Source organism: Gavia stellata, unplaced genomic scaffold (assembly GCF_030936135.1).
Source record: "Gavia stellata isolate bGavSte3 unplaced genomic scaffold, bGavSte3.hap2 HAP2_SCAFFOLD_44, whole genome shotgun sequence".
NCBI lineage: Eukaryota > Metazoa > Chordata > Aves > Gaviiformes > Gaviidae > Gavia > Gavia stellata.
This window is the reverse complement of record NW_026777121.1, coordinates 1,386,725-1,609,206: the sequence shown is the minus strand read 5'-3', so window position 1 is coordinate 1,609,206 and position 222,482 is coordinate 1,386,725. Positions and strand designations below refer to the sequence as shown.

Here is a 222,482-nt window from a genome sequence, read left to right as displayed (position 1 = left end):
TAGGAGCAATCGCTGACGTTCGCAATTTCGGTGCTAAGCTCTGACGTGAATTAGCGAAAGGAAGCGATGATACGTCTGCACCTTGAGTGTCTAAACAAGTGCAGAGCCCAAGTGTTTGTGGTTCGTTTTAGAGGTTACCAGTGGGAGATGAGGACCAGCAACAGCATTCAGGGCTGGCACCTTTAGTGTAGGAACAATCACTGGACGTTCGCAATTTCGGTGTTGAGCTCTGACGTGAAATAGCAAAAGGAAGCGATGATACGTCTGGACCTTTGTCGTGTCTAAAGAACTTCAGAGCCCAAGTGTTTGTGGTTCGTTTTAGAGGTTACCAGTGGGAGATGAGGACCAGCAACATCTTTCAGGGCTGCACCTTTAGTGTAGAAGCAATCGCTGGACGTTCGCTATTTCGGTGTTGAGCTCTGGCCAGATTGAGCAGCAGAGGTGCTGTGTGTACGTTGGAAGTGTTAGTAGCCTAAACAAGTTCAGAGCCCAAGAGTTTGTGGTTTGTTTTAGAGGTTACCAGTGGGAGATGAGGACCAGCAACAGCTTTCAGGGCTGGCACCTTTAGTGTAGGAGCAATCGCTGGACGTTCACAATTTCGGTGCTAAGCTCTGACGTGAATTAGCGAAAGGAAGTGATGATACGTCTGGACCTTTGAGTGTCTAAACAAGTTCAGAGCCCAAGAGGTTTGTGGTTTGTTTTAGAGTTTACCAGTGGGAGATGAGGACCAGCAACAGCATTCAGGGCTGGCACCTTTAGTGTAGGAGCAATCGCTGGACGTTCGCAATTTCGGTGTTGAGCTCTGACGTAAATTAGCGAAATGAAGCGATGATACGTCTGGACCTTTGCGTGTCTAAACAAGTTCAGAGGCCAAGTGTTTGTGGTTCGTTTTTAGCGGTTACCAGTGGGAGATGAGGACCAGCAAGAGCTTTCAGGGCTGGCACCTTTAGTGTAGGAGCAATCGCTGGACGTTCGCAATTTCCGTGTTGAGCTCTGACGTGAATTAGCGAAGGAAGCGATGATACGTCTGGACCTTAGCGTGTCTAAACAAGTGCAGAGCCCAAGTGTTTGTGGTTCGTTTTAGAGGTTACCAGTGGGAGATGAGGACCAGCAAGAGCTTTCAGGGCTGGCACCTTTAGTGTAGGAGCAATCGCTGGATGTTCGCAATTTCGGTGTTGAGCTCTGGCCAGATTGAGCAGGAGAGGCTGTGTACGTGGAAGTGTTAGTAGCCTAAACAAGTTCAGAGCCCAAGAGTTTGTGGTTTGTTTTAGAGTTTACCAGTGGGAGATGAGGACCAGCAACAGCATTCAGGGCTGGCACCTTTAGTGTAGGAGCAATCGCTGGACGTTCGCAATTTCGGTGTTGAGCTCTGACGTAATTAGCGAAAGGAAGCGATGATACGTCTGGACCTTTGCGTGTCTAAACAAGTTCAGAGGCAAGTGTTTGTGGTTCGTTTTAGAGGTTACCAGTGGGAGATGAGGACCAGCAAGAGCTTTCAGGGCTGGCACCTTTAGTGTAGGAGCAATCGCTGACGTTCGCAATTTCGGTGTTGAGCTCTGACGTAAAGTAGCGAAAGGAAGCGATGATACGTCTGGACCTTTGAGTGTCTAAACAAGTTCAGAGGCCAAGTGTTTGTGGTTCGTTTTAGAGGTTACCAGTGGGAGATGAGGACCAGCAACAGCATTCAGGGCTGGCACCTTAGTGTAGGAACAATCACTGGACGTTGGCAATTTCGGTGTTGAGCTCTGACGTGAATTAGCGAAATGAAGCGATGATACGTCTGGACCTTTGAGTGTCTAAACAAGTTCAGAGCCCAAGTGTTTGTGGTTCGTTTTAGAGGTTACCAGTAGGAGATGAGGACCAGCAACATCTTTCAGGGCTGGCACCTTTAGTGTAGAAGCAATCGCTGGACGTTCGCAATTTCGGTGTTGAGCTCTGGCGTGAATTAGCGAAAGGAAGCGATGATACGTCTGGACCTTTGCGTGTCTATAACAAGTGCAGAGCCCAAGTGTTTGTGGTTCGTTTTAGAGGTTACCAGTGGGAGATGAGGACCAGCAACAGCTTTCAGCGCTGGCACCTTTAGTGTAGGAGCAATCGCTGGACGTTCGCTATTTCGGTGTTGAGCTCTGCGCAGATTGAGCAGCAGAGGCTGTGTACGTTGGAAGTGTTAGTAGCCTAAACAAGTTCAGAGCCCAAGAGTTTGTGGTTTGTTTTAGAGGTTACCAGTGGGAGATGAGGACCAGCAACAGCTTTCAGGGCTGGCACCTTTAGTGTAGGAGCAATCGCTGGACGTTCGCAATTTCCATGTTGAGCTCTGACGTGAGATTAGCAAAACGAAGCGATGATACGTGTGGAACCTTTGAGTGTCTAAACAAGTTCAGAGGCCAAGTGTTTGTGGTTCGTTTTAGAGGTTACCAGTGGGAGATGAGAGACCAGCAAGAGCTTTCAGGGCTGGCACCTTTAGTGTAGGAGCAATCGCTGGACGTTCGCATTTCGGTGTTGAGCTCTGACGTGAATTAGCGAAAGGAAGCGATGATACGTCTGGACCTTAGGTGTCTAAACAAGTGCAGAGCCCAAGTGTTTGTGGTTCGTTTTAGAGGTTACCAGTGGGAGATGAGGACCAGCAAGAGCTTTCAGGGCTGGCACCTTTAGTGTAGGAGCAATCGCTGGACGTTCGCAATTTTGGTGTTGAGCTCTGGCCAGATTGAGCAGGAGAGGCTGTGTACGTTGGAAGTGTTAGTAGCCTAAACAAGTTCAGAGCCAAGAGTTTGTGGTTCATTTTAGAGCTTACCAGTGGGAGATGAGGACCAACAACAGCTTTCAGGGCTGGCACCTTTAGTGTAGGAGCAAATCGCTGGACGTTCGCAATTTCGGTGTTGAGCTCTGGCCAGATTGAGCAGGAGAGGCTGTGTACGTTGGAAGTTTTAGTAGCCTAAACAAGTTCAGAGCCCAAGAGTTTGTGGTTTGTTTTAGAGGTTACCAGTGGGAGATGAGGACCAGCAAGAGCTTTCAGGGCTGCACCTTTAGTGTAGGAGCAAATCGCTGGACGTTCGCAATTTCGGTGCTAAGCTCTGACGTGGAATTAGCGAAAGGAAGCGATGATACGTCTGCACCTTTGAGTGTCTAAACAAGTTCAGAGCCAAGTGTTTGTGGTTCATTCTAGAGGTTACCAGTGGGAGATGAGGACTCAGCAACAGCTTTCAGGGCTGGCACCAATAGTGTAGGAACAATCACTGGACGTTCGCAATTTCCATGTTGAGCTCTGACGTGAATTACCAAAAGGAAGCGATGATACGTGTGGACCTTTGAGTGTCTAAACAAGGTTCAGAGCCCAAGTGTTTGTGGTTCGTTTTAGAGGTTACCAGTGGGAGATGAGGACCAGCAAGAGCTTTCAGGGCTGGCACCTTTAGTGTAGGAGCAATCGCTGGACGTTCCTATTTCGTTGCTAAGCTCTGACGTGAATTAGCGAAAGGAAGTGATGATACGTCTGGACCTTGTGAGTGTCTAAACAAGTTCAGAGCCCAAGTGTTTGTGGTTCGTTTTAGAGGTTACCAGTGGTGAGATGAGGACCAGCAAGAGCTTTCAGGGCTGGCACCTATAGTGTAGGAACAATCACTGGACGTTCGCAATTTCGGTGTTGAGCTCTGACGTGAATTAGCAAAACGAAGCGATGATACGTGTGGACCTTTGAGTGTCTAAACAAGTTCAGAGGCCAAGTGTTTGTGGTTCGTTTTAGAGGTTACCAGTGGAGATGAGGACCAGCAAGAGCTTTCAGGGCTGGCACCTTTAGTGTAGGAGCAATCGCTGGACGTTCGCATTTCGGTGTTGAGCTCTGACGTGAATTAGCGAAAGGAAGCGATGATACGTCTGGACCTTTGCGTGTCTAAACAAGTGCAGAGCCCAAGTGTTTGTGGTTCGTTTTAGAGGTTACCAGTGGGAGATGAGGACAGCAAGAGCTTTCAGGGCTGGCACCTTTAGTGTAGGAGCAATCGTTGGACGTTCGCAATTTTGGTGTGAGCTCTGGCCAGATTGAGCAGGAGAGGCTGTGTACGTTGGAAGTGTTAGTAGCCTAAACAAGTTCAGAGCCCAAGTGTTTGTGGTTCATTTTAGAGCTTACCAGTGGGAGATGAGGACCAACAACAGCTTTCAGGGCTGGCACCTTTAGTGTAGGAGCAATCGCTGGACGTTCGCAATTTCGGTGTTGAGCTTCTGGCCAGATTGAGCAGGAGAGGCTGTGTACGTTGGAAGTTTTAGTAGCCTAAACAAGTTCAGAGCCCAAGAGTTTGTGGTTTGTTTTAGAGGTTACCAGTGGGAGATGAGGACCAGCAAGAGCTTTCAGGGCTGGCACCTTAGTGTAGGAGCAATCGCTGGAACGTTCGCAATTTCGGTGCTAAGCTCTGACGTGAATTAGCGAAAGGAAGCGATGATACGTCTGGACCTTTGAGTGTCTAAACAAGTTCAGAGCCCAAGTGTTTGTGGTTCATTCTAGAGTTTTACCAGTGGGAGATGAGGACCAGCAACAGCTTTCAGGGCTGGCACCAATAGTGTAGGAACAATCACTGGACGTTCGCAATTTCCATGTTGAGCTCTGACGAGAATTACCAAAAGGAAGCGATGATACGTGTGGACCTTTGAGTGTCTAAACAAGTTCAGAGCCCAAGTGTTTGTGGTTCGTTTTAGAGGTTACCAGTGGAGATGAGAGGACCAGCAAGAGCTTTCAGGGCTGGCACCTTTAGTGTAGGAGCAATCGCTGGACGTTCGCAATTTCGGTGCTAAGCTCTGACGTGAATTAGCGAAAGGAAGCGATGATACGTCTGGACCTTTGAGTGTCTAAACAAGTTCAGAGCCCAAGTGTTTGTGTTCATTCTAGAGGTTACCAGTGGGAGATGAGGACCAGCAACAGCTTTCAGGGCTCGCACCTTTCGTTTAGGAGCAATCGCTGGACGTTCGCAATTTCGGTGCTAAGCTCTGACATGAATTAGCGAAAGGAAGTGATGATACGTCTGGACCTTTGAGTGTCTAAACAAGTTCAGAGCCCAAGTGTTTGTGGTTCGTTTTAGAGGTTACCAGTGGGAGATGAGGACCAGCAACATCTTTCAGGGCTGGCACCTATAGTGTAGGAACAATCACTGGACGTTCGCAATTTCCGTGTTGAGCTCTGACGTGAATTAGCAAAAGGAAGCGATGATACGCCTGGACCTTTGCGTGTCTAAACAAGTTCAGAGGCCAAGTGTTTGTGGTTCGTTTTAGAGGTTACCAGTGGGAGATGAGGACCAGCAACAGCATTCAGGGCTGGCACCTTTAGTGTAGGAGCAATCGCTGGACGTTCGCAATTTTCGGTGTGTTGAGCTCTGACGTAAATTAGCGAAAGAAGCGATGATACGTCTGGACCTTTGAGTGTCTAAACAAGTTCAGAGCCCAAGTGTTTGTGGTTCGTTTTAGAGTTTACCAGTGGGGGATGAGGACCAGCAACAGCTTTCAGGGGTGGCACCTTTAGTGTACAAACAATCACTGGACGTTCGTAACTTCGATGTTGAAATTTGTCCAGATTAAGCAGGAGAGGCAGTGTACGTGGGAAGTATTAGTAAGCCTAAACAAGTTCAGAGCCCAAGTGTTTGTGGTTCGTTTTAGAGGTTACCAGTGGGAGATGAGGACCAGCAACAGCTTTCAGGGCTGGCACCTTTAGTGTAGGAGCAATCGCTGGACGTTCGCAATTTCGGTGCTAAGCTCTGACGTGAATTAGCGAAAGGAAGCGATGATACGTCTGCACCTTTGAGTGTCTAAACAAGTGCAGAGCCCAAGTGTTTGTGGTTCGTTTTAGAGGTTACCAGTGGAGATGAGGACCAGCAACAGCATTCAGGGCTGGCACCAATAGTGTAGGAAGAATCACTGGACGTTCGCAATTTCCGTGTTGAGCTCTGACGTGAATTAGCGAAAGGAAGCGATGATACGTCTGGACCTTTGCGTGTCTAAAGAAGTTCAGAGCCCAAGTGTTTTGTGGTTCGTTTTAGAGGTTACCAGTAGGAGATGAGGACCAGCAACATCTTTCAGGGCTGGCACCTTTAGTGTAGAAGCAATCACTGGACGTTCGCAATTTCGGTGTTGAGCTCTGGCGTGAATTAGCGAAAGGAAGCGATGATACGTCTCGACCTTTGCGTGTCTAAACAAGTGCAGAGCCCAAGTGTTTGTGGTTCGTTTTAGAGGTTACCAGTGGGAGATGAGGACCAGCAACATCTTTCAGCGCTGGCACCTTTAGTGTAGGAGCAATCGCTGGACGTTCGCTATTTCGGTGTTGAGCTCTGGCAGATTGAGCAGCAGAGGCTGTGTACGTTGGAAGTGTTAGTAGCCTAAACAAGTTCAGAGCCCAAGAGTTTGTGGTTCGTTTTAGAGGTTACCAGTGGGAGATGAGGACCAGCAAGAGCTTTCAGGGCTGGCACCTTTAGTGTAGGAGCAATCGCTGGACGTTCACAATTTCGTTTCTAAGCTCTGACGTGAATTAGCGAAAGGAAGTGATGATACGTCTGGACCTTTGAGTGTCTAAACAAGTTCAGAGCCCAAGTGTTGGTGGTTCGTTTTAGAGGTTACCAATGGGAGATGAGGACCAGCAAGAGCTTTCAGGGCTGGCACCTATAGTGTAGGAACAATCACTGGACGTTCGCAATTTCCGTGTTGAGCTCTGACATGAATTAGCAAAACGAAGCGATGATACGTGTGACCTTTGAGTGTCTAAACAAGTTCAGAGGCCAAGTGTTTGTGGTTCGTTTTAGAGGTTACCAGTGGGAGATGAGGACCAGCAAGAGGCTTTCAGGGCTGGCACCTTTAGTGTAGGAGCAATCGCTGACGTTCGCAATTTCGGTGTTGAGCTCTGACGTGAATTAGCGAAAGGAAGCGATGATACGTCTGGACCTTAGCGTGTCTAAACAAGTGCAGAGCCCAAGTGTTTGTGGTTCGTTTTAGAGGTTACCAGTGGGAGATGAGGACCAGCAAGAGCTTTCAGGGCTGGCACCTTTAGTGTAGGAGCAATCGCTGGAACGTTCGCAATTTCGGTGTTGAGCTCTGACGTAAATTAGCGAAAGGAAGCGATGATACGTCTGGACCTTTGCGTGTCCTAAACAAGTTCAGAGGCCAAGTGTTTGTGGTTCGTTTAAGAGGTTACAAGTGGGAGATGAGGACCAGCAAGAGCTTTCAGGGCTGGCACCTTTAGTGTAGGAGCAATCGCTGGACGTTCGCAATTTCGTTGTTGAGCTCTGACGTAAAGTAGCGAAAGGAAGCGATGATACGTCTGACCTTTGAGTGTCTAAACAAGTTCAGAGGCCAAGTGTTTGTGGTTCGTTTTAGAGCTTACCAGTGGGAGATGAGGACCAACAACAGCTTTCAGGGCTGGCACCTTTAGTGTAGGAGCAATCGCTGGACGTTCGCAATTTCGGTGTTGAGCTCTGGCCAGATTGAGCAGCAGAGGCTGTGTACGTTGGAAGTTTTAGTAGCCTAAACAAGTTCAGAGCCCAAGAGTTTGTGGTTTGTTTTAGAGGTTACCAGTGGGAGATGAGGACCAGCAAGAGCTTTCAGGGCTGGCACCTTTAGTGTAGGAGCAATCGCTGGAACGTTCGCAATTTCGGTGTTGAGCTCTGACGTGAATTAGCGAAAGGAAGCGATGATACGTCTGGACCTTAGCGTGTCTAAACAAGTGCAGAGCCCAAGTGTTTGTGGTTCGTTTTAGAGGTTACCAGTGGGAGATGAGGACCAGCAAGAGCTTTCAGGGCTGGCACCTTTAGTGTAGGAGCAATCGCTGGACGTTCGCAATTTTGGTGTTGAGCTCTGGCCAGATTGAGCAGGAGAGGCTGTGTACGTTGGAAGTGTTAGTAGCCTAAACAAGTTCAGAGCCCAAGTGTTTGTGGTTCATTTTAGAGCTTACCAGTGGGAGATGAGGACCAACAACAGCTTTCAGGGCTGGCACCTTTAGTGTAGGAGCAATCGCTGGACGTTCGCAATTTCGGTGTTGAGCTCTGGCAGATTGAGCAGGAGAGGCTGTGTACGTTGGAAGTTTTAGTAGCCTAAACAAGTTCAGAGCCCAAGAGTTTGTGGTTTGTTTTAGAGGTTACCAGTGGGAGATGAGGACCAGCAAGAGCTTTCAGGGCTGGCACCTTTAGTGTAGGAGCAATCGCTGGACGTTCGCAATTTCGGTGCTAAGCTCTGACGTGAATTAGCGAAAGGAAGCGATGATAAACGTCTGGACCTTTGAGTGTCTAAACAAGTTCAGAGCCCAAGTGTTTGTGGTTCATTCTAGAGGTTACCAGTGGGAGATGAGGACCAGCAACAGCTTTCAGGGCTGGCACCAATAGTGTAGGAACAATCACTGGACGTTCGCAATTTCCATGTTGAGCTCTGACGTGAATTACCAAAAGGAAGCGATGATACGTGTGGACCTTTGAGTGTCTAAACAAGTTCAGAGCCCAAGTGTTTGTGGTTCGTTTTAGAGGTTACCAGTGGGAGATGAGGACCAGCAACATCTTTCAGGGCTGGCACCTTTAGTGTAGGAGCAATCGCTGGAAGTTCGCAATTTCGGTGCTAAGCTCTGACGTGAATTAGCGAAAGGAAGCGATGATACGTCTGGACCTTTGAGTGTCTAAACAAGTTCAGAGCCCAAGTGTTTGTGGTTCATTCTAGAGGTTACCAGTGGGAGATGAGGACCAGCAACAGCTTTCAGGGCTCGCACCTTTCGTTTAGGAGCAATCGCTGGACGTTCGCATTTCGGTGCTAAGCTCTGACATGAATTAGCGAAAGGAAGTGATGATACGTCTGGACCTTTGAGTGTCTAAACAAGTTCAGAGCCCAAGTGTTTGTGGTTCGTTTTAGAGGTTACCAGTGGGAGATGAGGACCAGCAACATCTTTCAGGGCTGGCACCTATAGTGTAGGAACAATCACTGGACGTTCGCAATTTCCGTGTTGAGCTCTGACGTGAATTAGCAAAAGGAAGCGATGATACGCCTGGACCTTTGCGTGTCTAAACAAGTTCAGAGGCCAAGTGTTTGTGGTTCGTTTTAGAGGTTACCAGTGGGAGATGAGGACCAGCAACAGCTTTCAGGGCTGGCACCCTTTAGTGTAGGAGCAATCGCTGGACGTTCGCAATTTCGGTGCTAAGCTCTGACGTGAATTAGCGAAAGGAAGCGATGATACGTCTGCACCTTTGAGTGTCTAAACAAGTGCAGAGCCCAAGTGTTTGTGGTTCGTTTTAGAGGTTACCAGTGGGAGATGAGGACCAGCAACAGCATTCAGGGCTGGCACCTTTAGTGTAGGAACAATCACTGGACGTTCGCAATTTCGGTGTTGAGCTCTGACGTGAATTAGCGAAAGGAAGCGATGATACGTCTGGACCTTTGCGTGTCTAAAGAAGTTCAGAGCCCAAGTGTTTGTGGTTCGTTTTAGAGGTTACCAGTAGGAGATGAGGACCAGCAACATCTTTCAGGGCTGGCACCTTTAGTGTAGAAGCAATCGCTGGACGTTCGCTATTTCGGTGTTGAGCTCTGGCCAGATTGAGCAGCAGAGGCTGTGTACGTTGGAAGTGTTAGTAGCCTAAACAAGTTCAGAGCCCAAGAGTTTGTGGTTTGTTTTAGAGGTTACCAGTGGGAGATGAGGACCAGCAACAGCTTTCAGGGCTGGCACCTTTAGTGTAGGAGCAATCGCTGGACGTTCACAATTTCGGTGCTAAGCTCTGACGTGAATTAGCGAAAGGAAGTGATGATACGTCTGGACCCTTTGAGTGTCTAAACAAGTTCAGAGCCCAAGTGTTTGTGGTTCGTTTTAGAGGTTACCAATGGGAGATGAGGACCAGCAAGAGCTTTCAGGGCTGGCACCTATAGTGTAGGAACAATCACTGGACGTTCGCAATTTCCGTGTTGAGCTCTGACATGAATTAGCAAAACGAAGCGATGATACGTGTGGACCTTTGAGTGTCTAAACAAGTTCAGAGGCCAAGTGTTTGTGGTTCGTTTTAGAGGTTACCAGTGGGAGATGAGGACCAGCAAGAGCTTTCAGGGCTGGCACCTTTAGTGTATGAGCAATCGCTGGACGTTCGCAATTTCGGTGTTGAGCTCTGGCCAGATTGAGCAGGAGACGCTGTGTACGTTGGAAGTGTTAGTAGCCTAAACAAGTTCAGAGCCCAAGTGTTTGTGGTTTGTTTTAGAGTTTACCAGTGGGAGATGAGGACCAGCAACAGCATTCAGGGCTGGCACCTTTAGTGTAGGAGCAATCGCTGGACGTTCGCAATTTCGGTGTTGAGCTCTGACGTAAATTAGCGAAAGGAAGCGATGATACGTCTGGACCTTTGCGTGTCTAAACAAGTTCAGAGGCCAAGTGTTTGTGGTTCGTTTTAGCGGTTACCAGTGGGAGATGAGGACCAGCAAGAGCTTTCAGGGCTGGCACCTTTAGTGTAGGAGCAATCGCTGGACGTTCGCAATTTCCGTGTTGAGCTCTGACGTGAATTAGCGAAAGGAAGCGATGATACGTCTGGACCTTAGCGTGTCTAAACAAGTGCAGAGCCCAAGTGTTTGTGGTTCGTTTTTAGAGGTTACCAGTGGTTGATGAGGACCAGCAAGAGCTTTCAGGGCTGGCACCTTTAGTGTAGGAGCAATCGCTGGACGTTCGCAATTTCGGTGTTGAGCTCTGGCCAGATTGAGCAGGAGAGGCTGTGTACGTTGGAAGTGTTAGTAGCCTAAACAAGTTCAGAGCCCAAGAGTTTGTGGTTTGTTTTAGAGTTTACCAGTGGGAGATGAGGACCAGCAACAGCATTCAGGGCTGGCACCTTTAGTGTAGGAGCAATCGCTGGACGTTCGCAATTTCGGTGTTGAGCTCTGACGTAAATTAGCGAAAGGAAGCGATGATACGTCTGGACCTTTGCGTGTCTAAACAAGTTCAGAGGCCAAGTGTTTGTGGTTCGTTTTAGAGGTTACCAGTGGGAGATGAGGACCAGCAAGAGCTTTCAGGGCTGGCACCTTTAGTGTAGGAGCAATCGCTGGACGTTCGCAATTTCGGTGTTGAGCTCTGACGTAAAGTAGCGAAAGGAAGCGATGATACGTCTGGACCTTTGAGTGTCTAAACAAGTTCAGAGGCCAAGTGTTTGTGGTTCGTTTTAGAGGTTACCAGTGGAGATGACGACCAGCAACAGCATTCAGGGCTGGCACCTTTAGTGTAGGAACAATCACTGGACATTCGCAATTTCGGTGTTGAGCTCTGACGTGAATTAGCGAAATGAAGCGATGATACGTCTGGACCTTTGAGTGTCTAAACAAGTTCAGAGCCCAAGTGTTTGTGGTTCGTTTTAGAGGTTACCAGTAGGAGATTAGGACCAGCAACATCTTTCAGGGCTGGCACCTTTAGTGTAGAAGCAATCGCTGGACGTTCGCAATTTCGGTGTTGAGCTCTGGCGTGAATTAGCGAAAGGAAGCGATGATACGTCTGGACCTTTGCGTGTCTAAACAAGTGCAGAGCCCAAGTGTTTGTGGTTCGTTTTAGAGGTTACCAGTGGGGAGATGAGGACCAGCAACAGCTTTCAGCGCTGGCACCTTTAGTGTAGGAGCAATCGCTGGACGTTCGCTATTTCGGTGTTGAGCTCTGGCCAGATTGAGCAGCAGAGGCTGTGTACGTTGGAAGTGTTAGTAGCCTAAACAAGTTCAGAGCCCAAGAGTTTGTGGTTTGTTTTAGAGGTTACCAGTGGGAGATGAGGACCAGCAACAGCTTTCAGGGCTGGCACCTTTAGTGTAGGAGCAATCGCTGGACGTTCGCAATTTCCATGTTGAGCTCTGACGTGAATTAGCAAAACGAAGCGATGATACGTGTGGACCTTTGAGTGTCTAAACAAGTTCAGAGGCCAAGTGTTTGTGGTTCGTTTTAGAGGTTACCAGTGGAGATGAGGACCAGCAAGAGCTTTCAGGGCTGGCACCTTTAGTGTAGGAGCAATCGCTGGAACGTTCGCAATTTCGGTGTTGAGCTCTGACGTGAATTAGCGAAAGAAGCGATGATACGTCTGGACCTTAGCGTGTCTAAACAAGTGCAGAGCCCAAGTGTTTGTGGTTCGTTTTAGAGGTTACCAGTGGAGATGAGGACCAGCAAGAGCTTTCAGGGCTGGCACCTTTAGTGTAGGAGCAATCGCTGGACGTTCGCAATTTTGGTGTTGAGCTCTGGCCAGATTGAGCAGGAGAGGCTGTGTACGTTGGAAGTGTTAGTAGCCTAAACAAGTTCAGAGCCCAAGAGTTTGTGGTTCATTTTAGAGCTTACCAGTGGGAGATGAGGACCAACAACAGCTTTCAGGGCTGGCACCTTTAGTGTAGGAGCAATCGCTGGACGTTCGCAATTTCGGTGCTAAGCTCTGGCCAGATTGAGCAGGAGAGGCTGTGTACGTTGGAAGTTTTAGTAGCCTAAACAAGTTCAGAGCCCAAGAGTTTGTGGTTTGTTTTAGAGGTTACCAGTGGGAGATGAGGACCAGCAAGAGCTTTCAGGGCTGGCACCTTTAGTGTAGGAGCAATCGCTGGACGTTCGCAATTTCGGTGCTAAGCTCTGACGTGAATTAGCGAAAGGAAGCGATGATACGTCTGCACCTTTGAGTGTCTAAACAAGTTCAGAGCCCAAGTGTTTGTGGTTCATTCTAGAGGTTACCAGTGGGAGATGAGGACCAGCAACAGCTTTCAGGGCTGGCACCAATAGTGTAGGAACAATCACTGGACGTTCGCAATTTCCATGTTGAGCTCTGACGTGAATTACCAAAAGGAAGCGATGATACGTGTGGACCTTTGAGTGTCTAAACAAGTTCAGAGCCCAAGTGTTTGTGGTTCGTTTTAGAGGTTACCAGTGGGAGATGAGGACCAGCAAGAGCTTTCAGGGCTGGCACCTTTAGTGTAGGAGCAATCGCTGGACGTTCGCAATTTCGGTGCTAAGCTCTGACGTGAATTAGCGAAAGGAAGTGATGATACGTCTGGACCTTTGACTGTCTAAACAAGTTCAGAGCCCAAGTGTTTGTGGTTCGTTTTAGAGGTTACCAGTGGGAGATGAGGACCAGCAAGAGCTTTCAGGGCTGGCACCTATAGTGTAGGAACAATCACTGGACGTTCGCAATTTCGGTGTTGAGCTCTGACGTGAATTAGCAAAACGAAGCGATGATACGTGTGGACCTTTGAGTGTCTAAACAAGTTCAGAGGCCAAGTGTTTGTGGTTCGTTTTAGAGGTTACCAGTGGGAGATGAGGACCAGCAAGAGCTTTCAGGGCTGGCACCTTTAGTGTAGGAGCAATCGCTGGACGTTCGCAATTTCGGTGTTGAGCTCTGACGTGAATTAGCGAAAGGAAGCGATGATACGTCTGGACCTTTGCGTGTCTAAACAAGTGCAGAGCCCAAGTGTTTGTGGTTCGTTTTAGAGGTTACCAGTGGGAGATAAGGACCAGCAAGAGCTTTCAGGGCTGGCACCTTTAGTGTAGGAGCAATCGCTGGACGTTCGCAATTTTGGTGTTGAGCTCTGGCCAGATTGAGCAGGAGAGGCTGTGTACGTTGGAAGTGTTAGTAGCCTAAACAAGTTCAGAGCCCAAGTGTTTGTGGTTCATTTTAGAGCTTACCAGTGGGAGATGAGGACCAACAACAGCTTTCAGGGCTGGCACCTTTAGTGTAGGAGCAATCGCTGGACGTTCGCAATTTCGGTGTTGAGCTCTGGCCAGATTGAGCAGGAGAGGCTGTGTACGTTGGAAGTTTTAGTAGCCTAAACAAGTTCAGAGCCCAAGAGTTTGTGGTTTGTTTTAGAGGTTACCAGTGGGAGATGAGGACCAGCAAGAGCTTTCAGGGCTGGCACCTTTAGTGTAGGAGCAATCGCTGGACGTTCGCAATTTCGGTGCTAAGCTCTGACGTGAATTAGCGAAAGGAAGCGATGATACGTCTGGACCTTTGAGTGTCTAAACAAGTTCAGAGCCCAAGTGTTTGTGGTTCATTCTAGAGTTTACCAGTGGGAGATGAGGACCAGCAACAGCTTTCAGGGCTGGCACCAATAGTGTAGGAACAATCACTGGACGTTCGCAATTTCCATGTTGAGCTCTGACGTGAATTACCAAAAGGAAGCGATGATACGTGTGGACCTTTGAGTGTCTAAACAAGTTCAGAGCCCAAGTGTTTGTGGTTCGTTTTAGAGGTTACCAGTGGGAGATGAGGACCAGCAAGAGCTTTCAGGGCTGGCACCTTTAGTGTAGGAGCAATCGCTGGACGTTCGCAATTTCGGTGCTAAGCTCTGACGTGAATTAGCGAAAGGAAGCGATGATACGTCTGGACCTTTGAGTGTCTAAACAAGTTCAGAGCCCAAGTGTTTGTGGTTCATTCCAGAGGTTACCAGTGGGAGATGAGGACCAGCAACAGCTTTCAGGGCTCGCACCTTTAGTTTAGGAGCAATCGCTGGACGTTCGCAATTTCGGTGCTAAGCTCTGACATGAATTAGCGAAAGGAAGTGATGATACGTCTGGACCTTTGAGTGTCTAAACAAGTTCAGAGCCCAAGTGTTTGTGGTTCGTTTTAGAGGTTACCAGTGGGAGATGAGGACCAGCAACATCTTTCAGGGCTGGCACCTATAGTGTAGGAACAATCACTGGACGTTCGCAATTTCCGTGTTGAGCTCTGACGTGAATTAGCAAAAGGAAGCGATGATACGCCTGGACCTTTGCGTGTCTAAACAAGTTCAGAGGCCAAGTGTTTGTGGTTCGTTTTAGAGGTTACCAGTGGGAGATGAGGACCAGCAACAGCATTCAGGGCTGGCACCTTTAGTGTAGGAGCAATCGCTGGACGTTCGCAATTTCGGTGTTGAGCTCTGACGTAAATTAGCGAAAGGAAGCGATGATACGTCTGGACCTTTGAGTGTCTAAACAAGTTCAGAGCCCAAGTGTTTGTGGTTCGTTTTAGAGTTTACCAGTGGGGGATGAGGACCAGCAACAGCTTTCAGGGCTGGCACCTTTAGTGTACAAACAATCACTGGACGTTCGTAACTTCGATGTTGAAATTTGTCCAGATTAAGCAGGAGAGGCAGTGTACGTGGGAAGTATTAGTAGCCTAAACAAGTTCAGAGCCCAAGTGTTTGTGGTTCGTTTTAGAGGTTACCAGTGGGAGATGAGGACCAGCAACAGCTTTCAGGGCTGGCACCTTTAGTGTAGGAGCAATCGCTGGACGTTCGCAATTTCGGTGCTAAGCTCTGACGTGAATTAGCGAAAGGAAGCGATGATACGTCTGCACCTTTGAGTGTCTAAACAAGTGCAGAGCCCAAGTGTTTGTGGTTCGTTTTAGAGGTTACCAGTGGGAGATGAGGACCAGCAACAGCATTCAGGGCTGGCACCTTTAGTGTAGGAACAATCACTGGACATTCGCAATTTCCGTGTTGAGCTCTGACGTGAATTAGCGAAAGGAAGCGATGATACGTCTGGACCTTTGAGTGTCTAAACAAGTTCAGAGCCCAAGTGTTTGTGGTTCGTTTTAGAGGTTACCAGTGGGAGATGAGGACCAGCAACAGCATTCAGGGCTGGCACCTTTAGTGTCGGAACAATCCCTGGACATTCGCAATTTCCGTGTTGAGCTCTGACGTGAATTAACGAAAGGAAGCGATGATACGTCTGGATCTTTGAGTGTCTAAACAAGTTCAGAGCCCAAGTGTTTGTGGTTCGTTTTAGAGGTTACCAGTGGGAGATGAGGACCAGCAAGAGCTTTCAGGGCTGGCACCTTTAGTGTAGGAGCAATCGCTGGACGTTCGCAATTTTGGTGTTGAACTTTGGCCAGATCGAGCAGGAGAGGCTGTGCACGTTGGAAGTTTTAGTAGCCTAAACAAGTTCAGAGCCCAAGTGTTTGTGGTTCGTTTTAGAGGTTACCAGTGGGAGATGAGGACCAGCAACAGCTTTCAGGGCTGGCACCTTTAGTGTAGGAGCAATCGCTGGACGTTCGCAATTTCCGTGTTGAGCTCTGACGTAAATTAGCGAAAGGAAGCGATGATACGTCTGGACCTTTGCGTGTCTAAACAAGTGCAGAGCCCAAGTGTTTGTGGTTCATTTTAGAGGTTACCAGTGGGAGATGAGGACCAGCAAGAGCTTTCAGGGCTGGCACCTTTAGTGTAGGAGCAATCGCTGGACGTTCGCTATTTCGGTGTTGAGCTCTGGCCAGATTGAGCAGGAGAGGCTGTGTACGTTGGAAGTTTTAGTAGCCTAAACAAGTTCAGAGCCCAAGTGTTTGTGGTTCGTTTTAGAGGTTACCAGTGGTTGATGAGGATCAGCAACAGCATTCAGGGCTGGCACCTTTAGTGTAGGAGCAATCGCTGGACGTTCGCAATTTCGGTGTTGAGCTCTGACGTGAATTAGCGAAAGGAAGCGATGATACGTCTGGACCTTTGCGTGTCTAAAGAAGTTCAGAGCCCAAGTGTTTGTGGTTCGTTTTAGAGGTTACCAGTGGGAGATGAGGACCAGGAACAGCATTCAGGGCTGGCACCTTTAGTGTAGGAACAATCACTGGACTTTCGCAATTTCGGTGTTGAACTTTGGTCAGATTGAGCAGGAGAGGCAGTGTACATTGGAAATTTTAGTAGCCTAAACAAGTTCAGAGCCCAAGAGTTTGTGGTTTGTTTTAGAGGTTACCAGTGGGAGATGAGGACCAGCAAGAGCTTTCAGGGCTGGAACATTTAGTGTAGGAGCACTCGCTGGACGTTCGCAATTTCGGTGCTAAGCCCTGACGAGAATTAGCGAAAGGAAGCGATGATACGTCTGAACCTTTGCGTGTCTAAACAAGTTCAGAGCCCAAGTGTTTGTGGTTCGTTTTAGAGGTTACCAGTGGGAGATGAGGACCAGCAACAGCATTCAGGGCTGGCACCTTTAGTGTAGGAGCAATCGCTGGACGTTCGCAATTTCGGTGTTGAGCTCTGACGTAAATTAGCGAAAGGAAGCGACGATACGTCTGGACCTTTGAGTGTCTAAACAAGTATAGAGCCCAAGTGTTTGTGGTTCGTTTTAGAGTTTACCAGTGGGGGATGAGGACGAGCAACAGCTTTCAGGGGTGGCACCTTTAGTGTACAAACAATCACTGGACGTTCGCAACTTCGGTGTTGAAATTTGTCCAGATTCAGCAGGAGAGGCAGTGTACGTGGGAAGTATTAGTAGCCTAAACAAGTTCAGAGCCCAAGTGTTTGTGGTTCATTTTAGAGGTTACCAGTGGGAGATGAGGACCAGCAAGAGCTTTCAGGGCTGGCACCTTTAGTGTAGAAGCAATCACTGGACGTTCGCAATTTCCGTGTTGAGCTCTGGCTTGAATTAGCGAAAGGAAGTGATGATACGTCTGGACCTTTGAGTGTCTAAACAAGTGCAGAGCTCAAGTGTTTGTGGTTCGTTTTAGAGGTTACCAGTGGGAGATGAGGACCAGCAACATCTTTCAGGGCTGGCACCTATAGTGTAGGAACAATCACTGGACGTTCGCAATTTCCGTGTTGAGCTCTGACGTGAATTAGCAAAACGAAGCGATGATACGTGTGGACCTTTGAGTGTCTAAACAAGTTCAGAGGCCAAGTGTTTGTGGTTCGTTTTAGAGGTTACCAGTGGGAGATGAGGACCAGCAAGAGCTTTCAGGGCTGGCACCTTTAGTGTAGGAGCAATCGCTGGACGTTCGCTATTTCGGTGTTGAGCTTTGGCCAGATTGAGCAGCAGAGGCTGTGTACATAGGAAGTTTTAGTAGCCTAAACAAGTTCAGAGCCCAAGAGTTTGTGCTTTGTTTTAGAGGTTACCAGTGGGAGATGAGGACCAGCAACAGCTTTCAGGGCTGGCATCTTTAGTGTAGGAGCAATCGCTGGACGTTCACAATTTCGGTGCTAAGCTCTGACGTGAATTAGCGAAAGGAAGTGATGATACGTCTGGACCTTTGCGTGTCTAAACAAGTTCAGAGCCCAAGTGTTTGTGGTTCGTTTTAGAGGTTACCAGTGGGAGATGAGGACCAGCAACATCTTTCAGGGCTGGCACCTATAGTGTAGGAACAATCACTGGACGTTCGCAATTTCCATGTTGAGCTCTGACGTGAATTAGCAAAACGAAGCGATGATACGTGTGGACCTTTGAGTGTCTAAACAAGTTCAGAGGCCAAGTGTTTGTGGTTCGTTTTAGAGGTTACCAGTGGGAGATGAGGACCAGCAAGAGCTTTCAGGGCTGGCACCTTTAGTGTAGGAGCAATCGCTGGACGTTCGCAATTTCCGTGTTGAGCTCTGACGTGAATTAGCGAAAGGAAGCGATGATACGTCTGGACCTTAGCGTGTCTAAACAAGTTCAGAGCCCAAGTGTTTGTGGTTCGTTTTAGAGGTTACCAGTGGGAGATGAGGACCAGCAAGAGCTTTCAGGGCTGGCACCTTTAGTGTAGAAGCAATCGCTGGACGTTCGCAATTTCGGTGTTGAGCTCTGGCCAGATTGAGCAGCAGAGGCTGTGTACGTTGGAAGTGTTAGTAGCCTAAACAAGTTCAGAGCCCAAGAGTTTGTGGTTTGTTTTAGAGGTTACCAGTGGGAGATGAGGACCAGCAAGAGCTTTCAGGGCTGGCACCTTTAGTGTAGGAGCAATCGCTGGACGTTCACAATTTCGGTGCTAAGCTCTGACGTGAATTAGCGAAAGGAAGTGATGATACGTCTGGACCTTAGCGTGTCTAAACAAGTTCAGAGCCCAAGTGTTTGTGGTTCGTTTTAGAGGTTACCAGTGGGAGATGAGGACCAGCAACATCTTTCAGGGCTGGCACCTTTAGTGTAGGAACAATCACTGGACATTTGAAATTTCCGTGTTGAGCTCTGACGTAAAGTAGCGAAAGGAAGCGATGATACGTGTGGACCTTTGAGTGTCTAAACAAGTTCAGAGGTCAAGTGTTTGTGGTTCGTTTTAGAGGTTAGCAGTGGGAGATGAGGACCAGCAAGAGCTTTCAGGGCTGGCACCTTTAGTGTAGGAGCAATCGCTGGACGTTCGCTATTTCGGTGTTGAGCTCTGGCCAGATTGAGCAGCAGAGGCTGTGTACGTTGGAAGTGTTAGTAGCCTAAACAAATTCAGAGCCCAAGAGTTTGTGGTTTGTTTTAGAGGTTACCAGTGGGAGATGAGGACCAGCAACAGCTTTCAGGGCTGGCACCTTTAGTGTAGGAGCAGTCGCTGGACGTTCGCAATTTCGGTGCTAAGCTCTGACGTGAATTAGCGAAAGGAAGTGATGATACGTCTGGACCTTTGAGTGTCTAAACAAGTTCAGAGCCCAAGTGTTTGTGGTTCGTTTTAGAGGTTACCAGTGGGAGATGAGGACCAGCAAGAGCTTTCAGGGCTGGCACCTTTAGTGTAGGAGCAATCGCTGGACGTTCGCAATTTCGGTGTTGAGCTCTGACGTAAATTAGCGAAAGGAAGCGATGATACGTCTGGACCTTTGCGTGTCTAAACAAGTGCAGAGGCCAAGTGTTTGTGGTTCGTTTTAGAGTTTACCAGTGGGGGATGAGGACCAGCAACAGCTTTCAGGGCTGGCACCTTTAGTGTAGGAGCAATCGCTGGACGTTCGCAATTTCGGTGTTGAGCTCTGGCCAGATTGAGCAGGAGAGGTTGTGTACGTTGGAAGTTTTAGCAGCCTAAACAAGTTCAGAGCCCAAGAGTTTGTGGTTTGTTTTAGAGGTTACCAGTGGGAGATGACGACCAGCAACAGCTTTCAGGGCTGTCACCTTTAGTGTAGGAGCAATCGCTGGGCGTTCGCATTTTCGGTGCTAAGCTCTGACGTGAATTAGCGAAAGGAAGTGATGATACGTCTGGACCTTTGAGTGTCTAAACAAGTTCAGAGCCCAAGTGTTTGTGGTTCGTTTTAGAGGTTACCAGTGGGAGATGAGGACCAGCAACAGCTTTCAGGGCTGGCACCTATAGTGTAGGAACAATCACTGGACGTTCGCAATTTCCGTGTTGAGCTCTGACGTGAATTAGCAAAAGGAAGGGATGATACGCCTGGACCTTTGAGTGTCTAAACAAGTTCAGAGCCCAAGTGTTTGTGGTTCGTTTTAGAGGTTACCAGTGGGAGATGAGGACCAGCAAGAGCTTTCAGGGCTGGCACCTTTAGTGTAGGAGCAATCGCTGGACGTTCGCAAGTTCGGTGTTGAGCTCTGACGTGAATTAGCGAAAGGAAGTGATGATACATCTGGACCTTTAAGTGTCTAAACAAGTTCAGAGCCTAAGTGTTTGTGGTTCGTTTTAGAGGTTACCAGTGGGAGATGAGGACCAGGAACAGCATTCAGGGCTGGCACCTTTCGTGTAGGAGCAATCGCTGGACGTTCGCTATTTCGGTGTTGAGCTCTGGCCAGATTGAGCAGCAGAGGCTGTGTACGTTGGAAGTGTTAGTAGCCTAAACAAGTTCATAGCCCAAGTGTTAGTGGTTCGTTTTAGAGGTTACCAGTGGGAGATGAGGACCAGCAACAGCTTTCAGGGCTGGCACCTATAGTGTAGGAACAATCACTGGACGTTCGCAATTTCCGTGTTGAGCTCTGACGTGAATTAGCAAAAGGAAGGGATGATACGCCTGGACCTTTGAGTGTCTAAACAAGTTCAGAGGCCAAGTGTTTGTGGTTCGTTTTAGAGGTTACCAGTGGAAGATGAGGACCAGCAAGAGCTTTCAGGGCTGGCACCTTTAGTGTAGGAGCAATCGCTGGACGTTCGCAAGTTCGGTGTTGAGCTCTGACGTGAATTAGCGAAAGGAAGTGATGATACATCTGGACCTTTAAGTGTCTAAACAAGTTCAGAGCCGAAGTGTTTGTGGTTCGTTTTAGAGGTTACCAGTGGGAGATGAGGACCAGCAAGAGCTTTCAGGGCTGGCACCTTTAGTGTAGGAGCAATCGCTGGACGTTCGCAATTTCGGTGTTGAGCTCTGGCCAGATTGAGCAGGAGAGGCAGTGTACGTGGGAAGTTTTAGTAGCCTAAACAAGTTCAGAGCCCAAGTGTTAGTGGTTCGTTTTAGAGGTTACCAGTGGGAGATGAGGACCAGCAACAGCTTTCAGGGCTGGCACCTATAGTGTAGGAACAATCACTGGACGTTCGCAATTTCCGTGTTGAGCTCTGACGTGAATTAGCAAAAGGAAGGGATGATACGCCTGGACCTTTGAGTGTCTAAACAAGTTCAGAGCCCAAGTGTTTGTGGTTCGTTTTAGAGGTTACCAGTGGGAGATGAGGACCAGCAAGAGCTTTCAGGGCTGGCACCTTTAGTGTAGGAGCAATCGCTGGACGTTCGCAAGTTCGGTGTTGAGCTCTGACGTGAATTAGCGAAAGGAAGTGATGATACATCTGGACCTTTAAGTGTCTAAACAAGTTCAGAGCCTAAGTGTTTGTGGTTCGTTTTAGAGGTTACCAGTGGGAGATGAGGACCAGCAAGAGCTTTCAGGGCTGGCACCTTTAGTGTAGGAGCAATCGCTGGACGTTCGCAAGTTCGGTGTTGAGCTCTGACGTGAATTAGCGAAAGGAAGTGATGATACATCTGGACCTTTAAGTGTCTAAACAAGTTCAGAGCCGAAGTGTTTGTGGTTCGTTTTAGAGGTTACCAGTGGGAGATGAGGACCAGCAAGAGCTTTCAGGGCTGGCACCTTTAGTGTAGGAGCAATCGCTGGACGTTCGCTATTTCGGTGTTGAGCTCTGGCCAGATTGAGCAGCAGAGGCTGTGTACGTTGGAAGTGTTAGTAGCCTAAACAAATTCAGAGCCCAAGAGTTTGTGGTTTGTTTTAGAGGTTACCAGTGGGAGATGAGGACCAGCAACAGCTTTCAGGGCTGGCACCTTTAGTGTAGGAGCAGTCGCTGGACGTTCGCAATTTCGGTGCTAAGCTCTGACGTGAATTAGCGAAAGGAAGTGATGATACGTCTGGACCTTTGAGTGTCTAAACAAGTTCAGAGCCCAAGTGTTTGTGGTTCGTTTTAGAGGTTACCAGTGGGAGATGAGGACCAGCAAGAGCTTTCAGGGCTGGCACCTTTAGTGTAGGAGCAATCGCTGGACGTTCGCAATTTCGGTGTTGAGCTCTGACGTAAATTAGCGAAAGGAAGCGATGATACGTCTGGACCTTTGCGTGTCTAAACAAGTGCAGAGGCCAAGTGTTTGTGGTTCGTTTTAGAGTTTACCAGTGGGGGATGAGGACCAGCAACAGCTTTCAGGGCTGGCACCTTTAGTGTAGGAGCAATCGCTGGACGTTCGCAATTTCGGTGTTGAGCTCTGGCCAGATTGAGCAGGAGAGGCTGTGTACGTTGGAAGTTTTAGCAGCCTAAACAAGTTCAGAGCCCAAGAGTTTGTGGTTTGTTTTAGAGGTTACCAGTGGGAGATGACGACCAGCAACAGCTTTCAGGGCTGTCACCTTTAGTGTAGGAGCAATCGCTGGGCGTTCGCATTTTCGGTGCTAAGCTCTGACGTGAATTAGCGAAAGGAAGTGATGATACGTCTGGACCTTTGAGTGTCTAAACAAGTTCAGAGCCCAAGTGTTTGTGGTTCGTTTTAGAGGTTACCAGTGGGAGATGAGGACCAGCAACAGCTTTCAGGGCTGGCACCTATAGTGTAGGAACAATCACTGGACGTTCGCAATTTCCGTGTTGAGCTCTGACGTGAATTAGCAAAAGGAAGGGATGATACGCCTGGACCTTTGAGTGTCTAAACAAGTTCAGAGCCCAAGTGTTTGTGGTTCGTTTTAGAGGTTACCAGTGGGAGATGAGGACCAGCAAGAGCTTTCAGGGCTGGCACCTTTAGTGTAGGAGCAATCGCTGGACGTTCGCAAGTTCGGTGTTGAGCTCTGACGTGAATTAGCGAAAGGAAGTGATGATACATCTGGACCTTTAAGTGTCTAAACAAGTTCAGAGCCTAAGTGTTTGTGGTTCGTTTTAGAGGTTACCAGTGGGAGATGAGGACCAGGAACAGCATTCAGGGCTGGCACCTTTCGTGTAGGAGCAATCGCTGGACGTTCGCTATTTCGGTGTTGAGCTCTGGCCAGATTGAGCAGCAGAGGCTGTGTACGTTGGAAGTGTTAGTAGCCTAAACAAGTTCATAGCCCAAGAGTTTGTGGTTTGTTTTAGAGGTTACCAGTGGGAGATGAGGACCAGCAACAGCTTTCAGGGCTGGCACCTTTAGTGTAGGAGCAATCGCTGGGCGTTCGCATTTTCGGTGTTGAGGACTGACGTGAATTAGCGAAAGGAAGCGATGATACGTCTGGACCTTTGAGTGTCTAAACAAGTTCAGAGGCCAAGTGTTTGTGGTTCGTTTTAGAGGTTACCAGTGGGAGATGAGGACCAGCAACATCTTTCAGGGCTGGCACCTTTAGTGTAGGAGCAATCGCTGGACGTTCGCAATTTCGGAGTTGAGCTCTGACGTGAATTACCGAAAGGAAGCGATGATACGTCTGGACCTTTGAGTGTCTAAACAAGTGCAGAGCCCAAGTGTTTGTGGTTCGTTTTAGAGGTTACCAGTGGAGATGAGGACCAGCAAGAGCTTTCAGGGCTGGCACCTTTAGTGTAGGAGCAATCGCTGGACGTTCGCAATTTCGGTGTTGAGCTCTGGCCAGATTGAGCAGGAGAGGCTGTGTACGTTGGAAGTGTTGGTAGCCTAAACAAGTTCAGAGCCCAAGAGTTTGTGGTTTGTTTTAGAGGTTACCAGTGGGAGATGAGGACCAGCAACATCTTTCAGGGCTGGCACCTTTAGTGAGGGAGCAATCGCTGGACGTTCGCAATTTCGGTGTTGAGCTCTGACGTAAATTAGCGAAAGGAAGCAATGATACGTCTGGACCTTTGCGTGTCTAAACAAGTGCAGAGCCCAAGTGTTTGTGGTTCGTTTTAGAGGTTACCAGTGGTTGATGAGGACCAGCAACAGCATTCAGGGCTGGCACCTTTAGTGTAGGAGCAATCGCTGGACGTTCGCAATTTCGGTGTTGAGCTCTGACGTGAATTAGCGAAAGGAAGCGATGATACGTCTGGACCTTTGAGTGTCTAAACAAGTTCAGAGGCCAAGTGTTTGTGGTTCGTTTTAGAGGTTACCAGTGGGAGATGAGGACCAGGAACAGCATTCAGGGCTGGCACCTTTAGAGTAGGAACAATCACTGGACGTTCGCAATTTCGGTGTTGAACTTTGGTCAGATTGAGCAGGAGAGGCAGTGTACATTGGAAATTTTAGTAGCCTAAACAAGTTCAGAGCCCAAGAGTTTGTGGTTTGTTTTAGAGGTTACCAGTGGGAGATGAGGACCAGCAAGAGCTTTCAGGGCTGGAACATTTAGTGTAGGAGCACTCGCTGGACGTTCGCAATTTCGGTGCTAAGCCCTGACGAGAATTAGCGAAAGGAAGCGATGATACGTCTGGAACTTTGAGTGTCTAAACAAGTTCAGAGCCCAAGTGTTTGTGGTTCGTTTTAGAGGTTACCAGTGGGAGATGAGGACCAGCAGCAGCATTCAGGGCTGGCACCTTTAGTGTAGGAACAATCACTGGACATTCGCAATTTCGTGTTGAGCTCTGACGTGATTTAGCGAAAGGAAGCGAAGATACGTCTGGACCTTTGAGTGTCTAAACAAGTTCAGAGCCCAAGTGTTTGTGGTTCGTTTTAGAGGTTACCAGTGGGAGATGAGGACCAGCAACAGCATTCAGGGCTGGCACCTTTAGTGTAGGAACAATCCCTGGACATTCGCAATTTCGGTGTTGAGCTCTGACGTGAATTAGCGAAAGGAAGCGATGATACGTCTGGATCTTTGAGTGTCTAAACAAGTTCAGAGCCCAAGTGTTTGTGGTTCATTTTAGAGGTTACCAGTGGGAGATGAGGACCAGCAAGAGCTTTCAGGGCTGGCACCTTTAGTGTAGGAGCAATCGCTGGACGTTCGCAATTTCGGTGCTAAGCTCTGGCGTGAATTAGCGAAAGGAAGTGATGATACGTCTGGACCTTTGAGTGTCTAAAAAAGTTCAGAGCCCAAGTGTTTGTGGTTCGTTTTAGAGGTTACCAGTGGGAGATGAGGACCAGCAACATCTTTCAGGGCTGGCACCTATAGTGTAGGAACAATCACTGGACGTTCGCAATTTCCGTGTTGAGCTCTGACGTGAATTAGCAAAAGGAAGGGATGATACGCCTGGACCTTTGAGTGTCTAAACAAGTTCAGAGGCCAAGTGTTTGTGGTTCGTTTTAGAGGTTACCAGTGGGAGATGAGGACCAGCAAGAGCTTTCAGGGCTGGCACCTTTAGTGTAGGAGCAATCGCTGGACGTTCGCAATTTCGGTGTTGAGCTCTGGCCAGATTGAGCAGGAGAGGCAGTGTACGTGGGAAGTTTTAGTAGCCTAAACAAGTTCAGAGCCCAAGTGTTAGTGGTTCGTTTTAGAGGTTACCAGTGGGAGATGAGGACCAGCAACAGCTTTCAGGGCTGGCACCTTTAGTGTAGGAGTAATCGCTGGACGTTCGCAATTTCGGTGTTGAGCTCTGACGTAAATTAGCGAAAGGAAGCGATGATACGTCTGGACCTTTGAGTATCTAAACAAGTTCAGACGCCAAGTGTTTGTGGTTCATTTTAGAGGTTAGCAGTGGGAGATGAGGACCAGCAACAGCTTTCAGGGCTGGCACCTTTAGTGTAGGAACAATCATTGGACGTTTGCAATTTCGGTGTTGAGCTCTGGCCAGATTGAGCAGGAGAGGCAGTGTACGTGGGAAGTTTTAGTAGCCTAAACAAGTTCAGAGCCAAAGAGTTTGTTGTTTGTTTTAGAGGTTACCAGTGGGAGATGAGGACCAGCAACAGCTTTCAGGGCTGGCACCTTTAGTGTAGGAACAATCAGTGGACGTTCGCAATTTCGGTGCTAAGCTCTGATGTGAATTAGCGAAAGGAAGCGATGATACCTCTGGACCTTTGAGTGTCTAAACAATTTCAGAGGCCAAGTGTTTGTGGTTCGTTTTAGAGGTTACCAGTGGGAGATGAGGACCAGCAAGAGCTTTCAGGGCTGGCACCTTTAGTGTAGGAGCAATCGCTGGACGTTCGCAATTTCGGTGCTAAGCTCTGACGTGAATTAGCGAAAGGAAGCGATGATACGTCTGGACCTTTGAGTGTCTAAACAAGTTCAGAGCCCAAGTGTTTGTGGTTCATTCTAGAGGTTACCAGTGGGAGATGAGGACCAGCAACAGCTTTCAGGGCTCGCACCTTTAGTTTAGGAGCAATCGCTGGACGTTCGCAATTTCGGTGCTAAGCTCTGACATGAATTAGCGAAAGGAAGTGATGATACGTCTGGACCTTTGAGTGTCTAAACAAGTTCAGAGCCCAAGTGTTTGTGGTTCGTTTTAGAGGTTACCAGTGGGAGATGAGGACCAGCAACATCTTTCAGGGCTGGCACCTATAGTGTAGGAACAATCACTGGACGTTCGCAATTTCCGTGTTGAGCTCTGACGTGAATTAGCAAAAGGAAGCGATGATACGCCTGGACCTTTGCGTGTCTAAACAAGTTCAGAGGCCAAGTGTTTGTGGTTCGTTTTAGAGGTTACCAGTGGGAGATGAGGACCAGCAACAGCATTCAGGGCTGGCACCTTTAGTGTAGGAGCAATCGCTGGACGTTCGCAATTTCGGTGTTGAGCTCTGACGTAAATTAGCGAAAGGAAGCGATGATACGTCTGGACCTTTGAGTGTCTAAACAAGTTCAGAGCCCAAGTGTTTGTGGTTCGTTTTAGGGTTTACCAGTGGGGGATGAGGACCAGCAACAGCTTTCAGGGGTGGCACCTTTAGTGTACAAACAATCACTGGACGTTCGTAACTTCGATGTTGAAATTTGTCCAGATTAAGCAGGAGAGGCAGTGTACGTGGGAAGTATTAGTAGCCTAAACAAGTTCAGAGCCCAAGTGTTTGTGGTTCGTTTTAGAGGTTACCAGTGGGAGATGAGGACCAGCAACAGCTTTCAGGGCTGGCACCTTTAGTGTAGGAGCAATCGCTGGACGTTCGCAATTTCGGTGCTAAGCTCTGACGTGAATTAGCGAAAGGAAGCGATGATACGTCTGCACGTTTGAGTGTCTAAACAAGTGCAGAGCCCAAGTGTTTGTGGTTCGTTTTAGAGGTTACCAGTGGGAGATGAGGACCAGCAACACCATTCAGGGCTGGCACCTTTAGTGTAGGAACAATCACTGGACGTTCGCAATTTCCGTGTTGAGCTCTGACGTGAATTAGCGAAAGGAAGCGATGATACGTCTGGACCTTTGCGTGTCTAAAGAAGTTCAGAGCCCAAGTGTTTGTGGTTCGTTTTAGAGGTTACCAGTAGGAGATGAGGACCAGCAACATCTTTCAGGGCTGGCACCTTTAGTGTAGAAGCAATCACTGGACGTTCGCAATTTCGGTGTTGAGCTCTGGCGTGAATTAGCGAAAGGAAGCGATGATACGTCTGGACCTTTGCGTGTCTAAACAAGTGCAGAGCCCAAGTGTTTGTGGTTCGTTTTAGAGGTTACCAGTGGGAGATGAGGACCAGCAACATCTTTCAGCGCTGGCACCTTTAGTGTAGGAGCAATCGCTGGACGTTCGCTATTTCGGTGTTGAGCTCTGGCCAGATTGAGCAGCAGAGGCTGTGTACGTTGGAAGTGTTAGTAGCCTAAACAAGTTCAGAGCCCAAGAGTTTGTGGTTCGTTTTAGAGGTTACCAGTGGGAGATGAGGACCAGCAACAGCTTTCAGGGCTGGCACCTTTAGTGTAGGAGCAATCGCTGGACGTTCACAATTTCGGTGCTAAGCTCTGACGTGAATTAGCGAAAGGAAGTGATGATACGTCTGGACCTTTGAGTGTCTAAACAAGTTCAGAGCCCAAGTGTTTGTGGTTCGTTTTAGAGGTTACCAATGGGAGATGAGGACCAGCAAGAGCTTTCAGGGCTGGCACCTTTAGTGTAGGAACAATCACTGGACGTTCGCAATTTCCGTGTTGAGCTCTGACATGAATTAGCAAAACGAAGCGATGATACGTGTGGACCTTTGAGTGTCTAAACAAGTTCAGAGGCCAAGTGTTTGTGGTTCGTTTTAGAGGTTACCAGTGGGAGATGAGGACCAGCAAGAGCTTTCAGGGCTGGCACCTTTAGTGTAGGAGCAATCGCTGGACGTTCGCAATTTCGGTGTTGAGCTCTGACGTGAATTAGCGAAAGGAAGCGATGATACGTCTGGACCTTAGCGTGTCTAAACAAGTGCAGAGCCCAAGTGTTTGTGGTTCGTTTTAGAGGTTACCAGTGGGAGATGAGGACCAGCAAGAGCTTTCAGGGCTGGCACCTTTAGTGTAGGAGCAATCGCTGGACGTTCGCAATTTCGGTGTTGAGCTCTGACGTAAAGTAGCGAAAGGAAGCGATGATACGTCTGGACCTTTGCGTGTCTAAACAAGTTCAGAGGCCAAGTGTTTGTGGTTCGTTTAAGAGGTTACCAGTGGGAGATGAGGACCAGCAAGAGCTTTCAGGGCTGGCACCTTTAGTGTAGGAGCAATCGCTGGACGTTCGCAATTTCGGTGTTGAGCTCTGACGTAAAGTAGCGAAAGGAAGCGATGATACGTCTGGACCTTTGAGTGTCTAAACAAGTTCAGAGGTCAAGTGTTTGTGGTTCGTTTTAGAGGTTACCAGTGGGAGATGAGGACCAGCAACAGCATTCAGGGCTGGCACCTTTAGTGTAGGAACAATCACTGGACGTTCGCAATTTCGGTGTTGAACTTTGGCTAGATTGAGCAGGAGAGGCAGTGTACATTGGAAATTTTAGTAGCCTAAACAAGTTCAGAGCCCAAGAGTTTGTGGTTTGTTTTAGAGGTTACCAGTGGGAGATGAGGACCAGCAACAGCATTCAGGGCTGGCACCTTTAGTGTAGGAACAATCGCTGGACATTCGCAATTTCCGTGTTGAGCTCTGATGTGAATTAGCGAAAGGAAGCTATGATACATCTGGACCTTTGAGTGTCTAAACAAGTTCAGAGCCCAAGGGTTTGTGGTTCATTTTAGAGCTTACCAGTGGGAGATGAGGACCAACAACAGCTTTCAGGGCTGGCACCTTTAGTGTAGGAGCAATCGCTGGACGTTTGCAATTTCAGTGTTGAACTTTGCCCAGCTCGAGCAGGAGAGGCTGTGTATGTTGGAAGTTTTAGTAGCCTAAACAAGTTCAGAGCCCAAGTGTTTGTGGTTCGTTTTAGAGGTTACCAGTGGGAGATGAGGACCAGCAAGAGCTTTCAGGGCTGGCACCTTTAGTGTAGGAGCAATCGCTGGACGTTCGCAATTTCGGTGTTGAGCTCTGACGTAAATTAGCGAAAGGAAGCGATGATACGTCTGGACCTTTGCGTGTCTAAACAAGTGCAGAGCCCAAGTGTTTGTGGTTCGTTTTAGAGTTTACCAGTGGGGGATGAGGAGCAGCAACAGCTTTCAGGGCTGGCACCTTTAGTGTAGGAGCAATCGCTGGACGTTCGCTATTTCGGTGTTGAGCTCTGGCCAGATTGAGCAGGAGAGGCTGTGTACGTTGGAAGTTTTAGTAGCCTAAACAAGTTCAGAGCCCAAGAGTTTGTGGTTTGTTTTAGAGGTTACCAGTGGGAGATGAGGACCAGCAAGAGCTTTCCGGGCTGGCACCTTTAGTGTAGGAGCAATCGCTGGACGTTCGCAATTTCGGTGCTAAGCTCTGACGTGAATTAGCGAAAGGAAGCGATGATACGTCTGCACCTTTGAGTGTCTAAACAAGTTCAGAGCCCAAGTGTTTGTGGTTCATTCTAGAGGTTACCAGTGGGAGATGAGGACCAGCAACATCTTTCAGGGCTGGCACCAATAGTGTAGGAACAATCACTGGACGTTCGCAATTTCCATGTTGAGCTCTGACGTGAATTAGCGAAAGGAAGCGATGATACGTGTGGACCTTTGAGTGTCTAAACAAGTTCAGAGCCCAAGTGTTTGTGGTTCGTTTTAGAGGTTACCAGTAGGAGATGAGGACCAGCAAGAGCTTTCAGGGCTGGCACCTTTAGTGTAGGAGCAATCGCTGGACGTTCGCAATTTCGGTTTTGAGCTCTGGCCAGATTGAGCAGGAGAGGCTGTGTACGTTGGAAGTGTTAGTAGCCTAAACAAGTTCATAGCCGAAGAGTTTGTGGTTTGTTTTAGAGGTTACCAGTGGGAGATGAGGACCAGCAAGAGCTTTCAGGGCTGGCACCTTTAGTATAGGAGTAATCACTGAACGTTCGCAATTTCGGTGCTAAGCTCTGACGTGAATTAACAAAAGAAAGGGATGATACGTCTGGACCTTTGAGTGTCTAAACAAGTTCAGAGCCCAAGTGTTTGTGGTTCGTTTTAGAGGTTACCAGTGGGAGATGAGGACCAGCAACATCTTTCAGGGCTGGCACCTTTAGTGTAGGAATAATCACTGGACGTTCGCAATTTCGGTGTTGAGCTCTGACGTAAATTAGCGAAAGGTAGCAATGATACGTCTGGACCTTTGAGTGTCTAAACAAGTGCAGAACCCAAGTGTTTGTGGTTCGTTTTAGAGGTTACCAGTGGTTGATGAGGACCAGCAACAGCATTCAGGGCTGGCACCTTTAGTGTAGGAGCAATCGCTGGACGTTCGCAATTTCGGTGTTGAGCTCTGACGTGAATTAGGGAAAGGAAGCGATGATACGTGTGGACCTTTGAGTGTCTAAACAAGTTCAGAGGCCAAGTGTTTGTGGTTCGTTTTAGAGGTTACCAGTGGGAGATGAGGACCAGCAACAGCATTCAGGGCTGGCACCTTTAGTGTAGGAACAATCACTGGACATTCGCAATTTCCGTGTTGAGCTCTGACGTGAATTAGCGAAAGGAAGCGATGATACGTCTGGACCTTTGAGTGTCTAAACAAGTTCAGAGCCCAAGTGTTTGTGGTTCGTTTTAGAGGTTACCAGTGGTTGATGAGGACCAGCAACAGCATTCAGGGCTGGCACCTTTAGTGTCGGAACAATCCCTGGACATTCGCAATTTCCGTGTTGAGCTCTGACGTGAATTAACGAAAGGAAGCGATGATACGTCTGGATCTTTGAGTGTCTAAACAAGTTCAGAGGCCAAGTGTTTGTGGTTCGTTTGAGAGGTTACCAGTGGGAGATGAGGACCAGCAAGAGCTTTCAGGGCTGGCACCTTTAGTGTAGGAGCAATCGCTGGACGTTCGCAATTTTGGTGTTGAACTTTGGCCAGCAAGAGCAGGAGAGGCTGTGCACGTTGGAAGTTTTAGTAGCCTAAACAAGTTCAGAGCCCAAGTGTTTGTGGTTCGTTTTAGAGGTTACCAGTGGGAGATGAGGACCAGCAACAGCTTTCAGGGCTGGCACCTTTAGTGTAGGAGCAATCGCTGGACGTTCGCAATTTCCGTGTTGAGCTCTGACGTAAATTAGCGAAAGGAAGCGATGATACGTCTGGACCTTTGCGTGTCTAAACAATTGCAGAGCCCAAGTGTTTGTGGTTCATTTTAGAGGTTACCAGTGGGAGATGAGGACCAGCAAGAGCTTTCAGGGCTGGCACCTTTAGTGTAGGAGCAATCGCTGGACGTTCGCTATTTCGGTGTTGAGCTCTGGCCAGATTGAGCAGGAGAGGCTGTGTACGTTGGAAGTTTTAGTAGCCTAAACAAGTTCAGAGCCCAAGTGTTTGTGGTTCGTTTTAGAGGTTACCAGTGGGAGATGAGGACCAGCAACAGCATTCAGGGCTGGCACCTTTAGTGTAGGAGCAATCGCTGGGCGTTCGCATTTTCGGTGTTGAGGACTGACGTGAATTAGCGAAAGGAAGCGATGATACGTCTGGACCTTTGAGTGTCTAAACAAGTTCAGAGCCCAAGTGTTTGTGGTTCATTCTAGAGGTTACCAGTGGGAGATGAGGACCAGCAACATCTTTCAGGGCTGGCACCAATAGTGTAGGAACAATCACTGGACGTTCGCAATTTCCGTGTTGAGCTCTGACGTGAATTAGCGAAAGGAAGCGATGATACGTCTGGACCTTTGAGTGTCTAAACAAGTGCAGAGCCCAAGTGTTTGTGGTTCGTTTTAGAGGTTACCAGTGGGAGATGAGGACCAGCAAGAGCTTTCAGGGCTGGCACCTTTAGTGTAGGAGCAATCGCTGAACGTTCGCTATTTCGGTGCTAAGCTCTGACGTGAATTGGCGAAAGGAAGTGATGATATGTCTGGACCTTTGAGTGTCTAAACAAGTTCAGAGCCCAAGTGTTTGTGGTTCGTTTTAGAGGTTACCAGTGGTTGATGAGGATCAGCAACAGCATTCAGGGCTGGCACCTTTAGTGTAGGAGCAATCCCTGGACATTCGCAATTTCGGTGTTGAGCTCTGACGTGAATTAGCGAAAGGAAGCGATGATACGTCTGGACCTTTGAGTGTCTAAACAAGTTCAGAGGCCAAGTGTTTGTGGTTCGTTTTAGAGGTTACCAGTGGGAGATGAGGACCAGGAACAGCATTCAGGGCTGGCACCTTTAGTGTAGGAACAATCACTGGACTTTCGCAATTTCGGTGTTGAACTTTGGTCAGATTGAGCAGGAGAGGCAGTGTACATTGGAAATTTTAGTAGCCTAAACAAGTTCAGAGCCCAAGAGTTTGTGGTTTGTTTTAGAGGTTACCAGTGGGAGATGAGGACCAGCAAGAGCTTTCAGGGCTGGAACATTTAGTGTAGGAGCACTCGCTGGACGTTCGCAATTTCGGTGCTAAGCCCTGACGAGAATTAGCGAAAGGAAGCGATGATACGTCTGAACCTTTGCGTGTCTAAACAAGTTCAGAGCCCAAGTGTTTGTGGTTCGTTTTAGAGGTTACCAGTGGGAGATGAGGACCAGCAACAGCATTCAGGGCTGGCACCTTTAGTGTAGGAGCAATCGCTGGACGTTCGCAATTTCGGTGTTGAGCTCTGACGTAAATTAGCGAAAGGAAGCGACGATACGTCTGGACCTTTGAGTGTCTAAACAAGTATAGAGCCCAAGTGTTTGTGGTTCGTTTTAGAGTTTACCAGTGGGGGATGAGGACGAGCAACAGCTTTCAGGGGTGGCACCTTTAGTGTACAAACAATCACTGGACGTTCGCAACTTCGGTGTTGAAATTTGTCCAGATTCAGCAGGAGAGGCAGTGTACGTGGGAAGTATTAGTAGCCTAAACAAGTTCAGAGCCCAAGTGTTTGTGGTTCATTTTAGAGGTTACCAGTGGGAGATGAGGACCAGCAAGAGCTTTCAGGGCTGGCACCTTTAGTGTAGAAGCAATCACTGGACGTTCGCAATTTCCGTGTTGAGCTCTGGCTTGAATTAGCGAAAGGAAGTGATGATACGTCTGGACCTTTGAGTGTCTAAACAAGTGCAGAGCTCAAGTGTTTGTGGTTCGTTTTAGAGGTTACCAGTGGGAGATGAGGACCAGCAACATCTTTCAGGGCTGGCACCTATAGTGTAGGAACAATCACTGGACGTTCGCAATTTCCGTGTTGAGCTCTGACGTGAATTAGCAAAACGAAGCGATGATACGTGTGGACCTTTGAGTGTCTAAACAAGTTCAGAGGCCAAGTGTTTGTGGTTCGTTTTAGAGGTTACCAGTGGGAGATGAGGACCAGCAACATCTTTCAGGGCTGGCACCTTTAGTGTAGGAGCAATCGCTGGACGTTCGCTATTTCGGTGTTGAGCTTTGGCCAGATTGAGCAGCAGAGGCTGTGTACGTTGGAAGTGTTAGTAGCCTAAACAAGTTCAGAGCCCAAGAGTTTGTGCTTTGTTTTAGAGGTTACCAGTGGGAGATGAGGACCAGCAACAGCTTTCAGGGCTGGCATCTTTAGTGTAGGAGCAATCGCTGGACGTTCACAATTTCGGTGCTAAGCTCTGACGTGAATTAGCGAAAGGAAGTGATGATACGTCTGGACCTTTGCGTGTCTAAACAAGTTCAGAGCCCAAGTGTTTGTGGTTCGTTTTAGAGGTTACCAGTGGGAGATGAGGACCAGCAACATCTTTCAGGGCTGGCACCTATAGTGTAGGAACAATCACTGGACGTTCGCAATTTCCATGTTGAGCTCTGACGTGAATTAGCAAAACGAAGCGATGATACGTGTGGACCTTTGAGTGTCTAAACAAGTTCAGAGGCCAAGTGTTTGTGGTTCGTTTTAGAGGTTACCAGTGGGAGATGAGGACCAGCAAGAGCTTTCAGGGCTGGCACCTTTAGTGTAGGAGCAATCGCTGGACGTTCACAATTTCGGTGCTAAGCTCTGACGTGAATTAGCGAAAGGAAGTGATGATACGTCTGGACCTTAGCGTGTCTAAACAAGTTCAGAGCCCAAGTGTTTGTGGTTCGTTTTAGAGGTTACCAGTGGGAGATGAGGACCAGCAACATCTTTCAGGGCTGGCACCTTTAGTGTAGGAACAATCACTGGACATTTGAAATTTCCGTGTTGAGCTCTGACGTAAAGTAGCGAAAGGAAGCGATGATACGTGTGGACCTTTGAGTGTCTAAACAAGTTCAGAGGTCAAGTGTTTGTGGTTCGTTTTAGAGGTTAGCAGTGGGAGATGAGGACCAGCAAGAGCTTTCAGGGCTGGCACCTTTAGTGTAGGAGCAATCGCTGGACGTTCGCTATTTCGGTGTTGAGCTCTGGCCAGATTGAGCAGCAGAGGCTGTGTACGTTGGAAGTGTTAGTAGCCTAAACAAGTTCAGAGCCCAAGAGTTTGTGGTTTGTTTTAGAGGTTACCAGTGGGAGATGAGGACCAGCAACAGCTTTCAGGGCTGGCACCTTTAGTGTAGGAGCAGTCGCTGGACGTTCGCAATTTCGGTGCTAAGCTCTGACGTGAATTAGCGAAAGGAAGTGATGATACGTCTGGACCTTTGAGTGTCTAAACAAGTTCAGAGCCCAAGTGTTTGTGGTTCGTTTTAGAGGTTACCAGTGGGAGATGAGGACCAGCAAGAGCTTTCAGGGCTGGCACCTTTACTGTAGGAGCAATCGCTGGACGTTCGCAATTTCGGTGTTGAGCTCTGACGTAAATTAGCGAAAGGAAGCGATGATACGTCTGGACCTTTGAGTGTCTAAACAAGTTCAGAGCCCAAGTGTTTGTGGTTCGTTTTAGAGTTTACCAGTGGGGGATGAGGACCAGCAACAGCTTTCAGGGCTGGCACCTTTAGTGTAGGAGCAATCGCTGGACGTTCGCAATTTCTGTGTTGAGCTCTGGCCAGATTGAGCAGGAGAGGCTGTGTACGTTGGAAGTTTTAGCAGCCTAAACAAGTTCAGAGCCCAAGAGTTTGTGGTTTGTTTTAGAGGTTACCAGTGGGAGATGACGACCAGCAACAGCTTTCAGGGCTGGCACCTTTAGTGTAGGAGCAATCGCTGGGCGTTCGCATTTTCGGTGCTAAGCTCTGACGTGAATTAGCGAAAGGAAGTGATGATACGTCTGGACCTTTGAGTGTCTAAACAAGTTCAGAGCCCAAGTGTTTGTGGTTCGTTTTAGAGGTTACCAGTGGGAGATGAGGACCAGCAACAGCTTTCAGGGCTGGCACCTATAGTGTAGGAACAATCACTGGACGTTCGCAATTTCCGTGTTGAGCTCTGACGTGAATTAGCAAAAGGAAGGGATGATACGCCTGGACCTTTGAGTGTCTAAACAAGTTCAGAGCCCAAGTGTTTGTGGTTCGTTTTAGAGGTTACCAGTGGGAGATGAGGACCAGCAAGAGCTTTCAGGGCTGGCACCTTTAGTGTAGGAGCAATCGCTGGACGTTCGCAAGTTCGGTGTTGAGCTCTGACGTGAATTAGCGAAAGGAAGTGATGATACATCTGGACCTTTAAGTGTCTAAACAAGTTCAGAGCCTAAGTGTTTGTGGTTCGTTTTAGAGGTTACCAGTGGGAGATGAGGACCAGGAACAGCATTCAGGGCTGGCACCTTTCGTGTAGGAGCAATCGCTGGACGTTCGCTATTTCGGTGTTGAGCTCTGGCCAGATTGAGCAGCAGAGGCTGTGTACGTTGGAAGTGTTAGTAGCCTAAACAAGTTCATAGCCCAAGAGTTTGTGGTTTGTTTTAGAGGTTACCAGTGGGAGATGAGGACCAGCAACAGCTTTCAGGGCTGGCACCTTTAGTGTAGGAGCAATCGCTGGGCGTTCGCATTTTCGGTGTTGAGGACTGACGTGAATTAGCGAAAGGAAGCGATGATACGTCTGGACCTTTGAGTGTCTAAACAAGTTCAGAGCCCAAGTGTTTGTGGTTCATTCTAGAGGTTACCAGTGGGAGATGAGGACCAGCAACATCTTTCAGGGCTGGCACCAATAGTGTAGGAACAATCACTGGACGTTCGCAATTTCCATGTTGAGCTCTGACGTGAATTACCAAAAGGAAGCGATGATACGTGTGGACCTTTGAGTGTCTAAACAAGTTCAGAGCCCAAGTGTTTGTGGTTTGTTGTAGAGGTTACCAGTGGGAGATGAGGACCAGCAAGAGCTTTCAGGGCTGGCACCTTTAGTGTAGGAACAATCGCTGGACGTTCGCAATTTCGGTGTTGAGCTCTGACGTGAATTAGCGAAAGGAAGCGATGATACGTCTGGACCTTTGAGTGTCTAAACAAGTGCAGAGCCCAAGTGTTTGTGGTTCGTTTTAGAGGTTACCAGTGGGAGATGAGGACCAGCAAGAGCTTTCAGGGCTGGCACCTTTAGTGTAGGAGCAATCCCTGGACATTCGCAATTTCCGTGTTGAGCTCTGACGTGAATTAGCGAAAGGAAGCGATGATACGTCTGGACCTTTGCGTGTCTAAACAAGTTCAGAGCCCAAGTGTTTGTGGTTCGTTTTAGAGGTTACCAGTGGGAGATGAGGACCAGCAACATCTTTCAGGGCTGGCACCAATAGTGTAGGAACAATCACTGGACGTTCGCAATTTCCATGTTGAGCTCTGACGTGAATTACCAAAAGGAAGCGATGATACGTCTGGACCTTTGAGTGTCTAAACAAGTTCAGAGCCCAAGTGTTTGTGGTTCGTTTTAGAGGTTACCAGTGGGAGATGAGGACCAGCAACATCTTTCAGGGCTGGCACCTTTAGTGTAGGAGCAATCGCTGGACGTTCGCAATTTCGGAGTTGAGCTCTGACGTGAATTACCGAAAGGAAGCGATGATACGTCTGGACCTTTGAGTGTCTAAACAAGTGCAGAGCCCAAGTGTTTGTGGTTCGTTTTAGAGGTTACCAGTGGAGATGAGGACCAGCAAGAGCTTTCAGGGCTGGCACCTTTAGTGTAGGAGCAATCGCTGGACGTTCGCAATTTCGGTGTTGAGCTCTGGCCAGATTGAGCAGGAGAGGCTGTGTACGTTGGAAGTGTTAGTAGCCTAAACAAGTTCAGAGCCCAAGAGTTTGTGGTTTGTTTTAGAGGTTACCAGTGGGAGATGAGGACCAGCAACATCTTTCAGGGCTGGCACCTTTAGTGAGGGAGCAATCGCTGGACGTTCGCAATTTCGGTGTTGAGCTCTGACGTAAATTAGCGAAAGGAAGCAATGATACGTCTGGACCTTTGCGTGTCTAAACAAGTGCAGAGCCCAAGTGTTTGTGGTTCGTTTTAGAGGTTACCAGTGGTTGATGACGACCAGCAAGAGCTTTCAGGGCTGGCACCTTTAGTGTAGGAGCAATCGCTGGACGTTCGCAATTTCGGTGTTGAGCTCTGACGTGAATTAGCGAAAGGAAGCGATGATACGTCTGGACCTTTGATTGTCTAAACAAGTTCAGAGGCCAAGTGTTTGTGGTTCGTTTTAGAGGTTACCAGTGGGAGATGAGGACCAGGAACAGCATTCAGGGCTGGCACCTTTAGTGTAGGAACAATCACTGGACGTTCGCAATTTCGGTGTTGAACTTTGGTCAGATTGAGCAGGAGAGGCAGTGTACATTGGAAATTTTAGTAGCCTAAACAAGTTCAGAGCCCAAGAGTTTGTGGTTTGTTTTAGAGGTTACCAGTGGGAGATGAGGACCAGCAAGAGCTTTCAGGGCTGGAACATTTAGTGTAGGAACAATCACTGGACGTTCGCAATTTCGGTGTTGAGCTCTGACGTGAATTAGCGAAAGGAAGCGATGATACGTCTGGACCTTTGAGTGTCTAAACAAGTTCAGAGCCCAAGTGTTTGTGGTTCATTCTAGAGGTTACCAGTGGGAGATGAGGACCAGCAACATCTTTCAGGGCTGGCACCAATAGTGTAGGAACAATCACTGGACGTTCGCAATTTCCATGTTGAGCTCTGACGTGAATTACCAAAAGGAAGCGATGATACGTGTGGACCTTTGAGTGTCTAAACAAGTTCAGAGCCCAAGTGTTTGTGGTTTGTTGTAGAGGTTACCAGTGGGAGATGAGGACCAGCAAGAGCTTTCAGGGCTGGCACCTTTAGTGTAGGAACAATCGCTGGACGTTCGCAATTTCGGTGTTGAGCTCTGACGTGAATTAGCGAAAGGAAGCGATGATACGTCTGGACCTTTGAGTGTCTAAACAAGTTCAGAGGCCAAGTGTTTGTGGTTCGTTTTAGAGGTTACCAGTGGGAGATGAGGACCAGCAAGAGCTTTCAGGGCTGGCACCTTTAGTGTAGGAGCAATCCCTGGACATTCGCAATTTCCGTGTTGAGCTCTGACGTGAATTAGCGAAAGGAAGCGATGATACGTCTGGACCTTTGCGTGTCTAAACAAGTTCAGAGCCCAAGTGTTTGTGGTTCGTTTTAGAGGTTACCAGTGGGAGATGAGGACCAGCAACATCTTTCAGGGCTGGCACCAATAGTGTAGGAACAATCACTGGACGTTCGCAATTTCCATGTTGAGCTCTGACGTGAATTACCAAAAGGAAGCGATGATACGTCTGGACCTTTGAGTGTCTAAACAAGTTCAGAGCCCAAGTGTTTGTGGTTCGTTTTAGAGGTTACCAGTGGGAGATGAGGACCAGCAACATCTTTCAGGGCTGGCACCTTTAGTGTAGGAGCAATCGCTGGACGTTCGCAATTTCGGAGTTGAGCTCTGACGTGAATTACCGAAAGGAAGCGATGATACGTCTGGACCTTTGAGTGTCTAAACAACTGCAGAGCCCAAGTGTTTGTGGTTCGTTTTAGAGGTTACCAGTGGAGATGAGGACCAGCAAGAGCTTTCAGGGCTGGCACCTTTAGTGTAGGAGCAATCGCTGGACGTTCGCAATTTCGGTGTTGAGCTCTGGCCAGATTGAGCAGGAGAGGCTGTGTACGTTGGAAGTGTTAGTAGCCTAAACAAGTTCAGAGCCCAAGAGTTTGTGGTTTGTTTTAGAGGTTACCAGTGGGAGATGAGGACCAGCAACATCTTTCAGGGCTGGCACCTTTAGTGAGGGAGCAATCGCTGGACGTTCGCAATTTCGGTGTTGAGCTCTGACGTAAATTAGCGAAAGGAAGCAATGATACGTCTGGACCTTTGCGTGTCTAAACAAGTGCAGAGCCCAAGTGTTTGTGGTTCGTTTTAGAGGTTACCAGTGGTTGATGAGGACCAGCAAGAGCTTTCAGGGCTGGCACCTTTAGTGTAGGAGCAATCGCTGGACGTTCGCAATTTCGGTGTTGAGCTCTGACGTGAATTAGCGAAAGGAAGCGATGATACGTCTGGACCTTTGATTGTCTAAACAAGTTCAGAGGCCAAGTGTTTGTGGTTCGTTTTAGAGGTTACCAGTGGGAGATGAGGACCAGGAACAGCATTCAGGGCTGGCACCTTTAGTGTAGGAACAATCACTGGACGTTCGCAATTTCGGTGTTGAACTTTGGTCAGATTGAGCAGGAGAGGCAGTGTACATTGGAAATTTTAGTAGCCTAAACAAGTTCAGAGCCCAAGAGTTTGTGGTTTGTTTTAGAGGTTACCAGTGGGAGATGAGGACCAGCAAGAGCTTTCAGGGCTGGAACATTTAGTGTAGGAGCACTCGCTGGACGTTCGCAATTTCGGTGCTAAGCCCTGACGAGAATTAGCGAAAGGAAGCGATGATACGTCTGGAACTTTGAGTGTCTAAACAAGTTCAGAGCCCAAGTGTTTGTGGTTCGTTTTAGAGGTTACCAGTGGGAGATGAGGACCAGCAGCAGCATTCAGGGCTGGCACCTTTAGTGTAGGAACAATCACTGGACATTCGCAATTTCGTGTTGAGCTCTGACGTGATTTAGCGAAAGGAAGCGAAGATACGTCTGGACCTTTGAGTGTCTAAACAAGTTCAGAGCCCAAGTGTTTGTGGTTCGTTTTAGAGGTTACCAGTGGGAGATGAGGACCAGCAAGAGCTTTCAGGGCTGGCACCTTTAGTGTAGGAACAATCCCTGGACATTCGCAATTTCGGTGTTGAGCTCTGACGTGAATTAGCGAAAGGAAGCGATGATACGTCTGGATCTTTGAGTGTCTAAACAAGTTCAGAGCCCAAGTGTTTGTGGTTCATTTTAGAGGTTACCAGTGGGAGATGAGGACCAGCAAGAGCTTTCAGGGCTGGCACCTTTAGTGTAGGAGCAATCGCTGGACGTTCGCAATTTCGGTGCTAAGCTCTGGCGTGAATTAGCGAAAGGAAGTGATGATACGTCTGGACCTTTGAGTGTCTAAACAAGTTCAGAGCCCAAGTGTTTGTGGTTCGTTTTAGAGGTTACCAGTGGGAGATGAGGACCAGCAACATCTTTCAGGGCTGGCACCTATAGTGTAGGAACAATCACTGGACGTTCGCAATTTCCGTGTTGAGCTCTGACGTGAATTAGCAAAAGGAAGGGATGATACGCCTGGACCTTTGAGTGTCTAAACAAGTTCAGAGGCCAAGTGTTTGTGGTTCGTTTTAGAGGTTACCAGTGGGAGATGAGGACCAGCAAGAGCTTTCAGGGCTGGCACCTTTAGTGTAGGAGCAATCGCTGGACGTTCGCAAGTTCGGTGTTGAGCTCTGACGTGAATTAGCGAAAGGAAGTGATGATACATCTGGACCTTTAAGTGTCTAAACAAGTTCAGAGCCGAAGTGTTTGTGGTTCGTTTTAGAGGTTACCAGTGGGAGATGAGGACCAGCAAGAGCTTTCAGGGCTGGCACCTTTCGTGTAGGAGCAATCACTGGACGTTCGCTATTTCGGTGTTGAGCTCTGGCCAGATTGAGCAGCAGAGGCTGTGTACGTTGGAAGTGTTAGTAGCCTAAACAAGTTCATAGCCCAAGAGTTTGTGGTTTGTTTTAGAGGTTACCAGTGGGAGATGACGACCAGCAACAGCTTTCAGGGCTGGCACCTTTAGTGTAGGAGCAATCGCTGGGCGTTCGCATTTTCGGTGTTGAGGACTGACGTGAATTAGCGAAAGGAAGCGATGATAGGTCTGGACCTTTGAGTGTCTAAACAAGTTCAGAGCCCAAGTGTTTGTGGTTCATTCTAGAGGTTACCAGTGGGAGATGAGGACCAGCAACATCTTTCAGGGCTGTCACCAATAGTGTAGGAACAATCACTGGACGTTCGCAATTTCCATGTTGAGCTCTGACGTGAATTACCAAAAGGAAGCGATGATACGTGTGGACCTTTGAGTGTCTAAACAAGTTCAGAGCCCAAGTGTTTGTGGTTCGTTTTAGAGGTTACCAGTGGGAGATGAGGACCAGCAAGAGCTTTCAGGGCTGGCACCTTTAGTGTAGGAGCAATCGCTGGACGTTCGCAATTTCGGTGTTGAGCTCTGGCCAGATTGAGCAGGAGAGGCTGTGTACGTTGGAAGTGTTAGTAGCCTAAACAAGTTCAGAGCCCAAGAGTTTGTGGTTTGTTTTAGAGGTTACCAGTGGGAGATGAGGACCAGCAAGAGCTTTCAGGGCTGGCATCTTTAGTGTAGGAGCAATCGCTGAACGTTCGCAATTTCGGTGCTAAGCTCTGACGTGAATTAGCGAAAGGAAGTGATGATACGTCTGGACCTTTGAGTGTCTAAACAAGTTCAGAGCCCAAGTGTTTGTGGTTCGTTTTAGAGGTTACCAGTGGGAGATGAGGACAAGCAACATCTTTCAGGGCTGGCACCTTTAGTGTAGGAGCAATCGCTGGACGTTCACAATTTCGGTGTTGAGCTCTGACGTAAATTAGCGAAAGGAAGCGATGATACGTCTGGACCTTTGCGTGTCTAAACAAGTGCAGAGCCCAAGTGTTTGTGGTTCGTTTTAGAGGTTACCAGTGGTTGATGAGGACCAGCAACAGCATTCAGGGCTGGCACCTTTAGTGTAGGAGCAATCGCTGGACGTTCGCAATTTCGGTGTTGAGCTCTGACGTGAATTAGCGAAAGGAAGCGATGATACGTCTGGACCTTTGATTGTCTAAACAAGTTCAGAGGCCAAGTGTTTGTGGTTCGTTTTAGAGGTTACCAGTGGGAGATGAGGACCAGGAACAGCATTCAGGGCTGGCACCTTTAGTGTAGGAACAATCACTGGACGTTCGCAATTTCGGTGTTGAACTTTGGTCAGATTGAGCAGGAGAGGCAGTGTACATTGGAAATTTTAGTAGCCTAAACAAGTTCAGAGCCCAAGAGTTTGTGGTTTGTTTTAGAGGTTACCAGTGGGAGATGAGGACCAGCAAGAGCTTTCAGGGCTGGAACATTTAGTGTAGGAGCACTCGCTGGACGTTCGCAATTTCGGTGCTAAGCCCTGACGAGAATTAGCGAAAGGAAGCGATGATACGTCTGGACCTTTGAGTGTCTAAACAAGTTCAGAGCCCAAGTGTTTGTGGTTCGTTTTAGAGGTTACCAGTGGGAGATGAGGACCAGCAACAGCATTCAGGGCTGGCACCTTTAGTGTAGGAACAATCCCTGGACATTCGCAATTTCCGTGTTGAGCTCTGACGTGAATTAGCGAAAGGAAGCGATGATACGTCTGGATCTTTGAGTGTCTAAACAAGTTCAGAGCCCAAGTGTTTGTGGTTCATTTTAGAGGTTACCAGTGGGAGATGAGGACCAGCAACAGCTTTCAGGGCTGGCACCTTTAGTGTAGGAGCAATCGCTGGACGTTCGCAATTTCGGTGTTGAGCTCTGGCCGGATTGAGCAGGAGAGGCAGTGTACGTGGGAAGTTTTAGTAGCCTAAACAAGTTCAGAGCCCAAGTGTTAGTGGTTCGTTTTAGAGGTTACCAGTGGGAGATGAGGACCAGCAACAGCTTTCAGGGCTGGCACCTTTAGTGTAGGAGTAATCGCTGGACGTTCGCAATTTCGGTGTTGAGCTCTGACGTAAATTAGCGAAAGGAAGCAATGGTACGTCTGGACCTTTGCGTGTCTAAACAAGTGCAGAGCCCAAGTGTTTGTGGTTCGTTTTAGAGGTTACCAGTGGGAGATGAGGACCAGCAAGAGCTTTCAGGGCTGGCACCTTTAGTGTAGGAATAATCGCTGGACGTTCGCAATTTCGGTGTTGAGCTCTGACGTAAATTAGCGAAAGGAAGCGATGATACGTCTGGACCTTTGAGTATCTAAACAAGTTCAGACGCCAAGTGTTTGTGGTTCATTTTAGAGGTTAGCAGTGGGAGATGAGGACCAGCAACAGCTTTCAGGGCTGGCACCTTTAGTGTAGGAACAATCATTGGACGTTTGCAATTTCGGTGTTGAGCTCTGGCCAGATTGAGCAGGAGAGGCAGTGTACGTGGGAAGTTTTAGTAGCCTAAACAAGTTCAGAGCCAAAGAGTTTGTTGTTTGTTTTAGAGGTTACCAGTGGGAGATGAGGACCAGCAACAGCTTTCAGGGCTGGCACCTTTAGTGTAGGAACAATCAGTGGACGTTCGCAATTTCGGTGCTAAGCTCTGATGTGAATTAGCGAAAGGAAGCGATGATACCTCTGGACCTTTGAGTGTCTAAACAATTTCAGAGGCCAAGTGTTTGTGGTTCGTTTTAGAGGTTACCAGTGGGAGATGAGGACCAGCAAGAGCTTTCAGGGCTGGCACCTTTAGTGTAGGAGCAATTGCTGGACGTTCGCAATTTCAGTGTTGAGCTGATGTGAATTAGCGAAAGGAAGCGATGATAAGTCTCGACCTTTGACTGTCTAAACAAGTTCAGAGGCCAAGTGTTTGTGGTTCGTTTTAGAGGTTACCAGTGGGAGATGAGGACCAGCAAGAGCTTTCAGGGCTGGCGCCTTTAGTGTAGGAGCAATCGCTGGACGTTCGCAATTTCGGTGTTGAGCTCTGACGTGAATTAGCGAAAGGAAGCCATGATACGTCTCGACCTTTGAGTGTCTAAACAAGTTCAGAGCCCAAGTGTTTGTGGTTCGTTTTAGAGGTTACCAGTGGGAGATGAGGACCAGCAACATCTTTCAGGGCTGGCACCTTTAGTGTAGGAACAATCGCTGGACGTTCGCAATTTCGGTGTTGAACTTTGGCCAGATTGAGCAGGAGAGGCTGTGCACGTTGGAAGTTTTAGTAGCCTAAACAAGTTCAGAGCCCAAGTGTTTGTGGTTCGTTTTAGAGGTTACCAGTGGGAGATGAGGACCAGCAACAGCTTTCAGGGCTGGCACCTTTAGTGTAGGAGCAATCGCTGGACATTCGCAATTTCGGTGTTGAGCTCTGTCCAGTTGAGCAGGAGATGCAGTGTACGTTGGAAGTTTTAGTAGCCTAAACAAGTTCAGAGCCCAAGTGTTTGTGGTTCGTTTTAGAGGTTACCAGTGGGAGATGAGGAGCAGCAACAGCTTTCAGGGCTGGCACCTTTAGTGTAGGAACAATCACTGGATGTTCGCAATTTCGGTGTTGAACTTTGGCCAGATTGAGCAGGAGAGGCAGTGTACGTTGGAAGTTTTAGTAGCCTAAACAAGTTCAGAGCCCAAGTGTTTGTGGTTCGTTTTAGAGGTTACCAGTGGGAGATGAGGAGCAGCAACAGCATTCAGGGCTGGCACCTTTAGTGTAGGAGCAATCGCTGGACGTTCGCAAGTTCGGTGTTGAGCTCTGACGTGAATTAGCGAAAGGAAGCGATGATACGGTGGACCTTTGAGTGTCTAAACAAGTGAGAAAAGTAGTAGAAGACAGTAGAGCGATAAAAGAGGCAGCTGAAAATAATTGGTTTAACAAAATTCTCCAAGAATTAGGCAGGTGGTCTCTAAGAGGATGGTTAGCTACATTGTTAGAGAAAGTAATTTATGTGATGATTGTGATTCTTATAGGAATCTGCATAAGCTGTACTAAGATAACCATTGAAAGAAATCTATGGAAGTAGTAAAAATCTAACTACTTCAAAAGGGAGGCTTGATACCAAAGAATTAAGAAAAGAAACCCAAGTTGCCAAACCTAAACCGTGATCATATACGAGCAATACTGACCCTAACTGCATCGCTGAACTGATATAATGATAAGACCAGGACTTCAGACTGAACTAATATCTAAACCACTGAGAAGATTCGGTATCGACTATGCATAAGGTGACTGATTTTTCCATAGAATTGCTTCAATAAGGCTCTTAGAAATTATTATTATTAATACTATTGATAGTATTACAGGATTAATAGTATTATTGCGTGCATAATCAGGTTAGAATTGAAATATTTTATATTCTATTTCTTTTTCCAGGTTGTAAGAGGACGGGATAGATTTGAGAATGTGTGACAAGCTTAATCACCTTCTGTTTAGTTGGTGAAATCCACGCAAGAAAGATTGAGACTTATGGAAATTATAAAATATAAAATATATATATAAAATATATACATTATAAAATTATAAAATTTAATTATAAAATATAAAATATATATATTGTATATATCCATAAGTCTCAAAGGGGGGAATGTTAAAGAACATCTTGAAAAACAAGTGTTAAAAACAAGTAAGAATAATGTAAAGAAGATAGTTCATAACAAATGCACCTGGCACTTAGACATATTAAAGATAAAGACTGTCTTCACTAACTCTCTACTAACTATCAGTAAGGATTAACACAAGGACAAATCTTAGAAAAATAGAATGGACTGCCAAAATAGTGCCCTAGAGTTAACCTGTCTCATTATAATATCATTATAATGCTAAGGAACACACCTCCTAGCTAGAGAAGCCCCAACCCAATTAAGCCCCCTACTCTCTGAGCATGCGTGGTGAATTAAAAGAGAACTATAACTTTAAGATGAAGTACCAAAAGTATTAACCAATAGTTAATTAAGGGGTCGAACCAGTAGGCGTAACTAACTTTGTTAATTGTTTTAAATACCTGTCATGATTTTAACCCGGTGTGCATGTTAGGAGGAGAAATCCCCCATGCACCCGGCACCGCAATAAACCAATGGCAGCTTTCTAAACTATTGTTTGGTTTGGAGAGTTTTCTTCGTTACAATTTTCCGTAACAGTTGTACTAAAATTTCCTTCCTGGTGCCTTGTCCTTTGGTAGTGGGTCAGCTGGCTCTGGGTGTATGAGGTTGTACGTGATCTTGCTCTTCCTCAGCAACTGGCTGCACAGGTAGCCTGCAGTTCCTAGTGCTTGTTCGAGACAGAGGAGGAGAGCTTACCAAATCCCATGTAGGACTTGGGCAATTGTTGCAGTTATGTTATTTAGACCTTGACATAACTGCCTAACAGCACCATTTAGGAGCCCTGCTTAGACAAGTGTTTATTAAGTATGGTAATGAAGTCAGTGTTTTACCATAAACTTACCAGTTAACTCAAAATTATTTTTGAACTGATTCCAAGTTGTCCTGGCTTTGCTTCCCTGTTGCATTGTCTCGATTCTAAAGAAAATACGATTGGTAGAATCGTATAGTATGAATGATAATGCTTTGCTCCTTCAGAATTTTATTTATTTATACACACACAGAATCGTAATTGCAAAAATGTGATAATGGAGAAGCTGAAGTTTTAAAAATCCTTTTTCCATTTCTTTCTTGCTGTATCAGTTACTGACTATCCAAACCAGTCAGTGGACAACTTCATGGGGCAGAGACGTGATTTCATTGCGCCTTAGGAACCTGAGTTGCTAAACTGGGGAAAGAGATTTTCTGCAGGGACTAAAGCACAGCTTTTGAGAGCACTTGTTTGGCAGGTGGTGTTGGAAGGGAGGGAATAAAGCCTTTTTCCTACCTTGTGTGTTAGCAATCAGGACCTTTGCACTTGGGAATGTCAGAAGCCCTTGCTGCTCCCAGAAGGGGCTTGAACCATCCAGATTAATTCTGCTGATAAGGAAATCTCTTAGTATTGTCTAGTCCTGCTGGAGTTTGCGCATTTGAAACCTGTCCAAAGAACTTGCCTCATCTCCCTGTCTGTAAGGAAGATCCATGATTGCTTGTTTGGGTCTTTCTGAAGAGGGAAATGAACTGGCCCACTGCTCCTATCAGAATGGAGCATGCAGTCCTGATCTGTCCTTTCCCGATAAAACAGAACTATGATTTTGAAAATGACGATGTTGGGTCTAGGGACCAAAGCAAAACTATTTTTTGTCATTGGATATAGAACCAATGGACAACTTGAAGTGGCATGTCAAATGCAAACTAGAGATCTATTCAAAGACCAGATGCTCTAGCGAAGAGCCTTAACACAAAGCAGGCTGAGGGAGAAGTTTGTAACAACCTACACCCTCTGGGAAAGGAAGTCTTTCAAATGCAAGCGGGAGTAAGAGATGCCTGTCTCTTTGTCCAGCAATAACAGTGTGGATCCCTTTTCATTAAAGCAGTTCTTCTGACCTTTTTGCTTCTGTCTCACTAAAGCATGCTTGAATTATATGTTTATAAGCCAAAGGACTGGACCACTGCAGCATGAGGAGTTATTGGTGGTGGTGCACTGAGATGTGGAACTGGTACATACTTGCCTCTTACTGAGGCAGTTTGTCACTCATTACCACAGCTCAGGTGATGAACCGTAATTCATTATTTTGGTGTGATTCAGTAGTGTTTGGTAATGTGACCGTACCCTCAGCTGTGTTTTACCTCCATCCCCAGAACTGGCTTAACATGGTTTGAGTTTCAACTACCAACTCTTGTTTAGCAAGAAACTTTCCCTTTATCTCTACCTGGTTGTCGTGGTTTAAGCCCAACTGGCAACTAAGCACCACACAGCCGCTCACTCACTCCCCCCAGGTGGGGTGGGGGAGAGAACCAGAAGAGTAAAAGTGAGAAAACTCGTGGGCTGAGATAAAAACAGTTTAATAGGTAGAGCAAAAGAACACTGCACGGAGAAGCAAAGCAAAAGAAGGAATTAATTCACCACTTCCCGTCGGCAGGCAGGTGTTCAGCTATCTGCAGGGAAGCAGGGCTCTATCACGCGTAGCGGTTGCTCGGGAAGACAAACGCCATTACTCCGAATGTCCCCACCTTCCTTCTTCCTCCCCCGGCTTTATATACTGAGCATGATGTCATATGGTATGGAATATCCCTTTGGTCAGTTGGGGTCAGCTGTCCCGGCTGTGTCCCCTCCCAGCTTCCCGTGCACCCCCAGCCCACTCGCTGGTGGGGTGGGGAGCAGAAAAGGCCTTGGTGCTGTGAGAGCCCTGCTCAGCAGTAACTAAAACATCCCTGCTTTATCAACATTGTTTCCAGCCCAAATCCAAAACACAGCCCCATACAATCCAAAACACAGCCCCATACTAGCTGCTATGAAGAAAGTTAACCCCATCCCAGCCAAAACCAGCACATTCTCCACCCCTTATTCCATACCATTTACATCATGCTCAGGTCTCACACCATCCAAAACGTTCTCATTCCCTATCATCGCCCTTCCCATCCTTTGATATAGTACACAGATATCCTTCCCTTAGTCTATGGACCACCCCAGTGAAATATTTGTAAAATGTCCATAAATGTCCATTGAGTTCATGTAGTTCATAACTTTGGGCTCCATCTGTTATGGTGGTCACTCAGGAGAGAAGAGGTGTTGTATTGCATGGAGTTATTGGGCACCACAGCTAGCTCAGGTCGGGTCACTGCTGCACTTGCACTGCTTCTTGTAAGGCTTGTCCTCAATTGGTTCAGGTGGTTCCTGCTATAGTAGTTCCTGTAACATATAACTCAAATCATGGATTAGTTTCACCCAGAATTAAATTACCTTGAGGTACACACTGGACTTCCCCATTCTTCTGCATTACCCACCAAGTGCACCCAGGTCCTTGAGCAAAAACAACCCCGCGAATAGGTTTACCTTTTCCTGAGGAAGGAATAACCCAGACTGTTTTTCCCAGCAAGTTCCTTATATGTACTACGGGAATCTTATCTCCTTCCACAGTGCGCAGGGGTTTTGATTGGGCAGGGCCAGGTCGACTGGCAGAGCCTCTAGTGTTAACTAGCCAAGTGGCTTCTGCTAAATGTGTATCCCAATGCTTAAATGTCCCAGCACCCATTGCTTTCAGTGTAGTTTTTAATATTGCGTTGTATCGTTCAATTTTCCCGGAGGCTGGTGCATGGTAGGGGATGTGATACACCCAGTCAATGCCATGCTCCTTGGCCCAGGTGTTAATGAGGTTGTTTCGGAAATGAGTCCCGTTGTCTGATTCAATTCTTTCAGGGGCGCCGTGTCGCCATAAAATTTGCTTTTCAAGGCCCAAGATAGTGTTCCGGGCAGTGGCATGGGTCACGGGGTATGTTTCCATCCATCCGGTAGTTGCTTCCACCACTGTAAGCACATGCTGCTTCCCGTGGCGGGTTCGTGGTAGTGTGATATAATCAACCTGCCAGGCTTCCCCGTATTGATATTTCAGCCATCGTCCTCTATACCAAAAAGGCTTCAGCCGCTTAGCTTGTTTGATTATGGCACATGTTTCACATTCATGGATAACCTGTGCAGTGGCATCAATAGTCAAGTCCACCCCTCGATCACGAGCCCATTTGTATGTTGCATCCCTTCCTAAATGTCCTGATGTGTCATGGGCCCATCGAGCTATAAATAGCTCACCCTTATGTTCCCAATCCAGATCCACCTGAGCCACTTCAATTCTAGCAGCTTGGTCCACCCGCTCATTGTTTCGATGTTCTTCAGTGGCACGACTCTTGGGTATGTGAGCATCTATATGACGTACTTTTACAACCAGGTTCTCTACCCGAGCAGCAATATCTTGCCATAATTCAGCAGCCCAGATGGGCTTACCTCTGCGCTGCCAGTTGCTCTGCTTCCATTGCTGTAGCCACCCCCACAGGGCATTTGCCACCATCCATGAGTCCGTATAGAGATAAAGTACTGGCCATTTCCCTCGTTCAGCAATATCTAAAGCCAGCTGAATGGCTTTCACCTCTGCAAACTGACTTGATTCACCTTGTCCTTCAGCAGTTTCTGCAACTTGTCACGTAGGACTCCACACAGCAGCTTTCCACCTTCGATGTTTTCCCACAATACGACAGGATCCATCTGTAAACAGGGCATATTGCTTCTCAGTCTCTGATAATTCATTATACAGAGGGGCCTCTTCAGCACGAGTCACCTCCTCTGGTGACAGTCTGAAGTTTCGGCCCTCTGGCCAGTCCATGATCACTTCCAGGATTCCCGGGCGGTCGGGGTTTCCCATCCGAGCTCGTTGCGTTATCAGTGCAACCCACTTACTCCATGTAGCATCAGTTGCGTGATGCGCAGAGGGGATCTTCCCTTTGAACATCCAGCCCAGCACAGGCAATCGAGGGGCCAAAAGGAGCTGTGCTTCAGTACCAACTACTTCCGAAGCAGCTCGAATTCCTTCATATGCTGCTAATATTTCTTTTTCAGTTGGAGTGTAACGGGCTTCAGATCCCCTATATCCCCGGCTCCAAAACCCTAGAGGTCGACCTCGAGTCTCCCCAGGTGCTTTCTGCCAGAGGCTCCAGGTGGGGCCGTTATCCCCAGCTGAGGTGTAAAGTACATTTTTCACATCTTGTCCTGTCCGGACCGGCCCAAGCGCTACTGCACGAACTATCTCCTGTTTAATTTGTTCAAAGGCTTGCTGCTGTTCAGGGCTCCATTCAAAGTCGTTCTTCTTCCGGGTCACTCGATAGAGAGGGCTTACGATCAGACTATAACTTGGAATATGCATTCTCCAGAAACCCACAACACCTAAGAAAGCTTGTGTTTCCTTTTTGTTAGTTGGTGGAGACATGGCTGTTATTTTATTGATCACATCCATTGGGATATGGCGACGCCCATCCTGCCATTTTATTCCTAAAAACTGAATTTCCTGTGCAGGCCCTTTGACCTTACTTTGTTTTATAGCAAAACCAGCTTTCAGGAGAATCTGGATTATTCTTCTCCCCTTCTCAAACACTTCCTCCGCTGTGTTGCCCCGCACAATGATGTCATCAATATACTGCAGGTGTTCGGGAGCTTTGCCTTGTTCCAGTGCACTCTGTATCAGCCCATGACAAATGGTAGGACTATGTTTCCACCCCTGGGGCAGTCGATTCCAGGTGTACTGGATACCCCTCCATGTGAAAGCAAACTGTGGCCTGCACTCTGCTGCCAGAGGGATCGAGAAAAACGCATTGGCGATATCTATTGTTACATACCATTTGGCAGCCTTTGACTCCAGTTCATACTGAAGTTCTAGCATGTCTGGTACGGCAGCACTCAGCGGCGGTGTGACTTCGTTCAGGCCTCGATAGTCCACTGTTAACCGCCACTCTCCGTTAGATTTTTGCACGGGCCATATGGGACTATTAAAGTGTGAATGAGTCTTACTGATCACTCCTTGACTTTCCAGTTGACAGATCAAGTTGTGGATGGGAACCAGGGAGTCTCGATTGGTGCGATATTGTCGCCGATGCACTGTCATGGTAGCAATTGGCACCTGCTGTTCTTTAACTTGCAGCAACCCCACCACAGAAGGATCCTCTGAGAGACCAGGCAAGCTAGACAGCTGTTTAATTTCCTCCATGCTCAAAGCAGCTATACCAAAAGCCCATCGATACCCTTTTGGGTCTCTGAAGTACCCTCTCCTGAGATAGTCTATGCCAAGGATGCATGGAGCCTCTGGACCAGTCACAATAGGGTGCTTTTGCCACTCATTCCCAGTTAGGCTTACTTCAGCCTCCAACACAGACAGTTCTTGGGATCCCCCTGTCACTCCAGAAATACAGATGGATTCCGCCCCCTTGTAATCTGATGGAATTAGAGTACACTGTGCACCGGTGTCCACTAGAGCTTTATACTCCTGTGGGGCTGATGTGCCAGGCCATCGAATCCACACAGTCCAGTAAACTCGGTTGTCCCTTTCCTCCGCCTGGCCGAAGGCAGGGCCCCTCTACTCCTGGTCTGAGTCTTCATTACTTGGTTTTTGTACGTGCATAACAGAAGTCCCTTCATCAGGATCAAAAGTACCGTCAGCCCTTCTACTTTGTCCAACAGACACTGGAGCAGTCATTTTTCTGGACGGATGCTTTTTAGCTGTTGTTTTTCCTTGCAATTCCTGCACCCGAGCTTCTAGTATCCAGGTAGGTTGACCATCCCACTTCCTCATGTCCTCCCCCTGGTCACGCAGGAAGAACCACAGGGTTGCACGTGGTGTGCGCCACCGGTACCCTTTCGCCTGAACAGGGAAAAGCTGACTCTTAATAGCCGAGGCTTTGGTTGGAGTGGATGAGGAAAACCTACCCTTCTCAGCTTGCTCAAACATGTTTTGAGTCAGTCTGTGTCTGTCCACAGCCGAGACACAAGCACACATGGAGGGAGCAAGGTTATCTTCGTATTCTCGGAGTTGCCCGGCCAGTTCATCTATAGTTGGTGCCTCAATGTCTGTCCAGTTCATTATCGCCAGGGTGTGGGTGTAAGACATTGCTGCATTCCGTACAAACTTGCGCCACATGGACCGTGTGCATTGGATTTCATCCGGGTCTTTGCATGCGTGGTCATTATAGATTACCTCCAACACGGCTAATTCCCTTAGATACTGGTTGCCCCCCTCGATGTTGGTCCATTTCCTTCGAGAGTTTGCAAGTTCTTCCTTGAAGGGATACCTGTCCTTCACACTAGATAGGAGTCGCTGCCAAAGACTGAGGACTCCTGCCTTTTTTCCAATACCTTTGTCAATGGCCTTGTCCTTAGCAAGCGATCCCAGCTGCCGGGCTTCCTTACCCTCCAATTCCTGACTACTGGCCCCAATATCCCAGCATCGAAGTAACCAGCTGAGAATTAGCTCACCTGGTTGACGGCTGAAATCTTTTCGCATGTCTCGTAGCTCACTTAGGGATAGAGAGCAGGTGGTTTCCGTTTCATTGATTATCTCAGTATCTTCGTCCTGTTCCTGTGGCTGCCCTGCTGCAGAAGAGGCTGCCTCTTCTGATTCTTTTTCCCTCTTAGGAGAAGCTTCTTCATCCCTTACTAAACAAGCTGATTTCCACTTCCACTGTTTCCTTTTAGTTATAGGGGTGACGGATACAGTGCCTGATTTATTTCCCCTCTCTTCTCCCTGAGGGTGCTGCATAGTATCAAGCAGTGTTTGGTAGATGCTGGCGAGGGCCCAGCACAGCGCGGTAAGTTGTGCCTCTCTGGAGTAGCCATGGCATTTTTTTTTCAAACATTCTACCACTTCATCAGGATCCTGTAATTATTCAGGGGTTAAAGTCCAGATCATTGGAGGTGAGAAGTTCTCTAGATACCTGCCCATATTCTCCCACATGCCGTGCCACCCATGACCATACTCTCGTGGAACCTGGGTCATATTCCTAAATTGCTTGTTGACCTTAGAGAAAACTGAAGCAATATGTCTAAGGAATATCAATAGAAGTATTTTAACTGCCCAAGGATGTTCAAGGTACTGAGAGGTCATTGTCATGAGGGAGACAACATCACAGAAGAAGGAAGCAAGGGTGCTGTTCTGTATTTCCTCCAAAAAAAAACTCTCAGAAGAAGGAGTATAATTGTTAAGTATCTCCACGAGATGGTACCCAAAATACAGTAATGGCTTCAGCCCAGAGACCAAACACCAGATTACCCAGCTCAAGGTCAGCGTTTTAAAAACAAATCTTCCAGGCAAAATGTCACTAATTACTGCAGAGCACAGCATACTGAAAAAGCGCAGGCCAATCTTTAACAGATATAGCAAAAAGAAGATCATGGTGCAAATTAAACAGACTAATGTTGACCTATAACTTTTAAAGGATAGAAGTTCTGTTGAATCTGTTATTATCTCAAACCCTTCGAGCCCCACGTTGGGCGCCAAAAAGGACTGTCGTGGTTTAAGCCCAACTGGCAACTAAGCACCACACAGCCGCTCACTCACTCCCCCCAGGTGGGGTTGGGGAGAGAACCAGAAGAGTAAAAGTGAGAAAACTCGTGGGCTGAGATAAAAACAGTTTAATAGGTAGAGCAAAAGAACACTGCGCGGAGAAGCAAAGCAAAAGAAGGAATTAATTCACCACTTCCCGTCGGCAGGCAGGTGTTCAGCTATCTGCAGGGAAGCAGGGCTCTATCACGCGTAGCGGTTGCTCGGGAAGACAAACGCCATTACTCCGAATGTCCCCACCTTCCTTCTTCCTCCCCCGGCTTTATATACTGAGCATGATGTCATATGGTATGGAATATCCCTTTGGTCAGTTGGGGTCAGCTGTCCCGGCTGTGTCCCCTCCCAGCTTCCCGTGCACCCCCAGCCCACTCGCTGGTGGGGTGGGGTGAGGAGCAGAAAAGGCCTTGGTGCTGTGAGAGCCCTGCTCAGCAGTAACTAAAACATTCGTGCTTTATCAACATTGTTTCCAGCCCAAATCCAAAACACAGCCCCATACAATCCAAAACACAGCCCCATACTAGCTGCTATGAAGAAAGTTAACCCCATCCCAGCCAAAACCAGCACACTGGTTTTCAGTCACAATGTAAATAACTTGAGTTTCCTGATGTCTATCTAATGAACAGCCCGATAGTAGCAATTTTTTGGACGATTCAGAAGAAATATACTACACTGCAAGATCTTATGTCAGTGTTAGTTTTGTCTTTTCCTTTTTCAAAGCTCATGCTTTGTCCTGTTGGTGTACTGGTGATTTCATCTGTGTAAAAGCTATTCAACATAAGGATTAGTTTATAGGTGTATTTCTGTAATGTAGGAAGGAATTCTTAGTATGTGCAATATTGAAAGTATTTAACCCATATTAGTGTTTCGTTGAATCATTTTTACAGAAGGGTCTCAGTATTATGCACTCGTTCTGATTGCTTTGTTTAACTGCCTTACAATGCGTAACTTGTTAATTTTTAGGAGGGTGATAAAAAATGGAAGATAGAGTCTCTTTGTATTTTTGTCTGCTGGTTCCTTTAAATACTTTAAATACATTTTCTAAATTTTCTCTTACGGCACTGCTAAAAAATTTGGTTCTCAGCATTGCAGTGTAGAAATTACTCTAGAAAGTGAGTTTTCTAATTACTCTGCTCTTTAGGCACTGTGTAGTTATAAAACTATTGCTTTTAAATCCTGGACATCTTCATATACTGTTAAAAAAATTAAAGAAACGTTCTGTACTAGATGAAGAACATTATTTTGCTAACTTTCTTTGATTCGTGAGATGTTTACTATAAGTGCACTGAGGAGAAAATGGAAAACTGGGGTGTTTGGGATGTCTTTTGCTTTTCATCTGGTGGTTTAGTTTTTTGATTTTTTTGTTTGTTTCTTTTTGATATCACTTGGCTTGGTGTGATTTGACTCTGCCAATACCATAGCAACGGAGAGCTTAGACTGTCTTCCCCATTCTTGGAAGGAACTTCCTGTATTGCCCGATTAGAAGAATGTTTCATACATTGTTCTGAGATGAGTCTTAGATTTCTCTGTATGCAGGGGGAACACCTCCATCCTGTGCCATTGCTGTGGTTTGGGGAGTGTGGCTTTGGTTTTTCGGTTTGGTTTTCTGTTGGGTTCATCTTTTCAGTTCAACACTTTTTAAAATCTGTATTTTTCAGATTTTACTTTAACTGTTTGTCATATACCCTGCTAGCCTAGCATCTGTGGGTCTAAGAGAGGAATAAGAACGTGTCGCCTAACCGGACTATACTTTGCCATCCTTCTTTTCATAGACTCATAGAATGGTTTAGGTCGGAAAAGACCTTCAAGATCATCAAGTCCAACCGTAAACCTAACCCTGCTAAGTCCATCACTAAACCATGTCCCTAAGTGCCTCATCCACGCGTCTTTCTTTCAAGTACCTCCAGGGATGGTGATCCAAGCACCTCCCTGGGCAGCCTGTTCCAATGTCCGAGAACCCTTTCAGAGAAGGAGTTTTTCCAATATCCGATCTAAAACTCCCCTGGTGCAACTTGCAGCCATTTCCTCTTGTCCTATCACTTGTCAGTTGGGAGAAGAGACCGGCAGCCACCTCTCTACACCCTCCTTTCAGTTAGTTGTAGAGAGCGATAAGGTCTCCCCTGAGCCTCCTCTTCTCCAGGTTGAACAACCCCAGCTCTCTCAACCGCTCCTCACAAGACTTGTGCTCCAGACCCCTCACCAGCTTCCTTGCCCTTCTCTGGGTACGCTCCTGCACCTCCATGTCTTTCTTGTAGTGAGGGGCCCAAAACTGAACACAGCATTCGTGGTGCGGCCTCACCAGTGCCGAGTACAACGGTACAATCACTTCCCTAGTCCTGCTGGCCACACTGTTTCTGCTACAAGCCAGGGTGCCATTGGCCTTCTTGGCCACCTGGGCACACTGCTGGCTCCTATTCAGCTGGCCGTCCATCAACACCTCCAGGTCATTCTCCGACGGGCTGCTTTCCAGCCACTCATTCCCAAGCCTGTAGCATTGCATGGGGTTGTTGTGACCCAAGTGTAGGACTCGGCACTTGGCCTTGTTGAACCTCATACAACTGACCTCAGCCCATCCACCCTGTCCAGCCTGTCCAGATCCCTCTGAAGAGCCTTCCTACCCTCCAGCAGATCAACACAGCCGCCCAACTTGGTGTCGTCTGCAAACTTGCTGAGGGTGTACTCGATCCTCTCGTCTAGGTCCTTGATAAAGATATTAAACAAGACCGGCCCAAGTACCGAGACCTGGGGAACGCCACTTGTGACCGGCCGCCAATTCACCACAACCCTTTGGGCCTGGCCATCCAGCCAGTCTTTCACCCAGCAAAGAGGAAGCCCGTCCGAGCCGTGAGCAGTCAGTTTCTCCAGAAGAATGCTGTGGGAAACAGTGTCAAAGGCTTTACTAAAGTCTAGGTAGACTATATCCACAGGCTTTCCCTCATCCACCAAGCAGGTCACTTTGTCACAGAAGGAGACAGGCAGGACCTGCCTTTCATAAAGCCACGCTGACTGGGCCTGATGGGCTGGTTGTCCTGTACATGCTGTGCGATGGCACTCAAGATGATCTGCTCCATAATCTTCCCCGACACCGAGGTCAGGCTGAGAGGCATGCAGTTCCCCGGATTATCTGGCCGGCCCTTCTTGAAGACGGGCATCACATTTGCTAACCTGCAGTCCACTGGGACCTCCCCTCACCGGTTAGCCAGGACTGCTGGTAGATGACGGAAAGTGGCTTGGTGAGCGCTTCCGCCAGCTCCCTCACTGCCCGTGGGTGGATCCCATCGCGTCGCATAAACTTGTGGGTGTCTATAGCGGTGTAGCAGGTTGCCAACCATTTCTCCCTGGATTGTGGGGGCTTCATTCTGCTCCCCGCCCCTATCTTCCGGCTCAGGGGGCTGGGTAGCCGGAGAACAACTGCTCTTACTGTTAAAGACTGAGGCAAAGGTGGCATGAAGTACCTCAGCCTTTTCCTCATCCTTTGTCACTATGTTTCCCCCCGCGTCCGGTTAAGCATGAAGAGTCTCCTTAGCCCTCCTTTTGTTGCTAATGTATTTAGAGAAACATTGTTGGTTGTATTTTACGGCAGTCGCCAGGTTAAGGTCTAGTTGGGCTTTGGCCCTTCTAATTTTCTCCCTGCAAAACCTCACGACATCCTTGTAGTCCTCCTGAGTTGCCTGCCCCTTTTTCCAAAGATCATAAACTCTCTTTTTTTCCCCCAAGTTCCATCCAAAGCTCTCTGTTGAGTTCAGACTGGTCTTCTTGCCTGCCGGCTCGTCTTCCAGCACATGGGGCCGGCCTGCTCCTGCACCTTTAAGACTTCCTGCTTGAAGAGTGTCCAGCCTTCCTGGACTCCTTTGCCTCTCAGGACTGCCTCCCAAGGGACTCTGTCCACCAGGTTCCTAAAGAGGCGAAAGCCAGCCCGCTGGCAGTCCAAGGTAGCAGTTCTGCTCACCCCCCTCCTTCCTTCTCGTGAATCTAAAACTCTCTCATTTCATCATTGCTATGCCCAAGGCGGCACGCGCATGCACGCACGCGCACACACACACACCCCATCCACCCCCCTCCCTAGATTCGCAAGCACAGCATGTTCATGGGTGCCTCAAAGATTAGCAAGGGAAGCAAGTTCAACTAAAATCCGTGGCTGGATGTCAAACTACTTACCCAGTGGTTGGCACAGACCTTGGGTCTTTCCAGCTCTGTATCTCCTCTTGCTCATGAACTAGCCCAGCTTCAAGCTCAAGAGCAACTTGCCCGCGCAGCCAGTGCTCCCACCAGTAGCTGGCCCTAGACACTTGATGTCTCCAACCGCTGGGTCCCTGTGACCAGAGTTCCCTTCTGCCATTGCTAGCAGCCAGGCCCCTGGACCCACCCCCACCCCCCCACTGGGTACAGAGTGAGGCCACACAGAAAAGGATTTGGGAGCGCTCTCAGAAAGAAGGTAGGGCGGACTGTGGGGATTAGGTGCTGGGCTGAGTCAAAGAAGCAAACAAGTTGGCTTATGTGTGCCTAGCTCCTTGATTCCCCACCCCCACCCCCTTCCCTCCATTTTCCGTGCTTATACATCCCCCTCATCTTCCTCAACGCCTCTTTCTCTGCCCTTGTCTCCTCCCAAACAAGGGACCTAGCCCCTTGCTTCTTTTTCCCCCCTTGCTCCCAGGTTTGCTACATCTGTGAACGGATTTGGTGTTGCAGGTGCTCTTAGCTAGGTCACCTTGGATGGGGTTTCCTGGGTACTGCTGGCCCTGCCAGATTCCTCTCCCCAAAATGAGCCCAACTCTCCCTTCAGTTATCTGTGACATGGGGCCACCTCTCCCATCAATCCCCCTCAACTACCCGTGAAATCTGGCTCTTCCTCATGGCACTGTAACTCCTGTCAGCTGCTCCGTCTGTTCGCTACGGTCAGCAATTTCTCTTGTCACGCTCAGGAGTTTCGCACAGGCCGTTCAGTGAGCTAAGGCTTACGCCAGGCCCTAGTCGGCAGCTTGTGTGCCTTAATGCACACCCCCAAAGTCGTCTGCATGTCCCATCATTTTTTCCCTATCCTCGTTCTAGCCACAGTGTGCCAGTCTTCTCCATCTCACGCTGGCTCTGAGAACCCTCCTCTCTGACCAGGCACGGTTTCAGCCCTTTTGAGTGGCTCTTTCCCTTTGTGCCCTACTTGACTGCCTGCAGCCTCGTTTTGCAGGCGCCGGGCGTGGAAGTCCTTGCCTTGAATCGGACTGAAGCATGGTTAGCTGTGAAAATTGGCAATTTTATTGGAAGAACTGTCAGTTTTAGCACTTGCATGCACTTGGAGGCTGCTAGGAAGCAGAGGCACAGGCCCAGCCTTCTCCTGAGCAGTGTGTCAGCTGGGCCCTGGAGTGCCCAGGCACGGGCCGAGCTGCAAGGGAACGGGACGGGACGGGAGTAGCACATGGTGCCTTGCACGGGGCACCTGCTAGTGCTGTGGAGATAATCCCATTCCCTGGTCCTCATCTGGCCTCAATGAAGCAGTGGGCTGCCGCGAGGACCCACTGTGGGCTGATGAGGGACCCTCTGCATATATGCCCTGTGACTGTTTTCCAGGGATCCTGGATGCTGATGATCCAGGTGCGGGGGCTTCCCCTGGAACAGCCTTTCCCTCAGCTGGTGACTCCAACGAGCCAGAAGTAGTCTGCCTTGTTATCTTCGCAGACAAGAGGACCACTGTCCCCCTGCAGCAAAGGAGAGAGGACAAAGGTGTTGTTGGGTGGCCTCCGTCAGCACTACGGCTGGCTCCTTCTCTCTCACAGCACCTGCCAGAGCTGTGCTCTGCGGCACAGAAAAGCCCCGCTCAGGTGCCGGGGCCTACAGGAGCTTGTGTGGGAGGGGGTCGTGGGCCTGTAAGGTAGCTCTCTCTCCTCTCTGCACAGTGACCCTGCACGTGTGGAACGCACATGCTCCAGGCTTGGGATGTGGAGCTGCGTGCTGCCAAGAGCACTGGATGGGCTTTGTGGGCAGAGTCGCAGGCCTCTGGGGCAAGGGGGGCACTGGGCAAGGAGCTGCAGGTGGGGAAGGGGAGGTGAGCCCCAGCAGGGGTGGGGACCCAGCGGTGGGAGGGTGACTTGCCAGGCAAAGCACGCGATGCCTTTGGATGAGCAGCCATTGCCGGAGAAGGATCCAGTGCTGCTATGCTGCAGCCTGCACTGGATCCTTCTCAGCCTGCTGCTCAAGCCTTTCTTCCTCTCAGGACCTGCAGGAGCTCCTGCACCCACCAGCCTCTGGAGTGGAAATGGGCAGGAGCTAAACCTGCCCGACTGGGTTGGTATTGGGCTTGGCCTATGAAAGGGAGTTGAGGCGGTGAGAAAATGAATCCATGCCCGTGATGTTGGACTGCCCCTTCCTGCTGGGGGCGGTCCCATCTGTAGCAGGATCCAGTCGTAAAAGTGCTGAGCGGAGGTGTAGACTCCGGGCCGTCTTGCTCTCGCACAGCCTTTCCTCCAGCTGGTCACTCCAACAAGCCAGAAGTAGTCAGCGCTGTTATCTTTGCAGGTGAGAGGACCACCGCTGTCACCCTGCAGTGGAGGAGAGAGGATTAAGTTCTTCTTGGGTGGCCTCTGTCAGCACTAGATTTCTCTGAGTTACCAAAATATAGACAATAGAAATAGCTACTAGTTTTAGTAGATACATTTTCAGAATGGCCCAATGCTTTCCCTTGCCACACCAACCGGGCTAGAGAGCTTGTTAAAGCATTCTATTAAAGGAAATAATCCCTAGATTTGGGATTCCTGAAGCGCTGTCTTCTGACAATGGGCCTCATTTTGTTTCAGAGGTGGTCCAGGGAGCGTCAAAATTTCTCCAATTTTAATGGGATTTACATACCCCATGGAGGCCACAGCCTAGTGGGAAAGGAAAGAATAAAATGAACCAGACTCTTAAAAGGCACATCTCAAAATTACGCCGAGAAACTCGACTTCCATGGGTGGATGCTTTACCAATTGCTTTAATGAGGAACAGTAGGGAAAGTGAGATGGTTAAATAAAATACTTCACGGGATGGGGTTCTCCTTAATAGGTTGGTTACAGAGCTTAGTTCAAACTCTGATTGTGTTTCTAATACTGATTGTAGTAGTTTGGATCGTTTTGGGATGTATCGAGAGTATAATCGTTCGGGCTGTAATGTCACGATCCTCACCCCTAATGATAACCACAACTCAGGAAAGAAAAAAGCCCCTTCCTCACAGGATATGCGCAGGAAAAAGAGAGGATCCTGTGACTTCAAGTGAAGACGAGGCACCTAAGAGGCAATGGGAACGAGGGCAACTAAGCTCAACTGTAAGAAGTACTGGTAACTGTTGCTGGGAACGTAGAAATGCTTAACCGTGTGTTTACCGAGGGGTGCTAGCCTTGTGGAGTTACCACCTAGCACCCATCTCTGCGCAAACATGAAATAAACTCGACTCTGTGTGTGTATCGGCCTCTTGCACACCGGGTAAAGAACCCAACTGCTGGGACAACACTGGGAGCCAGCAGCTCCCCCCCACAGGCGAGCATCTCTGCTGCAGGGCCGGTGGCCCCACAGCCACCCCTGGGCCTGAAGCGCTGGGGGCTGCCTAGTCTGAAGAAAATAAAGGCAAAGTCCGGTGAGAGTCTGCACGCGAGGAAGAGGGTGGCAGGAACGTGATCTCTGCCTCTCTAGTACCACACACCTCTCTCCAGCTTCCGCCTGACGTTGCTCAGACACGGTCTCTCTCACTTGTTTGGGTTTCTGCCTGTCGCTTGCAATATTTGTCTCTTCTTCTGATTTGCTCTTGAGAAGCGATGGGTTTTCTTGAGAGACATTGTCTTTTTGCCCCTCACGCCCATGAAGCTTTCTCCAAACAGAGATAACATCCAGCCAACACTTTGGCTCCTCAAGGACAAGGCTTTTCATCTCATGCAGCATCTTCCCTGCAAGAAAAAGCGGGTTCAGGTTAAGTAGTTCAGTCTCAGCATTTGATTTCCCTACAGATTGAGAACAGCTGTTAACAGAGACAGTGTTCAGATTTCATCCATGTGTGAATCCAGGAACCACAGCAGCAGCAGCAATCACAGGCACAGCTGAGCTCTCAACACCCACATACCCCACCAGCAGAGCCCCAGGCATTACTCTGATTACAAGGAATACAGGGGCCAATTCACTTCAAAACCTTGCAGCTGGTCAAGGGGGGGGAAATAAAAAAGGTATTTCTATTTCTCATTTGGAGTCATGGTTAAATTGGACCCTAAAGCTGAAGGCCATTTGCGATCTCCCAAAGAAGAATCCACCAGCACACAGATATCAATCCATCTTACTTAAAATTCTTATTCCAGCACTGACAGAGAAAGTGACCTGAGTAGCTGAGATTTACAAGAAATCTGTGCACTGAACAGTTAGGTGACACAAGATACACATCTGGATCCACTTCACCTACAAGAAAATGACTCATCCTATAACTCTGCACAGAACGGGTCCAGAACTGGACTTCAGTTTCAGGTGGGCTGTTGTAAAATCACTGCATTTAGTTGTAAGTAGAAATAGAATGTTAGAATATTGGTGTGTCTTGATACTCGTAACCATAGGAACCTCACCAGGGAGTCACTGCTTTGTATTAAGAAACTAATCACAACGAGATGGAACAATGAAGAATCGAATAGAGAAGTTTCGTTTGAGTCCCGTAACTATGGGGACCTGGTACGCACCCAGTGCTGCTGCTTGGAAATCCCTTTACCCTTCCCATCTTGATTGGAATATCAAGAACGCCAATCAATGGATATTAAGAGAAATAACCATTGATTATTTTGGGTATGGATATTGATCGAATTGTATAATCAAGAGACTAATCCACGAAAGTTAAAAAACCATGCTATATTTTGTGAGAAATAATTTGTGTAATGGTAACTAGGTATGCTTTATCTATGATTTGATTATGAACTAATGATTAAACAATGTAGCTTTGTCGATAAGGAGGATATTCCTGTCAAGAGAAGGGTAAGTTGTAGGCCTGGTTAGTAAACCGAGAAATTCTTCTGGAGGTTCCAAGATTAAAGGGGAATGGAATTTTGCAACTAAGCTGAGCATGCGCAAAGATTGGGTTCAACTAGCGGACACAATGAGGGAGTCTATGGATGACCACCAGAGGGCTTTGGGCGACCACCAGTGTACCTGAAGGCACATGCGTTATGGACATTTACATATGTTAATGAGTTCTCGGAAATCCTATGGATATGCTAATTGTTTCTTGGAAATACGATGAATCAAATATACTTTGATTGTATATAACTTTTGTAGCGGAGTAACTCGGCACGCACACTAAGCGGAGTGATTCCCTGTGCGTCCAGCGCTGCAATAAAGAAGTGCCTGCTTTCTAAACTTCAAATTCAGTCTTAGAAAGTTCTTGGTTTTGCCGACTTAGGGGAAGAGTTTTGGCGACCCAGATGGGACCTTGCGAGTGAGACTGGAAGGGATCGAGTGCCGATCAGACTCCAGCCGGCACCGAGGGATTCTCGGCAAGGACCATCGCTCTTGACCCATACGAGCTCCTCACAACACCCTGGAAAAGGGTAAGGCACTTCTTCTTTGGAATTTCTTTGGATAGCCTGCCCGTAAGGCGCAGCGAAAGCTTCGCAGGGTTGGGGCTTTGAGGGTACCCGTTTGCATTGGAAGCCTAGGCATCTGCCCGCAAGTCATAAGCGAAAGCTATTGCTGGGTTGGACATTTGTGTATTTGAGACAATTGGCATTTGCATTTGGTAATTTGGTCTTTGATAATATAATTATATAAGAATAATAAACATAATGGCATTAACAAAATTGTTTAAGAGTAAGAGCGCGGGGAATTTAGCCATTGATGGGAAGATACCAAAGACGTCACCCTTGGGAGGTTTATTGACACATTGGAATGAGTTGCATGATGATTTGCGTAAAAGTCAAAGGATTGAGTATTGTAATAATTGGTGGCCTTTGTATGTTTTAGATGATCAAGAGAAATGGCCAACTAATGGGACTTCAAATTATAATACTATTTTGCAATTGATGTTGCCCTGTAGGAGGGAAGGCCAACGGAATGAGGTACCTTATGTGGATTTGTTCTTTTCCTTGAGACAGTGAACTGACTGGCAGGAGGAGTGTAAATTGGTAAGTCGAGGTCATTTAGTGATGGCTTTAACCTCTGAAAACAGGAAATCTAAAAGGCGTTGCTGGGCTTGTGTTATTGGAAAGAGATGTATAAAATGATAAATAATACTACTACTAATAAAATGATACTTCATAACAAATGCACCTGGTACTTAGTCATATTAAAGATCGTGAAGCCCTCCAGCAAGCCCCAGGGTGCTCATTTCCAAAAAAGTACCAGGCTGCAGAGCTCCAAACAAGGCCCAGGATGCCGGACTCCCGAAAATACCAAACACACACTGAAGAATCTCCCCCCCAAAAAAACCCAAATGGTGCAGGACGCCTTCCAAAGCACCACCAAACGGTGCAGGACTCCCCCCAAAAAACACCCAACAGTGCAGGACTCCCGCAAAAAACCACCTAACGGTGCAGGACTCCCCCAAAAAAATTAATGGTGAACGCCTCCCAAAAATCCAAATGGTGCTGCACTCCCCCGGAGCAGTGACATGAAGGCCTCAAAAAATCCCGGGTTTTGTAATATTCCAGAAAATAGCAAAGCCATAAAGGGCACCAAACAACAGAATGGTGAAGCCCTCCAACAAGCCCCAGGGTGCTGAGTTCCAAGTAAGTACCAGGCTGCAGAGCTTCTAAAAAGCCCCAGGGTGCAGTAGTCCTAAACACTGCATGATTCCCCAAAGAAACACCCAACGGTGCAGGACTCCCCCCTAAAAAAACACCCAAAGGTGCAGGACTACCCCCCCAAAAAATTAGTGGTGAACAGCTCCCAAAAATCCAAATGGTGATGCACTCCCCCGGAGCAGTGGCATGAAGGCCTCAAAAAAATCCCGTGTTTTGTAATATTCCAAAGAATAGCAAAACCATGAAGGCCTCCAAAACACAAAATGGTGAAGCCCTCCAAACAAGCCCCAGGGTGCAGAGCTCAAAAAAAGTGCCGGGTTGGAGACTCCCAAAAAACCCAAATGATGCAGGACTCCCCAGAAAAACACGCAAATGGTGCAGGAGTCCCCCGCCAAAAAAGCCCTACATGGTGCAAGACTTACCAGGAAAACAAAAAATAAACGGTTTGCCCTCCTCTGGGGTGGAACAGTGAAGCACTCCAAGAATCCCCCGTTTTGTAATATTCCCCAAAATAGCAAAGCCATAAAGGGCTCCAAAAAACAAAATGGTGAACCACTGAAAACATGCCTGTCACGTTAAAAGGACTGAGCAATTTGGCAGAAAATAAACCCCCGTGCATTCCAGCTTGTCCTCAGGTATCAGAGGGGCTGGGGGCAGCTAGGCTTAGATTCTGAGTGATGCCCATTTCCTGTATTACAAGTCCGATCGTGTTCTATATAAACATATATATATATATACACACACACACACACTCATATATAGATAGATAGATAGAAGCTTAACGATTACGGATGCACTTGTAACTCCATACACTTTCAGTCTAGCCACGTTGCATGAACTAGCACGGCCACCCTTAAGGAATTTAACTGCGTTCAATGAGAACTCTTACGGCTAGGTTAACAAATAGTGTAGTTTCTTAAAGTGACAGATACACAAGTTCTTTTGGATTGCCGGTGATAGAACTACTGCCCACAAAGGTGGTACAAATAGTATGAATATGAGTAATACAGCCTGGCTACAAGCGCGCTAGATCACAAAACAACTCTATCAATCTCCCGGGGAAACACGTGGGATAGCCAAGTGTTAATATGAGAATTATAGCCGGCTACAAGCGCATTAAATCACAAAACAACTCTACAGAGGTTGCCAAATCTCCTGGGGGACACACACTTGGTATAGCCAAGTGTCCAAATCTTACTCAAAGGCATCCCTCTGGGGGGGGGAAGAGAGGTTCAGCCCGTCGACTAATCCCAGATGTTAGAGCAGGTCTGCGATGGTATCTTCCCTAACATCCCTCCTCTCTTAAGCTTTTATACTATTCTTACTTTACAGGTGGAGCTTGAGTGACTCTAGTCATATTTGTCTTTGTTGTAATTGGTGTAAAAGTTTCTCGCTTTGCTTTTAAAGGTAGAGACCAAGAAAAATTCAGAGCGCAGGCTCAGTGAGGGGTGGTCGCACCTTGGAGGTGGGTAGCTTTGGGATGGAGGTGTGTTTTTTAGTATTACAATGAGATTATAATGAGTATTTTGTCAAAAGGTGAGAGACTGTCGGCCCATTCCCAGGCACTCCGCTACACACCATTACACACACTAAATAGGTTATTGTATCTTTGTACAATAGCATTGTCTTTGACCAGGTACCTATCCTAGTTATCAGGGTGAGTCTCCATCTCGTTGTTCCATAGCACCTTCCAGTTCCTGTCTTATCACAGAGCCGGGCCGCGCTGTCTCTACTCTGCTCCACCCTCTGTACAGTTTCTCTTAGAGCCAGCACACCAAGCTCCCCTGGCATTGCCAACACCTAAGGTTTCCTCGGGAACTTCTGCGGGATGGAACTCTTGCATGACCTCTTGCATGACCACTCCACCCCAAAAGTTTCTTCAGTGCTGTACCTTTCCTAAAAATGCAAATATAGATTTAATTTCTAAGTCTCCTCCAGCAATAATTCCACAATGCCCAAGGGTGAAGAGCTCCGAAAACCCACCAGGGTGGAGTGCTCCCAAAACAATACCAAACACTGCAGGAGTCCCACCAAAAAAAAGATGCAGGAATCCCCCAAAAAGGTAACGGTGACCAGCTCCCAAAACCCAAAATGGTGAGGCACTCCTGCGGGGCAGCAGGCTGAGGCACTCCAGAAATCCCGGCTTTTGTAATGTTCCAAAAACCAGCAAAGCCCTAAAGAGCTCCAGAAAACAAAAGAGTGAACCCTTCAAACAAGCCCCATGGTGCAGAGTCCCAAAAAAGTACCGGGTTGGAGAGCTTCAAAACAGACCCAGGGTGCAGGACTCCACAAAATACACCAAACAGTTCAGAAACTGCCCCCAAAGGGTGCAGGAGTCCCCCAGAAAAACACCAAACGCTGCAGGACTCCCCCAGAAAGATAAGTGAATGATTCCCAAAAAACAAATCGTCAGGCACTCCTGCCGGGTGGTGCGGTGAGGCACTCCAAACATCCCGGGTTTTGTAATATTCCAAAACATAGCAAAACCATAGAAGGCTCCAAAACCCAAAATGGTAAAGTCCTCCAAACAAGCCTCAGGGGGCAGAGCTCCAAAAAGGACCGGCTTGGAGAGCTCCAAAAAAGCCCCAGGTTGCAGGACTCCCAAAAAACCCACCAAACTGTGCAGAATTTCCCCCAAAATAACCTTAAAATGGTACACTACTCCCTCCAAAAGAACACCAAACGCTGCAAGACTCCTCCAGAAAATACTAACTGGGAATGGCTCTGAAAAACCAAATGGTGAGGCACTCCTCCAGGGCCGCGTTGTGAAGGCCTTCAGAAATCTTGGGTTTTGCAATATTCCGAAAAATACCAAAACCGCAAAAGGCCGCCAAAAAACAAAACTGTGAAGCACTCCAAAGAAGCCCCAGGGTGCAGAGCCCCCAGACACACAGAGGGTGCAGGACTCCCCAAAAGAATACCAAATGGTGAACAGCTCCCAGAACACCAAATGGGGATGCACTCCTCCGGGGCAGCGCAGGGAGGTGAAGCACTCCAAAAATCCCGGGTTTGGTAAAATTTCAAAAAATAGCAAAACTGTAAAGGGCTCCCCCCCAAAAAAAATAAAATGGTGAAGCCCTTGAAAAAAGCCCCAGTGTGCAGGGCTCCCCCCAAAAAAACCCCAAATTGTGAAGGACTCCAAAAAGCCCCAAACTGTGAAGGACGCCCAAAAAAACAAATGGTGATGCAGTCCTCCAGGACGGCGCAGTGAAGCACTCCAAAAAAGGCCAGGTCTCGTCCTATTCCATATAATGGCAAAACTGTAAAGGGTTCCCAAAATACAAAATGGTGAAGCCCTCTAAACAAGCCACAGGGTGCAGAGCTCCAAAAAACCACCGGGTTGGACTGCTCCCAAAAAGCCCCAGGGTGGAGAGCTCCAAACACCACTACGAGGGAGGACCCTGAAAAAGCCCGCGATGGAGCACTCTTAAAAAGCACCGGGGTTAAGTGCTCCAAAATATCCAACTGGTGAAGCAAACCAAAAAAGCCCCACAAAGAGGGCTCCCAAAAAGCCAAACAGTGACAGACTCCCAGAAAAAACAAATGGTGAAGCACTCCTCTGGGGTGGCGCGGTGATGCACTCCAGAAATGCCGGGTCCTGTAGCATTCCAGAAAATAGTGAAACCATAAAGGGCTTCCAAAAAAACAAAATGGTGAAGCATTCCAAAAAAGCCACGGGGTGCAGAGCTCCAAAACACCCAAGTGATGGAGCGCTCCCAAAAAGCCCCATGGTGAAGCGCTCCCAAAAAGCCCCCGACAGAAAGCTCCAAAAAAGCCACAAGGTGCAGGACTGCGAGAAAAGCCCCACAGTGCAGTAAAGCACTCCTCCAGAGCCATATGGTGATGTGCTCCTCCCATGCTTCAAAACTAGTGTGGGCAATCCTAGATTGGGGGCAATCCTAGAAAACAGCAGTGGAATAGGTATTTTTATTCCCTTTCGGAAATTCCTAGCCAACAACTCTACAATGTTCCTGCCAATCTCCTAAAGACAGTCATTCCTAGCAAGTCCTCTCAAAGTCCTTGAATGCATCCCAGTTCTTCATCTCCTAGGGGTTCCTGGGAAATTCCTCATTTCTCCCTCCTTTTGCTGTGCCAGAGAGCCACGCTACACATTTCCACAACGGAAAGGCTGCCTGCGCAGAGCCAGACTGCACCTGATGGGGACACAAATGCCACACCTCTTCCCAGACCCCTGCTATTTACTGCACAGGGATTAGTCCATTCTGTGGCCAACTGCTCTTCATGCTTCCTAGAGAGCTTTCACCCTTCACAGGTGGCACCTCCACAGGGGCACAACCCACTTCTCTGCCTTTGAGGAAACCCGCAACCCACAGGCGGCCCTTTCTCGCTGAGATACAAGGTGGCCCCCAAAACATTCCCCTCAGCCCCTTCAAATGACCACCTGCAGAGCTCCCAGTTCACCTGGGAGACACCTCTCTGCTCCTCTGGTCACTCTCACCTCACCCCTCGCTGTTCACCTGCTACCCAAGCAGCACAAAGTCCACGTCTGTGGCAATGCAGAAGGCTCAGCCGAGCTCCCCAGGCTGAAGCTAGAAGACACGCAGACAGCAGAGCCTCCGCGGATGGACAAAAGGGTTTGGAGTATGTCCCTGCTTTCCATCTATAGCTTGACTAGAACTTGACAGTATGTTACCTGCCTCCACTCAGAAGAGTCTGGCTGAGGGTTTTGCATCTGTGAACGGGGCATAAACAAGACAGGATGTGTTTTACACGGAAACAAATGAGCCTCACCTTGCTTAGCTGAAGCTTGCTTCATTTCGTTTACATTGTCTGTACATTGCATATATTCTACATAGGGAACAAGTCCTGCATTGCCCAAGCGAGGCAACTTCTGCCTGCATGTAAAATACACACAGCTAGGACACCATCTAGGTACCTTCATACGCATAGAATATACACAGAACACATGCAGCAAGTATAAACAGAATATATACGGAGAGACACAGAGAGATACGTCCAAATACATGTCTTTCGTCAACATAGATACCCCCTCCCCCCCACCCACCCCACCCCCACGGTCTATACAGAACATCCACAGACATGATACAGTATCTGCAGGAAGAGAAGCCTCAGCTGACCTCATCTCACTGAGGCTTTTTTCCTCTCTCTATTCAGAAGACAGAGTATCTACACATAAAAAAAGTATACAGACACAGGAAGCACAACCATGTTTTTCTCTCCGTAGATGCACTCTCTGCACAGAACACACACATAGAACGTGCGGAATAGACGTACAGTGTGTCAGTTGCATACGGACTGCACAAAGCAGACAGACAGGTGAGGGGAAGCTACGCTTTATGTCCAGTATGAATGTTGATATCTTTATGTGGAGCCAATACTGTCTCTACATGGAACACAGCCATTTTCAAGGCCAACGGAGGAAGGGCATTTCTCTCTGTGTGTGGAGCGTATGCTGTCCTGACTTGGAACACATGCACATGGATACACATACTTTACGCATACATGGAATATACGCACACAAGGTGATGAGAGGCTTTTCTGTCCGCACAGAGAGTATATGGGCTAAATGTAATACACGTACATAGAAAAGCAGTGCCTCACCTACCTCGACGTCGAATACCAACCATCTGCGTACACGCAACATACCTGCAACAAGGGGAAGCTTTTCTGTTGCTATACAGACTACATACTGTCTTCCTCACCACTACGCATGGACAGGCAAAGCCAGGCTTGCTTGCTCAGTATGCAGTGTCTATCAGGCTATACTCTGCCTATCAGAAAAGAAACAGGGAGGCTTTTCTCTCCACATACAGACTGCATTTTGTCTGTAGATAGACTGTATGCAGGCAAAGCATGTCTAGTCATAGACTAGATACTGCCAAGGCAGGGCTTTTTGGTCTGCTTATACAGTGTGCGCTGGCTGTATAGAGGACAGAAACCAACAGAAGGGTGAGGTGGGGCAATAGCTTTCTCTCACCAGACAGACTGTAAAAATGGCTGTACGGAGAATACACATGGAGAGCACCGCATTCCACTGCCCTGTCAGGACACAGACCGTTATGCCGGTTACGGAGCAGAGACGGGCCAGGTGAGGCAGGGCTTGCCCACCCACCCGCACAGGAAATCTGGGGAGGCTGGGGGGTGGAGGGGGAGCGTCTCTGTACATCAGGCACGCTCTGCCTACAGAAGCACACAAACAGGGGAGGTGAGGCTTTTCTCTTTGCAGAGCAAACACTTGGTGCACACCGGTAGTAAGTACGGGGCGCTCTGCCTGTATGGGGAATAGAGGCTGTTTATGGAGTAGAGACATCTCTGTACTTAGAACATGCACTGCTCATCTGCACAACAGACCCAGAGAGGCAGGGGAAGGGGGGGGGGCTCCTGCCCCTACACAGGTGATGCCCTCTTTGTAGAGCACAGGCAGAAGGGTGAGGCAAGGCAAGGCTGCAAGGGGGCTGTCAGTTATCAGAGCCCTCCTCCTGCAGCTAGGGAGAGGCATCCTTCTGCCACCCTGACCTGAAGTCTCAAGTGGCTGCAGCTCACTGGGTGCTCAGGGCCATGCTGCTCCAGGGAGGCTGATGAAGCTCATCAGGCCCTCATCCCCACAACATCCAGGGGGGAAGAGCCCGTCACCCTGGCAGGGCTGTCCTCAGGAAGGCTCAAGTACGAGCAAACACATCCTGCTGCTTAGTACCATGGGGCTGGTGGCACAGTCAGGACTTTGGCTCCTATGACCACAGGACCCTTCTTTGAGGAGCACAAGGAATAAGGACTGCTGGCCCAGGGACAGGGCTTCCTTGACTGAGCAGGCAAGAGAGTCTCTGCTAGCATATGCTTTGCCCAGCAATACCTCAGCACAAAAGGCAGAGCTGATAGCCTTGACGAAGGCGTTAGAACTGAGTGAAGGAAAGAGAGTAAATATTTGGACTGACTCAAAGGATGCTTTTCGTGTAGTACGTGTCCATGGGATATTATGGAAAGAAAGAGGACTATTATCCTCTCAAAGGGGCAAACATCAAATACAAAGAGGAAATACTGGAATTGTTACAAGCAGTCCAGAGACCGATCAAAGTGGCAATCATGCACTGTAAAGCACATCAATCAGGAAATATGAAAGAAGCTATAGGGAACAATTAGCTGATAGAACAGCTAAAGGAATAGCAAAAAGGAATGCCTTACAAATGGCATTAATTCCTGCAAAGAACATTACATTACCAAAAGAGAAACCTCAATATTCGGAAGATGAGAAACTAGGGAAGTTATTAGATGCAAAAAGGAATTTCACAGGATGGTGGGTCACAGTTCAGGGACAGCTAGTAATTCCCCCACTTCCGATGCGAGGAATATTACAAAGAAAACGTAAAGAGTGCCATTGGGGTCCAGAAGCATTAGTCACCTTTTTAAAGAGATATGTGGCGTCTACAAGAATGTTAGAAATGGCTAAAATGATTTCTGCCAAGTGTGAGATTTGTTTGCCAAACAATCCGGTGGTAAAGACAAGAGTTCCAATGGGAACCTTGAAATCGGGAGTACAACCTGGAGACTATTGGCAAATTGATTTTTCAGAATTACCCAGACAAAAAGGGTATCGATACATTCTGGTGGGGATTGATACTTTTACAGGATGGCCTAAAACTTTTCCTTGTCAGACCAATCAAGCAAAGAAAATCACTAAATGGTTGTTACAGAAAATAATTCCAAGATTTGGAGCACCTATTGGGATATCTTCTGATAGAGGCCCACATTTTATTACAGAAATAATACAAAATATTAGTAAAATTCTGGGAATTACCTGAAATTTACATACCCTCTGGAGGCCTCAATCAAGTGGAAAAACAAAAGAAATGAATCAGACATTAAAAAGGCAAATTAGCAAAATACATCGGGAGACAAATCGGCTACTACAACTAGTGAACTGGCTAAATTGCAACAGCCTTTGCAATCTTCCCTATTGGCTTTAGAAACTAATCAGCGGCTGTTGTCAAACATATTACCAAAATGGGAAAAGGTGAATGTAGACGACCAGGAAATGATTGTAGATGGACTCGGTGTGGTCCAAGATAACCTATCTTTGGCTCCCAGTTCTATCCAGGCTCAACTGTGGGCGCAATCAGTAGCTGCTTCAATCATAAGAGAGGGTGAAGAAGGCACTCTCCCCACCAAGGTTCGAAAAATAATTTGGGATAGTGCCATGGATTTAGAGAAAAAACTCCAGTCCTGGTGGAATTTGGTAAACTTTACCTACGATCCCGTCACAAGTACAGCCACAACTTTTGTATGAACTATACACAATGCTTCAATATATTCGACTTACCCTGTTATGGCATTAGGATTGAATCACAATGGAACCATACTCTATCCATTTGAGCATCAAGTATGGGCCCAGAAAATAGGACAGAAATGACAAACTGTAGATTTTGAACAACAAGGGTTGTTGTACGAGAACAACAAGGCTTCATCTGTGAAGGTAATGCAATCAGAGGTCAGGATATCTGTTTAGATACTGAACAAAATGTTTGTCATTTTGAGACTCGCCCTGATGAAAACCCTGAAACAGTGCTTTTATATATATATAGGTAAGGGCTGTGTATGTTTGAGAACAGCTTGTGATTTTATACCCATAGATGATGTAGTTATAGATCCTAGGAATCACTCAGATTTTTGTGTTTGTAATTTCACTGAAATCATGGGACGTGATTTTTTTTCTTATTTGACTCCAGTCACACCTCACCAGCTCTTGCAATCTAATTATACATTAATTCAGGAACTGTTGCCTACACCCATTGGATTGAATCTCACTTTAGTGAAACAATTGCTACAACACCAGGATTTAATCAAAATTTTGAAAAAGGTCAAGGAAAACGGACAAAGAACTTTAATAACTGTTCATCACAGTGTAGAAGCAATACACCGTGTTTTAGGGAGGGTGGAAAAGGATGCGGAACATAAATGGTGGGACACTCTTTTCGGGTGGTCACCTACTGCTACAGGCATCCTAAATAAGTTATGCCACCCTATCGTTGTTCTCCTGATACTGATTTTTAATAAGTCTTGTTTTATCAAGAATATATTATAAACTGGAGGATGATGAATCGATTAACTCGTTTGGCATCTATACTTGATGCACATAATCTACTTAACCGATTAAAATGAAAGTGTTGAAATAATTTTCAAAACTTTCCAAGGGGGGAATTGTTGTAAATACTCTGATTTTTTAAAAAATAATCACAATATGATCATATAGAAAGGCTACATTTGATTAATAAATAAAATAATAAAATACAAATGCATAAGTTAGGATTGTTAAGTTAGAAACAAGATACCACAGGAACCTCACCAGGGAGTTGCTGTGCCATACTAAGGAACCAACAGTAACGAGATGGAACGATGAAGAATCGAATAGAAAAGTCTTCTTTGAGTCCTGTGACAATGTGACCTGATATGCACCAGTGATGCTGCTTGGAAAATTCCTTAGCTTTCCCATCTTGATTCAAATATCAAGAATGCCAATCAATAGATATTAATAGAAATAACCATGGATTAATTTAAGTATGGATATTGATAGAATAGTATAATCCAGAGAGCGATTACTAAAAAATTAAGTTACATATTCTGTATGAAGGTAACCAGGTATGATTTATCTGTGATTTGATCATAAACTAACCGTTGAACAATGTAGCATTGTGAATAGGTAGAATTTGCCTGTCAAGAGAATGATAAGTTGTAGGCTTGGTCAGTAAACCAGGGAAAACTTAAGAAGATTCCAAGAATGGAATTTTGCAACTAAGCTGAGCATGCGCAAAGATGGGGTTCAACTAGAGGACACCATGAGGAAGAATATGGACGACCACCAGAGGACCTTAGATGACCACCTGTGTACCTGAAGGCGCATGCGTCACAAGCATTTGCATATACTAATGAGTTCTCGGAAACTGTATGAATATGTTAACTGTTTCTTGGAAATATGATGACTATGTATACTTTGATTGTATACAACTTTTGTAGCAGAGAAATAAGCATGCACACTAGGTGGAGTGATCCCCTGTGCATCCAGTGCTGCAATAAAGAAGTGCCTGCTCACCTACATACATTGTGTAGATGAGTTTTTATATTACAGATTTGTAACAGGCTGGCTAACCCAGGGAGGAACTGCAACCACATACACCAGCATAGGCTTCTCAGACTCTGCAGGCAGGGTGCCGGGGGCAGTGAGGAGGTGTCCAGGGGACAGCACCATGGAGCAACATCATCTCACACCCCATGTGTGAAAGCAGAACGACGGGGCACCCGTCTCCACCCTCCACAGACATGGAAAAAACTCATCAAGGATGCAAAGTTCAAGGGCACGCTGGGCTGCAGCCACCATTCGGTTGTAGAATTTAAAAACCAGAGAGAAGCGAGCAAACCAGCAGAATCACAATGCTGGACTTCAGCAGAGCAGACTGCTGCTTCCTGAAGAGCTTCTAGGCAGGAGCCAACAGGAGACTGGCCTGGAGGGCAAAGGGGAGCAGGGCAACGGGTTGAACTTCAAGGACAACAGCCCCCACCTCCCCAGACACCAGAAGGGTCCATGCCAAGACACAGAGTTGGTCACAAGTAGCAGAAGGCCAGCACTGACAGACAGGAAACTCCTGACCCAGCTCAAACACCAAAAAGGAAGAACACCCAAGGCGCAGGCAGAGATGGGATACCCAGGACGAACAGAGAGACACTGCGCAAGCATGCAGGGATGGACTGTGGAAAGCCACAGCTTAGCTGGAGACAAACCAGGAAGAGAGGAAGGACAACAGGAAGGGCTTCTGGAAGCAGAAGGAAGCCTAAGGGAAACGCAAGCCACTGCTCAACAGGAAGACAACTTAACTGGCAAAGGACAGGGGAAAAGCTAGAAAAGATGCTACCCGGGGCAGGGATGTGTGGGCAGGGGGGGTGTGGGGGTGTTTCTGGGTGGGATTCTGACTCAAGACAAGGAAAGGTGCTCACCACGAGGGTGCCCAAGCACTGGAACAAGTTGCCAGAGACGATGCTCAATCTCCCTCCTTGGAGATACCCCAAACAGGACTGCACGCAGCACGGAGCAACATGATCCGACTGGACCTGCTCTGAGCAGGAAATCAGACCACATGGCAGCGGGAGGACCCCCCTGACCTACCCCAGTCTATGAATCCCCAGCCATCTCTCATGTCACTCCAGTATTCCCCAAATTCATCACCAGCAACTGCTCATGTTAAGAGCTCTACAAAAGCGTTTGCAGAGCACTATACTTGCTCCTAGGACACCCGGGGAGCTGCTGAAGACAGCAACCCTTGCCTTCCATCGCTTCTAGAGAACCAAAGCACAGCAAGCCTAGGGCACACTAAAGCCATTGCAGCCAGGCAACAGAAACGAAGGCAGAGTTTAAAGGCTAGGTCTTCCCATCTGAAGCCATCTGAGGCCACACAGGGGCAAGTAAAACAGTTCTAGAAAGCACAGGGCTGGCAGGCACATGAGAAGACACAGCAGAGTTCCTCCTGGGGAAAGCTGGCCATGTTCAGCTCAAGTTCCTCCCCCCACCTTTCTCTCCCTGGGGAAGAAGAAGAAACCACATTCAGCTAAACTTGAGTTCACCCTGTTGCGGAGGGCACCCAGTAACTCAATGAACTGGTCAGACTCTTGGGCGGTATCTGATACAGAGACATCCCCCTTCAGGCTCAATAGAAAAGTCTTTATAGCTAGACAATAGAAATCTACATACAGGTATCAGTATTTACAGACTTATAAACTATCAGGACTTTTACAGAAATAGCATCCATAAAAACATTCCCATTTAAATATAACTGCGGGCAGGACTACGCTTCAAGCACAGAGAACCACATAGAGCAAAGGGAAAGCATGTTGACCCACGACAGCTATCTCAGGATGGCTCAGGAGCGATATTACTCTGCAAGGGTCCACAACAACTAGAAACCTTGCTACTGGCCTCCCCACAGGTAACAAGTGTTCCTCGCTTGCTCTTCCCAAATGCAAGATGCTACCACAAGTGCCAGCTATGACACCGTCTCTACCAAGCAGAAACGGGAATCCCTCCACCCTACTAAGTGAATTCCCCTTGGGAAGGCAGAGAGGAAGGAACCAAGGAGATTGCCCTTCAGGAATGCAATAAGCCTTGGACAGAACAGGCTGATCTAAGAACAGAGATGAATTTTTATGAAATACGTCAAGTGGAAGGTGGTTTGGCTTTGGTCTTTTCCCACTTTCTAGCAAGAAGTAATGCATTTCAAAGCAAAGGCTATTCTAGAATAATCTGAGGTGCTGCTGCTAAACGTCCCCATTTCGTGTGGCTGGGTGCAAGCGGACCTGTCAGACACACCGAGAGGAGCTGTCAGGTACCGGTACTTGGAGGATACGCATACAGGAAAAGCTAGGAGAAGGCAGAACAGGCTACACGTGGCTTTCAGTCGGGTCAAAGCATCCCGCACCATCACTAAGCACGAGTGGGAACACAAGCTACCGCTACACTAGCTTGTGAAATCTGGACTAGGTGTCAGCTAAACAAGGCATTCCTTTCTACCAGGTTTTGCTTCCATTCAACTTCTCACCTCCAGAATACTCTTTCTTTGCAACTTGTGTTTCTTACCATCAAGCTTCAAAGACATCTAAGAGCGCATCCCTGCCATGTATCGCAGAGAAGACGACTTGGTGACCAGTCTGCTCTAGTCGCCTCACCTTAGTTTCAAGCTTGTCAGAAGATCCTGCAAGAGACGAGCGGCATTACTACACTGTGATACAGAAGAACAGTAACACAGAGTGACTCACTTCTGGGTTGCCAAACACCAGAACGCAGCAAATTCTGCACTTAGCAGGGAAAACAATGTGCAAGCCAGCGCACTTGAAACTAGACCCTACAAGACTTTCTCAAGCGTGAGGGCAGCGGGGCCTCTCTGAAAGCGAGTCCCCTCCTCCCCCTGTTGTGAGCAGCAGGGATGGAAGGGCAACTGGCACCCACACCACCAGCAAAGACACGCTCATGACACTGCTCTGAAGAGATGACTCCACACCACCTTTTCAGTCAAGCTTCACAAAGCTGGGCACTGCTAGAATTAAGCCTGCTCCGGCAGCTCCTGCTTGGCTTGGCGGTGATGTACATGGCCATGGGTATTTCTCAAGCCAGACCCCTCCTCCCTATGTCCAGCACAGGATGATGGGAGCTCCCTGAGCACAATGCCCTTGGCTGGTTTCTGCCCCCCCAACCCCCCAGCTGTAGCTCAGCGCAATGGGCCAAGGCTTCATTTATTCCACACAAATAATTCTGGGTGAAGGAAAGGTTCTGAAGGTGCTTGCGTCTTAACCTGCCCCTTGGGTCAGTACTAAAGCCATAACCAACTCGGTTCGTTTCCAAATACCAAGGGGGGACGGGGCTCTGGAATCATCTCTGGTGAGGTGGAAACAGGCAGCACCCGCTCCCTCCCCAGCCTCCGACTCCAGCACTCAGCCTCTGAACTGCTGGGACCTCAGGCTGCCCACACCCATGTTCCAGAGCCTGGAGCACACTTGGTGCCTGTTGGAGCGCCGGCCCTCACGGCAGGACCGGGCACAGGCTCCGCCCCTCTCGGCGGGCTGCCCACCGCCTGCTCCCTGGAGGAAAGCGCCTTTCTCCCCTCGCCAACACCCCGGGACAAGGTCTCCGCTCCCCAGGCCGTCCTCCCCGAAAACGCCTCCTTCCTCCTCCTCAGGGCAGTGCCGCTCCCGCCGCCCCGGCCCACCGGCAGCTCCACACAAGCGCCCCGCGGCGGCGGCCATTGCCTTTAACGCCCCCCCTCGCCTGCGCCGGCCCTGACGGCCCGAAGCTGCCCGAAGCCGCGCGTGCTCCCGCTGCTGGGGAGAGGAGAGGGGAGGGGAGGGGAGGGGAGGGGAGGGGAGGGGAGGGAGCTCCGCGGGAAGAAGGGGGGCGCCGACAGCCCCGGCCACAGGAGAGAGCAGCCCGCCAGCGCCCTCAGCCAGGCAGCGCCCGCCGGCAGCAATGGCGGCAGCAGGGAGAGGGGGCAGAAAGCGGCACCCAAGGCAGAGCCTGCCCCAGGGACTGGCCCCGGGGGCAAAGCCTGACAGGGTAGGGCAGGCAAGCCCTGCCCAGCCCTAACGGCCCCTCGCCTCAGCCCCAGCCCCAGCCCCGGCCCTGGCCAAACCCCACGTGAAGCCAAGCCTGGGGCAAGCCCCAGCCCCGTGCTACAGACCTGCTCCGGCCCCTCCTGCGGAGAGCTCGCTGAGGCACCTCCGCCCTAAAGCAGCCCGGCTCCAGCCAGGCCCTGCGCACAGCCGCCAGGCTGCTCCCCTGCGCCGGGCCGGGCCCTGCCTCGCTGCTGCAAGGGCAGCTCCTGCCGAGGGCGCTCAGCGACAGCAACACAAGCAGCTGCCCGCAGGAAGGCCCTGGCCTCCACCCTCAGGCGGGGCAGGCAGAGGCTGCACCCCTACTGGCCACCCAGCCTCTCTCTCCTACAGCACAGCGCCACCCCATTGGCCAGCAGCCTCAACACCTCTGGGCGTGGCCAATGGCACCCACCCTGGCCCCCGTTGCTAGGCAACAGGGCCGGCAGCCCCAGCTGGGCCCGGGGCCTCCTGCCAGTCCCTGCCCGGCCTGGCCCTTCGGCAGCCCTGGGCCAGGCCCGGCCAGGCCAGGCCGAGCCACCCAGTGCTGCCCACCCTGACACAGCCCCGACGCGGGGGTAGCCAGAGGGCTCAGGGGGCTCAGGGCCACAGGGAGGGCTGAGGCTGCGCGCAGCTCGGTGCAGGAGTGGCAAGGCCCAGCCGACACTGGCTTTGGTTCCCCCTCAGCTTTTCCCCCCCAGAGAGGAGCCTCTTCCCAACAACAAGACGGGCACACAGCCAGTCAAAGCACAGGGCCTGGGCCTTGCAGAGGGCACCACAGCCACAAAGTCCTCCTCGCCGCTGACCGGGGATTTCGCCAAGCCCCCTAACGCTCTTCCACCTCAGTATCAACAACCTGCATCTTGGAACAAAACATCAAGGAATAAACTGGGAATACACTTGGTAAAACTCCGTAGTTGAGTGTGCGGAAAGCTCTTCTTTCCTTCTTGTCCAGACACAACTTTTGTTCAGCACAGGCAAAATATGTGTCGTGGCATCCACAACGACAGTGTCTCGTGGAGGCCTTCTTTAAGAGACATATTACTAACCAGTTACAGTGTGAGAGGAAACACTACATCTCCAGAAGCCATCTGCTCATCTCTAAAACACCCCACGGATATAAATGATGGTCTTTGTCGAGCACTTTGAGGTCCGCCCATTACAAGCACAACAGCAAAGTTCAGCATTTCACTGTTTCAGCAACTACTCTGAGTCCTTGAGCACTGACACAGGGAAAATACTCCTCGAAATTCCCACTGATGGGTTTGCTTCAGCTTCGTGCATAACGCGCATAATTCAGTTCTTCCAGAAACAGCTCTGGAAAGCTCTCACATTCTGGTATTTCCCAGGTTTTGATCTTTCCCAGTGCAGACGTGCCCTTTGGCAGTGCCGAGCATAGAGCAGCCCTGAGGAAAACCCGGGAGCAAACCCCGGCTGTCCGAGGGGTTGCCGCAAAGAGCAAGGCCTTTCCTCAGGGCCCAATTTAACAGGGTGACTTCATGGCAGTTTGTCCAGTAGTTACTCCAGGCACGGGTTGGCAGGGAAGGGTGACCAGAAGGGCTTCTGCCAAACTGGGAAAGCCTGAACAACAAAGTGGAAATCATGGGTATTCTCTTCTTTTGAGGGCGCAACCATAACTTGGGCTGCATCTTGCTAAAATGGAACCTATTGGACCTGGAAGAGCTGGGTGGGGCTGGTTCAAACTTGCAGCCTCCTGAGAGAGAGAGACGCACGTCTGGCTCCGTGGCGGAGGGGTTTAGGGCATCAGCATCGCAGCAGGAAGACACGAACTGCACCACCCGCCTCTCTCCCCTCCTCCTGACTGCTGGAGGTGCCTTATGAAGACAGCAGGGAGGCTGGGCACTCAACTCTGAGCTCATCTGACGTATGACTGACTGTCTCTGACGTCAGGCATTTGTTTCTTGCCTGACCACCACAAAGGGAGAGGGACCCCACTTTGATAACTGGCCCTCACTAAACACAGACGAGAACAGGCACAAGAAAAGCTGCAGGAATCATGAAAACAAATGCTCGTGCTGAATGCACTCAGGCCGGTTTCTGAAAAGGAAAGTGCGTCTATGGTCCAAGAATGCACCAGCCCCACTGGCCCCGCGGGGTTCAACCGTGTCCCCAGAGCAACACAGTTTGTCACGGCAGGATGGTGAAGAATTGATAAGAAGCGGGAGGAGGAGCAAAGAAAAATGAAAACAAATTGAAAAGTCATTAATTTCATTGGAAAATGAAATCATGTTATTTCAACTCGTGAGTGAAATTTCCATTCCCACCCAAAAAAATACTTGAAAAAAGAAATGATCCAATAGTTTGGGTGTATTCAGGCAACCACAACAAAAAATGACAACAAAGAGGGGGCTGTGCAAAAAGAGCAACAAATCAGTTTCCTTCTCTGACAGCGGATCAGCTTGTCAAGGGCAGGTACCTGGATGTGGACTCCAGAAAGCCTCCACACCCTCGCACCTGGTCTTCCCATAAGCAGGCTAACGGAGGTTAGTCTCGATCAAATCACTGAGGGCTGATGGAATACTGCTCCCAGAGTCATGCCTGGGCTGGGGTCTCTGCTGACACAGTGTCCGTTTCTGAGGATCACCGTTCCAAAGAGATACATGCCTATCAGAGGCACCTGGAGAATACGACTAAGAAGGATGAGGCTTTTGGAAAACATGGTCTCTGAAGAAGGATTAATCACAGGGTGAATGGACTTGTTGTTTAAGGTCAGGAAGAGAAGGCAGAAGAGAGCTGTGTAAGGGCCTCTAAATGTCTCAAAGGATGCTGCAAAGAAACAAAGAATTGACTTCTCCCCATGCACCGTGTTGAGGACAAGGAGGAATGGGCTTAAAATGAAGCAAAGGAAATGCAGTTGAGGTGTTATGGAAGGACAATTCAGAGGCAGGTGGAAAAAGATCTATGGTCTCATGAGGGAAGAGAAGGAGAGAAGAAGGAATTACGGTTTGCGCCTCATCATGCAAGAAACAGAGAACTTGAAATGAAATTCACACTTGGCAGATTGAAAGGAAACAAAGGGATGTGGTTCTTCACACCTCAGGCAGTGGAGCTGTAGAACGGACTGCAGATGTTGTAGGTGCCAAGAGTAGGTAAATTTGCTTTTGCGATTACATATCTGACTGGGAGCCCGCAGTGATAAAAAGGTCTTGCTACTTTCAAAGAAAAGGCTAGTAGCTCCTGAGACCTGCTTCAAGAGCCATTCACAGGATACCCCCACAGCATACCGAGTGTTTGTGCTTGGGGAAGGTTACGGTCACAGAAATCATCAGACCCTGTAAAAAACACCAACTGGATTCTTTCTGTATGAAACAGCTTTGGCAAACAGTAAGCCACCGGCCAGCAGAAGCTGATATTCTCTGAATGCAGAACAGCTGCCCATCGTGAAGGTTTCGATTTTCAGTATGTACAATTTTTGAGAGAAACTTCTGACACACAATTGGCAAAAGATTATCCTGCAGCCAAAAGCAGCCCAATGCCAGCTTGCAGCAATGTCCACTTTATTTGAAGCGGAGAACATTTGGCACCCAACTGAAAAGCTTGACTGCCCAAAGAAGTGCCAAATTCACATGGCTCCAGTCATCTGCCCATCTTATACTAAAACGTTCTAACTCAACACAGGCCAGATTTCTTTCTAGAAAGCTCAGGAAAGTGGTGAACACGCTGAAGCCAAGATCTTCCAACAAAGTCTTTAGAAACCACAGAGCCACAGTTACAGGTTTTTCCCACAGTCTGTTTGTTACACGTGTGCAAAAATACAGTCATCAGCTGTATTTGAGCTCTTTTTCAGCTTTGTGGTGAACTGAACACATTTCCAGGGATGTACATGCATGGAAAGAGGTACTACTGCAATTACAGGCAATATACCGTAACTGTTGTTGCAACGTTACCAGTGGTTCGCTACGGTGAGACTGTTCTCAAGTGATTGAGACAACCTGTATTTAACTACTGTACATCAAGAGAATCAAAGAAATGACACCTAAAAGGAAAGCTGGTAGCAGACTAATGAAGTCTGAGACTGCTCTAACTCAGAAGGACATTCAAAAATTTTTAACATTATTACACCCGTCTACAGTTAACTGTCTAATGTTACTCTGCCCACAGAGAGAATAAGAACAGCTGTTCAGAAAAGTAAGCAGGAAAAATATACTGGAGTGAGGCACTCAGTGCTTAACAACTTTGTGGAACTTCATGATGGCGGAACCATTTCCAGATGCTGAAAGAGTTCTCTTTCCAAGCACGGGAAGGGGTAACGCGCTAGCATGACCATAGGGACACCAACGCAGGGATACCGTTCTACTAAACTTTTGAAGATACGAAAGAAACGGCTCTTCACTGATCAGAGCTTTTCAGAGATTGAGGCAACCCATAATAGGCTCACGCAGGTCAGCCAGGCTCCAGTTTTCTAGGAAATGGACACCTTTAAGGAAGAGTGAAACAAATATCCCTTCTGTGGTTTTAAACAACTCCTCTGCTGATTGTGCACATTTGAGGTAGCAAGAGTTTCCCGATGGAAACGAGACACAGCTCACAGCAACTGTTCACAGGTTCCCTGAGGGTAGTTCCTTGCCAGGGCCAAATAATACAAGTCTATGTCAGTAACGTGGCTGGGGGAGGAAGAAAGAGCTGCCACCTCCGAATTCAGTCCAAGAGCAGAGCACCCGAGGCAGGCTTCCATAGCATCCAACTGTATGCGACTTCAGGCAGACACCTAGGGCTCTGGGTATCCAGTGCAATGACGCAGATTCCTTTAGAGTAGAAGTCTACTTCAGATGTTCTGCATTGCTCTCTGAAGACATTCATCTCTACACACAGCCTGCAGAGACTAACCCCTTAACTTAGACACTGAATACCAAGAATTGAGTATCCCCAAAAGGGCTCAATTTACAGCATTCCTACTGCGGGAGCAGGATACGACTACCCGGTGATGTAGATTAAAGGAAACCACTAGCAAAGTTGCCTTGTGGGAATTCATCACTTTGAGTGATGGGGACAGGGCAAGGCATGAGTCAGGGGAAGAAACACGTCTCTCCTCAAACCATTCAATTTAAAATATCTTTAGGATGTCAAACTCTGGCATGTGAAGACTGCAAAATAAATACAGTTGAACACAGAAGTAAGACGAGTACAGTATCTAATACACTATGACACATAATGGTTCTTTGAATTAGAGGTGGATTTTTCTGTTTTAAAAGTACAGATACTCCTGCGACAGCTCTTTAGAATACAATAAATCATCAACTAGCTGTCCCTACCTGTATTTCCTTGTTGTTAGTTTAGACAAGATCTTTCAAAACTCAGAGAAAAAAAGGAAGATGAAAAAAACCAAACCCCAAACCCTAAAAAACTCTCAAAATCCCAAACTACAAGGCAAAAGAATCTGTTTCTTCAAGTCATAATAAAGTATTGAAACAAAATGTTATCTTACCTCCCAAAGTCCTACGACGAGTCCTGGATTCAGACTGAAGAGCTGGCCAAGCTCATCAGCACCAACGGCTACACTACTTTCAGTCAGGTTAGCAAGATGGTATTCACCAATTAAGGAACGTCGACGAGGTCTTTGAAAAGAAGAGACAGAATGTAGCAACAAGACTATGTCTCCTTATTTATGTAAAAGTTCAGCCCAATTTCATTTTTCACTCTGAAGTCTGACCAACAGCACATGATGGAAACAGTTTGGAAAGCATTCAGCATGCACAGCCATAAAATCACTTTTAAACAACTACAGCATACGAGCAGGATCTCAACACCTAACAACTGAAATTCACAAAGGTGAACAACATTTCACAAAGGTGAACAACATTTCACAAAGGTGAACAACAATTCTCTCTTTTCAGAGCTCTACTGCTAGGGGGTTTGTGTAAGCAGCATGTAGCCGATACTGTATATATTAAAATGACACGTAAGACAGAGACATGTGGAAAACTCCTTGACAGCAACCAAATACGTACATACCTCAAATACACACTTTTAATTTAAACATCTTTGCTCAGAATATAATGCCAGAAGAATATAGTACACACTTAAGTTACAAAACAGCAGCTATCCCACATTGTGCTGTGGGCTATTTTTTTTATATGCATATACTTACATTGTACACGCAGCCAAACACCAAGTTCCCTCCATTCACATACACACCTATCCAACAGAAAAAAATAAACCTTAGTAACAGAGATCACCCCATTGTAGCCATCAACAGTTCCACTCTCAATGTCTCACATTAAATTCTCCTAGATTTACATGTTTGTTTCATGCTCATTTCGAGCTATGCCTTAGATTCAGCTTGCCAAGGCAGGACCTATCAGTCTGTATCTTGCATGCCAGTAGCTACATTAACCTATAAATTCATGTCAGAGCTTGCTGGATTATACCTATCTCTTGCTAAAAAGCCCGAGCAATGAAGAGAAGGACACAGGCTTTGGAAGAAATATTACAGAGAGGCTTTCTAAGAAAGAGTTAACTTGTTAAGTCAAACCAAGGCCAGATAGCTCCTACAGACACATTATCACCCAGTTACACCAAAACCCCCTCAAAAATCCTCTATTAACACTCACCCATTCTTGCTGGGAGCTCTGCTTTGCTCAGGAAGCAATGGCATAACTCCAAACAGTTTCAGGCTTGACAGGATGTCTAAGCATGGCCAATTTGTACTATACCAAAGTATAGTAACAGATGTGTCCTTAATCGACAGGTTTGCCTTCTCCATTACGTGTTCCTTTCCATTTTTGTCCTTTAGAACAATTCTCCACCTCAAGCCAGAGGCTCTGTTATTTAGGAATCGAGAAGGGAGAGGGGTGTTTAAAAAAAAGATTCTCAAAGTGACAAAACTTAAACTATGCTTCCAACAGAAATTTAAAATTTCTACTAACTGCTACTTGTGTTTCTCAGGCTAGGTCATTTATAGGCTATCATTGTATCTTCCCATTATGATACATAGTTTATAGCTCTACTTCCCTATCCCCCCAGCATTTTCCAAGTCATTAATAGTCTGTACATTGTTCTCAAGTCAACATCTTCTGTGACAAGGCATTGCTTACTTCATAGCTTCTTTGTTTTTACATGGAAGACCTGTAGAAGGATCTACAGGTTTAACAAGTCGCCTTACTCTCATTTTGACAGCAGCTATTTGTTTGAAGAGGTATTCTTTCTTCCAGTACCCAGGCTTTCTATCACGTAGAGCAGCGCAGCCCAAGGAAACAGTTTCTGTTGGTTCAGACTTCATTTTCCAAATTGTCCTTTTTGGCTGAAAACAACCGGAATAGATTTTCAGCCAGATTCCACTGAAAAGAAAAAGAGAATGAAGAGGAAAACCACATTCATGTCAAGAAGAGTTACTTAATTATTCTTACATGCATGTCTCAGCTACCACTGAGCATAATGTTAGCAGAAAAATAATTTAAAAAAAAGTTATTCAGTTAATTCTTACAATATGCCAGGAAGGCACATACACAGAAAATGTTTGATTAGTGCTCTAGAAAGTAGGATCATCGGATATTGGGAACTTCCCGCTCTTTTATGCCTCTCAATAGCACACTACAGTACGTGGTTTTTAAAAAGCCTTCCTTCCCCTTGTACTGCTACTCCCTTCATGGACATTCACTGAAGCAGATTTAAAAAAAACAACAACAACAACAACAACAACAAACCCCAACAAAACAAACCAGGACATAGCCGAGAGAAAGCTCTCACGAGGAAACAAAGAAGAGGTAAGTCTTGGCTGTCTTCCTGAAAATACAGCATCCAGGATGAAGCTCTGAGACAGCATAGCCATAAGAGAACATGAAGAACGGTCCCACGAGTAAAACAAAGATTGAAGATACTTCAATTTTGAGACCAGAAAAGACAAGACAACCCACTTATCAGATAGTATAAAACATTTCTGATGGAGGAAGGAAATTCTTATTTAACTCCAAAACAGCTAAGAATTGCGGAATGATGACAATGGATGAGAGATGTCCTTGACACACCATCATCAGCGGAAATTGAGCTGCGTATCATCCAACCGGTCTTATTCAGCCTAAAAAGTCCCCTACGATGTCCTCCTATAACCCTCCCCAGACAGACATCCTTTCTTACATGGAAAGAGATACTCAGCATCTGGCTGCAGGATGCTGAAAGGACAGGGATTAGTAGTAGGCATTTCCCACATTTTGAAAGTACAGTCTCAGGCAACGTAAGCTGAAAGCAGACAGACTTGCCACCAATACCTACCACCCTTCTCCTCACTCTCAGTTACACATTGCTTCTTCCTTCCCCAAAACAGCGTTGTGCAAGCAGGTGAGAAATCAGTTCAAGAAGCTCAACAATTCAGTCAGGGTAGGGAGGCAGAGGAGAAAAAAGGGGGACTTGGAATCACAAGTGTTTAGGGAGCTATCACTGCCCCTTTGTCCTCAGCTGCTGAAGAATTCAGGGCAGACAAATCCAAAAGGCATCCAACAGGGAAGCACCAATTTGCCTCTTTCACAGCAGAACACGTGCCACTTTTGCCTCAAAGAGGTAAGTATAATATTCATCTCAAGGTCTCTTATTGGACGTTGTTACAATAAGCCAACCCAACCTCTTACTGCTAACTCAAATGCCGGAAGCAGACAGGCACCATTGTCAGTCATCGCTTGACCACAAGGGCAAAAACATCTGGGCAAGGCAAAACAATCTTCCCCTGTGCTCCGGCTTCTCACTTCATCTTATACAAGCACTTTCTGCTGGTCATCAAAAGCCTCGGGCTTTCAGAAAGACCATCTATGTGAACTTCCCACACTGCATGACAGGAAGGCTGGAAGAATCATAGAATCCCAGAATGGTTTGGGTTGGACAGGACCTTAAAGATCTTCTAGTTCCAATCCCCCTGCTATGAGCAGGGACACCTTCCACTAGACCAAGTTGCTCAAAGGCCCATCCAAGCCGGCCTTGAACACTTCCAGGGATGAGGCATCCACAACTTCTCTGGGCAACCCGTTCCAGTGCCTCACCACCCTCATGGTGAAGAATTTCTTCCTTAGATCTAATCTAAATCTACCCTCTTTCGCTTAAAGCCATTACCCCTTGTCCTAGCACTACAGGCCCTCACCAGCTTTCTTGTAGGCCCCCTTCAGGTACTGGAAGGCTGCTAGAAGGTCTCCCCAGAGCCTTCTCTTCTCCAGGCTGAACAACCCCAACTCTCGCAGCCTGTCCTTAGAGGACAGCTGCTCCAGCCCTACGATCATCTTCGTGGCCCTCCTCCGAATCCGCCTCAACGGGTCCATGTCCTTCTCATGTCACGGGCCCCAGAGCTGAACACAGTACTCCAGGTGGGGTCTCACGAGAGTGGAGTAGAGGGGGAGAATCACCTCCCCTGACCTGCTGGTCACGCTTCTTTTCATGCAGCCCAGGATACCGTTGGCCTTCTGGGCTGCAAGCGCGCACTGCCGGCTCACGTTGAGCTTCCGGTCAACCAACACCCCCAAGTCCTTCTCCTCAGGGCTGCTCTCAATCCATTCTCCTCCCAGCCTCTATTTGTGCTTGGGATTGCCACGACCCATGGGCAGGACCTTGCACTTGGCCTTGCTGAACTTCATGAGGTTCGCATGGGCCCACCTCTCAAGCCTGTCAAGATCCCTCTGGATGGCATCCCTTCCCTCCAGCGTGTCAACCGCACCACACGGCTTGGTGTTGTCGGCAAACTCGCTGAGGGTTCACTCAATCCCACTGTCCATGTCACCGACAAAGATGTTAAACAGGGCCAATCCCAAGACCACATGCTGGGGCAAGGGGGATGCAGAAAGGGCTGTCAGAAACATTTCCTTGCCTTCAGCAGTTACATTGAAGACACCAGTGCCAAGGAACTGTTAAAGCACAGTCATTATTGGAAGAGCCCAAAGACAAAGCACTGCATTAGGTAACACAGGTATGTCACAATGAAAGGCTGATGGTCCTGTTGCATCAAGGACAGCATCCTGTACCTCCAGGACAGCAGAAATACCCTCAAAAAGATACTCTGCCTAAAAATGAGGTCAGATTTGCCACAGTGATATGCAGGGACTTCAATTAAAACTTCTCTTCATTCACCACAACATTCAGGGACACAAGAAGGTCCATGGAAATCCAGCAGGAAGAAGTGACCTGGTCCCACTGAACCAGTCAGTCTCCTAGAGAAGGGAAAGTATCTCTTCCTTGAATCCGATTTGTGCACATACACTAATCTCTGTCAAGAGCAGAAGATGGAAACAGACATTGTTGAGATGGAGACAGATGAATCGGCTTCCCTTCAACAGCCACAATGACTTTATCCTACCTCACTATCCTGAAGTGGGAAACGCATATTAAGATACATCACTTGTCTCAACTACGCAATTTTTATCTACGTGCACCTGCTGACAGCCTCAAAAAATACAGCTGGATTATGGTCTTCCCTTTAAATTCGTCAGTTCTAAAGGTGTCAATGCCATTGTTAACCCATTCACTGGACAAGTTTTGGCAAGTAAGTGACAAGTGGATGACTACCACTGTCGTGGTTTAGTCCCAGCCGGACTAATCACCACACAGCCGCTCACTCACTCCCCTTCCTCAGCTGGACAGGAGAGAGAAAATATAACGAAAGGCTCGTAGGACGAGACAAGGACATAGGGAGATCACTCACCAATTATCATCATGGGCAAAATAGACTTGACTTGGGGAAATTCGTTTAATTTATTACCAATCAAAATCAGAGTAGGAGAATGAGAAATAAAACCAAGTCTTAAAAAAAAAAACACCTTCCCCCCACCCCTCCCTTCTTCCCGGGCTCAACTTCACTCCCGATTTTCTCTACCTCTTCCCCCCGAGCGGCACAGGGGGACGGGGAATGGGGGTTGCGGTCAGTTCATCACATGTTGTTTCTGCCACTCCTTCCTCCTCACACTCTTCCCCTGCTCCAGCGTGGGGTCCCTCCCACGGGAGACAGTTCTCCACGAACTTCTCCAATGTGGGTCCTTCCCACGGGCTGCAGTTCTTCACGAACTGCTCCAGCATGGGTCCTTTCCACGGGGTGCAGTTCTTCAGGAACAGACTGCTCCAGCGTGGGTCCCCCGTGGGGTCACAAGTCCTGCCGGCAAACCTGCTCCAGCATGGGCTCCTCTCTCCACGGCTCCACAGGTCCTGCCAGAAGCCTGCTCCAGCATGGGCTTCCCACAGGATCACAGCCTCCTTCAGGCATCCACCTGCTCCACCGTGGACCTCCATGGGCTGCAGATGGATATCTGCTCCACCGTGGACCTCCATGGGCTGCAGGGGGACAGCCTGCTTCACCATGGTCTTCACCATGGGCTGCAGGGGAATCTCTGCTCCGGCGCCTGGAGCCTCTCCTCCCCCTCCTTCTTCACTGACCTTGGTGTCTGCAGAGTTGTCTCTCTCACATACTCTCACTCCTCTCTTCCCCGGCTGCCATTTCCCAGTTTTGCCCCCTCTTCTTCAATAGGTTATCACAGAGGCGCTACCACTGTTGCTGATTAGTTTGGCCTTAGCCAGTGGCAGGTCCGTCTTGGAGCCGGCTGGCATTGGCTCTGTCAGACATAGGGGAAGTTTCTAGCAGCTTCTCACAGAAGCCACCCCTGTAGCCCCCCCTCCCACTACCAAAACGCTGCCATGCAAACCCAATACAGAGGGCTAAGGAGACTCTTCATCCTTTACTGGATGCAGTGGGAAACATAGTGACAAAGGACGAGGAAAAGGCTGAGGTACTTCATGCCTTCCTTGCCTCAGTCTTTAACAGTAAGACCAGTTGTTCTCTGAGGACCCAACTCCCTGAGCTGGAAGACAGGGATGGGGAACAGCATAAAGCCCCCACAATCCAAGGGGAAATGGTTAGCAACCTGCTACACCGCTTAGACACACACAAGTCTATGGGGCCGGACGGGATGCACCCAAGGGCACTGAGGGAGCTGGCAGAAGTGCTCACCAAGCCCCTTTCCATCATCTACCAGCAGTCCTGGCTAAGCTGGGAGGTCCCAGCAGACCGGACATTAGCAAATGTGACACCCATCTTCAAGAAGGGCCGGAAGGAGGATCTGGGGAACTACAGGCCTGTCAGGCTGACCTTGGTGCCAGGGAAGGTTACGGAGCAGATAGTCTCGAGTGCCATCACGCGGTATGTACAGAACAACCAGACGATCAGGCCCAGTCAGCGTGGGCTTAGGAAAGGCAGGTCCTGCCTGACTAACCTGACCTTCTTCTACAACAAGGTGACCCGCTTAGTGGATGAGGGAAAGGCTGTGGATATAGTCTACCTAGACTTTAGTAAAGCCTTTGACACTGTTTCCCACAGCATTCTCCTGGAGAAACTGGCTGCTCAGGGCTTGAACAGGAATACGCTTTGCTGGGTAAAAAACTGGCTGGATGGCCGGGCCCAAAGGGTTGTGGTGAATGGAGTTAAACCCAGTTGGCAGCCAGTCACAAGCGGTATTCCTCAGGGCTCAGTATTGGGGCCAGCTCTGTTTAATATCTTTATTGATGATCTGGATGAAGGGATCGAGCGCGCCCTCAGTAAGATCCACTTGGATCACAACAACCCCATGCAACGCTACAGGCTTGGAGAAGAGTGTTGATCTGCTTGAGTGGCCGGAAAGCTGCCCAGTAGAAAAGGACCTGGGGGTGCTGGTCAACTGCCGGCTGAAGATGAGCCAGCAGCGTGCCCAGGTGGCCAAGAAGGCCAACAGCATCCTGGCCTGTATCAGAAACAGGGGGGCCAGCAGGAGTAGGGCAGTGATTGTGCCCCTGGACTCGGCACTGGTGAGGCCGCACCTCGAATACTGTGTGCAGTTTTGGGCCCCTCACTACAAGAAGGACATTGAGGTGCTGGAGCGTGTCCAAAAAAAGCAACAAAGCTGGTGAGGGGTCTGGAGCACAAGTCTTATGAGGAGCAGCTGAGAGAACTGGGGTTGTTTAGTCTGGAGGAGGCTGAGGGGAGACCTTATCACTCTCTACAACTACCTGAAAGGAGGCTGTAGAGAGGTGGGTGTCAGCCTCTTTTCCCAGGTGACAAGCGATAGGACAAGAGGAAATGGCCTCAAGTTGCACCAGGGGAGGTTTAGACTCCGTATTAGGAAAAATTTCTTCACCAAAAGGGTTTTCAGACACTGGAACAGGCTGTCCAGGGAGGTGGTTGAGTCACCATCCCTGGAGGTATTTAAAAGATGTGTGGATGAGGCGCTTAGGGACATGGCTTAGTGGTGGACTTGGCAGTGTTAGATTCACAGTTGGATTTGATGATCTTAAAGGTCTTTTCCAACCTAAATGATTCTCTGAGTCTAAATCTTGATCATCTACCTTCATGCAATACCATCTGTTCCATCCCATGAATACCACCTCTCATTTTTCTTTTATGTACCATTTCACCCCCTCTCCTCATCCTCTTAACCATCTCACCACAAAAGTTTCAGATTCTAAACAAATGACAAGAGCTCTTAGAGCTCCTTGGAAGATGGGTCTTGATATGTCCAACTGTAACAATGATTTCAGCAGCAGTGAAAGAACGACACTAAACATAACAAAACCCACCACACCCACATCCCAAGCTTTCACATACTCACTGCACATGACAGAGCAGGGTTTTCAGGGCAGAGCACCAAGAACCAAAACACAAAGCAAACTTGTGACAAGCAGCAACTGAGACCTTCTGAAAGCAAGAGACCATATCACTGGAACTGTTAAGACAATTACCTCACTTTAACAACAGGTACAAAAATAAGTTACTTTACTGCCTCTCTCAGTATAAACAACCAAAAGCTTTATGTCCACATTATCAATCAGTTTGAATTTGAAAATTAAATCTGTTGCAGTAGTAGTTAGGCAGGTGTATAAGGTTATCAAGCAATGCAAAAATCAGACAGGACTGTGATTCTACAAGTGACAGGCAATGGGGGAATTCTTCAGCAATGGTACAAAACAGCACAGCATTTACACCTCAGTTCACTTCTCTTCATTGCTCAGCTGGTTCACAGAGAACGCCAGTTTCATGACTGCAGTGTTGTCAGAGAAAACAAACACCTCTCATCACCAGAAAAGCAGTTTGGGTTATTTTGTGTATTTAAACCTCCCCACCCTCCCCCCCCAAAAAAAAGGTTGTAAAGTATCTTTTTTTCTAAATTGGCACTGCAATCACAACCAAAAGCAAAGACTAAACTTGAACTCTCTGATTGAGAAGGCTAGAGATTTATCTTTTAGCTTAAAAAAGAATACTACAAATACCTCACTGCGGATGGGTAATAGCACCCCAAAATTACACGGTAATCACTACCGTTTGTTTTGCATGATACTTAGGAAGCAGCAGAGAAGCATTATCAGCAGGGTGGAAAGAGGAAAAAAATGGAAAGATCAACTACTGATTCTGGGCAACTAAAAGCATACACCAGAAACCAGCAGAAACCTTAGTCAAAACACTTCATCAACCACTACACAGGCTGCAGAGAGCTTATTTAAGTTAACAAATGTAGAGAATACAGTAAGCTGTTTAAGAGACCTCTACTTTAGGACAACACAATAAATAGAAGTCTAGAATCATTGAAATTTTATTGTGCATTAGAAAAGTTCTTTTAAACAACACTTAAAGCACCAGATTCTGAATTGTGATTCACAAACCATGAGTTGGTGATCATCTTCTCTGTTTTCCACTTGGATGAATAAAATGGATGCTGCAGCATGCTTTGCTGTATGTGTATGGGGATGGCCAAAGTCTAAGAAAGCACGGTTTATGCACCAATGAACACTAGGCAATGCCTTTGAACATCAAAGTCTACATTAGTTTATAGCACCTCACCAGCTTTTTCAACAGCAGACTAAGTATGTTTCCTTTTACATCGTCTTCCTTTCAACATGAGGTCTTAAGCAGATCAGAGCATTTGCTCTTCCTTGTCTTTTTCCTCCTTTCTTCTACTCAAATTTGCTGTTTGAGCAGATGGAAAGTCTTAAGGATATCTCAGCTATATCCACCGGTATACAAAACTGATAAGTGTTTAGAAAATCAACAAGTAGAAGAGGCATTAAAGAACAGAGAACTTCTTTAACAGTATTTCAGAATATTATTTGAGGTTTGCTTTAGAGAAATACATAGATTCTCTGCACAGTGAATTTCAGAGTTGTAAGACATATAACATGGACTATAAACATTAAGCTTCAACAGGAATTGGCAAATCTCACAGATAGAAGTCCTGCCAACAAATACGATAATCACAGTAAAAGAGTGAGCTCTTTAAGAGGCGCAGGAAGGAACCCATGAAAAATACAGCATCTTTCCATCCAACAAACTTGCAGGAAAATTGCGCAAGACACTAAAAAGGATGCTTGAACAAAGACTAGTCTAAAATTGCACAAGTAAAGCTAAGGGTCTATAATAGAACCTAGTTTCTGTGTGCTAAATCAAAGCTAAGCCCACTGAATTAGCAACAAAACAACTCCACCCCTTTTTGCTTCTGGAATCTCATGCTACAGGAAGAGAAAGTTCCATGCTAACATTTATTTCTAAAGAAAAAAAAAGCATAGTGCAGATAAGCTGCTGCTGGTTTAGCTTTGCTGAATGTTTAATAACAGGTTTTGCTTCCTCTTCTTAAAAGGAAAAGTTAGAAATGCCACAAGAACGAACAGTCATTAGTCATGTCTTCACCTCCCCAGCATGTTTTACAATGACTGAGGAAGGAATGACCTGAACAGCCTCAAGCCAAATTAGCAGTTATGTTGTAAATACTCCAATTTTTCTAAAATAATCAAAATATGATCATATAGAAAGGCTACATTTGATTAATAAATAAAATAATAAAATACAAATGCATAAGTTAGGATTGTTAAGTTAGAAACAATAACCATAGGAACCTCACCAGGGAGTCACTGTTCCATACTAAGGAACCAACAGTAACGAGATGGAACGATGAAGGACTGACTAGAAAAGTCTTGTCTGAGTCCTGTGACAATGTGACCTGATATGCAGCAGTGATGCTGCTTGGAAAATTCCTTAGCTTTCCCATCTTGATTCGAATATCAAGAATGCCTATCAATAAATATTAATAGAAATAACCATGGATTAATTTAAGTATGGATATTGCTAAAATAGTGTAATCCAGAGGGCGATTACTAAAAATTAAATTCTATATATTCTGTATGAAGGTAACCAGGTATGATTTATCTGTGATTCAATCATAAACTAACTGTTGAACAATGTAGCATTGCGAATAGGTAGAATTTGCCTGTCAAGAGAATGGTAAGTTACAGGCCTGGTCACTAAACCGGGGAAAACTTAAGAAGATTCCAAGAACGGAATTTTGCAACCAACCTGAGCATGCGCAAAGATGGGGTTCAACTAGAGGACACCATGAGGAAGGCTACGGACGACCACCAGAGGACCTTAGACAACCACCGGTGTACCTGAAGGCGCATGCGTCACGAGCATTTACACATACTAATGAGTTCTCGGAAATTGTATGAATATGTTAATTGTTTCTTGGAAATATGATGACTATGTATACTTTGATTCTATACAACTTCTGTAGCAGAGAAACTAAACACGCACACTAGGTGGAGTGATCCCCTGTGCGTCCAGTGCTGCAATGAAGAAGTGCCTGCTCACCTACATACATTGTGTAGATGAGTTTTTATATGACAGATTTGTATCAGTTATCACAAAAAACCAAGCATACTTAACTGCTTCATCCATCAAAATACATTCAAGAAGCTTGGGCCATAACCCATCCACTCCACAGAACCAGAAACCTATAGATGCCAACAAATGCTGATATGACTACCCGCTTCACAAGTCAATGCCTTCTATGTCTGACTATACACGTTCGGTTCCATTTTTTGGAGAGAAAGCACTGTTAAGTGGCACACATACTGAATTCCCTTCCCAAACAAACATCTGTATATTGCAGATTCACGCTGCGCTCTCCCCCCAGACAGAGGTAGGCTTTGCTGTGAAAAACTGTAGCACAGCCCTCAGTTTTCACCTTTGGATAGAGCCACTCTTGAAAGCAACAAAGGGTTCTTGTACAGAAAGAACATTTCTGAAACAGGTGAAAGAAAGGCAAGGAAAAAAAGAAAAAAGACTTCCGCATCTCTTGAACAGAGTTCAAATCAAGAACAGGGTAGAAAATCCGCCCAATAAACAGGGATAAGGAATAATATTAGAATAAGATTTTTGCAACAAGTCATAAAAACTTATTTCTATCATTAGAAGACATCATTATACCTATGCCCAGTTTCAGCTAAGCCAACTTACAAGGCAGGTTGCATTGTTACAACTCCTAGTTAGCAATAAAAGTCTATCCGATGCGTCTTTTCTACCCTCTTTTTTTCTTCAATCTTGCAATTAGATAGAAGACACTAGAAACAGTGCTTCACCATTTCCCTTATAATGAAGCAGTAACTGCAAGTAAAGGTCACATTTAATTTACTAGACCCAGAACTTCATTCCAGCATCTCTTCAATAAGTGTTGTTGACTCTAAAGCTTAGGAACGTACAGGAAACAGGCTAATCAAAACACTTATTTAGGTAATAGCTGTCCAAGATGCTGTGACAACAGACCATCTTTCACCTTAGTGAATATTTCTATCTTTTCCTCAAGTTTAGAACAGTTTGACATTAAACTAACGAATTCTAGCAACAGACAGAGGCATCGATTTAGAAAATAGCTCTTGCAAAACTTTTTTTTTTGTTATTTTTTGCATAGTGCAAACAATGTTAATTTCAAGAAATGTTTGAAATTTGGATTATGTAAGCAATACTTACTATTACTGAGTAACTACTTCACTGTAGAGTACAAAAAAGATTAAATCCCTTCTTGACATTCTAGCTGAACTTCCCAGATGACTCACTGTAAAAAAAATAACATGCTTTCTTAAAAAGGGACTGACGAGAGATACTCGAGAAATGTTGGAAAACTTTCTATATTGGCATTTCCTCTATAGAAAGGTGGACAGCATGAGCAATAAGTTACGCACTGGATGCGAAAAATCTTAACTGCCACTTTGTCAACAGCAAGACTCTGCTGTCTTTTGTTTCACTGCACACCTTTGACAGGCGATTGACTCCATTTTCTCTGTACCTTCCTACTGGCTATTCCTATCTGCAACTAGGATCTTCCATGAGCTTTCTCTTCCTAAGGCTGAAGAAACCCAGTCTTCCCAGTCTCTCCTCATACATCGTGTGCTCCCAAACCATCTTGGTGGCCCTCCGTTGGACTCGCTCCACTACATCAACCTCTCTCGTTTTGGGGAGCCCAAAACCGGGCGCAAGCTGGCTCACTGGACACAGCACTCCAAATGCTGTCTCACAGGTACCACTAGACCTGAAGGATCACTCTCCCAGACCTGCTGGCTACACTCTTGCTAGCACAGCCCAGGATGCAGTTTGCCTTTTTTTGCTACAAGAATACATTGCTGACTCCTGTTCAATTCTTGTCTACCTGAATCCCAAAATCTTTTTCTGCAAAGCTGCTCTCTAGTCAGGCTGCCCACCCCCACCTTTACCACTAGCTGGGGTTATGCCAACCCTAGGATTTTGCATTTGCCTTTGCTAAGTATCATATGGTTTCCGCTAGCCCTTTTTCTAGTCTTTTAAGGTCCCTCTGAACCACAGCACTGGTTTCTAGACTATCAACCACTTCCCCCAGGTCGGCATAGTCCACAAACTTGCTGAAGGCTGGAAGACATCCTGTCTTCCAAGTCCATTACATGGATCAGTCCCCGTGTGAAACCCTGAGAGACATTATCAGCAATCCAAGCAGGAATAGAGCACTTTCATACGCACTTGTGGCCAGAAGCATCACTATCTTGAGCAGAAAGGCGGTTGCCCTCTTCACCACCTCCTAGTCTCACATACAGCTATCATACTTGCAATACTTGCACTCAGCTCCAGCTTCATTATCAGCCTATAAAGGAGAACATTCAAGAGATGGATTTGTAAAAAGTTACTTGAGCCAGAATTTGTAGCCAGTATTTTTGTTCTGTTGAACAAAAATGACATTTCCAGAGGTCCTTAAATGTATCAGCTTAAAAAGAAGTTACCTAATTTCACAAAAAAGAAACCACACTGGATAATTTCTGCCTACCACCCCAGCATTGGGGTTTTTTGGTTTGTTTGATTTAATATAGGCATATACACACACACAAACTAAATCAAGACATCGATTTAATAATGACCAGAAACTAGCAGGCAATTTCCTATACAGTTCCCAAAATTCCTCTGTAGGCAATTCCTGTCCCAGCTATGGCAATTTTTAGTCAGTTTTTAGTTCTCAGTTTCAGATTCTAGATGTAGACTGATTTCTAGTCTCAAGTTATGAACACTTAATTTTCTAAAAAGAGAAGTATCAAAAATTTTAGGTAGTTCCTTCCTTCGCTGCACTCCATCTTTCCTCCATGTCTCCCAATAAAATTCCAAAAGCACACGACAGCTGTCCAAATCTTGACAAGCCCAAAGTAGCTTCTGCAACACTATGCATTAGAGAGATTAAGATAAAAAGAAGTTAAATTTAAGAAAGCCGTAACGAGGCAAAACCGAGAACTCATTTGTAGTCTTACAAAAACAGCTGCCACAAAGAAGGCTTTTTGGACCAGCACTCCACTTGTCTGTGAAAAGAGCATACCCACTCCAGAGTTGCGCTACTCCTTAAAGAATAACCTGGGTTCCCTCCAATAGTTCAGCACTTGAATAATTCAGTATCTAGTTTCTACTTAGACAAATATAGAAAGATCAACTGCGAAACAGGAAAATGAGATGTAACTGTTTCATGATATCATGAGACATTCAAGAAGAGAAACAAGCATTTTGTGAAATCAGGAAGAAAATACTTCTAGTAAAGTGTCAGGAAAGACAACTTTGCAGTCTTTCAGTACAAGCAGGATGCAAGTTTAAACGCGAGACACACTAAAACTTGAATTAATTAATAAAATTTAAATGTTTATTTTGACTAATCCTAAGTTACACAAAAGCATTCAGTCAATAATCCTCCACTGAAACACAACATCAATCTGTGTTTTCAGCTTTCTACAAGCTTTTCTTTCAACACATTTTTCATTAAGGAGATGAAACGTGGCCAGCACAACCACAAGTTTGGGGGTTTTTTTAGGGTTGGGGAGGTGGAACAAGATGACAGGGAGTGTTTTAAAGTATTTGGAAGGAAAGGAAAAACAGCATCTTCAGCCCTTTCAAATGTACAAGATACAATCCTAGATCATCCCGCCTCCATCATACTGATCATCCCTCCCAAAACAAAGGATCATTCACATGGAGTAGTTCACCTCTGCTCCAGCAGCAAACACACTCATCACTAAGTGACAACACTTCTCCTTCCTCTCTCTCTCTCTCGCACTTGGGTTCCACCAGCTACAATCAGACAACCAGCTAGATTCTGCCCAAGAAGTAAGATCTTTCCCTTCCACTCCTACGAAAACTTTTCAATTCAGTTTAGCAAGCAAAATGCCCACAAAAGGCACTGCATGACATCTATCAGATGGCTGCCCTGTCAGGAAAACCTAACCATTCTGAAAGCACTCATCTTGTAATCATTCTCCTTAATGCCAGGAAAACACTTTACCTCCTCACCTTCAAATCAGAAAGAGATCAAAGGGGCATTTTAAAAAAGTGTAATTAAGACTAAAAACATTCAACAACAGCTTGACAGCTCTGAACATTCACCCCAAAAAACTGAATTATGCGACTTGTCCCATATTGTTCCCTGTCATTTCGTATCCATATGCAGCCAGCTGTCCAGCCACATATGCACCATCTGAATGACTGTGAGAACATCCCCATGTACGAATCCAGATTCTCTGAGCACCAGGAATAACGCTGATAAGTAAAAATTAACGAAGAAGTTAAAAGAGGAACACGCTTCCCCGTCAGGGCCACTGAACAGACTCAATTAATTGTAATTCTTCAACTATAAAATAAGCAACACAAACAATAACGACTCCAAAACAGGCAGGGAAAAACATTATAATTATGTGAGTTTAGTGGAGCGGGTAATAGATCTGGCTGGGATAGAGTTAACTTTCTCCACAGCTACCTGTATGATGCTGTGTTTTGTATTTATGACTAAAACAGTGTTGACAACACACCCGTGTTTTAGCTATTGTGGAACAGTGCTTGCACAGCATCAAAACCTGCTGTTGCCCACCGTGCTCCACCCCGCCACAAGCAGGCTGGAGATGGACAAGAGGCTGGGAGGGAACATGGACAGAATAGCTGACCCAAACTGACCAAAAGGATAATCCATACCAGATGACATCATGCTCAGCAATAAAAACTGGCGGTTTGGTCCTCCCAAACTAACCATTGTTCTGAGACTGATTGGGCATCAGTCTGCTTGTGGGAGGTGGTGAGCAATTGCTTTTGCATCCCTTGAAGTTTATCCTTACTCTTGCCTTCACTTAAACTGTCTTTACCCCAACCCACAAGTTTTCTCGCTTTTGCTCTTCCAGTTAGCTCCCTCAGCCTACTGAGAGGAGGGCTGAGCAAGTGGCTGGGTGGCTGCTCAGTTGTTGGCCAGGGTCAAGCCACCACAAGTGGCAAGAAAAGAGTTTTAGAATGGAGAATGTACAAGAGCTGTAGGATAAGAAGAGATTCAGTACGCTGCAGTTGTATTGAAAAAAAACAAACCAAACAACTCACTTTCTGAAAATTATCATTTAACAAGGGATCTTCAAGTGACTGCACTGAAATGAGGCCACCAGCAAACAGTTAGAGCTAAACTGCAGCCTTTTGATATTATGGCACTCATTGACCGGAGTTCCCTCCATACAAGGCACCTTTATAAATTCTTAACTTAAGCCTGCCACCAGCCACACTAACGTCTGAAAGCTCATACCCCAACCTTTCTGGGCTACAGAAGCAGCATGGCAGATGTGCACCATGGAGCTGGCACACACAATGGTTTAAGAACCAACAAAAAATTCTGCAAGAAGCTCTCACTGAAACTCCTGGGATAACTGTGCCAATGAGCTAAAGATGCCAGTACAAGAACAACAGACATCCTGCAACACCATCCTTTGCCCTGCCCACATCTTTTCTCTTTTCTCCTCCCCCACGCTTCTTTTTTTAAAGCTACTTCCCCTAGCTAGAAACAAAAAATTGTTGATGGCACATTAATGATCATTAGACATGTGCAACACGTGTTGCACATGTACAATGTATTTAGCGTTCCTACTGTCTAAACAACGTACATTCAATGTGCATTCTTGGGTCAAAAACACTAAAATACAGCCTGTTAAATAACATACAGTATTCTCCTGAATACTTCGGAGAACGGAGTGCTAGTGTCAAGTATCTATAAGCCACCGGTTCGGCTGTACACACACTCCTGGCAGAATGGGGCTTCACATAAAGGTGGACTGTTATGCTTATAAAAATCTCTTTTGAACACTAATGAGAAACCAAAATCAAATTTCCTGCACATTCCAGACATACTTTATTTCCACCTTTATAATGCAGGGAAATTTCATCCACCAGCTCAAAATTAAGGGCGGGGGGGAGGGGGAGCAGGGGGTGGCACCAACCAAAATCCAGATCTCGGAAATGCAGTAGAAACTAGAATCGATAACTGAGTTCATTTATACTTTCATCAATTCCACTGCAGCAGAAAGTTGATTCTGCTCTTAGGGGAATCACAAGAAGGAAAAACACAAAAGATACGTTCCATAGTTACAGCATACGATTTCCACTGAAATAAAACAGTAAGTTCAAAAGAAGTCTCACTATGTCACTTGCAGGAGGATGTACAAACAACAAGCACAGCCTTTGGAAATCCCAGGTTCCAGAAGCCAGGTGGAAAGACTGAAGCAAGGAAGATGTACCCTTGGTGGAAGAGGGTCAGGTCAGGGAATACTTCAGCAAACTGGACATACCTAAGTCCCTGGGCCCTGATGGGATGCACCCACAAGAAAGACAGTCCAACAAAGGGCCATGAAGATGGTTAAGGGACTGGAGCATCTCTCCCCTAAGAGGAGAGGCTGAGAGAGCTGGCACTGTTCAGCCTGCAAGAGAAAGGCTCGGGGGAAGCTCATCAATGGATATTAAATACCTGAAGGGAGGGTCCAAAGAGGACAGACACAGGCTCTTTTCAGCAGTGCCCAGTGAGAGGCCAGGAGGCAATGGGCACAAACTGAAACACGGGGTCCCTCTGAACATCAGGAAACACTTTTTGACTGTGAGGGTGACTGAGCGCTGGCACAGGTTGCCCAAGGAGGTGGTGGAATCTCCCTCTTTAGAGATATTCAAAAACTAGCTAGGCACGGTCCTGGCCACCTGGCTGTAGGTGGCCCTGCTTCAGCAGGGGCTTTGCAGAAGATGACCTCCAGAGGTCCCTTCCAGCCTCAAGCCTTTCGTGAGTCTCAGGATTTTATTCTTATTTCTCATTCCAGATGGCACAAGGCTACTCCAGGACTGCATTTTGAAGAGCTCAGCTTCTATTTAGGTAATTAAGGTGAAGCAGACAATTTTTCAGAAATGTTTTACACATACAAGCTGAAGTAACAGGAACCATTTTTCCAGTCTGATTACTCCATTAATCAATATCTCCGTCATAACTGATTTCTAGAGAAAGTTTGTCTAGGACAAGAAATCTGCTCAGGATTTATTGTTCATTATCACTACATTTTATAAACACTATTTTACTCATTTTTATCTTGTATTCAAATTTTACACTATGAGATAATGAGAACTTCCACCTTATTTTTAGAAGCTGACAGTGCACACAAGATATGAGCAAAGCAACAAGATAGGGTTGATGGAAGAATTTACCTGTCACTTGGGGGATCATCGTCTGCCCGAGTATTTTTTTGTGAATTGCGTTGTCGCACTTTTGGAAAAACGTTCTTTCTTACAAACTGCCGATCACGTGGCTTCAAATCTTCTGCTGACACAGTATCATCAATATCTTCAAGCACTGGTTCACAGGCATCAGGCATCTTCAAGAAGCATTAGAGAAGACTGATATTAGCAAGCATTTGAATACAAAGCCAAGGCCTAGTATCTACTGCATATGTTCTCATAAAGAAAAGTCAGATGTATTTCTACATATACCTGCGATAGATCATATAGATGAGGGAAGGTGAGCACATAAAAACAATCAACTATCCAGAGATATTTCCTGAGGCCCTCTTCCCCAGAGATCTCAAACACAGGCAGGGAGAAAGCCACAAACCATAGAGAGGGTTGTTTGGGTTTTTTTTAATAATCTGTACCTTGCCATCTTCTAACTCAAAAACCCTGCAGCTCCTCTGACGTGACATATCCACGATACAAGTATTCTTAACCATGTCAGGCAGCACAGTGGAATAATGAGTTCATGTTATGCGACAGATACGCTTCCACTCACATCACAGAAGAATGAAAGACACAGCATTCAAGCGCCTCCTTCAGAGGTTGTTCTGGCTCTTTTATTTGTGTGCTGAAAACAGGTGCACAGTATTTCAATGTCTTCATAGTCAGAGAAATCATAGAAAAGAAAAGAAACCAAACTATTCCTAGAATTCCTGATCCCACAGGACTTTCATCTGAATTACTTCATTCATTAGGACAGCAAAATAAAAATTCCTGTCCTCAGGAACAAGGTGTTAAACAACTACACCTAGCTAACATCAAATAGCTAATTATCCTCTGGCTCATATAATACACGAGAAAAATCATTAAAATCTATTTATATTTTCCACAAGAAAGTAAATATACACGCATCTATAGCTCCCAGCAGATCTCAAGATCCAGATCAGTTTTCAGGAAAGGAAAAAAAAGTTATTTACTAAAGGAGCCTGTAAAAAAAAAAAGCTATGCATTAATTACACGCCTCACACTGGGCTGTGTGTAATTCTTCATCAGAATAATGTCTGATTTAGCATTGCAAACTTGGTTTTGTACATGTCTCAACAGTTTACTAAGGAAATCACACAGGGGCATTTCACAGAGTTTACAGGGAAAACACAACACTTTCCTAACTGGCAGTGAAGAACAAAAGAAACAAGGCTTTAATTTCTTTAAAACCAGATTTCAGGAACAGAAAGCTCAGGCTACTGGCAACACCTCAAAGTATTTTGTACAAACTGAATTACTCAAGGACATAAGAAGTTAAACACCTGTGCATTTTCCCCAGTGGGAGTCCTTCAGTCAATCTTGCAAAGTACACTTCAAAATAAAACTTCATATAACTTTTATAACATTTAACTTAAGAAGGAATATGATGATGTCACAAAGAGGATGCATCTGACAAAGACATAGAAGCGTTTAGCATTCTTCTAGATGAAAAATCCCAGGATCTCTAAAAAGGCCACAAAGGATGAACCAAAATAAAAAGCTGTGGAAAGTCTAGCAATAAAGAATATTGGGGGGGGTGGGGGGGGGGCAACATCTCTTACACTACTTTATACTGTTGTAAATATTCTGATTTTTTACATCAAAATATGATTATATACTTTATACCACTAACAGTGTGTACAAACAGGTAAAGTTATCAACTCAATACAGGGAAGGAAAAAGTTTTGATTTGTTGTTTTTTCTCTCTTCCAGAAAAATACCTGCTATAATGGAGCAGCTGCAAAACAAAGAAGCTTAGTTTATTTCCGTGGCCCACAAAAGAACGAATACAGCCAAAAGAAAAGTCATACCTTTTGAAGCAAGGTCTAAATCCTCTTGGAGAATAATCCTGGGGAAAAAAAAGAACAAAAAGACATGGCAGGAACGAGCAGAACTGGTGGACAGAGAACCACGAGGTGGAGGGGGGAGGGGAAAGTGGAGGAAGAGGGGGGAGGGGGAGCGAGAGGGGGGAGGGGGAGCGAGAGGGGGGAGGGGGAGCGAGAGGGGGGAGGGGGAGCGAGAGGGGGGAGGGGGGAGGGAGAGGGGGAAGGTGGAGGGAGAGGGGGGAGGAGAAGGGGGAGAGAGAACGGGGGAGAGAGAAGGGGGGAGAGGAGGGGGAGGGAGAAGGGGGGAGAAGGGGGGAGAAGGTGGGAGGGGGCCTCAACGGGGAGCCCCGGCTCTCACCCCGCCGGGCCCCGCACGCCCTCAGCAGGGCTCCGCCATCGCGGCCGCCGCGCCCCGCCTCAAGCCCCCGCGCGCGCGCAGCAGCGCCGCGACGGCGGTCGGCAGCGGCCAAACCGGTGCACGCGCTCTGGGACGCAGCCTCGCGAGAGAGAGCGCGGCTGCGCCGCCCGGCGGGGTGGGCAGCGGCAGCGGCGCGGCAGCGCGGGCCTGCCCGTCCCGCTGCGCGACCGCCGAGGGGTTTGTCCGCCGGGCCGGCGCTCCCGCTCCTTTCGCCGGTGGAGTGCCGTACGTGGGGGAAGAGCAGAGCTGAGGCCTGGCCGGAGCGGGGCGGGGGAGGGCGCGGCGGGCGCTAGGGCCGTAGGAGCCCTCACGGCTGCTCCCGTGGCCGCGGCGCCGGGCCGCCGTGCTGGGAGCGTCAGCTGTGGCGAGGGGGAAGGGGAAGTCGTGGAGCTGGAGAGGGGGTGTCCTCCGGCGCTGCCATGGGGTGTCCTCCGGCGCTGCGCCGTGGCTGGGTTTGCAGCGCAGATCACCGGCGCCGGGGCATCTGCCGAGCGCCAAGGCCACGCGTCCTCCGCGCTTCGTTTCTCCGCATCCTTGGAGACTCACCTCCGTTTTGAGTGAAAACTAGGTCCGGCAGTAAAAGCCAGTTAAAGCACTTGGATTCGGAAGTTTCCGCGTAATGACGAGCTATTGATGCCTGCCATGCCCACAGCCCTTTTCTTTTTAATCGCTCATTTCCTCAAAATACAATGCTGGTAGCAGCTTTTCTGTTCAGTCAGTTTGATACCAAAGGCTTAAACAAATTAGTGAGCATACAAAAACAGACCCCTTTGTGCAAACTTTGTACAGATGAGTTAAGACGATGCTGCCTCACACAAACTGAAATATGCATTCGTTTTCCTGGAAACAGGCTGGCTGTGGCCATTAGCTCTATCGGGTTATGTTAACGGTGTCTACCTGGAGACAAAAGTATACGGAGATCGAGCACCTGATACAGCCTCTGGGTCTCCTGATAATGGCTGATACACAAACTTGAGACTTGGCCAAACAGCAAAGTCAGTGAAATGCCCCAAATGGGCGCCCTAAGGCTGACCTACCTCATTAGAATGCTAAAAACCACCCCTCCGAGCTAGAAAAGCCCCCAACCCAAATAAGCCCCCTGCTCTCTGGGCATGGGTAGTGCATTCAAAGAGAACTGTATCCTTAAGATGCAGTAAGAAAGATCCTAACCACTAGTTAGCTAAAGGGTGGGACCAGGAGGCGTAACTAACTTTGTTAACTGTTTAAATACCTGTCATGATTTCAACTGGGTGTGCATTCTAGGAGGAAGGATCCCCCATGCACCCAGCGCTGCAATAAACCAATGTCGGCTTTCTAAACTATCATTTGGTTTGGAGAGTTTTCTTGGTTACGATTTTCTGTAACAAGTTTGGAAGTTGTTGGTCCAAGTATTTAATATTAGATGGCTAAAGTTTCTGGCATTGTTTCCCGCCAATATAGGGCTAGTAGCAACTTTTCTGATTAATGTTTTGGAAGCCATGAGTCTGGCTGTGGATGGGTAAAGCCAGGGCTCTGAGCAGACAGATTGTTAAAGGTACTGCTTCCTTCTTGATCAGCGTGTTCTAGAGGGCAAGCATAATGCTATTGCTTTTTTTATATACACAGTTAACCTAAAAAGATTATTGATACTGCCTCTTTAACATATTTATTTTATTTTGGGGTAGCCTGCTTTGGGGTGTAAAAATCACCATTTCTTGTAATTGTGTTTCAAACATGAAGTTTCTCTCTTTAGAAGGAGCCTTTGGAATCATGATTTTATTCTCCAGATAGCAGATGATGGTCTCCCTCGAACTGGAGGAAGAGTGAATGAACGCCCTGAGCGTATTCCATGCTAGGCCTATCGGTGTGCCAGCAGGTAAAACTTGGCAACTTCTACCTGTGATATCGCTTCCCCTCCCTCTCCTTTTTCTTAAAAACTGGGTCTCACTTTATGTCACACTGACCTGACAATGTTCACAGGCAAAAAAGGGATAACAATCAGAACAAAGTAACAGAGATTTGAAGAGGAAAAACTGGGACAGAAAGTAACAAGCACTTAATTTAAATCAATCTTTAAGAACAAATCATTCTAGGCAGGACTGAGCACTATTAATATCACCCTGGCCTCATGATAGAGTCATCCTTACAGCTTAAGATACATTTGCCTTTGTGATTGGTCTTTGTTTAAGCACACAAGTACTTTCCAGAGGTACTCTCAGTGGGACTGAGTGATGTGTAATTCATTATTTTTGCAGCATTTTTAGCCCAGAAGAAAATGGAGGAAAACATCTTAACATCAGTAGCTGCATTGATCTGCTCTAGACAGCCTCCTTCATAGTACGGGGTAAGTAGTCCTTGGTATGTCAGTAACGACAATCAGTATTATAACTGCTTCCTGATAAGGTTAGCGAGTCCCTTCCTTCTCCTTTTCAGTTTTCTAGGTATTTCATATGCAGTCCTTGAATTCAACTTCTCTGTTCTGGGAGCACGGCACTGCACTACCCCCCAGTTATCTCGACTAGCCAAGTGTTACCGCTCTGGTTAAACAAAACTGGGCTGACATCAGTGCTGTTTTATGGTTGACTGAAAAAAGCAAAGCACAGATAGCCTGCTAGACATATCCAAAAATCTCCCGATGGCCGAGACTGACAAAACACCACTCGTGAAGGGGAGGCAGTGAGCTCCAAGAGCAGCTCCCAGGCAGGAATAACCTGTGAGTCCCATACCTAGTGACATAAACAGGCCGTGCTGATCAGTTTCAGCATGATCCGGCAGAGTCCTTACTTTGTCCCGCTGCCAAGAATTCATAATATCAAGCAGCCCTTGTGCCAGCACAGTCCTGTTCAGTCCTAGGATGTGGCCACAACATGGAAGACACCCTTTAAGTGCTTTTGAAGCTCACAAATCTGAATTGCTTTGTAGCATATTCGTAATACATCAAGCTGCACACAGACTGCTGGTAGTGCAGCAGGTAGCAAGGGAAGCAGATGATTCCCTACCATCTCTCGACCGCAGGAAGAAAGCTTCTCTATACCCACCTGGGAAAACTGCTCTTGAAGAGACAGCAGCTGGCAATACCAGTTCCAGTACTGGCCTTCTATAGACGGGCAATATACATGCTCCAGTTCCTTGAATGTCCAAAGAAGAGCTTTAGAATACATGCTTTCCAAGTTGCCGGCATACCGTACTTCCTGCTGAAGAGGGGTGGTAGGCTCGGAGACACCGTTTGAAGTCATTCCAGGTTTTTGCAGGAGTTGGAAAATACAAAAACTACTAGGAAAATAAAATACAAACCTCAGTTTTAGCTCATGGTTAGTAGAAGAGAACATCCTTAGTTGTTTTAGAGCATCTCAACCACTGTCCTTAGGGAAGGGAAACAGCCAGGGAAGTGAGGGCCCAATTTTTCCATGACAACCTTCTTCTCAGATAACTAACATGCAGTTCTGGGTGGAAAAGTAAGTGGGAAGGCATGCAGGAAAAATATGGGGAATCCTAAGATTCCTCTTAGGAGAGTCCTGATTCCAAGATAGAAGAAACTGGATTCCTTCTTCTATTCCTGCAATTTAGGAGAATTTGGCTGGTCGTTTGTCAGCACCATTCAGCGCCCTTCAGAATTGAGAGCAACCCATTTTTTTCTGTTAGATGTGCCACTTTCTCCCTGTCAAGTTTTAGAAAGAAAAAAGTGGGTAAAGAAGCTCCTGAACGTAACAAAGGCAAAGCATTCTGTTGGTCTTTGCTCAGCTGTAGAGTAATATCCAGGCAGCTTTTCCCTCAGCAAGGAAAGGAAAATGGGGAGATGAATTCTATTTGTTTATGCTTTAGTTACTACCACTCCATGACTTTGCTATAGCTGCTCTTGGTTCACTTAACCTTGAGAATTGTTGGCTCCAGGAACACCAATGGCATGGTGCATTAGCTGTGTTACACACAGGAAAAAATCAGCGTATACTGCTAAATTTGGTGCTTCTAAACATGTAGCAATGTCTCATGCCAGAAAAAGTACCCTACATATCTTTCGTACTTTCTTTCTACAACAAAAATGTCCATGTCTGCATCAAGACAGTGGTGTAACTGACTCTTTCAGGTATAAGTCAAAAAAGAATAGAAAGTGATGGTGTCTGTCATTTGTAGGTGGACAAGTTCTCACTGTAGGTTCAAGGGCAGGAACACCGCCCCCCCCCCCCCCCCCTTTTTTTTTTTTAAACTCCTCTCCTGTGTGTAAAGGAGCATGTAGCTGCCTATCATTCAGGCCAGTTTTGCCCGATTTCTCAGAATTCCTTTCCATCTGCTGGCAGCCAAGGAATGCAGCGCATACGGGCCCCAATAAAGCCTCCCTGAAAGTAATATTTGTACGCTGAATAATGTTGAGGTACACTGCGCTAGCTCAGGGGAGCAGAACTAAGTAGTTGAACGGGCTGGTTTTTTCCTCCTGCAACTCAGCACATCCCAAGTTTACAAAGCAGCTACAGAAAGCAGAGAGAAAACGACAGGAGAAGTGGCAATCAGTAGCAGATTCTAAGGGCGAATAAAGAAGTGCTTATGGCAGCTGTGGAACAGAGAAACTGCAAACAGGCCAGGGAGCTATGACAGCCAGGACAGAAAGAGGACATTTATTGCTGTCTCTGCTTCAAAGGGAGAGCACAGTCCTCTAGCCCTCCGTTACTCTTTATTGGAAATGTAGAAGAACAGAGGATCTTCTCTAACCTTCCTTTCGGTACTGCTGGGTGCAGAAGTCAGAGTAGGGACAAGTGCATAAAGGGCTGAAATAGTAGCCTTCTCCTTGTGTGCGTAGAAGATGCAAGACAGATACAACTTGCTCAGAAGCGTAACATTTAAGCAAACAACCATATTACTGTGATTTTATTATCCTGATAGTTTTTTTTTTCTTTTACTAGTTGATGGCCATGCATCTAGAATGGTGGCAGCACCAAGACCAGAAAGGGAGTACAAGTTTGTAAATGCATGTCTGGTGCAAGAGACTGCTGGAGATGACTCAGGTAACCAGAACTCGTTCTTTTCAAGGCTCCTATTAGGAGACTTCTGGAGAATTATCAGTAGGAAGGTTAAAGAGTTCCTCAACGATCGCTTTCATGTCATTTAATCCTAGAATAACCCAATTTCTATGAAGTTTGCAAGAAGTCTGTTCATAATTCATGTGGGGGGATAAATAAAAATAAACCTGTGTTATCCCAACCTCTGGATCTCCTACTATGTCTCTTTCCACGTGTCTTTTATTCTTGTTTCACTCTGGCTTAAAAAAAATGCTGAACTTCTTGTTAGCATAATAAAAAAAAGGGATTGAAACATACCTGGTGTCAAAGGAGTGTGAGCACTGATAATGAAAATAGTACCAGCTGGGTTCCAAGAAGCAGCATGATAGGCACCAAGAGTAAGAATAAAGAGCTGTATACAAATCTAAACTCTTTAAAAAATCCTTTTTATTGATTCATTACCATACAAAATTTATTCAAATTACATCCATTTGAAGTGGTGAGATCACAGCTAGGGAACAGGTCATACTTTAATAAATCTACTTACAAAACTCACCATAAAAGCTTTTTTTGGTTGTTGTTTTTTTTTTTACAGTATTTTACAGAGGGTTTTTTTTAAACTAGCATACAATGCAAAGCTAAATTAGATTAGTATTTTGGCCCCGCACATTGGGGCAACTGTTTAATTTCTACAAAAAGAGATGGTCTGCGTTAAGTCTTTGTTTTCTCTTCCCCCGCAGAAGTGCCCCTTTGTCTCGCAAATTTTCACGCTCACGCAGCTTTTAACTTTCCTCTTCCACAAGACAAAAACTTTAAATACTGCAATTTTATTTACACATCCACATCTAAAAAAACTCTTAAAAAATTACAAACCAGCTAGAAAATATTCTGGCAGTGTTTACAAATTAATTCTATTGGACAAAACTGCTAGGTAACTAAAGTGTGAGTTGAGAACATACGTCAACTTAAATACCACCGCTGAATGATCTATGCCCACATTTGTACATACAAACACACACTTAACACTGTTTTACAGTTCTTTATGTGTTGCCCTTCATACATTTGTTACATTCCAAAACTCACACAGTCATACAGTTTTCTTATTAGTACTGGGACTGCTTGCCTTTTCATGTCTGAGCTTTCATAGCAGCAACTCAACGGTACCAGAAAACCTGCATACACAATATTCTACTACAGTACAAATAGTACTAATTTTCTGAGTGTGTCAGATAAGCAGAACAGTAATGGAAACAAAAGGATTATATGGGCATCATCTAATCAACATTATATTAATTTAGCCCAGAACACGGCAACGTATTTTACACGCAAAAAAAAAAATTACTTAAGACTTCTTAGAATTCCTCTCACGTTCAAAAAATAAATATTGGTACTATACTATACTCCCAAAGATCTTCAAAAAATAAATGCAATTCAGTTGATGTGGTACTTGCAGTTAGATACTTTGGAAAAAAATTAGTTCCATTTTGCTGGCGAAGAGAATTAGAAAAAGCTGTAAGCAGAGGAAGCTAACCCACTGAGATAAATAAGATCTATTGAACAAACAAAGCTTGGCATAAGTGTTTTCCATAGAGGGAAAAACCCACAGTGCATCTCTAGTAGGCACTTAACACAAAGCCCCACTTAGTACCACAAAAATTTATGTACCGGTTCTAATGCACACTGGGGGCAGTAAAATTGAACTGTGCATCTTCGTTCCAGTTTAAAAAAACAACCAACAAAATCTACTTTCACGCACACACACAAGCATTTTTAAAAATCTGTGATTACTACGAGCAGTGGCAGAACTTTATACTTTTCAATATCTGCAATATACACTACATTTACAGTGTATTTTTTCATTAAAAGCTTTTAAGGACATAAGTATTTGACCTCAGAATGAGACATATACAGAGCTCAAAATGAGCATTATGACAGCAATTTAAACATTCCCACAAGGAGCTGAAGAATCCCATTTCACGCTTTTGCATTACTTCATCTTTACGTTCACTGCAGGTACAATCCATGTTGTGACACTCAAAAGACATGCATTCTCTGCAGAAGGCACGGCCTGAAATACTATTATAAAATTGTTATTTAGGACTAAACCAGTTCATTGAGCCCTCCTCCGTAAGCCCCCTTGTCAGGGGAAGCAGAGACTGGGGGAGTGTGAAGACAAAACATTTACGGTCGCCTGCTTGCGCTTGCTGACTCACAAGGCACTGGAGCTCAGGGGCAAGGAGAAGGCCTTGCTGTAAAAGCCTTCCCTTGTTCTTTATAGTATTTCAGGGAGTACTTAATTAAAAGATCAGCACTGTTCGAGAGCCTAGTTTATTTAATAATGCTATTTGACAGTAAGTAGGGGACAACTCGGAATGATGGCAGGTTTGTTCATTCCGTTAAAACCACGATTTAGATACGGACAGCGTTTAAGACAATCAGCTGTTAGAAATTCATCCACCAATGAAGGAAGCTTCTCTAAATCGTAAGCATCAAAGAGGTCATTGATGCCTTCTTCATCCCCAAGGCTCAGCAAATAATCTTCCTGAAGCAGAGGAGGCAGCAAATTCACAAAGGGTCCTTCAAAGTTTGGGGGAATTTGGTCCTCGGTCTGCTGGAGAAGGTTGGCTGGAGAAGCCAACGGAGAGATTGTTGCCCTATTTACTGAGCAGTCACCTTGTCCTGAGTTAGCAGAAGCCGCTTCTGGAAGAGGAGGGAGAGAAAAAAATAAAGAAGACCTGTTTAATCTCATTAGAAATACTAGACACTGATCAAACAAAGTAACCACTGTGTAAAGGGCCTTTCATAAAGGATCATTTCAACAAAAAATGGCCTCCATATAATTTCTAGCTTGTTTTTGATATGTTACAAAGGGCTGCTCAAAAATAGGCGTGTTGCTATCCCCTCTGACTTTTCTACTAAAAAATTATTTTACAAGGTTCAAACAACTACTGGGGGAAAAAAACCAAATCAAGCGTAGTGAGAGGAGATGCCCATTTTTCGGTGCAACTCATAGTCAAAGTGAAAACTGTCTGGGCAACAGACGTCATCAGTGACACTGCGTAGCTGCATGTACCCTTACACAGAGATTTCTGCCTCTGGCGTTGAGGCGAATCGTTGCTGCTCCCGTCTTGAAAACGCAAAAGGAACAAAACTGTTTGTTTCTTCAGTATTGCACAAACTTAGTTCCCATAGTTCCATCGGATATGCAAATATGAAACTTATTTTTCTTCTGCATCAGTTGTTTAAACATATTTCCCCCTCTCTCAACCAGACAGGCAGAGTGGAAAACGGATACCTTAGCTTTTCGCTTCCTAGAAAAATAAAGCCAAAAAATCAGAGCTGGATATCTGAAGTTTAAAATGAAATCTTGAATGAGAGCACGAAGGAAGGCCGTTAGTATCACAAAGAAATATTTTTACCTTTGGAAATGGTTTTGGAAATATTTCCCTTGTGGTCCTGACTATAGGCTTTCATTGGACTGAGGGCATCGTTTTCCTCTGGGCACAGGTAAACTTCAATAGGTCCTTGAGTACTAGAGAAACGTATCAATGCACGCTGCTAACAAAAGAAACCTCAGTAAGGTATTACACCAATGAACACGACAGAACATTGATGACACCGAGTGAATTCTTGTTGGGGTGCGAGTGGTGGAATACATTGTTTACAAATCAAAAGAACCTGAAATCCCCCATGGATTTTTTTGAAGATGTGAAAGGCTTGGCTGATGTCTCTTGTAGACTGGAGAGAACATAAAAGCTTTTCCCCCTGTCTGTAGGAGAGACACCGCAGAAGCCCACCGTTTTATGTGTTGTATCATAACCAGAGAGGTATGAAGGATTGAACTCCTAACATTTTCTTACAACCATAATAACCTGGAGTGCTCTGATGTCATGGGACTATGGGATGCAAGTCACAGGTTTTGTTACTATTCATAACAACATTATTGGATGTATTTGTGTAAATGTTTCTGCTTTTAAACAATGCCAAAACATCCTTCTCGCTCATCCAAAGACCTTCAGCACTAATTCCCACTGATCTCAAGTAGGTGTATGTAAGTCCCCCTGTTTATCAGGGAAGTTTTTCCAAATAACAAAAGAAGAAAAAAGATGCCGTTTTCTTCACCCAAACTTGTTGATGTAAGTCTTTCTGCCCCCTCAAGGCAGCAGCTCTAATTTTGATGGTGTTTCTGAATAACAGGAACTCCTAATTAATCTCAAGAAATATTTTTTTCTTAACTTTCACACACTGATGCAGTACAAGAAGATGACATATATAGACAGAAAACCTGCAAAGTTGCTCGTGGTCTTATGAAAGAAAATGATAAACGACTCCAGTTAAAAATAAACCTGCTCCAGCTGTATTACATTAATAGTTTTAAAAAGCAGGAGTACGGGCATGATATACCTCTTTGCAGACTTCTTTCAAACACATTTTATTGTGCCCTTTGACAAAAAGTTCCTCGTGTTATTTGCGTTCTGACAGTTACACAGCGTAGGAGACAGCATTTACAAATACAGAGAGCAACAACCGAACAGGGATACCCCAGGGCACAGAAAACAGTGAAGAGTACTCAGGGCAACGCTATAGATAGTTAGAAAAAAGGAGATGGGAAGAGCAGGAGTTGGGGAAGGTACTGTTGAGTGACTGAGGTGTGCAAAAAAAGACACTGAGATGTAACTGCAAATGAGAGAAAGAAATAGGACTTGTACTGCCTGAAGCTGAAAATTAAATGAGGAAGTTGGGTATAGGGGATAAGGGAGGTCTAGGCGCTAGTTTTAATGATTGTGTGCATCTCCGTCTACCCGCCTGTTTTCACTGAATTAAAAAATCAAAGCGTAATGCCTAGAGGAAAGAAACAGGAAAGCAAGCAACGATAACAGTATAGATTTATGGATACTGATAAAAGACATCCCTTCCTCACTGCAGCAAAATGATTTATTCTTCCGAAACCTGCACCTAGGTTCAAAGGGGAAATGAAGGACAAAGGCAGGGGAAAAAAAGGATGGAAACCGTAATGGGCCTAAGCAAGTAGAGAATAATCTTAGGGAAAGAAGCGCCAGGGAATCGGGAGTCTGGTCCTGCCCGCCCGGCAGCAGCCGGCCCTGGGTGCGGTGGAACCAGCCCAGCGGTAGGGATGCAGGAGTAACACAGAGGTATGAAGGCAGCACGGGGCTTTCTGGGGTTTAGCCCTATGTCTCATTGCTCCCTGAGAGAAGAAATCAGGTACATTTTTGAATCTCTAAAGCAGTGGCTCGTGCAAATTATTCGCCTTTGCACAACAGACTCGGGTCTGTCATAACAACCGGGAATTGTAAAGCAGCGCACTTTTGCCCCCAAGAGAGAAAATCCCAGGAGCAGCTGAACCATGTGGTTCATAAACCATGAGAGGAATGAAGAAAAGTAAAGCTACTCCCTGAGGATATCTTCAAAGAAAAGCCACCTGAAGCATTTTTTTCTGCGACTGTGACATCAGCTAAGGGAAGGGAGAAGCAGCTGAGCTACCCTAGACATCTGCCTGAGGTAAGGAAAAGAAACAGAGTGAGGATGAAAGAATGAGAGCCAGACATCTCATATACAAAAGCTGGCACTCAGAGAGAGAGAGGCTGTGGCTTGAGTAGCAAGGGGCAACAGAAAAGGGACACAGATCACAGAATCACTAAGGTTGGAAAAGACCTGTAAGATCATCAAGTCCAACCATCACCCCAACACCACCATGCCCACTAAACCATGTCCCGCAATGCCACGTCCACACGTTCCTTGAACCCCTCCAGTGATGGTGACTCCACCACCTCCCTGGGCAGCCTGTTCCAGTGCTTCCCCACTCTCTCAGGAAAGAAAGTTTTCCTAATATCCAATCTAAACCTCCCCTGGTGCAACTTGTGGCCATTTCCTCTTGTCCTATCACTTGCCACTTGGGATGAACACAGACAGCTTCAGAAACAGAAGTACTTTTCATAAAATGGGAAAGGAAATCCCCATCCCCTACAGACTTCACGATAGCAAACAAAAAGTGCACTAGCAGAATGTACAATGTTTTACACAGATGTGTAAAATCAGTGTCAATGAAGCAAAGATGATGATGGAAGAAGGAAGGGCAAGAATGGATTCTAGGAGTAAAACACACGTTTCTACAATAACTAACACTTCAGAAAAGAAAATCCTACATGAAAACATATGTCTCAATAAATTAGGATATCAATAATATGAGTCATCAAGACGCTTAAGGCACTGAGTTGGCCATGAATTTTATAACTAAAACTACACAAAGCAAAAAAAAAAAAAAGAAGAGCTGAGTCTCTTAAGAGAGAGATTTTACATGGTTGCAAACAGGAAATTTCAACTGTCAAGGAAGAGCTGCTCTTTACATAAAGTATGGCAAAAGAGAATAACCTGTAAATAGTGTGGATTCCTCTGAAGGAACGCTGGAATTGAGGGAAAAGGAATGAATAATGATCGCTTTGTATAAAACGGTTTTTAAGATTCCCCTTCCTTTTAAAAAAAAAAACACTTCCAAAGTTCATAAGATGGATGAATATAGGACTGTATGCCAATTATAATCCAACCTGGGCATCAGTTACCACAGTAAGACTCAACACACTTGCTCCATCTATAGAAAAATGATCTATAACCTGGCAGGAAAAGCCAGGTTCTCCTTACCTCCACTGGGTCAGGCACTTCAAGTCTTGTTTCTGGAGGAGCTTTCACAACTATAACAGTTTGGTCTTTAAGGCCACTAATTTTTCGAGTATCTTGATACGTCACATAAGCTAATGTAATCACGGTTAAGGAATTTTCCAACCCAGTTGATAATATATTCAGACTATTAGAAGAGGCATAATTCTTTCAATTATTCGTCCATTTTCTCATGGCTACGTTGCTTTCAGCCCAAAGTTTTCTGTTCTCTACACTGGAATCACAATTGCAGTGAAACGGTGTGAGAATTTCCCTTTGATCTAACAGCTGGGGCCACTACAGAGTGACAAAAGGGATTCTCCATGCCGAGTCCTCTCTCTTCTCCTTTACACACGTAAAGCTACTTAAGCTAAAGCTCAACAACCCGCAATTACTCGCAGACTGTGCGAAGCAAAATTTTTTTACACGCTTGCTGTGAAATGGCAGAGAACTGGAAATCACAGAAAAAATGTAAAGGAATTTACAGATGCGCATACACAATATATTTTTGAAGTCATCGATAAAATGATAATGTCCATTTTCATTTGAGGCTTTTTTGGTAAACATTTATATATTCAGATATTTATTTATTCATTTGTATTATATGAAATTATTTCAAAAAACTACTTAAACAACTACTTTGAACAACTTGACAGTGCAGAAAGTTGGTTTCTGCATAAGCACGGAATGAATCTGAACATTCTGCTGTTCAACATGAATTTGTCCAAATCAACGTGAGCGTTTTGGTGGGTTTTGGCACGGTGGTGCCTCACTTACTGACCTGCGTAACCGAGGTGTCACAGAGCTTTTGGTCGCAAACTGTGAAACGGCCGCGATCACAGGCAAGCGCTTCCAGGTCTTTGGTTTCGTCATCCATGAGGTATCTAGCACAGTATTTATGCCATAGAAATAAAGAGCCTAATTTATTATTCTACCTTCGGGGGGTGTAAATGTGAACAATTTTGGTAAATGTCTGCTGTTACCATACAGTGAGACAAACTGCCCAAGCTCAAAACGCCAATACATCTCACAGAATCACAAAATCACAGAATCACTAAGGTTGGAAAAGACCTGTAAGATCATCAAGTCCAACCATCACCCCAACACCACCATGCCCACTAAACCATGTCCCGCAATGCCATGTCCACACGTTCCTTGAACCCCTCCAGTGATGGTGACTCCACCACCTCCCTGGGCAGCCTGTTCCAGTGCTTCCCCACTCTCTCAGGAAAGAAAGTTTTCCTAATATCCAATCTAAACCTCCCCTGGTGCAACTTGTGGCCATTTCCTCTTGTCCTGTCGCTAGTCACTTGGGCGAAGAGACCAACACCCACCTCACTGCAACTCCCTTTCAGGTAGTTTTTAAAGAGCGATAAGATCTCCCCTGAGCCTCCTCTTCTCCAGGCTGAACAACCTCAACTCCCTCAGCCGCTCCTCACAAGACTTGTGCTCCAGACCGCTCACCAGCTTCGTCGCCATTCTCTGGACATGCTCCAGCACCTCAATATCCTTCTTGTAATGAGGGGCCCAAAACTGAACACAGCATTCGAGGTGCGGCCTCACCAGCGCCGAGTCCAGGGGCACGATCACCTCCCTACTCCTGCTGTCCCCACTGTTTCTGATACAGGCCAGGATGGTGTTGGCCTTCGTGGCCATCTGGGCACACTGCTGGCTCATCTTCAGCCGGCTGTCGATCGACACCCCCAGGTCCTTTTCTGCAGGGCAGCTTTCCAGCCACTCGTCCCCAAACCTGGAGCATTGCATGGGGTTGTTGTGACCCAAGTGCAGGACCTGTCACTTGGCCTTGTTGAACTTCATACAATTGGCCTCGGCCCATCAATCCAGCCTGTCCAGATCCCTCTGCAAAGCCTTCCTACCCTCAGGCAGATCAACACTCCCGCCCAACTTGGTGTCGTCTGCAAACTTGCTGAGGGAGCACTCAATCCCCTCGTCCAGATCATCGATAAAGATATTAAACAAGACCGGTCCCAAAACTGAGCCCTGGGGCACTCCGCTTGTGACCAGCTGCCAACTGGATTTCGCTCCATTCACCACGACATTCTGGGCTTGGCCATCCAGCCAGTTTTTTACCCAGCGAAGAGTGCACCTGTCTGAGCCATGACTTGCCTGCTTCTCCAGGAAAATACTGTGGGAGACAGTGTCAAAGGCTTTACTGAAGTCCAGGTAGACAACATCGACAGCCTTTCCCTCATCCACGAGGCGGGTCACCTGGTCATAGAAGGAGATCAGGTTGGCCAAGCAGGACCTGCCTCTCATGAACCCGTGCTGGCTGGGCCTGATCCCTTGCTTGTCCTGCACGTGCCCTGTGAGCGCCCTCAGGATGAACGTCTCCATAATCTTCCCCGGCACCGAGGTCACGCTGACAGGCCTGTAGCTCCCCAGATCCTCCTTCCGGCCCTTCTTGTAGATGGGTGTCACATTGGCAAGCCTCTCACACCTGACTTGGACCAAACGCAAAGCAACAGGTCAGGGGGCTAAACAACAGGTCAGCTCTCAGGCAAATGGCTTTTACTGAGGCTTCTACCACTCCTTTAGTAAGGTTTACTAAGGTTTGCAAAGGCAGAGTACAAATTACAGCAACAGTGGCTGCCACTGTATGAACAATGGAAAGGGTTGCATGGTTTTCAAATAGAACGACAATCTTCATTGCTGTAGCTCAAAGCTGGGCATATCCCAAAACATTCAAGGTAGCGATCAGTTACTGTCTGATTCTATTTAGAAGGAGGAGGAGGAAGCACACAGCCAGGGCAGAAACGCTGTTTTGGCACTATCTAATCACAAGGGAAAAGAAAAACATTTTCAAAAGCAGAAACTTCGCCTTCAGAGATGGAGCAAAGGAAGAGGCTTCCCAGCTCCCTGAGTCTTCAGCAGGTCACCTCACGTCAGACCTCAGTGAGGTGAGCGAACGACCATACTGGGATGCGCTCAGATTCGTCCCCAGGTGTCACACATCCACATTCCTTCCTCAATAACCACTAGTATTATCAGTAACCTTAGAGCCACAGAAGGATTTGGGGAATACGCTCTCCTACATCCAAAAGCACGAGGCCAAGACGCTGCTAATGCTGATCCCTCCTCGCCCATCCCCAAGGGAGCCATCAACTGCAGGGCAGGGATCTCTACCACCGCAAACAGCGCTAGAAAAACAGAGAAGTATAATGCTTGGTTTTGCTTTGCTCTAAATCTCTTGTGGATGAAGGCAGTGCTGACCCTACTCCCTATGCCACTCGGTGGTCTTGCTTTCATACACATTTTGAGATGCAAGCACAACCAAAAGACAGTATTTACATCGTTCACATTACTTTTTACTGATGCTCCTGTAGTTATTTCCTATCCTTCAAAACAGAGAATAAGTCCACCTTATTAGATGCTCTTTAAAAACTACTGACCATTAAAAGTAATAAAAGTTTTCAGCATTTTCAGCATTTAATAAAATGCTCTCTTCTGTTGCCAGCAGGTGGGAAATCTAGTGAAAATGAGAACTGGTTACTTACAAGGGGTATTAGCAGCCAAAAGACCAGAAACCTTATGAACCTTATGCAATTGAGCATTGCTATTCCATTAAATAATTAAGTCTGAAATAGACATTTTGAGAGCTCATAAAACCTTTATCTATGATATTCCACTATAGCTTCTCTAACCAGAGGAATCTAAAAATTTGTTGCAAGTTTCAGACTAAACTGACTCCCAACTTTATTTTCCTCTCTGTGTCTGGAATTTATATACGCAGCAGTTTAATGTAAAAATAAAAAAAAATATTAAGTAAGGAGTACACACACACACAAGTCTTCGTTACCTTAGCAAAGACTTTGTCTGCATGCCTTTATAATTTCTGCACACATAAAAATGGGGTTTGCTCTGGGCTCAAAAGAATCGAAAGAGCACAGGTTTTGGATGTTGTCACTCATTAATCAGCTAAATTCTTGGTTCTGCTCTATGTGACCATGGATGTTAATGGGCTCCTTCATACACCACCTTTTTCTCCATTTTTTTGTTTTTGACATTCCAGAAGCATTACAGGTGCAAGTGGCTTAAGTAACTTTTATATAGAACTACATTAAAACCCATTATCCAACTTCTGGAAATTTCTGATGTTTCATATCATATTACTTAGTGGAATTCTCTTTGTGTTACAGAGCACAGCAAGACTGACCACCGCTGAGGTTTCGAAAAAAAGGATATCTCTGATTCCCCGAGTCCTCTGTTAGCAGCTTGAGGTCCAGGGTGCAGCTTTGGATCAGCTCATCCAGTTTCTTCTCTTCCTGAGTCAGTTCGGTCACCTCCATCGTGAGGCCTTGACACTGGGCCAGCATGCCACCGTCCTCCGACAGACGGCAGCCCCTACGGATACAGAGGGGGAAGACGCCCTTTCAGCATTTGTAAAACTTGACCCTGTGCTATGGCAAAGGGAAGAGGCAGCCTTTTACAGTGCAGATCAAGTCCTCATCTCCTTCTCCCTAAACCTGCCCATAGTGAGTCAACATCAACTACGCTTCCCAGAAAAAGCATCTTTTTATCATGCCAACACATTTTGGAACTACCACCAAGAGGGAAAAGCCAAATATTTCTAAGCTCTTCCAAAATCTTGCTTCTAACTCACCTCTCCTCTAACCACACCCTGAAAAAGACTGAGGATGGCAGTAGGTAGAGATGTGTACCTAGAACTTACGCCGCCTGCAAAAGCAAATGACTTAACGCAGTATTCAGACAAAATGCTGCTTTCTAGTTTCCCTGACAAATGCTGTTTATACACTGAAAACCTGTCTAACAGAAAAAGAAAGCTTTATCCTGATAGAAGGCGTTTTGGATGATTGCTTGGAGCAAAGTGTTAGAATGGAAGGTGGGAGAAGAAAAATACTGCTGCTCTGTGACAGTGAAATCAGCCAGCAGGAAAGGAAAAGGATAATGAATACTCACATCCATTGTATGTTGGTTTTGGATTTTTTCTTAATGAGATGGATGCCTTCCAGTACATTGGTGATATCGTAAATCCTCCTATTTTGCACCTTGAGGACCTCTGCCGCTCTGTTCAAATCTAAGACCCCATCAGGAGATTGGCTCAGCAACTGAATGAACCTCTTTGTTAGAAGGGCAAGTGATGTATCATACCAAGTCTTTTCTGAAGGAGATTTTGGAGCTTGGCAAGAAAAGAGAAAAAAAAACCCAAAACAGATAAATCAGTTTTCTCATTTTGGTTCCGAATGCAGCATCCAGAAATGAAAGGATGCATATTACAGATATTTCTTTCATTTTTACCACAGAAATCTCTCAAACCTCTGCATTAAGACACAACTTACCACTGGGTATTTATTTGCATTTCAAGCTGCACTTTTCCAAAAGTCACAGGTACATGAGCAAATACATACATTTTTTTAAATGCAAATCTTTCCATTAGTCTGATGGATACATATATGCAATATTCTACTTAGGTTTTCACTATGTGAATTCTTAAGAGTATTTTTAGTATCTATTTATTCTGGCAGCAATACCAAAAATTCCCCTATGACTCTCCTCCATCAGGCTGATAGCCAGCTTTCATCAGGGTTTGATTTTCCCCTCTTGTAAGACAAGTGTTTCACATGCAATTAAGCAGGACTTGGCTGTACGTCAGTGGGTGAACACAACGACAGATTCCATCAGCGCCAGACTCCACGGCACGGCGTACAGAAAACTCAAGTGAATTAGAGGAGATTGACGCAAGACACAATTTATAATCATCATTTCCCCATAACCAAACAATGCTCAAACTGGACAAGGGTATCCACTTCTTTTAAATTAGAAGTCAGCAAACGGCTTGGATCTTACTAGACAACGCGCTCTTTTCACGCACAAATGTAGCAATAGATGAGCTTTTAAGAGTTTAAATATGGAGATGAGAATAATTTCTAATTCTAAATGTTTGAGGACTTTGTGTCAAGGGAAATGAGCCAGCCATTATTAGAAGTCTGCTGGGCTGGTACATCTCAAACCTTTCATTTGCTTCAAGTATTACGCAGGATGGATCTTAGGCTGATCTGGTGGTCATTTTCATGTTTTTAAGGTTCAGGTCCCCCACTTGATTGCAGAAGTCAGTCAAAACTGAAATCCTACCCGAAAGTGAACCTTTAGGCTACCCTGAAACATTTTGAAGGATATGATGGCTTTTCAGTGAAAACCAATTCATTGCCTCTTTGCAAAGAGAACCTGCTGTATCTCATTCTTTGGTAGCTTCAGGGCTTGTCTGCATGGGGAACTGGAGGAAAATTCGTATCAATTAGGCGACATTCTGGATTTAGACCAGCATGATTTTTGTTTGTTTGTTTTAATTTGGGGTTTGGAAAAGAATGAGAGGGTCAGAGTGAGAAGGGCAAGAGGCTACTTGACCCCCAGCTAAACGGGGATGTGCTCCTGGTCATGCAGCAAGGGGGTTCTCTGTACGGCCTTAGCAACACTGCAGCAGCATCCTATGCACCGAATGGTACTGAACTTCTGCGAGAACGCACTTCGATTTAAAACGGACTTCATTTAGCTTAACGAAGTTTAGTTTAATGAAGACAACTGTGCTTGTTTAACTTGTCCGCATTAAGTTCGTCTCTTCAGCTAATTTCACTTTTCCCATCTGCCTCAGCAGAAACAAGACTTAGACTGGTGAGGAGGGACAAGTACCCCTCCACACCTCTTGCTCTCCCATCACTACCACTGCTGCCCCAGTCCTCCTCTTTCCCCATTCCCCTCCCTCTGCAAGCCTAACTCTCCTGCTGAAATCCCCCAAACAAGATGGCAAGGCTACACCCCCAGCGCCTGTTGCAAGAAACCTACTGCCCGAGGCAACGCAGGCGTGCAAAAATGAAGACTTGCAGCAACTAAGCAGCGGCAGTAATAATCTAGTCGTACCGCAGGGAGAGAAGGCAGCTCACAAAAAGCAGGCAGCGTGCAATGCTGCTGGGGCACAGCTACCGCTCTTTGCAAATCCCTGCCGGGGGGAATAAGCCCTGCCCATCAGCTGCTGTAACTCCAGCGACGAAGGAGGCGGCTGGCCCGATTAGCCCTGCCTAATAACTGTGCGTTTGAGCCCGTCGCAGTATCTTGATTCCTCAGCATCTACCTCTCCTAAGCATCCCCCGCTTCGTGTCCTTGGGTGAAGAGGAGGCCCTGGATGGCGAGGCTGCAGGCTGCCCGGCGGGCGGAGGGACAGAGCTGGCAGCCAGGAGCCTCTGCGGCCTCTCAGCGGCTCTGCACCAACCGATCGACGCACGCCGCAAACCCGTTGCGTGCTGCTGGCTGCGGGGGCGAGGATGTTGCACACACATCCGGGCGAGGACAGTAATAAACACGCGTCTTTAGCTAGGTAACGCAGCCTGTCGTGCTGGTTCACACTGATCTCAAGCTAGTAAAATCAAAAACTCTGTGCCATACAGCGTGTTACCAGTTCCCTTACTTGTTGGACTATCTGGACTTCTTGTCGCAGCTCTTCCTTTCCCCTTTGGAGTCTTTAGTCCTTCAGCCAGATACTGGTGGCCACTTTCTCCTAGCTCCAGCCTTCGTTTCGCCTGTTAAAAAAAAACCCAAACAAATAGTAATTTTTTTTAAATTGATGGGTTGTTAAGAAGTGTATTTCGCTTCACCAAACACAATATTGGGGTTACAGGAAAGGCGGACAGCAGTGAACTTTTCGCAGCAAAGTTCTGTATCAGTACAGGTTCATACCCCATATTCATCACAAGGCAATCTGAATATTTATGGGAACCCAAAGGCAGGCTTCAATGTTTCACTCTCAGAGGCTAGGTTGATGGTTTTGTTTGGAAAATTTAGCATTTTTTTTTAATTTGAAAAGCTGAGTGACAGTTGTATGACCCGCTTCAGTCCAGTCTGGACCTTTTCAAATACATATGAAAAATGTCTACCTCCACTTGAGTTGAGAACGTTTCGGTTAAGAAAACCAAAGACAAACGCTCAAGCACACAGGTATGCGCCCAGAAACCTACATTTCTTCTGAAAAACTCCTTACGTCCATTGAAGTTTGGGCACAGGTAGTATAAGTGCAAGGGGAAGGAAAATGGCATTGTGGCATTGTGGGATGTGGCTTGATGGGCATGGTGCTGTGTGGTGTGGGTGGGTTGTTTTGGTGTGGGTTGTGGTGTATTTTGTGGTTTGTGGGTGGTTTGGTGGTTTTTTTTTTTTTATGATTGGACTTGATGATCTTACAGGTCTTTTCCAACCTTAGTGATTCTGTGATTCTGTGATTCTGTGACAAATGTAACTTGAAAGGATGGCTTTGAGAGGACGAGTAACTTCCATTACTGTAAGCTTTCCATCAACGACATACGAGACGTTACATCAAGAGCAGCATTGGACAACTGTTCTCCTCTGCTCGTCAAGAATTCTTGTCCTCATTGAAAGCACAACCACTGCATTTATTTCATATTAACTAGCACGTTTGCATTAAAGCTGCCTACATAAAAGCAAGGCAGAGCAAAAGTAGTATCAGAAAGATGATGCCTGAAAATCAGCTAAATGTTGCATTCAGCTCAATGGAAAGCTGTGTACACCTTGAATAATAAAAATCATGGATGACACTGTTAAACTGTGCAACACACAAACTGCAACCAAAACCACCACCAATATGAATTTTGTTCCTAGACAGAAACACAATCTACTATCTTTGGAAACAATTCTATACCCTGCCGTGCTACTCGGGTTACTGAAACTAAACCTGGGGATACTTGTTATCCTAACAATAGGAAGGACATTACCTGGGAAGACACAGGAAAAAGAAGACAAAGAAGTTTTATGTCTAATGAAGTTTAGCCAAATAACTGTTTCCCAAGAATGTTGTTTATTCAATTAGGTAGAATAATTCAGAGTATTTTATTTGCTTGCTCTTTAGACTTGCCCCAAAGGGTTGGATCATATTCAGCTCCTCAGTGAGCCAAGATAAAATAATACATTCCGCCATGGAGTTGTAGACAGATATTTCCATATTGTGGATTTAGCTTGTGTGTTTTACTTAGGGTCTGTGACCAAGAGAAGGCTCTAAATAAATTAATTTATATGCATTATTTATGGATAGCTCGCTAACATCTTTGTACTGGACTCCGTTTGCAAACCTCAAACTTATTAAAAGGCAAGTTAAAGCACATGAAACGTGTACAAGCCCTCGGTGTAATAGCATGTACAGAGTGCTCAAGCCACTCTTCTCTTTATTTTGTGCGAAGGGGCAAGGCACTAATTCCTTGGTGACAGAGCAAAACTGAACTAACTGCATCCTTCTAACCAGCGCAGGCACCGGGCTCCGGGCAGCCCATGGGTGGCAGCTTCTCACGGCGCACAACACCTCTGCTCCGCTCCCCGCGGCATCGGCTCCGCCATCCAAGGACACAGATTTTAAAAAGGTCGGCTGTTAACAAAAACGTCCAGCTAATATGTTTAGCCAACGTAATTGGATTAAATTACGATTACAGCTATTCCAGACGGAGAAATACATTTCACACTTTTTTTAAAGTAAGTGTTTTTTCACCCTGAGCACTGTAAGAGCAAAGGCAGGAGGGGTGAAAAGGGAACAATCCAGGGCATGGGAAGACTAGGCCAAAGGGATACAATTAAAGATAAAAGAGAATCTCAAAACCAAGTGTGAGAAGGAGGGGAAATGCTAAAGACTTAAAATCCAGAGATTTGCAGCGGCTCTCTCCATCAGAAGAGAAACTCCAATTTGGACTACACATCAACACTTTTTGTCTCAACTTGTTTGCAAGACACAACCCAACAGTATTTCACCCCTGCTTTTGTCGTTAAACACTTACAACTTTCTCCTGTGAACTTCAAATAATCAGGTTTGGTAGTGAGAGAAGACAAGCAGCGCCCTTCAGCTGCGCGCAGCTGCCCAAGCCTGTCCGAGTGTGTCGGGCTGTTACAAACAACCCGCTCTCGCCGGTCTCACCGGCACGCCGTAGCTACGGGCAGCGCCCGACTAGCGAGCGCCTTCTGCAAAAATACCGAACGGCAGAGACAGCACTACAGGATAGTTATTTTGTAGGGCACAAAGCATATGGAAAACCTGAGAGAGAGATACAGGGCAAAATATTTTAGAAGAGTTTGAAAGAGCTTGGTGAAGTTACCGAGAGGCGATTTTAGCAAACCCCCGGGGATGTTTAATTTCTGGCCAGATGCTACAGGTCACTCAGCAAGTGCCTTCTTCCCCTTCCTGTTTTACAAACTTCATAACAAGATGCAGGATTGAAGTGGCATATTCTCTCAATTTCTTCTTCCCCGACTTACAGACCAAAGATTTTCTAGTGCCTTTTTCTTTGCACTGGAGATCCTGGCTGACTCACAGTTTCTCCCTCCCAACTCCAACATTGTTCATAGTGCTTTCTGATATCAGGCTTCCATTGAGAAGTCTCAAGATCTGTGTTCAGCAATCAGCAGAATCGGTAACCCTTTTAAAAAAAAAATATCTTGATTTGCCTAACTTATTTCTGCTGCAGGACTATATTAATTATTTGCAGTATATGTACAAATTTTGTATTGTCTTGACTTACATTGTTTGATCAAGCATAGCATGCAGAATCTCTGACACGGTACGTGGGACCTGCTAAGAACTAGCAAGCCAAAGGACACCAGCACTAAGCGTCCCAACGATAGGGAAAGATAGAAAGCGTAGGGACTAAGAACTCAGCAACATGAAACTTGAGTGCAATAACTGGAAGTCAGGTTCCTCAGGGGGATTGTGAAAGGATCATAAAGCACATGGGGCAATGAGACAGTGAAGCCACAAATCTCTACCTCCAGCAAGAGCCGTAAAAGTAACAGGAAAGCATCCTATTGATCCGGACCAGACACCTTACTAACCCCTTGGCTGAGACCTAAAATGTTTGGCATCAACTGTTTTGACTTCATTTTCTCTTTCAATACTACAAACAACTGCTGGTCTAAATACAACTATGGATCCACTGTGCAGTGCAGACCACTAAAACCAGGGGGCCCCTCGACTCCTATGTAGTTATGCTCTTTTAGGTTCAAGCCCCTTCTAAAAAAAAAAACAAAAAAAAAACCCGAAACCCAGGTAGCTACCACAATTAACATCAGAGGCAAATCCACAAGAATGTCTTCATAAGAACACTTGTGTCTATAGGAAAATAGAACCTACTAGGATAAGGATAATATGTCTAAATACCAGGTGTATTCGTTAGGAAGTATCTTCTTTCCATTCTTTCCATTCTTTCCACTCACTTGTTTTTGACCTTGTGTTTCAAGATGTTCTCTAACATTTCCCCCCTTTGAGACTTCTGGATATACTTTTTAATTCCCATAAGCCTCAATCTCCCTTTACTTAGGTTCCACAACTTAGACAGCAGGTGGTGGCATTTGTCACTTTTCTAACTGGGCCTTTTCACACATTCTCAAATCTATCCCATCTTCTTACAGCCTAGAAAAGAAACAGAAATAGATAATATTTCAATTTTAACCCGATTACACAATAACACAGCCTTAAGAGTCCTGTTGAAATGGTTCTCTTCTTGTTGTTGTCAAACTCTGACAGAGGAGTTGGTTAACTCATGCATAGTAGATCCAGGACCTTTACAGTAGTTGAGACATGAGTTCAGTCTGTGTTCTGGTGTTATCATTATATCAATCCAGCAATGTAGTTAGGGCATAGATGATCACAGTTTAAGGTTTGCTAACTTCCCTTTCTGATAAGGTTTATCCAAAAGGGTTTGTCTTACAGCTAAATTGTTTAAATCTTTGGTATCAATCCCCTCTTTTGAAGTAGTTAGATTTTCTTACCACTTCCATATATTATTCCTGTAAAACATCACTACCACTTGTGGAATAATTGCTGGAGGTAACTTAGAAATTAAATTTATATTGAAGGTACAGCACTGAAGGGTGCTGTGTGGCAAATATGCAAGGAATCCATCCCACAGAAGCTCCCTAGGCAACCTTGGATGTTGGCAACACCAGGGGAGTTTGGTGTGCTGACTCTAAGAGAAACTGCACGGAGGGTGGAGTGGAGTGGAGACACCGCCGCCAGGCTCTGGGATAAGACGGGAACTGGAAGGTACTATGGAACTGACAAGCTGCATATTTCCTACTCTAAGCCGCCTATTGAGCTAACAATCTATCACTTTTTGACAAAATACTATCTTTGGGTGAACTTTGCTCATTATAATCTCATTATAATACCAAAACACCACACCTCCATCCCAAAGCTACCCACCTCCCAGATGCGACCACCCCTCGCTGAGCTTGTGCTCTGCATTTTTCTCAGTCTATATCTTCAAAAGCAGAACGAGAAACTTTTACACCAATTGCAATTGCTAGTGCCTATCAAGCCGGCACGATTAACCCCTCTTCTTCACGGTCTCCCTGATTGTCTCAAGATGTGTGTAGCAAATTCTCAAGATGGCTTACAAGCTGCTCGCACAGATGCTGATCACAGTCATAGTCAAGGTTGGCACACCCCCATACCCACCTTGAGCAAATGTGTACAAGAAATAGATAGGTACAGACGCCAAATGAACTGGCTCAGTTTGTCCAGCGGAAAGCCCCCGCATGATGCTCGGCGAGTTCGCCAAGTACACACCCAAACCCCTAAATCCAATGGGAGGTTCAAACCTGATAAGGAATCAGGCACAATAAAATCGAGCCTGTCAGAAATATCTATACCCTTACCCCCCTCTAAAATCACCAATGTTCGGCAATATTCGTTGCCAGCAACAGCCCTTACAGGGATTGACGGGGTGGTGACGGAATTGGAGAAAAGAGGCATCATTGAAAGGACTCATTCCTCTTACAATTCACCAGTGTGGCCAGTAAAGAAACCAAGCGGGCAGTGGCGTTTTACAGCAGATTATCAGCAGTTAAATGCTGATACTGCACCTTTAACTGTTCCAGACATTCCCCCCGCTACTGCTCACAACGCTTTGGCTAAGGTCCTAGCAGAGATTCCTGTTCCACCTGACAGCACGGCATATAACAAATCAGGAAAGGTACACCAGATTAACACCTGGTGGATCTCGCCCTCTTTTAACCCTGCCGGTCGAATACGACCGAGCACGCTTTTGTTTTCCTGTGTTCACAGGGATCCTGAATGAACTGCGCATGAACAGATGAATTAAAGGACCACTGAAGATAATCTTAAAACACAATTAATGACTTAAATTAAAACTAAAACTAAATTAATTAATTAATGAATTAAAATTAAAAACATTTATGCTGACTCTTCCAGACCGGAAAACTCTTAATACTGAGTGTTACAAAATAACCGAACCAAATTCAGGTTGCTGGTATAATTTCACCTTCACCAAACCTATAATTGTATGCTGTATTTGGGGCTACAGAGGCACAGAATTATTATTTGAATTTATGATTGATGCAGCAACATCTGTGCCACTTGCAAAGGATAAGAAACCGCTGTCCCCAGAAACCTCTGAAAATGTACCAACTTGGCCTCCTATTAGTCTAACTCCTTACATCTTCAACACCGGTCCTTACATAATTAAAAATACCGGTCAACAACAAGCGTTGCTTAATCTGTCATATTCCCTCAAACGTGTGGAATTAGCAACGCAGACTAATGTCCCTGCAATTAAACCTACCTGTTCACCATTCCCGAGTACATCTCATGCAGGATGGTCAGCATGGTTATGTGGATGGACTCTCATCTCTCCAAAACGACCAAAGAGAGATGTGACTGGTGTCTTGGGAACAGGACTGGGAGTCCTAAACAGCATAGATGCTGAGGTACTTGCCAGTAAACCAGCCACAGTAACCAGTGATCTAAATAAATGGAAACACCCTTTACGATCTTCTCTTTCAGCTCTGGGAACTAACCAATGGCTCTTATTGGATATATTGCCTCAGTGGGGAGAGGTAAACGAGAAGGACCACCAGTGAATTACAGATGCACTTGATGTGGCCCAAAATAATGTTTCTCTGGCCCCTAGTTGTATCCAAGCACAGCTGTGGATGCCATCAATGGCAGCTGCAATTATACGGGAAGGTGAGGATGGCACCTTACCTACTGAAATTCAGAAGATAATTTGGGATGATGCAATTGAATTCGAAAAGAAATTCCAAACCTGGCGGTACTTGGTTAATTTCACTTATGACCCCACTGACAGTAAAGCCACGGCTTTTGTTTGATCCATGTACAATGCTTCGGTATATACCATAGACCCAATCGTTGCACTGGGAGTGCATCAACATGGACCTATACTCTATCCTATAGAGCACAGAGTATGGGCCCAGCAGAATGGAAGTAAATGGCAAACTGTTGATGATGATGCATGTACTGTGCGAGCACAACAAGGGTTCGTTTGTGAAAGTAATACCATCAAAGCCCAAGACATTTGTCTCGACACAGAACCAAACATTTGTCATTTTGAGATACATCCTGGTGAAACCCTGGAAACTATCTGTATCTATGTTGGAAATGGATGTGTTTGTATGAGAACCCTTTGCAATTCTATACTTGCAGATGACACGACTATAGAGACAAGCGATCGCTCTAACCTTTGTGTTTGTGACTTTCCTAACATCAGAGGATGTGACTTCAATTATTCAGCTCCTGTCACAACTCATCAATTGCTCCAATCCAGCTATGCCTTCTTTCAAGATCTACTGTCTGCTCCTATCAGAATGAATCTTACATTAGTGAAGAAACTCCAACGTGAGGATCTGAAGCAGCTGTTGAAGCAGGTTCAAGAAAATGGACAAAAGACTCTAATTACTGTCCATCACGATGCAGAGGAGATGCACCGAGTGTTGGAAAGAGTTAAAAGAGACGGAGAACATGAATGGTGTGACACTCTCTTTGGATGGTCGCCAACTGCCACAGCAATCCTCAACAAAATACTTCACCCTGTTGTTGTTTTATTAATACTCACTATATTGTGCTTTATTGTGATGCTCATTCTCTATGTTAAACTCTGGATTCTGATGAAACGCTTAGCTCACCTAGTATCCCCACAAGATGCATACATACTTGATAATCCTCACCACAAGAACACATGTGACATTCCCACTTCCTTCTAAATATTGTGAAGCTTGAGTGACTATAGTCATGGGGTGGAGTATGTGGAATAATTGCTGGAGGTAACTTAGAAATTAAATTTATATTGAAGGTACAGCACTGAAGACATCTTCAGGGTGAGTGTGGCGAATGTGCAAGGAATCCATCCCACAGAAGCTCCCTAGGCAACCTTGGATGTTGGCAACACCAGGGGAGTTTGGTGTGCTGACTCTAAGAGAAACTGCACGGAGGGTGGAGTGGAGTGGAGACACCGCCGCCAGGCTCTGGGATAAGACGGGAACTGGAAGGTACTATGGAACTGACAAGCCGCATATTTCCTACCCTGAGCTGCATATTTACCACCCCGAGCCAACAGTCTGTCATTTTTTGTCAAAATACTATCTTTGGGTGAACTTTGCTCATTATAATCTCATTATAATACCAAAACACCACACCTCCATCCCAAAGCTACCCACCTCCAAGGTGCGACCACCCCTCGCTGAGCTTGCGCTCTGGATTTTTCTCAGTCTATATCTTCAAAAGCAGAACGAGAAACTTTTACACCAATTGCAAGAGAGGTATGTATGACTAGAGTCACTCAAGCTCCACCTGTAAGGACAGATAATATAAAAATGGCTTAAGAGAGGAGGGATGCCAGGGAAGATACCATCGCAGACCGCCTCTGACACCTGGGATCAGAGCCTCTCTTCCCCCCCACAGGGACGCCTTTGGGTAAGGTTCGAACACTTGGTTACACCGAGTGCTTCCCTGGGCAACTTAGAAGTCTCTATAGAGTTGCTTTATAACTTAACGCGTTTGTCGCCAGGCTATAGTGCTCATATTCTTGGTATTTGCACATGCTTTGCAGGCAGTAATTTTATCACCGGCAGCCCAAAAGAACTTGTGTATCTGTGGCTTCAATAAACTGCACTATTCGTTAATCTAGCTGTGACAGTTCTCACTCAATGCCACCAAATCCCTTAAGTGTGACCATGCTAGTTCATGGAACGCGACTAGACTGAAAGTGTATGGTGTTACGAGTGTATCCGTAATCGTGAGAGTTCAACACATTGAACGCGACCGGATTTGTAACACAGAGAGTAGGGCATCACCCAGAATCTAAGCCTAGCTGCCCCCAGCCCCTCTGATACCTGAGGACAAGCTGGAACGCACGGGGGTTTATTTTCTTCCAAAACGCCTTGCCCTTTAATGCGACACCAGGTTGTAAGAAGATGGGATAAATTGGAGAATGTGTGACAAGGCCCAGTTAGAAAAGTGACAAATGCCACCACCTTCTGTCTAAGTGGTGGAACCTAAGTAAAGGGAGATTGAGACTTATGGTGTCACGTTAAAGGAATGCAGTTTCGAAATTTGTCTGTCAGAGTCCCAGGACTTTCACTGACCCATTTATCAGAGCCCCAGCAAGAGGACTTGCACTGAGCAGATGCACAAAAATTGAAATGAGTTATTTTATTGAAAGTGACAGAAACAGATTCGAGATTGCCGTTGATAAATTCACTAACTACAACAGTGCTACTAATTGAGGGTAATATTGCTAGCAGACTTGACAGTAATACAAGAACCCGGGGATAACTGTCACCCAGAGGTGAGAGGCGCAGCGCTTACCCAGAGAGGCGTCCCTGCCTGGGGTGGAGGAAGAGAACACAGCCCGTCGACTGGTCCGTCAGGTATTGAGGTTCTTCTCTCCCACCTTAACAATCATTTTCTCTGTCTTTTATCCACAAAACTACGAGGTTCCCCCCCCCCCCCCATATGTGACGTGTAGCATGATTTGGGTGGAGAGACGAGTGCTATAGTCATATATGTTTAGCATGACCTCTATAATCTTCATTAGCATATGCAGGAGTGTGAGTTGTAATATGCATTTCACCGGTAATGAAGCAAAGGTCAGTTATCGGACACGAAACCTTTTCAAAGAAACAAAGGACCTCTCACATTCCTGTTATCTTACTGTCTTTGCTGACCATAAGCAGGGCTGTCCTGCCTCCACAGGACCCCCTCCTTATCTGCATCCTGTGTTAGCTGGGTGAGTCTCCACTCCCCCGGGTCGCACAAGAGATAGCAAGGGCAGTCTTAACAGCTCTTTGTGCCCAGGAAGCCCACCTCATTATCCACATTCCACAGGAGGCTGCTAGGAAGCGGTGGCACAAGCCCAGCCTTCTCCCAGTGCTTTAAATATTAGCAAGGGAAGTAAGTTCAACTAAAATCCGTGGCTGGATGTCAAACTACTTACCCAGTGGTTGGCACAGACCTTGGGTCTTTCCAGCTCTGTATCTCCTCTTGCTCATGAACTAGTCCAGCTTCAAGCTCAAGAGCAACTTGCCCGTGCAGCCAGTGCTCCCACCAGTAGCTGGCCCTAGACACTTGGTGTCTCCAACCGCTGGGTCCCTGTGACCAGAGTTCCCTTCTGCCATTGCTAGCAGCCAGGCCCCTGGACCCACCCCCCACCCCCCCCACTGGGTACAGAGTGAGGCCACACAGAAAAGGATTTGGGAGCGCTCTCAGAAAGAAGGTAGGGCGGACTGTGGGGATTAGGCGCTGGGCTGAGTCAAAGAAGCAAACAAGTTGGCTTATGTGCACCTAGCTCCTTGATTCCCCACCCCCACCCCCTTCCCTCCATTTTCCGTGCTTATACATCCCCCTCATCTTCCTCAGCTCCTCCTTCTCCGCCCTTGTCTCCTCCCAAACAAGGGACCTAGCCCCTTGCTTCTTTTTCCCCCCTTGCTCCCAGGTTTGCTACATCTGTGAATGGATTTGGTGTTGCAGGTGCTCTTAGCTAGGTCACCTTGGACTTCCACGCCATTACTGATGGGGTTTCCTGGGTACTGCTGGCCCTGCCAGATTCCTCTCCCCAAAATGAGCCCAACTCTCCCTTCAGTTATCTGTGAAGTGGGGCCACCTCTCACACCAATCCCCCTCAACTACCCGTGAAATCTGGCTCTTCCTCATGGCACTGTAACTCCTGTCAGCTGCTCAGTCTGTTCGCTACGGTCAGCAATTTCTCTTGTCACGCTCAGGAGTTTCGCACAGGCCGTTCAGTGAGCTAAGGCTTACGCCAGGCCCTAGTCGGCAGCTTGTGTGCCTTAATGCACACCCCCAAAGTCGTCTGCATGTCCCATCATTTTTTCCCTATCCTCGTTCTAGCCACAGTGTGCCAGTCTTCTCCATCTCACGCTGGCTCTGAGCACCCTCCTCTCTGACCAGGCACGGTTTCAGCCCTTTTGAGTGGCTCTTTCCCTTTGTGCCCTACTTGACTGCCTGCAGCCTCGTTTTGCAGGCACCGGGCGTGGAAGTCCTTGCCTCGCACGGGAGACTGAATCAGACTGAAGCATGGTTAGCTGTGAAAATTGGCAGTTTTATTGGAAGAACTGTCAGTTTTAGCACTTGCGTGCACTTGGAGGCTGCTAGGAAGCAGTGGCACAGGCCCAGCCTTCTCCTGAGCAATGTGTCAGCTGGGCCCTGGAGTGCCCAGGCACAGGCCGTGCTGCAAGGGAACGGGACGGGAATAGCACATGGTGCCTTGCACAGGGCACCTACTAGTGCTGCGGGGATATCCGCGTTCCCTGGTCCTCATCTGGCCTCAATGAAGCAGTGGGCTGCCGTGAGGACCCACTGTGGGCTGATGAGGGACCCTCCGCATGTATGTCCCGTGCCCGTTTTTCAGGGATCCTGGATGCCGATGATCCAGGGCCAGGCCCCTGGCTGGGGATCTGTGCCACCCATGACGCGCGACACGCCGTGGTGAGAAGCCATGGGCCGGAGCCCGCAGGTCCCTCTGGAAACAGAAACTCCTCATTACTGTCCTGCTCGAGGGCTTGCTGCTCTTCAGGCTACGAGTCAGCTGTCTTCCCTCTCCACAAGGCGTTGTGTGGACAGCAAGGCCAGGGAACCCCGTGGGGCGTGCGTGCCTCCGCCCCCCCGTTTCTGTTTTATCCCCGCAGGCCAGTTGTGCCAGCAGCATGGGTGTTGGAAGGAACTGAGGTTCCCAGGTGGGGTTCAGGAAGCTGTGGCGTGGCCACGGGGGACAAGCGGGCACCCTCCAGTGAACCCCATAAGGGTTGCCCAAGTTCCCAGTCAGAGCCTCAGGCCACTTACCCACAGGTGTCCCACGTGCCGTGCGCAGGCCCGCACAGGGCCAGCAGGACAAGGAGGCGGAGCAAATTCATCACTGCCAGCAACACGTGGCAGCTGCAAGCACAGAGAGCTCGTTGCCACCAGTGCGGCAAACGACGTAGTGCCCGCTGTACTCACATTGCCCATGTTGCCCTTGGTTCCGGGGCTGATGTCACAGAGTCACTGGTTCCGGGTGCTGGGCGTGGTGGCCTCCAAGCAAGAGGGGAGGCAGAAGCTGGCATCGGACACCCCCGACAGACCCTCCCCACGCCACATGCTGTGCTTGTGGGATGAAGGCATGCAGGCCCCGTGGCAGGCAGCAGCGCCTGCCTCCGAGCACTGCCTGCTAACAGCTGGCAGGAAAAAACCAAGTGGGGCATCATAGCCTCTTTGGGAAGTTCACTGCCACCCTGCTCCCTGCAGCCGTTTGCCACCAGCTCCTTCCCAAAAAGCATACGCCAGAGAACAGAACTGCTCCAGGCAGTAGGCACACGTCTGGGCATTGAAGAGCCAATCTGGTTATAGCCGCGGCAGGCAAGCAGTGATGTGCAAGCCAACTAAGGCAGGCGTACCCAAGCAGTGTCAGCCTTCCGGCACAAAGCCCAGTGAAACGCAGACGCAGCACAGGCCATCCTGGCTACGTCAGCCACAGCAACAGCCTCTGGCAGGCTTCCTGTCCTTGCTGTCTATGAGTTACGTTGCTGTTCTGGGCCAACACCGACAAGGGCAGTTGTGGCCCCTGGTACGTGTGGCCAAGGACACACAATTTTTGGCTCTAGCCAGAGAAGGATGCTCCTGCTCTCAGCCCCACATGCCATTCTCCATGGCTTTGGTAAATCCTGTGTCAGCCTCATCTCATCAGTCGACCTTCTAGAGCTGTATGGTGGAGCCTTGCTCCCATGCTGGACTGCAGGGCAGTCATGGGAGGAAAGCAGGAGCCAGTCCCGTGCATTGCATTTGCTGAGCAGGGCTAGGTCCATGCAGGCTAGAGAGCATTGGCTTGAAGAATGACAGTTTCAAAGCTCATGATAGGTGCGGGGGCTTCCCTCTGCCATTCTCTGGAACAGCCTTTCTCCCAGCTGGTGATTCTAACGAGCCAGAGGTAGTCTGCATTGTTATCTTTGCAGACGAGAGGACCACCGCTGTCGCCCTGCAGCGGAGGAGAGAGGACAAAGGTGTTGTTGGGTGGCCTCCGTCAGCACTACGGCTGGCTCCTTCTCTCTCACAGCACCTGCCAGAGCTGTGCTCTGCGGCACAGAAAGGCCCCGCTCAGGTGCCGGGGCCTACAGGAGCTTGTGTGGGAGGGGGTGGTGGGCCTGTAAGGTAGGGCTCGCTCTCCTCTCTGCACAGCGATCCTTCATGTGTGGAACGCACATGCTCCAGGCTTGGGATGTGGAGCTGCGTGCTGCCAAGAGCACTGGATGGGCTTTGTGGGCAGAGTCGCAGGCCTCTGGGGCAAGGGGGGCACTGGGCAAGGAGCTGCAGGTGGGGAAGGGGAGGTGAGCCCCAGCAGCGGTGGGGACCCAGCGGTGGGAGGGTGACTTGCCAGGCAAAGCACGCGCTGGGGTATGTGCAGGGTGGTTGCGAGAGGGCTGCCTGTGCTGCTGGGGCTTGACTCGTAGCACGCTCCTACCTGGCAGGTGTCGATGCCACCCTGCGCGTAGCCAGCACACAGGTTGTGGGTGTGGATGGCCCCTCTGTACCACCCGCTGCTGTTACAGAGGTTGACATCAATGAGGCAGACCTTGGCCTCCTGCAGGACATCAGTTGATCCTCCAGCTGCGAGCACAGAGAGGAATTAACACCAGGCAGCTCGTTGCCATTTCTCCTCCCCTGTCTGGGTGAAGCCCTTCCCTAGGGCTTGGCTTTGCACCTTGAAGGCACTGTACCGGTGGTCCCCTTGTGCCTCCCTTTGGGGAATGGCTCAGGCCCATCTCTCTAGAGGCATGCGTCCCCGCAGCCTGACTCTGGCTTTCGCCTCTGCTCTCAGGAAGCCCAACCCGTCTCCCCTGCGTGCCAAGCTTGCGCTCAGGACACGAGTACTTTTTGGGAACTCACATCTTGCAGTCGTGGAACCCCAGCCGCTGGCGTAGCAGGCTGTCAGCTCTGACACTCTCAGCGAGGCGTCGGGCACACAGGCAAGCTGGATGGAGTAGCTGCACTGCACAGGCTGGTCCAGTTCCAGCAGGGCGATGTCGTTCCTCTGCGTGATGTTACTGTAGTGCTCGTGAACCAGTAGCCGCTTGATAGTGCGCACTTGGGCCTCAGGGCCCAGCTGAGGCAACCGGGTGGCCCGATCACCACGTGCCACATGGTGATGTGCCTGGAAGGCAGAGGGAGAGAGGGGTCAGAGGGAGCGGAGCCATGTGCTGCAGCAGCCCTGCAGTTCCCTGCCTTCTGCTTCATAATGGAAAGGGGAAAGCAGCGCTTCGGAGGGCGTGACTGCCATAAAGGGCTCCTATAAAAAAAAATGGTGAACCACTGCAAACAAGCCCAAGGGTGAATAGCTCCGAAAGCCCACCAGCATGGAGCGCTCCCAAAATAATACCAAACACTGCAGAAATCCCCCCCACACAAAAAAAAGAATGGTACAGGATTCCCCCAAAAAGGTAATGGTGACAAGCTCCCAAAAGCCACAATGGTGAGGCATTCCTGCGGGGATGCACTCCAGAAATGCTAGCAAAACCATAAAGAGCTCCCAAAAAGCAAGATCGTGAAGCCCTCCAGCAAGCCCCAGGGTGCTAATTTCCAAAAAAGTACCAGGCTGCAGAGCTCCAAACAAGGCCCAGGATGCCGGACTCCCGAAAATACCAAACACACACTGCAAAACCTCCCCCCAAAAAAACCCCAAGTGGTGCAGGGACGCCTTCCAAAACACCACCAAACGGTGCAGGACTCCCCCCAAAAAACACCCAACAGTGCAGGACTCCCGCAAAAAAACACCTAACGGTGCAAAATTGGGTAAATTTGGGTAACCCTAAATGATGCAGGACTCCCTGAAAAGAACCCCAAATGTTGCAGGAGTCCCTCCCAAAAAATCCAAATGGTGCAAGAGTCGCCAGAAAAAAAAAGCCCTAAACGGTTTGCACTCCTCCGGGGCAGCACAGTGAAGCACTCCAAGGATCCTGGGTTTTGTAATATTCCAGAAAATAGCAAAGCCATAAAGGGCTCCAAACAACAGAATGGTGAAGCCCTCCAACAAGCCCCAGGGTGCTGAGTTCCAAGTAAGTACCAGGCTGCAGAGCTTCTAAAAAGCCCCAGGGTGCAGTAGTCCTAAAAAAAACAACAAACACTGCAGAATCTCTCCCCAAAAAAACTCCAAACAGTGCAGTACTCCTTCCAAAACTACACCAAACACTGCATGATTCCCCAAAGAAACACCCAACGGTGCAGGACTCCCCCCTAAAAAAACACCCAAAGGTGCAGGACTCCCCCCCAAAAAATTAGTGGTGAACGGCTCCCAAAAATCCAAATGGTGATGCACTCCCCCGGAGCAGTGGCGTGAAGGCCTCAAAAAAATCCCGTGTTTTGTAATATTCCAAAGAATAGCAAAACCATGAAGGCCTCCAAAACACAAAATGGTGAAGCCCTCCAAACAAGCCCCAGGGTGCAGAGCTCAAAAAAAGTGCCGGGTTGGAGACTCCCAAAAAACCCAAATGATGCAGGACTCCCCAGAAAAACACGCAAATGGTGCAGGAGTCCCCCCCAAAAAAACCCTACATGGTGCAAGACTTACCAGGAAAACAAAAAATAAACGGTTTGCCCTCCTCTGGGGTGGAACAGTGAAGCACTCCAAGAATCCCCCGGTTTGTAATATTCCCCAAAATAGCAAAGCCATAAAGGGCTCCAAAAAACAAAATGGTGAACCACTGAAAACATGCCTGTCACGTTAAAAGGACTGAGCAATTTGGCAGAAAATAAACCCCCGTGCGTTCCAGCTTGTCCTCAGATATCAGAGGGGCTGGGGGCGGCTAGGCTTAGATTCTGAGTGATGCCCATTTCCTGTATTACAAGTCCGATCGTGTTCTATATAAACATATATATATACACACACACACTCATATATAGATAGATAGATAGAATCTCAACGATTACGGATGCACTTGTAACTCCATACGCTTTCAGTCTAGCCACGTTGCATGAACTAGCACGGCCACCCTTAAGGAATTTAACTGCGTTCAATGAGAACTCTTACGGCTAGGTTAACAAATAGTGTAGTTTATTGAAGTGACAGATACACAAGTTCTTTTGGATTGCCGGTGATAGAACTACTGCCCACAAAGGTGGTACAAATAGTATGAATATGAGTAATACAGCCTGGCTACAAGCGCGCTAGATCACAAAACAACTCTATCAATCTCCCGGGGAAACACGTGGGATAGCCAAGTGTTAATATGAGAATTATAGCCGGCTACAAGCGCATTAAATCACAAAACAACTCTACAGAGGTTGCCAAATCTCCTGGGGGGGTACACTTGGTATAGCCAAGTGTCCAAATCTTACTCAAAGGCATCCCTCTGGGGGGGGAAGAGAGGTTCAGCCCGTCGACTGATCCCAGATGTTAGAGCAGGTCTGCGATGGTATCTTCCCTAACATACCTCCTCTCTTAAGCTTTTATACTATTCTTACTTTACAGGTGGAGCTTGAGTGACTCTAGTCATATTTGTCTTTGTTGTAATTGGTGTAAAAGTTTCTCGCTTTGCTTTTAAAGGTAGAGACCAAGAAAAATTCAGAGCGCAGGCTCAGTGAGGGGTGGTCGCACCTTGGAGGTGGGTAGCTTTGGGATGGAGGTGTGTTTTTTAGTATTACAATGAGATTATAATGAGTATTTTGTCAAAAGGTGAGAGACTGTCGGCCCATTCCCAGGCACTCCGCTACACACCATTACACGCACTAAATAGGTTATTGTATCTTTGTACAATAGCATTGTCTTTGACCAGGTACCTATCCTAGTTATCAGGGTGAGTCTCCATCTCGTTGTTCCATAGCACCTTCCAGTTCCTGTCTTATCACAGAGCCGGGCCGCGCTGTCTCTACTGTGCTCCACCCTCTGTACAGTTTCTCTTAGAGTCAGCACACCAAGCTCCCCTGGCATTGCCAACACCTAAGGTTGCCTAGGGAACTTCTGCGGGATGGAACTCTTGCATGACCACCACACTCCACCCCAAAAGTTTCTTCAGTGCTGTACCTTTCCTAAAAATGCAAATATAGATTTAATTTCTAAGTCACCTCCAGCAATAATTCCACAATGCCCAAGGGTGAAGAGCTCCGAAAACCCACCCGGGTGGAGTGCTCCCAAAACAATACCAAACACTGCAGGAGTCCCACCAAAAAAAAGATGCAGGAATCCCCCAAAAAGGTAACGGTGACCAGCTCCCAAAACCCAAAATGGTGAGGCACTCCTGCGGGGCAGCAGGCTGAGGCACTCCAGAAATCCCGGCTTTTGTAATGTTCCAAAAACCAGCAAAGCCCTAAAGGGCTCCAGAAAACAAAACAGTGAACCCTTCAAACAAGCCCCATGGTGCAGGGTCCCAAAAAAGTACCAGGTTGGAGAGCTTCAAAACAGACCCAGGGTGCAGGACTCCACAAAATACACCAAACAGTTCAGAAACTGCCCCCAAAGGGTGCAGGAGTCCCCCAGAAAAACACCAAACGCTGCAGGACTCCCCCAGAAAGGTAAGTGAATGATTCCCAAAAAACAAATCGTGAGGCACTCCTGCCGGGTGGCGCGGTGAGGCACTCCAAACATCCCGGGTTTTGTAATATTCCAAAACATAGCAAAACCATAGAAGGCTCCAAAACCCAAAATGGTAAAGTCCTCCAAACAAGCCTCAGGGGGCAGAGCTCCAAAAAGGACCGGCTTGGAGAGCTCCAAAAAAGCCCCAGGTTGCAGGACTCCCAAAAAACCCACCAAACTGTGCAGAATTTCCCCCAAAATAACCTTAAAATGGTACACTACTCCCTCCAAAAGAACACCAAACGCTGCAAGACTCCTCCAGAAAATACTAACTGGGAATGGCTCTGAAAAACCAAACGGTGAGGCACTCCTCCAGGGCCGCGTTGTGAAGGCCTTCAGAAATCTTGGGTTTTGCAATATTCCGAAAAATACCAAAACCGCAAAAGGCCGCCAAAAAACAAAACTGTGAAGCACTCCAAACAAGCCCCAGGGTGCAGAGCCCCCAGACACACAGAGGGTGCAGGACTCCCCAAAAGAATACCAAATGGTGAACAGCTCCCAAAACACCAAATGGGGATGCACTCCTCCGGGGCAGCGCAGGGAGGTGAAGCACTCCAAAAATCCCGGGTTTGGTAAAATTTCAAAAAATAGCAGAACTGTGAAGGGCTCCCCCCGCAAAAAAAATAAAATACTGAAGCACTTGAAAAAAGCCCCAGTGTGCAGGGCTCCCCCCAAAAAAAACGCAAATTGTGAAGGACTCCAAAAAGCCCCAAACTGTGAAGGACACCCAAAAAAACAAATGGTGATGCAGTCCTCCAGGACGGCGCGGTGAAGCACTCCAAAAAATGCCAGGTCTCGTCCTATTCCATATAATAGCAAAACTGTAAAGGGTTCCCAAAATACAAAATGGTGAAGCCCTCTAAACAAGCCACAGGGTGCAGAGCTCCAAAAAACCACCGGGTTGGACTGCTCCCAAAAAGCCCCAGGGTGGAGAGCTCCAAACACCACTACGAGGGAGGACCCTGAAAAAGCCCGCGATGGAGCACTCTTAAAAAGCACCGGGGTTAAGCGCTCCAAAATATCCAACTGGTGAAGCAAACCAAAAAAGCCCCGCAAAGAGGGCTCCCAAAAAGCCAAACAGTGACAGACTCCCAGAAAAAACAAATGGTGAAGCACTCCTCTGGGGTGGCGCGGTGATGCACTCCAGAAATGCCGGGTCCTGTAGCATTCCAGAAAATAGTGAAACCATAAAGGGCTTCCAAAAAAACAAAATGGTGAAGCATTCCAAAAAAGCCACGGGGTGCAGAGCTCCAAAACACCCAAGTGATGGAGCGCTCCCAAAAAGCCCCATGGTGAAGCGCTCCCAAAAAGCCCCCGACAGAAAGCTCCAAAAAAGCCACACAGTGCAGGACTGCGAGAAAAGCCCCACGGTGCAGTAAAGCACTCCTCCAGAGCCATATGGTGATGTGCTCCTCACACGATTCAAAACTAGTGTGGGCAACCCTAGAAAACAGCAGTGGAATAGGTATTTTTATTCCCTTTCGGAAACTCCTAGCCAACAACTCTACAATGTTCCTGCCAATCTCCTAAAGACAGTCATTCCTAGCAAGTCCTCTCAAAGTCCTTGAATGCATCCCAATTCTTCATCTCCTAGGGGTTCCTGGGAAATTCCTCATTTCTCCCTCCTTTTGCTGTGCCAGAGAGCCACGCTACACATTTCCACAACGGAAAGGCTGCCTGCGCAGAGCCAGACTGCACCTGATGGGGACACAAATGCCACACCTCTTCCCAGACCCCTGCTATTTATTGCACAGGGATTAGCCCATTCTGTGGCCAACTGCTCTTCATGCTTCCTAGAGAGCTTTCACCCTTCACAGGTGGCACCCCCACAGGGGCACAACCCACTTCTCTGCCTTTGAGGAAACCCGCAACCCACAGGCGGCCCTTTCTCGCTGAGATACAAGGTGGCCCCCAAAACATTCCCCTCAGCCCCTTCAAATGACCACCTGCAGAGCTCCCAGTTCACCTGGGAGACACCTCTCTGCTCCTCTGGTCACTCTCACCTCGCCCTCGCTGTTCACCTGCTCAGCCGAGCTCCCCAGGCTGAAGCTAGAAGACATGCAGACAGCAGAGCCTCCGCGGATGGACAAAAGGGTTTGGACTATGTCCCTGCTTTCCATCTATAGCTTGACTAGAACTTGACAGTATGTTACCTGCCTACACTCAGAAGAGTCTGGCTGAGGGTTTTGCATCTGTGAACGGGGCATAAACAAGACAGGATGTGTTTTACAGGGAAACAAAAGAGCCTCACCTTGCTTAGCTGAAGCTTGCTTCATTTCGTTTACATTGTCTGTACATTGCATATATTCTACGTACAGAACAAGTCCTGCATTGCCCAAGCGAGGCAACTTCTGCCTGGATGTAAAATACACACAGCTAGGACACCATCTAGGTAACTTCATACGCATAGAATACACACAGAAAACATGCAGCAAGTATAAACAGAATATATACGGAGAGACACAGAGAGATACATCCAAATACATGTCTTTCGTCAACATAGATACCCACCCCCCCACCCCTGCCTGGTCTATACAGAACATCCACAGACATGATACAGTATCTGCAGGTAGAGAAGCCTCAGCTGACCTCATCTCACTGAGGCTTTTTTCCTCTCTCTATTCAGAAGACAGAGTATCTACACAGAAAAAAGTATACAGACACAGGAAGCACAACCATGTTTTTCTCTCCGTAGATGCACTCTCTCCACAGAACACACACATAGAACGTGTGGAATAGACGTACAGTGTGTCAGTTGCATACGGACTGCACAAAGCAGACAGACAGGTGAGGGGAAGCTACGCTTTATGTCCAGTATGAATGTTGATGTCTTTATGTGGAGTCAATACTGTCTCTACATGGAACACAGCCATTTTCAAGGCCAACGGAGGAAGGGCATTTCTCTCTGTGTGTGGAGCGTATGCTGTCCTGACTTGGAACACATGCACATGGATACACATACTTTATGCATACATGGAATATACGCACACAAGGTGATGAGAGGCTTTTCTGTCCGCACAGAGACCATATGGGCTAACTGTAATACACGTACATAGAAAAGCAGTGCCTCACCTACCTCGACATCGAATACCAACCATCTGCGTACACGCAACATACCTGCAACAAGGGGAAGCTCTTCTGTTGCTATACAGACTACATACTGTCTTCCTCACCACTACGCACGGACAGGCAAAGCCAGGCTTGCTTGCTCAGTATGCAGTGTCTATCAGGCTATACTCTGCCTATCAGAAAAGAAACAGGGAGGCTTTTCTCTCCAGATACAGACTGCATTTTGTCTGTAGATAGACTGTATGCAGGCAAAGCATGTCTAGTCATAGACTAGATACTGCCAAGGCAGGGCTTTTTGGTCTGCTTATACAGTGTGCGCTGGCTGTATAGAGGACAGAAACCAACAGAAGGGTGAGGTGGGGCAATAGCTTTCTCTCACCAGACAGACTGTAAAAATGGCTGTACGGAGAATACACATGGAGAGCACCGCACTCCACTGCCCTGTCAGGACACAGACCGTATGCCGGTTACGGAGCAGAGACGGGCCAGGTGAGGCAGGGCTTGCCCACCCACCCGCATAGGAAATCTGGGGAGGCTGGGGGTGCAGGGGGAGCGTCTCTGTACATCAGGCACGCTCTGCCTACAGAAGCACACAAACAGGGGAGGTGAGGCTTTTCTCTTTGCAGAGCAAACACTCGGTGCACACCGGTAGTAAGTACGGGGCACTCTGCCTGTATGGGGAATAGAGGCTGTTTATGGAGTAGAGACATCTCTGTACTTAGAACATGCACTGCTCATCTGCACAACAGACCCAGAGAGGCAGGGGAAGGTGGGGGGCTCCTGCCCCTACACAGGTGATGCCCTCTTTGTAGAGCACAGGCAGAAGGGTGAGGCAAGGCAAGGCTGCAAGAGGGCTGTCAGTTATCAGAGCCCTCCTCTTGCAGCTAGGGAGAGGCATCCTTCTGCCACCCTGACCTGAAGTCTCAAGTGGCTGCAGCTCACTGGGTGCTCAGGGCCATGCTGCTCCAGGGAGGCTGATGAAGCTCATCAGGCCCTCATCCCCACAACATCCAGGGGGAAGAGCCTGTCACCCTGGCAGGGCTGTCCTCAGGAAGGCTCAAGTACGAGCAAACACATCCTGCTGCTTAGCACCATGGGGCTGGTGGCACAGTCAGGACTTTGGCTCTATGACCACAGGACCCTTCTTTGAGGAGCACAAGGAATAAGGACTGCTGGCCCAGGGACAGGGCTTCCTTGACTGAGCAGGCAAGAGAGTCTCTGCTAGCATATGCTTTGCCCAGCAATACCTCAGCGCAAAAGGCAGAGCTGATAGCCTTGACGAAGGCGTTAGAACTGAGCGAAGGAAAGAGAGTAAATAGTTGGACTGACTCAAAGGATGCTTTTGGTGTAGTACGTGTCCATGGGATATTATGGAAAGAAAGAGGACTATTATCCTCTCAAAGGGGCAAACATCAAATACAAAGAAGAAATACTGGAATTGTTACAAGCAGTCCAGAGACCGATCAAAGTGGCAATCATGCACTGTAAAGCACATCAATCAGGAAATATGAAAGAAGCTATAGGGAACAATTAGCTGATAGAACAGCTAAAGGAATAGCAAAAAGGAATGCCTTACAAATGGCATTAATTCCTACAAAGAACATTACATTACCAAAAGAGAAACCTCAATACTCGGAAGATGAGAAACTAGGGAAGTTATTAGATGCAAAAAGGAATTTCGCAGGATGGTGGGTCACAGTTCAGGGACAGCTAGTAATTCCCCCACTTCCGATGAGAGAAATATTACAAACAAAACATAAAGAGTGCCATTGGGGTCCAGAAGCATTAGTCACCTTTTTAAAGAGATATGTGGGGTCTGTAAGAATGTTAGAAATGGCTAAAATGATTTCTGCCAAGTGTTTGATTTGTTTGCCAAACAATCCGGTGGTAAAGAGAAGAGTTCCAATGGGAACCTTGAAATCGGGAGTACAACCTGGAGACTATTGGCAAATTGATTTTTCAGAATTACCCAGACAAAAAGGGTATCGATACATTCTGGTGGGGATTCATACTTTTACAGGATGGCCTAAAACTTTTCCTTGTCAGACCAATCAAGCAAAGAAAATCATTTAATGGTTGTTACAGAAAATATTTCCAAGATTTGGAGTACCTATTGGAATATCTTCTGATAGAGGCCCACATTTTATTACAGAAATAATACAAAATACTAGTAAAATTCTGGGAATTACCTGAAATTTACGTACCCTCTGGAGGCCTCAATCAAGTGGAAAAACAAAAAGAATGAATCAGACATTAAAAAGGCAAATTAGCAAAATACATCGGGAGACAAACTGGCTACTACAACTAGTGAACTGGCTAAATTGCAACAGCCTTTGCAATCTTCCCTATTGGCTTTAGAAACTAATCAGTGGCTGTTGTCAAACATATTACCAAAAAGGGAAAAGGTGAATGTAGACGACCAGGAAATGATTGTAGATGGACTCGGTGTGGTCCAAGATAACCTATCTTTGGCTCCCAGTTCTATCCAGGCTCAACTGTGGGCGCAATCAGTAGCTGCTTCAATCATAAGAGAGGGTGAAGAAGGCACTCTCCCCACTGAAGTTCGGAAAATAATTTGGGATAGTGCCACGGATTTAGAGAAAAAACTCCAGTCCTGGTGGAATTTGGTAAACTTTACCTACGATCCCGTCACAAGTACAGCCACAACTTTTGTATGAACTATACACAATGCTTCAATATATTCGACTTACCCTGTTATGGCATTAGGATTGAATCACAATGGAACCATACTCTCTCCATTTGAGCATCAAGTATGGGCCCAAAAAATAGGACAGAAATGACAAACTGTAGATTTTGAACAACAAGGGTTGTTGTACGAGAACAACAAGGCTTCATCTGTGAAGGTAATGCAATCAGAGGTCAGGATATCTGTTTAGATACTGAACAAAATGTTTGTCATTTTGAGACTCGCCCTGACGAAAACCCTGAAACAGTGCTTATATGTATATTGGTAAGGGCTGTGTATGTTTGAGAACAGCTTGTGATTTTATATCCATAGATGATGTAGTTATAGATCCTAGGAATCACTCAGATTTTTGTGTTTGTAATTTCACTGAAATCATGGGACGTGATTTTTTTTCTTATTTGACTCCAGTCACACCTCACCAGCTCTTGCAATCTAATTATACATTAATTCAGGAACTGCTGCCTACACCCATTAGATTGAATCTCACTTTAGTGAAACAATTGCTACAACACCAGGATTTAATCAAAATTTTGAAAAAGGTCAAGGAAAATGGACAAAGAACTTTAATAACTGTTCATCACAGTGTAGAAGAAATACACCGTGTTTTAGGGAGGGTGGAAAAGGATGCGGAACATAAATGGTGGGACACTCTTTTCGGGTTGTCACCTACTGCTACAGGCATCCTAAATAAGTTATGCCACCCTATCGTTGTTCTCCTGATATTGATAGAAAGTTTAAATTTGATTAATAAATAAAATAATAAAATACAAAGGCATAAGTTAGGATTCTTAAGTTAGAAACAATAACCATAGGAACCTCACCAGGGAGTTGCTATTCTGTTCTAAGGAACTAATAGTAACGAGATGGAACGATGAAGAATCGAATAGAAAAGTCTTCTTTGAGTCCTGTGACAATGTGACCTGATATGCACCAGTGATGCTGCTTGGAAAATTCCTTACCTTTCCCATCTTGATTCGGATATCAAGAATGCCAATCAATAAATATTAATAGAAATAACCATGGATTAATTTAAGTATGGATATTGATAGAATAGTATAATCCAGAGAGCGATTACTAAAAAATTAAATTATATATCCTGTATGAAGGTAACCAGGTATGATTTATCTGTGATTCAATCATAAACTAACTGTTGAACAATGTAGCATTGCGAATAGGTAGAATTTGCCTGTCAAGAGAATGATAAGTTGTAGGCTTGGTCAGTAAACCGGGAATAACTTAAGAAGATTCCAAGAATGGAATTTTGCAACCAAGCTGAGCATGCGCAAAGATGGGGTTCAACTAGAGGACACCATGAGGAAGACTACGGACGACCACCAGAGGACCTTAGACGACCACCTGTGTACCTGAAGGCGCATGCGTCACGAGCATTTACATATACTAATGAGTTCTCGGAAACTGTATGAATATGTTAACTGTTTCTTGGAAATGTAATGACTATGTATACTTTGATTGTATACAACTTTTGTAGCAGAGAAACTAAGCATGCACACTAGGTGGAGTGATCCCCTGTGTGTCCAGCGCTGCACTAAAGAAGTGCCTGCTCACCTACATACACTGTGTAGATGAGTTTTTATATTACAGATTTGTAACAGGCTGGCTAACCCAGGGAGGAACTGCAACCACATACACCAGCATAGGCTTCTCAGACTCTGCAGGCAGGGTGCCAGGGGCAGTGAGGTGGTGTCCAGGGGACAGCAGCATGGAGCAACATCATCTCACACCCCATGTGTGAAAGCAGAATGATGGGGCACCCGTCTCCACCCTCCGCTGGACTCCTTGTCCACAGACATGGAAAAAACTGATCAAGGATGCAAAGTTCAAGGGCACGCTGGGCTGCAGCCACCATTCGGTTGTAGAATTTAAAAACCAGAGAGAAGTGAGCAAACCAGCAGAATCACAATGCTGGACTTCAGCAGAGCAGACTGCTGCTTCCTGAAGAGCTTCTAGGCAGGAGCCAACAGGAGACTGGCCTGGAGGGCAAAGGGGAGCAGGGCAACGGGTTGAACTTCAAGGACAACAGCCCCCACCTCCCCAGACACCAGAAGAGTCCATGCCAAGACACAGAGTTGGTCACAAGTAGCAGAAGGCCAGCACTGACAGACAGGAAACTCCTGACCCAGCTCAAACACCAAAAAGGAAGAACACCCAAGGCGCAGGCAGAGATGGGATACCCAGGACGAACAGAGACACTGCGCAAGCATGCAGGGATGGACTATGGAAAGCCACAGCTTAGCTGGAGACAAACTAGGAAGAGAGGAAGGACAACAGGAAGGGCTTCTGGAAGCAGAAGGAAGCCTAAGGGAAACACAAGCCACTGCTCAACAGGAAGGCAACTTAACTGGCAAAGGACAGGGGAAAAGCTAGAAAAGATGCTACCCGGGGCAGGGATGTGTGGGCAGGGGGGGTGTGGGGGTGTTTCTGGGTGGGATTCTGACTCAAGACAAGGAAAGGTGCTCACCACGAGGGTGCCCAAGCACTGGAACAAGTTGCCAGAGACAATGCTCAATCTCCCTCCTTGGAGATACCCCAAACAGGACTGCACGCAGCACGGAGCAACATGATCCGACTGGACCTGCTCTGAGCAGGAAATCAGACCACATGGCAGCGGGAGGACCCCCCCGACCTACCCCAGTCTACGAATCCCCAGCCATCTCTCATGTCACTCCAGTATTCCCCAAATTCATCACCAGCAACTGCTCATGTTAAGAGCTCTACAAAAGCGTTTGCAGAGCACTATACTTGCTCCTAGAACACCCGGGGACTTGCTGAAGACAGCAACCCTTGCCTTCCATCGCTTCTAGAGAACCAAAGCACAGCAAGCCTAGGGCACACTAAAGCCATTGCAGCCAGGCAACAGAAACGAAGGCAGAGTTTAAAGGCTAGGTCTTCCCATCTGAAGCCATCTGAGGCCACACGGGGGCAAGTAAAACAGTTCTAGAAAGCACAGGGCTGGCAGGCACATGAGAAGACACAGCAGAGTTCCTCCTGGGGAAAGCTGGCCATGTTCAGCTCAAGTTCCTCCCCCCACCTTTCTCTCCCTGGGGAGGAAGAAGAAACCACATTCAGCTAAACTTGCTTTCACCCTGTTGGGGAGGGCACCCAGTAACTCAATGAACTGGTCAGACTCTTGGGCGGTATCTGATACAGAGACATCCCCCTTCGGGCTCAATAGAAAAGTCTTTATAGCTAGACAATAGAAATCTACATACAGGTATCAGTATTTACAGACTTATAAACTATCAGGACTTTTACAGAAATAGCATCCATAAAAACATCCCCATTTAAATATAACTGCGGGCAGGACTACGCTTCAAGCACAGAGAACCACATAGAGCAAAGGGAAAGCATATTGACCCACAACAGCTATCTCAGGATGGCTCAGGAGCGATATTACTCTGCAAGGGTCCACAACAACTAGAAACCTTGCTACTGGCCTCCCCACAGGGAACAAGTGTTCCTCGCTTGCTTTTCCCAAATGCAAGATGCTACCACAAGTGCCAGCTATGACACCGTCTCTACCAAGCAGAAAGGGGAATCCCTCCACCCTACTAAGTGAATTCCCCTTGGGAAGGCAGAGAGGAAGGAACCAAGGAGATTGCCCTTCAGGAATGCAATAAGCCTTGGACAGAACAGGCTGATCTAAGAACAGAGATGAATTTTTATGAAATACGTCAAGTGGAAGGTGGTTTGGCCTTGGCCTTTTCCCACTTTCTAGCAAGAAGTAATGCATTTCAAAGCAAAGGCTATTCTAGAATAATCTGAGGTGCTGCTGCTAAACGTCCCCATCTCATGTGGCTGGGTGCAAGCGGACCTGTCAGACAGACCGAGAGGAGCTGTCAGGTACCGGTACTTGGAGGATACGCATACAGGAAAAGCTAGGAGAAGGCAGAACAGGCTACATGTGGCTTTCAGTCGGGTCAAAGCATCCCGCACCATCACTAAGCACGAGCGGGAACACGAGCTACCGCTATACTAGCTTGTGAAATCTGGACTAGGTGTCAGCTAAACAAGGCATTCCTTTCTACCAGGTTTTGCTTCCATTCAACTTCTCACCTCCAGAATACTCTTTCTTTGCAACTTGTGTTTCTTACCTTCAAGCTTCAAAGACATCTAAGAGCGGATCCCTGCCCTGTATCGCAGAGAAGCCGACTTGGTGACCAGTCTGCTCTAGTCGCCTCACCTTACTTTCAAGCTTGTCAGAAGATCCTGCAAGAGACGAGCGGCATTACTACACTGTGATACAGAAGAACAATAACACAGAGCGACTCACTTCTGGGTTGCCAAACACCAGAACGCAGCAAATTCTGCACTTAGCAGGGAAAACAATGTGCAAGCCAGCGCACTTGAAACTAGACCCTACAAGACTTTCTCAAGCGTGAGGGCAGCGGGGCCTCTCTGAAAGCGAGTCCCCTCCTCCCCCTGTTGTGAGCAGCAGGGATGGAAGGGCAACTGGCACCCACACCACCAGCAAAGACACGCTCATGACACTGCTCTGAAGAGATGACTCCACACCACCTTTTCAGTCAAGCTTCACAAAGCTGGGCACTGCTAGAATTAAGCCTGCTCCGGCAGCTCCTGCTTGGCTTGGCGGTGATGTACATGGCCATGGGTATTTCTCAAGCCAGACCCCTCCTCCCCATGTCCAGCACAGGATGATGGGAGCTCCCTGAGCACAATGCCCTTGGCTGGTTTCTGCCCCCCCCCCCCCCAGCCCCCCAGCTGTAGCTCAGGGTAGGGCAGGCAAGCCCTGCCCAGCCCTAACGGCCCCTCGCCTCAGCCCCAGCCCCAGCCCCGGCCCTGGCCAAACCCCACGTGAAGCCAAGCCTGGGGCAAGCCCCAGCCCCGTGCTACAGACCTGCTCCGGCCCCTCCTGCGGAGAGCTCGCTGAGGCACCTCCGCCCTAAAGCAGCCCGGCTCCAGCCAGGCCCTGCGCACAGCCGCCAGGCTGCTCCCCTGCGCCGGGCCGGGCCGGGCCCTGCCTCGCTGCTGCAAGGGCAGCTCCTGCCGAGGGCGCTCAGCGACAGCAACACAAGCAGCTGCCCGCAGGAAGGCCCTGGCCTCCACCCTCAGGCGGGGCAGGCAGAGGCTGCACCCCTACTGGCCACCCAGCCTCTCTCTCCTACAGCACAGCGCCACCCCATTGGCCAGCAGCCTCAACACCTCTGGGCGTGGCCAATGGCACCCACCCTGGCCCCCGTTGCTAGGCAACAGGGCCGGCAGCCCCAGCTGGGCCCGGGGCCTCCTGCCAGTCCCTGCCCGGCCTGGCCCTTCGGCAGCCCTGGGCCAGGCCCGGCCAGGCCAGGCCGAGCCACCCAGTGCTGCCCACCCTGACACAGCCCCGACGCGGGGGTAGCCAGAGGGCTCAGGGGGCTCAGGGCCACAGGGAGGGCTGAGGCTGCGCGCAGCTCGGTGCAGGAGTGGCAAGGCCCAGCCGACACTGGCTTTGGTTCCCCCTCAGCTTTCCCCCCCAGACAGGAGCCTCTTCCCAACAACAAGACGGGCACACAGCCAGTCAAAGCACAGGGCCTGGGCCTTGCAGAGGGCACCACAGCCACAAAGTCCTCCTCGCCGCTGACCGGGGATTTCGCCAAGCCCCCTAACGCTCTTCCACCTCAGTATCAACAACCTGCATCTTGGAACAAAACATCAAGGAATAAACTGGGAATACACTTGGTAAAACTCCGTAGTTGAGTGTGCGGAAAGCTCTTCTTCCCTTCTTGTCCAGACACAGCTTTGGTTCAGCACAGGCAGAATACGTGTCGCGGCATCCACAACGACACTGTCTCATGGAGGCCTTCTTTAAGAGACATATTACTAACCAGTTACAGTGTGAGAGGAAACACTACATCTCCAGAAGCCATCTGCTCATCTCTAAAACACCCCACGGATATAAATGATGGTCTTTGTCGAGCACTTTGAGGTCCGCCCATTACAAGTACAACAGCAAAGTTCAGCATTTCACTGTTTCAGCAACTACTCTGAGTCCTTGAGCACTGACACAGGGAAAATACTCCTCGAAATTCCCACTGATGGGTTTGCTTCAGCTTCGTGCATAACGTGCATAATTCAGTTCTTCCAGAAACAGCTCTGGAAAGCTCTCACATTCTGGTATTTCCCAGGTTTTGATCTTTCCCAGTGCAAACGTGCCCTTTGGCAGTGCCGAGCATAGAACAGCCCTGAGGAAAACCCGGGAGCAAACCCCGGCTGTCCGAGGGGTTGCCGCAAAGAGCAGGGCCTTTCCTCAGGGCCCAATTTAACAGGGTGACTTCATGGCAGTTTGTCCAGTAGTTACTCCAGGCACGGGTTGGCAGCGAAGGGTGACCAGAAGGGCTTCTGCCAAACTGGGAAAGCCTGAACAACAAAGTGGAAATCCTGGGTATTCTCTTCTTTTGAGGGCGCAACCATAACTTGGGCTGCATCTTGCTAAAATGGAACCTATTGGACCTGGAAGAGCTGGGTGGGGCTGGTTCAAACTTGCAGCCTCCTGAGAGAGAGAGACGCACGTCTGGCTCCATGGCGGAGGGGTTTAGGGCATCAGCATCGCAGCAGGAAGACACGAACTGCACCACCCGCCTCTCTCCCCTCCTCCTGACTGCTGGAGGTGCCTTATGAAGACAGCAGGGAGGCTGGGCACTCAACTCTGAGCTCATCTGACGTATGACTGACTGTCTCTGACGTCAGGCATTTGTTTCTTGCCTGACTACCACAAAGGGAGAGGGACCCCACTTTGATAACTGGCCCTCACTACACACAGACGAGAACAGGCACAATAAAAGCTGAAGGAATCACGAAAACAAACGCTCGTGCTGAACGCACTCCGTCCGGTTTCTGAAAAGGAAAGTGCGTCTGTGGTCCAAGAATGTGCACCCAACCACTGGCCCCGCAGGGTTCAACCGTGTCCCCAGAGCAACACGGTTTGTCACGGCAGGATGGTGAAGAATTGATAAGAAGCGGGAGGAGGAGCAAAGAAAAATGAAAACAAATTGAAAAGTCATTAATTTCATTGGAAAATGAAATCATGTTATTTCAACTCGTGAGTGAAATTTCCATTCCCACCCAAAAAAATACTTGAAAAAAGAAATGATCCAATAGTTTGGGTGTATTCAGGCAACCACAACAAAAAATGACAACAAAGAGGGGGCTGTGCAAAAAGAGCAACAAATCAGTTTCCTTCTCTGACAGCGGAACAGCTTGTCAAGGGCAGGTACCTGGATGTGGACTCCAGAAAGCCTCCACACCCTCGCACCTGGTGTTCCCATAAGCAGGCTAACGGAGGTTAGTCTCCATCAAATCACTGAGGGCTGATGGAATACTGCTCCCAGAGTCATGCCTGGGCTGGGGTCTCTGCTGACACAGTGTCCGTTTCTGAGGATCACCGTTCCAAAGAGATACATGCCTATCAGAGGCACCTGGAGAATACGACTAAGAAGGATGAGGCTTTTGGAAAACATGGTCTCTGAAGAAGGATTAATCACAGGGTGAATGGACTTGTTGTTTAAGGTCAGGAAGAGAAGGCAGAAGAGAGCTGTGTAAGGGCTTCAAAGAAAAGGCTAGTAGCTCCTGAGACCTGCTTCAAGAGCCATTCACAGGATACCCCCACAGCATACCGAGTGTTTGTGCTTGGGGAAGGTTACGGTCACAGAAATCATCAGACCCTGTAAAAAACACCAACTGGATTCTTTCTGTATGAAACAGCTTTGGCAAACAGTAAGCCACCGGCCAGCAGAAGCTGATACTCTCTGAATGCAGAACAGCTGCCCATCGTGAAGGTTTCGATTTTCAATATGTACAATTTTTGAGAGAAACTTCTGACACACAATTGGCAAAAGATTATCCTGCAGCCAAAAGCAGCCCAATGCCAGCTTGCAGCAATGTCCGCTTTATTTGAAGCGGAGAACATTTGGCACCCAACTGAAAAGCTTGACTGCCCAAAGAAGTGCCAAATTCACATGGCTCCAGTCATCTGCCCATCTTATACTAAAACGTTCTAACTCAACACAGGCCAGATTTCCTTCTAGAAAGCTCAGGAAAGTGGTGAACACGCTGAAGCCAAGATCTTCCAACAAAGTCTTTAGAAACCACAGAGCCACAGTTACAGGTTTTTCCCACAGTCTGTTTGTTACACGTGTGCAAAAATACAGTCATCAGCTGTATTTGAGCTCTTTTTCAGCTTTGTGGTGAACTGAACACATTTCCAGGGATGTACATGCATGGAAAGAGGTACTACTGCAATTACAGCCAATATACCGTAACTGTTGTTGCAAGGTTACCAGTGGTACGCTGCCGGCTGCACTGGATCCTGTCCATCCTGCTGCTCAGGCCTTTGTCCCCCTTAGGAACTGCAGGAGCTCCTGCACCCGAGTAAAGAATTGCACCAGCCTCTGGAGTGGAAATGGGCAGGGTGTAAACGTGCCCAATTGAGTTGGTATCGGTCTCGGCCTCTGAAAGGGGCTTGAGGTGAAGCCTGGCTGTGGCGTTGGAGTAGCCGATACTGCTGGGCGCAGTCCCATCTGTGCCAGGATCCAGTCGTAAAAGTGCTACGTGGAGGTGTAGACTCCGGGCCGTCTTGCTCTCGCGCAGCCTTTCCCCCAGCTGGTGACTCCAACGAGCCAGAAGTAGTCTGCATTGTTATCTTTGCAGACGAGAGGACCACCGCTGTCGCCCTGCAGCGGAGGAGAGAGGACAAAGGTGTTGTTGGGTGGCCTCCGTCAGCACTACGGCTGGCTCCTTCTCTCTCACAGCACCTGCCAGAGCTGTGCTCTGCGGCACAGAAAGGCCCCGCTCAGGTGCCGGGGCCTACAGGAGCTTGTGTGGGAGGGGGTGGTGGGCCTGTAAGGTAGGGCTCGCTCTCCTCTCTGCACAGCGATCCTTCTTCACGTGTGGAACGCACATGCTCCAGGCTTGGGATGTGGAGCTGCGTGCTGCCAAGAGCACTGGATGGGCTTTGTGGGCAGAGTCGCAGGCCTCTGGGGCAAGGGGGGCACTGGGCAAGGAGCTGCAGGTGGGGAAGGGGAGGTGAGCCCCAGCAGCGGTGGGGACCCAGCGGTGGGAGGGTGACTTGCCAGGCAAAGCACGCGCTGGGGTCTGCGTGGGACGGTTGTGAGAGGGCTGCCTGTGCTGCTGGGGCTTGACTCGTAGCACGCTCCTACCTGGCAGGTGTCGATGCCACCCTGCGCGTAGCCAGCACACAGGTTGTGGGTGTGGATGGCCCCTCTGTACCACCCGCTGCTGTTACAGAGGTTGACATCAATGAGGCGGACCTTGGCCTCCTGCAGGACATCAGTTGATCCTCCAGCTGCAAGCACAGAGAGGAATTAACACCAGGCAGCTGTTGCCATTTCTCCTCCCCTGTGTGGGTGAAGCCCTTCCCTAGGGCTTGGCTTTGCACCTAGAAGGCACTGTACCGGTGGTCCCCTTGTGCCTCCCTTTGGGGAATGGCTCAGGCCCATCTCTCTAGAGGCATGCGTCCCCGCAGCCTGACTCTGGCTTTCGCCTCTGCTCTCAGGAAGCCCAACCCGTCTCTCCTGCGTGCCAAGCTTGCGCTCAGGACACGAGTACTTTTTGGGAACTCACATCTTGCAGTCGTGGAACCCCAGCCGCTGGCGTAGCAGGTTGTCAGCTCTGACACTCTCAGCGAGGCGTCGGGCACACAGGCAAGCTGGATGGAGTAGCTGCACTGCACAGGCTGGTCCAGTTCCAGCAGGGCGATGTCGTTCCTCTGCGTGATGTTACTGTAGTGCTCGTGAACCAGTAGCCGCTTGATAGTGCGCACTTGGGCCTCAGGGCCCAGCTGAGTCAACCGGGTGGCCCCGACCACCACGCGCCACATGGTGATGTGCCTGGAAGGCAGAGGGAGAGAGGGGTCAGAGGGAGCGGAGCCATGTGCTGCAGCAGCCCTGCAGTTCCCTGCCTTCTGCTCCGCAAGGGAGAGAGGCACGCAGCGCTAGGGAGGGGGCGAGTGCCCTGGCACGCCTTAGGCACAAGGAATGTTGAGCTGGAGGCTGCTAGGAAGCAGTGGCACAAGCCCAGCCTTCTCCTGAGCAGTCTCTCAGCTGGGCTCTGCAGTACCCAGGCACTGGGCGGACTGCAAGGAGACGGGATGGCAGTAGCACGCGGTGCTGCGGACAGGGCACCTGCTAGTGTTGTGGGGATATCCGCGTTCCCTGGTCCTCCCCTTACCTGGCCTCAATGAAGCAGTGGGCTGCTGTGAGGACCCACTGTGGGCTGATGAGGGACCCTCCGCATGTATGCCCCGTGCCTGTTTTCCAGGGATCCTGGATGCTGACGATCCAGGGCCAGGCCCCTGGCTGGGCATCTGTGCCACCCACGACGCGCGACACGCCGTGCTGAGAAGCCATGGGCCGGAGTCCGCAGGTCCCTCTGGAAACAGAAACTCCTCATTACTGTCCTGCTCGAGGGCTTGCTGCTCTTCAGGCTACGAGTCAGCTGTCTTCCCTCTCCACAAGGCGTTGCGTGGACAGCAAGGCCAGGGAAGCCCGTGGGGCGTGCGTGCATCCGCCCCCGTTTCTGTTTTATCCCCGCAGGCCAGTTGTGCCAGCAGCGTGGGTGCTGGCAAGGAACTGAAGTTCCCAGGTGGGGTTCAGGAAGCTGTGGCGTGGCCACGGGGGACAAGCGGGCACCCTCCAGTGAAGCCCATAAGGGTTGCCGAAGCTCCCTGCTGGAGCCTTGGGCCACTTACTTACCCACAGGTGTCCCACGTGCCGTGCGCAGGCCCGCACAGGGCCAGCAAGACGAGGAGGCGGAGCAAATTCATCGCTGCCAGCAACACGTGGCAGCTGCAAGCACGGAGAGCTCGTCGCCACCAGCGCGGCAAACGACGTAGTGCCCGCAGTACTCGCGTTGCCCGCGGTGCCCTTGGTCCCGGGGCTGATGTCACAGAGTCGCTGGTTCCGGGTGCTGGGCGTGGTGGCCTCTCGGGGCAGGGGGGGCAACATGGGGGGGTTCCAAGCAGGAGGGGAGGCAGAAGCTGGCATCGGACGCCCCCGACAGTCGCTCCCCCCCCACCCAGCACTGAATGCTGTGCTTGTGGGATGAAGGCGTGCAGGCCCCGTGGCAGGCAGCAGCGCCTGCCTCCGAGCACTGCCTGCTAACAGCTGGCAGGAAAAAACCAAGTGGGGCATCATAGCCTCTTTGGGAAGTTCACTGCCACCCTGCTCCCTGCAGCCGTTTGCCAGCAGCTCCTTCCCAAAAAGCATACGCCAGAGAACAGAACTGCTCCAGGCACTAGGCACACGTCTGGGCATTGAAGAGCCAATCTGGTTATAGCCGCGGCAGGCAAGCAGTGATGTGCAAGCCAACTAAGGCAGGCGTACCCAAGCAGTGTCAGCCTTCCGGCACAAAGCCCCGTGAAACGCAGACGCAGCACAGGCCATCGTGGCTACGTCAGCCACAGCAACAGCCTCTGGCAGGCTTCCTGTCCTTGCTGTCTATGAGTTACGTTGCTGTTCTGGGCCAACACCGACAAGGGCAGTTGTGGCCCCTGGTACGCGTGGCCAAGGACACGCAATTTTAGGCTCTAGCCAGAGAAGGATGCTCCCGCTCTCAGCACCACACGCCATTCTCCATTGTGCTGGTTTTGGCTGGGGTAGCGTTAGTTTTCTTCTTAGTAGCTAGTATGGGGCTGTGTTTTGGATTTGTGCTGGAAACAGTGTTGATAAAGCAGGGATGTTTTAGTTACTGCTAAGCAGTGCTTACACAGAGTCAAGGGCTTTTCTGCTTCTCACACCGCCCCACCAGCGAGTAGGCTGGGGGTGCACAAAAAGTTGGGAGGCGACACAGCTGGGACAGCTGACCCCAACTGACCAAAGGGATATTCCATACCATAGGACGTCATGCTCAGCATAGAAAGCTGGGGGAAGAAGAAGGAAGGGGGGGACGTGCGGGGTGATGGCATTTGTCTTCCCAAGTAGCCGTTACGCGTGATGGAGCCCTGCTTTCCTGGAGATGGCTGAACACCTGCCTGCCGGTGGGAAGTAGTGAACGCATTCCTTGTTTTGCTTTGCTTGCCTGCGCAGCTTTTGCTTCACCTATTGAACTGTCTTTATCTCAAGCCGCGAGTTTTCTCACTTTTACCCTTCCAATTCTCTCCCCCATCCCACCCGGGGGGAGTGAGCGAGTGGCTGGGTGGTGCTTAGTTGCCAACTGGGGTTAAACCACGACATCCATGGCTTTGGTAAATCCTGTATCAGCCTCATCTCCTCAGTCTACCTTCTAGAGCTGTATGGTGGAGCCTTGCTCCCATGCTGGAGTGCAGGGCAGTCACGGGAGGAAAGCAGGAGCCAGCCCCGTGCGTTGCGTTTGCTGCGCGGGGCTAGGTCCCTGGAGGCTAGAGGGCATTGGCCGGTCCGGTTCCAGCAGGGCGATGTCGTTCCTCTGCGTGATGTTACTGTAGTGCTCGTGAACCAGTAGCCGCTTGATATTGCGCACTTGGGCCTCAGGGCCCAGCTGAGTCAACCGGGTGGCCCCGATCACCACGTGCCACATGGTGATGTGCCGGGAAGGCAGAGGGAGAGAGGGGTCAGAGGGAGCGGAGCCATGTGCTGCAGCAGCCCAGCAGTTCCCTGCCTCCTGCTTCATAATGGAAAGGGGAAAGCAGCCCTAGGGAGGGTGCGAGTGCCCTGGCACGCCTTAGGCACAAGGAATGTCGAGCTGGAGGCTGCTAGAAAGCAGTGGCACATCCCAGCCTTCTCCCAGTGCCTTAAATATTAGCAAGGGAAGTAAGTTCAACTAAAATCCGTGGCTGGATGTCAAACTACTTACCCAGTGGTTGGCACAGACCTTGGGTCTTTCCAGCTCTGTATCTCCTCTTGCTCATGAACTAGCCCAGCTTCAAGCTCAAGAGCAACTTGCCCGCGCAGCCAGTGCTCCCACCAGTAGCTGGCCCTAGACACTTGGTGTCTCCAACCGCTGGGTCCCTGTGACCAGAGTTCCCTTCTGCCATTGCTAGCAGCCAGGCCCCTGGACCCACCCCCCACCCCCCCCACTGGGTACAGAGTGAGGCCACACAGAAAAGGATTTGGGAGCGCTCTCAGAAAGAAGGTGGGACGGACTGTGGGGATTAGGCGCTGGGCTGAGTCAAAGAAGCAAACAAGTTGGCTTATGTGCGCCTAGCTCCTTGATTCCCCACCCCCACCCCCTTCCCTCCATTTTCCGTGCTTATACATCCCCCTCATCTTCCTCAACGCCTCTTTCTCTGCCCTTGTCTCCTCCCAAACAAGGGACCTAGCCCCTTGCTTCTTTTTCCCCCCTTGCTCCCAGGTTTGCTACATCTGTGAACGGATTTGGTGTTGCAGGTGCTCTTAGCTAGGTCACCTTGGACTTCCACGGCATTACTGATGGGGTTTCCTGGGTACTGCTGGCCCTGCCAGATTCCTCTCCCCAAAATGAGCCCAACTCTCCCTTCAGTTATCTGTGAAGTGGGGCCACCTCTCCCATCAATCCCCCTCAACTACCCGTGAAATCTGGCTCTTCCTCATGGCATTGTAACTCCTGTCAGCTGCTCAGTCTGTTCGCTACGGTCAGCAATTTCTCTTGTCACGCTCAGGAGTTTCGCACAGGCCGTTCAGTGAGCTAAGGCTTACGCCAGGCCCTAGTCGGCAGCTTGTGTGCCTTAATGCACACCCCCAAAGTCGTCTGCATGTCCCATCATTTTTTCCCTATCCTCGTTCTAGCCACAGTGTGCCAGTCTTCTCCATCTCACGCTGGCTCTGAGCACCCTCCTCTCTGACCAGGCACGGTTTCAGCCCTTTTGAGTGGCTCTTTCCCTTTGTGCCCTACTTGACTGCCTGCGGCCTCGTTTTGCAGGCGCCGGGCGTGGAAGTCCTTGCCTTGCCCGGGAGACTGAATCGGACTGAAGCACGGTTAGCTGTGAAAATTGGCAATTTTATTGGAAGAACTGAGTCACCTTCAGCCCTTCAGCACTGCCAAGGAAATGGCGGTGGTACGCTGCCGGCTGCACTGGATCCTGTCCATCCTGCTGCTCAGGCCTTTGTCCCCCTTAGGAACTGCAGGAGCTCCTGCACCCGAGTAAAGAATTGCACCAGCCTCTGGAGTGGAAATGGGCAGGGTGTAAACGTGCCCAATTGAGTTGGTGTCGGTCTCGGCCTCTGAAAGGGGCTTGAGGTGAAGCCTGGCTGTGGCGTTGGAGTAGCCGATACTGCTGGGCGCAGTCCCATCTGTGCCAGGATCCAGTCGTAAAAGTGCTGCGTGGAGGTGTAGACTCCGGGCCGTCTTGCTCTCGCGCAGCCTTTCCCCCAGCTGGTGACTCCAACGAGCCAGAAGTAGTCTGCATTGTTATCTTTGCAGACGAGAGGACCACCGCTGTCGCCCTGCAGCGGAGGAGAGAGGACAAAGGTGTTGTTGGGTGGCCTCCGTCAGCACTACGGCTGGCTCCTTCTCTCTCACAGCACCTGCCAGAGCTGTGCTCTGCGGCACAGAAAGGCCCCGCTCAGGTGCCGGGGCCTACAGGAGCTTGTGTGGGAGGGGGTGGTGGGCCTGTAAGGTAGGGCTCGCTCTCCTCTCTGCACAGCGATCCTTCTTCACGTGTGGAACGCACATGCTCCAGGCTTGGGATGTGGAGCTGCGTGCTGCCAAGAGCACTGGATGGGCTTTGTGGGCAGAGTCGCAGGCCTCTGGGGCAAGGGGGGCACTGGGCAAGGAGCTGCAGGTGGGGAAGGGGAGGTGAGCCCCAGCAGCGGTGGGGACCCAGCGGTGGGAGGGTGACTTGCCAGGCAAAGCACGCGCTGGGGTCTGTGTGGGACGGTTGTGAGAGGGCTGCCTGTGCTGCTGGGGCTTGACTCGTAGCACGCTCCTACCTGGCAGGTGTCGATGCCACCCTGCGCGTAGCCAGCACACAGGTTGTGGGTGTGGATGGCCCCTCTGTACCACCCGCTGCTGTTACAGAGGTTGACATCAATGAGGCGGACCTTGGCCTCCTGCAGGACATCAGTTGATCCTCCAGCTGCGAGCACAGAGAGGAATTAACACCAGGCAGCTCGTTGCCATTTCTCCTCCCCTGTGTGGGTGAAGCCCTTCCCTAGGGCTTGGCTTTGCACCTTGAAGGCACTGTACCGGTGGTCCCCTTGTGCCTCCCTTTGGGGAATGGCTCAGGCCCATCTCTCTAGAGGCATGCGTCCCCGCAGCCTGACTCTGGCTTTCGCCTCTGCTCTCAGGAAGCCCAACCCGTCTCCCCTGCGTGCCAAGCTTGCGCTCAGGACACGAGTACTTTTTGGGAACTCACATCTTGCAGTCGTGGAACCCCAGCCGCTGGCGTAGCAGGTTGTCAGCTCTGACACTCTCAGCGAGGCGTCGGGCACACAGGCAAGCTGGATGGAGTAGCTGCACTGCACAGGCTGGTCCAGTTCCAGCAGGGCGATGTCGTTCCTCTGCGTGATGTTACTGTAGTGCTCGTGAACCAGTAGCCGCTTGATAGTGCGCACTTGGGCCTCAGGGCCCAGCTGAGTCAACCGGGTGGCCCCGACCACCACGCGCCACATGGTGATGTGCCTGGAAGGCAGAGGGAGAGAGGGGTCAGAGGGAGCGGAGCCATGTGCTGCAGCAGCCCTGCAGTTCCCTGCCTTCTGCTCCGCAAGGGAGAGAGGCACGCAGCGCTAGGGAGGGGGCGAGTGCCCTGGCACGCCTTAGGCACAAGGAATGTTGAGCTGGAGGCTGCTAGGAAGCAGTGGCACAAGCCCAGCCTTCTCCTGAGCAGTCTCTCAGCTGGGCTCTGCAGTACCCAGGCACTGGGCGGACTGCAAGGAGACGGGATGGCAGTAGCACGCGGTGCTGCGGACAGGGCACCTGCTAGTGTTGTGGGGATATCCGCGTTCCCTGGTCCTCCCCTTACCTGGCCTCAATGAAGCAGTGGGCTGCTGTGAGGACCCACTGTGGGCTGATGAGGGACCCTCCGCATGTATGCCCCGTGCCTGTTTTCCAGGGATCCTGGATGCTGACGATCCAGGGCCAGGCCCCTGGCTGGGCATCTGTGCCACCCACGACGCGCGACACGCCGTGCTGAGAAGCCATGGGCCGGAGTCCGCAGGTCCCTCTGGAAACAGAAACTCCTCATTACTGTCCTGCTCGAGGGCTTGCTGCTCTTCAGGCTACGAGTCAGCTGTCTTCCCTCTCCACAAGGCGTTGCGTGGACAGCAAGGCCAGGGAAGCCCGTGGGGCGTGCGTGCATCCGCCCCCGTTTCTGTTTTATCCCCGCAGGCCAGTTGTGCCAGCAGCGTGGGTGCTGGCAAGGAACTGAAGTTCCCAGGTGGGGTTCAGGAAGCTGTGGCGTGGCCACGGGGGACAAGCGGGCACCCTCCAGTGAAGCCCATAAGGGTTGCCGAAGCTCCCTGCCGGAGCCTTGGGCCACTTACTTACCCACAGGTGTCCCACGTGCCGTGCGCAGGCCCGCACAGGGCCAGCAAGACGAGGAGGCGGAGCAAATTCATCGCTGCCAGCAACACGTGGCAGCTGCAAGCACGGAGAGCTCGTCGCCACCAGCGCGGCAAACGACGTAGTGCCCGCAGTACTCGCGTTGCCCGCGGTGCCCTTGGTCCCGGGGCTGATGTCACAGAGTCGCTGGTTCCGGGTGCTGGGCGTGGTGGCCTCTCGGGGCAGGGGGGGCAACATGGGGGGGTTCCAAGCAGGAGGGGAGGCAGAAGCTGGCATCGGACGCCCCCGACAGTCGCTCCCCCCGCACCCAGCACTGAATGCTGTGCTTGTGGGATGAAGGCGTGCAGGCCCCGTGGCAGGCAGCAGCGCCTGCCTCCGAGCACTGCCTGCTAACAGGTGGCAGGAAAAAACCAAGTGGGGCATCATAGCCTCTTTGGGAAGTTCACTGCCACCCTGCTCCCTGCAGCCGTTTGCCAGCAGCTCCTTCCCAAAAAGCATACGCCAGAGAACAGAACTGCTCCAGGCACTAGGCACACGTCTGGGCATTGAAGAGCCAATCTGGTTATAGCCGCGGCAGGCAAGCAGTGATGTGCAAGCCAACTAAGGCAGGCGTACCCAAGCAGTGTCAGCCTTCCGGCACAAAGCCCCGTGAAACGCAGACGCAGCACAGGCCATCGTGGCTACGTCAGCCACAGCAACAGCCTCTGGCAGGCTTCCTGTCCTTGCTGTCTATGAGTTACGTTGCTGTTCTGGGCCAACACCGACAAGGGCAGTTGTGGCCCCTGGTACGCGTGGCCAAGGACACGCAATTTTAGGCTCTAGCCAGAGAAGGATGCTCCCGCTCTCAGCACCACACGCCATTCTCCATTGTGCTGGTTTTGGCTGGGGTAGCGTTAGTTTTCTTCTTAGTAGCTAGTATGGGGCTGTGTTTTGGATTTGTGCTGGAAACAGTGTTGATAAAGCAGGGATGTTTTAGTTACTGCTAAGCAGTGCTTACACAGAGTCAAGGGCTTTTCTGCTTCTCACACCGCCCCACCAGCGAGTAGGCTGGGGGTGCACAAAAAGTTGGGAGGCGACACAGCTGGGACAGCTGACCCCAACTGACCAAAGGGATATTCCATACCATAGGACGTCATGCTCAGCATATAAAGCTGGGGGAAGAAGAAGGAAGGGGGGGACGTGCGGGGTGATGGCATTTGTCTTCCCAAGTAGCCGTTACGCGTGATGGAGCCCTGCTTTCCTGGAGATGGCTGAACACCTGCCTGCCGGTGGGAAGTAGTGAACGCATTCCTTGTTTTGCTTTGCTTGCCTGCGCAGCTTTTGCTTCACCTATTGAACTGTCTTTATCTCAAGCCGCGAGTTTTCTCACTTTTACCCTTCCAATTCTCTCCCCCATCCCACCCGGGGGGAGTGAGCGAGTGGCTGGGTGGTGCTTAGTTGCCAACTGGGGTTAAACCACGACATCCATGGCTTTGGTAAATCCTGTATCAGCCTCATCTCCTCAGTCTACCTTCTAGAGCTGTATGGTGGAGCCTTGCTCCCATGCTGGAGTGCAGGGCAGTCACGGGAGGAAAGCAGGAGCCAGCCCCGTGCGTTGCGTTTGCTGCGCGGGGCTAGGTCCCTGGAGGCTAGAGGGCATTGGCCGGTCCGGTTCCAGCAGGGCGATGTCGTTCCTCTGCGTGATGTTACTGTAGTGCTCGTGAACCAGTAGCCGCTTGATATTGCGCACTTGGGCCTCAGGGCCCAGCTGAGTCAACCGGGTGGCCCCGATCACCACGTGCCACATGGTGATGTGCCGGGAAGGCAGAGGGAGAGAGGGGTCAGAGGGAGCGGAGCCATGTGCTGCAGCAGCCCAGCAGTTCCCTGCCTCCTGCTTCATAATGGAAAGGGGAAAGCAGCCCTAGGGAGGGTGCGAGTGCCCTGGCACGCCTTAGGCACAAGGAATGTCGAGCTGGAGGCTGCTAGAAAGCAGTGGCACATCCCAGCCTTCTCCCAGTGCCTTAAATATTAGCAAGGGAAGTAAGTTCAACTAAAATCCGTGGCTGGATGTCAAACTACTTACCCAGTGGTTGGCACAGACCTTGGGTCTTTCCAGCTCTGTATCTCCTCTTGCTCATGAACTAGCCCAGCTTCAAGCTCAAGAGCAACTTGCCCGCGCAGCCAGTGCTCCCACCAGTAGCTGGCCCTAGACACTTGGTGTCTCCAACCGCTGGGTCCCTGTGACCAGAGTTCCCTTCTGCCATTGCTAGCAGCCAGGCCCCTGGACCCACCCCCCACCCCCCCACTGGGTACAGAGTGAGGCCACACAGAAAAGGATTTGGGAGCGCTCTCAGAAAGAAGGTGGGACGGACTGTGGGGATTAGGCGCTGGGCTGAGTCAAAGAAGCAAACAAGTTGGCTTATGTGCACCTAGCTCCTTGATTCCCCACCCCCACCCCCTTCCCTCCATTTTCCGTGCTTATACATCCCCCTCATCTTCCTCAACGCCTCTTTCTCTGCCCTTGTCTCCTCCCAAACAAGGGACCTAGCCCCTTGCTTCTTTTTCCCCCCTTGCTCCCAGGTTTGCTACATCTGTGAACGGATTTGGTGTTGCAGGTGCTCTTAGCTAGGTCACCTTGGACTTCCACGGCATTACTGATGGGGTTTCCTGGGTACTGCTGGCCCTGCCAGATTCCTCTCCCCAAAATGAGCCCAACTCTCCCTTCAGTTATCTGTGAAGTGGGGCCACCTCTCCCATCAATCCCCCTCAACTACCCGTGAAATCTGGCTCTTCCTCATGGCATTGTAACTCCTGTCAGCTGCTCAGTCTGTTCGCTACGGTCAGCAATTTCTCTTGTCATGCTCAGGAGTTTCGCACAGGCCGTTCAGTGAGCTAAGGCTTACGCCAGGCCCTAGTCGGCAGCTTGTGTGCCTTAATGCACACCCCCAAAGTCGTCTGCATGTCCCATCATTTTTTCCCTATCCTCGTTCTAGCCACAGTGTGCCAGTCTTCTCCATCTCACGCTGGCTCTGAGCACCCTCCTCTCTGACCAGGCACGGTTTCAGCCCTTTTGAGTGGCTCTTTCCCTTTGTGCCCTACTTGACTGCCTGCGGCCTCGTTTTGCAGGCGCCGGGCGTGGAAGTCCTTGCCTTGCCCGGGAGACTGAATCGGACTGAAGCACGGTTAGCTGTGAAAATTGGCAATTTTATTGGAAGAACTGAGTCAGCTTCAGCCCTTCAGCACTGCCAAGGAAATGGCGGTGGTACGCTGCCGGCTGCACTGGATCCTGTCCATCCTGCTGCTCAGGCCTTTGTCCCCCTTAGGAACTGCAGGAGCTCCTGCACCCGAGTAAAGAATTGCACCAGCCTCTGGAGTGGAAATGGGCAGGGTGTAAACGTGCCCAATTGAGTTGGTGTCGGTCTCGGCCTCTGAAAGGGGCTTGAGGTGAAGCCTGGCTGTGGCGTTGGAGTAGCCGATACTGCTGGGCGCAGTCCCATCTGTGCCAGGATCCAGTCGTAAAAGTGCTGCGTGGAGGTGTAGACTCCGGGCCGTCTTGCTCTCGCGCAGCCTTTCCCCCAGCTGGTGACTCCAACGAGCCAGAAGTAGTCTGCATTGTTATCTTTGCAGACGAGAGGACCACCGCTGTCGCCCTGCAGCGGAGGAGAGAGGACAAAGGTGTTGTTGGGTGGCCTCCGTCAGCACTACGGCTGGCTCCTTCTCTCTCACAGCACCTGCCAGAGCTGTGCTCTGCGGCACAGAAAGGCCCCGCTCAGGTGCCGGGGCCTACAGGAGCTTGTGTGGGAGGGGGTGGTGGGCCTGTAAGGTAGGGCTCTCTCTCCTCTCTGCACAGCGATCCTTCTTCACGTGTGGAACGCACATGCTCCAGGCTTGGGATGTGGAGCTGCGTGCTGCCAAGAGCACTGGATGGGCTTTGTGGGCAGAGTCGCAGGCCTCTGGGGCAAGGGGGGCACTGGGCAAGGAGCTGCAGGTGGGGAAGGGGAGGTGAGCCCCAGCAGCGGTGGGGACCCAGCGGTGGGAGGGTGACTTGCCAGGCAAAGCACGCGCTGGGGTCTGCGTGGGACGGTTGTGAGAGGGCTGCCTGTGCTGCTGGGGCTTGACTCGTAGCACGCTCCTACCTGGCAGGTGTCGATGCCACCCTGCGCGTAGCCAGCACACAGGTTGTGGGTGTGGATGGCCCCTCTGTACCACCCGCTGCTGTTACAGAGGTTGACATCAATGAGGCGGACCTTGGCCTCCTGCAGGACATCAGTTGATCCTCCAGCTGCGAGCACAGAGAGGAATTAACACCAGGCAGCTCGTTGCCATTTCTCCTCCCCTGTGTGGGTGAAGCCCTTCCCTAGGGCTTGGCTTTGCACCTTGAAGGCACTGTACCGGTGGTCCCCTTGTGCCTCCCTTTGGGGAATGGCTCAGGCCCATCTCTCTAGAGGCATGCGTCCCCGCAGCCTGACTCTGGCTTTCGCCTCTGCTCTCAGGAAGCCCAACCCGTCTCCCCTGCGTGCCAAGCTTGCGCTCAGGACACGAGTACTTTTTGGGAACTCACATCTTGCAGTCGTGGAACCCCAGCCGCTGGCGTAGCAGGTTGTCAGCTCTGACACTCTCAGCGAGGCGTCGGGCACACAGGCAAGCTGGATGGAGTAGCTGCACTGCACAGGCTGGTCCAGTTCCAGCAGGGCGATGTCGTTCCTCTGCGTGATGTTACTGTAGTGCTCGTGAACCAGTAGCCGCTTGATAGTGCGCACTTGGGCCTCAGGGCCCAGCTGAGTCAACCGGGTGGCCCCGACCACCACGCGCCACATGGTGATGTGCCTGGAAGGCAGAGGGAGAGAGGGGTCAGAGGGAGCGGAGCCATGTGCTGCAGCAGCCCTGCAGTTCCCTGCCTTCTGCTCCGCAAGGGAGAGAGGCACGCAGCGCTAGGGAGGGGGCGAGTGCCCTGGCACGCCTTAGGCACAAGGAATGTTGAGCTGGAGGCTGCTAGGAAGCAGTGGCACAAGCCCAGCCTTCTCCTGAGCAGTCTCTCAGCTGGGCTCTGCAGTACCCAGGCACTGGGCGGACTGCAAGGAGACGGGATGGCAGTAGCACGCGGTGCTGCGGACAGGGCACCTGCTAGTGTTGTGGGGATATCCGCGTTCCCTGGTCCTCCCCTTACCTGGCCTCAATGAAGCAGTGGGCTGCTGTGAGGACCCACTGTGGGCTGATGAGGGACCCTCCGCATGTATGCCCCGTGCCTGTTTTCCAGGGATCCTGGATGCTGACGATCCAGGGCCAGGCCCCTGGCTGGGCATCTGTGCCACCCACGACGCGCGACACGCCGTGCTGAGAAGCCATGGGCCGGAGTCCGCAGGTCCCTCTGGAAACAGAAACTCCTCATTACTGTCCTGCTCGAGGGCTTGCTGCTCTTCAGGCTACGAGTCAGCTGTCTTCCCTCTCCACAAGGCGTTGCGTGGACAGCAAGGCCAGGGAAGCCCGTGGGGCGTGCGTGCATCCGCCCCCGTTTCTGTTTTATCCCCGCAGGCCAGTTGTGCCAGCAGCGTGGGTGCTGGCAAGGAACTGAAGTTCCCAGGTGGGGTTCAGGAAGCTGTGGCGTGGCCACGGGGGACAAGCGGGCACCCTCCAGTGAAGCCCATAAGGGTTGCCGAAGCTCCCTGCCGGAGCCTTGGGCCACTTACTTACCCACAGGTGTCCCACGTGCCGTGCGCAGGCCCGCACAGGGCCAGCAAGACGAGGAGGCGGAGCAAATTCATCGCTGCCAGCAACACGTGGCAGCTGCAAGCACGGAGAGCTCGTCGCCACCAGCGCGGCAAACGACGTAGTGCCCGCAGTACTCGCGTTGCCCGCGGTGCCCTTGGTCCCGGGGCTGATGTCACAGAGTCGCTGGTTCCGGGTGCTGGGCGTGGTGGCCTCTCGGGGCAGGGGGGGCAACATGGGGGGGTTCCAAGCAGGAGGGGAGGCAGAAGCTGGCATCGGACGCCCCCGACAGTCGCTCCCCCCGCACCCAGCACTGAATGCTGTGCTTGTGGGATGAAGGCGTGCAGGCCCCGTGGCAGGCAGCAGCGCCTGCCTCCGAGCACTGCCTGCTAACAGCTGGCAGGAAAAAACCAAGTGGGGCATCATAGCCTCTTTGGGAAGTTCACTGCCACCCTGCTCCCTGCAGCCGTTTGCCAGCAGCTCCTTCCCAAAAAGCATACGCCAGAGAACAGAACTGCTCCAGGCACTAGGCACACGTCTGGGCATTGAAGAGCCAATCTGGTTATAGCCGCGGCAGGCAAGCAGTGATGTGCAAGCCAACTAAGGCAGGCGTACCCAAGCAGTGTCAGCCTTCCGGCACAAAGCCCCGTGAAACGCAGACGCAGCACAGGCCATCGTGGCTACGTCAGCCACAGCAACAGCCTCTGGCAGGCTTCCTGTCCTTGCTGTCTATGAGTTACGTTGCTGTTCTGGGCCAACACCGACAAGGGCAGTTGTGGCCCCTGGTACGCGTGGCCAAGGACACGCAATTTTAGGCTCTAGCCAGAGAAGGATGCTCCCGCTCTCAGCACCACACGCCATTCTCCATTGTGCTGGTTTTGGCTGGGGTAGCGTTAGTTTTCTTCTTAGTAGCTAGTATGGGGCTGTGTTTTGGATTTGTGCTGGAAACAGTGTTGATAAAGCAGGGATGTTTTAGTTACTGCTAAGCAGTGCTTACACAGAGTCAAGGGCTTTTCTGCTTCTCACACCGCCCCACCAGCGAGTAGGCTGGGGGTGCACAAAAAGTTGGGAGGCGACACAGCTGGGACAGCTGACCCCAACTGACCAAAGGGATATTCCATACCATAGGACGTCATGCTCAGCATAGAAAGCTGGGGGAAGAAGAAGGAAGGGGGGGACGTGCGGGGTGATGGCATTTGTCTTCCCAAGTAGCCGTTACGCGTGATGGAGCCCTGCTTTCCTGGAGATGGCTGAACACCTGCCTGCCGGTGGGAAGTAGTGAACGCATTCCTTGTTTTGCTTTGCTTGCCTGCGCAGCTTTTGCTTCACCTATTGAACTGTCTTTATCTCAAGCCGCGAGTTTTCTCACTTTTACCCTTCCAATTCTCTCCCCCATCCCACCCGGGGGGAGTGAGCGAGTGGCTGGGTGGTGCTTAGTTGCCAACTGGGGTTAAACCACGACATCCATGGCTTTGGTAAATCCTGTATCAGCCTCATCTCCTCAGTCTACCTTCTAGAGCTGTATGGTGGAGCCTTGCTCCCATGCTGGAGTGCAGGGCAGTCACGGGAGGAAAGCAGGAGCCAGCCCCGTGTGTTGCGTTTGCTGCGCGGGGCTAGGTCCCTGGAGGCTAGAGGGCATTGGCCGGTCCGGTTCCAGCAGGGCGATGTCGTTCCTCTGCGTGATGTTACTGTAGTGCTCGTGAACCAGTAGCCGCTTGATATTGCGCACTTGGGCCTCAGGGCCCAGCTGAGTCAACCGGGTGGCCCCGATCACCACGTGCCACATGGTGATGTGCCAGGAAGGCAGAGGGAGAGAGGGGTCAGAGGGAGCGGAGCCATGTGCTGCAGCAGCCCAGCAGTTCCCTGCCTCCTGCTTCATAATGGAAAGGGGAAAGCAGCCCTAGGGAGGGTGCGAGTGCCCTGGCACGCCTTAGGCACAAGGAATGTCGAGCTGGAGGCTGCTAGAAAGCAGTGGCACATCCCAGCCTTCTCCCAGTGCCTTAAATATTAGCAAGGGAAGTAAGTTCCACTAAAATCCGTGGCTGGATGTCAAACTACTTACCCAGTGGTTGGCACAGACCTTGGGTCTTTCCAGCTCTGTATCTCCTCTTGCTCATGAACTAGCCCAGCTTCAAGCTCAAGAGCAACTTGCCCGCGCAGCCAGTGCTCCCACCAGTAGCTGGCCCTAGACACTTGGTGTCTCCAACCGCTGGGTCCCTGTGACCAGAGTTCCCTTCTGCCATTGCTAGCAGCCAGGCCCCTGGACCCACCCCCCACCCCCCCACTGGGTACAGAGTGAGGCCACACAGAAAAGGATTTGGGAGCGCTCTCAGAAAGAAGGTGGGACGGACTGTGGGGATTAGGCGCTGGGCTGAGTCAAAGAAGCAAACAAGTTGGCTTATGTGCACCTAGCTCCTTGATTCCCCACCCCCTTCCCTCCATTTTCCGTGCTTATACATCCCCCTCATCTTCCTCAACGCCTCTTTCTCTGCCCTTGTCTCCTCCCAAACAAGGGACCTAGCCCCTTGCTTCTTTTTCCCCCCTTGCTCCCAGGTTTGCTACATCTGTGAACGGATTTGGTGTTGCAGGTGCTCTTAGCTAGGTCACCTTGGACTTCCACGGCATTACTGATGGGGTTTCCTGGGTACTGCTGGCCCTGCCAGATTCCTCTCCCCAAAATGAGCCCAACTCTCCCTTCAGTTATCTGTGAAGTGGGGCCACCTCTCCCATCAATCCCCCTCAACTACCCGTGAAATCTGGCTCTTCCTCATGGCACTGTAACTCCTGTCAGCTGCTCAGTCTGTTCGCTACGGTCAGCAATTTCTCTTGTCACGCTCAGGAGTTTCGCACAGGCCGTTCAGTGAGCTAAGGCTTACGCCAGGCCCTAGTCGGCAGCTTGTGTGCCTTAATGCACACCCCCAAAGTCGTCTGCATGTCCCATCATTTTTTCCCTATCCTCGTTCTAGCCACAGTGTGCCAGTCTTCTCCATCTCACGCTGGCTCTGAGCACCCTCCTCTCTGACCAGGCACGGTTTCAGCCCTTTTGAGTGGCTCTTTCCCTTTGTGCCCTACTTGACTGCCTGCGGCCTCGTTTTGCAGGCGCCGGGCGTGGAAGTCCTTGCCTTGCCCGGGAGACTGAATCGGACTGAAGCACGGTTAGCTGTGAAAATTGGCAATTTTATTGGAAGAACTGAGTCACCTTCAGCCCTTCAGCACTGCCAAGGAAATGGCGGTGGTACGCTGCCGGCTGCACTGGATCCTGTCCATCCTGCTGCTCAGGCCTTTGTCCCCCTTAGGAACTGCAGGAGCTCCTGCACCCGAGTAAAGAATTGCACCAGCCTCTGGAGTGGAAATGGGCAGGGTGTAAACGTGCCCAATTGAGTTGGTATCGGTCTCGGCCTCTGAAAGGGGCTTGAGGTGAAGCCTGGCTGTGGCGTTGGAGTAGCCGATACTGCTGGGCGCAGTCCCATCTGTGCCAGGATCCAGTCGTAAAAGTGCTGCGTGGAGGTGTAGACTCCGGGCCGTCTTGCTCTCGCGCAGCCTTTCCCCCAGCTGGTGACTCCAACGAGCCAGAAGTAGTCTGCATTGTTATCTTTGCAGACGAGAGGACCACCGCTGTCGCCCTGCAGCGGAGGAGAGAGGACAAAGGTGTTGTTGGGTGGCCTCCGTCAGCACTACGGCTGGCTCCTTCTCTCTCACAGCACCTGCCAGAGCTGTGCTCTGCGGCACAGAAAGGCCCCGCTCAGGTGCCGGGGCCTACAGGAGCTTGTGTGGGAGGGGGTGGTGGGCCTGTAAGGTAGGGCTCTCTCTCCTCTCTGCACAGCGATCCTTCTTCACGTGTGGAACGCACATGCTCCAGGCTTGGGATGTGGAGCTGCGTGCTGCCAAGAGCACTGGATGGGCTTTGTGGGCAGAGTCGCAGGCCTCTGGGGCAAGGGGGGCACTGGGCAAGGAGCTGCAGGTGGGGAAGGGGAGGTGAGCCCCAGCAGCGGTGGGGACCCAGCGGTGGGAGGGTGACTTGCCAGGCAAAGCACGCGCTGGGGTCTGCGTGGGACGGTTGTGAGAGGGCTGCCTGTGCTGCTGGGGCTTGACTCGTAGCACGCTCCTACCTGGCAGGTGTCGATGCCACCCTGCGCGTAGCCAGCACACAGGTTGTGGGTGTGGATGGCCCCTCTGTACCACCCGCTGCTGTTACAGAGGTTGACATCAATGAGGCGGACCTTGGCCTCCTGCAGGACATCAGTTGATCCTCCAGCTGCGAGCACAGAGAGGAATTAACACCAGGCAGCTCGTTGCCATTTCTCCTCCCCTGTGTGGGTGAAGCCCTTCCCTAGGGCTTGGCTTTGCACCTTGAAGGCACTGTACCGGTGGTCCCCTTGTGCCTCCCTTTGGGGAATGGCTCAGGCCCATCTCTCTAGAGGCATGCGTCCCCGCAGCCTGACTCTGGCTTTCGCCTCTGCTCTCAGGAAGCCCAACCCGTCTCCCCTGCGTGCCAAGCTTGCGCTCAGGACACGAGTACTTTTTGGGAACTCACATCTTGCAGTCGTGGAACCCCAGCCGCTGGCGTAGCAGGTTGTCAGCTCTGACACTCTCAGCGAGGCGTCGGGCACACAGGCAAGCTGGATGGAGTAGCTGCACTGCACAGGCTGGTCCAGTTCCAGCAGGGCGATGTCGTTCCTCTGCGTGATGTTACTGTAGTGCTCGTGAACCAGTAGCCGCTTGATAGTGCGCACTTGGGCCTCAGGGCCCAGCTGAGTCAACCGGGTGGCCCCGACCACCACGCGCCACATGGTGATGTGCCTGGAAGGCAGAGGGAGAGAGGGGTCAGAGGGAGCGGAGCCATGTGCTGCAGCAGCCCTGCAGTTCCCTGCCTTCTGCTCCGCAAGGGAGAGAGGCAAGCAGCGCTAGGGAGGGGGCGAGTGCCCTGGCACGCCTTAGGCACAAGGAATGTTGAGCTGGAGGCTGCTAGGAAGCAGTGGCACAAGCCCAGCCTTCTCCTGAGCAGTCTCTCAGCTGGGCTCTGCAGTACCCAGGCACTGGGCGGACTGCAAGGAGACGGGATGGCAGTAGCACGCGGTGCTGCGGACAGGGCACCTGCTAGTGTTGTGGGGATATCCGCGTTCCCTGGTCCTCCCCTTACCTGGCCTCAATGAAGCAGTGGGCTGCTGTGAGGACCCACTGTGGGCTGATGAGGGACCCTCCGCATGTATGCCCCGTGCCTGTTTTCCAGGGATCCTGGATGCTGACGATCCAGGGCCAGGCCCCTGGCTGGGCATCTGTGCCACCCACGACGCGCGACACGCCGTGCTGAGAAGCCATGGGCCGGAGTCCGCAGGTCCCTCTGGAAACAGAAACTCCTCATTACTGTCCTGCTCGAGGGCTTGCTGCTCTTCAGGCTACGAGTCAGCTGTCTTCCCTCTCCACAAGGCGTTGCGTGGACAGCAAGGCCAGGGAAGCCCGTGGGGCGTGCGTGCATCCGCCCCTGTTTCTGTTTTATCCCCGCAGGCCAGTTGTGCCAGCAGCGTGGGTGCTGGCAAGGAACTGAAGTTCCCAGGTGGGGTTCAGGAAGCTGTGGCGTGGCCACGGGGGACAAGCGGGCACCCTCCAGTGAAGCCCATAAGGGTTGCCGAAGCTCCCTGCCGGAGCCTTGGGCCACTTACTTACCCACAGGTGTCCCACGTGCCGTGCACAGGCCCGCACAGGGCCAGCAGGACGAGGAGGCGGAGCAAATTCATCGCTGCCAGCAACACGTGGCAGCTGCAAGCACGGAGAGCTCGTCGCCACCAGCGCGGCAAACGACGTAGTGCCCGCAGTACTCGTGTTGCCCGCGGTGCCCTTGGTCCCGGGGCTGATGTCACAGAGTCGCTGGTTCCGGGTGCTGGGCGTGGTGGCCTCTCGGGGCAGGGGGGGCAACATGGGGGGGTTCCAAGCAGGAGGGGAGGCAGAAGCTGGCATCGGACGCCCCCGACAGTCGCCCCCCCCACACCCAGCACTGAATGCTGTGCTTGTGGGATGAAGGCGTGCAGGCCCCGTGGCAGGCAGCAGCGCCTGCCTCCGAGCACTGCCTGCTAACAGCTGGCAGGAAAAAACCAAGTGGGGCATCATAGCCTCTTTGGGAAGTTCACTGCCACCCTGCTCCCTGCAGCCGTTTGCCACCAGCTCCTTCCCAAAAAGCATACGCCAGAGAACAGAACTGCTCCAGGCAGTAGGCACATGTCTGGGCATTGAAGAGCCAATCTGGTTATAGCCGCGGCAGGCAAGCAGTGATGTGCAAGCCAACTAAGGCAGGCGTACCCAAGCAGTGTCAGCCTTCCGGCACAAAGCCCCGTGAAACGCAGACGCAGCACAGGCCATCGTGGCTACGTCAGCCACAGCAACAGCCTCTGGCAGGCTTCCTGTCCTTGCTGTCTATGAGTTACGTTGCTGTTCTGGGCCAACACCGACAAGGGCAGTTGTGGCCCCTGGTACGCGTGGCCAAGGACACGCAATTTTAGGCTCTAGCCAGAGAAGGATGCTCCCGCTCTCAGCACCACACGCCATTCTCCATTGTGCTGGTTTTGGCTGGGGTAGCGTTAGTTTTCTTCTTAGTAGCTAGTATGGGGCTGTGTTTTGGATTTGTGCTGGAAACAGTGTTGATAAAGCAGGGATGTTTTAGTTACTGCTAAGCAGTGCTTACACAGAGTCAAGGCCTTTTCTGCTTCTCACACCGCCCCACCAGCGAGTAGGCTGGGGGTGCACAAAAAGTTGGGAGGCGACACAGCTGGGACAGCTGACCCCCACTGACCAAAGGGATATTCCATACCATATGACGTCATGCTCAGCATATAAAGCTGGGGGAAGAAGAAGGAAGGGGGGGACGTGCGGGGTGATGGCATTTGTCTTCCCAAGTAGCCGTTACGCGTGATGGAGCCCTGCTTTCCTGGAGATGGCTGAACACCTGCCTGCCGGTGGGAAGTAGTGAACGCATTCCTTGTTTTGCTTTGCTTGCCTGCACAGCTTTTGCTTCACCTATTGAACTGTCTTTATCTCAAGCCGCGAGTTTTCTCACTTTTACCCTTCCAATTCTCTCCCCCATCCCACCTGGGGGGAGTGAGCGAGTGGCTGGGTGGTGCTTAGTTGCCAGCTGGGGTTAAACCACGACATCCATGGCTTTGGTAAATCCTGTATCAGCCTCATCTCCTCAGTCTACCTTCTAGAGCTGTATGGTGGAGCCTTGCTCCCATGCTGGAGTGCAGGGCAGTCACGGGAGGAAAGCAGGAGCCAGCCCCGTGCGTTGCATTTGCTGCGCGGGGCTAGGTCCCTGGAGGCTAGAGGGCATTGGCCGGTCCAGTTCCAGCAGGGCGATGTCGTTCCTCTGCGTGATGTTACTGTAGTGCTCGTGAACCAGTAGCTGCTTGATATTGCACACTTGGGCCTCAGGGCCCAGCTGAGGCAACCGGGTGGCCCCGATCACCACGTGCCACATGGTGATGTGCCGGGAAGGCAGAGGGAGAGAGGGGTCAGAGGAAACGGAGCCATGTGCTGCAGCAGCCCAGCAGTTCCCTGCCTCCTGCTTCATAATGGAAAGGGGAAAGCAGCCCTAGGGATGGTGCGAGTGCCCTGGCACGCCTTAGGCACAAGGAATGTCAAGCTGGAGGCTGCTAGAAAGCAGTGGCACAAGCCCAGCCTTCTCCCAGTGCCTTAAATATTAGCAAGGGAAGTAAGTTCAACTAAAATCCGTGGCTGGATGTCAAACTACTTACCCAGTGGTTGGCACAGACTTTGGGTCTTTCCAGCTCTGTATCTCCTCTTGCTCGTGAACTAGTCCAGCTTCAAGCTCAAGAGCAACTTGCCCGCGCAGCCAGTGCTCCCACCAGTAGCTGGCCCTAGACACTTGGTGTCTCCAACCGCTGGGTCCCTGTGACCAGAGTTCCCTTCTGCCATTGCTAGCAGCCAGGCCCCTGGACCCACCCCCCACCCCCCCACTGGGTACAGAGTGAGGCCACACAGAAAAGGATTTGGGAGCGCTCTCAGAAAGAAGGTAGGGCGGACTGTGGGGATTAGGCGCTGGGCTGAGTCAAAGAAGCAAACAAGTTGGCTTATGTGCGCCTAGCTCCTTGATTCCCCACCCCCTTCCCTCCATTTTCCGTGCTTATACATCCCCCTCATCTTCCTCAACGCCTCTTTCTCTGCCCTTGTCTCCTCCCAAACAAGGGACCTAGCCCCTTGCTTCTTTTTCCCCCCTTGCTCCCAGGTTTGCTACATCTGTGAACGGATTTGGTGTTGCAGGTGCTCTTAGCTAGGTCACCTTGGACTTCCACGGCATTACTGATGGGGTTTCCTGGGTACTGCTGGCCCTGCCAGATTCCTCTCCCCAAAATGAACCCAACTCTCCCTTCAGTTATCTGTGAAGTGGGGCCACCTCTCACACCAATCCCCCTCAACTACCCGTGAAATCTGGCTCTTCCTCATGGCACTGTAACTCCTGTCAGCTGCTCAGTCTGTTCGCTACGGTCAGCAATTTCTCTTGTCACGCTCAGGAGTTTCGCACAGGCCGTTCAGTGAGCTAAGGCTTACGCCAGGCCCTAGTCGGCAGCTTGTGTGCCTTAATGCACACCCCCAAAGTCGTCTGCATGTCCCATCATTTTTTTCCTATCCTCGTTCTAGCCACAGTGTGCCAGTCTTCTCCATCTCACGCTGGCTCTGAGCACCCTCCTCTCTGACCAGGCACGGTTTCAGCCCTTTTGAGTGGCTCTTGCCCTTTGTGCCCTACTTGACTGCCTGCGGCCTCGTTTTGCAGGCGCCGGGCGTGGAAGTCCTTGCCTTGCCCAGGAGACTGAATCGGACTGAAGCACGGTTAGCTGTGAAAATTGGCAATTTTATTGGAAGAACTGAGTCAGCTTCAGCCCTTCAGCACTGCCAAGGAAATGGCGGTGGTACGCTGCCGGCTGCACTGGATCCTGTCCATCCTGCTGCTCAGGCCTTTGTCCCCCTTAGGAACTGCAGGAGCTCCTGCACCCGAGTAAAGAATTGCACCAGCCTCTGGAGTGGAAATGGGCAGGGTGTAAACGTGCCCAATTGAGTTGGTGTCGGTCTCGGCCTCTGAAAGGGGCTTGAGGTGAAGCCTGGCTGTGGCGTTGGAGTAGCCGATACTGCTGGGCGCAGTCCCATCTGTGCCAGGATCCAGTCGTAAAAGTGCTGCGTGGAGGTGTAGACTCCGGGCCGTCTTGCTCTCGCGCAGCCTTTCCCCCAGCTGGTGACTCCAACGAGCCAGAAGTAGTCTGCATTGTTATCTTTGCAGACGAGAGGACCACCGCTGTCGCCCTGCAGCGGAGGAGAGAGGACAAAGGTGTTGTTGGGTGGCCTCCGTCAGCACTACGGCTGGCTCCTTCTCTCTCACAGCACCTGCCAGAGCTGTGCTCTGCGGCACAGAAAGGCCCCGCTCAGGTGCCGGGGCCTACAGGAGCTTGTGTGGGAGGGGGTGGTGGGCCTGTAAGGTAGGGCTCGCTCTCCTCTCTGCACAGCGATCCTTCTTCACGTGTGGAACGCACATGCTCCAGGCTTGGGATGTGGAGCTGCGTGCTGCCAAGAGCACTGGATGGGCTTTGTGGGCAGAGTCGCAGGCCTCTGGGGCAAGGGGGGCACTGGGCAAGGAGCTGCAGGTGGGGAAGGGGAGGTGAGCCCCAGCAGCGGTGGGGACCCAGCGGTGGGAGGGTGACTTGCCAGGCAAAGCACGCGCTGGGGTCTGCGTGGGACGGTTGTGAGAGGGCTGCCTGTGCTGCTGGGGCTTGACTCGTAGCACGCTCCTACCTGGCAGGTGTCGATGCCACCCTGCGCGTAGCCAGCACACAGGTTGTGGGTGTGGATGGCCCCTCTGTACCACCCGCTGCTGTTACAGAGGTTGACATCAATGAGGCGGACCTTGGCCTCCTGCAGGACATCAGTTGATCCTCCAGCTGCGAGCACAGAGAGGAATTAACACCAGGCAGCTCGTTGCCATTTCTCCTCCCCTGTGTGGGTGAAGCCCTTCCCTAGGGCTTGGCTTTGCACCTTGAAGGCACTGTACCGGTGGTCCCCTTGTGCCTCCCTTTGGGGAATGGCTCAGGCCCATCTCTCTAGAGGCATGCGTCCCCGCAGCCTGACTCTGGCTTTCGCCTCTGCTCTCAGGAAGCCCAACCCGTCTCCCCTGGGTGCCAAGCTTGCGCTCAGGACACGAGTACTTTTTGGGAACTCACATCTTGCAGTCGTGGAACCCCAGCCGCTGGCGTAGCAGGCTGTCAGCTCTGACACTCTCAGCGAGGCGTCGGGCACACAGGCAAGCTGGATGGAGTAGCTGCACTGCACAGGCTGGTCCAGTTCCAGCAGGGCGATGTCGTTCCTCTGCGTGATGTTACTGTAGTGCTCGTGAACCAGTAGCCGCTTGATATGGCGCACTTGGGCCTCAGGGCCCAGCTGAGTCAACCGGGTGGCCCCGACCACCACGCGCCACATGGTGATGTGCCTGGAAGGCAGAGGGAGAGAGGGGTCAGAGGGAGCGGAGCCATGTGCTGCAGCAGCCCTGCAGTTCCCTGCCTTCTGCTCCGCAAGGGAGAGAGGCAAGCAGCGCTAGGGAGGGGGCGAGTGCCCTGGCACGCCTTAGGCACAAGGAATGTTGAGCTGGAGGCTGCTAGGAAGCAGTGGCACAAGCCCAGCCTTCTCCTGAGCAGTCTCTCAGCTGGGCTCTGCAGTACCCAGGCACTGGGCGGACTGCAAGGAGACGGGATGGCAGTAGCACGCGGTGCTGCGGACAGGGCACCTGCTAGTGTTGTGGGGATATCCGCGTTCCCTGGTCCTCCCCTTACCTGGCCTCAATGAAGCAGTGGGCTGCTGTGAGGACCCACTGTGGGCTGATGAGGGACCCTCCGCATGTATGCCCCGTGCCTGTTTTCCAGGGATCCTGGATGCTGACGATCCAGGGCCAGGCCCCTGGCTGGGCATCTGTGCCACCCACAACGCGCGACACGCCGTGCTGAGAAGCCATGGGCCGGAGTCCGCAGGTCCCTCTGGAAACAGAAACTCCTCATTACTGTCCTGCTGGAGGGCTTGCTGCTCTTCAGGCTACGAGTCAGCTGTCTTCCCTCTCCACAAGGCGTTGCGTGGACAGCAAGGCCAGGGAAGCCCGTGGGGCGTGCGTGCATCCGCCCCCGTTTCTGTTTTATCCCCGCAGGCCAGTTGTGCCAGCAGCGTGGGTGCTGGCAAGGAACTGAAGTTCCCAGGTGGGGTTCAGGAAGCTGTGGCGTGGCCACGGGGGACAAGCGGGCACCCTCCAGTGAAGCCCATAAGGGTTGCCGAAGCTCCCTGCCGGAGCCTTGGGCCACTTACTTACCCACAGGTGTCCCACGTGCCGTGCACAGGCCCGCACAGGGCCAGCAGGACGAGGAGGCGGAGCAAATTCATCGCTGCCAGCAACACGTGGCAGCTGCAAGCACGGAGAGCTCGTCGCCACCAGCGCGGCAAACGACGTAGTGCCCGCAGTACTCGCGTTGCCCGCGGTGCCCTTGGTCCCGGGGCTGATGTCACAGAGTCGCTGGTTCCGGGTGCTGGGCGTGGTGGCCTCTCGGGGCAGGGGGGGCAACATGGGGGGGTTCCAAGCAGGAGGGGAGGCAGAAGCTGGCATCGGACGCCCCCGACAGTCGCCCCCCCCACACCCAGCACTGAATGCTGTGCTTGTGGGATGAAGGCGTGCAGGCCCCGTGGCAGGCAGCAGCGCCTGCCTCCGAGCACTGCCTGCTAACAGCTGGCAGGAAAAAACCAAGTGGGGCATCATAGCCTCTTTGGGAAGTTCACTGCCACCCTGCTCCCTGCAGCCGTTTGCCACCAGCTCCTTCCCAAAAAGCATACGCCAGAGAACAGAACTGCTCCAGGCAGTAGGCACATGTCTGGGCATTGAAGAGCCAATCTGGTTATAGCCGTGGCAGGCAAGCAGTGATGTGCAAGCCAACTAAGGCAGGCGTACCCAAGCAGTGTCAGCCTTCCGGCACAAAGCCCCGTGAAACGCAGACGCAGCACAGGCCATCGTGGCTACGTCAGCCACAGCAACAGCCTCTGGCAGGCTTCCTGTCCTTGCTGTCTATGAGTTACATTGCTGTTCTGGGCCAACACCGACAAGGGCAGTTGTGGCCCCTGGTACGCGTGGCCAAGGACACGCAATTTTAGGCTCTAGCCAGAGAAGGATGCTCCCGCTCTCAGCACCACACGCCATTCTCCATTGTGCTGGTTTTGGCTGGGGTAGCGTTAGTTTTCTTCTTAGTAGCTAGTATGGGGCTGTGTTTTGGATTTGTGCTGGAAACAGTGTTGATAAAGCAGGGATGTTTTAGTTACTGCTAAGCAGTGCTTACACAGAGTCAAGGCCTTTTCTGCTTCTCACACCGCCCCACCAGCGAGTAGGCTGGGGGTGCACAAAAAGTTGGGAGGCGACACAGCTGGGACAGCTGACCCCCACTGACCAAAGGGATATTCCATACCATATGACGTCATGCTCAGCATATAAAGCTGGGGGAAGAAGAAGGAAGGGGGGGACGTGCGGGGTGATGGCATTTGTCTTCCCAAGTAGCCGTTACGCGTGATGGAGCCCTGCTTTCCTGGAGATGGCTGAACACCTGCCTGCCGGTGGGAAGTAGTGAACGCATTCCTTGTTTTGCTTTGCTTGCCTGCACAGCTTTTGCTTCACCTATTGAACTGTCTTTATCTCAAGCCGCGAGTTTTCTCACTTTTACCCTTCCAATTCTCTCCCCCATCCCACCTGGGGGGAGTGAGCGAGTGGCTGGGTGGTGCTTAGTTGCCAGCTGGGGTTAAACCACGACATCCATGGCTTTGGTAAATCCTGTATCAGCCTCATCTCCTCAGTCTACCTTCTAGAGCTGTATGGTGGAGCCTTGCTCCCATGCTGGAGTGCAGGGCAGTCACGGGAGGAAAGCAGGAGCCAGCCCCGTGCGTTGCATTTGCTGCGCGGGGCTAGGTCCCTGGAGGCTAGAGGGCATTGGCCGGTCCAGTTCCAGCAGGGCGATGTCGTTCCTCTGCGTGATGTTACTGTAGTGCTCGTGAACCAGTAGCTGCTTGATATTGCACACTTGGGCCTCAGGGCCCAGCTGAGGCAACCGGGTGTGACATGCGGAAACAAACTTCACAACTCACACAGAGTTATAAAGCAGGCATGTTTATTGCGGCGCCGGGTGCAAGGGGATTGCTCCACAAAGCTTGCACACAGGGTTAAAATCATGACAGGTATTTGAAACAGTTAGCAAAGTTAGTTACGCCTACTGGTGCTACCCGTAATTAACTATTGGTTAATACTTTTCTTACTTCATCTTAAAGTTACAGTTCTCTTTTAATTCACCACGCATGCTCAGAGAGTAGGGGGATAAATTGGGTCGGGGCTTCTCTAGCTAGGAGGTGTGTTTTTTAGTATTAAAATGAGATTATAATGAGACAAGTTAACTCTAGGGCACTATTTTGGCAGTCCATTCTATTTTTCTACGATTCGTCCTTGCGCTAATCATTATTGCTAGTTACCAGAGAGTCAGTGAAGACAATCTTTATCAGCAGAGAGTCAGTGGAGACAGTCTTTATCTCTAATATGTCTACGTACTGGTGCAGTTGTTACAAAGTGTCTTCTCTACATTTTTCTTTCTTACTTTTAAACCTTGTTTCAACATAAGCGCTGCGCCTCTCACCCTCTGGGTGACAGTTATCCCCGGGTTCTTGTATTACTATCAAGTCTGCTAGCAATATTACCCTTAATTAGTAGCACTGTTGTAGTTAGTGAATTTATCAACGGCAATCTCGAATCTGTTTCTGTCGCTTTCAATAAAATAACTAATTTCAATTTTTGTGCATCTGCTCAGTGCAAGTCCTCTTGCTGGGGCTCTGATAAATGGGTCAGTGAAAGTCCTGGGACTCTGACAGACAAATTTCGAAACTGCATTCCTTTAACGCGACACCATAAGTCTCAATCTCCCTTTACTTAGGTTCCACCACTTAGACAGCAGGTGGTGGCATTTGTCACTTTTCTAATTAGGCCTTTTCACACATTCTCAAATCTATCCCATCTTCTTACAACCTGGAAAAGAAACAGAAATAGATAATATTTCAATTTTAACTTGATTATGCAATAATACAGCCTTTAAGAGTCCTGTTGAAATGGTTCTCTTCTTCTTGTTGTCAAACTCCGACAGAGGAGTTGGTTAACTCAGGCATAGTAGATCCAGGACCTTTACAGTAGTTGAGACATGAGTTCAGTCTGTGTTCTGGTGTTATCATTATATCAATTCAGCAATGTAGTTAGGGCATAGATGATCACAGTTTAAGGTTTGGTAACTTCCCTTTCTGATAAGGTTTATCCAAAAGGGTTTGTCTTACAGCTAAATTGTTTAAATCTTTGGTATCAATCCCCTCTTTTGAAGTAGTTAGATTTTCTTACCACTTCCATATATTATTCCTGTAAAACATCACTACCTCTTGAAGTAACTTAGAAATTAAATTTATATTGAAGGTACAGCACTGAAGAAATCTTCAGGGTGAGTGTGGCGAATGTGCAAGGAATCCATCCCACAGAAGCTCCCTAGGCAACCTTAGATGTTGGCAACACCAGGGGAGTTTGGTGTGCTGACTCTAAGAGAAACTGCACGGAGGGTGGAGTGGAGTGGAGACACCGCTGCCAGGCTCTGGGATAAGACGGGAACTGGAAGGTACTATGGAACTGACAAGCCGCATATTTCCTACCCTGAGCTGCATATTTACCACCCCGAGCCAACAGTCTGTCATTTTTTGTCAAAATACTATCTTTGGGTGAACTTTGCTCATTATAATCTCATTATAATACCAAAACACCACACCTCCATCCCAAAGCTACCCACCTCCAAGGTGCGACCACCCCTCGCTGAGCTTGCGCTCTGGATTTTTCTCAGTCTATACCTTTAAAAGCAGAACGAGAAACTTTTACACCAATTGCAAGAGAGGTATGTATGACTAGAGTCACTCAAGCTCCACCTGTAAGGACAGATAAAATAAAAATGGCTTAAGAGAGGAGGGATGCCAGGGAAGATACCAGGCAGACCGCCCCTGACACCTGGGATCAGAGCCTCTCTTCCCCCCCACAGGGACGCCTTTGGGTAAGGTTCGAACACTTGGTTACACCGAGTGCTTCCCCGGGCAACTTAGAAGTCTCTATAGAGTTGCTTTATAACTTAACGCGTTTGTCGCCAGGCTATAGTGCTCATATTCTTGGTATTTGCACATGCTTTGCAGGCAGTAATTTTATCACCGGCAGCCCAAAAGAACTTGTGTATCTGTGGCTTCAATAAACTGCACTATTCGTTAATCTAGCCGTGACAGTTCTCACTGAATGCCACCAAATCCCTTAAGTGTGGCCGTGCTAGTTCATGGAACGCGACTAGACTGAAAGTGTATGGTGTTACGAGTGTATGCGTAATCGTGAGAGTTCAACACATTGAACGCGACCGGACTTGTAACACAAAGAGTAGGGCATCACTCAGAATCTAAGCCTAGCTGCCCCCAGCCCCTCTGATACCTGAGGACAAGCTGGAACGCACGGGGGTTTATTTTCTTCCAAATCGCCTTGCCCTTTAATGCGACACCAGGTTGTAAGAAGATGGGATAAATTGGAGAATGTGTGACAAGGCCCAGTTAGAAAAGTGACAAATGCCACCACCTTCTGTCTAAGTGGTGGAACCTAAGTAAAGGGAGATTGAGGCTTATGGGAATTATAAAGTATATCCAGAAGTCTCAAAGGGGGGAAATGTTAGAGAACATCTTGAAACACAAGGTCAAAAACAAGTGAATGGAAAGAATGGAAAGAAGATACTTCCTAACGAATACACCTGGTATTTAGACATATTATCCTTATCCTAGTAGGTTCTATTTTCCTATAGACACAAGTGTTCTTATGAAGACATTCTTGTGGATTTGCCTCTGATGTTAATTGTGGTAGCTACCTGGGTTTCGGGTTTTTTTTTTGTTTTTTTTTTTAGAAGGGGCTTGAACCTAAAAGAGCATAACTACATAGGAGTCGAGGGGCCCCCTGGTTTTAGTGGTCTGCACTGCACAGTGGATCCATAGTTGTATTTAGACCAGCAGTTGTTTGTAGTATTGAAAGAGAAAATGAACTCAAAACAGTTGATGCCAAACATTTTAGGTCTCAGCCAAGGGGTTAGTAAGGTGTCTGGTCCGGATCAATAGGATGCTTTCCTGTTACTTTTACGGCTCTTGCTGGAGGTAGGGATTTGTGGCTTCACTGTCTCAGTGCCCCATGTGCTTTATGATCCTTTCACAATCCCCCTGAGGAACCTGACTTCCAGTTATTGCACTCAAGTTTCATGTTGCTGAGTTCTTAGTCCCTACGCTTTCTATCTTTCCCTATCGTTGGGACGCTTAGTGCTGGTGTCCTTTGGCTTGCTAGTTCTTAGCAGGTCCCACGTACCGTGTCAGAGATTCTGCATGCTATGCTTGATCAAACAATGTAAGTCAAGACAATACAAAATTTGTACATATACTGCAAATAATTAATATAGTCCTGCAGCAGAAATAAGTTAGGCTAATCAAGATTTTTTTTTTTTAAAAGGGTTACCGATTCTGCTGATTGCTGAACGCAGATCTTGAGACTTCTCAATGGAAGCCTGATATCAGAAAGCACTATGAACAATGTTGGAGTTGGGAGGGAGAAACTGTGAGTCAGCCAGGATCTCCAGTGCAAAGAAAAAGGCACTAGAAAATCTTTGGTCTGTAAGTCGGGGAAGAAGAAATTGAGAGAATATGCCACTTCAATCCTGCATCTTGTTATGAAGTTTGTAAAACAGGAAGGGGAAGAAGGCACTTGCTGAGTGACCTGTAGCATCTGGCCAGAAATTAAACATCCCCGGGGGTTTGCTAAAATCGCCTCTCGGTAACTTCACCAAGCTCTTTTAAACTCTTCTAAAATATTTTGCCCTGTATCTCTCTCTCAGGTTTTCCATATGCTTTGTGCCCTACAAAATAACTATCCTGTAGTGCTGTCTCTGCCGTTCGGTATTTTTGCAGAAGGCGCTCGCTAGTCGGGCGCTGCCCGTAGCTACGGCGTGCCAGTGAGACCGGCGAGAGCGGGTTGTTTGTAACAGCCCGACACACTCGGACAGGCTTGGGCAGCTGCGCGCAGCTGAAGGGCGCTGCTTGTCTTCTCTCACTACCAAACCTGATTATTTGAAGTTCACGGGAGAAAGTTGTAAGTGTTTAACGACAAAAGCAGGGGTGAAATACCGTTGGGTTGTGTCTTGCAAACAAGTTGAGACAAAAAGTGTTGATGTGTAGTCCAAACCGGAGTTTCTCTTCTGATGGAGAGAGCCGCTGCAAATCTCTGGATTTTAAGTCTTTAGCATTTCCCCTCCTTCTCACACCTGGTTTTGAGATTCTCTTTTATCTTTAATTGTATCCCTTTGGCCTAGTCTTCCCATGCCCTGGATTGTTCCCTTTTCACCCCTCCTGCCTTTGCTCTTACAGTGTTCAGGGTGGAAAAACACTTACTTTAAAAAAAGTGTGAAATGTATTTCTCCGTCTGGAATAGCTGTAATCGTAATTTAATCCAATTACGTTGGCTAAACATATTAGCTGGACGTTTTTGTTAACAGCCGACCTTTTTAAAATCTGTGTCCTTGGATGGCGGAGCCGATGCCGTGGGGAGCGGAGCAGAGGTGTTGTGCGCCGTGAGAAGCTGCCACCCATGGGCTGCCCGGAGCCCGGTGCCTGCGCTGGTTAGAAGGATGCAGTTAGTTCAGTTTTGCTCTGTCACCGAGGAATTAGTGCCTTGCCCCTTCGCACAAAATATAGAGAAGAGTGGCTTGAGCACTCTGTACATGCTATTACACCGAGGGCTTGTACACGTTTCATGTGCTTTAACTTGCCTTTTAATAAGTTTGAGGTTTGCAAACGGAGTCCAGTACAAAGATGTTAGCGAGCTATCCATAAATAACGCATATAAATTAATTTATTTAGAGCCTTCTCTTGGTCACAGACCCTAAGTAAAACACACAAGCTAAATCCACAATATGGAAATATCTGTCTACAACTCCATGGCGGAATGTATTATTTTATCTTGGCTCACTGAGGAGCTGAATATGATCCAACCCTTTGGGGCAAGTCTAAAGAGCAAGCAAATAAAATACTCTGAATTATTCTACCTAATTGAATAAACAACATTCTTGGGAAACAGTTATTTGGCTAAACTTCATTAGACATAAAACTTCTTTGTCTTCTTTTTCCTGTGTCTTCCCAGGTAATGTCCTTCCTATTGTTAGGATAGGTTTAGTTTCAGTAACCCGAGTAGCACGGCAGGGTATAGAATTGTTTCCAAAGATAGTAGATTGTGTTTCTGTCTAGGAACAAAATTCATATTGGTGGTGGTTTTGGTTGCAGTTTGTGTGTTGCACAGTTTAACAGTGTCATCCATGATTTTTATTATTCAAGGTGTACACAGCTTTCCATTGAGCTAAATGCAACATTTAGCTGATTTTCAGGCATCATCTTTCTGATACTACTTTTGCTCCGCCTTGCTTTTATGTAGGCAGCTTTAATGCAAACGTGCTAGTTAATATGAAATAAATGGAGTGGTTGTGCTTTCAATGAGGACAAGAATTCTTGACGAGCAGAGGAGAACAGTTGTCCAATGCTGCTCTTGATGTAACGTCTCGTATGTCGTTGATGGAAAGCTTACAGTAATGGAAGTTACTCGTCCTCTCAAAGCCATCCTTTCAAGTTACATTTTTCCTTCCCCTTGCACTTATACTACCTGTGCCCAAACTTCAATGGACGTAAGGAGTTTTTCAGAAGAAATGTAGGTTTCCGGGTGCATACCTGTGTGCTTGAGCGTTTGTCTTTGGTTTTCTTAACCGAAACGTTCTCAACTCAAGTGGAGGTAGACATTTTTCATATGTATTTGAAAAGGTCCAGACTGGACTGAAGCGGGTCATACAACTGTCACTCAGCTTTTCAAATTAAAAAAAATTGCTAAATTTTCCAAACAAAACCATCAACCTAGCCTCTGAGAGTGAAACATTGAAGCCTGCCTTTGGGTTCCCATAAATATTCAGATTGCCTTGTGATGAATATGGGGTATGAACCTGTACTGATACAGAACTTTGCTGCGAAAAGTTCACTGCTGTCCGCCTTTCCTGTAACCCCAATATTGTGTTTGGTGAAGCGAAATACACTTCTTAACAACCCATCAATTTAAAAAAAATTACTATTTGTTTGGGTTTTTTTTTAACAGGCGAAACGAAGGCTGGAGCTAGGAGAAAGTGGCCACCAGTATCTGGCTGAAGGACTAAAGACTCCAAAGGGGAAAGGAAGAGCTGCGACAAGAAGTCCAGATAGTCCAACAAGTAAGGGAACTGGTAACACGCTGTATGGCACAGAGTTTTTGATTTTACTAGCTTGAGATCAGTGTGAACCAGCACGACAGGCTGCGTTACCTAGCTAAAGACGCGTGTTTATTACTGTCCTCGCCCGGATGTGTGTGCAACATCCTCGCCCCCGCAGCCAGCAGCACGCAACGGGTTTGCGGCGTGCGTCGATCGGTTGGTGCAGAGCCGCTGAGAGGCCGCAGAGGCTCCTGGCTGCCAGCTCTGTCCCTCCGCCCGCCGGGCAGCCTGCAGCCTCGCCATCCAGGGCCTCCTCTTCACCCAAGGACACGAAGCGGGGGATGCTTAGGAGAGGTAGATGCTGAGGAATCAAGATACTGCGACGGGCTCAAACGCACAGTTATTAGGCAGGGCTAATCGGGCCAGCCGCCTCCTTCGTCGCTGGAGTTACAGCAGCTGATGGGCAGGGCTTATTCCCCCCGGCAGGGATTTGCAAAGAGCGGTAGCTGTGCCCCAGCAGCATTGCACGCTGCCTGCTTTTTGTGAGCTGCCTTCTCTCCCTGCGGTACGACTAGATTATTACTGCCGCTGCTTAGTTGCTGCAAGTCTTCATTTTTGCACGCCTGCGTTGCCTCGGGCAGTAGGTTTCTTGCAACAGGCGCTGGGGGTGTAGCCTTGCCATCTTGTTTGGGGGATTTCAGCAGGAGAGTTAGGCTTGCAGAGGGAGGGGAATGGGGAAAGAGGAGGACTGGGGCAGCAGTGGTAGTGATGGGAGAGCAAGAGGTGTGGAGGGGTACTTGTCCCTCCTCACCAGTCTAAGTCTTGTTTCTGCTGAGGCAGATGGGAAAAGTGAAATTAGCTGAAGAGACGAACTTAATGCGGACAAGTTAAACAAGCATAGTTGTCTTCATTAAACTAAACTTCGTTAAGCTAAATGAAGTCCGTTTTAAATCGAAGTGCGTTCTCGCAGAAGTTCAGTACCATTCGGTGCATAGGATGCTGCTGCAGTGTTGCTAAGGCCGTAGAGAGAACCCCCTTGCTGCATGACCAGGAGCACATCCCCGTTTAGCTGGGGGTCAAGTAGCCTCTTGCCCTTCTCACTCTGACCCTCTCATTCTTTTCCAAACCCCAAATTAAAACAAACAAACAAAAATCATGCTGGTCTAAATCCAGAATGTCGCCTAATTGATACGAATTTTCCTCCAGTTCCCCATGCAGACAAGCCCTGAAGCTACCAAAGAATGAGATACAGCAGGTTCTCTTTGCAAAGAGGCAATGAATTGGTTTTCACTGAAAAGCCATCATATCCTTCAAAATGTTTCAGGGTAGCCTAAAGGTTCACTTTCGGGTAGGATTTCAGTTTTGACTGACTTCTGCAATCAAGTGGGGGACCTGAACCTTAAAAACATGAAAATGACCACCAGATCAGTCTAAGATCCATCCTGCGTAATACTTGAAGCAAATGAAAGGTTTGAGATGTACCAGCCCAGCAGACTTCTAATAATGGCTGGCTCATTTCCCTTGACACAAAGTCCTCAAACATTTAGAATTAGAAATTATTCTCATCTCCATATTTAAACTCTTAAAAGCTCATCTATTGCTACATTTGTGCGTGAAAAGAGCGCGTTGTTTAGTAAGATCCAAGCCGTTTGCTGACTTCTAATTTAAAAGAAGTGGATACCCTTGCCCAGTTTGAGCATTGTTTGGTTATGGGGAAATGATGATTATAAATTGTGTCTTGCGTCAATCTCCTCTAATTCACTTGAGTTTTCTGTACGCCGTGCCGTGGAGTCTGGCGCTGATGGAATCTGTCGTTGTGTTCACCCACTGAAGTACACCCAAGTCCTGCTTAATTGCATGTGAAACACTTGTCTTACAAGAGGGGAAAATCAAACCCTGATGAAAGCTGGCTATCAGCCTGATGGAGGAGAGTCATAGGGGAATTTTTGGTATTGCTGCCAGAATAAATAGATACTAAAAATACTCTTAAGAATTCACATAGTGAAAACCTAAGTAGAATATTGCATATATGTATCCATCAGACTAATGGAAAGATTTGCATTTAAAAAAATGTATGTATTTGCTCATGTACCTGTGACTTTTGGAAAAGTGCAGCTTGAAATGCAAATAAATACCCAGTGGTAAGTTGTGTCTTAATGCAGAGGTTTGAGAGATTTCTGTGGTAAAAATGAAAGAAATATCTGTAATATGTATCCTTTCATTTCTGGATGCTGCTTTCGGAACCAAAATGAGAGAACTGATTTATCTGTTTTGGTTTTTTTTCTCTTTTCTTGCCAAGCTCCAAAATCTCCTTCAGAAAAGACTTGGTATGATACATCACTTGCCCTTCTAACAAAGAAGTTCATTCAGTTGCTGAGCCAATCTCCTGATGGGGTCTTAGATTTGAACAGAGCGGCAGAGGTCCTCAAGGTGCAAAAAAGGAGGATTTACGACATCACCAATGGACTGGAAGGCATCCATCTCATTAAGAAAAAATCCAAAACCAACATACAATGGATGTGAGTATTCATTATCCTTTTCCTTTCCTGCTGGCTGATTTCACTGTCACAGAGCAGCAGTATTTTTCTTCTCCCACCTTCCATTCTAACACTTTGCCCCAAGCAATCATCCAAAATGCCTTCTATCAGGATAAAGCTTTCTTTTTCTGTTAGACAGGTTTTCAGTGTATAAACAGCATTTGTCAGGGAAACTAGAAAGCAGCATTTTGTCTGAATACTGCATTAAGTCATTTGCTTTTGCAAGTGGCATAAGTTCTAGGTACACATCTCTACCTACTGCCATCCTCAGTCTTTTTCAGGGTGTGGTTAGAGGAGAGGTGAGTTAGAAGCAAGATTTTGGAAGAGCTTAGAAATATTTGGCTTTTCCCTCTTGGTGGTAGTTCCAAAATGTGTTGGCATGATAAAAAGATGCTTTTTCTGGGAAGCGTAGTTGATGTTGACTCACTATGGGCAGGTTTAGGGAGAAGGAGATGAGGACTTGATCTGCACTGTAAAAGGCTGCCTCTTCCCTTTGCCATAGCACAGGGTCAAGTTTTACAAATGCTGAAAGGGCGTCTTCCCCCTCTGTATCCGTAGGGGCTGCCGTCTGTCGGAGGATGGTGGCATGCTGGCCCAGTGTCAAGGCCTCACGAAGGAGGTGACCGAACTGACTCAGGAAGAGAAGAAACTGGATGAGCTGATCCAAAGCTGCACCCTGGACCTCAAGCTGCTAACAGAGGACTCGGGGAATCAGAGATATCCTTTTTTTCGAAACCTCAGCGGTGGTCAGTCTTGCTGTGCTCTGTAACACAAAGAGAATTCCACTAAGTAATATGATATGAAACATCAGAAATTTCCAGAAGTTGGATAATGGGTTTTAATGTAGTTCTATATAAAAGTTACTTAAGCCACTTGCACCTGTAATGCTTCTGGAATGTCAAAAAAAAAAAAAATGGAGAAAAAGGTGGTGTATGAAGGAGCCCATTAACATCCATGGTCACATAGAGCAGAACCAAGAATTTAGCTGATTAATGAGTGACAACATCCAAAACCTGTGCTCTTTCGATTCTTTTGAGCCCAGAGCAAACCCCATTTTTATGTGTGCAGAAATTATAAAGGCATGCAGACAAAGTCTTTGCTAAGGTAATGAAGACTTGTGTGTGTGTGTACTCCTTACTTAATAATTTTTTTATTTTTACATTAAACTGCTGCGTATATAAATTCCAGACACAGAGAGGAAAATAAAGTTGGGAGTCAGTTTAGTCTGAAACTTGCAACAAATTTTTAGATTCCTCTGGTTAGAGAATCTATAGTGGAATATCATAGATAAAGGTTTTATGAGCTCTCAAAATGTCTCTTTCAGACTTAATTATTTAATGGAATAGCAATGCTCAATTGCATAAGGTTCATAAGGTTTCTGGTCTTTTGGCTGCTAATACCCCTTGTAAGTAACCAGTTCTCATTTTCACTAGATTTCCCACCTGCTGGCAACAGAAGAGAGCATTTTATTAAATGCTGAAAATGCTGAAAACTTTTATTACTTTTAATGGTCAGTAGTTTTTAAAGAGCATCTAATAAGGTGGACTTATTCTCTGTTTTGAAGGATAGGAAATAACTACAGGAGCGTCAGTAAAAAGTAATGTGAACGATGTAAATACTGTCTTTTGGTTGTGCTTGCATCTCAAAATGCGTATGAAAGCAAGACCACCGAGTGGCATAGGGAGTAGGGTCAGCACTGCCTTCATCCACAAAGAGATTTAGAGCAAAGCAAAACCGAGCATTATACTTCTCTGTTTTTCTAGCGCTGTTTGCGGTGGTAGAGATCCCTGCCCTGCAGTTGATGGCTCCCTTGGGGATGGGCGAGGAGGGATCAGCATTAGCAGCGTCTTGGCCTCGTGCTTTTGGATGTAGGAGAGCGTATTCCCCAAATCCTTCTGTGGCTCTAAGGTTACTGATAATACTAGTGGTTATTGAGGAAGGAATGTGGATGTGTGACACCTGGGGACGAATCTGAGCGCATCCCAGTATGGTCGTTCGCTCGCCTCACTGAGGTCTGACGTGAGGTGACCTGCTGAAGACTCAGGGAGCTGGGAAGCCTCTTCCTTTGCTCCATCTCTGAAGGCGAAGTTTCTGCTTTTGAAAATGGTTTTCTTTTCCCTTGTGATTAGATAGTGCCAAAACAGCGTTTCTGCCCTGACTGTGTGCTTCCTCCTCCTCCTCCTAAATAGAATCAGACAGTAACTGATCGCTACCTTGAATGTTTTGGGATATGCCCAGCTTTGAGCTACAGCAATGAAGATTGTCGTTCTATTTGAAAACCATGCAACCCTTTCCGTTGTTCATACAGTGGCAGCCACTGTTGCTGTAATTTGTACTCTGCCTTTGCCAACCTTAGTAAACCTTACTAAAGGAGTGGTAGAAGCCTCAATAAAAGCCATTTGCCTGAGAGCTGACCTGTCGTTTAGCCCCCTGACCTGTTGCTTTGCGTTTGGTCCAAGTCAGGTGTGAGAGGCTTGCCAATGTGACACCCATCTACAAGAAGGGCCGGAAGGAGGATCTGGGGAGCTACAGGCCTGTCAGAGTGACCTCGGTGCCGGGGAAGATTATGGAGAGGTTCATCCTGAGGGCGCTCACAGGGCACGTGCAAGACAAGCAAGGGATCAGGCCCAGCCAGCACGGGTTCATGAGAGGCAGGTCCTGCTTGGCCAACCTGCTCTCCTTCTATGACCAGGTGACCCGCCTCGTGGATGAGGGAAAGGCTGTCGATGTTGTCTACCTGGACTTCAGTAAAGCCTTCGACACTGTCTCCCACAGTATTCTCCTGGAGAAGCAGGCAAGTCATGGCTCAGACAGGTGCACTCTTCGCTGGGTAAAAAACTGGCTGGATGGCCAAGCCCAGAATGTCGTGGTGAATGGAGCGAAATCCAGTTGGTGGCTGGTCACAAGCGGAGTGCAACAGGGCTCAGTTTTGGGACCGGTCTTGTCTAATATCTTTATCAATGATCTGGACGAGAGGATCGAGTACAGCCTCAGCAAGTTTGCAGACGACACCAAGTTGGGTGGGAGTGTTGATCTGCTGGAGGGTAGGAAGGCTCTGCAGAGGGATCTGGACAGGCTGGATTGATGGGCCGAGGCCAATTGTATGAGGTTCAACAAGGCCAAGTGCCGGGTCCTGCAACAACCCCATGCAATGCTACAGGTATCAGAAACAGTGGGGCCAGCAGGAGTAGGGAGGTGATCGTGCCCCTGGACTCGGCGCTCGAATGCTGTGTTCAGTTTTGGGCCCCTCACTACAAGAAGGACATTGAGGTGCTGGAGCGTGTCCAGAGAAGGGTGACGATGCTGGTGAGGGTTCGGGAGCACAAGTCTTGTGAGGAGCGGCTGAGGGAGCTGGGGTTGTTCAGCCTGGAGAAGAGGAGGCTCAGGGGAGACCTTATCGCTCTTTAAAAACTACCTGAAAGGGGGTTGCAGTGAGGTGGGTGTTGGTCTCTTCGCCCAAGTGACTAGTGACAGGACAAGAGGAAATGGCCTCAAGTTGCACCAGGGAAGGTTTAGGCTGGGTATTAGGAAAAATTTCTTTACTTAGAGAGTGGGGAAGCACTGGAACAGGCTGCCCAGGGAGGTGGTGGAGTCACCATCACTGGAGGGGTTCAAGGAACGTGTGGACGTGGCATTGCGGGACATGGTTTAGTGGGCATGGTGGTGTTGGGGTGATGGTTGGACTTGATGATCTTACAGGTCTTTTCCAACCTTAGTGATTCTGTGATTTTGTGATTCTGTGAGATGTATTGGCGTTTTGAGCTTGGGCAGTTTGTCTCACTGTATGGTAACAGCAGACATTTACCAAAATTGTTCACATTTACACCCCCCGAAGGTAGAATAATAAATTAGGCTCTTTATTTCTATGGCATAAATACTGTGCTAGATACCTCACGGATGACGAAACCAAAGACCTGGAAGCGCTTGCCTGTGATCGCGGCCGTTTCACAGTTTGCGACCAAAAGCTCTGTGACACCTCGGTTACGCAGGTCAGTAAGTGAGGCACCACCGTGCCAAAACCCACCAAAACGCTCACGTTGATTTGGACAAATTCATGTTGAACAGCAGAATGTTCAGATTCATTCCGTGCTTATGCAGAAACCAACTTTCTGCACTGTCAAGTTGTTCAAAGTAGTTGTTTAAGTAGTTTTTTGAAATAATTTCATATAATACAAATGAATAAATAAATATCTGAATATATAAATGTTTAACAAAAAAGCCTCAAATGAAAATGGACATTATCATTTTATCGATGACTTCAAAAATATATTGTGTATGCACATCTGTAAATTCCTTTACATTTTTTCAGTGATTTCCAGTTCTCTGCCATTTCACAGCAAGCGTGTAAAAAAATTTTGCTTCGCACAGTCTGCGAGTAATTGCGGGTTGTTGAGCTTTAGCTTAAGTAGCTTTACGTGTGTAAAGGAGAAGAGAGAGGACTCGGCATGGAGAATCCCTTTTGTCACTCTGTAGTGGCCCCAGCTGTTAGATCAAAGGGAAATTCTCACACCGTTTCACTGCAATTGTGATTCCAGTGTAGAGAACAGAAAACTTTGGGCTGAAAGCAACGTAGCCATGAGAAAATGGACGAATAATTGAAAGAATTATGCCTCTTCTAATAGTCTGAATATATTATCAACTGGGTTGGAAAATTCCTTAACCGTGATTACATTAGCTTATGTGACGTATCAAGATACTCGAAAAATTAGTGGCCTTAAAGACCAAACTGTTATAGTTGTGAAAGCTCCTCCAGAAACAAGACTTGAAGTGCCTGACCCAGTGGAGGTAAGGAGAACCTGGCTTTTCCTGCCAGGTTATAGATCATTTTTCTATAGATGGAGCAAGTGTGTTGAGTCTTACTGTGGTAACTGATGCCCAGGTTGGATTATAATTGGCATACAGTCCTATATTCATCTGTCTTATGAACTTTGGAAGTGTTTTTTTTTTAAAAAGGAAGGGGAATCTTAAAAACCGTTTTATACAAAGCGATCATTATTCGTTCCTTTTCTCTCAATTCCAGCGTTCCTTCAGAGGAATCCACACTATTTACAGGTTATTCTCTTTTGCCATACTTTATGTGAAGAGCAGCTCTTCCTTGACAGTTGAAATTTCCTGTTTGCAACCATGTCAAATCTCTCTCTTAAGAGACTCAGCTCTTCTTTTTTTTTTTTTTTTTTTGCTTTGTGTAGTTTTAGTTATAAAATTCATGGCCAACTCAGTGCCTTAAGCGTCTTGATGACTCATATTATTGATATCCTAATTTATTGAGACATATGTTTTCATGTAGGATTTTCTTTTCTGAAGTGTTAGTTATTGTAGAAATGTGTGTTTTACTCCTAGAATCCATTCTTGCCCTTCCTTCTTCCATCATCATCTTTGCTTCATTGACACTGATTTTACACATCTGTGTAAAACATTGTACATTCTGCTAGTGCACTTTTTGTTTGCTATCGTGAAGTCTGTAGGGGATGGGGATTTCCTTTCCCATTTTATGAAAAGTACTTCTGTTTCTGAAGCTGTCTGTGTTCATCCCAAGTGGCAAGCGATAGGACAAGAGGAAATGGCCACAAGTTGCACCAGGGGAGGTTTAGATTGGATATTAGGAAAAATTTCTTTCCTGAGAGAGTGGTGAAGCACTGGAACAGGCTGCCCAGGGAGGTGGTGGAGTCACCATCACTGGAGAGGTTCAAGGAACGTGTGGACGTGGCATTGCGGGACATGGTTTAGTGGGCATGGTGGTGTTGGGGTGATGGTTGGACTTGATGATCTTACAGGTCTTTTCCAACCTTAGTGATTCTGTGATCTGTGTCCCTTTTCTGTTGCCCCTTGCTACTCAAGCCACAGTCTCTCTCTCTCTGAGTGCCAGCTTTTGTATATGAGATGTCTGGCTCTCATTCTTTCATCCTCACTCTGTTTCTTTTCCTTACCTCAGGCAGATGTCTAGGGTAGCTCAGCTGCTTCTCCCTTCCCTTAGCTGATGTCACAGTTGCAGAAAAAAATGCTTCAGGTGGCTTTTCTTTGAAGATATCCTCAGGGAGAAGCTTTACTTTTCTTCATTCCTCTCATGGTTTATGAACCACATGGTTCAGCTGCTCCTGGGATTTTCTCTCTTGGGGGCAAAAGTGCGCTGCTTTACAATTCCCGGTTGTTATGACAGAGCCGAGTCTGTTGTGCAAAGGCGAATAATTTGCACGAGCCACTGCTTTAGAGATTCAAAAATGTACCTGATTTCTTCTCTCAGGGAGCAATGAGACATAGGGCTAAACCCCAGAAAGCCCCGTGCTGCCTTCATACCTCTGTGTTACTCCTGCATCCCTACCGCTGGGCTGGTTCCACCGCACCCAGGGCCGGCTGCTGCCGGGCGGGCAGGACCAGACTCCGGATTCCTTGTCGCTTCTTTCCCTAAGATTATTCTCTACTTGCTTAGGCCCATTATGGTTTCCATCCTTTTTTTCCCCTGCCTTTGTCCTTCATTTCCCCTTTGAACCTAGGTGCAGGTTTCGGAAGAATAAATCATTTTGCTGCAGTGAGGAAGGGATGTCTTTTATCAGTATCCATAAATCTATACTGTTATCGTTGCTTGCTTTCCTGTTTCTTTCCTCTAGGCATTACGCTTTGATTCTTTAATTCAGGGAAAACAGGCGGGTAGAGGGAGATGCACACAATCATTAAAACTAGCGCCTAGACCTCCCTTATCCCCTATACCCAACTTCCTCATTTAATTTTCAGCTTCAGGCAGTACAAGTCCTATTTCTTTCTCTCATTTGCAGTTACATCTCAGTGTCTTTTTTTGCACAACTCAGTCACTCAACAGTACCTTCCCCAACTCCTGCTCTTCCCATCTCCTTTTTTCTAACTATCTATAGCGTTGCCCTGAGTACTCTTCACTGTTTTCTGTGCCCTGGGTTATCCCTGTTCGGTTGTTGCTCTCTGTATTTGTAAATGCTGTCTCCTATGCTGAGTAACTGTCAGAACGCAAATAACACGAGGAATTTTTTGTCGAAGGGCACAATAAAATGTATTTGAAAGAAGTCTGCAAAGAGGTATATCATGCCCGTACTCCTGCTTTTTAAAACTATTAATGTAATACAGCTGGAGCAGGTTTATTTTTAACTGGAGTCATTTATGATTTTGTTTCATAAGACCACGAGCAACTTTGCAGATTTTCTGTCTATATATGTCATCTTCTTGTACTGCATCAGTGTGTGAAAGTTAAGAAAAAAATATTTCTTGAGATTAATTAGGAGTTCCTGTTATTCAGAAACACCATCAAAATTAGAGCTGCTGCCTTGAGGGGGCAGAAAGACTTACATCAACAAGTTTGGGTGAAGAAAATGGCATCTTTTTTCTTCTTTTGTTATTTGGAAAAACTTCCCTGATAAACAGGGGGACTTACATACACCTACTTGAGATCAGTGGGAATTAGTGCTGAAGGTTTTTGGATGAGCGAGAAGGATGTTTTGGCATTGTTTAAAAGCAGAAACGTTTACACAAATACATCCAATAATGTTGTTATGAATAGTAACAAAACCTGTGACTTGCATCCCATAGTCCCATGACATCAGAGCACTCCAGGTTATTATGGTTGTAGGAAAATGTTAGGAGTTCAATCCTTCATACCTCTCTGGTTATGATACAACACATAAAACGGTGGGCTTCTGCGGTGTCTCTCCTACAGACAGGGGGAAAAGCTTTTATGTTCTCTCCAGTCTACAAGAGACATCAGCCAAGCCTTTCACATCTTCAAAAAAATCCATGGGGGATTTCAGGTTCTTTTGATTTGTAAACGATGTATTCCACCACTCGCACCCCAACAAGAATTTACTCAGTGTCGTCAATGTTCTGTTGTGTTCATTGGTGTAACACCTTACTGAGGTTTCTTTTGTTAGCAGCGTGCATTGATACGTTTCTCTAGTACTCAAGGACCTATTGAAGTTTACCTGTGCCCAGAGGAAAACGATGCCCTCAGTCCAATGAAAGCCTATAGTCAGGACCACAAGGGAAATATTTCCAAAACCATTTCCAAAGGTAAAAATATTTCTTTGTGATACTAACGGCCTTCCTTCGTGCTCTCATTCAAGATTTCATTTTAAACTTCAGATATCCAGCTCTGATTTTTTGGCTTTATTTTTCTAGGAAGCGAAAAGCTAAGGTATCCGTTTTCCACTCTGCCTGTCTGGTTGAGAGAGGGGGAAATATGTTTAAACAACTGATGCAGAAGAAAAATAAGTTTCATATTTGCATATCCGATGGAACTATGGGAACTAAGTTTGTGCAATACTGAAGAAACAAACAGTTTTGTTCCTTTTGCGTTTTCAAGACGGGAGCAGCAACGATTCGCCTCAACGCCAGAGGCAGAAATCTCTGTGTAAGGGTACATGCAGCTACGCAGTGTCACTGATGACGTCTGTTGCCCAGACAGTTTTCACTTTGACTATGAGTTGTACCGAAAAATGGGCATCTCTCACTACGCTTGATTTGGTTTTTTTCCCCCAGTAGTTGTTTGAACCTTGTAAAATAATTTTTTAGTAGAAAAGTCAGAGGGGATAGCAACACGCCTATTTTTGAGCAGCCCTTTGTAACATATCAAAAACAAGCTAGAAATTATATGGAGGCCATTTTTTGTTGAAGTGATCCTTTATGAAAGGCCCTTTACACAGTGGTTACTTTGTTTGATCAGTGTCTAGTATTTCTAATGAGATTAAACAGGTCATCTTTATTTTTTTCTCTCCCTCCTCTTCCAGAAGCGGCTTCTGCTAACTCAGGACAAGGTGACTGCTCAGTAAATATGGCAACAATCTCTCCGTTGGCTTCTCCAGCCAACCTTCTCCAGCAGACCGAGGACCAAATTCCCCCAAACTTTGAAGGACCCTTTGTGAATTTGCTGCCTCCTCTGCTTCAGGAAGATTATTTGCTGAGCCTTGGGGATGAAGAAGGCATCAATGACCTCTTTGATGCTTACGATTTAGAGAAGCTTCCTTCATTGGTGGATGAATTTCTAACAGCTGATTGTCTTAAACGCTGTCCGTATCTAAATCGTGGTTTTAACGGAATGAACAAACCTGCCATCATTCCGAGTTGTCCCCTACTTACTGTCAAATAGCATTATTAAATAAACTAGGCTCTCGAACAGTGCTGATCTTTTAATTAAGTACTCCCTGAAATACTATAAAGAACAAGGGAAGGCTTTTACAGCAAGGCTTTCTCCTTGCCCCTGAGCTCCAGTGCCTTGTGAGTCAGCAAGCGCAAGCAGGCGACCGTAAATGTTTTGTCTTCACACTCCCCCAGTCTCTGCTTCCCCTGACAAGGGGGCTTACGGAGGAGGGCTCAATGAACTGGTTTAGTCCTAAATAACAATTTTATAATAGTATTTCAGGTTGTGCCTTCTGCAGAGAATGCATGTCTTTTGAGTGTCACAACACGGGTTGTACCTGCAGTGAACGTAAAGATGAAGTAATGCAAAAGCGTGCAATGGGATTCTTCAGCTCCTTGTGGGAATGTTTAAATTGCTGTCATAATGCTCATTTTGAGCTCTGTATATGTCTCATTATGAGGTCAAATACTTATGTCCTTAAAAGCTTTTAATGAAAAAATACACTGTAAATGTAGTGTATATTGCAGATATTGAAAAGTATAAAGTTCTGCCACTGCTCGTAGTAATCACAGATTTTTAAAAATGCTTGTGTGTGTGCGTGAAAGTAGATTTTGTTGGTTGTTTCTTTAAACTGGAACGAAGATGCACAGTTCAATTTTACTGCCCCCAGTGTGCATTAGAACTGGTACATAAATTTCTGTGGTACTAAGTGGGGCTTTGTGTTAAGTGCCTACTAGAGATGCACTGTGGGTTTTTCCCTCTATGGAAAACACGTATGCCAAGCTTTGTTTGTTCAATAGATCATATTTATCTCGGTGGGTTAGCTTCCTCTGCTTACAGCTTTTTCTAATTCTCTTCGCCAGCAAAATGGAACTAATTTTTTTCCAAAGTATCTAACTGTAAGTACCACATCAACTGAATTGCATTTATTTTTTGAAGATCTTTGAGAGTATAGTATAGTACCAATATTTATTTTTTGAACGTGAGAGGAATTCTAAGAAGTCTTAAATAATTTTTTTTTTTGCGTGTAAAATACGTTGCCGTGTTCTGGGCTAAATTAATGTAATGTTGATTAGATGATGCCCATATAATCCTTTTGTTTCCATTTCTGTTCTGCTTGTCTGACACACTCAGAAAATTAGTACTATTTGTACTGTAGTAGAATATTGTGTATGCAGGTTTTCTGGTACCGTTGAGTTGCTGCTATGAAAGCTCACACATGAAAAGGCAAGCAGTCCCAGTACTAATAAGAAAACTGTATGACTGTGTGAGTTTTGGAATGTAACAAATGTATGAAGGGCAACACATAAAGAACTGTAAAACAGTGTTAAGTGTGTGTTTGTTTGTACAAATGTGGGCATAGATCATTCAGCAGTGGTATTTAAGTTGACGTATGTTCTCAACTCACACTTTAGTTACCTAGCAGTTTTGTCCAATAGAATTAATTTGTAAACACTGCCAGAATATTTTCTAGCTGGTTTGTAATTTTTTAAGAGTTTTTTAAGATGTGGATGTGTAAATAAAATTGCAGTATTTAAAGTTTTTGTCTTGTGGAAGAGGAAAGTTAAAAGTTGTGTGAGCGTGAAAATTTGCGAGACAAAGGGGCACTTCTGCGGGGGAAGAGAAAACAAAGACTTAACGCAGACCATCTCTTTTTGTACAAATTAAACAGTTGCCCCAATGTGTGGGGCCAAAATACTAATCTAATTTAGCTTTGCATTGTATGCTAGTTTAAAAAGAAACCCTCTGTAAAATACTGTAAAAAAAAAACCCAACCAAAAAAAGCTTTTATGGTGGGTTTTGTAAGTCGATTTATGAAAGGATGACCTGTTCCCTAGCTGTGATCTCACCACTTCAAATGGATGTAATTTGAATAAATTTTGTATGGTAATGAATCAATAAAAAGGATTTTTTAAAGAGTTTAGATTTGTATACAGCTCTCTATTCTTACTCTTGGTGCCTATCATGCTGCTTCTTGGAACCCAGCTGGTACTATTTTCATTATTAGTGCTCACACTCCTTTGACACCAGGTATGTTTCAATCCCTTTTTTTTAATTATGCTAACAAGAAGTTCAGCATTTTTTTTAAGCCAGAGTGAAACAAGAATAAAAGACACATGTAAAGAGACACAGTAGGAGATCCAGAGGTTGGGATAACACGGGTTTATTTTTATTTATCCCCCCACATGAATTATGAACAGACTTCTTGCAAACTTCATAGAAATTGGGTTATTCTAGGATTAAATGACATGAAAGCGATCGTTGAGGAACTCTTTAACCTTCCTACTGATAATTCTCCAGAAGTCTCCTAATAGGAGCCTTGAAAAGAACGAGTTCTGGTTACTTGAGTCATCTCCAGCAGTCTCTTGCACCAGACATGCATTTACAAACTTGTACTCCCTTTCTGGTCTTGGTGCTGCCACCATTCTAGATGCATGGCCATCAACTAGTAAAAGAAAAAAAAAACTATCAGGATAATAAAATCACAGTAATATGGTTGTTTGCTTAAATGTTACGCTTCTGAGCAAGTTGTATCTGTCTTCACAGAATCACACAGAATCAGTACGGTTGGAAAAGACCTGTAAGATCATCGAGTCCAACCTGGGGGGGGGGGGGGGGGGGGGGAAACACAAAACCCACGCCACACAACAACAATAACAAGCCACAACCCACCCAACACCACACAGCACCATGTCCATCAAGCTACATCCCACAATGCCACATCCACACGCTCCTTGAATACCTCCAGGGAGGGTGACTCTACCACCTCCCTGGGCAGCCTATTCCAGTGTTTCACCACTCTCTCAGTGAAGAACTTTTTCCTAATGTCTAGCCTGAACCTCCCCTGTCGCAACTTGAGGCCATTTCCTCTAGTCCTGTCACTAGTCACTTGGGAGAAGAGACCAACACCCACCTCTCTGCAACCCCCTTTCAGGTAGTTGTAGAGAGCGATAAGGTCTCCCCTCAGCCTCCTCTTCTCCAGGCTAAACAACCCCAGCTCCCTCAGCCGCTCCTCATAAGACTTGTGTTCCAGACCCCTCACCAGCTTCGTCGCCCTTCTCTGGACACGCTCCAGCACCTCAATGTCCTTCTTGTAGTGAGGGGCCCAAAACTGAACACAGTATTCGAGGTGCGGCCTCACCAGAGCCGAGTACAGAGGCATGATCACCTCCCTGCTCCTGCTGGCCACACCATTTCTGATGCAAGCCAGGATGCCGTTGGCCTTCTTGGCCACCTGGGCACACTGCTGGCTCATATTCAGCCGGGTGTCGATCAACACCATCTTCAACAACATCTTCTACGCACACAAGGAGAAGGCTACTATTGCAGCCCTTTATGCACTTGTCCCTACTCTGACTTCTGCACCCAGCAGTACCGAAAGGAAGGTTAGAGAAGATCCTCTGTTCTTCTACATTTCCAATGAAGAGTAACGGAGGGCTAGAGGACTGTGCTCTCCCTTTGAAGCAGAGACAGCAATAAATGTCCTCTTTCTCTCCTGGCTGTCATAGCTCCCTGGCCTGTTTGCAGTTTCTCTGTTCCACAGCTGCCATAAGCACTTTTTTATTCGCCCTTAGAATCTGCTACTGATTGCCACTTCTCCTGTCGTTTTCTCTCTGCTTTCTGTAGCTGCTTTGTAAACTTGGGATGTGCTGAGTTGCAGGAGGAAAAAACCAGCCCGTTCAACTACTTAGTTCTGCTCCCCTGAGCTAGCGCAGTGTACCTCAACATTATTCAGCGTACAAATATTACTTTCAGGGAGGCTTTATTGGGGCCCGTATGCGCTGCATTCCTTGGCTGCCAGCAGATGGAAAGGAATTCTGAGAAATCGGGCAAAACTGGCCTGAATGATAGGCAGCTACATGCTCCTTTACACACAGGAGAGGAGTTTAAAAAAAAAAAGGGGGGGGGGGGTGGTGGGTGGTGTTCCTGCCCTTGAACCTACAGTGAGAACTTGTCCACCTACAAATGACAGACACCATCACTTTCTATTCTTTTTTGACTTATACCTGAAAGAGTCAGTTACACCACTGTCTTGATGCAGACATGGACATTTTTGTTGCAGAAAGAAAGTACGAAAGATATGTAGGGTACTTTTTCTGGCATGAGACATTGCTACATGTTTAGAAGCACCAAATTTAGCAGTATACGCTGATTTTTTCCTGTGTGTAACACAGTTAATGCACCATGCCATTGGTGTTCCTGGAGCCAACAATTCTCAAGGTTAAGTGAACCAAGAGCAGCTATAGCAAAGTCATGGAGTGGTAGTAACTAAAGCATAAACAAATAGAATTCATCTCCCCATTTTCCTTTCCTTGCTGAGGCAAAAGCTGCCTGGATATTACTCTACAGCTGAGCAAAGACCAACAGAATGCTTTGCCTTTGTTACGTTCAGGAGCTTCTTTACCCACTTTTTTCTTTCTAAAACTTGACAGGGAGAAAGTGGCACATCTAACAGAAAAAAACGGGTTGCTCTCAATTCTGAAGGGCGCTGAATGGTGCTGACAAACGACCAGCCAAATTCTCCTAAATTGCAGGAATAGAAGAAGGAATCCAGTTTCTTCTATCTTGGAATCAGGACTCTCCTAAGAGGAATCTTAGGATTCCCCATTTTTTTCCTGCATGCCTTCCCACTTACTTTTCCACCCAGAACTGCATGTTAGTTATCTGAGAAGAAGGTTGTCATGGAAAAATTGGGCCCTCACTTCCCTGGCTGTTTCCCTTCCCTAAGGATAGTGGCTGAGATGCTCTAAAACAACTAAGGATGTTCTCTTCTACTAACCATGAGCTAAAACTGAGGTTTGTATTTTATTTTCCTAGTAGTTTTTGTATTTTCCAACTCCTGCAAAAACCTGGAATGACTTAAAACGGTGTCTCCGAGCCTACCACCCCTCTTCAGCAGGAAGTACGGTATGCCGGCAACTTGGAAAGCATGTATTCTAAAGCTCTTCTTTGGACATTCAAGGAACTGGAGCATGTATATTGCCCGTCTATAGAAGGCCAGTACTGGAACTGGTATTGCCAGCTGCTGTCTCTTCAAGAGCAGTTTTCCCAGGTGGGTATAGAGAAGCTTTCTTCCTGCGGTCGAGAGATGGTAGGGAATCATCTGCTTCCCTTGCTACCTGCTGCACTACCAGCAGTCTGTGTGCAGCTTGATGTATCACGAATATGCTACAAAGCAATTCAGATTTGTGAGCTTCAAAAGCACTTAAAGGGTGTCTTCCATGTTGTGGCTACATCCTAGGACTGAACAGGACTGTGCTGGCACAAGGGCTGCTTGACATTATGAATTCTTGGCAGCGGGACAAAGTAAGGACTCCGCCGGATCATGCTGAAACTGATCAGCACGGCCTGTTTATGTCACTAAGCATGGGACTCACAGGTTATTCCTGCCTGGGAGCTGCTCTTGGAGCTCACTGCCTCCCCTTCACGAGTGGTGTTTTGTCAGTCTCGGCCATCGGGAGATTTTTGGATATGTCTAGCAGGCTATCTGTGCTTTGCTTTTTTGAGTCAACCATAAAACAGCACTGATGTCAGCCCAGTTTTGTTTAACCAGAGCGGTAACACTTGGCTAGTCGAGATAACTGTGGGGTAGTGCAGTGCCGTGCTCCCAGAACAGAGAAGTTTAAGTCAAGGACTGCATATGAAATACCTAGAAAACTGAAAAGGAGAAGGAAGGGACTCGCTAACCTTATCAGGAAGCAGTTATAATACTGATTGTCGTTACTGACATACCAAGGACTACTTACCCCATACTATGAAGGAGGCTGTCTAGAGCAGATCAATGCAGCTACTGATGTTAAGATGGTCTCCTCCATTTTCTTCTGGGCTAAAAATGCTGCAAAAATAATGAATTACACATCACTCAGTCCCACTGAGAGTACCTCTGGAAAGTACTTGTGTGCTTAAACAAAGACCAATCACAAAGGCAAATGTATCTTGAGCTGTAAGGATGACTCTATCATGAGGCCAGGGTGATATTAATAGTGCTCAGTCCTGCCTAGAATGATTTGTTCTTAAAGATTGATTTAAATTAAGTGCTTGTTACTTTCTGTCCCAGTTTTTCCTCTTCAAATCTCTGTTACTTTGTTCTCATTGTTATCCCTTTTTTGCCTGTGAACATTGTCAGGTCAGTGTGACATAAAGTGAGACCCAGTTTTTAAGAAAAAGGAGAGGGAGGGGAAGCGATATCACAGGTAGAAGTTGCCAAGTTTTACCTGCTGGCACACCGATAGGCCTAGCATGGAATACGCTCAGGGCGTTCATTCGCTCTTCCTCCAGTTCGAGGGAGACCATCATCTGCTATCTGGAGAATAGAATCATGATTCCAAAGGCTCCTTCTAAAGAGAGAAACTTCATGTTTGAAACACAATTACAAGAAATGGTGATTTTTACACCCCAAAGCAGGCTACCCCAAAATAAAATAAATATGTTAAAGAGGCAGTATCAATAATCTTTTTAGGTTAACTGTGTATATAAAAAAAAAGCAATAGCATTATGCTTGCCCTCTAGAACACGCTGATCAAGAAGGAAGCAGTACCTTTAACAATCTGTCTGCTCAGAGCCCTGGCTTTACCCATCCACAGCCAGACTAATGGCTTCCAAAACATTAATCAGAAAAGTTGCTACTAGCCCTATATTGGCGGGAAACAATGCCAGAAACTTTAGCCATCTAATATTAAATCCTTGGACCAACATCTTCCAGACTGACTGAACAGAAAAGCTGCTACCAGCATTGTATTTTGAGGAAATGAGCGATTAAAAAGAAAAGGGCTGTGGGCATGGCAGGCATCAATAGCTCGTCATTACGCGGAAACTTCCGAATCCAAGTGCTTTAACTGGCTTTTACTGCCGGACCTAGTTTTCACTCAAAACGGAGGTGAGTCTCCAAGGATGCGGAGAAACGAAGCGCGGAGGACGCGTGGCCTTGGCGCTCGGCAGATGCCCCGGCGCCGGTGATCTGCGCTGCAAACCCAGCCACGGCGCAGCGCCGGAGGACACCCCATGGCAGCGCCGGAGGACACCCCCTCTCCAGCTCCACGACTTCCCCTTCCCCCTCGCCACAGCTGACGCTCCCAGCACGGCGGCCCGGCGCCGCGGCCACGGGAGCAGCCGTGAGGGCTCCTACGGCCCTAGCGCCCGCCGCGCCCTCCCCCGCCCCGCTCCGGCCAGGCCTCAGCTCTGCTCTTCCCCCACGTACGGCACTCCACCGGCGAAAGGAGCGGGAGCGCCGGCCCGGCGGACAAACCCCTCGGCGGTCGCGCAGCGGGACGGGCAGGCCCGCGCTGCCGCGCCGCTGCCGCTGCCCACCCCGCCGGGCGGCGCAGCCGCGCTCTCTCTCGCGAGGCTGCGTCCCAGAGCGCGTGCACCGGTTTGGCCGCTGCCGACCGCCGTCGCGGCGCTGCTGCGCGCGCGCGGGGGCTTGAGGCGGGGCGCGGCGGCCGCGATGGCGGAGCCCTGCTGAGGGCGTGCGGGGCCCGGCGGGGTGAGAGCCGGGGCTCGCCGTGGAGGCCTTCTACCCCCTTTTCTCCCCCCCCCGCTTCTCCCTCCCCCCTCCTCTCTCCTCTCTCCTCTCTCCCCCCTCCCCCCTCCTCTCTCCCCCCTCCCCCCTCCTCTCTCCCCCCTCCCCCCTCCTCTCTCCCCCCCTCCCCCCTCCCCTCTCCTCTCTCCCCCCTCCCCCCCTCCTCCTCTCCTCCCTTCTCCCCCCCCTCCTCCCCCCTCCTCCCCCCTTCTCCCCCCCCTTCTCCCCCCCCTTCTCCCTCCCCCCCTCCCCCCTTCTCCCTCCCCCCCCTCCTCCCCCTTCTCCCTCCGCCTTCCCTTCCCCCCTCCACCTCGTGGTTCTCTGTCCACCAGTTCTGCTCGTTCCTGCCATGTCTTTTTGTTCTTTTTTTTCCCCAGGATTATTCTCCAAGAGGATTTAGACCTTGCTTCAAAAGGTATGACTTTTCTTTTGGCTGTATTCGTTCTTTTGGGGGCCACGGAAATAAACTAAGCTTCTTTGTTTTGCAGCTGCTCCATTATAGCAGGTATTTTTCTGGAAGAGAGAAAAAACAACAAATCAAAACTTTTTCCTTCCCTGTATTGAGTTGATAACTTTACCTGTTTGTACACACTGTTAGTGGTATAAAGTATATAATCATATTTTGATGTAAAAAATCAGAATATTTACAACAGTATAAAGTAGTGTAAGAGATGTCGCCTCCCCCCCACCCCCCCAATATTCTTTATTGCTAGACTTTCCACAGCTTCTTATTTTGGTTCATCCTTTGTGGCCTTTTTAGAGATCCTGGGATTTTTGATCTAGAAGAATGCTAAACGCTTCTATGTCTTTGTCAGATGCATCCTCTTTGTGACATCATCATATTCCTTCTTAAGTTAAATGTTATAAAAGTTATATGAAGTTTGATTTTGAAGTGTACTTTGCAAGATTGACTGAAGGACTCACACTGGGGAAAATGCACAGGTGTTTAACTTCTTATGTCCTTGAGTAATTCAGTTTGTACAAAATACTTTGAGGTGTTGCCAGTAGCCTGAGATTTCTGTTCCTGAAATCTGGTTTTAAAGAAATTAAAGCCTTGTTTCTTTTGTTCTTCACTGCCAGTTAGGAAAGTGTTGTGTTTTCCCTGTAAACTCTGTGAAATGCCCCTGTGTGATTTCCTTAGTAAACTGTTGAGACATGTACAAAACCAAGTGTCCAATGCTAAATCAGACATTATTCTGATGAAGAACTACACACAGCACAGTGTGAGGCGTGTGATTAATGCATAGCTTTTTTTTTTACAGGCTCCTTTAGTAAATAACTTTTTTTTCCTTTCCTGAAAACTGATCTGGATCTTGAGATCTGCTGGGAGCTATAGATGCATGTATATTTACTTTCTTGTGGAAAATATAAATAGATTTTAATGATTTTCTCGTGTATTATATGAGCCAGAGGATAATTAGCTATTTGATGTTAGCTAGGTGTAGTTGTTTAACACCTTGTACCTGAGGTGGTACAGGAATTTTTCTTTTGCTGTCCTAATGAATGAAGTAATTCAGATGAAAGTCCTGTGGGATCAGGAATTCTAGGAATAGTTTGATTTCTTTTCTTTTCTATGATTTCTATGACTGTGAAGACATTGAAATACTGTGCACCTGTTTTCAGCACACAAATAAAAGAGCCAGAACAACCTCTGAAGGAGGCGTGTGAATGCTCTGTCTTTCATTCTTCTGTGATGTGAGTGGAAGCGTATCTATCGCATAACATGAACTCATTATTCCACTGTGCTGCCTGACATGGTTAAGAATACTTGTATCGTGGATATGTCACGTCAGAGGAGCTGCAGGGTTTTTGAGTTAGAAGGTGGCAAGGTACAGATTATTTAAAAAAAAAAACCAAACAACCCTCTCTATGGTTTGTGGCTTTCTCCCTGCCTGTGTTTGAGATCTCTGGGGAAGAGGGCCTCAGGAAATATCTCTGGATAGTTGATTGTTTTTATGTGCTCACCTTCCCTCATCTATATGATCTATCGCAGGTATATGTAGAAATACATCTGACTTTTCTTTATGAGAACATATGCAGTCGATACTAAGCCTTGGCTTTGTATTCAAATGCTTGCTAATATCAGTCTTCTCTAATGCTTCTTGAAGATGCCTGCTGCCTGTGAACCAGTGCTTGAAGATATTGAAGATACCGTGTCAGCAGAAGATTTGAAGCCACGTGATCGGCAGTTTGTAAGAAAGAACATTTTTCCAAAAGTGCGACAATGCAATTCACAAAAAAATACTCAGGCAGACGATGATCCCCCAAGTGACAGGTAAATTCTTCCATCAACCCTATCTTGTTGCTTTGCTCATATCTTGTGTGCACTGTCAGCTTCTAAAAATAAGGTGGAAGTTCTCATTGTCTCATAGTGTAAAATTTGAATACAAGATAAAAATGAGTAAAATAGTGTTTATAAAATGTAGTGATAATGAACAATAAATCCTGGGCAGATTTCTTGTCCTAGACAAACTTTCTCTAGAAATCAGTTATGACGGAGATATTGATTAATGGAGTAATCAGACTGGAAAAATGGTTCCTGTTACTTCAGCTTGTATGTGTAAAACATTCCTGAAAAATTGTCTGCTTCACCTTAATTACCTAAATAGAAGCTGAGCTCTTCAAAATGCAGTCCTGGAGTAGCCTTGTGCCATCTGGAATGAGAAATAAGAATAAAATCCTGAGACTCACGAAAGGCTTGAGGCTGGAAGGGACCTCTGGAGGTCATCTTCTGCAAAGCCCCTGCTGAAGCAGGGCCACCTACAGCCAGGTGGCCAGGACCGTGCCTAGCTAGTTTTTGAATATCTCTAAAGAGGGAGATTCCACCACCTCCTTGGGCAACCTGTGCCAGCGCTCAGTCACCCTCACAGTCAAAAAGTGTTTCGTGATGTTCAGAGGGACCCTGTGTTTCAGTTTGTGCCCGTTGCCTCCTGGCCTGTCACTGGGCACCGCTGAAAAGAGCCTGTGTCTGTCCTCTTTGGACCCTCCCTTCAGGTATTTAATATCCATTGATGAGCTTCCCCCGAGCCTTTCTCTTGCAGGCTGAACAGTGCCAGCTCTCTCAGCCTCTCCTCTTAGGAGAGATGCTCCAGTCCCTTAACCATCTTCATGGCCCTTTGTTGAACTGTCTCCTGCATGTCCATCTCTCTCTTGTGGGTGCATCCCATCAGGGACTTAGGTATGTCCAGTTTGCTGAAGTATTCCCTGACCTGACCCTCTTCCACCAAGGGTACATCTTCCTTGCTTCAGTCTTTCCACCTGGCTTCTGGAACCTGGGATTTCCAAAGGCTGTACTTGTTGTTTGTACATCCTCCTGCAAGTGATATAGTGAGACTTCTTTTGAACTTACTGTTTTATTTCAGTGGAAATCGTATGCAGTAACTATGGAACGTATCTTTTGTGTTTTTCCTTCTTGTGATTCCCCTAAGAGCAGAATCAACTTTCTGCTGCAGTGGAATTGATGAAAGTATAAATGAACTCAGTTATTGATTCTAGTTTCTACTGCATTTCAGAGATCTGGATTTTGGTTGGTGCCACCCCCTGCTCCCCCTCCCCCCCGCCCTTAATTTTGAGCTGGTGGATGAAATTTCCCTGCATTATAAAGGTGGAAATAAAGTATGTCTGGAATGTGCAGGAAATTTGATTTTGGTTTCTCATTAGTGTTCAAAAGAGATTTTTATAAGCATAACAGTCCACCTTTATGTGAAGCCCCATTCTGCCAGGAGTGTGTGTACAGCCGAACCGGTGGCCTATAGATACTTGACACTAGCACTCCATTCTCCGAAGTATTCAGGAGAATACTGTATGTTATTTAACAGGCTGTATTTTAGTGTTTTTGACCCAAGAATGCACATTGAATGTACGTTGTTTAGACAGTAGGAACACTAAATACATTGTACATGTGCAACACGTGTTGCACATGTCTAATGATCATTAATCTGCCATCAACAATTTTTTGTTTCTAGCTAGGGGAAGTAGCTTTAAAAAAAGAAGCGTGGGGGAGGAGAAAAGAGAAAAGATGTGGGCAGGGCAAAGGATGGTGTTGCAGGATGTCTGTTGTTCTTGTACTGGCATCTTTAGCTCATTGGCACAGTTATCCCAGGAGTTTCAGTGAGAGCTTCTTGCAGAATTTTTTGTTGGTTCTTAAACCATTGTGTGTGCCAGCTCCATGGTGCACATCTGCCATGCTGCTTCTGTAGCCCAGAAAGGTTGGGATATGAGCTTTCAGACGTTAGTGTGGCTGGTGGCAGGCTTAAGTTAAGAATTTATAAAGGTGCCTTGTATGGAGGGAACTCCGGTCAATGAGTGCCATAATATCAAAAGGCTGCAGTTTAGCTCTACCTGTTTGCTGGTGGCCTCATTTCAGTGCAGTCACTTGAAGATCCCTTGTTAAATGATCATTTTCAGAAAGTGAGTTGTTTGGTTTGTTTTTTTTCAATACAACTGCCGCGTACTGAATCTCTTCTTATCCTACAGCTCTTGTACATTCTCCATTCTAAAACTCTTTTCTTGCCACTTGTGGTGGCTTGACCCTGGCCAACAACTGAGCAGCCACCCAGCCACTTGCTCAGCCCTCCTCTCAGTAGGCTGAGGGAGCTAACTGGAAGAGCAAAAGCGAGAAAACTTGTGGGTTGGGGTAAAGACAGTTTAAGTGAAGGCAAGAGTAAGGATAAACTTCAAGGGATGCAAAAGCAATTGCTCACCACCTCCCACAAGCAGACTGATGCCCAATCAGTCTCAGAACAATGGTTAGTTTGGGAGGACCAAACCGCCAGTTTTTATTGCTGAGCATGATGTCATCTGGTATGGATTATCCTTTTGGTCAGTTTGGGTCAGCTATTCTGTCCATGTTCCCTCCCAGCCTCTTGTCCATCTCCAGCCTGCTTGAGGCGGGGTGGAGCACGGTGGGCAACAGGAGGTTGTGATGCTGTGCAAGCACTGTTCCACAATAGCTAAACCACAGGTGTGTTATCAACACTGTTTTAGTCATAAATACAAAACACAGCATCATACAGGTAGCTGTGGAGAAAGTTAACTCTATCCCAGCCAGATCTATTACCCGCTCCACTAAACTCACATAATTATAATGTTTTTCCCTGCCTGTTTTGGAGTCGTTATTGTTTGTGTTGCTTATTTTATAGTTGAAGAATTACAATTAATTGAGTCTGTTCAGTGGCCCTGACGGGGAAGCGTGTTCCTCTTTTAACTTCTTCGTTAATTTTTACTTATCAGCGTTATTCCTGGTGCTCAGAAAATCTGGATTCGTACATGGGGATGTTCTCACAATAATTCAGATGGTGCATATATGGCTGGACAGCTGGCTGCATATGGATACGAAATGACAGGGAACAATATGGGACAAGTCGCATAATTCAGTTTTTTGGGGTGAACGTTCAGAGCTGTCAAGCTGTTGTTGAATGTTTTCAGTCTTAATTACACTTTTTTAAAATGCCCCTTTGATCTCTTTCTGATTTGAAGGTGAGGAGGTAAAGTGTTTTCCTGGCATTAAGGAGAATGATTACAAGATGAGTGCTTTCAGAATGGTTAGGTTTTCCTGACAGGGCAGCCATCTGATAGATGTCATGCAGTGCCTTTTGTGGGCATTTTGCTTGCTAAACTGAATTGAAAAGTTTTCGTAGGAGTGGAAGGGAAAGATCTTACTTCTTGGGCAGAATCTAGCTGGTTGTCTGATTGTAGCTGGTGGAACCCAAGTGCGAGAGAGAGAGAGAGAGGAAGGAGAAGTGTTGTCACTTAGTGATGAGTGTGTTTGCTGCTGGAGCAGAGGTGAACTACTCCATGTGAATGATCCTTTGTTTTGGGAGGGATGATCAGTATGATGGAGGCGGGATGATCTAGGATTGTATCTTGTACATTTGAAAGGGCTGAAGATGCTGTTTTTCCTTTCCTTCCAAATACTTTAAAACACTCCCTGTCATCTTGTTCCACCTCCCCAACCCTAAAAAAACCCCCAAACTTGTGGTTGTGCTGGCCACGTTTCATCTCCTTAATGAGAAATGTGTTGAAAGAAAAGCTTGTAGAAAGCTGAAAACACAGATTGATGTTGTGTTTCAGTGGAGAATTATTGACTGAATGCTTTTGTGTAACTTACAATTAGTCAAAATAAAAATTTAAATTTTATTAATTAATTCAAGTTTTAGTTTGTCTCGCATTTAAACTTGCATCCTGCTTGTACTGAAAGACTGCAAAGTTGTCTTTCCTGACACTTTACTAGAAGTATTTTCTTCCTGATTTCACAAAATGCTTGTTTCTCTTCTTGAATGTCTCATGATATCATGAAACAGTTACATCTCATTTTCCTGTTTCGCAGTTGATCTTTCTGTTTTTGTCTAAGTAGAAACTAGATACTGAATTATTCAAGTGCTGAACTATTGGAGGGAACCCAGGTTATTCTTTAAGGAGTAGCGCAACTCTGGAGTGGGTATGCTCTTTTCACAGACAAGTGGAGTGCTGGTCCAAAAAGCCTTCTTTGTGGCAGCTGTTTTTGTAAGACTACAAATGAGTTCTCGGTTTTGCCTCGTTACGGCTTTCTTAAATTTAACTTCTTTTTATCTTAATCTCTCTAATGCATAGTGTTGCAGAAGCTACTTTGGGCTTGTCAAGATTTGGACAGCTGTCGTGTGCTTTTGGAATTTTATTGGGAGACATGGAGGAAAGATGGAGTGCAGCGAAGGAAGGAACTACCTAAAATTTTTGATACCTTCTCTTTTTGGAAAATGAAGTGTTCATAACTTGAGACTAGAAATCAGTCTACATCTAGAATCTGAAACTGAGAACTAAAAACTGACTAAAAATTGCCATAGCTGGGACAGAAATTGCCTACAGAGGAATTTTGGGAACTGTATAGGAAATTGCCTGCTAGTTTCTGGTCATTATTAAATCGATGTCTTGATTTAGTTTGTGTGTGTGTATATGCCTATATTAAATCAAACAAACCAAAAAACCCCAGTGCTGGGGTGGTAGGCAGAAATTATCCAGTGTGGTTTCTTTTTTGTGAAATTAGGTAACTTCTTTTTAAGCTGATACATTTAAGGACCTCTGGAAATGTCATTTTTGTTCAACAGAACAAAAATACTGGCTACAAATTCTGGCTCAAGTAACTTTTTACAAATCCATCTCTTGAATGTTCTCCTTTATAGGCTGATAATGAAGCTGGAGCTGAGTGCAAGTATTGCAAGTATGATAGCTGTATGTGAGACTAGGAGGTGGTGAAGAGGGCAACCGCCTTTCTGCTCAAGATAGTGATGCTTCTGGCCACAAGTGCGTATGAAAGTGCTCTATTCCTGCTTGGATTGCTGATAATGTCTCTCAGGGTTTCACACGGGGACTGATCTATGTAATGGACTTGGAAGACAGGATGTCTTCCAGCCTTCAGCAAGTTTGTGGACTATGCCGACCTGGGGGAAGTGGTTGATAGTCTAGAAACCAGTGCTGTGGTTCAGAGGGACCTTAAAAGACTAGAAAAAGGGCTAGCGGAAACCATATGATACTTAGCAAAGGCAAATGCAAAATCCTAGGGTTGGCATAACCCCAGCTAGTGGTAAAGGTGGGGGTGGGCAGCCTGACTAGAGAGCAGCTTTGCAGAAAAAGATTTTGGGATTCAGGTGGACAAGAATTGAACATGAGTCAGCAATGTATTCTTGTAGCAAAAAAAGGCAAACTGCATCCTGGGCTGTGCTAGCAAGAGTGTAGCCAGCAGGTCTGGGAGAGTGATCCTTCAGGTCTAGTGGTACCTGTGAGACAGCGTTTGGAGTGCTGTGTCCAGTGAGCCAGCTTGCGCCCGGTTTTGGGCTCCCCAAAACGAGAGAGGTTGATGTAGTGGAGCGAGTCCAACGGAGGGCCACCAAGATGGTTTGGGAGCACACGATGTATGAGGAGAGACTGGGAAGACTGGGTTTCTTCAGCCTTAGGAAGAGAAAGCTCATGGAAGATCCTAGTTGCAGATAGGAATAGCCAGTAGGAAGGTACAGAGAAAATGGAGTCAATCGCCTGTCAAAGGTGTGCAGTGAAACAAAAGACAGCAGAGTCTTGCTGTTGACAAAGTGGCAGTTAAGATTTTTAGCATCCAGTGCGTAACTTATTGCTCATGCTGTCCACCTTTCTATAGAGGAGATGCCAATATAGAAAGTTTTCCAACATTTCTCGAGTATCTCTCGTCAGTCCCTTTTTAAGAAAGCTTGTTATTTTTTTTACAGTGAGTCATCTGGGAAGTCCAGCTAGAATGTCAAGAAGGGATTTAATCTTTTTTGTACTCTACAGTGAAGTAGTTACTCAGTAATAGTAAGTATTGCTTACATAATCCAAATTTCAAACATGTCTTGAAATTAACATTGTTTGTAATATGCAAAAAATAACAAAAAAAGTTTTGCAAGAGCTGTTTTCTAAATCAATGCCTCTCTCTGTTGCTAGAATTTGTTAGTTTAATGTCAAACTGTTCTAAACTTGAGGAAAAGATAGAAATATTCACTAAGGTGAAAGATTGTCTGTTGTCACAGCATCTTGGACAGCTATTACCTAAATAAGTGTTTTGATTAGCCTGTTTCCTGTACGTTCCTAAGCTTTAGAGTCAACAACACTTATTGAAGAGATGCTGGAATGAAGTTCTGGGTCTAGTAAATTAAATGTGACCTTTACTTGCAGTTACTGCTTCATTATAAGGGAAATGGTCAAGCACTGTTTCTAGTGTCTTCTATCTAATTGCAAGATTGAAGAAAAAAAGAGGGTAGAAAAGACGCATCGGATAGACTTTTATTGCTAACTAGGAGTTGTAACAATGCAACCTGCCTTGTAAGTTGGCTTAGCTGAAACTGGGCATAGGTATAATGATGTCTTCTAATGATAGAAGTAAGTTTTTATGACTTGTTGCAAAAATCTTATTCTAATATTATTCCTTATCCCTGTTTATTGGGCGGATTTTCTACCCTGTTCTTGATTTGAACTCTGTTCAAGAGATGCGGAAGTCTTTTTTCTTTTCTTTTTTTCCTTGCCTTTCTTTCACCTGTTTCAAAAATGTTCTTTCTGTACAAGAACCCTTTGTTGCTTTCAAGAGTGGCTCTATCCAAAGGTGAAAACTGAGGGCTGTGCTACAGTTTTTCACAGCAAAGCCTACCTCTGTCTGGGGGGAGAGCGCAGCGTGAATCTGCAATATACAGATGTTTGTTTGGGAAGGGAATTCAGTATGTGTGCCACTTAACAGTGCTTTCTCTCCAAAAAATGGAACCGAACGTGTATAGTCAGACATAGAAGGAACTGACTTGTGAAGCGGGTAGTCATATCAGCATTTGTTGGCATCTATAGGTTTCTGGTTCTGTGGAGTGGATGGGTTTTGGCCCAAGCTTCTTGAATGTATTTTGATGGATGAAGCAGTTAAATATGCTTGGTTTTTTGTGACAACTGTTACAAATCTGTAATATAAAAACTCATCTACACAGTGTATGTAGGTGAGCAGGCACTTCTTTATTGCAGCACTGGACGCACAGGGGATCACTCCACCTAGTGTGCGTGTTTAGTTTCTCTGCTACAGAAGTTGTATACAATCAAAGTATACATAGTCATCATATTTCCAAGAAACAGTTAACATATTCATACAATTTCCGAGAACTCATTAGTATGTGTAAATGCTCGTGACGCATGCGCCTTCAGGTACACAGGTGGTTGTCTAAGGTGCTCTGGTGGTCGTCCATAGTCTTCCTCACTGCTTCAGTGAATGTCCATGAAGGAAGTAGCAGTACAAGGGGAAGGAAGGCTTTTTAAAAACCACGTACTGTAGTGTGCTATTGAGAGGCATAAAAGAGCGGGAAGTTCCCAATATCCGCTGATCCTACTTTCTAGAGCACTAATCAAACATTTTCTGTGTATGTGGTTGAGATGTTTATCAACCTTCCTGGCATATTGTAAGAATTAACTGAATAACTTTTTTTTTAATTATTTTTCTGCTAACATTATGCTCAGTGGTAGCTGAGACATGCATGTAAGAATAATTAAGTAACTCTTCTTGACATGAATGTGGTTTTCCTCTTCATTCTCTTTTTATTTTCAGTGGAATCTGGCTGAAAATCTATTCCGGTTGTTTTCAGCCAAAAAGGACAATTTGGAAAATGAAGTCTGAGCCACCAGAAACTGTTTCCTTGGGCTGTGCTGCTCTACGTGATAGAAAGCCTGGGTACTGGAAGAAAGAATACCTCTTCAAACAAATAGCTGCTGTCAAAATGAGAGTAAGGCGACTTGTTAAACCTGTAGATCCTTCTACAGGTCTTCCATGTGAAAACAAAGAAGCTATGAAGTAAGCAATGCCTTGTCACAGAAGATGTTGACTTGAGAACAATGTACAGACTATTAATGACTTGGAAAATGCTGGGGGGATAGGGAAGTAGAGCTATAAACTATGTATCATAATGGGAAGATACGATGATAGCCTATAAATGACCTAGCCTGAGAAACACAAGTAGCAGTTAGTAGAAATTTTAAATTTCTGTTGGAAGCATAGTTTAAGTTTTGTCACTTTGAGAATCTTTTTTTTTAAACACCCCTCTCCCTTCTCGATTCCTAAATAACAGAGCCTCTGGCTTGAGGTGGAGAATTGTTCTAAAGGACAAAAATGGAAAGGAACACGTAATGGAGAAGGCAAACCTGTCGATTAAGGACACATCTGTTACTATACTTTGGTATAGTACAAATTGGCCATGCTTAGACATCCTGTCAAGCCTGAAACTGTTTGGAGTTATGCCATTGCTTCCTGACCAAAGCAGAGCTCCCAGCAAGAATGGGTGAGTGTTAATAGAGGATTTTTGAGGGGGTTTTTGTGTAACTGGTTGATAATGTGTCTGTAGGAGCTATCTGGCCTTGGTTTGACTTAACAAGTTAACTCTTTCTTAGAAAGCCTCTCTGTAATATTTCTTCCAAAGCGTGTGTCCTTTTCTTCATTGCTCGGGCTTTTTAGCAAGAGATAGGTATAATCCAGCAAGCTCTGACATGAATTCATAGGTTAATGTAGCTACTGACATGCAAGATACAGACTGATAGGTCCTGCCTTGGCAAGCTGAATCTAAGGCATAGCTCGAAATGAGCATGAAACAAACATGTAAATCTAGGAGAATTTAATGTGAGACATTGAGAGTGGAACTGTTGATGGCTACAATGGGGTGATCTCTGTTACTAAGGTTTATTTTTTTCTGTTGGGTAGGTGTGTATGTGAATGGAGGGAACTTGGTGTTTGGCTGCGAGTACAATATAAGTATATGCATATAAAAACAATAGCCCACAGCACAATGTGGGATAGCTGTTGTTTTGTAACTTAAGTGTGTACTATATTCTTCTGGCATTATATTCTGAGCAAAGATGTTTAAATTAAAAGTGTGTATTTGAGGTATGTACGTATTTGGTTGCTGTCAAGGACTTTTCCACATGTCTCTGTCTTACGTGTCATTTTAATACATACAGTATCGGCTACATGCTGCTTACACAAACCCCCTAGCAGTAGAGCTCTGAAAAGAGAGAATTGTTGTTCACCTTTGTGAAATGTTGTTCACCTTTGTGAATTTCAGTTGTTAGGTGTTGAGATCCTGCTCGTATGCTGTAGTTGTTTAAAAGTGATTTTATGGCTGTGCATGCTGAATGCTTTCCAAACTGTTTCCATCATGTGCTGTTGGTCAGACTTCAGAGTGAAAAATGAAATTGGGCTGAACTTTTACATAAATAAGGAGACATAGTCTTGTTGCTACATTCTGTCTCTTCTTTTCGAAGAACAGTGAACATCAGCCCCGGGACCAAGGGCACCGCGGGCAACGCGAGTACTGCGGGCACTACGTCGTTTGCTGCGCTGGTGGCGACGAGCTCTCCGTGCTTGCAGCTGCCACGTGTTGCTGGCAGCGATGAATTTGCTCCGCCTCCTCGTCCTGCTGACCCTGTGTGGGCCTGCGCACGGCACGTGGGACACCTGTGGGTAAGTAAGTGGCCCAAGGCTCCGGCAGGGAGCTTGGGCAACCCTTATGGGCTTCACTGGAGGGTGCCCGCTTGTCCCCCGTGGCCACGCCACAGCTTCCTGAACCCCACCTGGGAACTTCAGTTCCTTGCCAGCACCCACGCTGCTGGCACAACTGGCCTGCGGGGATAAAACAGAAACGGGGGCGGATGCACGCACACCCCACGGGGTTCCCTGGCCTTGCTGTCCACGCAGCGCCTTGTGGAGAGGGAAGACAGCTGACTCGTAGCCTGAAGAGCAGCAAGCCCTCCAGCAGGACAGTAATGAGGAGTTTCTGTTTCCAGAGGGACCTGCGGGCTCCGGCCCATGGCTTCTCAGCACGGCGTGTCGCGCGTCGTGGGTGGCACAGATGCCCAGCCAGGGGCCTGGCCCTGGATCGTCAGCATCCAGGATCCCTGGAAAACAGGCACGGGGCATACATGCGGAGGGTCCCTCATCAGCCCACAGTGGGTCCTCACAGCAGCCCACTGCTTCATTGAGGCCAGGTAAGGGGAGGACCAGGGAACGCGGATATCCCCACAACACTAGCAGGTGCCCTGTCCGCAGCACCGCGTGCTACTGCCATCCCGTCTCCTTGCAGTCCGCCCAGTGCCTGGGTACTGCAGAGCCCAGCTGAGAGACTGCTCAGGAGAAGGCTGGGCTTGTGCCACTGCTTCCTAGCAGCCTCCAGCTCAACATTCCTTGTGCCTAAGGCGTGCCAGGGCACTCGCCCGCTCCCTAGCGCTGCTTGCCTCTCTCCCTTGCGGAGCAGAAGGCAGGGAACTGCAGGGCTGCTGCAGCACATGGCTCCGCTCCCTCTGACCCCTCTCTCCCTCTGCCTTCCAGGCACATCACCATGTGGCGCGTGGTGGTCGGGGCCACCCGGTTGACTCAGCTGGGCCCTGAGGCCCAAGTGCGCCATATCAAGCGGCTACTGGTTCACGAGCACTACAGTAACATCACGCAGAGGAACGACATCGCCCTGCTGGAACTGGACCAGCCTGTGCAGTGCAGCTACTCCATCCAGCTTGCCTGTGTGCCCGACGCCTCGCTGAGAGTGTCAGAGCTGACAACCTGCTACGCCAGCGGCTGGGGTTCCACGACTGCAAGATGTGAGTTCCCAAAAAGTACTCGTGTCCTGAGCGCAAGCTTGGCACGCAGGGGAGACGGGTTGGGCTTCCTGAGAGCAGAGGCGAAAGCCAGAGTCAGGCTGCGGGGACGCATGCCTCTAGAGAGATGGGCCTGAGCCATTCCCCAAAGGGAGGCACAAGGGGACCACTGGTACAGTGCCTTCTAGGTGCAAAGCCAAGCCCTAGGGAAGGGCTTCACCCAGACAGGGGAGGAGAAATGGCAACAGCTGCCTGGTGTTAATTCCTCTCTGTGCTCACAGCTGGAGGATCAACTGATGTCCTGCAGGAGGCCAAGGTCCGCCTCATTGATGTCAACCTCTGTAACAGCAGCGGGTGGTACAGAGGGGCCATCCACACCCACAACCTGTGTGCTGGCTACGCGCAGGGTGGCATCGACACCTGCCAGGTAGGAGCGTGCTACGAGTCAAGCCCCAGCAGCACAGGCAGCCCTCTCACAACCGTCCCACGCAGACCCCAGCGCGTGCTTTGCCTGGCAAGTCACCCTCCCACCGCTGGGTCCCCACCGCTGCTGGGGCTCACCTCCCCTTCCCCACCTGCAGCTCCTTGCCCAGTGCCCCCCTTGCCCCAGAGGCCTGCGACTCTGCCCACAAAGCCCATCCAGTGCTCTTGGCAGCACGCAGCTCCACATCCCAAGCCTGGAGCATGTGCGTTCCACACATGAAGGATCGCTGTGCAGAGAGGAGAGAGAGCCCTACCTTACAGGCCCACCACCCCCTCCCACACAAGCTCCTGTAGGCCCCGGCACCTGAGCGGGGCCTTTCTGTGCCGCAGAGCACAGCTCTGGCAGGTGCTGTGAGAGAGAAGGAGCCAGCCGTAGTGCTGACGGAGGCCACCCAACAACACCTTTGTCCTCTCTCCTCCGCTGCAGGGCGACAGCGGTGGTCCTCTCGTCTGCAAAGATAACAATGCAGACTACTTCTGGCTCGTTGGAGTCACCAGCTGGGGGAAAGGCTGCGCGAGAGCAAGACGGCCCGGAGTCTACACCTCCACGCAGCACTTTTACGACTGGATCCTGGCACAGATGGGACTGCGCCCAGCAGTATCGGCTACTCCAACGCCACAGCCAGGCTTCACCTCAAGCCCCTTTCAGAGGCCGAGACCCATACCAACTCAGTTGGGCACGTTTACACCCTGCCCATTTCCAGTCCAGAGGCTGGTGCAATTCTTTACTCGGGTGCAGGAGCTCCTGCAGTTCCTAAGGGGGACAAAGGCCTGAGCAGCAGGATGGACAGGATCCAGTGCAGCCGGCAGCGTACCACCGCCATTTCCTTGGCAGTGCTGAAGGGCTGAAGCTGACTCAGTTCTTCCAATAAAATTGCCAATTTTCACAGCTAACCGTGCTTCAGTCCGATTCAGTCTCCCGGGCAAGGCAAGGACTTCCACGCCCGGCGCCTGCAAAACGAGGCCGCAGGCAGTCAAGTAGGGCACAAAGGGAAAGAGCCACTCAAAAGGGCTGAAACCGTGCCTGGTCAGAGAGGAGGGTGCTCAGAGCCAGCGTGAGATGGAGAAGACTGGCACACTGTGGCTAGAACGAGGATAGGGAAAAAATGATGGGACATGCAGACGACTTTGGGGGTGTGCATTAAGGCACACAAGCTGCCGACTAGGGCCTGG

General features: G+C 48.1%; 9 protein-coding genes and 2 long non-coding RNA genes across 15 annotated transcripts; 3 read left to right on the top strand and 8 right to left on the bottom strand.

Moving 5' to 3' along the window:
* Positions 1 to 61,609: 61,609 nt before the first annotated feature.
* Positions 61,610 to 104,792, bottom strand: LOC132321721 (F-box only protein 15-like). 4 transcript variants are annotated; one of them, XR_009484856.1, is made up of 9 exons: positions 102,526 to 102,564; positions 97,534 to 97,654; positions 96,514 to 96,598; positions 85,894 to 86,068; positions 85,343 to 85,552; positions 84,880 to 84,926; positions 84,217 to 84,346; positions 77,266 to 77,380; positions 61,610 to 61,847 (listed from the first exon to the last, which is right to left on the bottom strand). XR_009484856.1 is itself a non-coding variant. In XM_059835166.1 (8 exons), the coding sequence occupies exons 3-8, from the start codon at positions 102,690 to 102,692 to the stop codon at positions 61,832 to 61,834; spliced, it is 792 nt and encodes a 263-aa protein (XP_059691149.1). In that variant the 5' UTR covers positions 104,382 to 104,419; positions 104,755 to 104,792; the 3' UTR covers positions 61,610 to 61,831. The 4 variants fall into 4 exon arrangements, 2 of the variants coding, with proteins under 2 accessions (XP_059691149.1, XP_059691150.1); XR_009484855.1 differs by lacking the exons at positions 84,880 to 84,926; positions 96,514 to 96,598; positions 97,534 to 97,654 and adding exons at positions 104,382 to 104,419; positions 104,755 to 104,792 and having other exon boundaries at positions 85,826 to 86,068; positions 102,526 to 102,692; XM_059835166.1 differs by lacking the exons at positions 84,880 to 84,926; positions 96,514 to 96,598; positions 97,534 to 97,654 and adding exons at positions 104,382 to 104,419; positions 104,755 to 104,792 and having other exon boundaries at positions 77,355 to 77,380; positions 85,826 to 86,068; positions 102,526 to 102,692.
* A 168-nt stretch (positions 104,793 to 104,960) lies between these two features.
* LOC132321722 (uncharacterized) lies at positions 104,961 to 110,004 on the top strand. The gene is made up of 4 exons (XR_009484857.1): positions 104,961 to 105,039; positions 106,547 to 106,669; positions 107,049 to 107,137; positions 109,689 to 110,004. It is a non-coding gene; the product is annotated as an uncharacterized LOC132321722 (long non-coding RNA).
* A 1,819-nt stretch (positions 110,005 to 111,823) lies between these two features.
* Positions 111,824 to 135,750, bottom strand: LOC132321719 (transcription factor E2F3-like). The gene is made up of 8 exons (XM_059835163.1): positions 135,742 to 135,750; positions 132,762 to 132,782; positions 123,895 to 124,006; positions 121,395 to 121,596; positions 120,660 to 120,818; positions 116,442 to 116,556; positions 113,204 to 113,339; positions 111,824 to 112,484 (listed from the first exon to the last, which is right to left on the bottom strand). The coding sequence occupies exons 1-8, from the start codon at positions 135,748 to 135,750 to the stop codon at positions 112,126 to 112,128; spliced, it is 1,113 nt and encodes a 370-aa protein (XP_059691146.1). The 3' UTR covers positions 111,824 to 112,125.
* Positions 135,751 to 136,588: 838 nt separating this feature from the next.
* Positions 136,589 to 144,438, bottom strand: LOC132321718 (acrosin-like). The gene is made up of 4 exons (XM_059835162.1): positions 144,417 to 144,438; positions 137,662 to 137,916; positions 136,990 to 137,382; positions 136,589 to 136,722 (listed from the first exon to the last, which is right to left on the bottom strand). Exons 1-4 carry the CDS (start codon positions 144,436 to 144,438, stop codon positions 136,589 to 136,591), a joined length of 804 nt encoding a protein of 267 aa, XP_059691145.1.
* Positions 144,439 to 154,192: 9,754 nt separating this feature from the next.
* Positions 154,193 to 163,181, bottom strand: LOC132321717 (acrosin-like). Its single transcript, XM_059835161.1, is given in 8 exon segments — positions 154,193 to 155,800; positions 156,287 to 156,406; positions 156,679 to 156,976; positions 157,317 to 157,425; positions 161,236 to 161,485; positions 161,972 to 162,111; positions 162,376 to 162,662; positions 163,003 to 163,181. Coding segments are annotated over 8 exon segments (1,731 nt in total). The 3' UTR covers positions 154,193 to 155,452.
* Positions 163,182 to 165,154: 1,973 nt separating this feature from the next.
* Positions 165,155 to 168,866, bottom strand: LOC132321716 (acrosin-like). Its single transcript, XM_059835160.1, has 5 exons — positions 168,688 to 168,866; positions 168,061 to 168,347; positions 167,657 to 167,796; positions 166,921 to 167,170; positions 165,155 to 165,162 (listed from the first exon to the last, which is right to left on the bottom strand). The coding sequence occupies exons 1-5, from the start codon at positions 168,864 to 168,866 to the stop codon at positions 165,155 to 165,157; spliced, it is 864 nt and encodes a 287-aa protein (XP_059691143.1).
* Positions 168,867 to 172,501: 3,635 nt separating this feature from the next.
* On the bottom strand, positions 172,502 to 174,557 carry LOC132321762 (acrosin-like; the record flags this gene model as incomplete). The annotated part of the gene is made up of 4 exons (XM_059835200.1): positions 172,502 to 172,849; positions 173,336 to 173,475; positions 173,746 to 174,026; positions 174,367 to 174,557. Coding segments are annotated over 4 exons (960 nt in total), but the record flags the coding sequence as incomplete, so codon positions are not given.
* A 2,248-nt stretch (positions 174,558 to 176,805) lies between these two features.
* Positions 176,806 to 180,159, bottom strand: LOC132321715 (acrosin-like; the record flags this gene model as incomplete). The annotated part of the gene is made up of 5 exons (XM_059835159.1): positions 176,806 to 176,834; positions 178,280 to 178,529; positions 179,016 to 179,155; positions 179,420 to 179,706; positions 180,047 to 180,159. Coding segments are annotated over 5 exons (819 nt in total), but the record flags the coding sequence as incomplete, so codon positions are not given.
* Positions 180,160 to 182,820: 2,661 nt separating this feature from the next.
* LOC132321714 (transcription factor E2F3-like) lies at positions 182,821 to 200,311 on the top strand. The gene is made up of 8 exons (XM_059835158.1): positions 182,821 to 182,850; positions 183,212 to 183,232; positions 188,500 to 188,611; positions 190,908 to 191,109; positions 191,686 to 191,844; positions 195,798 to 195,912; positions 199,020 to 199,155; positions 199,872 to 200,311. Exons 1-8 carry the CDS (start codon positions 182,821 to 182,823, stop codon positions 200,228 to 200,230), a joined length of 1,134 nt encoding a protein of 377 aa, XP_059691141.1. The 3' UTR covers positions 200,231 to 200,311.
* A 2,058-nt stretch (positions 200,312 to 202,369) lies between these two features.
* On the bottom strand, positions 202,370 to 207,498 carry LOC132321738 (uncharacterized). Its single transcript, XR_009484861.1, has 4 exons — positions 207,420 to 207,498; positions 206,437 to 206,559; positions 205,969 to 206,057; positions 202,370 to 202,667 (listed from the first exon to the last, which is right to left on the bottom strand). It is a non-coding gene; the product is annotated as an uncharacterized LOC132321738 (long non-coding RNA).
* A 2,480-nt stretch (positions 207,499 to 209,978) lies between these two features.
* On the top strand, positions 209,979 to 222,095 carry LOC132321720 (acrosin-like). Of its 2 annotated transcripts, XM_059835165.1 has the most exons (7): positions 217,141 to 217,972; positions 218,315 to 218,524; positions 219,501 to 219,699; positions 220,023 to 220,223; positions 220,564 to 220,844; positions 221,114 to 221,253; positions 221,737 to 222,095. In XM_059835165.1, the coding sequence occupies exons 3-7, from the start codon at positions 219,629 to 219,631 to the stop codon at positions 222,082 to 222,084; spliced, it is 1,041 nt and encodes a 346-aa protein (XP_059691148.1). In that variant the 5' UTR covers positions 217,141 to 217,972; positions 218,315 to 218,524; positions 219,501 to 219,628; the 3' UTR covers positions 222,085 to 222,095. The 2 variants fall into 2 exon arrangements, 1 of the variants encoding a protein (XP_059691148.1); XR_009484854.1 differs by lacking the exons at positions 219,501 to 219,699; positions 220,023 to 220,223; positions 220,564 to 220,844; positions 221,114 to 221,253; positions 221,737 to 222,095 and adding exons at positions 209,979 to 210,015; positions 214,898 to 215,018; positions 215,954 to 216,038; positions 218,941 to 219,492 and having other exon boundaries at positions 217,798 to 217,972.
* Positions 222,096 to 222,482: the final 387 nt, after the last annotated feature.

Excerpts from the sequence above, each read along its gene's own strand:
- LOC132321721 (XM_059835166.1), bottom strand. The coding sequence starts at position 102,692 with ATGCCTGATGCCTGTGAACCAGTGCTTGAAGATATTGATGATACTGTG. Across the intron at positions 85,553-85,825 it reads AAAAACAAAGAAGCTATGAA|AGCCTCTGGCTTGAGGTGGA; the intron begins GTAAGCAATGCC and ends CCTAAATAACAG. Across the intron at positions 84,347-85,342 it reads AGAGCTCCCAGCAAGAATGG|ACCTCGTCGACGTTCCTTAA; the intron begins GTGAGTGTTAAT and ends TTCTTTTCAAAG.
- LOC132321719 (XM_059835163.1), bottom strand. Across the intron at positions 120,819-121,394 it reads AAAACCAACATACAATGGAT|GGGCTGCCGTCTGTCGGAGG; the intron begins GTGAGTATTCAT and ends CTGTATCCGTAG. Across the intron at positions 112,485-113,203 it reads TTCCAAAACCATTTCCAAAG|AAGCGGCTTCTGCTAACTCA; the intron begins GTAAAAATATTT and ends CTCCTCTTCCAG.
- LOC132321718 (XM_059835162.1), bottom strand. The coding sequence starts at position 144,438 with ATGGTTGGTATTCGATGTCGAG. Across the intron at positions 137,917-144,416 it reads GGTTGGTATTCGATGTCGAG|ATGTGGCACGTGGTGATCGG; the intron begins GTAGGTGAGGCA and ends AGGCACATCACC. Across the intron at positions 136,723-136,989 it reads GCACGCAGCTCCACATCCCA|ATAACAATGCAGACTACCTC; the intron begins AGCCTGGAGCAT and ends TCGTCTGCAAAG.
- LOC132321716 (XM_059835160.1), bottom strand. The coding sequence starts at position 168,866 with ATGGCTTCTCAGCACGGCGTGTCGCGCGTCGTGGGTGGCACAGATGCC. Across the intron at positions 168,348-168,687 it reads CACTGCTTCATTGAGGCCAG|GCACATCACCATGTGGCGCG; the intron begins GTAAGGGGAGGA and ends TCTGCCTTCCAG. Across the intron at positions 167,171-167,656 it reads GTGGCATCGACACCTGCCAG|GGCGACAGCGGTGGTCCTCT; the intron begins GTAGGAGCGTGC and ends CCTCCGCTGCAG.
- LOC132321714 (XM_059835158.1), top strand. The coding sequence starts at position 182,821 with ATGTCTACGTACTGGTGCAGTTGTTACAAA. Across the intron at positions 183,233-188,499 it reads TTCCACCACTTAGACAGCAG|GCGAAACGAAGGCTGGAGCT; the intron begins GTGGTGGCATTT and ends TTTTTTTAACAG. Across the intron at positions 191,845-195,797 it reads GAGGACTCGGGGAATCAGAG|ATTAGCTTATGTGACGTATC; the intron begins ATATCCTTTTTT and ends AACCGTGATTAC.
- LOC132321720 (XM_059835165.1), top strand. The coding sequence starts at position 219,629 with ATGAATTTGCTCCGCCTCCTCGTCCTGCTGACCCTGTGTGGGCCTGCG. Across the intron at positions 220,224-220,563 it reads CACTGCTTCATTGAGGCCAG|GCACATCACCATGTGGCGCG; the intron begins GTAAGGGGAGGA and ends TCTGCCTTCCAG. Across the intron at positions 221,254-221,736 it reads GTGGCATCGACACCTGCCAG|GGCGACAGCGGTGGTCCTCT; the intron begins GTAGGAGCGTGC and ends CCTCCGCTGCAG.